The sequence below is a fragment of the Armigeres subalbatus genome, chromosome 1, assembly GCF_024139115.2.
Source record: "Armigeres subalbatus isolate Guangzhou_Male chromosome 1, GZ_Asu_2, whole genome shotgun sequence".
NCBI classification, from domain to species: Eukaryota; Metazoa; Arthropoda; class Insecta; order Diptera; family Culicidae; genus Armigeres; species Armigeres subalbatus.
This window is the reverse complement of record NC_085139.1, coordinates 28,674,478-28,919,313: the sequence shown is the minus strand read 5'-3', so window position 1 is coordinate 28,919,313 and position 244,836 is coordinate 28,674,478. Positions and strand designations below refer to the sequence as shown.

Below are 244,836 nucleotides of genomic sequence, written 5' to 3'. Positions count from 1 at the left end.
CCTCAAGAAGGAACATCTGGTCTTTCTTGTCGGCATCTGCTACTTTATTGACACGAAAATGGTACCCAAGCCGCTTGAACCATGATGCGAAAGATTGTCCCTTACGGTACGGATCGATATTTGGTGCTACGTACGAAATCATTTCTATAACTTTTAAAACCAACCAAAATAATTCAATTTGAATAAAGAATAACCCCAAAATAATTCGGATAAATGTTTCAAATCAATTTGTTACAATGATACCATAAAAGCACACTAATTAAAAAGATCTTAACTGGTTTCAAAAAATTCACGCACAACTAATTAAAAGCAAAAAACTTCCATTGATCATCAAGAAAAATAAAAAAAATCACCAAATAAATATATCAAAACCGTTTCACGTTATAGTACGTTCAGATTATGAGCTATATCACTTGATATAGAGCATCTTGACATCAGTGTTTGTACATCTAGTTTTCACTGGAAATAATGCATATGGCATCTCATGTCAAGATTCGCTATATCAAGTGATATAGCTCATAATCTGAACGTACTATTAGTGTGTCCTCCATTCATGCGATAAACAGCAATTTGTCCAATTGTTCTTCTACACAATGCCCTCTTTTACAAACAAATATAATCCAGAGCTAAAACATTCACTTTTTTCTCAAAACTTTCAAATTTCAAATAAAAGAAACAATGTATAATCAAAAAGGACTTACCGCAATACAATAATATCAAACCCGAAAAAAATGCTTTGCTCCGGTAGTTTCAGCGGGTTCTAATTCCAGAAGGAAAGGAAAAACTTCCTCTTCGCCGGCAATCGCCACTATTTGGAAAATAAAGAAGAACACTAATTAATCAAACTGATAATTGGTTTCAAATACCTTTTTACTCTTCTTTTGTTGTTCCAACTTTTTGATCAAAACGTAAAATAATAGGCGTAGTCCAAATTTAGCATTCAATTATCACCGGCTAAACATGAGGAAAAGAAAATTTAATTATTTAATTATATGAAAAAATCCTTTTCACATTTTTTTTCTCCGTGTTTTGTTGTTTGTTTTATTGTTTCAATGAAAGAAATCACTATCGTACACCACAAAATGGTGTTTACGAGCACTAAAACGTGCTACCACTAGTTTTCACCGTCTTCACAATCCCGTTTTACTATACCTATACCTTTTCCCGGAACGTTCCCGTCTGATTTATTCCGTATCTCTGCCACCTGCTCTGCAATCAATACTTTGTTGCTGCTGAAGATTTTCTCGCCGCCGCCGAATGGCAACGACACTATCTTCACTGTTAAAGTCCGTCCGGCAATGTCGCACCGGGAACAGCACAGCTTTTAACACACGCACTGCACTTGAACCGTTTTCCTCGTCGCCAATGAAATGTACGGGAAACAAAGCAGAAGGCAACGGCAATTATTGATCAGAAGGCGGACACTCGCGGAAAGGCAAATCAACTTTAATTAGTTTTAGGTAGTTTCGGAGCTAGTTTTAAGAATACGTGTTACTCGTTTGATGTCTGGATAACGAAAGAGACCGACATAGATCGGTCTGTCTATTTTATTATGCTTTGACATATCGATAACTATAAAACAGTTTATAGCGCATACACGCTTAAATTGGTTTACTCCAATTTAGGATACATATCAACCTTAACGGAATAGATCCTCAAGGAATTCTCGTAATAGCTAGGGGAGGGCTGGTTTTACCTTCTCGAACACTAAATGTACGTAAAATCTATATGTTTGCCCCAAAGATAAACTTTTTAAAGGAAAAATAGGACTTTTAGGGTTATAAACTTAGTTTAACGAATTGAGATGATGTCTGTATGTGCGTATTTGCATGTATGTGTGTAACTGTGATATAAATTCACTCGAAAAAGTGAGAATTGGTGCAAATAAGAATTGATTTTATGAATGCAAAAATCAACTTTTCGCGAAACATAAAATTACAGTTCAAGCGTTAACCGTGTTAGTGTATATATTATACAAATTTCAACATAGTATTAGTGTGAGCATCAAAGTATATTCTTGCATAATGCTATGATGTGGTAAAAACTGTAAAGTATGTACAATTCCAATTTTTCGAGTCGATTTTTACACTTACCCCCTTTTTCCACTTCCCCCAGTGTACCTTATAAATTTGGGCGGAAAACTATCAATTAGCAAAATCAATCAACGAATCGATAAGTTGCATTCGATCGTTCGTGTGTATGATTGCATACAAGCTGAAGCGACATTGACGGCTACGCAACATAAACCGGAAAACGTCAACAACCTAATCGTGCGTGGGGGATTTTTCATTTGATTCGCGTTGAAAATGCTGCGGGAATGTTGCAATAATCCCAATGCAATTTCTTTTATCTATGGCCAGCTTATCACAGTGAAACGGGAAGAACTTCACTAGTTTTATCAAGCTTTGTTATGTATGTGCTAAGTCGCAAAGTTATGCGAAAGAAAAAAAAACTTGGGCTAAGCTCCACTTGTGCTTGTGTTCAACATGTTACAGTAACCCGAGCATATGGTTGGATGATCCGCCAATTCTGCACTCTGATATTTCTCTAATTTAACAACGACATGAATAAGAAAAAATACAATGAAGTTACAAAATATCAAGGATGTTAACGATCATTCAGTAATTTGCGTTCGATCATTTAGTAGTTTGTCAATAACACATTCCAGAAGCTGAATTTTAAAATATGTTGTATGGTGGACTTCTAGTGCGAAGGTTTTTCTACAATTCTGTCTAATGGTTCGTTGTTTGAAATCCACTAGTAACGGAGTTATAGCTATAGTTTCAGTAACTTAGACTAAATGATAAAAAAAATCCAATCATTTAGTTTAAGTTACTGCAACTAGCACTCGTTATTAGTTGATTTCTAATAACGAACCATTAGGCCAAGTTGTAGAAAAACCTTCTGACTAAAAGTCCACCATACAACATATTTTGAAATTCAGCTTCTGTAATGTGTTATTGACAAACTACTAAATGATCGAACGCAAATTACTGAATGATCGTTAACATCCTTGTCAAAATATTTGAGTTTCAACTTATTCTCCGAGTGCTGGAATGTATTTTATTAGTCAATGTGGTTTTAATGCTCTGGTAGGGGATCTAGTAGAAGATTTGAATTTGTTCAAATTGCATTCCGATGTTTCCTTGTTGATAAAAAAAAGCTTGGGGTTGTACACAAGACACGACCGCTCGACGTAAACTACGTCAAACCAAATATAGTACACTGGGTCAATTATTCCGCTCTATATAGAAAAGAAGGAACCATCCCACCGACTACCCAGCTTTAGCAGCATCTCCTACTCTGTGAGGGAGTAGGGACCCCACTGTCTAGCAGCTGGGCCACCCCATTCATACACCCCAGTTCATCAATTGATAATACCCTAAAAGTAGGCAATTACCAAGGTTTGGAACGCGCTGTATAGGAGATACATGATGCTTGAAAGAACTAAATTTTTCAATAGTTTAGCGTTGATACCCAAAAGTTTCAATACTACTGGCAAATTGGTAGAGAGTTTGCGAATCGATTGATATATAAATCTTTAAAATCCATTGAAAGATAAAGGACCTATTAATGTTACAAATCTTACATGATTTCGTGACGGCCCCCAATTTTGAAATTTTCATTTTACACCCTGTATCCGAGTCTTCCCCTTAGACGTAGTTTACGTCAAAAGTGTGACATAGGGGGAGGGAGGGTTGAAAATGCCTAATTTTTGCGTTCCGTAATTAAAGGATCTCCCCTTAAGGTGACTCGGGGAGGCACTACACACCGTGTTATTTTTCCTATCTTTTGTCTTTTTCTAACATTGTCACCTCGTAATTTTGGAGTGGCGTATTTCGGTTTTCAGTTGTTTGATGTAACTGTAAATGTATCAGCATGTAGATTTCGAGTAAGCACGCGCCGGTGATACTTTTTCAAAATCATATTTGTTGTAAGAAACAAATGTTTGCAGCTCCTCCGTTAGACGCGCGCTCGTGATTCTACATACATACAGAAAACATACGATCGTTCAACTCATCCATGCGTTTGTAGGGTGCTGAAATGTCTCGCGCGCGCGCGGGAGAGCAGTTTTCTTATAATCAATAAAGATAGCTCATTAGTCCCGCCTCTTTGTTGTCCGGTATGGCTGCAAATATTGTGTAACCGTCACACACTCACCAAAGGGGCGTGGCTACAGGTTCAACTATATTGATTACAAGAAAGCAGCTCTTCCGCGCGCGCGAGGTATTTCGTTCGTGATATCGCGGAGAGCAGACCGTGACCGTGCAGACCAAATTTTATTCCCGGCGATGGTGTGGGGCGCGCGATCGTCGTCGTCAGCATCAACAACACTGAGATGGAATTTTTCTTGCGTGTTTCTCTACGATGGCGGCTATGGTGGTTAGAGTGGGGCGCAGTTGTATGGTAAAACGCAAACTTCGTCCGATCAAGTGAGATCAAGGTTTTTCTGAATCGTTTTGGGACCCCAATCAACTGTGCAAAATATGGGCTCGATTGGTTGCGACCTCGCATGCCGCATCGCGTTTTAAATTTACATGGAGATTAGTATGGGAAAACGTACTTTTTTACATTTTTGCTATTAGCGGCTTCAATTTATCATCAATCACGTGACTCAATACGTTAGCATATAGTCTGGAAGATGCCGAAAGACTTTGCCGAAGAAGATACGTAGCTGGAAGGTCTACAAAAAATGTTATTACGTTTCGAAAATTGATTGTTCAAACCATATGCAAGAAATCAATGTTTCTGCCAGCACTATCGGACGACCTATGGATATCGAAGGGCAAAATCCATCTTCCTTCTTGTCGGATTTTTTTCTTTGTGGAATGATTCCGGATAGCTCCCATTAGCTCTAAAGCCCTATAAGATCAATTATTTTGAAATAACACTCAGTTAAATTATTGGTCTACGTAGTTCGGCAGTGCTGGCAGAATAAACGATTTTTTGCATATGGTTTGAACACTCAATCTTCGAAGCGTTATAACTTTTTTCGTGGACGTTCCAGCAACGTGCCTTCTCCAGCAAAGTTCTCGGCATCCTTTAGGTTATACTTCTTTAACGCAATGTGCCCTTGGTTTACGATGAACTGAAACCTCTAGTAGAAGAAATGCAAAAATATACGTTCTCCCATACTAATTTCCATACAAACTTCAAACGCGATGCGGAAAGCGAGGAAGCAACCAATCGGTCCCAAATTCTGCACAGTTGTTCAGGACCCAGAATGGCTTCGAAAAACCATTGATTTGAAAAAATGACCATGACGCCCCACTCTAATGGTGGTGTATATTTCTGTCGGTTTCTGTAGCACTAGGGACGCTACAAAAATTTATTCGCATGGATAGCATCAATACCAGTGAAATTTCCCGTCAAGATTATAATTTTAGTAGATAGACTGTTACTTGTTTCAGGTTTAATTTCCATCCATGCGAATACATTTTCTCCTTCTGACGCACGCTCTTCGTTCCCACTGATGGCGTAGGTAGCGCTCGTAACAGGATCGTCGCGACAGAGAATCCAACGATGGCAATATGTTGCAGTGTAGCGGTAAAATCATAGAGCCAGCATCTGCATTTAAGTGAAATACTCTTGTGATATTCTGACTATCGAATGGTTGCTGTTGTGTTGGTGATTAGAAATCCGCATGATCTGAAATCTGTCCTTTTCAGGGCATTAAATTTTTCATTGGAGGAATTTGGTTTGATTGAGAGTAAATTCATGAGATGGTTGCGTTAAATCGGCAGCAGTTACGCAAAAAATCATTAGATTCAATCCATCATTTTACTTCTGCAGAGTTAGTGATTAAAAATCCATCGAAAGATAAAGTCGCTAATAGTTTGGAATCTATCCTAATTTCGTGACGATCTCGAATTTGAAAATTTCCGTTTTACACCCCGTATCTTAGTCTTGCCCTTAGACGTAGTTTACGTCAAAATTATTTCAACTTAATCATCCTCCCAAACATAATGGTGGTCCTGAAATGATTCGCACGGATGATCGCAGCAAACATTGCGCCTGGACAGCTGCGTTTATTTTTTTGCAACCAAATTTTTCATTTTTCCGACTGAAGACTGAAGAAAGCAAGAAGTCGGAATACAAATCGGAACATCGATATTAGCGGTGCTCCAGTGTGAATAAGAGGACAGCAACTGCTTCGCCAACCCGACAATGATTTTCCAACTCTGTAATTGATGCATTGTCGTCAAGTGGCCCTCCAGCTACTCCCGCTCCTGTCCCAACAATATCCGATCCATTGGAGTGAGTGTTCAGTTTAGTTTAGTTTAGCTTCACTTAAGAAACCGGGGCCTCCACGGGTGGCTCTGTCTTCGAATAGTGCGCTCCAGCGGGGAAGATATTCAGAATGTTCGTACGAGGTTTCAACTGCGCGCGGACGACAGTATCTGGATGGAATCATCATCTACCTGAGGTTGCTGCTAAACATCCTGTTCTTGTGGGTAATAGAGGACACAACAGCTCAGTGAGATTGACCAAAACACTGCACAAGTAAGATCCATCCAATTTAATTATTTTCCCCCTCACCATATGACCATGACTGTTCTCGTGCACAAATTCGATTTTTTTTGTTATATGTAGTCGAAACTATTGATTCATTTTCTAATGGGATTCTAGGGTTACCTTCATCCTAGGCGGAGACCTTATAAGATCTCCATCCTGGGCGGCTGCTCGCTTTTAGCTTTGACCTGCTCCCAGGTCAGATTTAATTGACTTCCTTTACTTCTTTGTTGAGGATTCATCACCGCGAGCTATTTTACTCTGAAGCTATTCGGGATCATAGATTTCTTTTTCAACTAAGGGAACGTCCACAAATTACGTAACGCTTAGAGGGGGGAGGGGGGGTTGAGCAGTTTGACGGTCCATACAAAAATTTTAGATGGTTCATACAAAAAGTGTGACATAGGGGGGAGGGGGGGTTGAAAATGCCCAATTTTTGCGTTACGTAATTAATGGATCTTCCCTAATGTCCCCAGGTTTCCATGAAATATTTTCAAAACTGATTTGTAGTTTCGATAAAAAATAACTATCACTATAAGCCTATATAATTTGATATAGCATATCTGTCTTTTAATGTTTAACGACTCTATATTCCTACTGGACAAGCATTGCGTTGTTCATCTAAGTTTTATTTTAATAGGGTAACGGTACCAATAGTGGAGGTATTAGTGGATCCACAAAAAAAAATGTTTTTTAATTGATAATTATGGAGTTTTAAAGCTTTATTATCTTATTCAATAGAAAAACTAATAAATTTGCTAACAAAACGAGATAGATGTCATTTAACATCAACAATTACCAAATATTGCTTGCAGCACTACACTGTTCCTTTAGTGGCTGTAAAATTAATTTTGGGTCCCATAGGGGTGCTATACATTGTTTTCTTATGAGACGCGCGATACACGCGATAGGTGCAAGGGAGTCAGGAAAATCATTGTTTTATAGCTTTTCAAGCGAAATCATAGGATAAGTTGCATTTAATAGGATATTTAAGGCACGACGATTCAACTGAAACTATCGTATAGTGTATAATTATGATAAATCTCATTAAAACCATTCTACCTCCACTATTGGTGCTACCTTCACTACGGTTACCCTACATCTGTCTTAATTTAAAGGCTAATTTTGTGTCCGTTAACAAATTTTCCCTTTTCTCGTGTACCACTGCGACCAGCTATAAGACCTATTGTAGCGTTTCTCTTATGCTTAGATTCCTTTCACTGGTTTAAGAAGAGGTAGATTGTACGTATTTGAGCGTCTGACTCGATTTTTTTTCTTTATTTTTTTTTTTACATGGCAGATGATTGAACATGAACCCTATAAGTTGTAGTTAATGCAAGTGCTACACAAATAAAAATCCACATATTTTTATTGAGAAAAATCTAAAGAAATTTGTAAATAAATTTTATGTGTGCGTCGTGTTTGCGCTATAGGAAAGTACATATAAAGATTATTAGATTATTAACCGCGCGGTTAGCGAAATCTCGCTTAACTTTTCAAAAGGTCCTAAGTAACATTTTTTTCATGAATTAAATTGAATAGGGCAATCAACAGGCCAATATGAAAGCTTTTGATAGCAATACTCAAATTAATTCTTGAAAAAAATGTTACTTAGGTCCTTTTGAAAAGTTAAGCGAGAAATGTCCGATTCTGCAGTGCTGGTGAGAAAAATTATAAGAAAATGAAACAATTAGTTTTTTGTCCTTTGTATTGGAAATGAAATGATCGCGCGATTATCTAAATGTCCGGTTATTTTGTGCGAGTGGATAAATTAATAAGAAAGTGAAACAATCAGTGCAGGTTTGTACGTGTTTTGTAGAACGTAGAACGTAGATCGCGTCCTTTTTTTCTTCATTAAGCAGAACGATCAGCCGGTCATCAAAATTGTATTCTGCTTTGTGCGGTAAGCAGAAAGATCGGCCGGTCACCGAAATTTTGTTCTGCGTAGTGCGGGTGAGTAAATTAATTAGAAAGTTAAAGCTTAGATCGCGTCCAGACATGTTTTCTTCAGGAAGCAGAACGATCGGCCGGTCATCGAAACTTTGTTCTGCTTTGTGCGGTAAGCAGAACGATCAGCCGGTCACCGAAATATTGTTCTGCTTTGTGCGGCCTTAAATTAAAATTACTAGTTTTGTTTTTATCGATCACACTACACGCTATACACGGCATACCGTTTACCAAAACGAACCCTGCCACACTCCCTACCCCATATATCCAACATCCCAGTGATTTCTCGTGGAAGTGCAGACGACTCGTCGGCTTCTATCAAAGCGAGAATCATGTCAACATACTCCTACCCATTCCTCAATTGACCTGCATTCGGACACGGCCGGCGCTGGTATTGCTTATTTTTGGGTCACCAGTTCTTACACATTGAAGATGATGTTAGTCCCAAACTTCATCTGTTGGTTCTCTGTGTAATTACAGCTGACCTGGCAATAACGGAGGAGCAACCGTGGGCGGTCAATCATGCTCATGCATGCTCATGCTCATGCTCCCAAACATAATGGTGGTCCTGAAAAGAACCGATTCATTTCCACTTATGTGCCTCAACAACACGGCGTTGATTGCCAGATTCAAAGATGCTGTTGGGAACACGGAAGTAAAGATGTACTGCTGTTGCCACGACCGCCACCACCACCCAACGAAAAATTTCATCCGCATCATCACTCATAAATTTTAATCAACGAGCCCTCCCGTGCGAACGAAATCATCTGTGGAATGCATCATCAGGAATGCATCACGCTTGAATTTGTAATGCTAAAACGCATCATTCCGCTCATTTGCCAAAACATCATTTTGGTTTAAAACGCATTCGAAATTAATTTGGGGGCAATTTATTGTTCATACATGAAAGAGTGTCATATTTTATGCGAGAAACGTCAATTCACTGTTTTTAACAAAGGAGAACAAAAGAAAACATACGATGATTCAACTCATCCAGGAGTTTTAAGGTGCTGAGTTGGGTGCGTTTCAACTCACGCTTGATTAGAATCGTCCATGAGTTTTGAGTTTTACCACCACAGACCAAACCACAGGCAAGCTTGAACCGCCCTGGTCCGTTCTCCGTGACATCCAGAATGAAAATGACGCGCGGACGCGAAACACGGGGCTTTATATACACAGGAAAACGAAGCAGTGGATCACCGTACCTTACTACAATCTGATGTCCGTGTTGGGGATTTATGAACAGGATTGAATTTTCACCGATTTGGAAAGAAATAACATTTTCAATAGTTTAACGTTGATAATCAATAGTATCAATAGAATTGGCAAATTGCTGGAGAGTTTCCGAATCTATTGATAAGCAAATCTCGAAAATCCATCGAAAGATAAAGACGCTATTAGCGTTTGAAATCTATCCTAATTTCGTGACGGTCTCGAATTTGGAAATTTCGGATTTACACCCTGTATCTGAGTCTTCCCCTTAGACGTAGTTTACGTCAAAAAACGGTCGGGACTAGAAATCTCGATCGGGTCACGACACTAATGTGAAGGTCTGGCGCTTGAGTAGCGAATGCTTTGCTTTATTGGGGTCGTGGTTTCAAATCCTAACGAAGTATGTGTGTACCTCCAATACATTTTCCGTACTAAATTTTCCACATGCTGTGCATAGGCACATAGAGTTTTCAAACACTATAATTAATGGAACTTTTAGTCGAAGGGTGTTAATTTGGTACAAATATGGGAATCAGGGGGCTCAAAATTTGGATACACCGCTGAAATTGGGACAGCAGAAAGCGTGTCAATCTACAGAGAGTGAGCTAAATGCCTACTCCTTAAAGTTCAGCGGTTCTCAACCTTTTTATTGAGAGGTACCCCTTCAAACTTATGCTTTCATCGAGGTACCCCCTATTTAATTTCGCTGCTAATGAAAATAAGCGTGTTTCATAAGATATATTAAAAACAACCCAGAAAACTAAAAATTGTCTGAAGTTTTCATTATTCCGTGAAACTTTTTGATTCAAATTGGTTTTATATGTCAAGCTTCCAACAAGACTTTCGGAGGCTTCCGAGCCTCTAGGAAGGAAGCTTCCAAGCCTCCTGAAACCAGGATTACGACTTACGAGTCTCTTGATAGGGAGTAGGCTTCCGAGCCTCTTGGAAGGAGGCTTCCGAGCCTCTTGGAAGGAGACTTCCGAGCCTCTTGAAAGGAGGCTTCCGAGCCTCTTGAAAGGAGGCTTCCGAGCCTCTTGAAAGGAGGCTTCCGAGCCTCTTGAAAGGAGGCTTCCGAGCCTCTTGAAAGGAGGCTCTGAGCCTCTTGAAAGGAGGCTTCTGAGCCTCTTGAAAGGAGGCTTCTGAGCCTCTTGAAAGGAGACTGAGGCCTCTTGAAAGGAGGCTTCCAGCCTCTTGAAAGGAGGCTTCTGAGCCTCTTGAAAGGAGGCTTCCGAGCCTCTTGAAAGGAGGCTTCTGAGGCCTCTTGAAAGGGGAGGCTTCCGGAGCCTCTTGAAAGGAGGCTTGGAGGCCTCTTGAAAGGAGGCTTCTGAGCCTCTTGAAAGCAGGCTTGAGCCTCTTGAAAGGAGGCTCTGAGCCTCTTGAAAGGAGGCTGAGACTCTGAAAGGAGGCTTCTGAGCCTCTGAATGGAGGCTTGAGCCTTTTGAAAGGAGGCTTCTGAGCCTCTTGCAAGGAGGCTCTCGAGTTTCTTGAAAGAAAGCTTCTGGGCTTCTTGAAAGGAGGCCTGAGCCTCTTGAAAGGAGGCTTCTGAGCCTCTTGAAAGGAGGCTTCCGAGCCTCTTGAAAGGAGGCTTCCGAGCCTCTTGAAAGGAGGCTTCCGAGCCTCTTGAAAGGAGGCTTCCGAGCCTCTTGAAAGGAGGTTTCCGAGCCTCTTGAAAGGAGGCTTCCGAGCCTCTTGAAAGGAAGCTTCCGAGCCTCTTGAAAAGAGGCTTCCGAGCCTCTTGAAAGGAGGCTTCCGAGCCTTTTGAAAGGGGTGTTCAAGTCTCTTCAAAGAAGGTTTGCCCAGTCTTTTGAAAGGAGTTTAGCGAGGCTCTTGAAAGGAGGCTGAAAGGAGGCTTTGGGGACGCTTTTTGGGGGGCTATAAAGCTTCTTACAACGGAGCTTCTTAGCTTTTAAGAAAAAAGTCCTTTAAGCCTCTCAAATGGGGATGGATTTTAGAAGCATATTCTTAACATATCAATATGTTTCTATCATATTCTTATTTTTTGATTCGATCAGATTTTCAAAATTTGTTCCTTCTTCGTTTGGTCTATAACCTTTTTGTGCTACAGCCCTTCATGTACTGTGCTGGTTGTGGTAGGCAAGATTAACTAGGATTAAATTTCCTAATTGGATTTGCGTGCACTTTATGTACAATGCAAAGTTTTTGAATAAAAAATTAAACCATTATCAAAACTTTATCAATCAAGGAATTTTATTACATCCGCCATTGCCCATTTTTTCCGAGGTACCCCCTGAGGTCAGCGAAGGTACCCCCAGGGGTACATGTACCCCAGGTTGAGAACCGCTGCCTTAAAGTAATACCGAAAAGTGGTTCTGCGGAGAATCTAGGCGCGAGTTTCCATTTTTCTTTCCGTTATTGTTAACTTTATGAGAAAATAAAACGCTCGGTTTATGGTATTTTTCTATGACAATTCATTTGGTTTATTTTGTTTTCATCACTATTATATGTACAGCACTTGTCTTCTCGCAATATTGTTCAACTTGATTATTGTACAAAAAATCTTCCTCTGTTCTGCCCTCACGTATAGTGTTTTCTCCATCATTATTTTCTACTAGGTATGGTTTCTCTTGGGGTTTTACAAATATACAAGACACAAAGCAACTGATTGGTTTATACAAAATCGTTCTCCTGCGAACGAGCTCTGTTTTGTAATTGTTTGCTTGTTTTGCTACGGCGATATTTTTTTCTACGCTTTTCAAACACTTTCTCGCTTAACTTTTCTTTCAATCCTTCGCTTTTCATTCCTCTTCATTCGGAGGCTTACTATAGCATTCCATTTTGTTTTGTTTTTTTGTTAATCAGTATCACAGATTAAAAGATTTCATAATATAATAATATTTGTTGCATTAAAAGTAATTGCGGGTTGTTGTTGCTGTTGTTAAAAAACGAAACAATGTCGTATCAAAAGAACAAGATGGGTAATTGTGGTACTAAAATGGCGCACAATTGTTGGGTTGCTGACTTGTTGCTTCCTTTCTTGAAGGAAACCCCTTTTACTTAATTTCTCCTAGGCTACTTTTGATTCTGGCTAGATCTCCTTCGTTCTTTCGCTATCTAAGCTGCTTATTTTTGTTTTGTTACAATTACTGTTTACCTGAGTTGAAATATACATATTACACATACTTTGTTTGCTAGTTTACTTGTTTCATCTTTGTCTGTGTTGGTTTTCCTCTAGTTGTCTATTGCGGCGGTAGTATTAATGGAATTCCTTACTTTTGCTGGTTGTGACTGCTGTTTTCTATTGACTTTCGCTTTTCAAATAATGGCATTTTGTATGTTTACAATTCTGTGTACTTAAGTATGGTCTTATATCATTCCAATCAGTTCCAACCACAAGACCCATTGTGGTGGCGTGCTTTACGTATTAATTATCTAGGGAAAAACTAGCTCAAATGCACATTGTGAATGGCATAAAAATGCATTTTTGTTGTTCAAAGTGTTGCCGTTTGCATTTTTTATTATTCTGGAAAATTACTTTTCAAAATAAGACAACATTAATTGTTTTGGATTATCTCAAAATTGGCGCCGCCTACTTCCGTCCGCAATCAGCATGGAAATGGATTCTATTTTTTACAAACGCTAAATTGAGATGCTTTTTTGTAGTATTTTCTTTTTTACATAGGTTACTGAAGCGAATATTTAAAAAAACCTGTTTTCACCCCAATATGAAACGAAAAATGAGTCATATTCCCATAGAAAGGTTATACATTTTAAACGAAACAAAGTAGCTCTTTGAAAAAAAAAACTTTGGTATAAAACGTATTAACGGAGAGATTAAATGTCTTGAAATTGGGTGTATAAAATCAATCCTTCACTGTACTTTCTGACACTAACTGGAGGTCAACTCAATGGAATGGCTTTCTCTCCTCCAGATGACTTCCAGTTAGCGTAGAAAGTACAGTAAGCGATAGACGTCTCAGCCACGCAAGGGAAGCTGTATAATACTTTCAAGGGATTCGAACCCCCCGTTTGACCCATACACAGAGAGAATCGGAGCGAATATACCGACTCTATCATTGATCATATCAAGTTACTGCTAAAGAAGTAATTTCATGACAACGTGCTACTAGTGTCGACATCACTAAAATAGGGAATAGGTTCCTTGCAGTGATGGAAGATCACCGAGATCGAGCGATCGAAAAAATAGAATCCCCAAACGATTGCAAGGTGAAGTATGTTCACTACGCGAAACATGACCCGAACCACCCAGGCGCCATTTGGTCTCCGTGCATAAACTTTGACATCCCACCCCGGTCCGTCATCGCAAACGAAGCGACACTGCGGTGCTAATTATTTAGCGTGCGCCGTCCCGTTTCTAGCATCCGTTGACCATGGTTTCGACCAGAGTGGTCTTACCGGCTGACGTCAGCCCATTGGCGTTGGTGGCAGCTGCGGCGACGGCGGCGCTAGCGGCCTTAATCAGACTGGCCGGAGCGTAGTTGACGCTGATGCTGATCGGATGCAGCGGAGGCATTTGTCGGTAGCTTTTGCCGAACAGGTCGATTCCGTTCAGGTATGGCAGTAAACTTTCGTAGTTGACATTCAGCGGAATATAGAAACCCTGGGTATGACACGCGAAGACGGGGACAGCATACGAGGCGTAAACACTTCTCGCCACGTGGTGCTCACTCTTGATTTCGGTGAGGCCGTTCTTTAGGTCTTCTCGGTCGTCGCGCACGGCTTGTTCCGTTGGCTCTCCGGAGGAAATCTTCCGCTTCAGGGATAGCGGCTCGTCGTTTCCGTTGGTCTGGGCGTTGGCACTGTCTGTTCTACTCTTCGGACCTAGCCCGTTCATCAGACCTTTGATGGCCGATGGTGGAGGCACTTCAGTCATCGGATGATCCTCATGAACCGACGAGGGACTGTGTGCCATCTCCGATAAGTGACCGTTCTCGTTGCCGTGGGTATCCTGCGAGAAGCGTTGCTGAATGTAGTTTTTGAACTTGTAACTGTTGTGGCTGTGTTCGTGTTCGGGTGAAGTTTCGGAGAACTTTCGCATGCGAATTGTTCGCAGGACACTTTCGTGCTGAGCGTTGATGTTGTTGTTGGTGTCCTGTGAGAGGTGCTGCAGCTGGCCACTGGTAGAACTGGTGGAAATGCGAGAAGGTGAGGACGCCTCGAAGTCCACCGTCGAGTGATTGCTGGAGGTATCCAGATGCTGCACACTGCTGGGTGCGGTCGAGGTGATTACCGCTGCCTGTGGTGGATTACTGTTACTGCTGTTGGTGTTGCTGCGAAAACTGAGGTCCTTCACGTCGTGGTGGTCATTACTACTGTGTTCAATATCGGACGGACACGATAGCATATCCCTGAGCTGTGACAGTGGACCTGGATGTAAATACACTGGGCTGCCGCCGTTTGGAATCTCGGACCCACACCGGGACTTCATCATTTCACCTGGAATCAACAAGAGACAATACAGTCTGGAGTCATCGACACAACACAACTGGTTTGGTATGTGCGGCTCACCTTTCATGATCTCATTGCAGTGTTCCTTGAGGTGCGCCACCATCCGGTAGCACATCTCCTCGCCCCGTTCCCGCAGCATGAACTTGGCCGCCTCGGTCAGACAGTCGTGGTAGCCAACCCGGTACTGCTCGGCGCAGGAGTTTTCGCGGGCGCACTCCTGGTTCTGGAGGTTCTTCAGGTGTCGGATGGCCATTTCGATGATTTCGGTTTTCTCCACGCGGCCGCGCCCCTTTCGCATGTACTGCTGCGGGATGAGACGGGACAGGTCCGCCAGGCAGGAGTTCATCCGATCTCTCCGCCGCTTCTCTATTATTCGATGTGATAACGGATCTTGCTGCGGAAGAGAAAGAAAAGACGGAGATCATGTTAGAGCGGTTCGAACACTTTAATGCTAATCAAAACGTGTTGACAACATTTTATGATAGGATTGCCTTTGTTTTTGGCAATATTTTAATTATTTAAGTAATTAATGCACTATTCAAGTTTTTCCAAACCACACAAATTGTTTATACCTAATAGATTTAGCATTTTTAATGGTTTCTTTATAGATGAGCTCGATGGTCTAGTGGCTATCGGTTCTTCTATATAAGCAGGATGTTCTGGGTTCAATTTCAGGCTCATCCCTTCCCTACTTCATATTTCTATCTTTGTTTTTTTTTCTGTGTTTCACGTTCTACCAAAACGATACCTTCTATTATAACCTTCCAAACTAACAATTCCAAAAACCTTCTGTGGCAACTATGAGAGGTCGTAGAGCATTTTTCTTTAGTAGGTGTCCAATTAAGGCAGTGGTCCCCAGCAACCTTACTATCAAGGGCTGCATAGCAATGTTGAACTGCTGAAGCGAGCCGCAAATAACATATGCGTAAGCACATTTTATTCTACGGGTTTTATTTCCGTAGCTGACTTTTAGTTGATACTAACGGATATTCTTGTAGAACGGACTAGACCAGAGAAACATCTTTTCGCAACAACATGTTTTCAACAAAGTTTGCAGAAAATATATTGAGCTATTTCCCCCCGGGGCACCTGGAACTTACTACAGAGTGGTCAGGGCAACTGATCGTCCTGAATATGCTTCCTGAAGCATCTCCATGAAAAATCTTGAAGTTTGATACCAATATTGATATGGTACCGGATAATATATACTTGATTGGAAGGATATACATAATTGACCATAGTATCCGGAAACAGGTTTACTGAAATGACCATATCTCGGATGTTTTTCAACGGATTTAAGCGCAGCTGCCCGCATTCAATTTTCAATAAGATCTAGTTTCTAGATTGATTCCACGTCGAGCATCCGAGCGAGACGGTTGTAAGTCCGCGTACGGTCTGCTTCTCTTTTGGTTTTTTTCCTGAAGTACAGGTAGAGGTTTTTTTTTTCCGAAAGTGTTTTGAAGCATAGTGCTTGAGTGGAAGAGGTGCTTAGCTGAAGCAGTTAAGTAGCCATTTCGTTGCTTTTGCAAGTCAACGCAAAGTTTTGCAGTTTCTTCGGCGTCCATCGCAGGCGCAAGCATAATCGCCCCACGCCGACAGTCATCATCCATCGTGCGTCTCCACCAACACAGACGCTGTCGGTGTGTGCTGCCAGAACCGTTAGCCGGCGACACAGCAGTGTGAACGCAAGTATTTACTTGAGCTCCCTCTCGTTATTCCCCTCTCTTCTCCATCTTATTGGAATAGTTTTTTTCCTTTTTCTTTAACTCGTCTTCCCCTCTCATTAATTTGTGTGTGTGTGTGTTTTTTTCTGTCCTTGTGATAATTGTTTAGTTTTAAAATAGATTGTGCCTCGCTGCAGCGGCGCATTTCGTGTCCGCAATGCGCGATGGCGAAGTTGGAGGGGGTACTTCGTATTCCATGTCAGATGTTTCGTTGCATTCGGGTGTTCCAAACCAAAACGAAATGGACACCAGCAACGCTAAAATTTCCTCTACGAGCCCCCGTCCCAAGGTCTATCCTCACGACTCTAGCAAAGATCAGCAAAGATCTGGAAAAGCGATTTTCGTCTGTCACGACCATTGACATGGTTGGGTCCAGTAAGCTTCGCGTCACGGTCAGTGATCGCAAACAGGCCAACGAGATTGCCACCTGTGAGCTTTTCACTCTCGAATATAGGGTGTATTTACCGTCAGCAGTGTGTGAGATCGCGGGGGTGGTGACGGAGGGAAGTATGACATGCGACGATTTGAAACAAGGTTTCGGTCGTTTCAAGAACGTTTCTTTGCCTCCTGTTGCGATACTGGATTGCAAACAAATGTATTCGGTGTCGCAGGAGGGAGAGAAGCGGATTTATTCCCCGTCCGACTCTTTCTGCGTCACCTTTTCTGGGTCCGCACTGCCTGACTACGTAGTGATTGGTAAACTTCGTCTACCTCAGCGGTTCTCAACCTGGGGTGCATGTACTCCTGGGGGTACCTTCGCCGGGCCCAGGGGGTACCTCGGACAAAAATGCATAATGGCGGATGCATTACAATTTTAAACAAAACTTATTGATAAAGTTTTGATGTTTTGTTGGTTTGTTTATTAGAGACACTTCACACCACCAGGGATGCATTCGTGTAAAGTTATGATATATGTATAATTATTTTTATTTCAAAATTTTGTCTTGTCCTATCCTGCACTACCAGCACAGTGTATGAAGGGCTGTGTGACAAAGGATCAAAAGGACAGAACGACGAACGAACGAATTTAAAAATCTTCTATGCAATCTACATGATCGAAACAAAAATGAATCATATGTTATGAATATGGTTCTGAACTAAAATTTAGAGTCTACACGTTTGGTAGCCTCCATTTGAGAGACATGAAGGCTTTTTTGTCTTGAAAAGCTCAGTTGCTTCGTTGAAAGAAGATAAGAAGCATCTTTCAATGCTCCTTGAAAGCCTCCTTCTAAGGAGCTCGGAGGACTCCTTTAAAGAGGATCGAAAGTAACCTTTCAAAGGTTCAAAACCTACTTTCAAGAGGTCCAGAGGCATTTGTTCACGAGGCGAGGAGGCCTTCTTCCAAGATGCCCGGAAGCCCTCTTTCAAGAATCCTGGAAACCTCGTTACTAGAGGCCCAGAAGCCTCATATCAACAGGCTCGGAAGCCTTCGGAAACCTTTTTTCAAGATACTGGGAAGCCTACTTTTAAGAAGCTCAGAAACCTGTTTTGAAGTGGTTCAGAAGCCTCCTTTCAAGAGGCCCGGAAGCCTCCTTTCAAGAGGCCCGGAAGCCTCCTTTCAAGAGGCCCGGAAGCCTCCTTTCAAGAGGCCCGGAAGCCTCCTTTCAAGAGGCCCGGAAGCCTCCTTTCAAGAGGCCCGGAGGCCTCCTTTCAAGAGGCTCGGAAGCCGTCTTTCAAGAGACTCGGAAGCCTTTTTTCAAGAGTTCGGAATAAGGAAAATTTTAGTCAACTTTACGGAAAGTCTCCGTTATATCCCGTTAATTTTCCCGTTTATTTTTCCCCCGAGAGTATATTCCGTTAATTTTCAGTTCCATTTTCTATATATCTTATGAATAACACTTATTTTTATTTACAGCAAAAAAAAGATGGGGGTACTTCAATTAAAGCAAAAGTGCGAAGGGGTACCTCGCTAGAAAAAGGTTGAGAACCGCTGGTCTACCTCTTCGGCTGTATGTACCGAAGGTGATGAACTGTGTTAATTGCAAGCAGCTGGGCCACACCGCTCAGTACTGCTGCAATAAACCTCGCTGTGCATCATGCGGAGAGAAACATGTGGATGGCGCGTGCAAGACGGCACCGAAATGTGTCTATTGTAACGAAACCCCTCCACATGCTCTTGAAGCTTGTCCAACGTACATACAGCAGCGAATCCACCAGAAACGGTCTATTTAGCAGCGTTCTCGGTGAAGTTACGCCGAAATGTTGAGGAAGGCCGCTTCTCCACTCGTTTCTGACACCATCTACTCGTCTCTTCCTTTGGACGATCAAGGTAGCTCTGACTCCGAGGTTGGAAATGGGGTTCCCTTTGTTTTCAATGGCTCAACGAGGAAGAGAATAAAACAGAGCCAGCGACCCTAGAAAAAGCCTAGAAAATAGCCTCAAAGTGAGCCCCAATCCAACATGGTCAAATTCAAAGCGGGTGGAAATACTCAAAAACGTTCAACTTTTGTGGTTTCACATCGGGATGATCGAGATTTTCCACCGCTTCCGGGAACATCTAAAATTCCAGATGCCCCATTTTTTGCGATTTCTCAGCCAGAAAGAGAGCATACAGAGCGAGCAGAAGAACTCCCGAGCGCTCCAATGTTCACACTTTCTGGCATCGTGGAGCTCATCCTCAACTTCTTTGATGCTTCCGACCCCGTGAAGAACATGGTCAAAACTGTTCTTCCTATTCTGACTCCTCTCCTGAAGCAGCTGGCTTCGAAAATGCCCCTCCTCGAGTCATTTGTATCCTTCGATGGCTAACTTAGTCAATAAGGTTAACATGATTTCGATTCTACAGTGGAACTGTCGAAGTATTCTTCCAAAATTAGATATTTTCAAATTTTTAATTAATAAATTACAATGCTATGCTTTTGCTTTATGTGAAACTTGGCTAACACCAGATGTGAACCTTAATTTTCCTGATTTCAACATAATCCGTCGCGATCGGGCAAATCGATATGGAGGGGTGCTTTTAGGGATCAAACAGCACTCCTTCTATAGAGTCGATCTTGCGCCAACGTCTAGCATCGAAGCTGTCGCATGTCAGGTGACTATTCGATGAAAAGACGTCAGTACCGCCTCGATATATCTTCCTCCAAACACTGCGATATCTCGAAGAGATCTCTCGCACATCTGCTCGGTTGGCGTATTGATGGCGTAATGTCGATAGAAACACTTCCCCCGCGAGAAGAGTACGAGTTTCTATCCCAGTTGATTCTTGACAGCGCTCTTCAGGCACAACGTCGGCCAGTGCTAGGAGCTTCGATTCGTAGGAAACCACACAGTCCACAGGAAACCACAGTGGTGGGATGTTGAGTGTACACAACTTTATCGCGAGAAATCCGCCGCATTCAAAGAATTTCGGAAACACCAGAGATCCAGTTCAAGAAACTGGTCAAAGTGAAGAAACGCGGATATTGGCGCACTTTTGTTGAAGGTTTATCGCGCGAGACTTCAATGAAAACTCTGTGGACCGTCAGGAGAAGAATGCGCAACGCGTCGTCCGTAAATGAAGATCGTGAAAGCTCGTCGCGGTGGATACTTGACTTCGCAAAGAAAGTTTGTCCGGATTCGGTGCCGGTGAAACAAGAGCTACGTGATGCTTTTGCTGACAGGGATGACATGGATCGCCCCTTTTCGATGATTGAATTCTCGCTTGCTCTCCTTTCATGTAACAATTCCGCTCCAGGGATGGATAGAATCAGGTTCAATTTGCTTAAAAACCTCCCAGACGTCGCGAAGAGGCGCTTATTGAGCCTGTTCAACCAGTTACTGGAGTGCAACATTGTTCCGGATGATTGGAGGCAAGTGAGGGTGATAGCCATCCAGAAGCCCGGAAAACCCGCGTCGGATTATAACTCGTATCGCCCCAACGCGATGCTGTAATGTCTTCGGAAGTTGTTGGAGAAGATGATTCTCTTCCGGCTAGACAAATGGGTTTAATCGAATAGTTTTTTGTCAGATACACAATTTGGTTTCCGCAGGGGCAAGGGAACGAACGACTGTCTTGCGTTGCTTTCTTCAGAAATTCAGCTTACTTTCGCTAAAAAAGAGCAAATGGGCTCAGTGTTTTTGGATATTAAGGGGGCTTTTGATTCAGTTTGCGTTGATGTCTTATCCGACAAACTTCACTCGTGTGGACTTTCACCAATTTTGAACAATTATTTGTACAATTTGTTGTCAGAGAAGCGTATGAGTTTTTCTCATGGTGAATCGGCAATTTCACGAATTAGCTACATGGGTCTCCCCCAGGGCTCATGTTTAAGCCCCCTTCTTTACAATTTGTACGTCAGAGACATTGATGAATGTCTCATGCCAAATTGCTCGTTAAGGCAGCTTGCAGATGATTGTGTTGTATCCGTTTCGGGGCTAACCGCAGTTGATCTGCAAGGACCGTTGCAAGATACTCTGGACAATTTGTCCACTTGGGCTACGAAGCTGGGTATCGAATTCTCCGGAGAAAACTGAGATGGTTGTCTTTTCAAAAAACATAAGCCGGCAAAGTTCCAGCTACAACTGCTGGGTAACACAATCAATCAAAGCATGTCTCATAAATACCTCGGGAACTGGCTCCACTCGAAATGTACCTTCGCGAAGCACATACTGTATATCTGACACAAAAATGCCAGAAACGGATCAACTTCATGCGATCAATAACCGGAACATGGTGGGGAGCGCATCCCGAAGATCTTATGACGTTGTATAGAACAACCATTTTGTCGGTCCTCGAATACGGTAGTTTCTGCTTCCAGTCCGCGGCTAAAACACACATGCTGAAGCTTCAACAGATTCAGTACCGCTGTCTTCGTATCGCGTTAGGATGTATGAATTCGACACATACGATTAGCTTGGAAGTACTTGCGGGAGTACTGCCACTAACAGATCGTTTCGCGGAATTATCGCTCCGGTTCCTCATCCGCTGTGAGGTTCTCAATCCATTGGTCATTGACAACTTCGAGAAGCTGCTCGGACAAAACCCTCAATCTCGATTCATGAGTATTTACCACTGGTATATGACGCTTCGGTTGACACCAATCGTGCTAACTTCTTAAACTCTTACAGTTCCTCTGTTACTTTTGATCTGTCCATGAAGCAGGAGGTTCATGGAATACCAGACTTTCTGTGTGCGGAGGTCATACCTCCATTATTTGCAAGCAAATACGGGCACGCCAGTGAGGAGAGAAGCTTTTTTACAGACGGGTCAAAAATGGATGACTCCACTGGTTTCGGTGTTTTCAACGTTTTTCATAGCGCCTATTTTAAGCTCAAAGAGCCTTGTTCCGTGTATACTGCTGAGCTAGCGGCTATACACTATTCACTCGAGCAAATCGCATCCCTACCTCCTGACCACTTTTTCATCTTCACCGACAGTCTAAGTTCCTTGGAGGCTGTTCGGTCAATGAAACCGGTTAGGCACTCAGCGTATCTTCTGAATGGGATACGGAAAGCTTTGAGTGCCTTATCACAACGGTCTTACACAATCGCCATGCCTTGGGTCCCTTCTCATTGCTCGATCCCGGGAAATGAGAAAGCGGACTCTTTGGCTAAGGTGGGCGCTATGGAAGGTGATATTCACGATCGGAAAATCACTTTCGATGAATTTTTCACATTAGTTCGCCAGGAAACCTTGAACAGCTGGCAACATAAATGGACAAATGGGGAGTTGGGTAGATGGCTGTATTCAATTCGCCCGCAGGTATCGAAGCGTCCATGGTTCAAAAAATTGAATATGGGACGAGACTTCATTCGAACCATGTGTCGTCTAATGTCCAATCACTACACTTTAAATGCACATCTTTTCAGAGTGGGGCTCTCGGAAGGTAATCTCTGTGTTTGCGGCGAGGATCATCAGGACATCGATCATGTCGTGTGGGCGTGCGAGGAGCATCGTGGCCCCAGATCTGCGCTAACTGAACATCTCCGGGTCCGAGGAAAACAACCAAAGCCTATTAGGGAAGTGTTGTCGGGCCTTGATCTAGAGTACTGTAAATGTAAAACTGTAATCATTGTCTGCCCATTCCCTTGTCTGTCGTACCCCATATCGAATGTCTTCCTCTTGTTGTACATTTCCATGTCTGTCGTTAATCCCTTCCGTATGTCTTCCTCTCGCCGTTGTCTCCCAAAAAAAGTTTGTTTGTCCCGTTACAGATGTAAAAATGCGAGGAACGTCAACTTGTGAACATCAGCATCGTAATTACTTAAGCACCCTAAAATCCTTTCCTTTCCTACTGTATTATTGTAATACCTAACCTCGACTAAACCGCGAGTCTTTCGGTTCCCTAAAACTAACACTATGTATAAGAATCAAGAAATGTATTGTTAAACTTGATTTCGGCTCCGTAACGCTTCATGGCACATGAGCCTTCCAAATAAACGAAAGATTAAAAAAAATCTAGTTTCTAGGAAAATAGTGTTCAACGATGTTGTCGTGACCGGTCCTTGTCACTAACCGTTACATCAACAACATAAATGTTGTTGATGTTCATCGCGCTCGATTAGCCGAGTAGGGTGCCACCCACTACTCGGCATCGGAGCGGATGCTCGCTGCTACCTCCGATGAGACATTCCGATATTGGCAGAGGGCGGTGCCACCCGCTTACTCACCATCGGAATGTCATCGGGAACTCCTTCGGATCCACTCCTGTGGATCCTGGGATGGGCCGCCTTGGCCCGTCGATGGTCCCGCTGCTGGATGTGCTTCAACACATCGGCCAAAAATTCGAATCATTTGAACCATTTTACTCATATCTATGGACATATGAGACATGGTTCGCTAGTGATGAGTTAACACTCCATTCGTGGCATTCATACCCTGTTGCCATATTTTACCACTAATGCCTTCAAGTCCATTAGGTGCAATATAATTGCCTACTTTATGGCGAATTATCAGTAATACGCATTGAGCTTTCATAACTTGGTTACATTGCATGTTCAAGAATTTGTGATATGGGCAGATTTATACTAAGTGCCTTGTATGTACTTTTTTTGTCAGTACATTTTAATAATATTATTTTTTGTTAAACTTTAATTTCTTAATTTTTTTACTAACCCTATTGCTATCACTACAGATGTAACTTCAAACCACACAAAAATACGAGCGCCGAAGTGAAGTTATTTAGATTTTAAAAGTGAATCTGCCAACTTCCTCTTGTTCACATTTCGTGAGTAAAGAGCAAGCTTTTCTCCTCTACTGTTGGGTCAATCTGGTAAAACGAGGACTTGATTTTATTATTGCTTGTACGCACTTTTTTCTATAACGAAATTCTCTGTGCATCCGGTGAGAGTCGCAGAAGTGTTTTTGCGTATGGAACCACCCACCACTTATTAGAATAAGCAATAATATAAGCAAGAAATCAGTTTATCAGATATGACAGTGATATAGGCAGATAGATGCTTTGCTCAGCATAGTAATTAAAGTCCCCATTTTTGCCTAAATAGAAAAAAAAACTACAAATGGTTTAAATCTATAAAATAAGTTTGATGATTTTTTTTTTGGCGTAGAACCACTGCGTCCCTTGAGTTGAACTTTTGTGGTATACCCCTGATTACTCTTAACTATGTATTCGCATCTTCAGTTTCAGAATGATATCTGTCGTTTCTGTAACATGGAACGTAAAACCTCGGAACATCTGCTTTGCAGTTGTGATCAGTGATGGGAAATGTCAAAAAAATGTCATGGGGTTGCTATTACTAATTTGCTAATAACTTTTTTCAAAAGTTGTTTACAATTCGGAGTTTTTTATTAACATGTAATGCTTAAAAGGATTCTACAACTTTGCCAAACAGGTCATTGTTCTAAATATACAGTGTGAGGCATGATAACGAATTTAAAAAAATGTCACGGAATGTCATGACATTAATGTCATTTGACACTAATTCGGCTCTCACGCCGCCAATTTTAGTTTTAGAGCAATGACCTATTAGACAAATTTTTAGTATCCTTTGAGTGCTTTATGTTTATATAAAACATACGATTGTAAATTACTTGTGAAAAAAGTTATTAACAAATTAGTCCCATGACATCGATATGACATTTCCCGTCACTGGTTGTGATGCATTGTACAAGGGTAGATCTAAATTTCTAAATAAGGTACACCGGGGCAAGTTGAAATGGTTTTTTCAAAGTTGAAATTCGAAGTGCTATAATAATTCACCCTTTGATATATTTTGGATCCGTTTGCGGTGTTTGCTAGCTTGGGCCAAATATTATACATAAAAAATAAGCAACCTTAACAAACTTTTTTATAAATAGTTTTTATATTTAAATTATTTTTTTATATGCATCGTTTCAACTTGCCCCGCGAATCGGGGCAAGTTGAAACACTGCGTTATATTCAGACGTAAGCTAATTTTGCCGTATTAATAACAAAATGTTTGTACTCAGTGAGACTCAAAAAGCACGATGTTGTAAAGGTGACTATAATAATTGTACTCTTCGCAAAAGAGTACCATGTAAGTTTTTGACGATTCTGATTTTCTTTAAGAAATTAGCTTAAAATTGTTTCCTGCTTAAGAAAAACTGATAAAATAGTAGGCTTTGTTCTAGAAATTTTAAAACAAACCCACTTTTGTTGTCTCATCTTGATATTTACTCGCATAAAAATCAGATTTCAGATTTGGATAGGTACTATTTTACACAAAAAAAACTTAAGTATGGTCCATTTAATTGTAACACAGTTATCCGTATTTATTATACGGATAAAAAATATTATGTCAATTTTTTGGAAAGATACCATTTTTTTTTTCAATTTATTAGATTTTTTTGTATTTCTCCATGTAAAACAAGTTTGATAAATTCAACGGGAAATTACTCAAGTCGGCGAAAATGACATGAGACTCTTATGCGAATAAGGGCAGTGTACAACAAAGTCACAAGCGTATTTTCAGAGACCAAATTCTGGAGAACGCACTACGCGTGACAACTCGGATTACTATTCAGGATGCTGCATTATTTGGTTCACTTGTTTATTGCGCAGTTGATTATTTCGGTTGTGGCTTCTTCATAAATGCACATTAATTAACCAGCCATCATATCTCTCATAAACTCTTCTCTTCAATCGAAGAGGCAGCAGCCAATAGGCAGCTGAGGAAGTGAAAGGTGGAGTTAACGAAATGTTTACATAATCTATGTTTTATTTTTCTGAGAGTAAGTGCTCAGTAGATTAAGAATCTCAAAACTGCAGTTTAAACATGACCCCTTTTCATTCTATTGGAGATTGTAGGAGGGTTGCATTCATGACGGAATGGGCGGAAATTTATTTAATTTATGTTCAGAAGTTTGCATGTTTTTATAAATTTATATTTTTCGAATGTATGTATTTATGGGCCATGTTGAATTCTAAAAAACGAGCAATGGGCAATGTTTTAACATAACCGAGAGTAGACGTAGGACTTGTATAAACGTAACGTATTAACATTTAACTTCTAACTTTTGGATCTATGGAGTTTATTTATAGGTATTGATATTGAAAAACGACAACTTCAATTTGTTTATTCAAAACTTGAAATGAAACTAACAATTAAATTCATAATTAGAATTTATTTGTTTCTAACTATTAAGCCCTTATTTAAGACTTATTAAGACTGAGGCAAAATGTGCTATTTTAGGGATCTGCCACCTTTTTCAAACAAAGAAATACAGCACCAATTTCGTTGCTTCTTTTTGCTAAAATGCGTTCTCACTGCTGAAAATCACAATAATAAGAAACAAGTCAAGAAGCAGTAACCCTACTAAAATAGAGGGGTACTGCTAATACGTCAACGATAAATTATTTAATGTTTTGATTCCAAACTCTGTGTCTACGTCAAGTTTAATAGTATAATTTATCAGAAAATGAAAAACCGTCAGTTCTACCGCTGGCGACTGCATGTATGTAGGTAAACACAGCGAACGAACGAACTAAACGAAAATGCGCGAGCAAAAAAACACGTTAGTACGCGCTGTTGTCACAAATTGTAATGACTCGCACACAGTAGGCACTCCTTTTATACATAAAAAAAATCTTGCGGTGGACCCGAAGGCCCGTGGCATACCGAATTTTGATGTCCGTGTTAGGAATGCACGGGATTTATTATATATGAAATTTTGCTGGCTTTGGCAAGCATTGAAATTTTCAATAGCTTATCGTTAATGATTCTAAGTTTCAATGAAGTTGGCAAATTGCTGGAGAGTGTCCGAGTCGATTGATATATAAATCTTAAAAATCCATCGAAAGATATAGACGCTAGTAACGTTCGAAATCTTCCCTTTCAGCGTAACGCTCTCGATTTCAAAAAGCTAAATGACACCCAGTATAGTAAAGAAAGACGTAAGTCCTACGTCAAAAAAATACTTTCATTTGCGAGGGTGACGTTTTGAATCGTTGTTTCAACTTGCCCCGCACCACGCATTTCTATTTGCCCCGAAGAGTTGAACATGCAGATCAATATTAAACAACCAAAATACAAAAATTAAAACGGGTCTTTCATCGATTTTTCATAATCATTATGCTTATTCAACATTGAATGATTACCTACCGTGAAAATTTGATGAAAAAACTCTTCCAAAAATCGTTTTGAGACCTGTTTCATTGGCACGTCAAATAGTTGGTTTGTATTTTGCAAAGGGTGAAAAATAAACAATGGCAGGGATTGCTTTTGAAAGCAGCAATCTTTCGGGAATGGCAGTCAGAAGGTGCGTTTAGGCGAGTAGTTTGCTGAAAAAAATTATCAGAGAATTCGGTCATTTCCTATATGAATCACAGCTTCCGTTTCAACTTACCCCGCATTTCAACTTGCCCCGGTGTACCTTAGTGGCTTTTAGAGATGTCGCAAATTAATCGATTACTTCGATTAATCGATTAAACGTTGTGATAATCGATTAATTTTGAATCGATTATTATCCAACGTTTAATCGATTCAATAATCGAGAGGAATCTAGAGCAATCGATTAGTTATTAATCGATTATTCAGGATTTTACGACATCATAAGGATGTCGCGAATTAATCGATTACTTCGATTAATCGATTCATCGTTGTGATAATCGATTAATTTTGAATCGATTACTATCCAACGATTAATCGATTCAATAATCGACAAGAATTAAAAGTAATCGATTAGTTACTAATCGATTAATCGGGATTTTACGACATCTCTAGTGGCTTTATGCAACCAGGAGATATTTGGACTGGATAATCCTGGAAAGGTAGTGGGTTTTATTAACTCAATTATTAATACCGGACTGAGAAAAGACGCGTCTTAGGTTGTTTACTTGACAAATGGTGATCAACTTACACAGCTAAAAATAATTGAATCTACACGACATGTAAATTAGAAATGATGTAATAATAAATTGATTTAATCGGGAATTTGATTGAAAATTTAGTAGATTTGATAAAAGCTGTAATAATTGATTAATTGAAATTTGAAATCAATTGAAAATTGAGTTTATTTCAATGCTCACAATTAGAGTATCGAAAAACATAAAATTTTAAATTTTATTCCACAAGTTTTTACAGTAGAGATTATTTTTCAACTGCTACTTTAAAAACAAATGAATATACATCGAATTTTCAATCAATATTGATTTAATTTTCAATCGTCGTGTGAAATAACAGTAACAAAAGAAATGAATAAATAAATAGCAGATACCGCAAGTGCACTTTGGTATTTTTCGCTCAGTGAGATGGTGCTACATTTGTTTCGTACCGGGAGGACTAATTTATCAGCCATACGCGTGGCAACATTTTCCCAAAGTGTTTCAAATGTGCAATTCTCGAGTGAGGATTTTAATCGTATTCGGTGCAAATCTTGTTGGATCAAAGTGTTCGATATTTCGATGGCAGAACATACTTGGAATATACACTTGGATTTAGGACAGCAAGTATTCTTCCTATTCTGCGTTGTCAAACTTTAAAGAAATGAGAGGCTGATACTGCTGATATTATTAGAACATATATCGTGTAATTGAATAAATAAATAAATGAATTTATGAAACTCACCATTTTATTTAAATAATACTATCACACATTTTTCAAGCTTCCATTCCATTGAATTGATATTTATTTGCGTTCGCATATATTTGGTATTCTGTTTTCCATCCACAAATATTCTTAAAAAGGGCGACACTATATGCATGATTGGGTTTCCAAAATGTGGTCTAGACTGTTCATTTGAGTCAATAGAATTTTTCTGTTGAAAATCCCAAATAAAAAAAAGGTGAACGAAATGTCAAATTCCACCATCGTTTAAATTTACAGAATCGTGTGAAATTAAACGAGTTGAAAAATTCAATTAAATCTATGTACATGTCATTTAATTTTCAATCCGTGTAAATTTACACGGAAGCTTGGAAGTACCCAATAATGGGTACTTTCGTACCCATTTTGCACAAAAGCGGCATAACTCATTAAATGGGTAAACGCGATTTACTCATTAATGAGTATACGCCATGAACTTCAAATAATGGGTATTTTTGACACTCAACTTTGTTTTACAAAATGGGTAAAAAAGCGCTTTTTGTTGAATATTTTAATACGAATTGAGGTTAGGTTATCAGAATTAATCAGTGAAAGTGAACAAATAAAAAAGGCTATTTTTTCCAATTTATTTTGCCAACATTATTGTTGTCGGCGACATTATATAAATCTAAAGCGATAACAACGGTTTATGATTGTTTATGAAGCTTTCAACGGGTATCTGGGTGACATTCTGTTAGCTCAGCAGGCAATATTTCAGCGCAATCAATCCTATTTCGCCTTGCAGGACTACAATTGGATATGCTTGCAGTTATGCAGATATGCAGTTTTTGTAGTGGATATGCTTGCACTGAACTCTCGAAATTCGATTAACTCTCCTACAGACAGCATCTTTATAATCCGCATTCCGGAAATCCTGTAGGAGAGATGTTGTAAAGTATGAATATATTGTAAAAAGGTAGTGAATACAGAACGACGGAAAAGTCCCAAACGGAGGTGCATCAGTTTGGAAAATTTGTAGAGTAGCTTACCTTCCAATTTACAGACTGTTGTTCAGAACTTAATCCTTTGGCAATTGGTAAAATCCTCTGTAATATCCCGCGCAACAAAGCACCATGTTTCAAGCAGCAAATACAATGAAATTTGTGCAAAAATAAAAAAAACTCTGCCAAATACAAGAACGTTCATGAAAAATGACGACGATTTCAGCTTTGTTTTATTGGGGGCAGTTTACCCATTTTCAAAACGAGAACATATAATCTTCATTGGGGTTAAAGTACCCTTTATTTGTTTCAGAAAAAATACCCATTTTTTGACAACTCGGTACTGATATGAAAAATGGGTAAATGAAACACTTTTAATGGGTACTCTCAATCTTCCGGTTAATATCTGACTCATTTTTCGTTTATGTTCATGCTCCAAATATGTGCATGAAAATAAATGTAAATTTACACAAAAATTAATACTGTGTGGCCAATATTTTTCAAGTGATATCTGCTCGGGCAGTGTCCGGTTATTAGGCCAGTGAAGGTGCAAAGAGCTCTCTTGCAGAGCTCCAAGAGCTTTTCGGTTACTTTAACATTGGGAATTATAAATCTCTTTGATTGAGCACACTTTGCGGCAACCAACCAGTTGGTCATCAACCTTTGTGCTTCCCAGGATTTCAATTCCATTTTTATACTACAGTATGATATACCGCAGAAAGGTTCTGGGCCAATAAACTGTGTGTTCGAACCTCGTGTTGCAAGCTCGTCTGCCTTTTCATTACCTTTCAATGCCACAGTGTCCTGGAACCCAGTACAGATTTACGGAGTTCACTTGGCGCACTTTTCGCAATGAAAGAATGCAGTTCCAGACAAGTTTTGTTGTACATTTAAAGCTACTCAATGCTTTAGTGCTGCTTGACTATCTGTGAAGATACAAATATTTGCATATCCACATTTCTCTCTACACAGATATTAGCACATTTCATTATAGCAAAATCTCCGATTGGAACACCGTTGGATAGCTTCCCATTGCCACTAAGATCGATATCCCAGGGCCGAAGATTCCTGCTCCCGTTTTTCTTCCTATTTTTGAGTCATCCGTGTAGAATTTTATGGAACTGTCCTGAACAGGTGGGACCTCCGACTTCCCAGTCCATTAGTGATGGCTCACGTATGTTATAAGGAATGTCACAGTTCTCCACAGGTTTCATCCAGTCTCCACTCATATTCATTACTGGCCCATATTGAAAATTTTGTGAGATACTCAAGTGTCCCACTAAATCGCCTCAGTTGTCAATCCGCTCTCGATCAGTTCGGTCACCTTTTTGCTTCAAAGCAAATCTTGTTTTCTGCGATTCGGTTATCCGACAACAATGGCCGCCGCCATCATACGGAAAAACACGTTGGTCATTGATTTCAGTGTATTTACCCGCGCGACTAATTGCTGGGGACGTTGAGAAGTTTATTCGCGACAATCTTCGGATTGAATCTGCTGCCATCAAAAGCCTTCAACTGCACACACCATACGAAAATGTGCTCTGATCGAAATGCGTACTTTTAGAGGTGGCAGAACAACTGGCTGCTTCTAATCATCTGCAACATTTTTTGATAGTGGGAAAGAAGAAGTATAACATTCCAGTCTACGTTGAAGATAATGCTACAAATGTCCGCATCCATGACCTTCCCCCGGGAATTACTAATGAAGCTATCGCTGATTACATGAAACAATACGGAAAAGTTAAGTCAGTAGCGCGTGAGTTGTGGAAGAAATTTTTCGCAGGTATTCCAAACGGTGTTCGTGTAGTGAGGATAGATTTAGAGAAACACATACCATCATACATCAGAATTCAAGATCAGTTAACTACTGTGTCTTACCGAACTCAGATACCCACTTGCCGCCGGTGTGGTAGAAAAGTTCACCCTAAACAAAAATGCTCTGAAGCAGGAGCTGGTGGAAAGGAAACCAATGCATCGATCATTGTACCCGTTGGCGATACTCATGCAGTGCGTCAAAAACAACAACAACCAAACAATGTGAATGTGACTGATCATCAAGCGCAGATGGACGACGAAATTCAAGTGAGTAACGAAAACCGTAAAACAATCGAACAGCCGAAACGAAACGTTCGCCCGCTGAATACGGAGACCAGTTCACCACCGCGCAAAAAAGCCACTTTGGAAGAAGCAAACGTAAACCCAACTCGATCCGATACACTTTGTGAGATCGACAACGGAGACAACGACGATGACGAAGTGGATGACACCGAGAGCGATACGGAGCCTGCGGCAGATGATATCGACGGATGGATACTGAAATCTAGAAGGCGCGGAAAACGACAAGATAGAATGATTGCGAAATGGCTAAGTGAATTATAAATTTGATAATAAATGAAATGTAATATTTTTATTGTAAGAAAATCATGACACGAATGCATTATTTTGATGTAAAGTGTCATTAATAAACAAACAAACAAACAACTAAATCGCCTGACTTGAATAACTTCAAGTTTTTGCATATTCTTTTCCGCTTCTAACTGCACGAATTCATACAATGGTAGCAGATTTAGAATTGCATCTAACGATTTTGAAGGAGTGCTACGCATTGCTCCCGTTATAGCAATGGACACTAACCTTTGCAGTTCTGTCAGCTTCTTCTGTGCAGTAGCCTCTTTTGTTTTTGGCCACCAAACAAGAGCAGCATATGTCAGTTTTGGACGAATAATGGAAGTATAAATCCACTTTATCATTTTTGGTCTTAAGCCCCATTTCCATATCCAGAAGGCACTAGTTGCCTTTCCGATCGCACACTCAATATGAGCATTCCAGTTTAGTTTAGAATCCAGAATGACTCCCAGGTATTTGACCTGTTCACTAAGCTGAATTTCTAGTCCTCCAAGCTTTAGAGCTTTTAGATCAAGTTTCCTTTTCCTAGTGAATGGTACCACCATTACAATTTTGACGGATTAATGCTAAGGCCTTCCTAAATACACCACGATTGGGTAAAATTTAGAGTCCATTGCATTCTTTCAGAAATGATATTGTCGAATTTCCCCCTCACTATGATGACAATATCGTCAGCAAAGCCTACAACCTCGAAACCTTTTTCTTCTAAGCTTCCTAGAAGATCGTCTACAACTAAGGACCACATTAGTGATGAGTTTGATGATAGAAGGTACTGTATTATGTAACATTCGTTATAAAAACATAACCGATATTGCAAAACTCAAAATTGACACGCAGTAAATATTTGCTCACATGATATTATTCCCACAATTCGCGCTTATCGCAAAACTTAAGACTTGACGGAGAAATAGTAATGGTAGAGCAAGATACGATAGCGACATCTTTCCATTCTACACAGACTTCGCATGCACAAGCCTCACTGTAAAGCCGCATAGATAACATTCAATTTCTTCCTGCTATCAACGGCGGAAGCAAGTGTCTGCTCACGTGCCTATCTCCCTCTTCTGTCGTTCAAGTATCATACACCGTTAATTTATTATTGTTCATTTTTTTTTGCACTCGCCTCCATTCGCGACAAATATGAGCGTCTACGCCGCACGTCGCATTCGTGCACCGTTGTTGATAGTCGTCAATCCCCACACCACCGTTGAAGCGCGATGGAGACAACGACCTGGTGACGACCACGACGACGACAACGTACATACGCACTTCTTGGTTATCTTCTATCCAAATGGATTGGATGACTGGTGAGTCGTCGAAGTCTTGAAAAAGGGGTAAACAAACGAATCGCCGTAATTGTATAAGCGCGGTAGTACACGTTTGTCATCGCGATCGCGCATAATTTCTTGTGCGGGCTTAGGGGACTCTCTCCTCCGCACTCGACACCCGGCCAATCAGCCACAAGAGGATTGCGCGAGAGAGATATAGACAGTAAACAACCACAAAGTGGGTTCGTAAACATCATTCTTTTGAACGACGAAGGAAAATCTATTACCCGTACTTCCGGTAGGAATTGAAGATAGCGACTATAACCATTTCACGAGAATAACCCAACGGCCTTTGGCCTATAACGCGATAATAAATGTTATCACGTGGTCACAATGGCTATCTACGCGTTGTCATTGAAAAGGACGTTTCCATCTGCCGGCGACAGAAAAGAATATTATAAAATTAGAACTACAGAAAAATAAAGTCTTGGTTAGGATGAGGCACAATAATCGCTCTATATTCGCCATCGAAGCACTGATCTGGAGTTATATCTTCTGTAACCGTCCATACGTTGTGTAAACTGATGTTTGCACTCTTCATTATCACACAACTGTTGATGCGAGCGTTAAATAAATATATTTGAACCCGTCCGTGAGTCAGAAGAGGTGGCAGCGAGCCTGGCGGATTGTCACTCCAGATGACAAACTCGTGCGTGACAAAAAGGTTGCTCGATTGGAAAAAATAAATAAAATAAAAACAGTCGAGTGATAAGTCAGTCAGGTGACCTGTCGATGTACCCACTTCTGATTGACGATGGACATTGGAGCGGTTTTATTTGGTGGTATGAAACAAATATATCATGAAAAAACCGCCAGTCATTCATACGCCGCGCCGCCGTGTGTTTCTCCCGGTATAGATGATAAGAACACAAAAGAGACTGGTTGGTAATCTATCACTCGCGCAAGCCCCTCGCTAAGTTCGGTCTCCTGGCCTGGGGCTGTGGGTGTTAAACCCGTTTGGCATTGACACGTGAAGCCATTATTGGTAATCCGTTTTGCTTATTGCACCCATGCAGTCAGTCATGAATGATAGCACCGCGGAAGAATAAGGAAGATAACAATTCATGTGCCATGTGATCACACAACAAACACGATTATTGTGGATTACCAAGCTGTCAACGGCACAGAGTTTATCGGTGAAAAATGGCCTGCTGAGTCAATCACAGTCTCATAGCTCTGATTGTGTCGCATGATATTTTTTGTAAATTTAACCCGCAAAGGTTTGGTTTTTTAGGCTAGAATCTAAGTTAGAATTTTATTTTCCTACATAATTAATTTATCATCAGTATAAAAATTTTGCTTTTATTTCATGAATTTTCTAAAATCGTTCCAACGTCCACGACAAGGTTACTGTTATGTTTATCCTTCTTTGGCATATAGATAAATATAAAATAATTGAATTGTAGATCAAATCGAATCGATAACATCTTCATCTGAAAAAAGTCTCAGGAGGATTGGATAGAAGTTGCCGTATGCCCCATTCGCAAGGCGAGCGATAAGTTGGATTGCTGTCATTTTAGCGATATTCCACCGTTTATACAGCCACAAATTTTATGCCTTCGTTTATCGCTAATTGCTTGACAATTCATGGTATGTAGACGATCGTTTTATCACGGACCATGTGTCCACTGTACCTCAAACGTTTGAATCGTTTGAAAAAGATAGAAACTTTCACCAGTTACAGAGAATCAGAATCTGTTTACCGAGGACACATCCAACCAGAGAGTGCAAGTTATTAATACAATCTCGCATTAGTTCCACACGCACTTGATCTGCGACAAATGCACAGATTGCATTATGTTACTTACGGTGTAGGGGAGACTGGGGAAATTTGATCCTCTTTTCTGATTTCCGATGTATCACGGCCAGAAATAAATAAATGTACGCGATTTCCACACAGACTCTCTAAGAAATATAGTATTTAACTTTACTGATGTATGACAGTCCTTAAATTATTGTTGTTATTGATACACAATCTAAACTTTTAAGACTTTTAAAATATTCGGGGGAAATTGATCCTTCTCCAAGAACTTGCATTGATAAAATTAGAAAGGTGCCCTCAGATTTTTATATATTTTTCCTTCAAAATACACGGAATTTTCGAATTGCTGTGTGTATACATTTTGTATACGATTTTTGTTATTGAATTCAACAGCACATGCAATTTTAAAATTTGGGGAGACTTGATCCCCTTTCTATTATATCTACGCAATAAATAATTTTTCCTGCCAACCCTTCATCAAATCTGTCAAATCTACAAAAAATTAGAAGCCTGAAAACAGATTTATATATTTTTGAATTTTTTGCCAAATTTTTGTATGGGTGACTAATGGGGGATCAAGTGTCCCCATATTGAGGCAATAACTTCAAATCCAAATATCCTAAAACTTTGATGGAATGGTGACATTTTCATCAGTACAGATCATCAAGCATATTTCAAGCTCTATCTGGGCGAATGTCGCAAGAGAAAATTCTCTTCGTCGACTTCCCCTCTTTTGAATAAAAGTGACAAGCAGGGGATTTCTTTGTAGTTTATCACCTCAGAATGCAAGTTTGCATTGTTTTCTATCGTGCTGTGAAAAAACGAAAGCATTTGGTCTTTGTTATGAAAAGTTGTTCAATTTTGCGTGGCAAATAAAAAAATCTTTAGGAAGGTCAAAACATACAAGCCGCCCTGCAAAACTAATAAGGTTGCCAATCCAAAAAATAACTCGCCACATAAAGGTCATGTATCTAGAGGATCTATTCTAAAAAATATGCTAGAACAAAACTACTTTAGATCTCGATAAAACAGGGAGCGATCAAGCCTCCCCACCTTCCCTTATGCGCCGGAAGTGGGTAGGACAAGTAGGCCATGTCCTACGCATGAATATTCCTGGGTGGAACAGTACAGCCATTTTCCTACCAATGATTTGTGGTAAATCCATATACCAGACAGCCATACATCGCATAAGAATGCACGATCAAAATCGTTTACCGATCCAAATTTCATTGTTGTTCATTGTTTCATTGCATTGTTGTGCAAAGCTCATCAGTTTATTTATAATTTTTCCCGCACAGTAGGCTATTTTACGAGTTTATTCCAGCTTCATTTGTTGACATAGCATATTCCTGCAATCAAACTCACATCAAATCGGATTATCTGTCAAACAGAGTTTGTTTTCACAAACTACATCGCAATACACAACGAACAAACTCGCATAAAAATTACACTTCTGTGCAACGTCGGATAAGAAATACACATATATCGCCTCCACTTTTGTACGTAAAAAGTGTTTTCGCGACTGGTAAGCGATGAAATTTGTGCCTTGTGCGCATAGGCATCGCATAACAGAAAAACAATTCTATTATGCATGCATTCTGGTTGTCTGGGATGTCATCTAATAATTATTTTATATACATTAATTATTTTATATACATTACTGTCTGATTAGGGCAGTTCAAATTTCAAAAATGTTCGAAAATTCCAACTCCCATATGTCTATTAGCATCATTTTGATAATATAGTAGTCCTGGCAAAATTTCAGGCAATTCGGTGGCCATTTAGGGGTGGCGCGAAGTCAATTTATGTTTATATGGAAATTTGTATGGGAAAAGCTTAAAATTTATTCAAGTCTTCCTACAACTGTCAAATCGTAATTAATTTAAATAAACATCCCCAACCACCCTTTTTGGAATCTATATAAATGAGACCTCTGGATAACACATTAGTTATGAGTGGATTGAACGGTTCTATTGACAGTGTGAATATGTGATAAATGGCTAAAATGGTGTAACTAGCCTCCACGTAACAGTGGAAATATAAATCAAAATTAATGAGTTACCCACTTGTTGAGCTCAAATAGATTCCAAAAATAGGTTGGGGATGTTTATTTGAATTCATCACGATTTAAGAGTTGTAGGGGGATTTGAATAAATTTTAAGTTTTTCCCATACAAATTTCCATATAAACATAAATTGACTTCGCGCCACCCCTAAATGGCCACCGAATTGCCTGAAATTTTGCTAGGACTCCTATATTATCAAAATGATGCTAATAGACACATGGGAGCTGAAATTTTCGAACATTTTTTAAATTTGAACTGCCCAACTGTCTGATAGGTCTGATTACTAACTGCACAAAAATATCATCAAATAAATATTAGGCAGTACTAGTTTTTTGCCTTTCGCATATATTAAGTATGTGTAAAGGCTATAAGATCACTCCAAAACCGAACTTTTGATACAATGCTCGGAGAACCATAGTGTTATATACCAATCGAACGGCAGCTCGACGAATTGAGGTGATGTCTGTGTGTTTTTTTTCTTCCTAAGCAATGGAGGGGGAATCTGCTCAACAGACATCCTGGGTTATCCAGGAAGTGCGGGGTTAGAGACCACCTCCAACAGCAAACGAGGGAGGCAGGACTACATCCCCGACCCGCTAAACCGTTTCCATTGCCGCCAAGCCCATAGTCCCTTCGGTACAACCAGAAAGTAATGCTTCAAAGGGGGGCCAGTGCACAACGCACCCTCGAGGTTAGCTGCCATTCCTTGCAGCACCGAACATCGTGACTCGCTTTTTTAGAAGAACACCATGGTATCGTGCCAGCGCATTGCCGGCTTTCCAGGTGGCCTTACCACGCCCTATGTCCTCGGAAGGTGGGAAGGGTCGACTTCGCGCCTGCTTCCCTCTGCACGACTGGTATCAAGAATGATGATGCCGCATGCACCCCAAATTGACCTCTCTGCGATAGGGTCTATTCACACAGAGGGACTTGCCGACGCGGTGCCTACGCCTGACTCAGCCTTGACAAGGACCCCTTTCCGTCATCGGGCTCAAAACCCGCCCGGTTGACCGACGCCGCAAAAGTGACGATACCATGTTGTTCTTCGCGCGGCCACTTGTTCGATAAAAGGATCGAGTTCGACCACAGAGCATGACCACCGGTGGTATGACCCATGAAGCCGACTCCGATCCCTTGGACCACCTCTTATTTGCGCCTGAGCTAGCCATCATTGACTCCACGCGCCACCTTCTGTGTAGCTCCGAGACGATTTGGGCGATAGCCGATAAAACGGCGTTCCAGCCAACTTCATCTTTACAGATCCTCCGAACTCCCTACTTGACTACCTTGGAGGCTCCCTAACTTGACTACCTTGGAGGCGTCCGCTGCAGATAGCCGAACCAATGCTACCTTGTGTCCCTGCCGGACCTTTCCGTAGCCGAACGGCTGCGGTGGGCGTATCCACTTCACATTGTCGCCGCAGTGCCGTGACGAGCTCTTCGACATCAGTGATCTCGTCCAGGTCTTTAACTCTTAGATTCACCTCCGTCGTGAGTGCCCTCACCTTGACCGTCTCGCCTAGGACTTCCTCCGCCAACTTCTTGTAGGCGGCGCCCTTTTGCGAGACGCCCCGCTTCAGCTCGAGGATCATCTCGCCCATCCGGGTACGTCTTATTCGACGTACGTCGGCGCCGAGTTCACCGAGCTTGACGTCACTCCTCATCGCCTTCAAGACGTCCGAGTACTTAGCCTCGTCCGTTTTGATGACTAGGGCATCGCCCCTGGAGCGATTGGCGCCTACCCTAGACTTCTTGCTACCCCCATTCGCCTGGGCCTTCTTTTCGACCCTTGACGTCTTCGGTTTCCTCTTGTTCTTAACCAGGGTCCAGGAGGCGTCATCGCCCTCTATTTCCCTGGTCTGGTGCGGCTGAGAGCTCTCAGCCTGCCGTAACCCCTTACCACCTTTCCTGGGTCCTCGCCCGGTTTTGGAGGTACCTGGGATTTTGGGTGGGCCGGGGTTCAGCTTCCCAGCCCCACTACCCTTGTTCGGGGTAGTAACTATGGGCGTAGCCAGGATTTCGAGCAGGGGGGCAACTTTTTGGGTCTTCTAATTCGTAGTTTTATAGTGGTTTTATGAAAACACATGAATATTAGTGCTTGGCACTATTTCCTTCTAAGTTCCAAAAACTTTGAAACGAAATCCACAACCAACAGTAAAGGCTGGATCACAATAGCACGTTGCGCTGCGCGTTGAAGTCAGCGTTTTGTACTAGAACGCAACGCTAATAAACGCATTCATGTCTACAATGTAACTTTCGCGTTGTGCGTTTATCTAACAACAATTATGATATTTGAATTTCTAAACAAATCCGCTCTGAAATAATAATCATTATCAAATAGGCAGAAAAAAACAATATGCAAGCTTCCTCCAGGAATTCCTTCGACAATTGCTCCAGTCATTCTATCCGAAGTTCTATCAAGAATTATTTAAGAATGCGTCCAGCAACTTCTTCGGCAATGTCTTCAGGAATTTCACTATTAATTTCGCCGGGAATTAATCCAAAAATTTCACCATTATTTACTCCAAGAAATCTTCCACGAGCTCCTTTATAAGTTCTGCAGGGAATTCTTCCGATAATTCTTCGTGCTGTTTCTCATAAAAATTTCTGAAAAATTGCACCGTGAAGTTCCTAAGAATATTCCGTGGAAATTCCGCAGAACTGCCAGTAAACATTCCTGAGAATTTCGCAAAAAATCTTCGAATTTCTTGTGTAAATTCCATAAAATTTTCCCTGAAAGTTTCAAATAATTTCTTGTGAAAATTTCAAAGAATTTCTCCGGGAATTCCACCGAACATTTCTCGCTTAACTTTTCAAAAGGACCTAAGTAACATTTTTTTCATGAATTATTTTGAATAGCGCAATCAATAGCTTTAATGTTGTTGGGTTGATTGCGCTATTCAAATTAATTCATGAAAAAAATGTTACTTAGGTCCTTTTGAAAAGTTAAGCGAGATTTATACAGAAATTATACCGAAAATGAAATTTTCGGAGGAATTCCTAGATTAATTCCCAAAGTAATCCTGAAAGAATTCCGGTGAAAACATCAAGATTTCCACTGGGAGATCCTCCAGGAGTTTCTCCAAAAACTCCTTCGGGAATTCTTCCAGGAGTTCCACCGGCAATTCCTCCAAGAGTTCCTTCAGGATTTCCTCCGAGAATTATTCCAGTAGTTCTATCGGCAGTTCCTACGGGGGTTCCTCTGAAAATTCTTCCCGGAAATTCTCCAGAATTTCCTCTGGGAATTCATTCAGGCTTTCTTTCTGGAATTCATTTAGTTTTCTTCAGTTATTTATATAGAAATTCACCCAGAAGCTCCTCCGAGAATTTCTCTGGGAGTTCCTCAGGGAATTCTCCGGGATGTCATCTAACGATGACGATGGTCCAGCTATATACCCCTACAAAGGTTTCAGCTAGACGAGATTTGTCTATAAGAATAATTTTCCACGATTTTATCCGAGGATTTTTCTGATAGTTTCACTGGCATTTCCTCCGGGGGTTCCTTTGAAAATTCTCCCGGGAGTTTCTTCAGAAATTCCTCAGGAAGTTCCTACGAGAATTCCTCCGAGAGCTCCTTCGGGAATTCCACCAGTAGCTCTGCCAGGAGGCTTTCTTCAGAAATTTAAATGGAAATTTCCCCTGAAGTTCTTCCGATAGTTTCCGGAGGAACATCCGGAGGAATTCCCGTAGAAACTATCAGAGGAATTCTAAGTCGCTAAGTTACCCAAGCAACACCTTTTGTTTCTCAGTGAGTAACAACAACTGTGGTGTGACTTACTAAAGGTCTGACTTATGCACAACGCATCGTATTTGGAACTCCTCTGTGACACAAAAAGCGCAAGAGGTGGAGCCTATATGCAGCATCTTGCTGCTACAATGAAAATAAAAACACAAAAACCAACCGTGAATCGAACCATGGGCCTTGAGATTTGCAACCTTCTACTATAAACATCACACCAACAATTCTATTTGGAGATTCTGCTACAAGTGCACTACATAAACAACAAAGTCATTTGTAACTTCATTGTACCTTATACGGAACATGCAGGGGACTGTCAAAAATAAAATACTGCTCAGCTGAGCTCAAAGTGTTTTGCAACATATCATAAACATTGTCGTAACAGCAATGAACCGAAGTGTTATTAATTCTGCAACTTATCTGTTTTGTTTCTGATATGAAACACATCGAACTTCAAACCACCCAAGAAGTCAGATGGATAGAATATTGCGACGCCACTTAAACGGAAATGAGACATTGTGTTTTTCTGAAACTGGGAAGTGGCTTTAATGTGACTCGATGTATTGCCAGTGTCTTCCATGCAATTTATTAGGAACAAACACCTATTTGAAAGATGTTGTGCGTGCTGCTTGGGGAACTAAGTCGTTTTTGAGCATAAGAAGACTGAAAGCCATAACCTCAAATATTATTATTATCTTTATTTGGGAAGTTTCCAGTTCAAGGCTGGCTCACCTCGAATCCAGGAATTCCCTGTGAAGTTCCTGGAGGGATTCCCGGAGGAACTCTTGGTAAAACTCCTGGAGGAGCTCCCGGAGGTACTTCCACAGGCACTTCCGGAGGAATTCCCACAAGGAACTCCAGAAATAATTCTTGGAGAAGTTCCTGAAGGAATTTCCGGAGAAATATCAGAAGTAATTCCCGGATAAAACACCAGGAGGAATTAATGCCGAAACTACCAGATGAAATCCTGAAAGTATTCCCAGATGAATTGCTGATGAAATTACTGGATGCATACCCGGACGTTTGTTCTGAAGAAATTCCTCCGGTGTATTTCCTGAGGGAATTCCAGGAGAAGTACCTGAAGGAATTCCCGGAAAAATACCTGGAAGAATTTCCGAGGAGATACTTGGACGAACTCCTGGAGAAATTCTCAAAGAAATTTGTAGAGGAATTTTTGAAGGATATTCTGAAGTAATTGCGAAAAGAATTCTAGAATGAACTCCTAGAGGATTTCGCTATTAAGTTTATGGCGGTTTTATCCCGGAGGAATTAAAGGAAGAGCCCCTGGAGAAATGCCTGAAGAAGTTTCTTGAAGAATTTCCGAAGGAATTTCTTATAGATTTACAAGTGAAATTATGGAGCGAAATCGGAAAATTTCTGTCATAAATTTTTGAAGAAACTTCTGGTGGAATTTCGGGAAGAAATTCCGTATGTATTCTTGAAGGAACTCTAGAATACATTCCAGAAGAAATGCCGCAGATTTTGCTGGAAGAATGGCCGAACAAATGTCTAGAAGTAAAACTTAGAAAGAAGTAAAAAATCTTCAAGGAATTTCCTCATGAATTCCCTAAAAAAAAAATTTAGTGAGGGGTTTCTAGATAAAAAGGAATTGCGATTACATGAGAAGAATTTTTGAACGATTTTCAAAAGGTATTTGTGGATAACTTCCCGGAGGAATTAAGAAGTTCCCAGGGAAGCTTCTAGAAGGATTTTAAGGAGCATTTATGACCCCGAAATGTTTCGAGTTATTTTGAACTTTCATATGTATTATGGATCCTGGATACCCTAATAAGTTTTTGGGAATCTTTTGAATTTCAACCACCTATTTCTGAATATGATTGGATTGTAAAGTGCACATGTTATGGAAATTCATTCCAGTCCCCGTTCGATCTTACCACCATTTTTGTGTCTGCTCCGTTGGAGTAGTCACCCCGACGTACCCGCAAATACTTGAGCCTCAGTCTGGGTACACTTTGGTACCACCGTCTTCGCTGGCACGCCCTCGGTCGATTCGACCTTGCCCGAGTCCGCGAATTCTTGGGCCTCAGTCTGGGTAGACCTCGACTCCACGGATTTCACGGGTATACTCTTGGCCGTCCCGACCGCCCTCTCCAGCTTGGCGTCCAGCATCGACTTTCGAAGTTTCTGCAAGCTTCTTTGCTTCGATGACGCAAAGTCGATGATGGCGTCCAGCTGTTCCGTCGCCACCTCGAAGGCCGAACGCCCATCGCGTTTGCGGTTCATCGCCTTCACAAGCCATGGGCCGTCTATAACCTCTACCGGCGTAGCCTGGGAGATGGTTAAGTGACCCACGCTGGCGCTGCGCACCGAGCTGCCGACTATTGCTTCTAGCCTCCTAGGCGGAGACCTGAACAACCCACCTCTTGCGGAGGGGTTATCGCCTACACTACTATCACTAATTGAAGAATTGTCTTGGTTTTCCATTTTGGTCCCACGAGTTGCTCGGAAAAAGAGGTCCACCACGCCAGAGCCCAGCATGACGCGGTAAGGGACAATTACTGTGGAGGGTGCCCAGGTACCCCACAGGCTCCGTTAAAGGCCTAGTTCATTATTTCACCCCCCTGGCCATACATCCCCTCGGCACGGGTCGCTTAACGCCTTGGAATTAGGGGTTAGGGACGATGGTCCCCTTGGTCGCACCCACTCACTCTAGCTGATGTCAGAAGGACATCAGTGCCCAGGCTGCACTACCAGCTAAGTACAAAACCCTTAGCTGGCGGTCGATTGTCATCGGAAGACCCGTGGTTGTACATGGTACATGGTTGCGGATAGAGATAAAGGTAGACCTATTGGTATTGCTGAGGTAGTGCTTGATGGGGATGTGTTTGAAGTTGTTGAAGAATTTGTTTACCTTGGAATGCTTGTGACATGTAACAATAACGTGACCCGTAAAGTGAAAAGACGTATTGCTGCGCCATTTGACGAATGACTTCTTATGTCTATTTATTGAAGTTCCTCAATAATTAATTTAAACTAGATTTTCGGAATCGTACAAATTATTAAAAACAAAATGCGCCAGCAACACTCACCCTAGACGTTTTTCCCCGTCGTCCTGGGGCAAAGTCGGCATCATCTTCGCTGTATGTGGTGTTGGTTGTGGAGAAGTTTAGCTGTTCGTTGCAATACGGATATCCGGGCACGGATGCTTCACTGCAAGAAAAAGCGAGAGCAGATAACACAGATGCTTGATTAGATTATAGTAGTGTTGTCATAGTAGTGTTGTCATAGATTTCATGTTAATCATATAATTGACTAATTATCCAATGATTTCAATCTCCGTTGTCTTTTGTAGTGCTTGTTTTAAAAAGCAAAATGCTCACTAAAAGGATGTATGATGCACTGAAAAAGTTTACTTTTATTCTTATTATATATGATAATACAACTTATTATAGTACGATAATTAATCATACTTATTATATATGATAAAACACCGATACAAATGAACGTGTAGAATTGAAACAGGTCCTTGCAGACAGCACTGTTCAAATTATTTACAGTCATTGAGTCCTTCCGGCGGCGGGGCATTTGCTCTAAATTTGTTCAACCGGAAATCTGGCATAACCAAACTAAACATAAACCAGCAAAAATAGATGAGAAATGTCAATAAATTTGCTCGTTATTTTATTTCGCAAGCGGAGTAGCAGCTATTTGCGCTGTATTGTTGAGTTGCCATGGCGGCAAACCCGGGGCAACAACCATCAACCGATTGCTTTGCGCTGCGATTAGACCCGAGTGGATGCCGCATCACGCGCGCAAACAAACAGAACAATCTCCAACTCACTCCACCCCTGCAGTATAGAATAGCACCCCGGGCAGCTGCACCCGAGCGTTGATTCTTCAATGAGCTGAAACCGCGCTGACATGGTGCAGCGGCGCGGCGCGGCGGTGGGATGCGATCGACTCCCCTGAGCGTAATGAGATGGAGCCACCCCATCGGGCGTTCCGCTGCTGTGCTCGGTGTGGGCGGAAACTCCCATAGAGGCCATGGCAACAATGAGCTGCTGGGGGAGGCTTGCCGCGTTCTTCTCGCGGCAGTCTGTTAGATTGGGGTCAACAACCGTTGCAGAATCCGATGCGCTGCCAGTTTGAACAGTTGCAAATCGTAGGTATTTGCATCGAGGCAAAATGATGGCGAGATTATGTTCTTGCCACATCGCACATCATGTTTACTACAGACAGAATGTAAGTTACGGCTGCCACGTGAATGGCTTCGGTGCGGCTTCGGGCGAGATAAGACGTGCTGTTTTGATTGGTGGTGCAACGTCGTCATCCGCTCTGCGGCCCTTTGGGTGCATTGTTTTGTTTATTGCATTGCTTGCACGTTTCCTCATCTATTGCGCGTTCGGTTGATTCAGTTCTGCTTCGACCCGATTGCATCTCCAATGTGGGGGTGTGTGTATGTTCACGCTCGCCAACTGTGACCTTCTTGATGCTCAAATATCATTGATCAGCGTTTCTGCGATCGGCTCGGTGGGTGGGTATCAACAGAATCCGGTCAGCCATGACCCCCATTGAAATCATTTTCAAAGTCCATCGGTAAGCGAAACCATTCAATATGCCACGTGACTCCGATCGACCGACGGCAACGTTTTCCAGCCGAATTCGGAAACGGTAAACAAATTTTGGATTCAAATCGTAAACAGAGCGCTTTCGCTAATAAGTTTCGCCAGTGCTGTGCTGCGCGAGCGAACGCGGCTGCTGACTAGACTAACTAACTGACTCGGGGACCCGGATCGGTTTGGGTCACATGTCTGATCCGGCGGCGGAATAAATGTTTACAAACGGTCATCTACTGGTGGTATGTGCTTACGGTGTGTAGCGAGAACGATCAATTCGCACATAAACTTATTCAGTTTCGCACCCTAAAAATAGCCATTTTGCCGATGATTAACGTTCGATAATTTCGCGCGAAAACAAGAAGGTTTTCGTTGAAAATATATAAAAAATGTTTTTATTAATTTAGGAACAAACGTAGAAGAGCAAATTCCTGACGAATAGTGGTATTGGTACCGTACGAAATATCTTAGAACTGGGCTATTATTCTTTTACAATAATTTTGAATGTTAAAATAAATTAATACTGATTCGAGTGGTCACGCGTTGTCTGGCTGGTCGTCTTCATCACGTCAGTTCGGAACCTACATTTTGAATTTTCGTTGGTGTTAATTTGGTTGGCATAATACAAACCAGTTAGCGCTACACGTGAGCGGAAGGATCTACGTTGGCAACGGATAAATTGAAGCATATCGAAAATGTGTGATTTGTCCGAATTTGGGCAGCAGCAAACTTAACATCAAACTTACGATAACTTGTGATGCAGATGAGTTATTGAGCGTTTACTCATACGATACAAATTTTAGTAAACGTTTAGGATTTTTAATAAACTTTTGAACATAACTTGATTCTTTTCCCAAAGTATCTGACATAAAGGTGAGTTTTGTTTGCAATTCTCAATACTCTATAATGAAAAAGTATTTGTATACAAGCTTTGTAATCGTTGAGCTCGACGTATGATGTAATAAAATAAATGGAACATATGTGTAGACTTTAAAAATAGGATCTAGGATAGGCTCTGTTCCTCCCACTAGCATGTACTTTACTTGGTAGGGTTTGGGTCACCGTGAATATTTATATCGTTAATTTGTTGATATTTTTCGGTGAAACCGAAAAATATCAACAAATTAACGATATATATATATATATAGTATGTACTTTATCTTCGACGCATTCGCCACCAGTCCAACTTTTGTTGCTTCACGTTGTACAGTTCTGCCACTTTTGCAAATGTTCGGCCGACAATGTCCATGTCATCCGCGAAACAAATAAATTGATTGGATCTTTTGAAAATCATACCCTGGCTGTTACACCCGGCTTTCCACATGATACCTTCTAGCGGAAAGTTCATCACCTTGCCTTAGTCCACGACGCGATTCGAACGAACTGGAGTGTTCGCCCGAAACCTTCACTCAATTTTGCACACCATCTATCGTAGCGTTGATTAGTCTCGTAAGCTTCCCAGAGAAGCTGTTCTCGTCCATAATTTTTCATAGCTCTACACGGTCTATACTGTCGTATGCCGCCTTAAAATCGATTAGCAGATGGTGCGTTGGGACCTGGTATTCACGACATTTTTGAAGGATTTGCCGTACAGTCAAGATCTGGTCCGTTGTCGAGCCGCCGTCAACGAAGCAGGCTTGATTACTTCCCACGAACTCATTCACTATTGGTGATAGACAACGGAAGATTGTGCAGAGAGAAGCATGTGGATGGCGCGTGCAAGACGGCGCCGAAATGTGTTTATTGCAACGAAGGCCCTCCACATGCTCTTGAAGCTTGACCGACCTACATACACCGGCGAATCCACCAGAAGTGGTCTCTTCAACGGCGTTCTTGGTGAAGTTACACCGAGGGGAAGGGCCGTTTGGCCTTATACCATTTGGCTGAATACCACTAGGCCGAAAGTTGGTTGGCCGAATATACTATTTGGATGAACAGACCATTAGACCGAAAGGGTCATTTGGCCGAAAGGACCATTTGGCTGAAAGGGTCATTTGGCTGAAAGGGTCATTTGGCTGAAAGGGTAATTTGGCCGAATTAGACGTTTGGCCGAATAAGTCATTTGACCGAATAGATCTCACTTCTCACTGTGAAAATTGAGAAGTGAGACGTCTCACTACATACTTCTCATTTTTCATAGTGAAGAGTGAGAAATTAGGAGTGAGTCGTGAGACGTCTCCATTCTCACTCCTAATTCCTCACTTCACACTGTAAAAAGTGAGAAGCGCGAAGTGAGTACCCAGTCAACACAAGATCGTAAATGATGCCGTATAAGATGCTAAAGTGGAGGCGATATAGGTACTTCCCCATACAACATGTACGTATATTGCCTCCACTTTAGCATCTTATGTTGCATCATATACGATTTTGTGTTGACTGGGTAGTGAGACATCTCACTACCCACTTCGCACTACTCACTTTGTGAGAAGTGAGAAATGAGGAGTGAGAAGTGAGGCGTCTATTTTCTAACTTCTCATTACTCACTTCTCGCTGTAAAAAGTGAGAAGCGCGAAGTGAGTAGTAAGACGTCTCACTTATCTCTACTCCTCATTTCTCACTTCTCGCTGTAAAAAGTGAGTAGTAAAACGTCTCACTTCTCACTCCTCATATTTCACTTTTCAAATGATCTATTCTGCCAAATGTCCTATTCCGCCAAATGTCTTATTCGGCCAAATGTCCTATTCAACCAATCAAATGACTTTCGGCCAGATGGGTTTCGGCCTAATGGTTTGTCCGGCCTAGTGGCATTCGGCCAAATGGCTTTCGACCGAATGGGTTTCGGCCAAACGACCCTTCCCCCTCTGAATCCGAGGTTGGAAATGGGTTTCCCTTTGTGTTCAATGGCTCAACGAGGAAAAGAATAAAACAAAGACAGCGACCCTCGAAAAAGCCTAGAAAACGGCCTCAAAGTAAGCCCCATTCCAACACGGTTAAATTCAAAGCGGATGGTAGAGACGATGTGGGCCCTCCTTAGCCGTGCGGTAAGACGCGCGGCTACAAAGCAAGACCATGCTGAGGGTGGCTGGGTTCGATTTTCGGTTCAGGTTTAGACAATTTTCGGATTGGAAATTGTCTCGAGTTCCCTGGGTATGAAAGTATCATCGTATTAGCCTCATGATATACGAATGCAAAAATGGTAACTTGGCTTAGAAACCTCGCAGTTAATAACTGTGGAAGTTCTTAATGAACACTAAGCTGCGAGGCGGCTCTGTCCCAGTGTGGGGATGTAATGCCAATAAGAAGAAGAAACAGAAGAAGAAGAAGAGGAAGAAGAAGAAGAAGAAGAAGAAGAAGGAGAAGAAGAAGAAGAAGAAGAAGGTAGAAACGATCTAGGCTAGGGCTAAAAAAGACAAAAAAGCGGGTGGAAATACTCAAAAACGTTCAACTTTTGTGGTTTTACATCGGATTCAGTACAGCTGTCTCCGTATAGCGTTAGGTTGTATGAATTCGACTCTTACGATGAGCCTGGAAGTACTTGCGGGAGTACTGCCTCTGAAAGATCGTTTCACGGAATTATCGCTCTGGTTCCTCATCCGCTGTGAGGTTCTTAATCCATTCGTCATTTACAACTTCGAGAAACTGCTCGAACAAAACCCCGAATCTCGATTCATGAGTATTTTCCACTGGTATATGACGCTGGAGGTAAGCCCATCTTCGGTTGACACCAATCGTGCTAACTACTTAGACTCTTACAGTTCCGCTTTTACTTTTGATCTGTCCATGAAGCAGGAGGTTCATGGAATACCAGACTTCCTTCGTGCGGAGGACATACCTCCATTATTTGCTAGCAAATACGGGCACGCAAAAATGGGTGACTTCACTGGTTTCGGTATTTTCAACGTTTTTCATAGCGCCTACTTTAAGCTTAAAGAGCCTAGCTCCGTGTATACTGCTGAACTAGCAGCTATATACGAGGCACTCGAGCGAATCGCATTCCTACCTCCTGACCACTTCTTCATCTTCACTTTGAAAGTGTTTTATCAGAACGGTCATTCACAATCACCAAGGCTTGAGTCCCTTCTCATTTCTCGATCCCGGGTAATGAAAAAACGGACTTCTTGGCTTAGGTGGGCGCTAAGGTGGGCGGAAGGTGATATTTATGATCGGAAAATCACCTTCGATGAATTTTTCACATTAGTTCATTAAGAAACTTTGAACGGCTGGCAACAGAAATGGACAAATGGGGAGCTGGGTAGATGGCTGTCTTCAATTCGCCAGCAGGTGTCGAAGCGTCCACGGTTCAAAAAATTGAATATGGGACGAACCATGTGTCGTATAATGTCCAATCTTCTTCTTCTTCTTCTGATTGGCATTACATCCCCACAGTGGGACAGAGCCGCCCCTTAGGGGCTCCACACACGCTCTGACATGTTGTACAACTTTGACTCTACCCCCAAGTTTGTGCGACCAATTTAGTTTGTACAACCGTCTGACGAACAGTTGCTACAACCAAAACTCCAACAAAAGTAATATTTAGTCATTTTCTTTCTATATATGCTGATTTGTTCGGTGCTTTTTCACCAATACTGAATTGGATGAATTGAATTGGAATGGAATTGGAATGGAATTGGATTGGAGTACAATTAGATTGGAATTGATTTGGAATGGGATTAAATTTAGATTGTCTGTAGATTGAATTGAATTTTATTGGAACGTGAATGGTATGTTATTGATTTTTTAGTGATGATGGATTGGAATGCGATTGAAATCTGTTTAGAGTTGGATTTGTATTTGATTATGAAGTGGATTTGAATTGTATTGGAATCGGTTTTTCACAATCCATACAGGAATTCCTCCGGATGCTCCTCCCGGAATTTCTCCGTAAGTTCTTTCTGGAATTCCTCCGAAAGTTTATTCTGGAATTCCTTCAGCAGTTCCTTCTAGAATTTGTCCGAAAGTTCCTACAGGAATTTCTCCGGAAGTTCCTTCCGAAAGCTCTTCGCGGAATTCCTCCGGAAGCTTTCCCTGAATTCCTCCCAGAATTTATCCGGAACTTCCTCCCTGAATTCCTCCGGAAACTCCTCCCGGAATTCCTCCAGAAGTTTCTCCAGAAAATATAATTGGATTGTTCCAAGTTCAAGTTCCTCCAAAATTCCTCCTGGAATTCCTCCGGAAATTGTATCCGCAATTCCTACGGAAATTGTATCCGCAATTCCTCCGGAAATTGTATCCGCAATTCCTCTGGAAGCTCCTCCCTGAATTCCTCCATAAGTTCTTCCTGTAATTCCTCAGGAAGTTTTTCCCGGAATTCTTCTGGAAGTGCCTCCCGGGAGTCTACCGAAGTACGAAGTTCAAGTTTCTCCCAGAATTCTTCCGAAAGTTTTTGCCGGAATTTCTCCGTAAGTTCTTGCCGGAATTCCTCCAGGGAGTTGTTCCCGGAATTCCACCGGAAGTTCCTCCAAGAATTGCTCCGGAATCTCCACCCGGAATTCAACCGAAAGTTCTTCCTGGAATTCCTGGGGAAGTTTCTCCCGGAATTCTAACTGAAGTTTCTCCCAGAATTCCTCCAAAGTTCCAAGTTCAAGTTTCTCCCAGAATTCCTCCGAAAGTTCTTCCCGTAATTCCTCCGGAAGTTCCACCCGGAATTCAACCGGAAGTTCCTCCAGATGTTCCTCCCAGAGTTCCTCCGAAAATTCCTTCCGGAGTTCTTCCGGAAAATTCTCCGGAAATTCCTCCAGGAAATCCTCCAGAAGTTCCTTCAGGAACTTCTCAGAAGGTTCCTCCTGGAATTCCTCAGGAAGCTTCTCCAGCAATTGCTCCGGAAGCTCGGATATTTCTCCCGGAGTTCCTCCAGAAATTCCTACGAAAACAACTCTGGAAATTCCTACAGGAAGTCTTCCTGAAGTTCTTCATTAATTCCTCCGGAAGTTCCCTCACGGGTTTCTCCAGAAGTTCCCTCTGGAATTCCGAAATTCCTCCAGGAATTCCTCTTGTAGTTTCTCCTGGATTTCCTCCAGAAGTTCCATCTGGAATTCCTTCGCAAGCTTCTCCAGCAATTCCTCCGGAAGTTCCTCCAGGAACTCCTCCGGAAATTCCTCCCGGAGTTCCTCCAGAAATTCCTTCCAAGAAATCCTCCTGAAGTTTCTCCAGGAATTCCTTCAGAAGTTCCTCCAGGAATTTTTCCGCAATGTCTTCGGAAGTTCATCCAGGAATTCCCTTGTAAATTTCTCCGTAGTTCCTCCCGGAATTCCCTCGGAAGTTGCTCCAGAAATTCTGGTTGCTCTGGAATTTTTCCATGGATTTCCTCCGGAAGTTCCTCAAAGAATGTCTACGGAAGTTCCTACAGGAATTCCTCCTGTAGCCCCTCCAGGAATTTCTGCGGAAGTTCCTTAAGGAATGAGCATGAGCATGAGCATTATGACCGCACAATTCGTAGTTGCTACTCCGTGATTGATTAGAACTTGCGAAATTGTACAGAGATTACGACAAATGGGGCTTGAGATTAGCTACCCATTCTCAATGTACACGTTTCGGGAGCTCAAATATCTAAAGTCAATAACGGCGCCGGCCACGTCCTTACGGTTATATAGGAAGGGAAGGATTGTTAGTCCGACTCTCGTTGCTATTATAGACCGAGTATACCTCTGCATCTCCACGATTGTCTTGGGATAGAATATCGTTTTAGTTGCAAATAATTTGCAATAATTTATCTGGATTCACTTCGGTAAGTGATGCGACCTATGGGATGGGAAATAATACTCTCGCAGTCTGAAACTTTCACTTTCTGATTTTTTCACTCACCCGCGCAAAGCAGAGCAAAAGTACGGCGACCGGCTGATCGTTTTGCCTTCCGCACAAAGCAAAACAAAATTTCGACGACCGGCCGATCCGCTTACTGGAGAAACACGACCGGACAAGAAACAAACTTTCACTTTCTGATTCATTTACTCACCCGCGCAAAGCAGAACAAAATTACGGCGACCGGCCGATCGTTTTGCCTTCCGCACAAAGCAAAACCAAATTTTGACGACCGGCCGATCCGCTTACTCTTTCTGCGGAAGTTCCTTAAGGAATTGCAAAAAAGTGCTTCCTGGAATTCCTCTGGGTGTTCCTTCTGGAATTCCTCTAGGAATTTCATCGGAAGTTCCTCAATAGATTTCTCCGGAAGTTCCTCTAGGAGTTCCTCCATGTATTCCTCTTGGAATTCTTCCGGAAGATCCTCCTTGAGTTCCTTTTGAAAGCCCTCAATGTATTCCTCGTGAAATTCTTTCGAAAGTTTTTTCACTTTCAATCTGCGGATTTTCCATAGTAAATTCTTTAAAATTTCTGTAGAATATTTTCTGAGAATCAGTCAATGAATTCCACTAAAAGTTGCTTCAACATTTCAAGCGTGACTTCTTCCGAAAACTTCCCCGATTTTTTCAAGATATGCTCCCTCGGAAATCCTATCAGTAATTCCGCAATCAATGCCTCTGAGAAGTTCTATAAAAGTTCTCTCTGGAGTTCATTAAGAAAATCCCCTAAAACTCTTTTTAAATTACTTTTCCAACTTAATAAACATTACCTACTCAATCACAGAATTTCCCGCCGAAAATCCCAAAAAAAGTCTCCAGATAGTTCCAGATAGTGGAAGTATTTTCAAATGAAGTTCATATGGAATTTTTCATAAAACGTCTGATTCTGAAATTCATGAAGGAATATCTATTGGCATTATAGGAGCATTTCCATAAATTCCCGAATAAAAATGTGGGACATTTTTTTAAATAATTAAATTGCCAGGCAGTTTGAGAACAAAATAGGTTTGACCGAGCATACACTGTATAACAAGGGGCCTAGTGGCCAAGCGGCGTGGTCAAATTTTTATACGGCAGCGGCGTAAGAAAATCACTGGTGGCGGCGGCGCAAGAAAATCATCGGCGGCGGCGGCGGTGATTATTATTATTATTATCGCATATTATCTTATGTTCTGTATTATCGCAAAAATCACTTTCTGCTCCTGGGTATTCTACCAGAAGATTTGAAAGCAACAATGTTGTACAACATCACCACACACAATGCAACTTAGTTGTACAACATTTGACTCCGCCCATCACAAATCGGAGCAAAATCAAACTGTTTTGATTTCATCCGACCAAATTTACAACTTTGAAACCGTCCGTCCGACAGTCGTACAACTAGCCCACAGACGGTCCGACTTTACTCCGACCGAACTAAATTTCTTCTAGGCGCAGTCAAAGTTGTACAACACGTCGGAGCGTGTGTGGGGCCCTAACGGCCATGTTCGGAACGAAGCCAGGCCAAAACAGTGTTGGAATCAGACCAACAGAACCGTTGTTTATTTGATATTGTGTGATTTTCTTCCACGAACAGTAGCAAGCGAGCTCCCAAAACGTCCGCCATCAGCTCCAAGCGCGGAATAGATCATATTTCAGTGGAGCTACCTTGGTTTTTACAATAGAAGCATAAGTACTAGAACGCTAGTGGCGCTGTAGTCAATTAAATTATTTTGCCAAATTATGCTTCAACGAGCTTCAATTGGCCATAATTTATACATCATCTTGTAGTGCATGTTTTGTTTCATCACCAACATCGGTTTGACACTTGTAGTACCGGTACTTTGGCTGCCAGGTCGAAGTAACCTACATGTTAGTCACGCGAACAGTAACGACATTAGCAATCTTAAACTTTTGAATCAACTGTTTTTACTGTCACGAGAGAACATCGCGGGTTGCCTTTCATATTGATGATCCTGAAGTATAAGATCGCTGGCGTCGACGAACAAATGTGTTTGGAGTGTTCCGTATTATCCATTGCTAGCTGCCTGGAAATAGCAGCGAGGTATTTGTATTTCACTTATACGGTTGATCAACTCGATCCATTTCTGCCAGTGTTGCTCTATCCGATCATCTGTGTATTTATCCCACTTCGTTTCGGCACGCCATAGCTGTTGCATAATAATTTTGCCGTGAACTTAGAACGACGCAAGGAGTCCAAGTGGGTCGAACAAGCTCATCATGGTCTTCAGTAGCTGTCTTTTAGTTGGTCTGGTTTTCGATCGTATGAGTTCTGCTATGTCTGTCCTAAACGTCGTAGAAAAGCTAAGCATATGCGTTTCTGTTAGCCAGAGCATACCGAGCACTCTTCCAGATTCTTCATCACCAGTGGCCATCAAATCTTTTGTAGAAACCTTCGGACATTCGCCCAGATATTCCAAAACCTTTACCTATCGAAGTTCATACGGATAAAATGTCGCAAGTTTTTTTCTCTATGGTAGATAAAAAATGCATCATGAATAAATTTGGAGATTTGTTTTTCCTAATACTGAAATCTTCACACCCAATTAAAACCATTTGCTACGAATCCAGAAGGGCCATGATGATCTATGAATTCTAAATAAGCAATTCTTCCTCATTTTTAATATCGCCTATACATAAAAGCATAATTAGATTTTTTGATACACTACTGACTACATACATGTTAAGTCGATGAATCGAGTTCTATGCCGCTCATGAGAAGCTAGATCAAATGGATCAAATTGGTAAGCCAAACTTTTCCACTTCGGAATTGCATTAACTTTCTGACGTCTCCACAATTATTTGAATTTTATTTTATCATTTCCCGTCGAATCTAAATTCCATCACGTTAACCGATCGTTAACGTGATTCATTAGAGAAACCTTGAAATCGCTTTTACCGATGATGCTAGGTGCCGTGATTCGCAACCTCTCCTATACCTCTAAGTACGGACCATTCCCGTGGATGACGCACGTTCTGCCGCCACGTATGGGTTCCAGCTGTACACTGCCCTGTTGTTACCAGTCCGGCAGCCTCGTGACTGATTGCAAATTAATTCAATTGCCCCCCGTCCCCAGCGCGGTCTCCGATAGCGAAGCAAGCGAGAATCGTCCTCCTCCGCGCTCGCTTACTGGCGGCGGCGGTGCTGCATCGGACGGACACGGGATGCACCTCGGCCGAGAACGACATACGATTCTTTTTTTAATTCAGTCGAGGAATAATTGTGGAATAAATAAAAATACAATTTCAATATTCCGCTCCTGGAGTTGTCCGATCGGTGGCCTGAACTGATATATTTATCGCCGTCATTTACCGGTCAAAATCATTCTAGAGATGTTTGCACGCCACAATAGCCTTGAAGAGTGCATCTATTAAAAATCCCCCTTTTTATAGCACGAAGGCACATATCAGTCGGACACACAACGCAACGGCGGCGGGTGAGTTTGAAATTATTTAGATTATCACTCACTCGAGCGCTGTTCCCCGTATATAAAGCAGGATCACGTGCCTCTGCTAGCAACCTGACAATCAGATGGGAGTTGATACCAGCGGCAACACTACACGATATGTAGAAGTGCCATATCTCGATCCGAAACGGTCATGTCGATGCAAATGGAGATGCGCAACGGGATCTACCTAATAAGGCAAATCGAACAAAATGATGTAAGCAGGCATTACTAAAAAATCCACCACATGAATTAATTTGATTCACAATAATTCATATCAGTTTTACTTTTATTGGAAGTATTTGTGACCTGGCCAATGGGATGTCAACCAAAAATCAATCATTACAGACATTGCAGATTGCAGACAATGCTCTGGACATTGAACAGCAGCTATCCGAAAATAATTTACTAAATTTTTAGATGAGTTTGATGTTTTGACGTAGAACTACGTCTGTCTTTTCAATATTGGGGTACACTAAAAGATATTTTAGTTACTAGATAAATATTGTCGCTGTCGTCACTGTCCGGAACATCTTTTGCTGGCGAGGATAGGGGAGCTAAATGTCAAAGAAGGAAAATCCATACGATTTGACAGGTATGTACCACACATGTTTCGGACAGCAGAACAAAGGGAACCGAAGCGACAATCTTTATCTAGTAACTAAAATATCTTTTGGTACACTTTACGATTGCAAAAAATTGAAAAACGTCACGAAAATATGATAGACTTTGATCGTTAATATCTCAGCCGTTTCTCCATGGATTTTCGATTTTCTTCGACCATTCGATCAAGGATGAGTCAACGCTTCATACCCGATGTACACTGAAGTCGTTTTTTACGCGGTTATTTTTACAGGCATCGCTTTTTATGCGATTTTTTTCATTCGAATTTCTGGATTTTCGCGGTTCATTCAGACATATTTTGGGATTTACGCGTTCTTTTACGTTGTTTTAATTTACGCGGCCCATTTTCTCCGCGTAAAAACTGACTCTAGTGTGTTATAATATCTATATATGATAATGTTTACTATTAAAAACTTGCTAACAGTTTAGCACTCGGTTTCGGTGAATCAGTCAATCTCGTAAGTGCATCGCAAACTTCTTCTTCCATAGCACCACATTCCAACTGGAACTTGGCCTGCTTTTCAACTATTCTATTAGCAGTCTATTAGCATTTCTTTAGTTATTAACTGAAAGCTTCTTATGTCCGCCATTGCAGGGCTTTTAGCTGGTGCAGTTCGTTTCTGCTAACTTAAACATGCGTTTTCTCTCGAAAGCTTGGGTCGTTTGACGCCAGCTTCTTGCTTACGTCTATTGATGCCAATAGAGGAGCTCGGATATCTTCGGATATACCCCGTTAGGCATAAGTACGTTAGGAATAAATACGTCAGGCATAAGTATGTTAGGCATGATGAACGTTATGCCTAACGTCACGGTCAGTCACGGACCAGAATCTTCTTCGCTGCTGCAGTGAATGCGTTCTGGTAAACTTTCTTTGGCTCGTTTTTGCTGATTCGTAGGTGTCTGCCGGAGTAAACGCTAAGTCCGACGCAACTCACGTGAAGGAATAATAATTATTATCAATAAACTGTCAAACTTCTTTGTCGCGTCTACTCCGACTTCCTGCATAGAATGACCACCAAACGCCGTTGACAGCCACCAGGGGCTTAGACAGACTTAGTGACGGGTGCTTAGTCTCTGTTCCAGTTTGCATCGGCGAAGGTTGCAGCTGTACACTATCAGCCAGTGTTGTGCTTATCAAATTTTAAACCAAATGTTATTAAATGTAATACCAATTTAATGTCAACAATGAAGTTCGAATGTTTGGCATTGGGTTTTGGGAAAATAAGTTCAAAAGTAGCATTTACCAATGCTTCGAATCGAGATACAATTATCGAACGATTCTTACTCTCTAACGAGTTCTTATCAATTGATAATTTGAATATGTGAACGCTTTCATCGTGAACGTGTTGTTCATCCTCGATTATTTGAAAATTTTATTTTTATCTTCCTTTTCAAATGTTGGTCCAAAAATTATATACATCACCAGTTTTCGTAATGCTCACTCAATCTCAGGAGCATATGATAAACAACATAGGCACATTGAAAAACGCTTGGTTTGGTCTCATCGCAAAGAATAGTCGAAAACCTGTACAGTGTACATTTCATACAGCTACGTAGTTCAACGTCACCTTTGCGTACAACCCGATTGGGCTGCACCTTTGAGTTTTTTGTTTGTTTTTTTTTTAACGCTCAATTAGCGTTTGTTTCATTACATTACATTGCAGCAATGCATCGATCTGATTTATTTTATTTTTTATTTCGAGTTACGATCTCCCATACATAACGCAGTTCAATATCCATTTACAATCTACAAATCATATCCTCAGCTTAGTCAACTTTAATCTCCAAATTTAGTATCTGAAATCAATCTCTAGATTCATTCTTCAAATTTGGTAGCCAATTTCAATCAAATCCGGTTTTTAAAGCATTTCCCCAAATCCAACCTTGACATTATATTTCTCAATATTGATTGTACATAAAAGAACCGTGACTCTGTAAAGTGTTATGCCCGCCCGAGTCTACCAAATAAACGAACTTGAAAAAACACTCTTATAATCAATTCAATTGCTCTTCTAATCTTCAAAGTTAATCATATATCTAAAACATCATGAAATCCATTCTCCAAAAAAATGACTAAAGAATCAATTTCTATATTCAATATTCATATCTGATCTTTAACTTCAAATTACATATTAAAAACGGCCTATAATTGAGATATCATAACAACAAACCCCTGAATTTGTGTATGTTGAGTTCAATAACATGATTCATTCAAACTGTGAGTGACACATGTACCTACGAGATAGTCATGACAACCGCCGTTTGTGCAAATCAACGAACGACCCTCCGAGGCCAACTTCGATCCCGGTTCGGTTGACTGCTCCGCAGTGTCGTCAGGCCGTTGATAGATGAGCCGGTTGACCTAGAGTGAACCGTTCTTTGCGTTCTACGATAACGCCTGCTTTCGACTCGAGAGTCGAGACGACCAGGCAGAGGCAACAACATTCCGGAAAGCAACCGAGTTCGCGCAAGCAAAGCACTTAGCCGCCGTCATCAACCTTTTTCTGAAAACCAGTCACACAGCTCGCTGCATACAAGTTGAAGCTGACCGCGCGTTTGCGCGCTCTCGCAGCCCCACCTCGGAAAATACGTTCCCAAGTACCACCTCGTAGGCACCTGAGCCGCAAACCATGGTTCTGGTTTGAATATTTTCCGCTTGTTGTTGTCACGAAATCGCGATCAGCGATGGTGGTTTTGCTCAACTATTTCGCTTTGGCACCCTGCTTCGCACATCGCATACTCGTCCCATGCCGTACCAACCCCGTCAATAAACTTCAGAAGGTCTTTGTTACGGTACAACGGACCGACCGGTCGGTACCCGGTCTCGCACCGAACCTGCGAAGAATTACTCATAGCTTAGTGATGCCCAAGTAGGGTGGCGAAATACGCGTTCCGGGCGACAATTTATTTTTTTCTAAAGCAAAACAATGACTGATTGATACAGTGGAGATACTGATGCCCAAATATTTATCGCAATGTACAAATCAACAATATTTGCTTATCAATGTTGTTGCACAAGTGATTCGCCACTCGCAATTTACGCACCCCTGTCATAGTTTATAATCGCTTCGTGTGCACGCGCAAGTACCGCTTTTTTGTGTTATTGCCATTTTCTATTTTTTTTTTCTCATACTCACCATACGCAAAGCGAGAAAAAAAGGTGTCACAATGCTGCCAGCTTCTGTTTCGGATAATATATTTAGCAAAACACTTCCTAGGCGCAAACTAATAACGAGGAGAAGGAAAAAGAAACTTGTTTGCGCCGTTGAAAACGCGCGCGCGTTCGATACCGTGGGAGTGAGTTGCGGTTATTTTCGCATAGCTGTTGGTCATCAGCAGTGGTGAAGCGGAGAAATAAACGCGTCGCGCACGTGACCGTCCGTGCGGCTGCGCAATGGAAATGACATTGAAATGTCTACGGTGGTAAACAAACAATGCCGTCCGTTGTCTATGATAGATAGTCCAACTGATGTCGGTTCCTGAAGCCGAGTACCTACTTACCTAACGCAAATTTCTCACAGGATTACTGCTTTTTTTTTAATGAAATTTCTGTGGGTAGTGTTTTCAGAAATTATTCCAATAACGGAATGTAAATTTTTGGGAATTTCCAATGAAATGTAGATAATTTAAATGTAGATAATAACCAACGGAAGAAATTCTGGACAATTTCCTGTGAAATTTCCGAAGAATTGCAGAGGAATAAAAAAAATTGAACATTTAGCACATCTTTGAAAAATTCTCGTAAGGGTAGAGAAGAATTTCTCGTGGGAATTCCGAAGAATTTCCATGTGAATTTATAACAGGCACTGTGCTACCAACGGAAATATAAATGACCTTTGCGTAGAAATTTTAAATAAATTCCCAAGAGTTTTTGTCATTGGCGTAAAAAAGGGGGAGGGGGGCTAGGGGGGTCTTAGCCATCTCTAGAAAAAAAATTAGCCCCCCCTTAGGATTTGAACAGTTAGTTAGCAGTGATATTATTTTAAGCATATAGCATAATGAGTTACTGATGGCTGAAGGCAAAAGAGTTATCTCCCATATTCACCCTATCATAATGAAATGAGTGGAAGACAAATGAGCTTGTTTCTTATTTCTGAGAAAGATTCTTGTGTGGCAGTGAAATTGCACTTCGTTTTAATTATTAAAAGGGAATATCCAATTGATTTGACAGCATCAAAGTATGCTTAATATGAGCAACAATGGAGAGCCACAAAAATAACAATCAAAGCAATCGTGGTACTTCACCAGTAGTCAAAGACATGTGGTCAACCATCACGGACTGGAGTGACAGTTTTCAAGCAGACTTCCGCTTGCCTAGCAGCTTGATAATCTCCACAATTCAGAATCAAAGAGGAATTCCTATCAGAATCTGTGATGAATTCTCATTTTAATCTCTAAAGAATTCCTTTCAGAATCATCAAAATATTCCAACTGGAATCCAGAAGAATTCACACTGGATGCTTTTCGGTATCGTTGATGGATACCCTTGGAAATCTGTGGGGACACCCCTAAAAATCCATGGAGGATTTGCTTTGCTCTCTCGTTGCTTTTCTCCGGAATTCCTCCAAAGTCGTTCGAAGATTGGTTTCGGAATCATTCGAAGATTTAATTCGGAATTCCTTGAAGATTTGTTTTAGAATACTTCGACGATTTGCTTCGGAATCCCTTGAATATTTGATTCGGAGTCTCTTCACGTTTTGTCTCGGAATCCCTCGACAAATTGCTTCGGAATCATTCGACGATTCGCTTTGGAATACATCGACGGTTTGCTCCGGAATCCATCAAAGATTTAGCTCTGACTCCCTCGACGATTTACTTCAGAATTCCTCGATTTGCTTTGAAATCCCTCAACGATTTGCTTCAAGACCCGTGGAGGATTCCTTTCGGAGTCTCTGGAGGATTCTTTACGGAATCCCTGGAAGATTAATTCAGAGTCCCTCGACGATTTGCTTCGGGAACACTCGAAAGATTGCTTAGGAATCCTTCGACGATTTGCTTCTACATTCCTGGAACATTGCCTACTAAACCCAAGGAACAATCACGTTGGAATTCATGGAACATTTCTGACGAAATATTCCCGTCAGAACTATTGGAGAATTCTATTCAGAATCTCTAGAAGATTCTCATTGGAATCCTTGAAGCATTTCCGTAGGATTTTCTGGAACATTCCCATCCGAATCCTTTGAACATTTCCGTCGGAATCCCTGAAATATTCCTGTTGGAATCCCTGAAACAATCGACGGATTTCCGTCGACATCCCGGGAGGATTTGAAATCCCTGGAACATTCCCTTTGGATTCCCGTGAACATACCAGTCAGAATCCCGGGTTGATTGCCTTCAGAATCCCTGGAGGTTCCCTTCGGTATGCTTGGAGGACTCCCGTCGAAATCTCTGGAGATTCCCGTCGGAATCCCTGGAACAGTCCCGTCGAAATCCATTGAGGAATGTTGCATTTTTTCATTGAGATAGATAGAATATTTATGAAACATGCAAAAATATCCACTGCCTTCCCGGTGGGAACCTGACGTCTATCCTTCACATAATGTCCTTTGAGAGTGCGGGACAAAGCCGAGCGCTACACTGAGAGGCAATAGCCATACGCTATCAACTTAACAAGTCGTTAAAATCATGTTGAAGGTGGCTGGGTTCTAATTCCGGTCGCAGTCTAGGAAATTTTCGGGTAGGACATTTTCTCGTATCGTCGTGCTAGCCTCATGATATACGAATACAAAATGGTATCTTGGCTTAGAAACCTCGAAGATGAAGATGGAGTGTTGCTGCAATACGGCAATATGCCAGTGGGGGATGTAATGACAATAAGAAGAATAGGAAGAAGCTATTCTAAGGGGCAAGCCAGAGTAAACGCGACGAGCGATGCGACGCGACGCGACTCACGTAAAAGAATAACAATCATTATCAACAGGCTGTCAAATTGCACTGTCGCGTCGCGTCGCATCGCACGTCGCGTTTACTCTGGCTTGCCCCTAATGGTCCATTCGACAATTTTTGAAGGAACTTCTGAATGCAGTGCTTCTACGCCCCAACAAAAAAAAGTGCATGTCTGCATTTGAATGAATATTGCTCGACACAAGCACTTCCTTAGTCATTGTACATCTGGTAGATACCTTGATCTAAGCTCAAGATCATTTTGGAAGACCTTAAACATCCCATGCTCAAATAAATTTGAATCATATGCTTATTGAACCGAATTGGGTGTATACTTGATAAGGGATACATTTCAAAAAACTTTCTTGATCTGGTAGATAAATTCAGCTGAACTCGAAAACGTTTTGGAGTATAACGAACATCTCGTTTTGGAGGATATTGAGTTCATATCATGCGCATTGGCTTTTTGAGCCAGTTTGGAAAAATATGTATGATAAAAACATTGCAAAAGCCTTGGTTGGTATAGTGATGAACTCTAGCTTTTAAGAAAAATCACTTTAATAAAGTAATAAAAAAAACTTGGTTGCTATGTTAGATACCGTGGACTGAACTCAAAAATGTTTTGGCGTACCTTGTGTAAGTAAAAAGTAAAGTGAAAAAGTGGGTTTTCACTATGCGCATATGCTTAATGAACCGGATTGGGTATGTACCGATTATGAGACTTGGTTGATTTAGTAGATACCGCGGGCTACACTCGAGAACGTTTTGGAATATCTTGAACATGTCGTGTTCAAATAAATTCAGTTTACATGGTTCAAATATGCGTTTTGATCCGGATTGGGTATATGATGATAATGAGAACATTGCTAAAGCCTTGGTTAATCTGGTAGATACCGTGGGCTGACCTCGAAAACGTTTTGGAGAACCTTGAGCATCTCGAATTCCTATAAGTTGATCATTGGCTTAATGTTCAAGATGACTTAACCTAATAGAGTGTCCACAATTATCATCAATGCGGTATAGGACTCAAATATTTTAGATTCGTTTGCATGCTCTCAGAAGCGAAATCTACCGAGGTTTTGGATATATGGGTCTTCAGGGTATAGTCATACTTGACCTCCGATATTTATCCTGTAAAGCCGACATCCTGATAAACAACGGAACGGAAGCGAGGACCTATCTCTCTTTTGTGATTTTAAACAGACCCATCCGTCCCGAAAGGGTTACCGGAAGAAATGGAAAACCATAGGCATCTGTTGATAAAAATCTGCAGCCGTTGAGTGTTCTCCACTGATAAACACCATGTTTTACTAGCGTATAGCAGCACAGATTTCACATTGGATTTAATTTAGATTTTACCGGCTCGGTAGCATCCCTGTCTTACACAATAAATTTGTTTTGCACCCAGCATTGCGAAATTTTGAAAGAATTTGCAAGTTAGATTTCTGAAGAATTTTCGGAGATATTTCTGTGGGTATTTCAGAAGGAATTCCTGGAAGAGTTCTTTGAGGAATTTTGTTTGTAACTAAATGAATTTAATTGATATTTCCTGGAGGATTTTCAGGAGGAACTCTTGGGGATTTCCAAGTTGAACTTGTTACATTGTACAATGTCACACAAGTTACTAAATATAGTCCCGTAAGATTGTTTGCTTTGGTGTAGGAGTTAGATTTTTGTAAATTTGAAATTTAAATAAAAATCCCCTTTAGTTATGCCGCCTGAACGCAAACCATTCTCCGACTTTACGAGTAAAGAGCTGAACAAAAGGATACGTTTGCGTGCGTTTTGACAGTTTTGCCATGGGAAAACTGTCAAAACGCACGCAAACGTATCCATTCTTCTCCGCTCTGAAAGCAATTGACCTTTCCCGTCAATTTTTTTAAATCTCTGTATCGATTCTTTTTTTGATTTAAGTTCAACTTCCCTAAAGAATCCATATTTTTGACGCCTCTAAGGATTTTTTAAATGCAAAACAAAAAATCAAAAAAGTGCTGTTTTGCAAGATTGGCCTAACATTTGCTCGATATTGAACGAACATCGGGTGAATTTTTTAGGCCAGTTCACACGTGCAGCATTTTTTATGCTTTGGTCTTTAATTTTTTAAATAGTTCAAGGCTTAAAAAATATGGGTTCTTTGGGAAAATTGACCTTAAATAAGCCAAATAATCGATTGAGACAGTAAAACGAGATGGAATGTTTGACGGGAGAGGTCAATTCATCCCACTCCGACAAAAAGGAGAGCGCTGGAAGAGGATTAGGTTGCAATATCCGATTTCTGGTAACGTGGTTCCCGGTGAAGTCTTGGGAATCGCCGCAGTGAACCCTTTCCCAACGTAAAACTCTCTCGATTGAAGAAAACAGGAATGCCCCTAAGATGAGTCACTAAGTGAGTCGCGTGCACCCATAGCAAGAACATCTTAATTTTTCCATGAAAATGTGCTTCAATTGAATTCGTTCTGTATGGTAAGTTCTCGAACTTTCCGTTCGAGGATTCCATAGATTTTCGATAGGGTTGAGGTCTGGAGGTTGGGATGCGAAGACATTGAGTCGACATTGTACATCAGCTACACCTTCACGAGTTTGGAAGAATGATTTGGATCGTTGTCCTAGACAAATAAAAAAATTGGATCCAAGGCCGAATTTTACGGCGCTTGCAATTATTCTTCAAAATGTCAGATTTCCGATGCCGTTTGTCGGTTTCAGGCAATCCATAGTATGTCCTGACCATCACCATGCGTTACAGTCGGTCGCTAATTTCTTGGACTCTTTCTTGCGCCATTCCATAATAAGTCCTTTCGACACAAAATTGTTAAAATCGACATCCTGGGGATGGGTAAAGTACGAAGTGATTGATCCCACGATCTACAAGTTTGGATTGAAAACATTGATTTAGAAATGGGAATATACCATCCGATCCAGAAATTCGGTTCAAGTTGAATTTGCCAGTTTGGTTGGAACAACCGAAGCGAACTTCTAATTTTTAATATTATCTGAGTGGATAATTTTACTTTGTTTATTTACACTATTCCCGTTTTATGCATGTTTAGTGTTTTTGGCAATGAGTGCACGTTTTTTCAAATTGCGAACAGCAGAACGATCGCGCGATCTCCCGAAATATTGTGTTCTGCATAGTGCGGTTGGTAATAAAGTTAATCAGTGTCAGGGGGGGAGTAAGCCTGTCATCCACGAACTAATCAAGCCTACCTAAGATGTATTATCCGGGCCTCGCCGCTTGGGAAAGGCGGGCCACCCTGGGCCACCCCGCTTGGCAAGTGTAACATTTTTCGAACTGGAATCTTGTAGGATATTGGTTAACCTACACTACTGCTGACTAACGAAAAAAATGTGGGATTGTTTATTTACATTTGCTTCATACTACATGCAGAGGAGGCGCAATGCACCGCATATTACCCCCCTGCTCAGTGTGCGTTTTTTCGTGTTACGAACATCAGAAAGATCGCACGCATTCGGAATAAATAAATCGTTCGGAATAAATAAATAAATAAATAGTCGCTTACCAAAGCGACTACCTATACATTACCTCATCATCTAACCAAATATCCCTTTCCAGTGGCACTCACGGAGATGCAGAGGTCAATCAGTCAATCAAGCTAAGCTAAAGTTTAGTGTTTTTGGCAATCGATTCCAGTGAATACTAAAGTGAATGTGATTCACGTAATTCGTTTCTATATATCGTGAATGGATTCACATAACTCGTTTTTATATACCGCATGGTGGGTTAATAGCAGATGATCACTTCCACTCTAAGCGGTTTTGATCTTGAAGTTAGTGCTTCTTCAGCGGAGGTAACCCAAGCAGAGCTTAAAGACTCTATGACACTACCCATAATTTCATTATCCATAATGCCATTACCCCGAACGCCACTACCCCGAATGAGTCACTACCCCGAATAACATTACCCCGAATGGGACACTACCCCGAAGTTTATACTTTATTTCGGTGAAAAAATGTTACTTCATAAAAGTTTATTCATAATTCATATAAACCAACAAAAGTTAATTGCCGTTCACCTGGAACTGTTTCAACGCAGTATAGAACTAAGTATCCAATTTTCCACAAGCGGTAATGGCCGCCAACTTGCATGTGTTTCAGATTTGACGATTGAGGCTACAAAGGCAACAAGGTTGAATTTGCTCCTTGGCCGCTATAGTTTTTCCGGATGAAGCGTGATAAAATTCTTAGAATCTACGATTGAATGAGTGAGTGAGTTAGTCTGATTGAGTAAGTAAGAGAGAGAGAGAGAGTGAATGAGTAGGAGTGAGTAAGTAGGAGTGAGTGAGTGAGTAAGAATGAGTTAACCATGAGTAATAGTGAGTGAATGAGTAAGAGTGAGTAAGAGCGAGTGAGTAGGAGTGGGTGAGTGATTTAAAGTGGGTGAGTGAGTAATAGTAAGTAAGCGAATGAGTAAGAGTGAGTGAGTGAGTCAGAGTGACTGAGTGGAGCGAGTGAATAACAGAGAATGAGTGAGTAACTGAATAACCGAACGAATGGGTAACAATGAGTAATTGAGTAAGAGCGAATGAGTGAGTGAGTGAGTGAGTGAGTGAGTAAAAGTGAGTGAGTGAGTGAGAGGGAGTGAGTGAGAGTAAGAGTGAGTGAGTAATAGAAAATGAGTAAGTGAGTAAGAGTAACTGAGCGCATGGGTAAAAGTCAGCGATTGAGTAAGAGCGAGTGAGTGAGCAAAAGTGAGTGAGTGAGTGAGTGAGTAAGTAAGAGTGAGTAAGTAAGAGTGAGTGAGTAAGAGTGAGTAAGTAAATGAGTGAGATTGAGTGAGTGAGTAAGAGTAAGTGAGTGAGTTAGAGAGAGTCAGAGCGAGTAAGTGAGTAAGAGTGAGTTATTGAGCAAAAGTGAGTGAGTGAGTGGAAGTGAGTGAGTAAGTGAGCAAGAAAGAGTGCATGAGTAAAAGTGAGTAAGTGGTAAGAATGAGCTAGTGAGTAAGAGTGAGAGAGTGAGCAAGGGTGAATGAGTCAGTAAAAGTGAGTGAGTGAATAAGAGAGTGAGTGATTAAGTACTGCAATTTCTCAATTTCAATAATAGATGTCACGGGATATTTACATATCTGCCCCTCTCATTCTCAATAGAAACGCGAAGAATGAAAAGCATGCTGCAAAAATTTCACCAATTTTTATTCCGTGACAGGACATGGAAGTTTGCAATAACTGCTTTATTATTGTGTTTATTACCACTTTCAACTCGTTGGATTCAAGGAATGTGATTAATTCTCGTTCAGTTATTGTTCTCTGCAAATATCTATTAAAATAATTTGGAAATTTTATTTTTTAAATAAAGCACAACATCTTTTCATGACTGCCTTTCATGCAAAATTGATCAATGAACCCATGATTCTTTCATTTGGTTGCCAGATATAGAAAAAAAGCGCTTTGCTCTCTGTCTTATGTCGACCACAATTTTTTGCAGCACTGAGTTAGTGGGAGTGATTGAGAGTTTGAGAGTAAGTGAGTCAGCAGGGGGTAAGGGGGAGGGTGAGTCAGTAAGGGGGCAGCAGGGACTTTGTCCAAGGGCTTGACGACCCCTCCCCATGGCCACTGCGAGTTAGACCGGGACCATCGTCCCTAACCCCTAATCCCAAGGCGTCAAGCGACCCGTGCCGAGGGGATGCATGGCCAGGGGGTGAAATAATAAGCTAGGCCTTTAACGGAGCCTGTGGGGTACCTGGGCACCCCCCACAGTAATTGTCCCTTACCGCGTCATGCTGGGCTCTGGCGTGGTGGACCTCTTTTCCCGAGCAACTCGTGGGATCAAAATGGAAAACCAAGACAATTCTTCAACTAGTGGTAGTAGTGTAGGCGACAACCCCTTCGCAAGAGGTGGGTTGTTCAGGTCTCCGCCTAGGAGGCCAGAGGCAATAGTCGGCAGCTCGGTGCGCAGCGCCAGCGTGGGTCACTTAACCTTCCTCTCGGCTAAAAAAACGTCGGTAGAGGTTATTGACGGCCCATGGCTTGTGGAGGCGATGAACCGCAAACGCGATGGGCTCTCGGCCTTCGAGGTGGCGACGGAACAGCTGGACGCCATCATCGACTTTGCGTCATCGAAGCATAATATCAGTAAGGACCTCAAGAGGAGCTTGCAGAAACTTCGAAAGTCGATGTTGGACGCCAAGCTGGAAACGGCGGTCGGGACGGCCAAGTTCGAACCCGTGAAATCCATGGAGTCGAGGTCTACCCAGACTGAGGCCCAAGAATTCGCGGATTTGGGCAAGGTCGAATCGACCGAGGGCGTGCCAGCGAAGACGGTGGTGCCAAAGTCTACCAAGACTGAGGCTCAAGTATTCGCAGGCACGTGAGGGGCGGCTGGGCATGAGGAGCAGACACAAAAACGGGGGAGACAGTCTCCAGGGGATGAGCTCCCTGGGGGCCGCCCCAAAACGCGGAGGGTTACTACCCCGAACAAGGGTAGTGGGGCTGGGAAGCTGAACCCCGGCCAGGTACCTCCAAAACCCGGGGAGGAAGGACCTGGAAAGGTCCGTCCACCCAGGAAAGACGGTGGTAAGGGGTTACGGCAGGCTGAGAGCTCTCAGCCGCCCCAGACCAGGGAAATAGAGGGGGATGACGCCTCCTGGACCTTGGTCAAGGACAAGAGGAAACCGAAGACGTCAAGGGCCGAAAAGAAGGCCCAGGCGAATGAGGGTAGCAAGAAGTCTAGGGTAGGCGCCAATCGCTCCAGGGGCGATGCCCTAGTCATCAAAACGGACGAGGCTAAGTACTCGGACGTCTTGAAGGCGATGAGGAGTGACGTCAAGCTCGGTGAACTCGGCGCCGACGTACGTCGAATAAGACGTACTCGGATGGGCGAGATGATCCTCGAGCTAAAGCGGGGCGTCTCGCAAAGGGCGCCGCCTACAAGAAGTTGGCGGAGGAAGTCCTAGGCGAGACGGTCAAGGTGAGGGCACTCACGACGGAGGTGAATCTAAGGGTTAAAGACCTGGACGAGATCACCGAAGTCGAAGAGCTCGTCACGGCACTGCGGCGACAGTGCGAAGTGGAGGCGTCCACCGCAGCCGTTCGGCTACGGAAAGGTCCGGCAGGGACACAGGTAGCATTGGTTCGGCTACCTGCAGCGGACGCCTCAAGGTAGTCAAGTTAGGGAGCGTCAAGGTGGGGTGGTCGGTATGCCCTGTGGGCATATATGAGCAACCAGAAGTTTGCTTCAAGTGCCTGGAACCGGGGCACAAGCAATGGGACTGCAAAGGCCCTGACAGAAGCAAGCTCTGTCGACGCTGCGGATTGGAGGGACATAAGGCACAATGTTGCACGAACCCTCCCAACTGTTTGATCTGTTCCAGCAAAGCTGCGAACAGCAAGCACCCATGGGGGTTCGAAGTGCCCGGCGTTTAAGCATGCTACAAAATCACAGTGCAGGTAACGCAGCTAAACCTGAACCACTGTGATGCAGCCCAGCAACTGCTGTGTCAATCAGTTGCTGAATTGGGGACGGATATCACCATCATGGCGGATCCTTACCGGGTACCCGCCAGGAACGGTAAGTGGGTCACCGATGGGTCTAAAATGGCGGCGATATGGAAAAGGGGGAATACCCAGTCCAAGAGTTGGTGTCTTCAACACACGAGGGCTTCGTCATTGCCAAAGTCAACGGTGTCTTCTTCTGCAGCTGCTATGCGCCTCCTCGATGGTCGATCGAGCAGTTCGGTCGTATGCTGGATTGTTTGACGGCTAACTTGATGGGGCGTAGGCCGGTGGTGATAGCGGGGGATTTCAACGCTTGGGCCGTGGAATGGGGGGGCAGATCCTGCTGGAATCACTGGCCATGTTGGATGTGGACTTGGCTAATGTCGGTACCAAAAGTACCTACAGCTGGAACGGTGCCCAGTCAATTATCGACGTTACGTTCTGGAGCCCTGGCCAAACGAGTAGTTCGAACTGGAGGGTAGATGATGGCTACACTCACAGCGACCACCTGGCGGTTCGCTACAGTATCGACTATACGACCAGCATTCAGCGGACGAAAGAAGGGCGAGGCCTAGTCCTCGTATGTGGAAGACATCATACTTCGACGACGAGGTGTTTAAGGAAGCGCTCCGCCGCGAGCACAATACTCTCGGTCTGAGCGGCGAGCAGCTGGTAACAGTACTCTCGCGTGCATGCGATGCCACCATGCCTAGGAAAGTCCACCCTAGGAATGGGAGGCCACCGGCTTACTGGTGGACTCAAGCAATTGCGAACCTGCGCCGCGCCTGCCTACGGGCAAGGAGGCGGATGCAGCGAGCACGCACAGAAGAGGAGCGTGTTGAACGACGGGTGGCGTTCGTGGCTGCTAGAGCCGCTCTGAAGACTGAGATTAGATCAAGCAAAAAAGCCTGCTTCGAGGGCCTGTGTCAAAGTGCATCGAACAAGTGGCCGCGTGAAGAACAACATGGTATCGTCGCTTTCGCGGCGTCGGTCAACCGGGCGGGTTCCGAGCCCGAGGACGGAAAGGGGTCCTCGTCAAGGCTGGGGCAGGCGTAGGCACCGCGTCGGCAAGTCCCTCTGTGTGCTGGCGAATAGGCCCTATCGCAGAAAGGTCAATTTGGGGTGCACGCGGCATCATCATTCTTGATACCAGTCGTGCAGAGGGAAGCAGGCGCGAAGTCGACCCTGCCCACCTTCCGAGGACATAGGGCGTGGTAAGGCCACCTGGAAAGCCGGCAATGCGCTGGCACGATACCATGGTGTTCTTCTAAAAAAGCGAGTCACGATGTTCGATGCTGCAAGGACACGCAGCTAACCTCGAGGGTGCGTTATGCACTGGCCCCCGTTTGAAGCATTACTTTCTGGTTGTACCGAAGGGACGATGGGCTTGGCGACAATGGAAACGGTTTAGCTGGTCGGGGATGCAGTCCTGCCTCCCTCATTGGAGGTGGCCCCTAACCCAGCACTTCCTGGTCAACCCAGGATATCTGTTGAGCCTTTATCCGCCTTATACCGGTCAGACGCGTTCACTCAAAGAAGGCATCATCTCCTCTGTTCGCCTTATTACCGGGAAAACGCGTTCATTTGAAGAAAGCATTATCTCCTCTGCAAACACGTCCTATTGAAAGGGACATTATCACCCCCTTAGTATATTTCGTAGAATAGTAGTTTTCCTGGTAATAATGGGGTGGAATGACAATTACGTTAATTAGATGAAAAATCAACATTGTTGATTAAACAGTTGGTTAAACCTTCAATGCGTTTTTCCAAGTAACTCTAACTCTTTTTTATTCTTTGCAAAGATTGTCGTTTTGGATTCATCAAGAGTTTGAAAAATGATACTGGAAAGCTACAGATTCGAAATGTTTTAGGGGTACTGGCCTTTCGGGGTAATGAATTTCGGGGTAGTATCCCATTCGGGGTAGTATCCCATTCGGGGTAAAGGTTTTAGGGGTACTGTCCCATTCTGGGTAGTGGCCTTCGGGGTAATGGCATCCGGGGTACTGGCATTCGGGGTACTGGGGTGGAGCCGAGCTTAAAATATTCATCTTCATGAAGCAACTTCGGTCTGAATTTTGACAAACATCGCATGATTATTCAAAACATAGAATGATATAGTCAGACGACTACTCCATCAACTCATTCATTCGACTGTCACTGAATGTGCTTACTATGTGCAGAAAAAAACATAATTAGCATTGTTTATATTGATGTTTGCCGTTGAAAGTGCCTCGCGGATGAAAACCAGATTCAGCTCTATGTGAAAAATTACTTTACTCATTTAAAACGTGTTCACATTTCAGATAATTTATCAATTTGTAGAATGTGCATGAATATGCAATGACTAATATTCAACCAGTCCAGAGCCGACTATGAACGTGTCTTGAATTGAGCTGACAAGTGAAGAAAGGTGGACGTCATTAAAATTTTTCGATTATTTTACACTCTGAACCCAATACATGCGGAGAAGGGATGTTCGCCATGAAATGCTTCGGAAATCCGAATCAGTTGTGTATAATTTCCCAAAACGGTAGAACAAGACAGTAATAGACTTATGAATCTAGTAACTTTTAAAAATGCAAACATTTTATGCAGTTTTCGGTTCTTAAAAAATCTAAGAAAAGATCTGTTGCAAATTGTAGGCAAAAAAAATTGCACGCGGCATTTTTTGTGTAAACTTAAAAATTGCATTCGGTTGCAATCATTACTTCTGCTACGACCGAGCTGCCACTGATGAAATCCAAATACCGCCACAATGCGCTCGGTTTTGTGAGCGGATAATAATTATTGTTGATAGCCGTTTAAGAAACAAAACAGCATATCTACCTACACTACTTTGTTTGTTCGGGCCGCCACAGCATTGCTCAAGTCATCACCGGCTGCCGCACTGCACTCGCTGAAACAAAATAGACAACACGAAACATATTCGCTGGGTGCCACTGATGTTTTATAAGCAATCGCGCATTCCATCGCGCGTGACACAACATCACCCTTCCTTCCTGTAGGCAGCGAACTCGATCTTTTCCACCGCGCGCGATTCTGCTCAGCCAATCTACGCATCGCGTCGCCGTGTACAGAACAACCTCCTCGCTCTACGTCACGTACAGCCAAATCCCTTTCTGTTCACGGTCGGTGCGGATGATGGTGTAAACATCGCTTCCGTTTCAAATGGGTCACCCCTAACACGTGACCGACGAGCCGCAGCCAGCAGCAGCCCCATCAGCCAGCCAGACAGAAGTATAATAAACAACAACTGCACAAGCGAAGCTCGGCAGCAGCAGCAGGCTGCGATTCGAAATAATTCTTCGGTTGCTGGGCTGCGTTGGTAAGTAATCAGCACATGGCTACAAAACGAAATATTGCGATTTTAAAACATAACTTCTTTTTGTTCATTGGGTGAGCCTGAATTTTGGTAGATTTTGCTACTTTTTTTTCGGGGAGTGTGAATAATAAATTCATTCGTTTTGTGACAGGCATGTTATACGATGAAATTGATGCAAGTAAATGAGTAATAGGGTATCTGTTCCCATATTAATAACAGCCCGTATATTAATCTCAACCGTCGATTAACCAAATAAAAAATCAATTTGATAACAATTTCTCACATCGTATGTACACAATAATGAATAGACAATCTTCTCCAATTTTTGGAATATTATTTAAAATTCCGTTTGAGTAATGTTTTAGATCACAAGACTCAAATTATTAAAAACAAAATTATAAAACACATTCATTTTCACTTTCCTACCTCTGAACTGTTGATTTGATGCACTGATCGATTGCTACTAGCAGATTCATCTCATTTCACGCCGTTGTTTTCCACTCGATTTCAAGCTAAAATGAATGAATCCTTTCAAAATACACTTCACAACACATAGAGCACATCACAATTTCACTATAAATATAATCATACTTGAAAAACTAACGCGATTTCCTATAGTTTGATATAGGTTTATTTCGAACAACGACTAAATTATTCTTGTCCGTATTCCAAACTATTTACATGGCTTGCAGCATCGGCAAGGGTTGCCGACCTAGATTTTTATTTCAAAAATGCTTAAATGAACTTTTACTGTGAAATTCAACTCTTGTGTTTGTAAAACAAGGTATATCGAAGAGATAAGCTATGACAAACATAAAATTAAACTGATAAGTTGGAAAACTACAACAATAACTGCAATTTTGTAATTATATTTCAACTCAAATACAAAACATTGAAGAATTCGGCATCACTGCAATCATATCGTTACGTATACACACAAGTAATAGTGTGCGTATTTTATGTTGGAAACAGTATTATTGATATAGGTACAGGCATAGGATTAACTTTTTTTGAATGTTATTGAAATAGGTGCATGGCAGTGATAATGTTTTTTAGCTAAATACTTCTAAATTGTGATAACAATTTCATTTTTGAAGTTACCAAATTGTTATCAATTAAAAATGACGTGAGCCGAGCATAATTATTCTCATGTTTCTTGATTATTGGGTGAGAAATAAATGCATTTCATATGCGCATTGGCTTATTGTTATTGATATAGGAACAGATACCCTATATGTCACTTTGTTAACCTAAGCGATGATAAGATAACAAACAGATCTTGCAGTTTGGCACATTACTATACAAACATTTGAAAAGGGTGTTGCGTATCAGTCAAAATTTATTCTTTCAGATTCCTTGTCTACATACATACATAGCTAAAGAACTGGAAGGAAATAAGAAACTTCTTTATGACATAAACATGCTGTGATAATTGTGATGGTATTGTTCCGTACTTTCTTCAATACTAATTAGAAAAATGAAGACAATTTCTTCATAATCCACCTAGTGATGATTAACTTTTCCGATCTGGCCCATTTTCAATAGCAAACAATGGAACATTTTTTCTGCCATCAATGCGAGCAAATTAGTTTAGGATTAGTATAAAAGTAGTACGCTAGACTTTTTTACGATTTTTTTGCTTAAAATGTTTGTGATTCGGCAAAAAATTCTAAAGAACCTCGCACATAGGATACGTTTGTGTTCCGTTTGACATTTTTCTCATTGGTAATGTGTCAAACGCAACGCAAAGGTGGCTCTTAAGTTCTTTGACCGATCTGGTCAATTGACCTTTCCCGTCAAAAATTTTTATTCGCTCAATCAATTCTTAATTTTATTTAAGGTCAACTTTCCCAAAGAACCCATAGTTTTTTATGCCTCTAATTTTCAAGATTGGCCAAATAGCTGCCCGACTTGAACGAACATCGGGTGAATATTTCTGGCCGGTCCACACTTGTAGCACTTTTTTAGTTTTTATTTGTGTTTTTTTAAAGAGGCTTAAAAAAATAGGTTTTTCGGGAAAGTTGACCTTAAATAAGCCAATGAATCGACTGAGACAATAGAACGAGATACAATTTTTGTCGGGAAAGGTCAATTTTCAACAGAAAACAATTAGAAAGAATGCCTTGACAATTGCAACCTATTTCGTGTCAAGTGCCATGTTCAATCAGACATCACCTCTTTTCTTCGAACTGAGTAGATTGGTCTCCTCGCCTTCAATAAAAGTGTACTTAGTGTACGAGAAAAGCAAAACGAAGAAGCAATGAACTCAGTTCTTACTCTATATTGAAGGGAACAAGTTGGAGTGGGAGTTGGAGAGTTATATCTTCTACTTAGCTTTAGCTTAGCTGCACCTCAGCTATAGCTTAAGCTTAGCTTTAGCTTAGCTTCAGCTTAAGCTTAGCTTTAGCTTTAGCTTAGCTTTAGCTTAGCTTTAGCTTAGCTTTAGCTTAGCTTTAGCTTAGCTTTAGCTTAGCTTTAGCTTAGCTTTAGCTTAGCTTTAGCTTAGCTTTAGCTTAGCTTTAGCTTAGCTTTAGCTTAGCTTTAGCTTAGCTTTAGCTTAGCTTTAGCTTAGCTCTAGCTTAGCTTTAGCTTAGCTCTAGCTTAGCTTTAGTATTTGGCTAACTGAAATAAAACAGCTGGTTTTTTTATACCACAAAACCGGTGGTAAACTCGACGCATTTTGAATGGCAATAAAACAATAAACATCGCTCCTAAATGAGCTCAAGCAAACGAAATAAACCAATCAAAATCCGCCCGCTACTGTTCGGGGCAAATATTTGCTCAACCACACGAAGCCAGTCGTAAATCAAAAATAGTATTCACTGTCCGACTGCGAATTACTCCATTGCGCTGCTGTTATTCATATGCCAACAAGCTGCGCGACAAAACACGTTTCTCGCGTTCACTCATGCTGCCAGACTCGTGATATAATTTAAAATTTAAATTACAACTGCCTCTAATTGATTTCCTTATTCCAGGTCTTGAGCGCGCAACGACTCTATAGGTTTAGTCACTTCACTGTAGTCTGGCGAATGGAATAATGGGATCCAATTGATCAGTCATTTTTATTGATTCCAATCTAGCATGACGTCACAAAGTGGAAGAGAATGTTGTTGTCTGTTAGCATCAAATGCAGTTCAGAATAAACAATTAACTGAAATGTTAGCAGTTTGGATATACAACTCTTTTGAGAAGTTAGGTACTATACGATGAGGCGATTTAATTAATTTGCCAATACGGTATGTTGCCAAATTAATCGATTTGCATTCCCCAGACTATAGTAAAGTGATCATAGTCTATAGGCATCTATTACGATCATTTGTATCGGAGACTCTTTGAAATGGACTTTGACGCCGTTGCTACCCAGAAGTGTGAGACTAAACGTTGATCAGTCAGTCGGTTGACTGAGCGAACTTTTCTTTCAAAAAGCACGTGTTTTCCCCGGATATTATCAATTGTGAACTGTCACTCGTGAGTTGCTTACGTCAGCCGTCGTTGTTTGGTATCAATCGCAACATTGGCGCCCGTTCTACTAAGTGGAATATTCCATAGGGCAAGGCAGTTATAAATAAGTAATATTGCATGGAGTCTGATCGCAAATCCGATCCGTAAAAATATTTAGCACTCTTCTTAACTGGGGTGCTATGTTTACACTCTCGGGTTTGAATTGATCTACCCGCCATCGACCTGCGCTGCGAAAATGTACGAACGCGGTAATAAACAGCGCACATTCCGTCACGATCGTGGAATGCCACCGAACTCGACCACCCGAGCTGGTGGCCGAATCAAGTGAACCAAAGGCGAAGCGCGTGGTTCGCTCTTGTGGAGGAAGCGCGGCGGCGAATGGACGACAAACAGTTTCACTTATTTCAGTGTCTGGAACGTGGATCACATACCTGAGCAGCGATAAACTCGAACCACCTTAATGAATCCATTGAAATGTAGGAGGATCAAATCCGGAATGGTGTACATACCTGCAATGGAAAATAAGAACACGCCATATGCATTAGTAACAACGTTAGAACCTGCTTCTGTTGTTGAACAGAAATTCAAACGGGTTTTAAGACTATCGAGTTAGAGAATGTTATTCAAATTATCGACATGTCGAATAAATGTCACCATGCGCGTAATCTAGAAATGTCAAAACAAATAACAACTACAAAACAAGCTGAAGTTTATCCAATCATGACACATAAATAACTATGCAATAATAATATTCATTAACGCCACCCCATCACGTGAAGCGCAAGGTACGAAAATATTTAGAACGTTCAACTTGCCCGCAACCAAAAACCACCCAAGCAGAAGCGGTTGCGATTTCTCACTAATCGGTCGGTGTAAAATACCCATCAGCCGATGAATACGTGACATGAGCGAGTTTTTACTCCGTCGAAGCTTCGCACCTAAGTGTAAATGTAAATTCGCAACAACGAAAATCAAAGCACCATGTACGGTTAGAAAAAAAAAGTTACTTTTTGTAGGGTACTTTGTGGTATTGATTTTAACTCTCTCTTTTGTCAATCGGAATCAAAGTACGCAAAGAGTTTGATGCCGCAACCTTAGGTTAAAATTAGTATAAATGTTACTAAAATACTGTTCAAAACTTGAATAAAATTTAAAAAGTATAAAGAAATCTTTGCAGGTTTTTCTTACCGTGCATCTATGCATCTCGCGAATTCTGTACTGGATTTTGCATCAAGCGTGGCAAACAATAACCTTAAACTGACGCAAGCAAAACGGAATAATGAGCTGAAGTTCTGCTCGTGTCTTGCTGATTTATTATTATCTTTGTCGAATTTATTTTTAGCAATCGCTTCCATATATAATAATATACTGAACAGATGAACGTTTAGAAATTTGAATATGAATGATGGCGCTTGACATGGAGTTGCTCACTGCATGCTTTCGGAATGAAATGAGAGAAACATTTTGTTGGCGAATGCAAAGAAGTTTGATATACCTTAGAGGAATCAGGTAAAGCATGCGTGTCCAAGTTAACTTGATTGCCGCCTAGATTGTAAATCTACATGATGAAGATTGAATTGGGACAACAATCAGCGAGAGCAGTGTTGTCAAACTGCAAATGCGGAAAAAATGATACACCTCAACAAGGTATTAGGATATACGACCAGTGTTGGGAAAAAAATCAAAATCTCAAAACTCATGAACGATTCAAATCAACCTTGAGTTGGAAGGCACTTAAATAAGCACAAAAAATCAGAAGGGTTGTGTACATGACACTGCCGCCCGACCTTCCGCAATTGGTGCGATGATAATGCTACCATCGCACTATGGGGGATCCCCATACAAGCGAGCGGTCAAAAATAAAATTGGACTTTTCAAGTGATTTTCCACTTTGCTTTAGCTGTGTATGGTCGAAATAGCATGAATATATAATTTCTAACACCCCCCCCCCCTTTAGGGATCGTCTATGAATTACGTAATATTTTTTTTCATAAATTCGATTAACGTGACAAAGCAATCCAATTTAGGAAGTTTAATTTTATATGTTTTCTTGAGGAGAAGGAAGGGGTTGTACAAAAACTAAGTACAGCAATTTATGGACATCATGAACCCTCCCCTTCTCCATCCTCATTTGTGGACTGTCGTCTATATATTTTTGTATATTTTTGCGGAAGGTAATCATTTTTGTGGGAAGAAAGTAACAAAACGCCTCCCCTACCAATAAATCTAATAACTTTTCATTGCTCTAAATCTGAAGTTGGCGGCGAGAGAACCGAATTAATGTTAAAAGACATTAATTTCATGACATTCAGTGATATTTTTTTGTTCTTACTCTCATGCCTCACAATTTGTATTTAGAACAATCTGTTTGACAAAGTACTAGGTTCTGAAGGATCCTAAAGCATTAAATGTTAATCAAAGAATCAGAAGTCAAGAACGAGTAAAGTACGAGACACTGAAGACGTCCTAACAGGTCGAAATACGTATATGTAGAACTAATACGAGTTGGTGGAATAAAATGGAATTTTACTAAACTCGTCTTATGACAGTGAAAACATTCCACTAAAAAATAGTTAAACAATTTTCTTAAAGAATCAGAATTGGAAATAACTTTTGAAAAAGGGTATTAGCAAATTAGAAATCGCAATCCCATGACATTTGTACAAGTTATTCAAAAATAAATGAGAATAATATATTCTCAAAAATGTGAACATTCATTCATTCCACAATGCTCCATTGTTCCGAAAAGCAAATTTCTTTCAATTTGAATAACAACACTATTTAAATTATTTTTGATTTGTTTTCATGATTTCTACAAGTTATATATAGCATCATTCTTTTTCTGTGTGAAGGTTTAAATCTTTAATGATATTTTCTTCAATTCCATCAACGATGGAAGATGACATGAATTCATCTAAAGTATCAGAGGATAAAGAACTTTAAAAATCTTCAAATATTACAAAATTACGCATGGCATAAGAATAACTAAGTGAATTTTTTTTCCAATGTCTCCTCGTTATCCAAATCGAGCTTAAAATAGATCTGATTCATGTAAGGCACGAAGAAAAATGTCAACATTTGCCTCTCTTGATCATTTTCTTGCATTATGAGTTCTAAATTTCTTCTTTTTTATATTGACTTTCCGCTGGTTGTTCAGCCAGTGAACCTCAAAGTGTAGATGAGTGAATAAATATTTCCCTACCTTTAGCCAGACATTCATGAACACTAGCAAGAATTTCATACTCTCCGTACTAACTAAGATATTGTTCGTCTTTACTTTTGCAATAAACATGTCGGGAATTATTGATTCCATGAGATTTATAAATATTTACATACTATGAAACCTCATATTTAGTTCTCCATCAGTAGCTAATGAATAGCTCAGAAAAATAGGTTTAGGGAAATGACTCAAACCACTCAAGCCCCAAACGCAATTCAGCGGAATGGCGACGGAACCAGTAAAATTTGACAGGAAATATATAAATTCCGTTACCGTTACCGTTGTGCTGCATTGTATTGGGGGTTTTATTCATTCACTCCTTTGAAAAGTTACAAAATTGTTATAAATAAAGTCGAAGTTATTACCAATACATGTATTTTGACCATACCCTTTGAGCCCATAGTTCAGTCTGGCCCATTTTCAATAGGAAACGATGGGACTAGATTTCCCGTCGAATGAAACTTGTTGCGAGAAAATCGTACACAAATAAGCGTCTAAATGGCGATTTGCGCACATACATACAGACGCGCATGCACACTATACAGACATCACCTCAATTCTTCGAGCTGAGTTAGTTGATATATACCACTACGGATCTCCGGGCCTTCTATCAAACATTCGTTTTGGAATGAGCATTAACCTTGGAGTACGAGAGAGGCAAAACACAGTAAAAAAATAAATGAAAAAATCAAAGTGATTTAACTCTGTTAATTGCAAATACTGGCAAGAAATTATTTCGGGAAATTTTAGTCGAAGCTTCGTCCTTGATGTGCATCATAAAAGAACCCGGGGATTTCTGAGGAAAAAAGTTCTTCACTATCAAAGTTGAAAATAGCGTCGTTTTGGAAAAATATTGTTTCCGCATTTTTTCATTTTTTTCACAATGTAACCATTAGTTTTTGCATACCATTTTAAAGCTTATACAATTACCTTTGTAATGATGTATTAACATTAAAGAAAAAACATTAAGAAAATATTTCAATAAATAGTTGAAAGTAAAATATTTTTTCAGGAAATTTGTTAACTTTTTTACCCATTTCTGACTTTGACACCTTATATCTTTGGAACTAGTGCACCTAGAGACTTCAAATTCAGAATTTCTCTTAATTAGAGTATTGACAATGGAGAGAAAATATTTTAAAATAATTCGGAAGACATGACATTTTCGATTAATGACCGCCCGAAATCCTATAGTGCATCGTGTAAATATTAGGTTGTCAAAAGCTATAAACACCATCTATGCGAATAAACGACGCACGCTTGTGTTTCTATTACGTGCTATTACTGACGTCAAGTTTCTACCGATTCCAAGCTATACTTTGGCGTAAATTCAACTCGGATCAACTTTCTCATGTATAAAATTGTGGTTCTGAAAAGAACCTATTTATTTTGAATAATATCCCAACAAACAATTTTAGTTGAATAAGTCAGTTTTTCAGCTATGGAAGCCCATTTTTGACTTCTTTACTCGCTTCCAATGTTTGTTGTGATGCATGTCTGTTACCGGCGGGTAACATTTGTATACTTTTCGTTAAATTCGAGCGTGAAGAAAAACATTGAGTTCAGTGTGTGTTTTCTCTTGCTTCGGACAGCAGAACGATCGCACGATCCGCCGGAATATTGTGTTCTGCACTGCGCGGCCGGTAATAAAGCTAATAAGTTCAGTGTGTGTTTTCTCTTGCTTCGGACAGCAGAACGATCGCGCGATCCGCCGAAATATTGTGTCCTGCTTTGTGCCGGTGTGGGCCGGTAATAAAGCTAATCAGTTCAGTGCATGTTTTCTCTTGTTTCGGACAGCAGGACGATCGCGCGATTCGCCGAAATATTGTGTTCTGCTTTGTGCGGCCGGTAATAAAGCTAATCAGTTCAGTATGTGTTTTCTCTTGTGATTTGAGCAAGTATGTACAGTGTGTGGTGGTATGTGTTTTGGTCGTCACGAAATAGTTCTGTGTTGATTTCACGATTGATCGTATTTCGAATAGCAAGCAAAACTGTCGCGTGATCCGAGATATTTTGGTTTTGATCTGTATGGTTCGCGTTTTTATTTGTATTTCATATAATCCCCTCCCTTAGATCGCATCACTTACCAAAGTGAATCCAGATAAAATATCCTATGCAACTAATACAATACCACATCCCGTGACAATCGTGGAGATGCAGAGGTGTTCTCGGTCTCTAGTAGCAACGAGAGTCGAACAAACAATCCTACCTTTCCTATATGACCGTAAGGACGTGGCCGGCGCCGTTATTGACTTTAAATACGTGAGCTTCTGAAACGTGTACATTGCGAATTGATAGCATATCCCATGATCCATTCACATGGTTCTCTGTGCAACTTCACAAGTTCCAGTCAATCACGGAGTAGCAACTACGAATTGTACGGTCATAATGCTCATGCTCATGCTCATGCAATTCGAGCGTGAAGAAAAACATTGTTAGATTTGGTTTTCAAACGGTGGTTTTAAACCTTGCGTTGTGTGGTCGAGACAAAAGATATTTTAGTTACTAGATAAAGATTGTCGCTTCGGTTCCCTTTGTTCTGCTGTCCGAAACATGTTGGGTACCAAGCTGTCAAATCGTATGGATTTTCCTTCTTTGACATTTAGCTCCCCTATCCTCGCCAGCAAGCAAAAGATGTTCCAGACAGCGACGACAGCGAAAATCTTTATCTAGTAACTAAAATATCTTTTGTCGAGACGCATAAAAAATGAGCGACCTTGTCCAGTGCGATACAGAAAAGGGAGGAAAGACGGAAATATTGAACGCAGGCTTTTCGTGGGTGGATGAGTATGTGAGTATGCGCCCCTTCGTTGAAGTAGCTCAGTAAGACGATAACCGTCACTATTCGAATTGAGCTACTAAGCACATCTGGTAACACGCGATCGCAGCAACCTGTCCACGAGCATTGACAGATCGTCCTCTTTCAACGGCTAACTATCCTCGAGGTAAGACGTGTTTGCACAAGGACCAGATAACACGTGCTGAGTGATTCCTGCTTACAGTCTAGTGCTCACAGAGTGTTCCAGCCAAAGGCCGGACGAACGAAGCGAGAGAGTGTTCGACAGTGAGGTTTCAGACTCTGATGCATAGAGAGGTGCTGTTTCGCGAGACATTAATTGTTGGCGTTATAATCCGTGGCCTCGTTGCCGGTCACGAGCTAGTGAATTCCCGTAATAAGGACGCCCAAGGGAGACTCCCGCCAAAAATGTGTCGGCCATCGTCTCCTCGAGCTGATTCCGTACCCTCGGCCACCCTTCAGTGGTTTTATAGTTGGCCGTTCACATCACCTTCCGGCATATAGTCGATACCTGCGACGCTGCCCGCTTTCCCGGTAAAGTAACTGCCGTCCGTCAAACGCACGACCGCCGCATCGAAGCGAAATTACATAGCCACCTATTGGCAACTACTTCGTCCGGCCGCTTGAGAAGCCGCTTAATCAGCAAACCTCCGGCCAACTGCCTTGTCGTCCCAGCCCGTTGGCTGTATAATCGCGTGGTTGCATATCACCCGCTTCTTGGTTCGGCCGTAGCTGTAGCCGTATAATCGTCCTGCCTCCGAATTATCGCATCGTAGCACGTTTACTGTACCACCATCACCCGTACTGTTTTCAATCCGGCCAACTACGAGATCGTCCTATACAACCCGTCGGCTGCTTCAACGGCCAATCACCCGTTTTCGACATCGAAAGCTATTCCGGCTTGCAGCCCACTAACCGAATCATCGTGCGACACCCCGTCGGCTGCATCATTGGCCGAATATCCTTTGGCTGAATTTTTGATCGGCAGCTCGCCGGCTACAAAACCGCCGGCCTTCTTGTTGACAGGGTCCTTGCTTGACCACCCGCCTACCGCATCATTACCAACCACCTGTAAGTGTTTTTTGATAATAAAAACCCCTAAGTAGATAATTAAAACCCATGGTTAGCTCTTTCACGCTCCCGAAAACCTCCCCACACCAGTGACCCTGAGACCCGGAACAAAAGAGGCCATTTGAGTCCACCCTAGACGGCTGCCGTGGCTAGACCAGCAGCTAGGGGTTTAGGCCAGTTCCCTTCAGGAACTGAGCGGTTCCGGGCCCGCATAAAATAGAGTCTTATATGTCCAATTATTAAGAGGACCAAAACCAAAGTCAGAATCTTGCGGACAAATTTCACTTTTCGCGGACGACAGCCAAATCGATAAATACGCTATCATATTCAATACGTTTTCTTGTCAACCATTTGCCGATGGCCGCCTCTCGAACCGATACTAACGCCATTATAGTTTTTTCAGTCGCCTTGCGAATAAATCTATTGTAGCGTCTCGCTCCATTGATTGGTTTGGTTGTGATTCGCTCGGATTAAGAAAAGGAAATTAATCGCCCGGGGCCTGAAGTGCACCTTTCGACTATGCGTCGAAGGTGTGAAACTAATGACCGAGGGAAGGTCTCACTTCGACAAGGTGCTGGAGTACCTGAATGCGGAACGGTTCCAGTTTTACACCCACGACGTTCCCGGCAGCAAACCCATCAAAGTCGTGCTGCGTGGCCTCGACGACGTGGACAAAAAGGAGCTGAAGGAAGCTCTGGAGGAAAGTGGTCTGAAGCCGACCAACATTTACAAAATCCACCGGCATGACACTTCCCGGGCCTACCGTGATCAGTGGTGCACCTGGAGCACGGTACTACCACGATGAAGGACCTCAAGCAAATCAAGGCCTTCAACAGCACTGTCGTCGAGTGGACAAAGTACAAGTCCGTGCATCGTGACGTCACGCAGTGCATGAACTGTCTCCGCTTCAGCCATGGCACCCGGAACTGGCACAATGCGCTCGGTGCGGCGGAGACCACGGCATCGATGAGTGCGAGCAAATGGAAGAGGCTGACCCCAAGTGTGCAAACTGTGGCGAAATCTGTGAGAAAGCTTTCACAAAGAATCGTCCAGCCCGAAGCTTGCCCCCATTGCTAGACGTACGGAACTTCCCGACAATCCCGCATCGCCCGATCCTGGTCCTTCCGCCACTGCAATCGCAAAGAAGACTCGCAGATGCTGCTGCAAAGCAACACCCAGCCCGTCCACAAGCGAATTGCCACCGTTCCCTCCCCCAGGATTCCGCCAGCAGCAAGATGAGCACCCTCTACCCCCGGAGGATTCCGATCCGCTCTACACCCCGGAGCAGCTGGCCCAGATATTCAGCCAACTTACGGCTCGGCTACGAAGCTGCAAATCTCGGTTCGACCAGATTTACACTCTGGGCCTTTTCGTAATTGAAAATGGCTACTAGGTTGGGCCTGGTGAATTGGAATGCTTGCTCGCTGAAGAGCAAAATCGTCGAGCTCAACAATTTCCTTCAGGAGAAGGAGATTGACGCGGCTTCCATCACCGAAACCCACTGAAGCCCGAGGTAAGCGCAACAATTCCGGGGTTTAGGCTGGTGAGGTTCGATCGAACAAGCTCCAGAGGGGGAGGAGTGGCAATTGCCTTGCGGTGCAACATAGCCTGCCGTTTGCTGCCGGATTTCAAGCTGAAATTCATCAAAGCCATTGGAGTGGAAGTCACCACATCCGTCAGAGTCGTCACGTTCATCGTGGGTTACTGTCCCATACAAGTCAAAGTCGACGACGGTACATCGGCCGAACTACGAATGGATATAGTGAAGCTCACTCGGCGGCAGGGGCAGTTCTTCATCGCTGGAGACTTGAACGCAAAGCACCAATCGTGGGGAAACACCATCTCAAACCGGAACGGAGTCGTCTGGTCCAACGACGAGCTGTAGGGCCACTACACCATTCTGAGCCCTGACAGCCCTACCCGGTTGACACGGTCCGGGGTCTATGCAACACTCGACATCTTCATCACGAACATGAACGGTCACGTCTCCCAGCCGGCCGTCTTCCACGAATTCAGCTCGGACCACTGCACTATCCGGTGGTGGTGGAAGTTGGAAGTTCGATGAATCGGCAGTAGCTAACCCGGCGAAACTACCACCAAGTCGACTGGGGTCGGTTTCAACGATGCGTGGACGAGAACATCGACTACCAGCGGCATCCGTTATCATCCGAAGACGTCGACGAGCAACTGCACACCATCCAGGAGCCGCTCTCCCTAGCCCGCTAGCAGAAAGTAACAAAGGCCCAGCAGGTAAGCAACACCCTGACCATTGATACACTCACCAAAGATTAAATCTTAAAATCTTGATCCGTCTGCGAAATGTCACTCGCAGGCAGTACCAACGTACTGGGCTGCCTGCGCTTAAGGACACTCCTCACGGAATCCAAGTTTCAAAGTGCTCGCGTTTTCGGGGGCACACAACTCGATACGGAGGCGGCGCACAACTGTCATTTTTGTTGATTTAGCTTTGCTGCGTCGCAGCATGCGTGAAATAATAGAGATGACAGTTGTGCGTTGCTTCCGTATCGAGTAGTGTGCCCCCGAAAACGCGAGCACTTTGAAACTTGGATTCCGGGAAGAGTGACCTTAAGACCCGGTGCAATTGCATGACTAAAATTATCCAAGCCAGAATGGTGGACCTTCAAAATAGTGATTTTTCCAATAAGATCTGCGCTCTCCCAGACTATGCTAAGCCTTTCTGGAATTTGACCAAAATTCTAAAATCTAAGCCTCGGCCCATTCCACCTTTGATCCCACTAGACAACAATGACTCTAAGGATCGCTTGATAACTTCTGCAGAGAAGGCAGCCGAAATAGGTCGCCATTTCGTCAGCTCACAGAATCTTGGACAGAACATCATCAGTCCACATGAAGCAGCCGTTAGCGAGCTTGCGAACAACATCCATCTGTCTCCAAACAACTTTTCAGAGGAGTTAGCGAACTGACGGCCTATATGAAATCATCAAAAAACATGAAGGCCCCAGGCTTCGACAGCATCCTGATTCTCGAGCTCAAACACATGAGTGCTCCATTCTTTGAGCACCTTTCGCTGATCTTCAATCAGTGTATGCGACTCAGCTACTTCCCATCGTCCTGGAAGTCAGCGAAAGTCATTCCCATCAGGAAGCCTGGGAAGGATCCTTCCTCCGCCAGATCAGCCTTCTCTCAGGATTATCCAAGCTATTCGAAAAAGCTATTCATCACCGGTTACTTGAGTCTGTCGAAAATCTCAACATCTTGCTCGAGGAACAGTTTGGTTTCCGACGCGGTCGGTCAACTGTACACCAATTGACTCGAGTTACCAACACCCTCAGACGGAAAAAGTTTGTCTCAAAAACATCCGCCATGGCCTTACTCGATGTCGAGAAGGCATTTGACATTGTATGACATGCTGGCCTGGTGTACAAATTACAACGCTACAATCTTCCCAGCTACCTGGTGAAAATCATCAACAATTACCTGTCGGCAAGGACATTCCGGGTCTCCATCAGCGGAGCGAGTCCCAATGCGCACAATATCGTCGCAGGCGTCCCCCAGGGCAGTATCCTCGAGCCCCTGCTTTTCAATCTGTTAATCTGTTCTGCAAAACTCCAACGAGGCCTGGATGCCCTGACAGAGTACCTCACCAGCTGGAAGATCTGTATCAACGCAACGAAGACCCAGGTCATCATTTTCCCCCAAATCCCCTAGACATGCTCCGCCTGGGGACTGTAAAATCATCCTCAATGGCACGACTGTGGAATGGGCCAATGGGGCCGACTACCTTGGCTTCACCCTCGACAGCAAGCTTATTTTCAGGCAAGAGGTTGACAAAGTGTAACGTTTTGTTGAAACTACTGTACCCTTTGATCAACCGCCGGTCGTCATTGTCCCTGAAAAATAAGCTTGCTGTCTACAAGCAAATTATCCTCCCTGTGATCAAAGGGTCCAAAACAAATTCCTGAGGATGATCCTCAACACCCCTCCCAGGTCAAGAACAACCGAGGTCCACCGTTTGGCCGGGATAAAGATTGTGAATTACAAAACCACAATCCATTTTCCAACGGTCTTCGAGACGCGCCTTGTGATTTTGCAAACTAAAATATATCACTCGTCACAATTTAACCACTTGAATTCAACTCACTGAAGAAAATTAATCTCGGATCAACCTTCTCTTATTTATACATTTTTGGGGGCATTCTCCATAGTGAATACATTTTCGAAAGCACGTCGAAAGCACCGTCGTTACGGCCGAAACTGACGCCATCGATTTTTCTTCAGGCATGTTGCTAATAAATTTGTCTCATTCCGTCTGCTACCGATTCGTTCAGAATCAACACTTGTTACTCGTCTCGATAATTTGCATTTTGAATCACTAACAGTACATAATCGTACACAGAATCGAACCATTGTCTGCTCCACACCACCACTGCTGTGACAGCCGTTGTTGCTGGGACCGTTTCTGGACGCCCTTGTTCGCTCTCCGTGAAATCTATATACATAAAAAATTAATTTCTGTCTGTCTTTCTCGGAAACCACTGAACCGATCGACGTGAAAATTTGTATGCAGAGGTTTTTGAGGCCGGGGAAGGTTCTTAAGATGGTTCAAGACTCCTCCCCCCCCCCTTGGGAAGGGAGGGTCTCATACAAATGAAACAGAAATTGCTGCATAACCCGAGAACTAATTACAGAATAAATCATTTTTAGGCGAAACGAAGTTCGTCAGGTCTACTAGTCATGAATGAAAATGACACGCGCACGCGAAACACGGATCCTTTTAACAAAACCCAGGAAAAAAGGTGGGCCAAAAGTCCCGTACATTACACCAATCTGATGTCCGTGTTGGGGATGCATCATTAAATCTGTTTTTTACCGAATTTGGAAGGAAATAACATGTTCAATAGTTTGGCGTTGATAATCAAGTAGTATCATTGGAATTGGCAAATTGCTGGAGAGTTTCCAAATCAATTGATAAGAAAATTTAGAAAATCCATCGAAAGATAAAGATGCTATTAGCGTTTGAAATCTCTCCTAAATTCGTGACGATCTCGAATTTGGAAACTTCCGTTTTACTCCTTGTTCCCAAGTCTTCCCCTTAGACGCAGTTTACGTGGGCCTGGGGCAAAACGCACTCGATGTGTTGCAAATTGTCACACTAGTATAAGGAAAAAAGGTAATCGCATGGTTGTTTGTAAAACTTATTTGATTAAGCGAAAATCTTACGGGAGAGTTGGATAAACAACATATTGCTGATTGTTGGTGAAAATCAAAGGATTTTTTTTTCAATCTTTGCGCTATATTTTGATAATGAATATCTCTAGACCAACATCTGAAAAGGGCGTAACAGCCAAAATTTATTCCTTCTGATTCTTCGTTCACATATATGGCTATACATGTAGACGAAGAATCAGAAGGAATAAATTTTGGCTATTATGCCCTTTTCATATGTTGGTCTAGAATCTGATATTGAATTTTAGTGATAACAATCTCTCAAACGGAGTGATTATATGAGTAATGATAACAAACTGTACAAACTGAGTGATTATGAGTTGGGCTATTTTGCCCCATGATCGGTGCGTTATGCATTGTTTTCTGTAAAGCTGAAAGCTGAATCCATTTGGTTTTTTTTTCACTTGCCATTGAATCATCGTAACCAGGAATCGGCTGAGGCTATATTTGCGCATCAACGATATTCCGCTGAGACAGGTGCTCGGAAGCGTGACATCCGTGATTGTCACATTTTTCCCGCAGCAGTTTCAAGCGGTTAAGGAACGAGGGTGCTAAACAGAGCCTATTCGTCCCATTCTGTTCCAGACAAGCGAGCTTAGGCCTCAGACGGGGCTGTCTGTGATGAGTTATACACCGAAAATAACTTGTGCAGAGAGAAATCGGGAAGTGTTTGGGGGATGTACCGTCTGAAACATGTTCCAATTAGCGAATAGTCACTGTCGAAACTACTGAACATCAGAATTGAATTTGATTTGCGATATTAGGGTTGTGTTCCGAAATGCGTCAGTGGATTTTCGCATTTAATCGATAATAATAATTTGTAGGTATTTATTTACATAGGTTTTTCGCATAGCGTTGTGTAAGGTTCTACTCTGACTGTCACCTAATAAAGTTTTAAAAAATTCGTTTAGTGATTACTCCGAGCAATGGTCAAAAAGGCCGTCAGTGACAAACTGTCGCTAACTGTAAAATATTCAAAGGTAACAACCTGACTGTTGTCAAATCGTAATGCGGTGATATGTGTCAAAATTTCCATTTAATATTTCGCATGTAGTGGACATCGTAAACTAACAATAAATCGGGCACAAATATCCGCTATGTGTGGCGTCCTTCTGACGGCGACCTGCTAAATTGGTCGCCCAATCTGCACACCGAATATCTCGGAGCCATCGGCTCCACTTTGCCAGCCAGACGACTCAGGGTGCTGCCATGCTAACGCGCCGTGCGGTACGGAATGTGTGCAAGCAAACGGGCAGTCAGAAATACCATCCGAAAAGTATCCGCACACACATACGGCAGTAAGCCATCAGCCTGGTTCTCATAAAAGCATGATTTAATTTTTAGCACGTGTCTGGTTCGGTTCGGTCGGAATCAGTTCGCCATGGAAAGCATATTCCTATATAGGTACATATTAGCAGAAGGCCGTGTGTTTTGCGACGAACGAAGGATTGCGAACGTCGTCGGTGTGCGTCGCCAAATCATCGAAAGAAGGTCACGTCGTGGCATCACGTGATATGGGTGCCACGCTGACGACGTTGGCAGCACGGCCGGGAGAGGATGAGCATCTTCACATCAACGTCACCATCAGAATCTGATTCATCCATCCGACGTCGGCGATGCCTACGCCTCAGCTTGCGGTGAGTGTGGATTAGAGTGCCGTTTATTTTGAAGCGTGAGGAAAGGCCAACCAATTTCAAAAACGCAGCGTCGAACCTTATTCAGTTTTGTCTTTATTTGTGATATGTTGACTGATTATTTCTTTGAAAAAATTTGTTTACAACAAAAAAACATAACAATTTTCCCGATTTTCTCAATTGGTTTTTGATCTTTGGCTTCTTATCAAATTTATCATCCATTTTACAAAACATTGCAAATTATTCCAATTTTTCCGAATTACCATTTTGTTCAATTTGCATTACATGGAATCATCTCAGTATTCAGAATTTTTCAATTCCGGGAAATTTAAACACATATTGAAATACTCTTCATTTAGATTTAGATCAGTCGAATTCTTCTAAATCATTTGAACTTGTCAAATCATCCACAACAACGGTTTCGGTTTGTCAATCAATTGGCTTGGCAGCCAAACGGAGTAGCCGCGGATGATGGTGGCGCATCGACGCCTACTGCTTTTTGCCCAATGATCGGAGCGGAATGAGGCTCCTTGAACCGGTTGTCGTCGTCGTCGTCGTGGCAGATATTAGCATCGCATCATGGTGGTACGGAAAAATACGGCGTGAGTTTATAAATAGCCCCTTAATTGGTTTCACAAGCCATCGTCGCCGCATTCGCGCATATCGATATCGGGCGAAACGGTGCGGTGCACCACCAACAACGGCCATACATTTTCATTCGACGGAGGCCTGCGACAGCGGTCAACGACGCACGATTAGACGTTTCTGCAAGTCGGTCCACTGCCAAATTATCGCCTGGGTCTACGCTTCTGGATGGAACTAGTTTCATCTTGACTTGAGTGAATTTTTACAACGACCTGGAGCTGATGCAGTTTTAAAGTTCATGTGTTGGTAAAAATGATATTGAAATCATTTGTAAATTGCAGCACTTCGTTAACACTTCATTCATTCGAATTTCATATCAAATCTGGCAAATTTCTTGAATTTCTTGCACAATCTTCAGGATCCAAAGAATTTTCCGTGGAATTGAATAGAATCCGTTGCTGCTGAGAACCGTTCAGCTGGGACATTCAGAAATGTTTTACTTTCTCTGTCGTGCTCTTTTGGAGCATTCTTTTTCATTCAGATTCAAACAAATGGCTCTTACTGATAAGGAGTGCCTAGATATCAATAGCACAGAATTTTTTTTTGATACTTCATTTATTTGTACGTCACTTCGTTGAACGGCCATTTTTTTACGACCCGTGACGTAAAAAGAATTTAAAACATTATTGACATCCAGCAGTAAACCTCTAAGAAGGCATGAAGGCACTCTCAGAAACCCAAAGAACTAAGTAGTTGCTTCGCATCTTTAATATTTCCCTACAACAATTGTTTCATTCTAAGAATTCCCTGCAGTCTACACGCGTAACCGCGCCTTAAAAACTGGTCCGTTTCAAGTCATCCAAGAAATTCCTGGAGCACATGCTATAAGGTCTTCACGTATTCTCAAAAGGGGCCTAGAAGCCTCCTTTCAAGAGGCCCGGAAGCCTCCTTTCAAGAGGCCCGGAAGCCTCCTTTCAAAAGGCCTGGAAGGCTCCTTTCAAAAGACCTGGAAGCCTCCTTTCAAGAGGTCTGGAAGCCTCCTTTCAAGAGGCCTGGAAGCCTCCTTTCAAGAGGCCTGGAAGCCTCCTTTCAAAGGGCCTGGAAGCCTCCTTTCAAGAGGCCTGGAAGCCTCCTTTCAAGAGGCCTGGAAGCCTCCTTTCAAGAGGCCTGGAAGCCTCCTTTCAAGAGGCCTGGAAGCCTCCTTTCAAGAGGCCTGGAAGCCTCCTTTCAAGAGGCCTGGAAGCCTCCTTTCAAGAGGCCTGGAAGCCTCCTTTCAAGAGGCCTGGAAGCCTCCTTTCAAGAGGCCTGGAAGCCTCCTTTCAAGAGGCCTGGAAGCCTCCTTTCAAGAGGCCTGGAAGCCTCCTTTCAAGAGGCCTGGAAGCCTCCTTTCAAGAGGCCTGGAAGCCTCCTTTCAAGAGGCCTGGAAGCCTCCTTTCAAGAGGCCTGGAAGCCTCCTTTCAAGAGGCCTGGAAGCCTCCTTTCAAGAGGCCTGGAAGCCTCCTTTCAAGAGGCCTGGAAGCCTCCTTTCAAGAGGCCTGGAAGCCTCCTTTCAAGAGGCCTGGAAGCCTCCTTTCAAGAGGCCTGGAAGCCTCCTTTCAAGAGGCCTGGAAGCCTCCTTTCAAGAGGCCTGGAAGCCTCCTTTCAAGAGGCCTGGAAGCCTCCTTTCAAGAGGCCTGGAAGCCTCCTTTCAAGAGGCCTGGAAGCCTCCTTTCAAGAGGCCTGGAAGCCTCCTTTCAAGAGGCCTGGAAGCCTCCTTTCAAGAGGCCTGGAAGCCTCCTTTCAAGAGGCCTGGAAGCCTCCTTTCAAGAGGCCTGGAAGCCTCCTTTCAAGAGGCCTGGAAGCCTCCTTTCAAGAGGCCTGGAAGCCTCCTTTCAAGAGGCCTGGAAGCCTCCTTTCAAGAGGCCTGGAAGCCTCCTTTCAAGAGGCCTGGAAGCCTCCTTTCAAAAGGCCTGGAAGGCTCCTTTCAAAAGAGCTGGAAGCCTCCTTTCAAGAGGCCTGGAAGCCTCCTTTCAAGAGGCCTGGAAGCCTCCTTTCAAGAGGCCTGGAAGCCTCCTTTCAAGAGGCCTGGAAGCCTCCTTTCAAGAGGCCTGGAAGCCTCCTTTCAAGAGGCCTGGAAGCCTCCTTTCAAGAGGCCTGGAAGCCTCCTTTCAAGAGGCCTGGAAGCCTCCTTTCAAGAGGCCTGGAAGCCTCCTTTCAAGAGGCCTGGAAGCCTCCTTTCAAGAGGCCTGGAAGCCTCCTTTCAAGAGGCCTGGAAGCCTCCTTTCAAGAGTCCTGGAAGCCTCCTTTCAAGAGGCCTGGCAGCCTCCATTCAAGAGGCATGGAAGCCTCCTTTCAAGAGGCCTAGAAGCCTCCTTTCAAGAGGCCTGGAAGCCTCCTTTCAAGAGGCCTGGAAGCCTCCTTTCAAGAGGCCTGGAAGCCTCCTTTCAAGAGGCCTGGAAGCCTCCTTTCAAGAGGCCTGGAAGCCTCCTTTCAAGAGGCCTGGAAGCCTCCTTTCAAGAGGCCTGGAAGCCTCCTTTCAAGAGGCCTGGAAGCCTCCTTTCAAGAGGCCTGGAAGCCTCCTTTCAAGAGGTCCGGAAGCCTCCTTTCAAGAGGCCCGGAAGCCTCCTTTCAAGAGGCCTGGAAGCCTCCTTTCAAGAGGCCTGGAAGCCTCCTTTCAAGAGGCCTGGAAGCCTCCTTTCAAGAGGCCTGGAAGCCTCCTTTCAAGAGGCCTGGAAGCCTCCTTTCAAGAGGCCTGGAAGCCTCCTTTCAAGAGGCCCGGAAGCCTCCTCTCAAGAGGCCCGGAAGCCTCCTTTCAAGAGGCCCGGAAGCCTCCTTTCAAGAGGCCCAGAAGCCTCCTTTCAAGAGGCCCGGAAGCCTCCTTTCAAGAGGCCTGGAAGCCTCCTTTCAAGAGGCCCGGAAGCCTCCTTTCAAGAGGCCCGGAAGCCTCCTTTCAAGAGGCCCGGAAGCCTCCTTTCAAGAGGCCCGGAAGCCTCCTTTCAAGAGGCCCGGAAGCCTCCTTTCAAGAGGCCCGGAAGCCTCCTTTCAAGAGGCCCGGAAGCCTCCTTTCAAGAGGCCCGGAAGCCTCCTTTCAAGAGTCCCGGAAGCCTCCTTTCAAGAGGCCCAGAAGTCATCTTTCAAGAGGCCTAGAAGTCTCCTTTCAAGAGGCCCGGAAGCCTCCTTTCAAGAGACCCGGAAGCCTCCTTTCAATAGGCTTTCTATTTTATTCAATTGATGACCAAAAGCATCTTTCATTTCTAAAAGAAGGAATTAGATCTTTCGCTACGCGTATGGACTTATTGAAATTTTATGTATGGGCCGTTGGGATCATGTTTCATATCAAAGGTGACGCAAAAAGTGGCTTCAGTGTAATAATAAAATCAAACTTGACAACAGACAACAGTTCTAGAGCCATTCCATCATCTAAGAAACGAGCCGCCATCAGGAAACGCACTCCAACTACCCATTTTAGGACTGGACGAACGTGAAACACGTTTCACTCGAGCCGCAGATATTATAAATAGTCCTATCAAGCACACTCAGTCGTCAAGTGCGTGATTGCTCGGCTCTCGATTGTCTTGTGCAGAAGCAGAATCCGCAGCCGGCAACCGGTTGCGGGCGGCCAATGGCTCCGCAATTAACGTGATTGGATTCCTTTATTGTATGGACTTTATGGGCGGTGACCGCTGCTGCCGGTCGGTGGGTGTTCCTCCGCACTGCTGCCGGTCGGTGTGGTGTCGATTCGAGAGTCAAGTCGAGACTACACACGCTGCACACATTATTCGCGCCAACAAACGGCCACATTCGACGTGTAGATATTTAATGTTTGCAAACAGCTATTTTGTTTTTTTTTTGCAGTATTATTATTCCGTTGACGCATTTTTCGAGCTGGATCAGTCAATCCAGTCACGTAGGAGCCACAGGCCATCTAAAAGTCAGGTCCGAGTCGTGACGGGTGACTAAATCGAATTATTATTGAGGTATTTAACGGAAAAAGCATTCCGGTTATCTTTTTCACTGATTCGGAAATAAATATTTAGCAATCACAGAGAAGACAATGATAATAAAAACATATTGGCTCCAGAATGGATTAAAGCATTACTTATTAAATATAAATAACATTTATTGAAAAAAAATAGCCTTGTGTACAAAAATACATACAAAAGGTTGAGATTTATTGAAATTTAGAAGACTTAAGCAGCTTCAAAAGATGCCGCAAGACTGGGTAAGCAAGCGGAGGAGAAAAACTTTGTTGAAGGAAGATCTGTAAGGATTGCGTCTCTTCTAAAAGAAAGAGCCGTAGCTACCAGCATCGACCAGGCGAGCAAATCAGTTTCCTACGGAGTTGGCTACGTCTTGAAGAAATTGGATGAAATTTCCTCGTACCGCAGAACTCTGATATGACGGCATGAGTTCCTTCTAGACACGAACGAATGAAAACGAGCTTTTTCGGTGCTCAAAGAACCTTACGGGGGGTAACAGACCACCATCTGAGAGAATCAACGCATGGGCAGCGCTGTATACCAGACAGGAAGGTTAGAACTTGAATCTCCAAGAACGAGGCGAGAAATAGTAGTATGAGCGTAACATCACCTACCTTGTTCATAATGTTGGGTAAATTTCCTCCGACAAGTAGAGGCTGGTGACTGCGGCTTGAATATTGCCCTCAAGCCGTAAGTACACTACTGCTGGCCGTCCTGTAGTACCCGTCTGGCGTCGGGGCCGAGAGTTCGATTCTTAACGCCAGTTTGGACCCGGTTCATCTCCTGAAGAACTACAATTCAGGATGAACTGTTCAAAGAGTGAGACTTGAACTGATTCTATCAAAGCAAAAGAACCGAAAGAAGAATGAGGCGTTCTATCTCCTGGTTAGGAGGAGGAAAAAGTAAAAGAGAAAAGAAACGAAAGGAAGTGAACAAAACGAGCCTCTCTTGTGAACATACGAAGTTATCAAAAATCAGGCTCTACATATATGAAATTGGTCTGAGCCGAATTTCATCTCAAATATGTGAGATAATCAAGCTAAATAAATACACGTGAATATTTACCTACGTTAGACGCTTTTCATGAGAATGAACAGAATTTTATAATATTACTTTTCTTGACTGTTTCATACGTTTATATCGCAAAATTATGAGTTGTGTTATTTTGCAAAAGCAATGCAATTCAAAAAGGAATGAAACCATTTTATTGTCAAAACTTTTCTATTGTGCTTTTGTATTGCAACAAAATGACAACTTTTGTGATCATTTTCAAAGGCTCTCATAGATGTGCAAATTTTTTTTCCGCTGTACAAAAAGCACGTGCTATCAAAGCATTCCCCGCCAGAATTCACCACGTGGCAGCCGAATTTTCAAAAATATGAAAGTAGCTTTTTTTTTGGGAGGTATATTTCTCTTAGGCGATTATCTGGCGCTTATTTTTCATTGCAACTAAAAATAAGCAGTGGAGTAGATTTTATTATGAGCGGTACAATACACTTTGTTAACAAATATAAGATCGCAGCAAGTCATGCGCGCTGAGTCAAATTTTTAAATTTGTTGTTTCGTTTTCGTTTGTTTCTACAAAGTTAACTTCTATTTCAGTGCATCAAAGAACAGACGACAATATCAATATTTTACATCGATCATAAGAGATAAACAATGTCTCAAGCACGTAGCTAGATCTTACCCATAGCATAAGTTGAGATGTAGATGATATTTCGGTGCAAATGGTGGTGCTGGGTCGGCCACATCTTACGCAGGGGCGGAAACGAGATCAGTAAACAAGCATTAGACTGGAACCCAGCTGGCCATCGCAGCAGCTGCAGTCCCAGAGGCCCATGGTTGCGGTCATTTAAACGTCCACAAAAACAATTTGATGAACTTAGTGATAGCAGTGAGCGAATTAAAACCGATGAAATGTTGGGTGGTAATGTTGACACTATAGAAAAGGCTCTTCTAGCCACAAGAAAAATTGCATATGGACTAGACCTGTGCGCCGGTCATATAATCGGCGACGGCGGCGTAGTGGTCACTTTTGCCCCGACGGCGGCGGCGTCATGGTGGCGCGCCGTTGACTTTTATCGGCGGCGGCGTGAACCGGCGTGAATGAAAAAATCTTTGGCTAAACAATCAATTTTAACGCGGATTTTTGAATTCACGTGGATTTGATTCACACGGTACGAATCGCCCGTATAAAAGTCGACTTCAGTGGATTAAATTTGTAATATTCTATGTTTGTCGATCATCAAACAGCACATTCCATAGTAAATTACCAGCGAAATAAGTACCTGATCGCAAAATGTTATTTAAATTAAAACTATTTTATTATTCTCTGATTTTGATGAATCAAAATTTAAAAACGAATCCTGCTTCACTTTTCGTAACCTTTGAGCAGATTAGACTTCGGTGTCAAAGGACTAATTTGTTAATATTTTTTCCAAAAGTTTTCCTAATTAAGGATTTTGATAAACTCCAGTCGATTTACTTTTCAATATATCTAAATTTCAGATAAATTCTAACTACTATTCTTTGAGTTACATATACAATTGGGCAATGTTTAAGCGGCTGCATATCTAGTATATTTAGAAAATTTGCAGTTCGTTCACCTACTGTGACCCTTGGATCCTGGAAGGGCATTCACGATGAAATCCACTAATGACAACCACAATGGACAGCTTACTCCCCACATTGCGTTCTTGTATGCACAAATCTCAATAGATGATCAACATAACTAAAATGAGCTCTGGCTGAGTAAGGCTGGGGCACGATGACCAACCAAATTGAACATTTTTCTCAAAAATTGGTAAAATATGACAAAAAAGTTCTTGGTGGAGTTCCTGAAGAGATTTCCGGAGGAAACAACGATTTTTTTAACGTTTCATTAGAAATTCCTTTGTAAAAACCTATGGAAACTGCGGAAACTCATATAGGCATTTTTCCAAAAACCATTAAAGTTCTCGTTGGGAAATTCCTTTAGTAAAACCACAGGTAAAACCATAGAATATTCTTTAGGATTTTAATCGGAAATTTATTAAGGAATCAAATAGTTTTCGAAAGAATTCCTAAAACAATTTCCGGAAAAATTGCTGAAAATATCTTCGAAGGAATTCAGAAAGGACTCTCCGAGGAAAGAGCGAAAAGAGTTTATGAAGACATTCCTGTCAAAACTTTTGAAGGAATTTTCGAAAGAACTTAGTGTAAAAATACTTCGTCCGAACTTGACCAACTTCATTATTGATCCCACGACTGACTTCCCACAAATAACACCTAAGGAAATACAAAACCGAACTAGCTTGTTTTCTTGCATGTAAAATATAGACTCGTTTATTCGTCATAAGGAACAAAGGTTTGGGCACGCAGGCCTTGCTTATTATGTGTATAGGAATTTTATAATTTTGCCCGGTAGCACCAACTTCAAAAATAGTTTACATTAGGGAACCGAAAAAATTCCCGCAGAAAAATCAGAAAGAATCTCTTCAGTAAATTTCGAAAATTACCCGTATAAATTCCCAAGGAATTACTTAAGTTAGTTCTGACAGAATTCCTATGGGAATTTAAGGAAAAGTTCTCAAAGAACTTGCTTAGGAACCCCTAGAGGAATTTATAAAAAAAATCCGAAGGAATTTCTAAAAATAATCCTCCATATTAATTTCCGAAGAAATTCCTAAGCAAACTTTCAAAAACTAAACATATTTCCGAAGGAATCTGTAAATGAATTTCTGAAGGAGTTTTTAGAGGAATTCTAAAGTATTTTCCGTCGATATTTCAAAAGGTATTTGCGAATGATTTTCGGAAGGTATATCCGGAAGAATTTCTAAGGGAATTACGAAAGAATTTCTAAAGGATTTTGTCAAGCAATTCCTAAAGCAATTTCCTACGAAATTTCCAAAATAACGAACATTAACGAATTTCCTAAGGTTTTTTTTAAACAAAGAATACGTGGAGGAAATTCTGACGTAATTCCTGAGGTAAATTTTAAGGAATATCCGAAAGAATTTCCGAAGAACTTTCTGGAATTCGTTTTTGTAGAACTTTGAGGCAATTTCCTAGGGAATTCCTTAATGCAGCGGTTCTCAACCTTTTTCTTGAGAGGTACCCCTTCGAACTTTTGCATTAATTTAGGTACCCCCTCTCGAAAGTAGGTTTCCAATCCTCTTGAAACAATAATTCCAAGTCCTTTGAAGGGAAGCTCCTTTCAGCTTTTGAATCCCTTTAAAGTAGGTTTCCGCGCCTTAATTAAAGGATTCTGAGCCTCTTGTAGATAGGTTTCCGAGCCTCTTGAAGACGATTTTCGAGCCACATAAAAGGAGGCTTCCTTTGCATCTTGAAAGAAGGCTTCTGAGCCTCTTGAAAAAAGAATTCTGAGCCTCTTGAAAAAAAGAATTCCGAGCTTCTTGAAAGGAGGCTCCCGAGCCTCTTAAAAGGAGGCTTACGAGCTTCTTGAAAGGAGGCTTGCGAGCCTCACGAAAGGAGCCTTCCGAGCCTCTTACAAAGAGGCTTCAGAGCTTCTGTAAGTAGGCTTTTGAGCCTCTTGAAAGAAGGAGGCATCTGAGTCTCTTGAAAGGCAGCTTACAAGCCTCTTGAAAGAAGGCTTCCGAGCCACTTGAATGGATCTTGAAAGGAGGCTTCCGAGCCTCATGAAAGGAGGCTTTTGAGCCTCTAGAAAAGAAGGCTTTGAGCTGCTTGAAAGGAGGCTTCCGAGCCTTTTGAAAGAAGACTTCCGAGCCTCTTGAAAGGAGGCTTCTGAGCTTCCTGAAAGGATGTTTTTGAGCCTCTTGAACGGAGGTTTCTGAGCCTCTTGAAAGGATCTTGAAAGGAGGTTTCCAAGCCTTTTGCCAGCCTCTTGAAAGAAGGCTTTTGAGCCTCTAGAGAAGGAGACTTTTTAGCATCTTGAAAGGAGGATTTTGAGCCTCTTGAAATGGAATTTTGAGTCTTTTGAAAAGAGCCTTCCGAGCCTCTTGAAAGGAGCCTTCTGTGCCTCTGAAAGGAGGCTACTGAGCAACGAATCAAAAGAGCTTTAGTGAAAAAAAATCATTTTGTTCATTCGACGTTTTGTTCGTTTGATCTTTTGTTCCGTGCTGATTGATTTGACATTGTGCTGATTGTGGAAGGCAGGATTCAATTGGGATTTATTGAACGCATTGCATATTATGTAGGGGAACGGTTCGGCACTTCATCTCATAGCTCCCATTTCCGTCACATCAAAAACAAAGCAATAAAAAGGAATTTGATTTGTTTTTTATTTTTGTGATTTTTTTCAGCAGTGAACACGCATGTTAGCAAAAAGAAGCGACAAGATTGGTGCTGTATTTCTCTGTTTTGTGAGGAGACGAATATATGTTCAGTGAGATGGAAAATGGAACAGTTCCCCTAAAATATAAATTTTTGATATTAAAAATGCGCAATTGTCAAAACTTTATCAATAAGTTTTGATTGGAATTGTAATACGTCCGCCATTACGCATTTTTGTCCGAGGTACCCCCTAGGGCCAGCGAAGGTACCCCCAGGGGTACATGTACCCCAAGTTGAGAACCGCTGCCTTAATGAATCTTCAAAGGAATCTTTAGAGAAAATTGCGAATAAATTACTGATGATGATGATGATGATGATGATACTACCATCTATTGTAGCAAGGCACCTGCCGATAGCACTGGCCATATCTGACAAACGATTTGATCATGATTATATTATTGTTTGTATTTCATCAAACTCCTGTATGAAGGGCCAAAAATGGGTGGGGTGGTTCCATAAGCAGAGACACTTATGCGAATCCACGGGATGAATAGAGAATCTCCTTCCAGAAGAAAGTTAGTACAGACAATAATATAACCTAGCCCTCGTTTCCCAGATTTACCCAATAGATGGGGAGAAGAGCCCGCCCTTTATCCACGAGATGTTAACAATAGGAAGTTGGCGATTCCACTCTTCCTATCCAAATCGCTTCAATCGGGTGCCCTGATGGTTTTTTTTGTTTGGTAATAATCATATGGTTTCAATATAATTTGGTAAATATATAAATAATATATACAATGGAATTCTCTCACCAAGTTTCAATTAGCTTGTCCAGGATGAAGGAGGACCTTTCTTCAACACCAGCTAGTTTTGGATTTATGCTGTCTTCAGAGATAGAAAACCGATAGTTCGGAATATTCTTTATTCTGGTTCAAAGATCGCTAAATAGACTTCTTGGTTTCGGCTGATGCGATTCGATCAAAAAACCCAAAAATACACAAATCAGCTCCTAATAAATCAGCCGAAAATTATATAAAAGTTTATTTAATCATCATGCAATGTTCTGTGAAGTTGTTCTGTAGCATACCAACTGCCGTTTTTGCAATTCTGAGATCAATCGAGCAATCAGAACCAATTTCCAAAACGAATGAGTGACGGAGGTGTATTTTCCTATACATTTTGGCTGAAATCCCCATACAAACTTCAAATTAAATGCGCCAGCTTATGCAACAAGCGATTGAGCTGAAATTTTCAGAGATTGATTTTCTCACCCAAAGACACATTTCTGGGGGGTGCCCCGTAGAATTCGACAACATTTTTTTCTCCCCATACTAATCTGGGCCAGTCTACTCTACAGGGTGTTCACCATACCACCAAGCGCTGTAAACGCCAAATCAAAAGGATGACAGTTACGTATTTTATGTGACAACAACTCCTATACAACTTTAATATCAGAACAACAAGAAAAGCATTTTGTGACATAATTTAATACCCCAAAGCATTCGGTTCTGTAGGCCAATTACGCTGGAATTTATCAAAGAATCAAAAGAGATGGTATTTAACAACACCAAGGGATATATCGAAAATCAAATAAGTGAGCTTCGAGTAAAAGTTCCAGTAAAAATCCAATTATCTAATAGCGAATTCGTTTTGGTTGATTTTATTTTCGTTATGGGTATGATGGACGGCAAAGTTCTAAATCATGTAACCGATACTTCTTCCATATTGTGGAGCTACTCCAAATGTAATGAGTGATAAATATAGAGGAAATACTATTATTTTTATCAAATTTTAGGTGCCAAAAAAACAGCTTTTTTTTTGCTTACAGGATAAGAATCGATCGAACACATTCGGAATTCGAGTTGATCAACCCAGGGCAGGCGTAGCAGGGCCAGCACAACAGGAACCGTTTGTAAAAAAGCATTTTCAAATCCTGAATTACGTCCCAAAGTTTTGGATATCGACGAAGTACTTATTGTTAGAATTCGTGATATTTTACTTACTTGATACTTGATGGGCTACAGCTCTTCGATGAATCTACGCCGAATGGAGTATCCTTCTCCACTGGACTCGATCCTGGGCCAATCGCTTCCAGTCGCCCTGAACATTGAGCGCCCTCAGGTCCTCTTCAACTGCAAAAAGCCATCGTGTACGCGGCCTTCCACGAAGCCTGCGGCCTCTTCCGGGTTCTCTACTAAATATTATCTTCGCTTGACGTTCTTCCGGCATACGAACAACGTGACCAGCCCACCGTAGTCTGTCGTGTTGTATAAGCTTAATAATATCCAGCCCTTTATACACCTGGTACAATTCGTGATTCATGCGACGCCGCCAGATACCGTTCTCCTGTTTACCGCCGAGTATTGTCCGCAGCACCTTACGCTCAAACACTCCGAGAGCTCTCCGATCAGCCTCCTTTAACGTCCATGTCTCATGGCCGTATAAAGCCACCGGAAGAATCAGGGTAGTATACAGCGCAAGTTTTGTTTTCGTTTGCAGACTACGGGACTTAAGCTGGTTACGAAGTCCGTAATAAGCCCTATTTGCAGCTGCAATACGCCTTTTCACCTCGCGATATTTTAATAGTAATCAATTACCAAAACATGTCGTACCCATCATGCTAGGAAAAGGTCACGAGTTGATAATCCACATGACGTCTTTTTCCAAGATATGAACTCATCTGATCCTTTGATTTGGTTTGGTACACAAATAATTCTTCATCAAAATATCTGATTGATAAAACAATACTCTTATACAACATAAAATAAGGGGAGAGGGGTCCAATCATGGCTAGAAAGGGAGGTGCTTCCATCTACAGCTTTCCTTTTTAATCTTATGCACAGCAACCTTATTCTAGTTTTGATTTGCATCTGAACAGCCCCCAAAATTTAAAACAAACGTTCAAGTTTATTGTCTAGAAATACGTAGCTCATTACTGAGATGCGATGTAAAAAATCTTAAATATGACTAATTTTATGCTAAACTTACTAGAATACTATAAAAAACCGAAACAATATATTCGGCCACCGCTTTGTATGGAGCCGCTCCATAGTGCATTATGGGCATTAACAACCATTTCAAGGTTTGTTTTCTTCTGTGATAAATAAACCAATAATCTAGCTCTGACAGGATGCATTGGATTTGATATTTGGCTCGTCAATGGCAATGTCAAACAAAAATCAATCATTGTGGGGAAGAACATTGCTCTAATGCTAAATGATACAAAGCAAAAGTTGAATCGTATTTCCCCCTGTAAAAGCACTGAGCACAACTGTAGCCGCCATTGACTGATGTTTGAAATTTAGATGATAAGATTTTAGATCGCAATTGCGAACACCATTGACGCCACTAGATAAAATACTGGACGAGCTTAGGAAATAAGTGCATGTCCTTCCCCCGCACCGTATTTTTAGACCTCGTTCTTCTACAGACCAACAAAACCATCAACAGATTTGTACGTGCGAGGGGCCGGTTCGAACGGGTTACAACCTGTTGTGAGTAACACAATGGATGGCAACAACTGCTCGCAAATGGAAACGCGACAGCCTGTGCGACCCGTTCTGCTCCCTATTATCGCTAACCTCTTGTTATCAGTTAACGAAGTTTACGAGAACCAACCGGTGTGTGCTATTGCGGCAACCGAACCAACCAACTGATAAAAACAAAACTTTCTATTTATAAGCCGACTACCGCTACCACACAAGTTCCGGTGTCCGCATGTGTGCGAACCGAGTGATTTCGCACATCACACGTGTCACAACCTTCCCGCGTCAGTTAGAACCCCGTCATGTTGACGAAGGGAGTGAAACAAATCATGCGGTGGGGTGACTACGAAAGTGGCCACGTCATCGGATCGGCGAGGGGCTAGCTGAGTAACCTTTGTCTCCTACAGTTCTAACGTTTGTGTGCATGTCTGTAACGGGGCGCAGCAGCAGCGGTGACACGATGGCGATGATGAGTCGTTCGTAATGGATGGCAACAAGTGCAGCAAAGCAAACAAACACGTATCGAATCGTCCACAAGCCGGTGAAAGCGACCATCGTCGGGGTATAATTTATTATCAGCAAAACTTCCTCGTGAGTTCGCAAGCAAACACTTCAACATCGGGGTTTTCTGTGTCAACGTTGAGAATCAGAATAATATCGGAAAGGAGACCCAGACAGAGTGCAGTCACGTAGGCTAACTTTTCGTTGAACCGAAACCGACCGACGGCGACGACGACGACGACCGGTGCGATTGAAGGAAAGGCCAGCAGAGAAAAACAACGAATAATCGTCGCGAGTGATGATAAGGTGAGCTCATCGGAGGAGGCTTGTTTTTCACGTTCACGTTCTTTATTACGGTCAGGGTGGACGTTGGATGGGTTTTCACTTGAACCAAGCTGATGCAATCAAGAATCCGAACAGTAAACTGGTTGTTTACGAGCCAGTTTTAACAAAAACAATCGTGATTACGAACAATATTGCAGACCATGATTTCATGTGTACTAATTACAATCAATGAACCTGGGAATCTAAACGTTATTTATGAGACATCAGGATTAACTTGGCCATCAACGTAGGTGACGTACATGGTTGCAGGTAGAGGCGGATGTATCCTTTATTAGTATAACAATAAAATCATTGCATAACAACGCACAATGATTGGCAATGAATGGCGCCTGAATCGACCATCAAAGGTTTGGTCATGAAACATGATTCGGTTGTTCCAAAAATAAACCTTCCACAACCGTAACGTCATTCGATAAAATTGTTAATTAATATGTCCACTGGCGTTCCGAAACGACTCGTTTCGTTTTCTCCTCTGGCTAATCCGATAACGTCCCAAAATAGGTGCTGTGTGTGTTACACACGCGCGGGCTCGCTTTTGCATAATTATTGCTGAATCATCATGCTCGTTTTACACCTTCCCTCCCCCCCACTAGTGACTTCTCCGTTCAGCTCCATTCGTTATTGATTCCCCAGCTCATATGTTTTATTTTCGTGATACTGACAATCGGCGAGACAAGCGAGATGAACTTGTTTTGCCGGTTCAGATATCGCTTACAAACAAAAAACAGTGCTCGTGGATCATTTATCGATCGAAACAATCAACCCAGTAGCATCAACGCCATTTGCTTCACGTCATCTGGTTAATGGCGGTTAATAGATGCCACATACATAAAAGATATCGATAGATAAATTATCATTTGTTTGACTAGACTGAATATTTGCGGCGTATTAGTATCAGAGCCATTTGTCTGTGGTCCAAGCGTACAGCAAAAAGAAGCCACCGGTAAGAAACCGGCAGATTAGACCATGTGACCGCATATGTATAGTCTCATTTGAATTCGATGAAGGCTCCTCTATCGATTGGCTGCAGCCAGCTACCCGGTATTCTAGAAACGGTGCTTTTTCAAATCGACTTCATTTACAGCTACCCATCAGGGAGGGACTGGAATTTCCCTCGATCACATAAGCTTTCGAGCGGGATGTACCCGGCCGTGTGTGTGTGTTGCTGATTCGCAGGGATGCTTATCCACACGTAACCCCTTTCGTCTTCTTAGCCAACGTATGCAATACAGTTGATTCTCAATATCTTGAAGTGTTGTTTCGCACAATCTTCCCCTTATCTCGATGGACTTTATTAATTCGTTCAAGAGATACAGCCATGTCAAGTTTCCGATTTTATTTCATTTAGTCTCAAACAACTAAAAATTTATATTCAAATTAAAAAACTCTGGAATACCGTTGAGTGCTCTGCTCCGACGAAGAATTTCCCAAGAATTTACATTAAAATTTGGAAATGTTTCTCATGGAAATCATAAAATCTCTCATGGCAATTTAATATAGGATTCCCTAGGAATGTCCGAAGATTTTCTCTAGGGAAGTCCGAAGATTATTCTCCGGGAATTCTGAAATTATTCGAGTGAAAATTTCGACAAATTTTCCTTAGAAAATCCGAAAAAATCGTCGATAATTAGAAGAATTTTCTTCGTAAATTCCGAAGAAATTGCTCCAAAACTTCAAAAATTTCTTACGTTTACGTAATTAACGGAATTTATTCCGAAAAAAATCGCTTGGAGATTTTGATGATTTTCTCTCGATAATTCCTGAAAAACTATTTGAGAAAATTCAAAACCTTTATCATGTGGTGAATTTGGTTTAATTGGTTAAATAAATTATAAAAAATAATTAAAAATTAATAATCAATGCTTTATCTGGTTAAAGGGCGAATGTCGCAAGAGATTATTCTCTTCGTCATTTAAAAACTAGCTGCCCCGTCAAACTTCGTCTTGTCAAAAAATTATTATTTTCAAAATTTGTGTTTCATTTGTATGGGAACCCCCTCATGTAGAGTGGGGAGGGGTAAACCATCATAGATACATTTCTTGCTCTCAAAAACCTTCACAAGCCAAATTTGAGTTATGCGGAAATTTGTGTTTCATTTGTATGGCCTGGGAGCCCCTTCTTCCAGAGCGAGGAGGGGTCTCAAACTATCTGTAGAACCTTCTCCGGCCCTAAAAACCCCTGCATTCAAAATTTCATGCCGATCGGTTCAGTAGTTCCAGAGTCTGTAAGGGTCAGACAGACAGAAATTCATTTTTATGCGTGCGAAAAGGCGTCGTATATTTTTCCTGCGACAGATCTTGACCACAGACGGACGCATGGGGACGTGCATCGAATGAACACAATGACGTGTGGTTCAGTGCATAGGTTCGTTATTTGACGTTTAAGCGGTGCTGAAATTCATTTAGAATGAACTCAATGTATGAAAAAGTGTTCATTTTTAGTACACAGCACACTGCTCAAACGTCATTGTATTCATTCGGTGCATTGGACCATGAGCGGTGCGCTGTGTACTAAATAAACATTTTCATATATCGAGTTCATTCAAAATGAATTTCGGCACCGCTCAATAGACCTGTGCAGGGGTTCATCAAATTCACTCACCAGATGGACATTGGAGCGGGTCGTCCACTCGAACAAAAGTTCATTTTGCATTAATTGTGCGACCCGCTCAAACGTAATAATTTCTTGGGGGAGTTCATTTTGCGTTAGTCTATAGACCTGTGCAGGTGTTCATCAAATTCATTCACCCGATGGATTTTGACATTTGAGCGAGTCGTCCACTCGAACAAAAGTTCATTTTGCGTTCATTATACGACCCGCTCAAACGTCATAATTTCTTGGAGGAGTTCATTTTGCGTTAGTCTATCATCAAATAATGAACCTACGCACAGTCCCATGTGTAAGAAGAAAACATCCGCTGCGGGTAATGTTTACAAAAAATGAACCTGGACATGAACATCCGATGAACTAAAAAGTGCCGAGTCCACTGAATTATTCCTCGACCTGCATTGGATGTCACTTTTCCGACCGATAAGAAGAAGACTAGTGGAAAAAAGAAGACGCTCGTGGTTTAGTCCATGGGGGATCCTAATTAGATTCTGTGGCTTGACAAAGTTAAGTAAATTATTCTTAAAATCAAGTAAAATTACTTAATATTAAGTAACATATGCTTAATTTTGAAAAGAAACTAACCAAAAGTTAGGTAAATTTTACTTAGCTTTTGTAAACATGAGATTACTTAACGTTGGATTTCCATACTTTACTGCCCTTGTTGAGTGGTTTTGCTCTTTATTTTATGACAACAAAGGGAAGAGGGAGGGAGACGCAAAAGAAAAAAAAACCTAGAATAAAATACTTTCATCCAACCGTGTACTTTTCACTGACTCCGACGAGGACTCTGACAAGGGTCGAGTTCGTGATTGGTTGGTTGCTCCTGAGTCCAGCAAGAACTACTACAGATTTGTCACCAGATTGAGATTAAGACTCTACGACAGTCGACATTACCCAAAATTCCATTTTCTCGAAGGCCACTCCGAATGAGTCATTACCCCGAATCAAATAACCCCTAATGGGACACTACCCCAAATGAGCCAGTACCCCGAATTAGTCATTATTTCCAGTTTATACTGCATTTTCCAGTTTATACTGTTTACTAAAAATGAACACTCTTTCATACATCGAGTTAATTCAAAATGAATTTCGGCACCGCTCAAACGTCAAATAATGAACCTATGCACTGCCCAATAGCCTTATGCAGGGGTTCATCGAATTCACTCACCCGATGGATTTTGACATTTGAGCGGGTCGTCCACTCGAACAAAAGTTCATTTTGCGTTCATTGTGCGACCCGCTCAAACGTCATAATTTCTTGGGGGAGTTCATTTTGCGTTAAGAGCGGAGCAGAATGGATACGTTTGCGTCCGTTTTGACAGTTTTCCCATGGCAAAACTGTCAAAACGCACGCAAACGTATCCATTCTGCTCAGCTCTTTAGTCTATTGTTACTCCGTAAAATCCCGTTCCACTTCGTACGGCACCCTTCAAGAGTCCTGAAGGGTAGGAGGGGCAGATTATGCAGCACGTTCTCATGCAACAGATTCTGTATGAAGAGTGATTGGATAAGTAAGATAGAATAAGCGAGTAAGAGTGAGTAAGCGAACAAAAGTGAGTGAGTGGTATGAATGAGTGAACGAGTAGAAGGGACTCAGTGATTAAGAGTGAGTGAGTAAGAGTAAGTGAGTAAGTAAGAGTGAGTATAAGATTAAGAGTAAAGCGTATAAGAGTAAATGAGCTAGGAAAAATGAGTAAGTGATTAACATGGAGTGCATGAGTGAGTGAGTGAGCGAGTAAGAGTATGTGAGTAAGTAAGAGTGAGTGAGTGAGCAAGTGAGCGAGTAAGAGAGAGTGAGAGAGAGAGATAAAAAAAAAAATCCAGTCAGTATAGGTCGTATGTGCAAAATAGAGCTTCTCTTTGGTTTTATTTAGACCTGTGCGCCGATTAAAAACTTGTCGGTAGGGGCGCTGCGGCGTGGGTCGGCGTGAGCTTATTACAAGCATTAGTAATATTCCGAAATACTTCCTCAAATTTCTCCGTAAATTCCACCATGAAGTGCTCTGAAAGCTGTTCCAGGAATTGTTCCAAAAGATCCTCCTGGAATTCTTCCGGAAGTTCCTTCAATAATTCCTTCGGAAGTTCCTCTAGAAAATTTTCTATATGCACCTCTAAGAATTCCTCCGGAAGTTCCGCTAGGAATTTCTCCGGAGGTTCCTCCAGGAATTCCTCCAGAAGTTTTACCGGAAATTCCTCCAGGAATTTCTCTGGAAAGTCCTACAGAAATTCTTCCGGAACGTCCTACAGGAATTCCTCCGGAAGTTCCCCCGGAAGTTCCTTCAGTAGTTCATCAGGAAGTTCCTCAGAAGTTCCCCAAGGAATTCCTCCGGAACTTCCTCTGGAATTTCCTCCAGGAGTTCCTCCGGTAGCTCTTCCAGGAATTCCTTTGGAAGTTCCTTCAGGAGTTACTCAACAGTTACTACCTCCCTGAGGTAGAAAAGCTCTACTACCTCAAGGGGTGTCTTCAAGGGGAACCGAAGAACTTGATCGATTCTCTCCCGATCACCAGTGCCAATTACAAGATCGCTTGAGATCTCCTACTCAAGCGGCATGACAACAGCAAGCATCTGAAGAAACTCCAAGTATAAGCGCTGTTTTAGCTTCCGTGTTTGACGGAGGAGTCCCCGTCGTATCTGCACACACTCGTCGACGGCTTCGAGAGAATAGTGCAGACCTTGGACAACATTGTTCAGCCCGCGGAATATCGAGATTTGCTGTTGGTCAACATACGCTTGGATCCGGTTACGCGATGGGGATGGGAGGAGTTTTCGTCCACCAAACAACAAGACACGGTGGAGGAGCTGAGCTATCCAGTGGCAGCAATCTAGTAAATCCAAGACTTCCAACATCAAGAGTAGCTCAGACGGTAGGAGGACGATGTGTTATATGCGGCTCCAGTCACTTGCTGTTCCAACGCTGCAGTTTTTCAAGGGATGCCACAGTTTGAAAAGGAAGGAGTGCTCAGAAGCCACTCGCTGTGCCGCAACTGCTTCAAACCTGGGCACCACGCAAAGGAGTGTCAGTCTAAATTCTCTTGTCGCTTCTGCTAAGGGCGCCATCATTGGCTGGTTTGCTTCAGGCCTGCCAAGGGCAGTTCATCGAAGCCAGCGGTGATTACAAAGGTTGCGAAATCCACCACCCCAAGAGAAGTTCGCGAATCCACGGTCCCACGGAGCCATCTACTTCACGTGCCACTTCAAGTGTCAATACTAGTGCACCTGATCCCCAAATATCCAATATGGCGGCTGCGGACACGGTTGTGGGACATGGATCTACTCGGCAGGCAAACGTACTGCTGGCGACTGCTGTCGTGATCGTCGAGGATAACAATGAACATCGTTATCCAGCTCGCGCTCTTTTAGACTCTGGATCGGAGAGCAACTTTGTGACTAAAAGACTTAGTCAACGGAGGTCAGACGCAGCAAGGTAGATGTCAAGATTCATGAGATTGGCCATGCAGTTTCCAAGGTTAGGCTTCGATCGAGGCTGACGGAATTCTCTCAGCGCATGAGTTTGCTCGTTCTACCTAAGGTAACCGTCAACCTACCGACTTCATCGATCAACATTGAGGAGTGGAACGTCCCAGATGGAGTCGAATTGGCCGATCCATCGTTCAATGTGTCTATGGGTGTGGACATGGTTATGGGAATTGAATCTTTTTTTAATTTCTTTAGAAGCGGGCGGCAGATTTCGTTGGAAGATCGAATGCCGGCCCTTAATGAGTTCGTTTTCGGTTGGGTCGTTTGTAGAGGAGCATCTGTTCTCTACCAATCGCTGAATATCAGCTGCAACTTATCGGCTTCAGAAGGCCTAGACGAGTTAGTAGCCTGATGTTGGTCCTGCTAGGAGGTCGGAGTTATCGAAAACTATTCACCGCAAGAAGCACGTTGTGGGGAGCACTTTGTTCGAACGGTCCGACGTGGGAAGGACGGCCGTTATACAGTTTCGTTGCCGAAGGATGAAGATATTTAGAATCGAATTGGCGAGTCAATGGGGCATTGCAGTTCGTCGTCCTTAAAGCACAGAGTGCAGGTTAGCGAAGGATGCAAAGCTCCATGGCCAAAACCTCTCTTTCATGGAGGAGTATCTTCAACTCGGCCACATGACCAAGGTCGAGATAGCTCAAATTTAACCGAAACGCTGCTATCTACCACACCACACGGTGATGCTTGTGGCGGACGTCGGAAAATGTTTCGACAACTCCTGAATACTGTCACGTACGGCACGAAACCAGCACCCTTTTTAGCTTCAAGGGTTTTGAAGCAGCTCTCAGACGACGAGGAAGAAGGGTTTCCGCTCGCTGCCCAGGCAGTACGGGAGGACACGTACATGGACGACATGATAACTGCCACAAACGAGGTGGACGAAGCGGTGATTTTGAGGAAGCAGTTGCAAGGTCTAATGGCGGCTGGAGAGTTCAAGCTCCGGAAGTGGGCGTCCAATCATCTGCAGGCGCTGCATGGAGTTTCAGATGCGGATTTAGCAATACCGTCCACGGAGATTTGTCTTGATCCAGATCCATCGGTAAATACGCTCGGTCTAACTTGAATGCTGGGTACCAGAGCTTAAAATATTCATCTTCATGAAGCAACTTCGGTTCGAATTTTGACAAACATCGCATGGATATTCAAAACATAGAATGACATAGTCAGACTGCTCCACGAACTCATTCATTCGACTGTCACTGAGTGTGTTTACTATGTGCAGAAAAAACATAATTAGCATTGCTTATGTTGATGTTTACCGTTGAAAGTGCATCGCGGATGAAAATCAGATTCAGTCCTGTGCAAGGACGGAAATCTTCGTTTTACTATCAGTTGCATCGATGCTCAGTAGGCAGCTTCGTCATTGATTCGTGTTTGTTTTGATCAGACGCTCGGCGATGCAGGCACGAACATCTCGCAGCACGCTGTCAAACTTCCATACCAAATTTACCACCCGACCTTCAATAGCCGATTGATAATCGAGCGTAAAAAATGAATATCTACCGGGGCTGAAATGAATATTTTGAATTGCGGTTAATTTGCACCGATAAATGATGATTATTTTACTTTATATACAAAACAGATGCATATATTTTAGGAATCTGACTTCAAAATGTTGAATCCATGCACCGCAGTATGGAATGATATTCATATTTTGAGATTTCAAATTGAATATCAATGTGCCAAGCTGAAGATTCATTTTGACACCGCACAAAACAATGCTGACACCGAGAGTCGACGCTTACTGCTGTTCGTGCACATGCCATCCTATTCATTCGCACATTCAAATTTTGGGAAGGACTAGCAACTTGATTGTGTGTTGGATGTCAGCTGTTTGAGTGTAGTTGAAATGACTTTTTCTGTCCCTGGTCCTGTGTGATAAATCACTTTATTCATTTGAAACGTTTTCAGATTTCAGATAATTTATCAATTTGTAAAATGTGCATAAAATGGACTTCACCAAAAAATTTCGATTATTTTATACTCTGCCGGGTACTGATACTCTACGATTACAATTCAATGTTCCGCCGTTGGACGAGCCAGAGACATTGGCCAAGCGCAAGGTTCTGTCTATTATCGCCACTCTTTTCGATCTGCTAGGCCGGATTGGTGATGCGATTACGGCGTATAAAGTATATAGCAGATGTTGTGGACTCTGACGAACGAGGATCAAGAACGGCTGGATTGGGATCAGCAGTTTCTCAAAACGGTGGGTGAGACGTGGTGATCGTTTCATCAGCAACTCCCAATACTCAACTAGATTAGGATCAGCCGATGCGTCATTATCCCGGAGGCAACACGGATAGAACTCCATTGTTTCTCAGATGCTTCGGAAAGGGCATAATGTTGGATGTATCTACGTTCGGAGTGTGGACTCTGAAGGCACGGTTGTAGTGCACCTATTCGCGTCAAAATCGAAGGTAGCAGTGGGTAGCACCGTTGAAGAGCCAGACAATCCCGGGGTTGGAGTTGTGTGGTGCACTATTGACTGCGGATATGTATGACAAGGTGAAGAAGGCCATCAGACTCCCATTGCCTATACATTTCTGGGCGGACTCTACTTGTGTGCAACGGTGGATAGCAGCTACGCAATCTACCTGGAGCCCGTATGTTGGAAACAGGTGTGCGAAAATTCAACGAAAGGTTTCCAGTGGTACCATGTTCCAGGTGTTCAAAATCCTGCGGATCTTATCTCCAGAGGAATCACACCGCAAAATATTGCCGAGAACAGTTTCTGGCGGCATTGTCCTGGTTGGCTGCTAGAAGGACAGGAAAAATGGCCTCAGCCTCCAGCGCTTCAGGAAGTAGAAGAAGCCGAAGCAGAGAAACGCCGTACCGTAATGTCAGTCATGGCAACTAGCACGGATGCGTTCATCGATGAGTATGTTGCCAAGTTATCAAACTATTCCAAGTTGATTCGGAGCACTGCTGTCTGGCAACGATTGATCAAGTTGCTCAAGTTGCCGAAGGAGGATCGGAAAATTGAATTTCTCACCACAGAGGAGCTGAGTAAAGCCGAACAGACAATCATTCTACAAGTTCAGAAAATCGCGCAGGCCGATGAGTGGAAGGCTTCATCGGAAGGGAACCCAGTTTCACAGAAGACGCAGTTACGATGGTTCCATCCGTACATGTCACCGGAGGGAATGATTCGCCTTGGCGGTCGCTTACGACACTCATCAGATTCGGAGGACTCCCATGGTGCTGCCGAAGAGTCATCAGCTGACTCGATTACTGGTTAAGGATTACCATAAACGGATGCTCCATGTAGGACCGCAGTTGCTACTGAGCACTCTCCGGTTAAAATTCTGGCCGTTAGGAGGAAGGAGTATCGCACGGCAGGTGGTTCATCGCTGCTATAAGTGTTTTCGAGCAAAGCCGTCTCCAGTGAAGCAGTTGGGAGAACTACCGGCAGAAATAGTTACAGTAGCTCGTCCGTTTTCGCGAACGGGAATAGATTATTTTGGCCCACTGTATGTTAGGCCAGGACCCAGACAAATTACTTTGAAGGTATATGGCGCTATTTTCGTGTGTCTGCACGCAAAAAAAAAAGCGTTCCCGAATTCGTGAACCAGCAGAAATACACCGTGATTTAATTCATGGATTTGGGAACACCAGTCACGTTTTCCAGAAAACGTGACTGTTGTTCCCGAATCCGTGGCTGTGCTCCCGAAAAAATACACCGTAAACTTGTTAGTTCACGAATTCATGAACGCTTTTTTTTTGCGTGTGGTGGCCAAAGCGGTGCACCTTGAGTTGGTCTCGGACCTCTCCATGGTTTATTCAAGCACTGCGAAGATTTGTGGCCAGACGGGGAAGGTGTTCGGAAATATTCTCCAATAACGGCACCGATTTCGTGGGTGCGCGGAACCGGCTTCAGGAATTACTACGAATGCTGAAGAACAAGAACCACAGGGAGAAAGTTAACAATTACTGCCTTGAAGAAGGCATACGATGGCACTTCAGCCCACCAAGTGGACCACATTTTGCAGGCCTCTGTTAGGCTGCCATTCGCTCCACCAAATACCATCTCCAAAAAGTCATCGGAGATAATCCGATGTCCATAGAAGATATGACTAGTAGTCATTGACTACCCTACTGGTCCAGGTAGAGGGGTGTTGCAATTCGCGACCCCTTACTGCTCTCTCAACTGACCCTAACGACCTGGAGCCACTTACCAGCCAGCTCATTTCCTGGTCGGAGCGTCCCTGCAAGCATTACCAGAGGTCGATGTGACGACAACCCCTATGAACCGGCTCGCCCAAATTCAGATTGTTCAGAGGAGGCTTCAAGATTTTTGGAACCGGTGGCGACGAGAGTACCTTTTTCAACTCCAAGGACGAACCAAACGTTGGCGACCACCGGTGAAAATCGAAGTTGGTAAGATGGTAGTTATCTGCGATGATAATCTGCCACCCATGCACTGGAAGCATGGCAGAATCGAGAAGATCACACAAATTCTGCAAACACGATCTCCAGTCTAACCCGACTGCCCAAAGGTGGAGGTAGCTGCTGAGCACGTACTTCTTGTATGTCCTCGTTTTATCATCGAAAGGATGAAAAGCGTAGCCACACAAATATTGACGATGCAGTCAATTTGATCTGCTAGCTTACCCCGAGATCTCCCTCCTTGCACCTTTTCCGTAGCTCAGTTCTTGTGCCCAACCACTGTTCCTATCATCTCGTAGTTCGTTTGGTATGTGTAGTATGTAGAAAGTGTAAAGTGTGCTGACAAATATCGCTACCAATTTCAATTGGGAGTGGCTTCCATAGAAGAGAGTATTTTATCGTTTACAGCTTTCATACAAAGGTTGTTCATTATTTTATTTATCCTGAATTACAGTATGGCCTATGTTTTTTCTCGTCTCTCTTATCTTGCTCGGAATTGGAGATAATAGGAATGGTAACATGGATTAGGCGCGGAAGTCTGATGTCTTCGCGGAAAAGATCTTTGAGGCTTTGTGAGAGAAAGATTGTCGCTTCAGTTCCCTTTGTTCTTATTCCTGAACATATTGGGTACTGAAGTTTCTAATCGTATGAATTTGGTAATGATACACCTGTGTGCACAAATCTGATACGAACCTTATTTATTGAAACAACGAATTGAGCAAAATAATTTCGAAGTGTATTGAAAAACACCTTCGAGAGCGTGACTTATTTGCGTATTAATTGATTTTGGTAGGCTATGATGATTATGGATTTATGGCATAAATGCGTATTCCCAGTCGGATATGACTCAGTGCCTGACAACGCCAATTTTAGGCCACAAACTTCAAATGCCATTCTGACAGTAATCATTACGCAGCGCAAAGTAGGCCATGATCGAACATAATCACACGTTGAACGCCAAATCAAAATTCTCATCTGAAATATTTGCTCCGGGTGCGTTGCCAACGAGGGGTTGACCTTCATCTTTTACAATTGTACCAACTTTGCGCCCATGCATGGGCCAAACCGCAATCAGAACCATTCTAATAATACACTTCTGTATAGCGTTAGCGAGTCAACATTAGTTGATGCTTGATGACTTTGAAAGCATTATTTATAACGCGACTGTGTGCATAACGTCACGCGTGCAAATATGTGCTGCACAAGAGAAGAAAAAAGAAAAACATTGCACGGCCACGAGTTAACTCCCTCCACCCGCAAACTAAAGCATCCGCCGCATGAATAACGTACTAAATCCGATCGATTTATTTTTAAACTCCGCACAACACGGGCTGTGTGTTATGGCGGAAGCGGCAATACTAAAAAGACTAATGCTCGAAGGAGGCACCGTACCGGAGGTGGTGGTGGTGGATTGGCAGTGAAAGCCGGTACCGGTGGTGCAAGGCGCGGCCTACTATGTATGGAGTTCGCGTGATGAAAACGTGACGCAAATGACGAAAAAAAACGCACGCCACGAGCAATGTGACCGCCGCACCACCGCGCCCGCTCTATAGGGAGACCCTGTTGGAGGTGGTGCCGGCGAACGACCACAACAGGATGGGAAAAATGGAAAACCATTAATGGCCGCTGGTCGGGGTTGGGAGGCCGGGGGCGGACAGCAGTTTGGCGAAATCCTACCTACGACGACGACGACGACGACGACGACAGGGAACGGTAAGTCCATTCCATGTGCGAGCACTTTCGTCAGAAGCACAAAAATAGAACACCCATACGATTGACTGTGCGAGAGTGGCAAGAGCAAGGCGCATGGAGAAAGGCGGTCCTGCTGGTGAATTTCATTATTCGGATAAATTGAACTTCCTGGCTGGAATCGGGAACGGTCAAGAAGGGGTTGTCATAAAAAAACAAAATTGTGCGATTGCTGAAAATCAAGCTTCCAGGAATTTTTGAAAACACGTTTCTGAGATTGATCTAATTTTACTGAGGTTCAGGGTTAGTTAATTGTTTGTCAATTTTCACGATTATTGGAATGAATTTTGACATAACTACGATTTGATTTGACAATTTTCTATTAATAATGGATAAGGCGGATTTTGTGAAGCTTACGCCAAATTATGGAACAAATTATTTTTAGTTGGTTTTCACCAGCGTACACCCAACTAAATTGCACCAAAATTAAGGAGACCCCTACTTTACCGACAAATGTTTAACACCTATCTGTATAAGCCTTGCTTCAAGGGGGAGGAAATCTGCCCTCCAAAGAAATCCCGATGACGGGTGAATGTCACGAGCGTTTTTGTTATGGAAGCGTGTACGAACGGACGGACGGAGAGCCATAAACATAGCATTATGGCACGCTCAAGGTCGTGTTCACGCCTTTCCGGTTTGCACGGGCACTGAGGGTGGGTGTTTATATGTCATCGAGCAGTTTCGATATTTATTGGAAAAGATGCCACATCGAACTGTATATGAACCGAACTCGCAGGCAGGTGTAACAAAATAGTTCAACAGGCGCCACCTGTAGAGAGTTCGACAATTCGTTTGAACTTTTAGCTCATTTACGTCAGCTGACCACACCGGTGAGTGATTACCCGAGTGTGATGAGTCGGAGTACAATAGCCGAGTCGAATGCCGAAATATCATTCACCCAAGTAGGCGCGTGAGGATATTACAGACGAAGGTTAGTAAGGAATGAATGGTGTGCGAGGTGAGTGGGTGAGAGCGCACGCGGCATCCCAAGAAACTGCTGATGACCGAACATGTTTGTTGATCGATCGGACGCAAGAGAATTAGGGGCCTAAAAATAGAACCTCAACCCGCACACGAGAGGCACCACCATCACGGTGAAGCAAATAAAACAACATTCCTCTGCTTCAAAAATAGCGTAATCATTCCAAGGAGGCGGGATGCGAGCGCAAAAAATGAAATGCGAATCGAAGGAGAAACGGCTAAAAACAAAATGCCATAAACAACAAATTGAACGACCAAAATTCCCAACCAGCACGCTGAAGTTGGCGCAGCAGCACCACCAGATGGGCATGATGATGGGGGTCGTTGGGGATGGTTTGTGAATTTTAAAAAGCAGCAACCGCTGCTGCCGATGATAGCAACATCAACGCAGCAAGCGGGGCGCGTCTTCGTTCGAATGACCGTGTGTGACACATGTGCTGAACTGTCGACAAAATGACAGTGACGACGATTGAAGTCAATGGTGAAGAGATAATCACAATTCAAGTGTATCGAATCAGATGATTTCGAAAGGATTAATCTGATTTGAACAGTTAAGACACAATGGGAGAACTTCCTATAAATATCCTGTCTACTACATTATTTTTTGAGGCTGGAAATGTGTTCAGTAAAAGCGTCAAGATCTTTACCTTGAAAATGGCAGTCTGTGCAAAAGCCTCAATTAGGAAAACGAACAAGCCAAAAGTGGTTCGATCTGGTATGGCGATAACATCTCGCAACTACTTTGTCAGTTTCTTAAGTTGGGCGCCATTGTGACGAAAATGATTAATCTGAATATCGCTTGTTCAATCCAGCTTTTAAATAGTAGCATGCCATTATGCGAATAGGAAATTGACTCTAGAAATGCAACCCGAAGCAAAGGAAACGTCTATTTGAAAGTCCTATATCCTTTCAATAACGCAACAAATGTGATCATGTCAGCAAGCAAATGGAATCGCGTGACGTTCTAACACTTCCACAGAGTTCCTCTGATGGCAATCTGGTGAAGGGGGTCTGTTTATTTATAACGGAACATATCCGCGTACCAACCTACCAAACGTGGAGCGCATTCCTTTCCACATCCAGCTGGCTGTCGTCGTCGTCGTTGCCGCCGACCATATTCTATTTGGTCGAATGTCACGCGCTCGTTCACGCCCGCATTCGCCACTACTGCCGCTTTGGTCACCTTGACTTAGCGGGCCATGTTATTGCTTGCGGCAACCATATTTAGCCGCTGCGCAACGCCAATCGGGCGCAGTCACCGTCAGGCCAGGCGTGCAAATTTTATTCCACTACACAGCAACAACGAAGACAAAGTAACCGTTGCTTTCGAGAATCGTGGTGCTGCGTCGTCGTCCGGGCGCCTACTAGATGGGTCCAACTCCAACTGGAATAACAAGTCGCTTCGCCGATGGATCAGATTCGCTTATACAACAGCAGCGCGGTCTTTCCTGCACTGAACTGGCTGCAGGTTTGTGCTCCGGATCGGAGCCAGACGCAAGCGGGGTCCACCGGTGGAGCTCCAGCCAGCGAGCGAGCGGTCGAACAGACAGCAGATTAATAAATCAAGAAGGTGGACTTATTAAACGGCACGGGCTTAAGTCTGCCACAACCGCCACTGACTGTCAATATGCCTTCGCAACCAGTACTGCGCACAAAGAACGTGGCGCAAGTGGTTTCGATTTCCGCGTTTAACTGTTGGGCGGTTGTACCTGAACTGAATTCGTACACACACATGGGTGCATGTCTTGTTCCAACGATTGCTTAATTTACGGATTGAGCAAAAAATCAGATCCGTAGATCTGTAGTTTTTATGAGTTGCTACAAGCGCAACAAAGTGATCCAATGTTAGTTTCAAATAATTCTTTTCTTCGAACACATTTTCCAGAAATTACAGCCCAATGAAAGAATAAACCTCAAAATAAGCTGATTCATGTGCTAATAAGCCGTTGCTACTTTTTCATAACAGTTCAAAATCTTCTCATCAGCCAGAGAGTGTTATCTCTCTGCTCAAACCAAGTAAATAGCTGATGGGACGACCATAATCTCTATCATTTGTATGAAAAGTCAAATGCCGAACAAAATTGTTTGGGTTCCAGATAACGTTTGTTGATTTCCTAATGTAACAACCTACTTCTCGCACACCGCAACAGCAGTTTCTTGCACAATGAGAAAGCGGAAAATTGTCGGCCATAAATTAGCCCGGTGCGGTTTTGTTGGCTTTTGACGAACCTGGTACCGGTACGAGTTCCCGGCGTGTCTTGTGTCGTTTCAGCTGCAAACGATCGAAGTAGGCAATCAGTTAATCCTTTTACCGTTTCATCAATGTTACAATTTGTCATAAAGGATTTACCATTGCATCATAGAAGAAGCGCTGTAGAAAATTTACCCATTGGGTATTTTCTCTGGGAAATTTGGGTAGAAGTAGTTTGGAGTGTATTGTTTACACGTATTTTTATCGCTGTCAGTTTTTCGAAAATTTAAAAAATGGACTCAACCGGAAAACAACATCGCGAGTTGATTTCGCCCAAGAACCTGAAAAATCCTCAACTCTTTCTTTGGGAAATCGGACAACAACTCGGAATCGTGCAGTCAATGGTAAGTCGTGTGATTAAACCATATCAAACGTTACTACGAAACTGTGAGCATTGAACGGAAGAAGGAATGCGGCCAGAATGAATGTTCTATTAGTGATCAGGATCGTGAAAGCGTTTAAGAGGAATCCCAATGCTTCGGTCAGTGTATGGTCAACAAGTTGAATCTGTCCAAGTCTTTCAGGGACTGCATACGTACAATGTTCAGAAGGCTCCAAATCGTGATGAACGGCAAAACTAAGCCTCATAGTCTGTCTCATCATTGATGATAAGACTTACCTCAAGGTGGACTTCCGCCAGCTTCCGGAGTAACTGTTCTTCACCGTTCTGGAAGAAGTAAAAATACAGAAAATTGGCGATGCCCAGGTGACAAACAGAGTGCGCCGTTCGTGACTCCCGAAACTATAAACGAGAAGATCTACCTTAAGGAGTGTCTACATAAGCGTCTGCCATCCATTCCTTTCTCCAGCTTTGTACCTGACCTGGCTTTGTGCCACTATTCAAATATTACGAAGCCAATGGGGAACTAAGGCCTATCGAAAAATACTGCGCTATTATGAAGCAAGCACTATGGAAGCATCCCAAGGAGGTCAAATCTGAGGAATACATGAAGAAAAAATGGGTTTCCGCACAAAAGAAGCAGCAGCCAGATGTTATTAAGAAGCAGCAGCCAGATGTCGATGTTTTGATCAAACGGCAGCGAGTAAACATTGGATGGGAAAGGTGCAGAGTCGTAGAGGCAACTGATGTGTTTCGTTGTTTTAATTGCTCGGAATATGATCATAAAGCTGCCTCCTGCAAAAACCCTTCATGCTGCCCAAGATGTGCTGGTGATCATCAGGTCAATGAGTGTGTTGCTGATTATTTAAAATGCAATAACTGTCATGTAATGAATACAATACGAAGCTCGCCCTACGACCAACTGCTCGAAGTGAACCACGCATCTTGGAGTACCGACTGTCCCATTTTCGCCAAGCGCCTTAAGTCGGCCCGACAACGAGTAGATTTTTCCACCTAGCAATTAGGAGAATATGCTGACAGTGGGAAATTCCCTTACTCCGACCATCTAGCAGCAGCGCATAACTCAGCTGAAAACCCTCTTCATCGGACCCCGGGACGCACACTTGCCTCCAGCCTTGTGGAAGGTCCCTATCCGCTCATCACAGTCGAGCCAATCCAGCCTGCGTTCATCAGCCGTCCCGGTCCTGTGTTTGAGGCAGGTGAAGGGACCTTCCAACAGCCATTCTCAGGCAAGTACCCTCTCAATATGTTCAGATCATCTACCGAAAAGCCTCATGCTTCCAGCCAACGTGCAGCGAGGCCTCACCCACCTGGAAATCCTCTTCATCGGACCCCGGGACGCACACTTACCTCCAGCCTTGTGGAAGGTCCCTATCCGCTCATCACAGTCGAGCCAATCCAGCCTGCGTTCATCAGCCGTCCCGGCCCTGTGTTTGAGGCAGGTGAAGGGACCTTCCAACAGCCAGTCTCAGGCAACCAATGTGCAGCGATGTCTCACCCACCTGGAAATCCTCTTCATCGGACCCCGGGACGCACACTTGCCTCCAGCCTTGTGGAAGGTCCCTATCCGCTCATCACAGACGAGCCAATCCAGCCTGCGTTCATCAGCCGTCCCGGCCCTGTGTTTGAGGCAGGTGAAGGGACCTTCCAACAGCCATTCTCAGGCAAGTATCCTCTCAATATGCTCAGATCATCCACCGAAAAACCTCATGCTTCCAGCCAATGTGCAGCGGTGTCTCACCTACCTGGAAATCCTCTTCATCGGACCCCGGGACGCACACTTGCCTCCAGCCTTGTGGAAGGTCCCTATCCGCTCATCACAGACGAGCCAATTCAGCCTGCGTTCATCAGCCGTCCCGGCCCTGTGTTTGTGTTATGTTAATTGGGGAAGGGTCGTTTGGCCGAAACCCATTTGGCCGAATGCCACTAGGCCGAAAGTTGTTTGGCCGAATATACCATTTGGCCGTTTCTCCGAAAAGTTCGTTTGGCCAGAAGGGTCGTTTGGCCGAAAAGGTCGTTTGGCCGAAAAGGTCGTTTGGTCGAAAGGATCATTTGGCTGAAAAAGTCGTTTGGCCGAAAGGGTCGTTTTGCCGAAAGGGTCATTTGGCCGAAAGAGTCATTAGGCCGTAAGGGTTATTTGGCCGAAAGGGTCATTTGGCCTAAAAGGTCATTAGGCCGAAAGGGTCCCTTTCGGCCAAACGACCATTTCGGCCAAACGACACTTTCGGCTTAATGACCCTTTCGACCTAATGACCCTTTCGGCCTAATGACCCTTTTGACCGAACGACCCTTCCGGCCAAATAAAGAAATCCACAAAAAAAGGCTGAATAATTTCTTCACTATTTATTTCTCACTGTTGTTAAAAATTAGATCGAGAACTACTATAACGGTTGATGCACGAGCACGGTTTTCCGCATAAACTGATACGATTGGTTTAGACGACGATGGATCAGAAGATGTGCGTAGTTTGAGTTTCAAGGACGCTCTCGAGTTCTGTTGAAACGCGCAGAGGGTTAATACGGCAAAGTGATGATCTCTCGCTTCTTTGTTAGATTGTTTTGAAATTTTTTAATCTTCACCCTCCGTAACCAACTAATCAATGTGTTTCACTTCTTTCAAGTTCATCCAGGAGTACAGTCTCTATTTGATTTAACAAAACACGGCGGACAGTGTGACAGACCGAGTGACACAATCACGTGATCACTATAGTCGCCCGCGGCTACTGCGAGATCGTTGCTGAAAACGTCTTCGCCACCTGTGTGGTTATAAATGGCATTCCGTCCGGACCCCGCAGATAAGTTCTTATCACATGCCTATGGATGGGCGCCTGCCTGCTGCTGTACCGCAACGGGTGGGGCGCACCATTCAACGTCGTGCGTCACTTTTACATTACCCACACATCGACAAACACAAGCGCACGAACGAGTCCCGCATGGATGTTCCCGCTATAAAAGTGGAAAAGTAAAATACTACCATCAATTCAGCGTGCGCGCGGCTACCCGCCAACAGTGCCGTTCCGTGTGGTGAATAGGGGGGACATCCGCTCCGGCGGCACTGTATGCACATGGTATACTAAATTGCAAATGATAGCAGTGTCGAGCAGGTCGGTCGTTCGTTCCGTTATCGCCAGACGACAATTGACGGGCAGTCACACGCGCTTTCATAATGTGTTTGTTGATCTGCGCTGAGCTGAAGTGTGCCTGATGGCTATTCGCGTGCAAATTTTTAATTGTCATTGGCTAAATTTGGGCTATTGTTTATTTTTTAAATAATGCGGAATAAAGTTTATACCTTCGTACGGAGTCCGGCTTGGAGTACATACCTGTAATGAGAGAGTAAATGTTTTCGGTTATTAGTTTACTTTAAAACTAAAATGCCTACATAAATTTGAATCTTTGTACTGTGTTATGCCATCTTAGAAAGAGGAATAACATTGGCGATTTATTCCAACGCACTTCTTTCTATTAAATCGTCTTATTGTCAGCTCTACTAGCAAACTAAAAACCGTTGACATCCTTCCTGTTTTTAATTACACTTAAGCTATCAGGACTTTACTCGGCACATCCATTTTCACCATGCTTCAAAAACTATCTGCACACCCCTAATGTTAAAGATGCAATATCATATCGCTGTTTTGATTTTAAGGTTTGCTAATCTGTTTTCAAAATGGCATCAAAGCAAAAAAAAAGTATCAAAATTTTAGTCGCGGTTTATTATGTGTTCCATCCCAACAAACATTTTTATATAATTTTTTAATTTTTCAGCACAATTTTTTTTTTGGCTATATAATTGAGCGTTTTACCCACCTCAAATGTTTGTTGAAATATCGATCAAGTTAAACACAGAACAGTCGTGATTCACTGGTTGGAATTTTAATACTAGGGTCACTTTTTAGTTGGGCCTCCACTGGTTGGGCCATGACCCAACTAAAAAGTAATCATATGTCAAAATGCAATGTTAACACTGAAAATGAGATTCGGAGTCACTGGACATCATTTGTGATGTTCAAGTCGAAATGCTCGTGTTCAAATGGCTGTCAGTTGACCCAACTAAAAAACTGAATTCGTTAGTTGGGCCGAGGTTGTGGCCAAACCAGCGAATCGCGACTGTAGTCGGGTCAATTTGTTTAAAATTATAATCATTAGCATTATGACATTTCCGTTCAATTATTCTTAACGTTTACCATCACTAACATTTCATAGAGTACGTTTTTCGCTTACTCAGCTCAGTCAAGCTGACTAAGCTAAAAACGTACTTTTAAAGGAAATTCTGGTTACTTGGGCAGGAACATGACATTGCCTGTGTGCAACCTGGACGTAAGCCATTAGGCTATCAAAAAGAAAATATAAGACATTCTGTACATCAGTCTTTTATGATCAAGCACAGAAGTGCAATAGATCCAGCTAGAGGCAAGCCGTCCAGTCCATAGCGCATTTCTCCAAATGGAATGAGTACGAATTATTTGCTGATGATCCATCGCCATCGCATTTAGAAGTTTTCATCGAAGGTTTGTCGATAGCCAGGAAGACTGGATCGGTGAGGAAACACGACGGCCACTGCGACGACAAAGAGAGTGGCCATCTGTTTTAAGCGGAACCCCAAATCACTTGTCGCAAATAAGCAGGGCGTGAAAACTAGCCGAGTTGTCGATTCAGAAGGTGGAGACTTAAAATCGTGACGATAAAGTTGGCCAAACATGACCACGAAAGTACGATCATGCTGACGAAGCTTGGATTGCCTGGTACAGCTTCTCATGGGTCAAGCAAAATGGATAGGTTTGCGTGCGTTTTGACCGTTTTTCTGGAAAAACTGTCAAAACGTACGCAAACGTACCCATCCTGCGTGGCTCTTTAGACTACATACTAGCGCTGAGGTGGATCCTTTCGCTAGGAGAAGTGGCCTATTACGGCCTGTCACCTCTGCTGTTGCCAGGGGTAGGCGATAAACTGGACCATGGGAATTCGGAGGAAGTACCCGTAGACCAAGGTCATCCAGGAAATATTGACCAACCATGGAGATAGGGCGTTGCGTTGCGTTGCGTTGCGTTGTAACGGAGTATTTCGTAGATTGCATACTGATAGCTGTCATGTATATTCTTTAACTTTCTTACTCCAATTGCTTATGGATTACTATTTGGGATTTAATAGCAACCCAATTAGAGGTCCAAAAGGATGAAGCATGAAAGCTACCATTGCTGGCCACGCCCATCTTCTCCGTTACTAGGGAAAGGGAGGAAATGATGATATGACATCTACTTAGCGAGAGGCCAGCGACTCACCGACGCCCTCATAGATGTCAAGGAGTTGGATGGTTGGTAGGGGATATAGTTTAGGAATATCATCATAAGCAAATGATATAATAAGTTTGAACATACGTTGGAAGTGACCATGCTAAGAAAATTATATCACTCCATTGATGGTTTTCCTGGGATGGGACAAAGCTATTAAACTTGCCCTGGCTAAAAAGCCTAGGTTTAAGCGCCATTGTTCGCTCTCTGAAACGAGAAAGAAAAGAAAATATATTAAATGCCCCTTCTCCCCTTATTTTTTTCCAATTGAGAGCCCGCATCGAATAATATAAGTAAAGTTATGCATAAAATAAAATTTATTCATTATCTTATATGATTTTCATAATGATGAATAATATTGTTTCAATGCACCTCTTGGTTAACTAGTTCGTTTTCTATGACAAATATTGGCTGTATCTATTTCTTAAAAAAATATCGTTAGCTGCACTGGGAACGCAATAATATAACATATGTTTTGAGCCAATTAGGTCGATATTATGATCAACAACAAAAAGATGTAGCGGATAACCTTATTGGTTTCCGAAGAACATTCTCCTACAAGATTACACATTTAAGCAGATGTGGTGTCTGGAGGACGTGTGTTTTTCGGCTTTTGAAGTTATTTTAGCGACTGTAATCACCTCCAAATCTTATATTAATTGTTTAGGATGAAGTTTTTTAATTGTTTAGCGAAACTATACTTAAAATTCATTCAGTACAGGAGAGTTGTAACAAGATCACAACATCCATAGTACACAAAAGAATTGTAATAAACAGCATTGTGTAAATGATACTGAACCACTACAACTGATAAGCCTTTTAGGATTGGCAATCAAATGCACCATCCCTATTAAAATTGCTACACCCTGTCGCAAACCCAGTATTTTACGGCGTACGTAGTTGCCCACGGAAAAGATGTTGAAAAGGGCGTATTGACGCATCTCTACAAAAATTTAGTGAAGTGGAGTGAAATTGTACTCACCTTTTTGCTCGGTACTTACTTCTCACTACCAAGACTGTCTTACTACCCATGTTCCCACTCGCATTCCTGGACATCATCATAAACTTGCCCGACGTCAGACGTCATTTTAGGCTCAGCAGACGAACAGCGTTTTGGATTTCGCGGGAGTTAATGTCGGCGTTCGACGACACACAGTTACCCGTGTAGATTTGCTTCTGTATCCTGTAAATGCAAATTGGTCTTCCTTCTTCTTCTAGATCGTTCCTGTGGGGTTTAGTGACGTTTCTTTGTGATTTATCCAGGATATCAAAAAGTTGTAAATCAGCCGGAACTGGAATTTCAACGATTGAAAAAAAATCTGACAGAAACAAAAAAATCGCCTTCACTTCGTCACGACTTGCTTCGATCTCCGGAACCTTGGACCAACAACCATTGACCAACCATGGAGATAGGGCGACCCAAAATTAAATTTGGATCATGTCTTTTTTGGGAAACCGCAGTCATTAAGTAGGGAGTTTAAACAGATTGTGCTCACTCTTTGCGACCTAGTCGTTAGGCGAAGCAGGAGTTTAATTCGCTGTTTTAGTCCAGAAAGGAGGCGGACAGAAAAATCCGTCTTCTTACCGACACAAGTGAGTTGGCCAGGCTGACAGAGCTGCTAAAAGGCGTAACGTCAGATCCGTCTCCTTACAGAAGAAAAAACAGCTGATGAAAAGCCATACCAAGGAGCTACGTCGGCAAAAGGCCGTCACAGGTGCAGCTCACAGCACGTCCAAAACGGGGTTCAAATTAGAGCCCTATGCTCAGTAGAGGTGTTTCAAAGCAAAGACTTGACTTGACTTGCAGAGATCATCGAAGCCGGAGACCTGGTAGACGCGCTGATAGATTAGTGTGGCGTTGCGATCCAGGATACCGCAATTCGGTTGAGGAAAAGTCGATTGGGAATGCAGGTTGCCTCATAGCAAGTGCCATTGGCCGAAGCCAAGAAAGTGCTCGACCAACCAAGCTGAAGATAGGTTGGTCAGTATTCCTGGTGAGCACAAACCAACTCTCAGAACCTGTTTAAGGTGCTTCGGCCACGGTAATAATCTCATGACTTTAAAGGAAATAGCCGAAGTTGGTGAGGAGCTGAGGGTCACCAAGACAGAACCCAATAGCCGGATTGCGGATAAGTCCACAACTGTAACGATCTGGACGTGCGGCCGGAACCCCGCACCCCGATCTCCTCACGATGAGGGTTATGTTTCAGCAAAAGTAATTGGAATTTACTTACAGGATGAACGAACGATCCCGGAGTAGAGTTCACGAGGACTATACGTCGAGCGATCACCAAGAAGTTCGCTTTAGTATAGACTACAGCTTCCATGGAACTTCGAACGGATCAGCACGGCTGATCCAGGATGGAGGATTTGGCACCCAAGTAGCACATTTCAAGACACTTGGTTGCAGCAATTTTATTGTGACCAGTTTAAGTCACATGAAAGTTGCGATAACTGACCTGGAACATGTGTGTTACTCGGGCAGTTCGGTCCACATCTACTCGTTGAAGACTGTCGATCTGGCCGAACACATTATAGGATTTCCCACTACGTTGTGTGCACGATGGCGTTTTCCTAGACCGTTGGAAACGGCAGAAACTGGATCTACCGTCGCAGCCCGGGAAACCCTTTGGCGTATTGACCAACATGTCAACTCAATATGACTGGTATTTCGCTAGAGACGTGGCATGGCCACTAGCCAGATCGGATCCCCAAAGTGTTGATCAACGATCAACACCATTCTAGCTGTTACTGACACAGACTGACTTTTCTTTGACTTAAATTCGTTTATTTTCGATTTTCGTTTGTATTAATAAACATTAATAAAGATTAAAAAAAATCCTTTGTTACATTATTGTTTAACATTTCAAGTGTTTGGCCATTTGGCCCTTCATCTTTGATTCGGTTCAATAGCAATGGTTAGGATTTAAATGTAATTTATAAAGTTTATCTAATATATCAGAATACCCTTGATTAATTTAGTAAATTTGATAACCTAACTACTATGTATAATAATATTTACAATAATAAGGCCGTTACAAATATTTCATTAACATTTTGTCCTACTGGTCTCCGAAAGGTCAAGGGGGGATAATGAAAATTAAACATTAAAATGAAAAGAAAAAACAAAAAAAACTCCTCGGATTTGTTAAAGAATGTTTTGAAAATCCTCAAAATTATCCGAATTTTATTTTGTTGACCCTCAAAATATTATTTTTTGCCAAAAAAATCAGAGGAGGAGGGAGACAAAATAGTTTTTAAATATTTGTATCGGCCTAATTTGATAACCTAAATTGGAACTAGCGCCCTAATGGTCGCCTGGTCCGATTGTAAGCAACAGACCCTAAACCTTTCCTTACACTCACCAAAGCGCTCGTGTAGAGTTTTAATACCGGCCAGACGGTGGACCTCAGAAGTTCGTGTTCTGGGAGGGGTTCATGGTCATCCTCAGGGACGTGTTTTGAACTCGTTGGAGTTTCAGATGATGAGTTTTTGCGCAGATCTCCCAGACCGGCATGCCATATTCGATCACGGAGTGAATGATTTGCTTGTAGACAGCTGTTGGCGGAAAGTAAGCTTGCTGTCGAGGGTCAAGCCAAGGTAGCCTGCCTCATTTGCCCATTCCATAATCGTGCCATTAAGGATGATTTTACAGTCTCTAGGCGGAGCAAGTTTAGGGGATTTAGAGTGGGAAAAAATGATGACCTGGGTCTTCGCCGCGTTGTTACAGATCTTCCAGCTGGTGAGGTACTCTGTCAGGGCATCCAGGCCTCGTTGGAGTTTTGCCACTAGCACTCTGATCACTCTACCGTTGTAGACGATGGAGGTGTCATCTGTGAACAGAGACAGAATGCCGCCTTCTGAGGGTTCTGACATATCGGAGGCGAACAGATTGAAAAGCAGGGGCCCGAGGATATTGCCCTGAGGGACGTCTGCGACGATGTTGTTTGCATTGGAACTCGCTCCGCTGATTGAGAGCCGGAATGTCCTTGCCGACAAATAATTGTTGATGATTTTCACCAGGTAGCCGGGAAGATTGTAGCGTTGTAGTTTGTACACCAGGCCATCATGCCTTACATTGTCAATCGCTTTCTCGACATCGATGACGATGGAAGGAAGATCAGCGAGAGGTGCTCAATCAACGGAGTGTTTGAGTTCGAGATACAAGATGCTGTCGAAGCCTGCGGCCTTCATGTTTTTCAATGATTTGATATAGGCCGTCAATTCACCAGCTGAGATCTCTAACTCCTCCGAGAAATCGTTGGGAATCAGATGGATGTTGTTAGTATGCTCATTAACGGCTGCTTCGTGTGGACTGACGATGTTCTGTCCAAGATTGTGTGAGTTGACGAAGTGACGACCTATTTCAGCGACCTTCTCTGCAGGAGTTATCAAGCGATCCCTAGAGCCATTATTGTCTAGTGTGATCAAATGTGGAATAGGCCGAGGGTTGGATTTTAGTATTTTGATCATTTTCCAGAACGGCTTAGCATAATCTGGGAGAGTGCGGATCTTATTCGAGAAGTCGTTATTTTTGAGGTCCACCATTCTGGCCTTGATAATTGTTGTAATTCGATTGCAGCGTGCCTTAAGCTCAGGCAGTCCAGTACGCTAAAACTGCCTGCCTGATATTCCGAAATCGAATCAAATCTTTGGTGAGTGTATCGATGTTTAAGGAGTTGCAGGGAATGAATCCTAAAGAGGAAGAACAAGTCTCTCACTTATCATCTCTGTATACATATACAATATGTAGCATACCGCGAGAGACCTTTTTCGCAAGCTGTCATGATAGAGAACTGATTCAGGAGGCTATACCCCATGATAATTTTTTTTTTAGAAAGCTCCAAATGCGGGAAGTACTGGCTCTGATGATGCATTTCAACTTGTTTTACACAGCTGTGCAGTAACCAACACGAAAGGAGCGAAAAGCGAGAGTCACAATTTTTCTGTGGGGGCTGCCTATCCGATTCTGTTTTTTCGCACTTGTATACAAGTTTGATAAATTTGTTATCATGGCTTGTTATGATTCGGAACAGTTTTTGCCTCTCTTTTATCGTTGTTCGTTATCTATTGAGAGCCATTTCTGCAAACCCTGAGGAGTTGCTTACCTGCCGAGCCGATTGACCGAGGAGCTCACTTCCGCCACCACCGGATAGTGATCCGAACTGAGCTCCTGGTAGACGACCGGCTGCGATACGTGGTCGTTCATGTTTGTTATGTAGAGGTTAAGAGTTGCGTGGAAACCGGACCGACTCAGCCGAGTGGGGGAATCCGGGCTCAAGATCGTGTAGTGGCCTTCCTCTATGTCGTTTCTCTAGATGGTGCCTTTTCGATTGCCGCGACTGTTGCCCCAGGCTTTATGTTTGGCATTTAGGTCGCCGGAAATGATATACTGGCCTTGCCTCCGCGTAAGCTTCACGATGTCCCTCCGAAGGGCAGCCGATGATCCATCGCCGGCTTTGGCTTGCGTTGAACAGTACGCCGCGATAAGCGTGGTTATGCCGACGGAAGTAATCACTTCGACACCGGTGGCGTCGATGATGTTCAGCTGGAAGCTTGGCAGCAGACGACAGTTGATGTTATATCTTAGTGCGAGAGTCACAAACACAGGCGGGCATTTGTCCTTCCGCTCAGGTTGCACCTGTGGCAGCTGCGATTGCTGTTTCTTCCTCTTTTTCGGCGGATTGCCGGTGTCATCAAGCGTTGCTTGTTGCTCTGCAAAAGCTGCTTGTAGGGGTTACCAGCGCCTCCAAGCAGCTTTTGCGTAGGCACTTTTCCCGTGACCGAATCGGCCACTGAAAATAAATAACGCCAACGCGACGAAGCGAAAACGTAAACAGCGAACGAACGAGAAAAAAACACTTGGAAAAATACGCGAGCAAAAAACACGTCCGTACGTCAAGTTGTCTCGAACTGGAATGAAAATTATCGACACAGCCAAAATTGCGCGTATGTTAAATAGGCGTTGCTTCGGGCACTGCGCCAAACGAAAATTTCAAATTCCAGTGTCAAATTGGCATTGGCCTCTGAACAGAATGCTTAAATGAAGAGACTACCACCAACTGCTTGGAAAGCATATTTACACAGCAGATGAAGGAAAACACAAACTGCCGTTACACTCATATTTGTCCCATATACATAGGAATCCCAGCAAATCTGGGACAAATATGCGTATGACGGCAGCAAACCCGTGAGCAAGCCTCCAACCACGCTACTCGCTTTACTAAAATGGATCTGGATAGCGCGTTGGCATATTAGCCGAAAAAAGAAGACCTGGCGAGCAAACCCGATCTCCCAAACTCTCAAACTACACACTTCAGCTTGACAATTTTCGTTTCTTTAGTATAAGATTTGTATAATCGAGCGTTCGGTTCGTGAATTTTTGCTGATATCTCAGCTGAAAAAAAGTAATATGTTTAATGCGGCAGACATACGTCAAACTAACCGATATTTCAGCAAACGAGTCTAAATAGCCTTCTATCAACAGTTCGGTTTAGTAATCCTATAACCTTTCCATATTCTTAGGTATACTAATGGTTCATTCGTTCAGAAATGTTGCCTTTTCAGCAACAACAGTGACATGCTCAATACATGTCTTAAATATCTCAAACACAAAAATATCGTTTTAACTAACTTAGACTATTACCAGAAATTGAATAACATCGGTTCATGTATTCTTGAGAGATGCACTATCGTTTGCAACCACAAACGAGGGAGGGCTTTAGGACCCAATTGTCATTGACAGCCACTTATAGGAACAAGCACGATGCAGTCTAATGGCTCAATCTTAATAAATGATCCGTAGTTGATCAGCACAACACCCATTCTGAAACGCCTTTATTTACTTTTCTTCGTTTATATTTGAGCTTCTAAAATCTATAAAAAATTAAAATCGTACATGAAAAAACTTACTACTTTGAAAGAAACTTCACTGCCTACGATGTAAACACTTCACAACCGGCTACTTCAAGCAATCGACAAAGAATGAGCTAACCTTTCAACATTGTCGTACCTTGCGTGCTCAAAAACTCACGTGAGATTTCGTCACAAGCGCCATCTGTTGCGAACACACAGTGGTTCGGCCAAGCAGGCAATAGAGGCTGATTGTGAGCAAACGTCGAACGCAAACAAAACCGCTGTTGGTGGTCGTTTATCACTTAAATATTATAACACCAAACAATTTATTCAATTTCTTCCATGTAACGGTGAGCGATGGGGAATCTTAAAGTGACACACCCGTTTCTAGTTGCCTTTGCCTTACTAAATGTATAGAACAAGTGCCATTAGTTACTAGGATTGATGCTGCGTAATAACCCGCGTGATTGTTATGCAAAAAAAAAACGTCTATCATTTCCCGGTCCAGAATAATTGCAGTTCGCTTATCTGTTTTATGGTTGAACTTATGCCCCGTGTTGGACTGAACTTTATGAAGTTCAAAAACACATCGTTCAAAATAGCGTCATAAAATCCAGATCAAACCGCCCGGCAGGGATGGTATCAGTGTTCATCTTCCCGTACGATTGTGATTCATTCCCTGATTAGCATTTGACATCTATAGCAGTGCTTCACAATGAGCAACAGATTGATTTTCTGAAAATCATGCTTTGCTTGCATTTTTGTTGGGAAGGAATCTCACACGGTGACCGGATCTAGTCAAATCATCATTGTGATCGGCTCCTCCGTTTCGAACACACTAACGACATTTTGTTGTTTACTCCCACATGGGCACTTCCCGAACCAGGTGGCGGTAGTGAACCAGCGTAAAGTTCCAACAAACCTACCTGTGCGCCACGAATGGTCGTTTGGCCAACTAACGAATATTTGAATTGACTTTTTCCGTCAAAAACTGCATCTCGTTTTATTGTTTCAATCGATTCTTTGGCTTATTTAAGGTCAACTTTCCCTAAGTACCCATATTTTTTGAAGCCTCTAACTATTTCAAAAATTGAAAACAAGAGCCGGAAAAGTGCTGCACATGAGAATCCGCCTGAAAAAGTCACCCATGTTTGTTCAAAATCGAGCAAATGCTAGGCCAATCTTAAAAAACAGCACTTTTTTATTTTTTGTTTTAAATTTTAAAAATATTTAGATTCCTTAATTCCTTTTCATTGCTTTGTTTTTCGTAGGATGAATATCGGAGCTATGAGATATCATCAATCCTATATCAACTTTCCTTCCATTCCTCGATTCCTCCTTATCTCGGTGGTCTCTTCAATACCGAACCGACATCTGGAGAGGCGAATGTAACTATAATTTCTCACTCTGTAATTTCCTTTCCCAGATAAATCGCTTACAATGCACCCAACAATTACTAATCCAGTAAATTCGCTTGTACTTGTACTAAATTCGCTTGATGTAAACTGTCATCACAATTCTAATCTAATCTCCACTTCACATCAGACATGACAGGTCGGCCATCCCTCCCACACGCCATCGCTGAATCAAATTCACGCTTCTGGCTAACTAGACGGCTTCTGTCGGGCAATAAAATTGAAAATCAAACATTCCCATGCCACATGCCGATCACGTGATAATGCTTCCAGAACAATATTTATATTTTCCATTCCGGCAGGCAGCAGCTCTGTAGCGGAACATTATGGTGAGTCGATTGCGAACGTTGCGAAAAAAAAGTCCCGCGCGCGCACACATATTCCGTCCGCGGGACTGGGCGTGCGTCGCCGCGTCGTAGTCGTCAGCACGCTACTCGATTCGTTAACTACATACAAGCGGAAAACAACAACGAACAACGAACAACACCAGTAAGGATGCCTACTAATAGGTTCTCGGCAATGGAAGAATCCCATCCCGCGAATGTAATAATATTTATTGCAAACTTTACGATACCGGTCCACCAGAACGCGCCCACAGTATGGCGGATATCACGTTTTCACTATTTGTACTGTGGCGGGCAGACACCGTTCGCAGATTCTCAAATATGTCGACAACAAAGCGCAAAAGTTCATAGGTTTACCGTGCAGTGGATTCATTTAAAACTAATTCGATGAACGTTCTTCAAATTGTTTCAATTGCTCCCCATCGAACGGTACCGACGAGTTACGCTGATTTTCCGCAGAGAGTCAAAGATCAGGTAATGTCAGAAAAAGTGCCAGATGGAGCATCAGGAGCAAAATAGTGCCGAGGACGCGGATGGCGCTCGCACTTAAGTCAGTTTGCAACCAATAGGAGCCCCAACTACTGCAACGACCGACAACAGTTGGTTCTAGTCGGTAGTAACAAACCAATTCCGGTTCGTTGGCTCGCGCGCGCTCCCCGATCGCAATTTGCGACTGGATAGCAATTATCTATCGCAAAGGTGCTGCTGCTGCAGTTGTTGAAACTGTTCAGCATTCTATTTGCGCCTGCCCAGTTCACTTTTGCCTGTTTGGCTGCGATGGTCTCAGCTCAGGTATGTGGGGGTGACTCGGCCAGGTGGAACCGTAACTGTATGACAGGTTCCAGTTTTTCTGCACATGTTGCCGAGCGATTGTATTTTATATAAGATGACTTGGCGAGATTAGCCGGAATTGAAAGTCGGATTGGCTTAGCCATTTGATTTAATTTTAGGAATTTTTTCGACATGGTAATATGACTCCTATTAGTGGTTTTTCTTCAGGTCTGTTGGTCTACCAGTCTTCTAATCGTCTGATCCTCGGGATTTAGATATTTGGATTTCATAAGCACTCATGAGTCTTCTAGCTTTCTGTTTTTCTGGTCTCCTAGTCCTCTGGTCTTCAGCTATTCAGTTCTGAAGGCCTTTATATATCTTCACAACTTCAGAAATGAAATTGTATAACAACAGTTGGGTAATTCGCATTTTGTTCATAGCCAGCTCCAGAAACCAGTTGAAGCACGTGCAAGCGTAAATAAATATCCAATTCACTGGAAAAATACTCAACCGTCATCGCGGCTACCTACACAGTCGGCGCATGAAGGAAAAACGAAAACCTGATATTGATGATGCCACCCCAAAGGTCGAGAACAAAACGGAAATAGTTTCCCTGTGCAGACTGAATGGTGATATGAACACAAGGAGAGCCGAGTATTTATAGACTTTCATTGAGAGATATTGACGCTTTTTTTTCGGAAACATAAACAGCAACAACCGTCAGAGTAAACATCTCAGTCGTTTGAGATAAATAGTCTAGAACAGGGCCAGCCGCTTTGTGGTTACCTGACAGAAGGATGGTAATAAAACCAGATCAAGTACCTAATTATTTAAGCAACTTTTTTCCTCGCAAATACACACTCAAGAATTGACGAACGAAGCTGAAAACGCCATCGTGGATCAAATTATGACTTTGTCTGATTACTAATCGCTACCCAACAGTTGGTTCACAATATTAAAGTTATCGAAAGGAGCAAATTTGACATTGTGTTTTTTCTTCTTAAAAAAAACATCACGAACAACAACCTTGTTAGAGGTCAAGAATGCGCTAATTTATATCGGGAGACAAGCCCGCCGCAACCATCGGCAGCGATGTGATATTTTAGCCTCGGGGTGGTGGTGGCGTCTCGCTCTCTACAGCACTACCGATTTAGGTTTGTGCTGTTTACGGTACCATGTCGACAACCTTTCCCCGTTCGCTGCCGGCTGCTTTCGATTGTTGAAGATAGATTGAACGAACCCACGGTGTGGTTGTTTATCGCGTGAGACGAACTCGGAGCAAAGCGTGATTTACGTTGGATCTGCCCCGAATGCTGATGTGATTATTTTTGTGACAATTTTAACGCCAGTTGCTCGAACAAATTAGGTAGGGCTGAAAGTCATCGGAAGGAAACGTCGGGATGTTCATTGGTTTAGTTTAATTTTTTGTTGTTGATGATGACACCTACCTAAAATGTAAACTGAATGGAGCTATCATTTTTTCTTGTAGAAAAATATTTCTTCTCATTATTTAGCAAGAAAAAATAACATTTCTTTCTTAACTGAGCCGGTGTCAAATCAATTCAAGCAACGATTCGGAACACGTTTCGGAAGCTCATGGATTTACAGACAATAATGGTGCCGGCCATAGCCTTACAAAAGGAAGGTTTGTTAGTTCGACTGTCATTGCTACTGACTGAGAACCGTGATCGTATCTGCATTTTCACGATTGTCTTGGGATAGAGTACTGTTTTAGTTACGGGGTATTTTATCTGGATTTACTTAGGTAAGTGAAGCTATGATCCATCTTAATGTATTCATACTAAGGCCAGAGTGGCCAATGAAGTACATAAAAGTTGTATTCATTCCGTACGTTCCATAGTTGCAAGTCGCCAACCACGTGATCTATATGGAGGGTTCGTTAATCATTTTCAACCTGATATATTCCTTGCTGCGCACCTCGTTTAGTTGAACCCGTCGGATCGCTATTGAGAACCGCTTTCGCCAAATTATTTTGTAACATTTCTTGCCACTCTCAAAGTTACGTTCCATATTTATATCAATTTCGTAGGCAAAGCCCATTTGCTAAACGAAGTTCGTGAAAATCGTAGCGTCCATCTCTGTCCATCGTGTTACCCCCTCCAAAGCGATGTATTTAAAATAGCAAGCACGAAGGAATATCAGCTTGCCGTAACCCTGTGTGTTACGTTACTTTTGACATAGGACTCGAGAGCGTCCCACTCTAAAAAATAATCAAACTTACATGCGACTTAAACGTGGTTGGATATAAGCATTTCGCGACTTAACCATCAATCTTTCTTGATTTTAGATTTTGTTCGATGTACAACGCATTTAAATGTCATTACATCGAGCAAAACCTTAAATGTAATGAAGGTATCTGAAATTCACACCAAGAGTAGCGTTCAAGAACCTTGACGATCTAGTCTTGTATTGTCTTAGCACATGCACAACCAATATTGAAAATCCTTCTGGAAATGTCGGAAAAATCCTTCTAGAAATTGTATTTCCGAACATTTTCTTGTCAGTATTAATATTTGCAGCAAATCTTAGATATGACACAAATATTAAAACGGCCAGAGCCACATCGTACAGGCTCGAAATTGGGAGATACTTCACACTTCACCGGCAATCAGATTATTCAGTAATGAATAAGATAATCAACGCAGAGTTTTGAATTCACAAAAAAAGAAACGGGGACAGTCAACCGTTTCACATTCAGGAGGTATATAAAAATAATCGTTGGGAGTGACATTGCTAAGATGATTTGTGTCCTCCTTGATGATACTACGTCCAGGGATGAAATACAGGTAGAATGATGTTTGAAATGAAGCGAGAAACAAATTTAATGAAGTTTTAGTTTCATGTTGGTCTTACAAAGGGGTAGGGTAAAACGTCCTATCGCTGTGGTATGTCCTAATGTTGCGGTAGTGTTAAAATAGTCCATTATGGATATAATAGCATTAAAAACAATTGTGGATACGCTAAAACTAATCGAATTAACGACTATAACATCTTTTGTTTGACAAAATTCCGTTCAAAATGATGAAAAATCAAAAATTTTCATAAAAAAATTTGAATCTTTTGAGCCCTTGAGAAAAAAAAATTGAATCCTTTGAGCCTTTATTGCGGTAGTGCTAAGGTCCTATTGTTTTGGTATCGATCTCCATAAGAATTACATGCAATACCGCAATAGGACTGACCTTCAAAAAATATCGCAACGGCAACTGCGTCCTATTATTGCGATAGTTTGCTTTTATTGTGATAACAACAAAAACAACATTCAGTTCAGCACAAATGACGTAATAATTAAGAAACTATAGTTAACGAGTATCCATTCGACTACTGCAATGTGGAAAAGACCAACAGGTAATTTTTAAAGAATTTTTGAAATCAAATATTCTTTCGACACGGTGCGTAACCCCTCCATAATAGGTCGTTTTATATATTATTGTATATTTAGTTAAACATGAACATGATTCTACGATAACTTCAAAAAACGTTATATGATTCGTATGACACGGAAGATTTGCGATATTTTTTACGTGTGCGAGATGGAGCAACCTTATTCTGGGACCAAAGATTTCTCATGAGTCAATACATTACTACGTTAAATATGAACTAAGGAAAGCGTGAGCTCGTGGGTGGTGCTTAAGATCGTAAGAAAATTACAGACACAACTCCTTTCAGCATAAGCTTTTACGTTATTAGTATACGGTATCTAATAGTACTTTAGTTTCTGCATTGTTCGACGTTCAGACCCGGGAAAACTTAAAGTAGGATTATACCTCCTTTCGGAGGGTTTTGTTTCCACGGCTCTTAATTTATTTTTTTAAATCTATTTATCACTATTTGCAATTAAAAGCTATAGCAAATTGGAAAGCACTTACTTAATTTGTGATACTGCAAATATTTCCTAAAAGTCCTGAGTTCTGGAATTTCATCCTTTTGGTTTTCACAGATCCTTTTTTTTCGATTCTACACGCACCAATCACGTGATGCCGTCTCGACAAATTTCATTATTGAAAACGACTTTTAATTCGAAGCCAAACAATCGAGCAAAAAATTTATGAAATGACGCGCCGAAAGAATTTACTTCCGTCTTTCCGGCGTTCAAGAGCCTTGACGATCCACGCAAATTTCTCAAAGAAATAATACAAAAAACGTCAACCGTCTCGAATACATTCCACTAAAAAGAGCTTAAAATATTTTTACTGACAAAAAACGTGACAAAGGGGAGAAGGGAGGACTTGAAAATTAGCATTTTTGCGTGGAGTACGTCATTAATCGTCTCGAACCGTTTCAGATTTAAACCCCATTCATATGTTCAAATAAATAAAAACAATAAGAGACAGGAACACCGTCTTCGACCAGAAGCCGTACAGACTAACACCTAGAAAGAGACAACGGATAGGACACATAACACCCAGTGGACCAGTGGAGAATTCTTCGATCACGAAAAGTTTCCTCCTTACCGGGGCGGGAATCGAACCCACACTCCGTAGCACATGCGTCTAGACGGTTGACGTCGCTAACCGCACGACCACGTAGCCCACAAAACATGGTTCGAAGGTTCGAACATCGTTCAGCACGTGGAATCGAGAAAAGAAAAATGGAACATCGTGGAAGGGAAAGCAGAATCAAAACAAGCCAGCAAAGAGAGCAACCAAAATTCAGTTATTTTTTTAAGTTTTTCTTTTTCGAACTCGGCAAAATCGGGCACCGCTGCAGCTCAGTAAATTTAAAAACTGAATCTCGGCAGAAAATTTAGTTTATTACTAATTTTTAGCCAAATATTTACCGTATCTCAACAACCGAAACGTTTTTTTTACTGGGATTTCGGCAAAAATCATGTTTGCTGAAACTCGGTGGTGCCCACCTCGGGAAACAAAAAATGCTGAGATCTCGGCGAAAAAAATAATTGTGCAAATTAAAAATGAATTACGTTAATATGAATGATGTACCGTGTACCGTGGCTGCAAAATGGTGGGTTGACATCAAGGAAGGAGCGTCCAATATAGCTCTGGTCCCCACAACTTCGTATCTCACGCTTCCACGGGTCGACCGATGAACAGCTAAGGGTTCCGTATTTAGCTGGTAGTGCAGCCCAAGATTTTTTTATGTACAGGGGGGAGGGGGAACATTCATTTTCAGTGCAAAACGTAAACAAACGAGCATAAATTCCATTCAAAAATCCAAGATGGCTGAGTTGGGGATATTGACAAGTCAGAACACCCCCCAATAAATGCATCCTGGTGCAGCCTAGGAACTGCTGTCCTTCTGACATCAGCTAGAGTGAGAAGGTACGCCTCGAACGGCTGTTCACCAGGAGGTGCTGTGGCTCAAACAGCATCTGCCTGATACTCAGCGGCTTGTTAACGAGTGAGTCTTCTGGCTCGTTAACTGCAGAAAGTTGGAGTGAACGTAGTTGCTATTCAAAAAGTCCGGTGGATTAGTCCGGAGAAAGTGAATACAGAGCCGTGCATCCCACGACCAACATTGCACTCAAATATAACATCTATCACAGCGGCGGCTAAAAAACAGAGAATGGAGTTGGTTTCGTAGTGAGAGCAAGCAGATGAAGCCAGTAATGCGATGGAAACCCATTAACGAACGGATCTGTGTGTTGAGGATACTAACGCAAATTCTTCAATTGCAGCCTAATCAACGTTTACGCACCGACAAACGATAAATCCGACGACGTGAAGGACACGACTTATGATAAACCCTATGGAGAGTGCCCAAAGCATGACGTGAAAATTGTTATCGGAAACGTCATAACGCTCAAGGAAGACTCGCCCTATAATTGGTAGGGAGAGCGTTCGCTCTGCTACCAATGACAACGGCCTACGGCTAATAAATGTCGTTTCTGCCAGAGGGATGGCCATTTCCCTACTTCGCACGAAAAAATATCCGGAAGCACACCTGGAGACACCCAAATGATGAAACTTGCAGCCAGATAGACCATGTTCTGCTGGATGGGCGGCATTTCTCGGTTGTTATCGATGTGCGGACATTCACAGGTCCGAAGATTGACTCTGATCACTACCTCGTTCACGCTAACTTTCACCTACTCAGTGACTGAGTAAAATTGTATTGCCCTCTCTTTTCTTCCCACGAAAATTTTACTCAGTTTCCGTTAAAAGCGGGACAACTCAAAACTATGAGTGTTGCGAAGTGTAACGAGCCCTTAACTACAACCCTGATAATCCACGGCAGCAACTAAGGCAGCACCAAATAGAAAGAGCCACCGTTGTGCTGCATATGAAGCCATCCCAGTATCGTTCGACGCGGAGATAGCGAAATAGCATATTTGGGTTCGACACACACGCAGATTCCTACACGAGCCGAACGATGAGAACAGCCCATAGCAGCATTTAACACGCTCAGCGCGATCTCCACCATCTACGATATCTACATCAAGCCAACGCGAGCGAATTGTCATCGATGTCATTTTCATCATCACAACCTTGGATGGACAAGCGAGTGATAAGGAAGGCTGGAAATTGGATACCAAGAGAGGCGAGAATTCCAAACCACCAACGCTCATCAACTTGTGCAAAACATCGCATTGACCTTCCCGAGGACTGGCGAACGGACAGAATCGGATTGGTAGTCAGTCCACAATTACCTAGTCATCGAGACACACGGTTAAACAACCCTCGGCCCGACGTGTTCAATTTCGTTATAGTTTAAGTTAAATACAGTAGCATAGTTACGTACAATAAATCAATTGCATGTTAAATTGCATGTTTTTTAAAATAAATGTGTGTTGTATAACTTGACCGTCGCGTGTGCTGTGTTATTGGATCATCACCGAAATACTTGGATCAATATATTCCTGGAAAAATCTCCTTTTGAAGACGTATAAGGCAAGGCAAGCTGGTTCCACTGTCGGCGATTAACAAGGGCTACGATCGATGCTGGGGGCAGGAAATCCCACAGTTTCTTCTTGGTGAGCTATTCGAACAAACTATTTGGACCTCCCTCTTCAATGAGTAATCCTGCTTTTGACGGAAATTGAGTAAAATTTCCGTGGGAAGAAAAGAGATGGCAATACAATTTTACTCAGTCACTGAGTAGGTGAAAGTTAGAGTGTTGTCAGTAAAATTCGATCATGGTTGTCAACTGTATCGAACGAAAGAACACAGCGAACGATTTGTTCCAATATCCAGCGATTGTCAGTGAAAGAAGTATCGGCTGAATACCACCAGAAGCCCGACGAACATATAAGTGGAATCAACGCCATTTTTTGAATTCACAGTTCATGTTTTTTCGAATCTATGACAAAAGGTCGAAGGACAAAAGGTCGAAAGACAAAAGGTCGAAGGACAAAAGGTCGAATGGACAAAAGGTCGAAAGGACAAAAGGTCGAATGGACAAAATGTCGAAAGGACAAAAGGTCGAAATTACAAAATTGGTTAAAATTGAAAAGCCATAGCATTGAGAAAAATACAAAGCTAAACTATGATGTAGGTACCGTCATCGGGGATGAAAATTGGCCAAATAGGGGTCAGATTGGGCCATGTTTTCCACAAATTGTGAATGTCTTAAAAATGGAATTTTTGTATCCTCACAGTAAAATATTCTGAAAATTAGCCACGACGGAAATCCTTACTGAATGTAAAATTTTGTAACAGAATGTATACTAGATCATAATTTTCAATCTCTGTGATGTAAACGATAAAATCGTTGATATTTCCATTCAACATGACTTAATTTTACATGCGTCTAACGGAAACATTGTTGTGCGAGAACGTGGCTGTCAAAACAAATCAAAACAAATCCCATTCCATTTCATGCAAACCGCAGCTGGCGCTTATTTTATTCATATAAGCATCAATCAAATTGAAATATTCGGATGTTTGTACAAAGTGGCCCTCATAACGCAGCATTTCATCGCTGTAACTCAATGATTTTATAACATCCCTTCGAGAAATCTGTGATGTATTCGGTATACTGAGTCTCAAACATTCGCGTCTCGAAGAAGTTTCCGTGTCATGTAAATTTAAGTTATCGTTCAGTCGGATGAAGAATAATCAAATCGACAGAACGCTTAACTTGATACTCTTTGGTCGGCTCGCTTTCAAGAACTTGAAATGCTCGAGTGGCTAACGAGGTGGCCTCTCACTCTGTGGATTGAAGTTCGATTCCCATGTTGGTCGCATTTTTTTATTTTCTTATAAAAATATAAACTCGTAAATTTCAGCACGTGTAAATTTAAAATAACCTATAACCTTACGTTGCTTAACACGGAGGTCAATTTATTACATCTACTTAAACGGAAATTTACAGGTTTCGTTCGAACTGTGCTGGCACAAAACTCTACCACGAATATGGAATATGCATATCCACAATCATTAACATAAACCGTTCGGGATGCACGCGGTCCTGGAACACTCATGCAGGCTCGTTCATGTTGTACCATGAGAGAGATTTTTTCGTTAATGTTGTACGAACTACAACATCACGCCTGTTTGAGTGGTAATTCAAATGATTATTACGGCTGAATCGCCGAATAATATGCAATTTAAGCTGTTATGTACAACTTAAGGCCAGTCTTAGTGTACATGCTTCAGTGTTTAATTCTTATTTAAAACCAATAACAACGTCACGTTGAGTTAAAATCAATAACATCCCCATCTAATACATGATGAGGAGTGGAAAATGAATTTGACACACTTTGCAACAAGAGACTGACAATCTTCTGTATCTCCATGATTGACATCGGAATGTAATGTATAGGAATGTACAGTAAGTCGCGTTGGTTAGCTGCGAAATAATTTATTATAAGACACTGATTCAAAGATACCAAAACCAACGTGTTTCATTCAAACATGCACTTGAAGCGACACGTGTTACAAGACTAAGTATGATCCAACAAGTACTAATTATTCAGCTTCATCGTCCCGAAAACTAATAAAAAGCATACAATGCTCGCCCTGGCTGCTATATATTCACTGTAAAATGATTAAAGAACTGCCCATGAAATAAAGAAGAAATCTCTGTGGAATGTAATAAGCTAGATTTTTCTTCAGAAACATGTTTTCAAACGTGTTGTCGTATATTTCTCGGGTACTTATTCAAAAGGACGTATGTGATTTAGAAAACAAAGTTTCAAACGTCCATTTGTCCCATCTGATGGCACTCCCACGCAAACCAACACCACCAGCAGGTAGCCGAAGGCTTCCCCTACCTGTTAGTGGTAATAGTTTGCGTTAGAGTGCCATTAGATGGGACAAATGGACGTTTGAAACTTTATTTACTAAATCACGTACGTCCTTTTGAATAAGTATCCGGGATTTGGTCTTTTTCATGTGTACAGTATTATAGATTTTTAAATTTTGAGCTTCCGAACTTTTGTCCATTCGACCTTTTGTCCCGTCGACCTTTTGTCCTTTCGACTTTTTGTCCCATCGACCTTTTGAATAAATTCAATATTCTCAATTTTGTGTTGATCAAGGTCCGTTTTGGATAAATTAAACTCAGCTTTGGGTAAATTGTTTACATGGGATTAAAGGCAAACTACCTTGTGCCAGAAAAGTCATTTTACTCAAATTTGGGTTATTGGCCCAAACTACAATTTTGAGTGCAAACAACCCACCTTTGGGTAGTTTTGGTTTTCAGTGTTCGGCCTTTTGTCTTTCGACATTCTGTTTTTTCTAAGGTATTGGTGACCAATAGATCTGAACGCGTTTATCGCGTTCTCAAATATCTTATGATTGTTCTAATTGAGCCATGGATATCGTTTTTGCATGGCAGCGAATCTCTCTGTAATAAGTAACAATCAAATATCAGGTGATTTATATTAACTAAAATCATCCACCTAATCTAAAAGACCAGATAATGAAATGCCAAATAGCCCTATAATTTAAAATATCTGTACTAGATAGTAGAATAGATATTGCATAGATTACATCACTTTCCATTGTGAGCACCGAACTATGCTTCTAATTGCCCCACCCTACGGACACAACTGCCTTCCCGTGGTAATTGTAGAGATGCAGAGATATCCTCGGTCTCTAGTAGCAACTTATTGTACAACACACTAACCACACACGAAAATTCTCTTTTTACAACTGACTGTGAGGACTTGGCCAGCGCCGTTATTGATCAACATTTGCGAGCTGCTAGAACGTGCACTTCGAGAATAGATGGTAAACCCCAACCACATTGTGAAAATGAAGAGTTAAAAGTGAGACGTCTCATAACTTACTTCTCACTCCTCATTCATCACTTCCTACTTCGAAATTTTGGTTTCACATTGCAACGCCTCATTTCTCACTTCTCATCTCGCAAATTCTCATTTCGCACTTTTCAAATGTCATTAATCACTTAACATAAAGCCAAACAATTTTAACCGTATGAACCGTTCTACCAAAAGTCATTTTGCGCTAAATGGACCTATTTGTCAATCGTCCATTTGGCCATACGGTACTTATTCGGTCAAGCGACTTTTTCGGCCAAATGACTGGCTTAGACGTCATATGGCTGCTTCATATGCAGTCGAGGTCGTGGGTTTAATCCCACACCTATTCCATTTTTTTGTATTTATTAGCGAGACTTTCAGCCCTGGGCTGGCTCGTCTCGATATTCCATTATTCTTCTGGAAATGGAAATCGATATGATTGTTTCCATCTTCTATCGTATACCTTGACTGATACCGACAACTTGACAACTTGACTTATTCTAGCAGTAACTGTTAGAATTTAAAATGAACGAATGCCTGTGTCGCCATCCAAATATAAAATAAAACGATCCTTTCATTTCTATCACATTGGCAACTCGCTAACGAAGACAAACCTTTGTCATAGAACATAGCCCCTAGTGTGATTATCAACACACACATAAAAAATGTTTGGTAATACTGAAAGCGCCATTAAGGAAGATAGGATTATTTTTCCGTTGGAAGTATGAAAATCCAGAACGTACCAATGAGAAAGTGTTACTCCATAATAAACAACTCATGAGTATCATTTTCAAAGCTATATTTGTTTATAAAACTATGTGTAATAATTTAACTTGTAAAAACAAAATGTTTCTATTTTCTTATATCTACAGAAGTATAATTCATCAAGAACACGTATTCGCACTGTTATTTACATCTTAGTGTAGTGGAATTGAAAGATAATGTGACAGAAAATGTCTACTACAACATTATGGTGAATTGTAGTTAAAAAGTAATATTTCTATTAAATTGATTTTTTTGGGGTCTATTACTAAGCTTTAAAAGATTGGAATACTATTTGAATGTTTTTGATCTATCTTTAAGGAATTTATGGGTGCGATGAAGCAGCTCAACAAAAAGAGTTTGATTGTTATAGCCGTGGATAGATCACAGTTCTGCGTGAAAGGACGCACGAATTCGAAAGTGTCTTTTCTTCTCCACTACGTAGGTGGGACGCCTGCATTCTTTAGTTTTTTCCTCTGCATTGGTGAGACGCCCGCAAGAAGAATGTTGATATTGTGGATAGGAATAATCACAATTTTGCGTTTTGGGACGTCCATATGCAAGAGTTTTTTTCGCTACATTGGTGGGACACCCGCAAGAAAAAGTGTTATTGATGATCAGTATGATCACATTTCCGCGTGGTGGGATGCTCGCATTCAAGAAATTCTTTCTCTGCTTTGGCGGGACGTTCGCAAGAAGAATTCTGCTTTGTGGATCGGAAAAATCACCATTTTGTATGGTGCGTGGACGTTCGCATACAAGTGTCATTTGTCTGTGCTGGTGGGACACTCGTAAGAAAATGGGTGTTCCTATGGTTCGGAATCATCGCAATTTCACGTTTTTCCTTTGCGTTGGTGGGACACCCCAAACAAGAATGGTGTTATTCAGGATCGGACTAGATCACAATTCTGCGTTGTGGGACGCCCGCATTCAAGAGTCCCTCTCTATCTGCTTTGCGGGACACTCGCAAAAAGTATAGTCGAACAGTTTAATTATTTGTGAAAAGATATTTGCCCATTGTTAAAATCTGTTTTGGATTCGCTGGCCAGAAGTAATAATTTGCTGTAAGATAATTGTATCATAGTAAAATAGTAGTAATACATACAATATCAAAAGTTTCTTTACAGAAATAATATGTGGTAGTAATTTTCTTAGAGAAGATAGGAAAAGTGTGGATTGAACAGGCATATAACATGAACGAGCCAAGTATATCTCCGCTCCTCAGTCACATTACAGATCAGAGTAGACATCGCACCCAGTCAATCACCGGATTGGCGAGTGTAAGCAATGCAAACATGATAGGTCAGCTGTTAGACCGCATTAGCGGCAATTTACTAAGCCCAGTACGGATCAGGAAAGTAACAGAGAAGATCATGTTGCGGACTCGCAGATGAAAGTGATTTTATTTCCGATTCTGCATAACCCGATTAGATGTCAACTACAAAGGAAGTCTAGTCCTTAAGGGATTTGCTTCGCGGAAAAGTTCTGTTTATAAAATGTTAGTAGAGGAGATGCTGGGAGAATCATATGTCTAGTTAAGGCCTGGGTCCCAGGTTAAGGTCATCCACTGCAAGGCGTGGTGAGTCATTTTGTTGATAATTCTTTATTTTTCTTTTTCGCTCGACTGTAGTATTGAGCTTATTTGAGAAATATTTGGCTTCGCAGTCTTGGAGGGAATTGAAAACTATGTAACATAGTTTTCAATTCCCTCCAAGACTGGAAGCCAAATATTTCCCAAATAAGGCGATTCTTTAGAGATCAGTGCGAAGTCATAATCCAGACACAAACATTCAGTTAAGAAAGAGCTCAAATATTGTTTGATGTTTCTTTAGTTTGGAGTTTCAACGCGGCAGTCTTTTTGCCTTGTTGACGAAAATAGGAATTCTGCCAATATACCAGGCAACCACCAATATACCAGGCAACTAGGTAGAAACAAAAGTAGGATAAGTTTCGTTGACTCTAGGTAGTGCAGGAAGACTGTAAAAATATAAAAAACGACGGCTTATAAGAAAAGAGAGTTGTATGCAACAATCCAACAAACATCGAAAGCGGGGTAAGTGCTTATCCAGCTAAAAAATCCTTTTCAGCAGAAAAACTAGCTTATTCAACTTAAGTTGTTTGTTGGGGAGGATAAGATTTTGATCTATTATGCTCCCTGCACAGGAATAGATGCTTGGAGAAGCTCCTTAATTAGAAATACAATTTTATCCTCAAACTATTTCTGAATGGATTTACGCGTTGCTTTACGATTGGATATAAACACTTAATTGCTATTTTCATTTTATTTCGTTTTTACAGTGTGTTCTGTGTTTTATCTTTGGCGTTTACTTTTATATATTACTCATTAAATTAAGTTACTCTCAATTTACTTAATAAAACTGATCTACAAATATAACGTTATTTTAAAACTAGGTTAGTTGAAAAATTCAATCATTTCGCAGATCAGACTTGTTAATATACTGATTTTACTTCAATCGCTAGGAATCTCAACAAATCCGGAAACTTTTATCAACAAAAACCCACCTTTCATATTTCACAGGATGCGGTGCGTGACCGTTGGCTGCTTCCCAATAGCCTTCCATGGTGTTTACCGGCTGGTTTTCCTGCTCTATCGCTAGGTATCAGACTTCCGAGGTGGACAAATCACTGGGGTTGTATGTCTCTGGGTTTGCTGGCTACGCTCCCGCTCGTCGAACGCTGATCTGACACGCCTCCCTTGAGCTCGATGTCGATGCACACACGGCGATTGGCGACGGTGTTCTCAAATTTCGCACACGACACACGTCTGGTTTTCACTGCCGCCGGTCGTTCGTCCGGCGAAGTAGTTGGAACAGCTCACTATTCTTCCTCACTGCAGACGACCAGGCACATTGCCACACATGTGATTGGATATTGGCACCGCTGCCGCCGCTGCTGTCGCTCCTAACAACGATACGTGACTGGCGCGGTTATGTAAAGCTCTTCACCCAGACGGACAGCGTACAACACAACCGGTCCTGGGACTTCCACTCGCCAAAATAACAACGAAATACAAACACTCACTGGACTCTCGGACTCTTCAGACTCGGTAGATTCTGCAGCTCTACGGAATGGATGATTTAAGGTTTTGACGTCTCGCGCGTGCGACGCACTTTTGGAGGTTGTTTTTGGAATACTTTTGTTGAGTTTTACGTTGAGGTTGATGTGCGATGCGCACTCGCAGAGTTTTTTGTAGGAACCGTTGAGAATGGAGAACTTCAGTGGATCCGTGCCCGTCGATCCGCGCCGTTGGCCTTTGCTTCTTCCGCTGCTGCCGCTGCCGATTCTATAATGTACCAAACCGAGCAGTAGTGCGTGTAACGTGGCTTGCGGAAGAAGAGTCGAACACGTTTCTTATTGTCGAGTAGGATCGAGTTCTTCTTGCTTGCGAATTTACACATGAAATTAGTTATTTCGGGCGTTCCTAGCGAAAAACAAGCACCGGTTTGATGATAGTTGGACTCGCTGGCAGAATCGGCCCTCACTGTACCCAGTATACGTTTATTTTTACTTATGATTTCTTCTTTCACTGTGACTATCAAGCTCACACTTGTATCTTTTTGAACACTTTGAACTTGATCTTGTCGTCGTCGCTTCTTCTCTACTTTATTATGTATTTCACGCTCGAATTCACAAAGAATTTATACATATGGAATTCCGCCGTGCGGCTAAATCACGTTTCCCGAGAAGAGCACTTGCACTCACTTGATGGCGGCACTCAGACGCTCACCCGCCGCGATCTCTGGTGGTTGCCTAGTGATTGATTGCTTCAGTTTCGATTCGCCTACTTTGTCGCTGTCACTCACGTCTCGTGAGACGCTCCCTTTTTCACACTTGTTCACACGCGTTGTGGTCAGCTTTTATGACCCCCTTGACACTGTGTCTTCCCCTTCTTGATTCGCACAGACGGAGACTGGTGTCTCTGGTTAATCGATTTGCCCCAAGCTCGACTTCCAACAGCAACACCAAAATTATTCGGCACACACCCGCGACCAGCTCTCACACAGTATCGAAAAATTTGCTAATTTTAGCGAATTAATAGTGAATACGCCGAAAAAGTAAAATCAACTTGCTTCCGGCTAAAAATATATCCCCACGACTGATGTAGGTACTGAGCTCACCGACGACGAGACTGACTGCTGCTGCTGCTGCGGGGCAACACACAATGATTGAGGTGCTGAATCACAATCTCACACGAATCCGTCCCGTGTCGATTCTTCTTTCGATGATGATACTCAAAATCTCAATAATATCACTAATCACCGTGCAAATTGACTGTTGCCGATTCTCATCGCCGTAGGAAGCTATCTAAGGCGACGGACGATACGCAATCGATTCCTGAAGCAAGCTGGGTAGGTTGACTCAGACAAGTAATAATACCGGAGTACAGTGAAGTGGTGTTAATAGCTCTAGCTAAGAGGAAGCTCCTGAAGGAGTTTCTGTCTGCAACGTTCGATTGACTCTGACTGACTGACCGAGAGAAATTGGCTCCCGCGAGTGTCATTGCTAAAATACCGTCACCAATACCAGCAGCGCACACCGCGCACCGTCCACAGACTGGGTGGTGTTGGGGCTCGCGCTCCTCTTCTTTGGGTGGCCCGTTATCGCTCGCGAGACACACAGTAGGGCCATGAATGGCAGGGTAGATAGCGCTCACATCAGCGCACACCCACCCACCGGCGACGAGAGAGCGCGCGCGAGAAAATGCTAAATGCGAGAGAGAACCGACCGGCTTCAGACGGCCATCGAAGAAGGCGATGCGCGTTCTCTTCACGGTTGTTGCTGACGGCTGGCGGATGCACCAACGAACGCCACTGAGAGAAAGGGAGAAGTGCATTCGTACTACTCGTCCATTGATAACTGCATGCATTTAACGACGACGACGACGTCGCGACGGGTCAAACTGGTACGTCGGTCGACGGTCGCGTAGGTGGGTGTTTATGTGTTGGGATGGAAAAACACTGGCCGGTTCGACCACATCGCCACTTAGCGGCAGGCAGCTGTGCAGATTATTAATGGTTAATGACGAGGGCCGCCGCCTGTGTGGGGGAACTTTCAGTGGAGACGCATGATAGATAATTATTTACCATCACGATCCAATGTCTGGAGGAGATGAGTGAATGAGAAAATAGTCTATCACTATGTCAGTCTTTGGCTTTGGCTATTATGAGTGTTGAGTGAATGTTTAGCATGGTGTGTATTACAGGAATGATCAGTAAGATGACAAAATAGCTAACATTCAGCGAACTATCTGTATAATTCGATATTAAAATTGGGAAGATTGTGCTGACTACTAATATTAACAGTGGAGATTGATTTCAGGGATCATATATCTAGTTACAGTGCATCAATTAACTATCGCCTGTGTTTCTTATTTAGGCACTTTATTTTTGTTTTCAATGTTTAGAATGAAGGTAGTAAGGTTTTGGATTAATCATCTGTTAAATCGACATTAACCCTTTTGTTACCGACAAAAAAAACACCCTTACGTTACCGACAGGGTACCCGGGTACCCACGGACTTAAAATGATCATAACATAGTCAGTTTTTCACCGATTTCGACGATTTTGGTTGCTACGGATGCAGGAACTTACCCGCTATTCGAGAACAGAGAACCGATTCGGATTACCTGGTAACCGGAATTCCGGATTAACTGGGCCAAGTCACAAAGTATGTGTGAATTGAAGATATATATTCAACCAAATGAAGATTTCTTGCGTGATGACTAATAAACTTCGTTGGAAATTTAAAGAATATAACTTAACTACGTTACAGGACCTTTTTATGAATTAATCCCGGAACGGTTATTCCGGAAACAGGTTCCCGTGGGGCCTAAAGTGGCCACAAACTCATTCTGAAGAAACCCTGGCAATATGGGTATCAAAATTCATGAAATTGTTTCGGAAGCATGATCTGATAAGTAATTGGACCATTGGATGGTTTGACAAAAGACCGGTCATCCTGGAACAGGTTCCCGTGGGGCCTAAAGTGGCCACAAACTCATTCTGAAGAAACCCTGGCAATATGGGTATCAAAATTCATGAAATTGTTTCGGAAGCATGATCCGATAAGTAATTGGACCATAGGATGGTTTGACGACGGACCGGTCATCCTGGAACAGGTTCCCGTGGGGCCTAAAGTGGCCACAAACTTATTCTGAAGAAACCCTGGCAATATGGGTATCAAAATTCATGAAATTGTTTCGGAAGCATGATCTGATAAGTAATTGAACCATTGGATGGTTTGACAACGGACCGGTCATCCTGGAACAGGTTCCCGTGGGGCCTAAAGTGGCCACAAACTCATTTTGAAGAAGCCCAGGCAATGTGGGTATCAAAATTCATGAAATTGTCTCGGAAGCATGATCTTTTGGGTTATTAGGCCATAAGATGGTTTGACAATGGACCGGTCATTCTCACACAGGTTTCCGAGGGGACCCTCATTTAGAAGAAACACTTGCTCTCTTCTTTTCCCGTTATTTCTTGTCAAAAAGACTTAAAAATTCTTGACAGGTACTCAGAAATGATTTATAATGAACCACAGACGCTGTAAGTATCATTGGTATCTGCTGAATAATTTACAAAAATAAAAAGAACGACTGAAATTTTCAAAAAAAAATTATGGATGCAAAATGGGTCAAAAACGTGACAAAAGCGGAACGTGATGAAATCGGATCGAAAATGTGATAAAGTCGGAGGTAGATAAAATCGGGGAGTGACAAAATCGGGTCAACACTGTGTAACTTTTCACTTCTCTCTTCTCATTTCTCTCATTTCACTTTTCACTTTTTACTTTCAATTTCTCACTGCTCACTTCTCACTATTCACTCCTCACTTCTCATTCGACCCAATAACCATTCGGCCTAACAGCCATTCAGCCTGATGACCCAACATCAGTCCCATCTTCTTGGAAAAACATGTTTCCGAAAATATTTCAAGAACTTCGATGCCAGGGTGTCTTCTAAATGAGTTTGTGGCCACTAAAGGCCTTTCGGGAACTTGTTCTAGCATGACTGTTCTGGTTGATATCAATCCTATGGTTTCAACTTTATGAATAACAAATTTCAGGAAAAATTCCAGAATGACCGTTCCGGTTGATATCCATCCTATGGTCTCAACTACATGGAAACGTGTTTCCGGAACAATTCCAAGAATACTAAATTAATGATTTCGTGTGTGTTACTTCTACGTGAAGTTACGCCTACGCCAGTGGAGATATATCAGCTTCCACACTGATATTCTTCCCTCCCCCTTCATACGGGAGCTTGGCAGAAGGAAGGTCGTGCGATATGTGCCATCACAAATATTGCCCTCCGCTCGCTTTCAAATCGACTTCTATAAAAAAAACATTCTTCATGCCTGCCGTATCCTAACGGAACTATCAGTTCTATACTTTCGCCTCTAATGCTATCATGAACATGTACGTCCAAGTTTGGAAGATGATATTAGCATTTCCATATCATAATTCCAAGAATATTGATACCCATATTGCCAGGGATTCTACCAAATGAATTAATGATCACTTTAGGCCATCCCCTCCGGGAACCTGTTCCAGAATGACCGTTCCGGGTTATATCCAATCTATGGTCTCAAGTACATGGAAAACATGTTTCCGGAACAATTCCAAAAATTTTGATACCCATATTGCCAGGGTTTTTTTTCTAAATGAGTGTTTGGCCCCTGCGGACCCTCGGGGAACCTATTCCAGAATGACCGTTCCGGTTGATATACATCCTATGGTCTTAACTACATGGAAAATATATTTCCAGAACAATTCCAAGAATTTTGATACCCATATTGTTAGGGTTCATTCTAAATGAGTTTTTGGCCCCTACGGGCCCTCCGGGAACCTGTTATAGAATGACCGTTCCGTTTCATATCCATCCTATGGTCTGAACTACATGAATAACATGTCTCCGGAAAAATTCCAAGAATTTTGATTGTTTGTAGGGTTGAGTATTTACGTATGGGGCTGTCCATATACCACGAGGACAGTTAAGGGGGCGAATGGCGAATGTCCACGTCACATACATTTTTTTTTTTTGAAAATTCATATGAGCAAGGGGGTATCTAAAACTGACCAAAACTTGGCCACGTGGTATATGGACACTGGACAGTCCTATGATAAATTTACTTCGATTTTGGTACATTTCTTGAGCAATGCCAATACAATTGTGAAATGCAGAGCAATTGATTATTGGATCACAAGTACTTTTGTTATTATTCTGAATTGATTTATAGATATTAAGAACGAAATAGGGCATCCTAAAGAAACGAGGTCTTTTAGACACTTCTGCCTATTCAATGAGAATAATAGCTGAAACAAGACAAGGGAACCTTGAACTATTTAAAATTCAATAAGGCTGATTAATAATCATTCTATTTATTCAGAATGACGTGTGAGCTTTATTATGCATTTTTCTCAAATATCTCCGCATTTTCGATACCAATTACTTCAACTCTCCTATGATTTAGAATCACGGAACAACTTGTTACATTGTTGCAATTGCAACGAAAGAAAGGTGGGGGCCGCATATCCGAATCAGATTTTTTTAACTTGTATACAAGTGCGATAGTTTTCTTTTCATGGCTTGTTATGATTCGAAGAGATTTTTGCCTCTCTTCTGTCGTCGTTTGTTATCCATTGAGAGCGATTCCTGCAATCCCTGGGCATAGGTATATCGACGCTATAGCCAACCAGGTATCCATGTAGGTACGATCCCGTTTCACCATTTTAGTTTTAGTTAATAGAACGGATGAGATGAAATTTGCGTAAAAAGATTAGTCACTAGATGAATCATCGCAAAAATGTACCATGCGTCTCCATATGCTTTTATGCTTATATGCTCCTGAACAATAACGTTTCTCCTAAGAGGCGACGTTTATGCATCGTTGGCCGTTGTCATTCGATACGGTGTGCAGACTATCCGGTCCGACTACCGGTCTATACATTTCCTCCCTTCCTACTTGTGCGTTCATGTCACCGATGACGATTTTGACGTCCCGCAGTGGGCGTCCATCGTATGTCTGCTTCAGTTGTGCGTAGAACGCTTCTTTCTCGTCGTCGAGTCTCCCTTCGTGTGGACAGTGCACGTTGATGATTCTATAGTTGAAGAAACGGCCTTTTTTCCTCAGCTTGCATATCCTTGCGTTGATTGGCTGCCACCCAATCACACGTTGGTGCATCTTACCCAGCACTATGAAGCCAGTTCCCAGCTCGTTAGTGGTGCCACAGCTTTGGTAGAGGTAGAAGGTAGCCGCTCGATTCCCCCTTTTCCACACTTTCTGTCCTGTCCATCAAATCTCCTGCAGCGCTACTACGGAAGAGCAGCTAGGCACAGCATCTCTTGCAGATGCTGGAGAGATATTCGATCCGCCATCGGAAGCACCGCAACCGCTGCACTAGGCACGGTGCCCCCGGATCAGAGAAACGACTAGTATGACGGCGAATGACGGCGAGTTAGTTGAGGAGAAGAATGCAGCAAGGGCCAGATTATTACAACACCGCATGAGGGCGAATGAGGCACGATTTAAACGGGCGTGGAAAAGACAAAACTCGATTTTTCGGAAGAAAAAGCGCCAGCAGATTGAGATTGAGACCGTGAAGAGACGTGGCAACTGTATCGTTCTATGAGAAGTTAAACCGTTCACGTAAGGACCACGTGCCACAGCCCGATATGTGTAAGGACATAAACGGGAACCTTCTTACAAACGAGCGTGTGGTTATCCAAAGGTGGCGGCACCACTACGAAGAGCACCTGAATGGCGATGTGGCAGACAACGGTGGCAGAATGGTAATGAGCTAGGAGCACGCGCGCAGAACATGCGACTTCTGGCTCCGAATCTCCAGGAAATCCAGGAGGAGATCGGCCGACTGAAGAACTACAAAGCCCCTGGAGTTGACCAACTACCTGGAGAGCTGTTTAAACACGGTGGTGAGGCACTGGCTAGAGCACTTCTTATTGGCATTACATCCCCACACTGGGACAGAGCCGCCTCGCAGCTTAGTGTTCATTAAGCACTTCCACAGTTATTAACTGTGAGGTTTCTAAGCCAGGTTACCATTTTTGCATTCGTATATCATGAGGCTAGCATGATGATACTTTTATGCCCAGGGAAGTCGAGACAATTTCCAATCCGAAAATTGCCTAGACCGGCACCGGGAATCGAACCCAGCCACCCTCAGCATGGTCTTGCTTTGTAGCCGCACGTCTTACCGCACGGCTAAGGAGGGCCCCCGGCTAGAGCGTGAAACTCGCTAGCTCACGGATCAGGTATCTGAGGGTCGTTTATCGACTGTTCCACCTCATACACACTCTAAACAGCAGTCTTTGTCTCGAAGCAGGAGTTCAATAAAGTTAACCTCCCACGGATGTTGCGAGCGATTGAACAACAAAGCGGAATCAGAACACAGAAGGGAAGATAATTGTCTTGCTACCACTGGATCACTCGAAAGGCGAGGCATGATGGTTCCTTGGTGAACCCGGGGACGCATAAAAAGCAAAGTTTGTGAAAGGCTTACTGTTCAAGGACTGCACTTCCTAATAACTGAACTACCACGATTTACTACATACTAATCAACAATATTTATTTACGACGTCACAAAGGGTATACTTGCTGTTCGCTAGTTGCTGCCGGATCCGGATCTGGAGTCTCGATGATCGGTGCGAAAGCTTTCGATGGTAGGCTGGGGTTCGATGCTGGGTAACCACTGGTCCTTGTGGTACGAATCGTGGTAGTTGCGTAACATTGGTTGGAATCCCGATGATAGGTCGGATGGAGGGTTGTTCTCAATGGTCCTGGGCTTTCTTAGACCACCTCCGGTGTTTGATGGTATCATGGCGGATTTCTCTATCCGCGGAGCGGATTGCAATGGCGGATGCTGAACGGTCGCAAAAAGGCGTAGATGGAAAGAGAATGGCCGGGATCTGTCCGATCTCGTTCGCGGTAACAATGGCGACATCGGCGAAGAATGCCGGGAATGGCCGGGAACGTTCCGATCTTGCTCGCGGTTTGCCTATCGTGTTTACGTCGACTGTTACACTGCCACCGAGGGTTGTAGTTATTCGGCACGAGTTTGCACCACCATGAACACCCGAGGACGAACTTGAAAATAGAACGGAAGAAAAAGGCCCCTTGAACGGACCTAAGCACCCAGAATTAATACCCTGTGACGTCCTACGCTAACCCTTTTCTTATTCACTTTTGTTTTGTCAATTTTACCTTTTTCTTATTGTTTTAACATGTGCGTTGTGGACGATTCTTTTGTTTGTAGTAAATTCGTCTTTTCACTGTAATATTAACACATTAATTTGACTCGTTTTTAACAAAACTAACCAATTACTAACCCTTTTCTTTGTAATCTTTTTTTTTAATCGTTACTAACACTTAATCTTTTAACGATCAGACTTTTCCACTGGACCTAGCTACTATAGAAAAGAACAACATTAAACAATAAGTTTTCACAAACAGAGGTTTCAAAATCTAACCTCGAAACGGAAATTACATACGCGCTCCGTTCGAGAATCACAGTTGGAAAAGGAAGGTTCCTCATCGTCCCCGTCTTTTATATGAAAAGCCGTTGCTTCGAAACTTACACATATATGTATTCTGACGGCACACCCTATTCTACATTTCACCTGCGCTCCATCTGTGAGTAGGCATTAAAGCTACAGGGGTGTTGATGTTTTACCCACACTCAAACTGCTTGATATTCAATACTGTCAATTTAGGGTACGCATGAAAACGGAACAAACATTCACTCACTGTATTGTTTACAGAGATTGAGTGATCGTCGTTCCTTTTTTCAGGGGCATGTTCAGGGGAAGGGAAAATTAGGGACTTGTGGTGGAGCCAACAAGCAAAATTGGAACCAAACGGTTACATTGCCCCACCGTTAATCTTTCAAAATGAACATTTTTCATTTTGAAGTCTGGCATTATTAATCTTTAATGACTGTTCCTGTTATCTCACTCATGATCAATTACTGATTATGATGAATTCAGGATTATTTTAATTATTAACATTGTGAGTGTACTCTATTAACCTTCGTTTACGATGACGAAGAAAAGGTCCTCACATAGAGCTGCACTTGTTCCACTATCACCCACACTACCACAGCGTGTTATGGACGGAACTGTCACTGCGAGTGTAGCTCTAACAATTGTTGTGTTTACTTTTGGAACGTGACTTCAACGGTTCGCGAGTCCGTGATTTCGTTCGTTTTACAATAATAATGGTAATTATTACGTGATTGACCGGGCTTGTGAAATTGAAAATTGCGTCGACTAACAGCAATTTCTGAAGATGCGCATCAATACCGCAATTCCTTCTTCATTAACCGGTAATGTTGCCATTGATCTGCCTTCGGAATCGGCGGAACAGAAATTGATGTTGCTGAGACAATTCTACAGTTCGCCTTGTAAGTATAAATTGTTTGTAAACTGGAATGAATGTTTTTCAATTGTGGATGCATTTTTAGACTTGAATGACACCTTTATGGTTGGTTGGTCCGGACCTGGATTTATCAATGGTGAGTTATTAATCAATCTTTACGACTGGATTTGAAGATTTGTTTACATATTGTGAATCATGATTCTAGATGATGGACCCTCAACGGCATCCGATTTTGATTGCTACGGGATTACTGAAATCGCCAGTTCGCAGCTGGAACTGGTCCCAATGGAATGTTGCATACAGCAAAGGAGTACAAGAATCAATCGTTCAGATTGTTACTGTTCAAGTCTCCGTTTTGGGACATGGTTGCCCATTATGAAATCTCGGGTTCACTGAATGGTCTAGAGCAGAAAATTCTTTATTTTTGATCTCTGGAAATCCACTGTGACCCGAGCAAAAATTGGTTATTTCTGTACTTTTCGGTAGTACTGTGAAGCACCGAATAAATAATTATTGTGGGGTGGGATTTTTATTTCGAAAGAAAATTCCCCGATATTCGCGGTTTAGGTAGAGCCTTCAGCTTCTATCCATGGTTCTTTTCGTTCGCGTTGTCACCTTCAATGAAAACGACTTTCATTGATAGAAATTGTTTCGCGGCCGTGTATATTTCTCGTGAGCATTAGAAACTTGGTAAGTATTAAACCGGTGGTAAGTATCTGAGAGTAAGTATTAACGAATTCCGATAATTATACCGAAATTTGGTTCGACCTTGCGTATGGTCTGACCATCAGATCGCTCTCTTTTTCCGTATCGCGAAGTATTTATTCCGAGTCTACGATTGACCGACTAATTTCGTTCGAAATAAGCATCCCGAGATGTTCGGAGATGACCGGGCACTGATTGTCCCTCTAACTTTTGACAAAGTTACTCCGCGGAATGTCTGTATCATCTTGTTCGCGTCATGATATTTTCGCATCTGCTTTCGCGCTTTCTGGAAATCTAGAACCTTTTTTAGGAACTGGATACTGCGATCGTGTTTCTCGCGACGTGTAAATCTGTTGGATAGAATAATTTTGAGCATTTCTAACTGATAACTTCCCGTCGGATTGAGGGAAAGCCTTGAAGAACTCGTATAGTTCTTCCGCGTAATTACGAATGAGTCTGAAACCGCGGGCTCCGGTACAACTTCGTGTCCGGAGTGGGATGGAAACGATTTCCAACCGAATCTCGATTTTGGTCGATGAATTTGCGCGATATTTGTTTCGATTTGCAACTTATTTCGTTCCGTTTCTTCGATTGAAACCGATTTCAATTTAAAAAAAAACTAGTTCGTGGGTAAAGATTTTCATTAATCTAATAATTTGTTATTCTAGAAGAGTATCTAACTCATAATAAATTTTTGAATAAAATGCCTAGTCCTAAAACGTGTACAATCAACTTTCACGTTCTCCCGGGAACCAGATATCAAAATCTGTTCCTGTCAATCACAGTTCTCATATTCAACTTCGTTTGAAGGACGAAGAAATGCCAAAACAGGATACTGTTTTTTACCTCCCCTTCCGGAGGAAAAAGCTTTGTATGGGGTTGAAAATGTATTTTTGCTGGGCGCCAATTGAAACTCGCTAGCTCACGGATCAGGTATCTGAGGGTCGTTTATCGACTGTTCCACCTCATACACACTCTAAACAGCAGTCTTTGTCTCGAAGCAGGAGTTCAATAAAGTTAACCTCCCACGGATGTTGCGAGCGATTGAACAACAAAGCGGAATCAGAACACAGAAGGGAAGATAATTGTCTTGCTACCACTGGACCTAGCTCGAAACGGAAATTACACACGCGCGCACTTCGACTCCGTTCGACAATCACAGTTGGAAAAGGAAGGTTCCTCATCGTCCCCCGTCTTTTATATGAAAAGCCGTTTCTTCGAAACTTACACATATATGTATTCTGACGGCACACCCTATTCTACATTTCACCTGCGCTCCATCTGTGAGTAGGCATTAAAGCTACAGGGGTGTTGATGTTTTACCCACACTCAAACTGCTTGATATTCAATACTGTCAATTTAGGGTACGCATGAAAACGGAACAAACATTCACTCACTGTATTGTTTACAGAGATTGAGTGATCGTCGTTCCTTTTTTCAGGGGCATGTTCAGGGGAAGGGAAAATTAGGGACTTGTGGTGGAGCCAACAAGCAAAATTGGAACCAAACGGTTACAAGCGCTGCACTGGGTAATTATCAAGGTTTGGGAGGATGAGGTTGAGACAGGAGTGGATGGAAGGTGTCGTGTGTCCAATCTACAAAAAGGGCGATAAGCTGGATTGTTACAACTACCGCGCAATCACATTACTGAACGCCGCCTACAAGATACTCTCCCAAATTTTATGCCGCCGACTAACACCAATCGCAAGAGAGTTCGTAGGGTTCTCACTTTCCTGTGTATTCTAATTGAGGTTTGCAATTCCTTCACAGCATATATAAGTAATGCACTTTCAACTATTATTAAAAACTAAATTATAAACTAAAATACATTCAAATGGAATTAAACCAACTTGCATGTTTTTGTTTTCATGGTCGTTGTCATGTTGTCATTGCAAGCAAGCGTTATGAAACGTTAGCTACGTTTCATTTGGTGCTTGTCAAGGAATAGATAAGTATCTGCACAGTAAATTCTGGTCCTCACAAGTTCCAATCTCACGCTTCCACGGGGCTTCCGATGACAATTGACCGCCAGCTAAGGGTTTTGTACTTAGCTGGTAGTGCAGCCTAGGCACTGTTGTCCTTCTGACATCAGCTAGGTTGGAGGGGTGCGACCAAGGGAACTATTGTCCCTAACCCCTAATCCCAAGCCGTTAAGCGGCCCGTGCCGAGGGGATGCATGGCCAGGGGGGTGAAATAATGAGCTAGGCCTTTAACGGAGCCTGTGGGGTACTTGGGCGCCCTCCACAGTAATTGTCCCTTGCATGACGCGCATGCTGGGATCTGGCGTGGTGGACCTCTTTTCCCGAGCAACTCGTGGGATCAAAATGGAAAACCAAGTCAATTCTTCTTCAATTAGTGATAGTAGTGTAGGTGACAACCCCTTCGCAAGAGGTGGGTGGGCAAGACAGTCTTCAGGGGATGAGTTCCCTGGGGGCCGCTCTAAAACGCGGAGGGTTACTACCCCGAACAAGGGTAGTGGGGCTGGGAAGCTGAAACCCCCCAAGCAGCACAAGCCAGGCAAAAATGGTTGCAGCAACTTGAATGTGACTAAATCTGGTCACATATGAGTTACAGTAACTTATGTGAAACATGTGTGCTACTAGGGCCGGCCAGATACCTCCAAAACCGGGGGAGGAAGGACCTGGAAAGGTCCATCCACCCAGGAGAGACGATAGTAAGGAGTTACAGCAGGCTGAGAGCTCTCAGCCGCACCAGACCAGGAAAATAGAGGGGGATGACACCTCCTGGACCTTGGTCAAGAACAAGAGGAATCCGATGACGTCAAAGGCCGAAAAGAAGGCCCAGGTGAATGAGGGTAGCAAGAAGTCTAGGGTAGACGCAAATCACTCCAGGGGCGATGCCCTAGTCATCAAGACAGACTAGGCTAAGTACTCGGACGTCTTGAAGGCGATGAGGAGTAACGTCAAGCTCGGTGAACTTGGCGCCGACGTACGTCGAATAAGACGAACAAGGACGGGCGAGATGATCCTCGAGCTGAAGCGGGGTGTCTCGCAAAAGGGCGCCGCCTACAAGAAGTTGGCGGAGGAAGTCCTAGGCGAGACGGTCAAGGTGAGGGCACTCACGACGGAGGTGAATCTAAGAGTTAAAGACCTGGACGAGATCCCCGGAGTCGAAGAGCTCGTCATGGCACTGCGGCGACAGTGTGAAGTGGAGACGTCCACCGCAGCCGTTCGGCTACGGAAAGTTCCGGCAGGGACACAGGTAGCATTGGTTCGGCTATCTGCAGCGGACGCCTCAAAGGTAGTCAAGTTTGGGAGCGTCAAGGTGGGATGGTCAGTGTGCCCTGCGGGCATATACGAGCAACCCGAAGTTTGCTTTAAGTGCCTGGAACCGGGGCACAACGACTGCAAAGGCCCTGACAGAAGCAAGCTCTGCCGACGCTGCGGATTGGAGGGACATAAGGCACAATGCTGCATGAACCCTCCCAATTGTTTGATTTGTTCCAGCAAAGCTGCGAACAGCAAGCACCCCATGGGGGGTTCGAAGTGCCCGGCGTTTAAGCGTGCTGCAAAATCACAGTGCAGGTAACGCAGCTGGCTTGCTCCTCCTCGCCCGAGTGTCCGGTGTGCGCAGGTTTAGAGAAAACGGCGGAACACGTGTTGTTCGTGTGCCTACGTTTTCGCACAATGCGTGACCACATGTGGTCTGGACACTACCCCGAACAACCTAGTTCGGAGGATGTGTAAAGATGAAGTTGGCTGGAACGCCGTTTTATCGGCTATCGTCCAAATCGTCTCTGAGCTACACAGAAGATGGCGCGTGGACTCAAGAATGGCTAGTTCAGGCGCAAACAAGAGGTGGTCCAAGGGTTCGGAGTCGACTTCATGGGCCATACCGGTGGTCATGCTCTGTGGTCGATTATCGAACAAGTGGCCGCGCGAAGAACAACATGGTATCGTCGCTTTCGCGGCGTCGGTCAACCGGGCGGGTTCCGAGCGGAATGGGGTCCTCTTCAAGGCTGGGTCAGGCGTAGGCACCGCGTCGGCACGTCCCTCTGTGTGTTGGCGAACAGACCCTATCGCAGAGAGGTCAATTTGGGGTGCACGCGGCATCATCATTCTTGATACCAGTCGTGTAAAGGGAAGCAGGCGTGAAGTCTACCCTTCCCACCTTCCGAGGGCATAGGGGGTGGTAAGGTCACCTGGAAAGCCGGCAATGCGCTGGCACGATACCATGGTGTTCTTCTAAAAAAGCGAGTCACGATGTTCGATGCTGCAAGGACACACAGCTAACCTCGACGGTGCGTTGTCCACTGGCCCCCTTTGAAGCATTACTTTCTGGTTGCACCGAAGGGACTATGGGCTTGGCGGCAATGGAAACGGTTGAGCGGGTCGAGGATGTAGTCCCGCCTCCCTCGTTTGCTTTTGGAGGTGGTCCCTAGCCCCGCACTTCCTGGACAAGCCATGATGTCTGTTGAGCAGATTCCCCCTCCATTGCTTAGGAAGAAAAAAAAACCAACACACATACATACGCACATACAGACATCACCTCAGTTCGTCGAGGTGAGTCGATTGTTATATAACACTCCGGGGTTCCCATCAAAAGTTCGTTTTTGGAGTGACATAAAGCTTTTCGGCACAACTTTGTTGTACGAGAAATGCAAAAATATGAATATTAAGAAGCATCTTATCGTGATACCGAAATTAAATAAAATTCAAGTGCCTTCATGCATGCTTTTTCATGTATTACCGATTTACCTTGTTAGATCTATTCACAGACCTTTCTTTTCAAATTCGGTGTATCTTTTTGCTAATTTGTCATTTTCTTTAAAAATTCGTTTTTACTAGGAGATAAACCAGCAACATCTTCTTTCAACTAAAAAAACACGTTTCGTTTAAATGTGAAAAATTAATTTAAAAATTCTTTTAACAATTATCCATTTTACAAAATTACCTTTTACCGAATTATCATGCTGATATTCATTTTCAACTAAATATTCATTCGACTAAATGTCGGCCGTTCGACTAACCACATTCTATAATGTCCAAGAAATGCACAAAAACCGATAGGTAGATTAATACTGTTTTCAATGGAAAATTCTGGTATTACTATGGATTTTTTTTTTAACTCGCTATATTTATTTTCAAAGTTGTTTGGGAAAGTTTATGGAAAATTTTCATTTTTGATGGAAAATTTATTATGTATTACCATTTTTAGCAATCATCATTTTCTGTGGGGAAGTTTTAATTCTAGCCAATGATGTTAGGCTTGATAACAACAACTGATTATGACTATCTCCAAAATTTTAATTGCCTCCCCCAGAAGCAGCGCACCGGCGCACGGAGGAATCGTCCCACAAACTGATTTGTGGAGCAAGAAGCTGTTTATAATTCCAGGAGCTGAAATTTGGTTCGGCCAACCTGTTTTGCCTAGTAGTAATTGGTCTGATCATTAACATTGTTTTGGCTAGACGACAGATTTTGTTTCACAGAAACATTGTATTGCTGGATATTGGGATTACTGGAATAGGATGGTTGGTCAAGGAAGGTTCCTCCGTCATGGATTTGAAATAGACAGGTCCAGAAAACTTGTCATCGTCTGCTACATCCGTTTGCAATGGTTCGTTTCTGCATTGTATTAATATCCTATTCCTAGGTTAATTTTAACCAACTCCTGGTTTTGGCCAGTTTTTGGTACCCGAATGTCGAAGATCAAACCAAATGTACTATAATATTAGAATTGCCTTAGTGGACTAAGCTCACAGTTCATCTAATGGAAGATTTTTGTTAATCGGTCTAATATTCCAACTGTGATGAAAAGCATTGTCTGTCTTTTCATTTCATTATTTTACATATCTGCATTCGTCTAAACCGGGCTGCAGTCTAACTAGCGGGCGCCCAATTAAATCGTAGCCCACGAGTTTTGCAGGCGACATGCGTATAGATTGATATTTGTACATTGGAATCACCACTCATGGTGTTATTAAAATCTATTTTTAATATTTGTGTACTTTGATGCCTTTCTGGACGAGACCGGGGGTGTTAACGAAAATTTCTGTTATTATTAGAACCAAACCAGTTCAGTGGACGACGAACATGATCCATCAACCGATTTGACCGGATAGACCACAGGCATACGTGACAACGAGAACAATGCAACAAGTGCCTGCGGCGGTGGCCACGGAATCACGTGATATTTATTTCATTCCATCCCGAAGCAAGTCATGGTTTCAAAACAAGATGTTGATGCAGCAAAATGGAGAGGCTTGGTCGCAGTATAGAACTGACCAATCGGTTTATTATCAACGACCGAATGAGTATTGGACGGGAGGCGCACTTGAGCTCTCGGATTCTCATTTTATAAGCTACAGAAGTTTCCCCCCAATAGGGTGAATCGAAAAATTATAATTGCCATGTTCAACTCCAACTGAAAGAACCCATTAAACCCAAGATTAATTCACCAGACAATGACGAAACCTTCTCATTACGAAATTTCATTTTAACGATACAAAAGAGTATTTTCTGTTAGGATTAGGGTTCGGATTTCTCACGCACTCACGCGACAACAGATTACTCCACCATGTGTTTTATCCGGATAAATTACAGTGCGATAAACTCCCGGCACAAGCGATGGTGCGAAAAATTGTTATCCTTCCCATGTTTCGCGAAAATCAAATGCTGCTTACTTACAGCAGTTTTTCCTTTCGCTTTCAATCAATTTATGTGGTGGCGTGGTTATAGTGGGCGCTCTAAACATTTTAAAATTGTTTTGGGTTCGAATCCCATAGCGGTCCTAAATTATTGTAAATATGCTTGTAAAATTTATCTGGTGAGGCGACGAGAAGAAAAATGTGTGGATTAAAATTAAATTATCCGGCGAGCCGGATTTATCACCCGCCATTCTATCCAGATAAAAATGTTGTGTGAGAATACTTCCTCACAGGGGACTATGAAAAATCACACTCCGCTTAATGGATTAGTCGCAGATTTTTATTCATATATGAGTGAGAATTCCGAAGTCTGGTTAGGATCGTAGTAAGCCATGCGCACGGATGGTTGCTTTAAAATTTACTGTCACGTTTTATTTTTCCCCGCAAGAAATAGATTTGGTTGATGTTTATATTTTGCTTATGTACTAGAGGGAAAAAGTTTAAGTGAAGTGAAGTAAATTTAGGTGACCTTTAACAAAGTGTATTTTTTAATTGAGTGCGCGAAGTCGCTGTGTAGTTTGTATACGGAGATGTTTTTGGTGAAATATGTGTGGCTGTGTGGGCACGGCAAATGCTGGGTAAAGCGTACCATTGGTACTTCGCGTACGTGAAGGAATAAAATAGACCCCATCTCGCGGTCCTTAGCGTCTTACCCAGCAACTCCTATCCCTACCTCCACGCGGTGCTGGGCGGGATACGAGCAACCTTAGGGAAGATCGGGTAACCAACCCCGGTGGGAACTATGGTCGTATGCTGACAGGGAAGGGGGGATTTGCTCCTCTCCGGAGGTGCAAATCTTATTGAGCGTCTGTTTTCCATGTCAGGATCGGCTCACAACAGCGTCTGTTCTCCATGTTAGGGGAGGGACTCTAAGTGAAACTGTGCACGATGGTCCACCGGAAATAAGGAGGAATGGTCCTCCGGAAATTTAGGGGGTTTGGTGTCAGGCCCTGCAAGCCAGCCTTTAAATCAGGGCTGCCCAACGTACGGCCCGCGGGCCGGATGCGGCCCTCGGCTCCATTTTTTGTGGCCCGCGGCGCGTTAGAAAAATAAACTCAGATTCGGCCCGCCAGCTTTTCTAGCTGGCTCGAGCGGCTCCTTTTTATTATTCATTATTAAATAACGTAAGTTTTAAATCAAAGCTTGAAACGAAAAATAATATTTTTAATAATTTGATATGATTGAATTGAGCGTTCCCAAGACACAAAAGGTTGATGTCGAACATCGCGTTTTTAATAAAGATTGGCACGAGTAGTTTACGATCACATTGAAAAAAGTAAGATCAGTTTGCTTAATTTGCTCAGAAAGTTTTGCTATATTGATGGAATAAAATCTGAATCCAAGCATTCTATGAAATATGATATTTGAAAAGGCTCAGGTAGAAATCAAAAGTTGGTATCGAAAAAGCCTCCTTCAGTAGCATTAGTTTTCGCGAAACACGGTGAAGAGTAAAAGTTCTCGCAGGAGATTTGAAAGCTACGTTACGTGAAAAAGCCGCCAGCTTCATATTCTACTCTCTCGCAAACGATGAAAATACGGACGTGAAAAAAGTGGCATAGAGGTGAGCCAGCCCAGGGCTGCAAGCCTTTCTAATAAAGACAAAAAAACGTAGCAAAGGTGGCACAAAGTACGCCACGCTTTTAGGGCTGGAGAAGGGGTTTCAAGAAGCGTGATGGCCCTTACAAATATTTTAGAGAATTAATACAAAAAGCGTTTAGGGGTGGGGTTTGAAAATTGTCATTTTTGCGTGACGTACTTTATGGGTCTTTCCTGATGGTCATCTTCGAATGACAAAGAAATTGACAGTTTTCCCTACGAGAAAACAACTAACGGGAAAACCTGAGGGTTGATAAGACCTGTGTGAAGGATTTTTTTCTCCTTCTAAAACTTAAGTGACCTTACGATTGATGGAGCACCAGCAATCAATGACAGGAAATAACAATGGCGTTGTGACAATTCTAAGCATGGAAAAGCAATCACAAAGGTATGGCGATATTTCCCTACCATAATGCATATTCACCAAAATAATCGATATGTGAAAACGAAGTATTGATTATCAACCACCACCAATCATAAATGATGTTGACGGAAATGACGAATACGGCGATAAGGAAAACCTGAATCATCCTGAATAAATGAGTGCCTTGGCTTTTCTAGCAGATATCGCCAAACATCTCTATGACTTGAACATAAAGCCCTTTGGCACAGTGGGTTGCTAGAATCTGGTACATTTCTTTCATCCTGTTGAAAACAGTTCATGCTAATCTGTTCAATATGGTGGTAAAGTAACGAAATACCCAATTTAATCAACACCGTTTACCGATGTGAATAATTTACCTGAAATGTGTCAGATGGATTTTTAATGCAACGACGAAAACAAAAAAGATTGTTTCAACCAGTGTTGTAAAATGTCATTTGCATTCTTTTTCATAATTTTCCCAGAACTTTTTTCAGTAGTTAGCTATCAACAATCAAGTATGGCTTACTTAAAGCTAAACTTAAAGCGCTTAAATGTGGCTACAACTTTGTCTAACAAGAAATTGCTGTAAATATGTAATCTGGGGCGTGGGAGGCAAAATGTCATTCAAATGACATTATGTCAAATGACACGTGACATTTTGGAGAGATTTCACTCTCTAGTCTCAGATGTTATATTTAGAGTAATGTACCTTTGGACAAAAATATAGCACTACTCAAGCGTTATGCGTGCATCTAAAATTTTGAAGTAAATTTGGCTTCCGAAAAAAGTTATGAACAAATTAGTCAAATGACATGCAGATGACATTTTACAAGCCTGGTTTCAACGCAATAAAATCGTGTTTAGTTTTTTTTAAATGAAAAAACACCGATAATGTTGATAATAATCAAAAAGGTATGTACCGAATATTTTCTCGCCCGCCAGCAAGTGAGAATTCTAGAAATTGGCCCGCGGCTTGAAAAGGTTGGGCAGGCCTGCTTTAAATAATCATAAGCAACGAACAATCAACAAGAGAGTACGGACCGGAACCATCGGCGAAGACCACTGCGACGAAAAGGGACTAGCGATTGGAAACTCGGTTCGTGGAACTGCAAATCTCTCAACTTCATCGGGAGCACACGCATACTCGCCGATGTGCTCAAGGACCGTGGATTCGGCATCGTAGCGCTGCAGGAGGTTTGTTGGAAGGGATCAATGGTGCGAACGTTTAGAGGTAATCATACCATCTACCAGAGCTGCGGCAACACACACGAGCTGGAAACAGTTTTCATAGTGATGGGCGACATGCAAAGGCGCGTGATCGGGTGGTGGCCGATCAACGAGAGAATGTGCAGGTTAAAGATCAGAGGCCGGTTCTTCAACTTCAGCATAATCAACGTCCATAGCCCACACTCCGGAAGCACTGTTGATGATAAGAACGCATTCTACGCGCAGCTAGAACGTGAGTACGATAGCTGCCCAAGCCACGACGTCAAAATCATCATAAGAGATTTGAACGCTCAGGTTGGCCAAGAGGAGGAGTTTAGACCGACTATTGGGAAGTTCAGCGCACACCGGCTGACGAACGAAAACGGCCTACGACTAATTGATTTCGCTGCCTCCAAGAATATGGCCATTCGCAGCACCTACTTCCAACACAGCCTTCCGTATCGGTACACCTGGAGATCACCACTGCAGACAGAATCACAAATCGACCACGTTCTGATTGATGGACGGCACTTCTCCGACATTATCGATGTCAGGACATATCGTGGCGCTAACATCGACTCTGATCACTATCTGGTGATGGTTAAACTGCGCCCAAAACTATCCGTCATCAACATTCTTCGGTACCGACGACCGCCGCGGTACGACCTAGAGCGACTGAAGCAACCTGATGTCGCCACTGCATACGCGCAGCATCTCGAGGCAGCGTTGCCGGAAGAGGGTGAGCTCGATAGGGCCCCTCTTGAGGACTGCTGGAATACAGTTAAAGCAGCCATTAACGACGCAGCGGAGAACAACGTCGGGTATATGGGACGAAGTCGACGGAACGATTGGTTCGACGAAGAGTGCAGACAGATTCTGGAGGAGAAGGACGCAGCGCGGGCGATCGCGCTGCAGCAAGGTACCCGGCAGAACGTGGAACGTTATAGACGGAAGCGGAGACAGCAGACCCGCCTTTTCCAGGAGAAGAAACGCTGCCTGGAAGAAGCGGAGTGCGAGGAGATGGAACAGCTGTGCCGTTCTCAAGAAACACGTAAGTTGTACCAGAAGCTCAACGCATCCCGCAAAGGCTTCGTGCCGCGAGCCGAAATGTGCCGGGATAAGGATGGGAGCATCTTGACGGACGAACGTGTGGTGATCGAAGGAACATTTGGCGAAGGAATGGCGCTGAGAGTACAAGCAGTGAAAGTGAAAGACGATGGAAGCCAACCAGCCCCCACCTTGAGGGAAGTTAAGGATGCCATCCAACAGCTAAAGACCACTAAAGCAGCTGGTAAGGATTGTATCGGAGCTGAACTCATCAAGATGAGCCCGGAAAAGCTAGCCAATTGCCTGCACAAATTGATAGTCAGAATCGGGGAAACTGAACAGCTACCGGAGGAGTGGAAGGAAGGGGTTATATGCCCCATCTACAAGAAAGGCGGCGGGGCCATCCAGAAACCACGTGGTCATATTCTTGAAGATTTTCAACCCCCCTCCCCCCATGTGGCTTATCGTGGTCATTTGGCAGACCCCCCCCTATGACCACGTGGTTTTTTTCAAGTACAAAAATTGAAAAAAAAACCTTATGTAACTAAAACATATGGTTAATCCGATCAATTTTGAAGATGGACAATTTCAATTGATTCAAAATCAAACTAAACCCAGCATGGAAATTATAAAATTTCATGAATTCGAAAATTTTGATGGTGTTATCATGTTGTAATGTGTATCAGGTATTAGGATATCTAGATCTCGCACACATTCGATGCACCAGGAGGATACAAAAAAATGTGGACTCGCGAATATGTTTTAAAAATTTTGAGAAAAAATTGTAATGGTTTAGAAATTTTCCAAAATATCCCTATATTTTTTAATTTTCAAAAAACAAAATCTCCTAAGCTGAGAATATATCTACAAATATTTATGTAATCATAAGACATAATATTACGGAGCTTTGGAACGACCCGATCAACCAAGTCCTGAGCGATGTATCCGTGTATCGCTAAGCATCCAAGCAGGTCCATTGAGCCGATGCGATTTCATTTATTACTTTCACAAGCTACAATAGACCTTCCATGAGTCGATGTTCTAAGATACAATATCGACTGAAATAAAAACTCAGCCTAAAAAATTTAAAAAATTTCCATAACAATTAGGAAATTTCCAATAAAAAAATTATGGTATGAGCAATAAAAAAATATTAAATTTTCTACAAATAATGCAAAATTTCCTTAAGCAATTAAGAATTTTCCACAAAACAAAAATAAATTACCACTTTGAAAACCAAAAATTGCAAACATAAAAAAAAAGAATTTTTCATAAAGAAATCAAATTTTCCACGGAAAAAATACAAACATTCCATAAATAAATCAATATTAAAAATAAATAGTTACAAAATTCTCCACGAAAAAAAATTTTTGTAATTGTTTATTGCTAATATTCATTTATTCATGAAAATTTTGTATTTTTCTTGTGGAACATTTTGATTTCTTTATGGAAAATTCTTATTTCATAATTGCAATTTTTGCCTTTACAAGTACTAATTTATTATTGTTTTGTGGAAAATTTTCAACTGTTTATGGAAATTTTGCATTATTTGTAATAATTCTATATTTATTTAATACTCATACCCTGATTTCTTTATTGGCAATTTCCTATTTTATTATGGAAAATTTCTATTTTTTCTCTGTTAAAGAGATTTTCTATCCAGAGCTGGCTCATCTCTCTAAATTTCTAATTAATTGAAATTTTTTTTTGATATCGACTCGTGGAAGCCAATGATGCCATACTAAAATTATTTTCTCGGTCACTCAGATGGTACTTTCGAATAATTTTCCAAGGAACTTCTATTCCACATCTCGAATATGCTTCAGTCCTTTCATAAGCGACCCATAGAGGAATGCATGTATTATAGACCAATTATTATTTTGAAGTTCGGATCATTCGATTTATCCAATTACCCAACTTAATAATGATGCATGATATAATATCCCAGTAGGTCCATTGGGTTGATATGACTTCAATTATTATTTATACAAGCTACTACAGACTTTTTAGGTTATACAAAACGTCCTGGAAGTCGTAATGTTTGAACTACTTAATCATTCAAGTCCGTGAACCCAGTGTTTCTAAGGTCCCACAAAAAAAGTTTGCGAACAAACCTCATAGTCATTGTGCAACTTGATGTTGACTCAAGATAATTTTGGGTACCTTGTCTCTTGGATCTCATGTTAATGGAAATTAGGATCATATGCTTATTTCATCGGATTGGGTATATACCGATGATGAGGACATTGCAAATGTCTTGATTGATCTGGTAGATATCGTGGGCTGAACTTGAGAGCATTTTGGAGTACCTTGAGCATCTCGTATTCCTGAATATTAATCACTGGCTCGGAGACGAGCCCGCCTCGGGCTGAAAGTCTCCCTAATAAAGACAATAAAAAAAATCACTGGCTTAACGTTCAGGATGACCCATCTAATCCGAGTGTTCAGAATGATTCAAACATTTCAACTTCATTTGCATGCTCTCTTCCCAAGGTTTCGGATGTCTGAGTTTTCAGGGTCAGTCAAATTTGAGCTCCCATAGTTTTTCTGTAAACAACAACAACAATTTTACAAGTGGTGGCCTAGCTCTCTTTTGTGATTTTATAGACAATCTAAAACGCTGGGCATATATAACCCATCCGTTCAGAAAGGGTTGAGATTTGTTTTGGAATTCAGTTTCAATCGTTATTATAACACTATTTTTAACCTAGATTGTTTTACGAATTCGAGTGTTTTTTTTTTTTGGAACACTGCCACTTTTTTTCATATCGCAGGAATCTCCTTAGTTCTAAGATTCTTTTATGAATTTAAAAAGCATTTTATTTAGAATTTCATGTTGATTTTTTAAAATGCAAGCTTCTCTATGTCATAACCTTTTTCATACGCACTACTAGAATTTTGTGCATTTAGAACATTTAGGTGCATTATCAATTTTTCGATCGATTATCCTATTTATTTATTTATTTATTTATTTTTATTTTTAACAAAAAATTTGGAAGAGGGAAAAACCCCTTTGAGTGAATTCTTTAAGAATTACTTCTCAAAAAGGCACAAAACCTCTTCATCTTTTCAAATAACGTTACAAAATAAAATTTAAAATTAAAGGCTCATGCGGCGTAAATCCATTGAGGAGCCAGGTACTTCAAGCGAAAATATCACGATGATGATCATTCTTCACTTACAAACTGAAACGAAAGGGAAAGAAAACAAAAAAAAAAGAGCAGAATCAAACGAAATAAGAAATATCATTTAGAAAACGAAACAGTAATTTCAACATAATATCACGAACTGATGATGGTAACTGGTTATCTAATTTTAAAATATCTACAAAAAAATTATTTCTAGGAGAAACGTAATTAGAACAATGGAAAACTATATGATCGATATCCTCATAAGATTGACCACACTCACATAAATTAGAGTCTTTGATATTTAATCTATATAAATGGCTATTACAAATATAATGATTCGATATTAACCTAGAAAAGGACAAATAAAATTTCTACTAATTGATAATTTAGAAAACCATGGATTTTTATCAACTATTGGTAAAATAGAATGACACCAACGACCTTTATCACTGAGTCCGAAGACAATTGTCAACTTGTTTTTAAATATTATTTCAGTTTAACAAAATATCCAGAGGATGATATATTGCGATTAAAAACAACACCACAACGCACACCCAATTTAGCTAAACTATCTGCCTGTTCATTGCCGTAAATTTTACAATGAGCAGGAACCCAAACTCAGTTTAATAATGAAACCTTGTAAATGTAATTTAAACAACAATTCTTTTATCATTAAAACTATATGGTGAGTTTTAGATTTAAAACTATTAGACTCAATTGCTTTAAGACAACTTAAACTATCAGAACATATTACAAAAAAATCTGGAGAACATTTCTGAACTAAAATACATGTAAAAAATATAGCAGTTAATTCCGCAATAAATATAGAACAAGGAGCTTGAAGTTTGTAATAATGAGCTGAAAAATGATTATAAACACCAAAACCTGCAACATCTTGAGTTAAAGATCCATCCGAAAAGTAAAATTTATTGAAATCTAGTCCAATAAATTTACGCTGAAAGAAAATGTTTGCAAAGCGTGAATACTCATGATAAGTTAATTGCTTCATCTCTTCATATAACGTCAAATCAATCAAAGGATGAAATGAATGTACTTCCATGCTATAATTATAAAATCCAAGTGAGAGGTTTGAACTTAAATTTTGAGAAATACTGTAATGAAATGAATCCAATATTCTACAAGTTGGGTTTATTTCAGATAATAATTTTAAAATATTATAGTATGATTTTGGAAAAACAATTTAATAAATATTTACAATTTAGTTCGTGAAATCGAATATTAGGATGTTCAATCCCAGCCAATATCTCAATAGATTCGTTATGAGTAGAATTAATATATTTCAAACAAATATGTAAGCACCGAAATTGGATTTTTACAAGCTTAACAAAATGTGTTGGAAAAGCACTTCCAAAAGAAAAGCATCCATATTCAAAGACTGAGCGAATGGTTGTTTTATAAAGCGTAATTAAATCAGATGGATGAGCACCCCACCATGTTCCTGTTATAGATTTAAGAAAATTAATACGCTTGGAACAGGTTTTATAAATATATGAAATATGTGTTTTCCATTGTAATTTTGAATCGAACCATATCCGTAGATATTTATAATCTGAAACTTGTTCAATTTTCAAACCATTAAGAAATAAATCAATTTTGTTGGAAGAATGTTTACGTGAAAATGTAATAAATTTAGTTTTTGAAGATGAAAAATTAAAACCATTCTCATGCGCCCAAAGATCAATATTATCTAGAGCAGATTGCATAAAATGACGAATTATTTCCCTATTTTTGCCACTGATAGCAATAACATTATCATCAGCAAATTGGTAAAATATACAACCATTAGGAATGATAGACATCATATCGCTTGTGAATAAGTTATATAAAAATGGACTCAAGCACGAACCTTGAGGTAGTCCAAAATAACTATAACGAATTAATTTAGAAGATCCATTATGAAAAAAATTCATAATTTTGAATAAAAATAGATTGCATAAAAATTAGATATTAAATTTGGAATTTTATAGCTATTCATTTTAGAGAATAACAAATCAGGAAGAACAGAATCATAAGCACCAGAAACATCGAGGAAAGTAGAAACAACATCTTGCTTCAAATTGAAAGAAAGCTGAATTTGTGAGGCCAACAAAGCAGTACAATCACGAGTACCACAGCCTTTCCTAAACCCAAATTGAGAAGAGGAGAAAATTTTATTTTTTTCAGCCCACAACTCAAGACGATTAAGTATCATTCTTTCCATTAATTTTCGAAGACATGATAATAAGCTAATAGGTCTACGACTATCAACTAATGAAGGATCTTTACCAGGTTTGAGTATATTTATAACCTTAATTAAACGCCATTCTGAAGGAATAATGTTTAAAAACAAAAAGGAATTATATAAAGATAATAAATATTCTTTACCATCAATTGGTAAATTTTGTAAAACAATAAATTTAATATTATCTATACCAGGAGAAGTATTTTAGTAAGAGATAATGCTAAATCCATTTCTTCTAAAGAAAATGGATTACAAAGATCGGGAAAATAATTTATGCTTTTATTATTTTTGAATTTTATTAACTGGGGAACAAAATCAGGACAAATTTTAGAAGCAAATTTTTCTATCCATTTATCAGAATATTCTAAAACAACCGGAGTGGGGGAAAACTCATAATTTCTTAAATTCCTGGCTACTGACCATAAAGTAGTCAATGATGTATCTCTATCAAGATTTTCAATAAAATTTCTCCAATAATTTCTCTTTTTGAATTTTGTAATACGAATAAATTGCGCTTCTGCTTTGCGATATGAAATATAATTTTCTCTAGATCCTACACGACGAAAGGTTTTAAAAGCTTCAGATTTATTTTTCAAGGCAACTGAACAATCATGATCCCACCAAAATGTAGGACGTTTAATTTTAATTAAATTTGAGTTTGATTTTTTTTTCTGTGATTTCATTAAACAACGAATCAAAGTTTTGGAAAAGAAATCATAATTTTCAATAGGAGAAACAGAAGAATCATAATGAATTAAAGATAATGATACAAGATCAGAAAATTTAATCCAATCAACATATTTACATAAATCAGGAATGCACGATTGAATAAATGTATTATTATTAATCGAAGAATGAATTTTAATTAAAATAGGTAAATGATCACTACCATTAGGATCATTGATAATATTCCAAGATGAAATAAACGATAAATTATTGGAGCAAAATGATAAATCGATACATGTATTATGAGCAGGAGGAACTGCAACCCTGGTGAAAGATCCATCATTGAGAATATTCAAATTTAGTTCATCAATTAAATCCATTATCAAATCACCTCTGCCGTCCGATTTGGTACTACCCCAGGATACATTATGAGCATTAAAATCGCCCAAAATATAAAAGGAGGTGGAACCATATCTAAAATGGATTTAAATTCAGCCAATGAAAACGAACTATTTGGAGGAATATAAATGCAAACAATTGAAAACTCACTATTATTATGTTTGATGGAAACTATAACATATTCAATTTGCGAATTTAGGGATACATTTAAATACTTGAATTGGATACCATTCCTTATACCAATCAAAACACCCCCGTATGGAATATTTCTATCTTTACGAATAATATTAAAAGACGGAATATAAATATTTTTAGATTCGACTAACCAAGTTTCTTGTAAGCAAAATATGTCTATATTATAATTTTTAATTAATACTTTTAATCTATCTAATTTAGGAATAACGCTATGACAATTCCATTGTAAAATATTTAAGTCAGTGTGGTTAGAAAGAGCCATTAGGAAGAAAAAAAGGAAGAAATGAGGGGACCAAAAGAATTTAGTTTATTAAGTAATGTAGCAACAAAGGGTAAACACTTCTTAATTAGATTACTCCAAAAATCACTGAATCCTAAAATATCAACAATTTCTTCTAAAATACTTAAAATAGAGGACTTATCATCAACCTTATGGGTTGAATTATTCTGGTGAACATTAGTATTTTGATTGGTATCTGTTTTAGTATCTATTCTTTGAAAACCAGGAATATTACAAGAAACGATCGATTATCCTAATTATACAATATCATAAAAACTAGGCTTCTTAAGCCTAGATTATTGCCTACATTTATTGTTTGGAATAATTTTAAATTCCAAGATCTTCTTAATTTTCAAGAATAATTATTCTGGAGTTGCAAGGGAAACCCTTCGGAATATTGACAAGAAATTCTTCGGAGTCTCCACGGAAAAATCTTTAGAATTTCAACGGCATTCTTTTCCGAAATTCTGTGGAAGAGTTCCGAAAAATTTTCGGTAGAAATTTTGAAGAACTAGAAGAATCCGTAGAAGGATCCGAAATGCATATTCACGTTGAAAATTCCAATAAACATCAAATTCCGAAGAATTTCCAGTATAAATTAGAAAAAAAATCCAGCTTACTTTTTTTACAGAATCTCTAAAGTTTTTTTTTCAAAATCCTGGGCAACTTTAATGAATCTTCAAAGGAAGTTCTTCTAAATTTCCAATGGAATTTTTTTCTCTTTCCAAAAGAAATTCTTAGACATTTTCAGCAGTTTTTTTTAATTTCCGAAAGAAATTATTCGGAATATGCCAAAATATTTCCGATGGAAATTCCTAAGATTTTCCAGTAGAAAATCGAAAAAAGTTCATCTAAAACACCAATAATGAATTTCCCGAGGAAATTCCAATGTTCTTACAAGTGGAAATAACGAAAAAATTGTACTTTTGAAGCATTTCCAGTAGGAATTCCTTATAAAATTAAATCAAAATTTTAAAGATTTTCTGATGTGAAAATTCTTTAAAATTTCTAAATCATTTCCTGTGCATCTATACATGGTAAAGATTTAAAGTAATGTTTAGCTAAACCTAAAAAGAATGCAAAATGACTTCCCGAAGAAGAATGTATTTCCGATGAAATTTTGGAAGAATTTATGGTGCAAATTGAAAAATTATGAACCTTGAGAATTCTAAAGATTTATTCTTTGAAAAACCAAAGAATTTTTTGAAGATTATCCATAGACCCTTCCGTGGAAACTCTAAATAATGCCTCAAATAAAAAACTACTTGGAAAATTAAAAAAAAATGTGATGTAATTCGCAAAGAGCGTAAAAAAGTATTCCAAAAAATTTTCATTTCAAAATTCCAAATTTGAAAAAAAAAATCCAAAAACAAAAAATCTACGGAAATATCAAAGTGTTTTATGTGGCATTGGCTGTTTAATATCTTTCGGAAATTCAGACGATTTTTTCTTCAAAAATTTAGAAGTCTTCTTCTTCTTCTATGGCTCCATATTCCAACTGAAAGTTGGTCTGCTTTTCAACTTAGTATATTCTATTAGCATTTCCTCACTTATAAATTGAAACTTTTTATATGCCAGCCATTGCACGATTATATATTTTGTGTAGCAAGTACGATGGATACACTATACCTAGGGTGTCGAGAATGTTTCTCACCCGAAAACATCCTAGACAGAGTTTTAAGGAAAATTTTTCGGAATTTACACTGGAGATGTTTTTTCTTTCATTACCAATTTGTAGCAAAATTTTCCAGAGAGAATTGTTCAAAAATCATTCTGAATGCCATCATTTTATCAGGATTGTATGAAGTAATGTCAAAGTTTTTACAGGAAATTTATTTATTGGATTTTTCCTGAATATTCACAAGAAATTCTCTGGATTTTTTTTTGTTCTTGGGTTATTGTAAAAACATGAACATTTTTCAAAATTGTAAATGCAGTACGCTGATGCAAAAATGTCGGCGGCGTGATGCCAAAAACCATCTTCAGCGGATTATTTTTAAATATTTTTCCATTTTTCCATTCCTTTTTTTATTTGTTTAAATTGAGACTGAATCGCAACCTGTTTTTTCGTTAATTTTTTTTTATGGAAAAAGGATCTAAGGCTAAGATGGTTAAATAACGCAGATATGCATCGGCGTATCAACTGACGCTGCGTTACCGATTTTTCTCGATGCACACCTACATATTTTTAACGCTGAGTTGAAAAGACGCTATGTGAGCATCGGCCCTAAGACGCGCTTTGCGTTTAATGATTAGATAATTAAATTTTAATGATTTGTATTTTTTACACCGCTATTGTTATTCACCAAAAGTTTTTCGTGTATAAAAAAAACCACGTGGTTCGAGAGCAACACCCCCCTCCCCCCATGTGGCTTATCGTGGTCATTTTCCAAACCCCCCCCCCTCCCCGCATATATGACCACGTGGTTTCTGGACGGCCCCATTATTGAGTTAAGACTCCGAGATTCGCTGATTATATATGTAAGTTTAAGTACATATGACCGCTTTAGAAAAAAATGATATTGTTGCAGTTTTAGAAGACTGAATTTTGAAATTTAATTTTGTGTAAAATTTTGATGAAATGTGGAATAAAATTAAATACATTTTGAAAAATTATGTATGTAATTCGCATAAAATTTATATTTCATGTAAATTTTGCAGGTAACGAAAGCGACAGGACTTTGGAGACCATTCAATTTTAATTCGAATTATTTAAATTATAGGAATTCGAGATCAGCAGCAAAATTAATACAATTGGAAATTGAAAGGAAACCGTGCTTAATTACGGTAAATTTTAGTTTTAAAATGTGGGCGTGTGCTGCTAACGATTAGAATCGTAATACATTCATGATATTTGTTTACAGATGAAAATTAGTTCAATAGCAAATGTTTTTAAAATCTAGAATCTATTCGGATTTGGGTTGGATTTTAGAATAGGGATATTTTGATATTTGCTTTTGTAAAAAACTAAACTTGTGTCTCAATTTAGGAAGAAAATACTTTTTCCATAGTTTATAGAGTAGAGAAGGAAATGGATAAAGTATTCAGAGCTAATTTTGAATTAATAAATAAAATAGTTGTTATGTCTATCCAAGATCAGTTATGCTGATTTTATTATTTGATATTTATGGGATGTCAGTAGATAAAATTGATAGAATCCCATGCACCGCATGTCGTCGTGCACCTTATACTCTAGTACTTTTGGTTCGGGCTGGGTGCAAACATCGCAATCGAAGGAAGTTGGATTATAGGTAAGGTTGCTAGGTTACGTGACTGGATACTGTCTGATGAAAAATAGAACTTCAGTTTGTTGACGACTTTTCGAACGGAATGTCACACTATTATTCATTTCATTCATTTATTTAGTTTACATCTAAACAGATAACACTGAATCAACAATTTGACGCCACAATACACGGTTCGAGGCCACATCTCTCCATCCTCGGATACGCCCCATGCTCGCCAAGCCGTTTTGCACCTGGTCTGCCCATCTCGCTCGCTGCGCTCCACGCCGTCTCGTACCTGCCGGATCGGAAGCGAACACCATCTTTGCAGGGTTGCTGTCCGGCATTCTTGCAACATGTCCTGCCCATCGTACCCTTCCGGCTTTAGCTACCTTCTGGATACTGGGTTCGCCGTAGAGTTGGGCGAGCTCATGGTTCATTCTTCGCCGCCACACATCGTCTTCTTGCACACCACCAAAGATGTTCCTAAGCACCCGTCTCTCGAATACTCGAATGTTTGCAAGTCCTCCTCGAGCATTGTCCATGTGTCATGTCTGTAAAGGACTACTGGTCTTATCAGCGTCTTGTACATGACACATTTGGTGCGGTGGTGAATCTTTTTCGTCCGCAGTTTCTTCTCGAGCCCGTAGTAGGCCAGACTTCCACAGATGATGCGCTTTCGTATTTCACGACTAATGTTGTTGTCAGCCGTTAGCAAGAATCCGAGGTAGACGAACAACAGGCACGAAGGTCCATCACCTTGTCTTAGTCCCCGGAGCGATTCGAACGAACTGGAGTGTTCGCCCGAAATCTTCACACAGTTTTGCACACCATCCACCGTTGCTTTGATCAGTCTGGTCGCCTTTCTTGTAGATGGGGCATATAACCCCTTCCTTCCACTCCTCCGGTAGCTGTTCGGTTTCCCAGATTCTGACTATCAGTTTGTGCAGGCAAGTGGCCAGCTTTTCCGGGCCCATCTTGATGAGCTCAGCTCCGATACCATCCTTACCAGCTGCTTTATTGGTCTTTAGCTGTTGAATGGCATCCTTAACTTCCCTCAAGGTGGGGGCTGGTTGGCTTCCATTGTCCGCTGAACTCACGTAGTCATCTCCTCCGCTGCCTTGACTTTCACTGCCTGTACTCTCAGCGCTCATTCAGATGTTCCTCGTAGTGCTGCTTCCACCTTTCGATCACCACACGTTCGTCCGTCAAGATGCTCCCATCCTTATCCCACCACATTTCGGCTCGCGGCACGAAGCCTTTGCGGGATGCGTTGAGCTTCTGATAGAACTTGCGCGTTTCTTGAGAACGGCGCATCTGTTCCATCTCCTCGCACTGCGCTTCTTCCAGGCGGCGTTTCTTCTCCTGAAAAAGGGGGGTCTGCTGTCTCCGCTTCCGTCTATAACGTTCCACGTTCTGCCGGGTACCTTGCTGCAGCGCGTCCGCCCGCGCTGCGTCCTTCTCCTCCAGAATCTGTCTGCACTCTTCGTTGAACCAAGTGATCAGAGTCGATATTAGCGACACGATATGTCCTGACGTCGATAATGTCGGAGAAGTGCCATCCATCAGTCAGAACGTGGTCGATTTGTGATTCTGTCTGCAGTGGTGATCTCCAGGTGTACCGATACGGGAGGCTGTGTTGGAAGTAGGTGCTGCGAATGGCCATATTTTTGAAGGCGGCGAAATCAATTGATTCCATTGATCCCTTCCAACAAACCTCCTGCAGCGCTACGATGCCGAATCCACGGTCCTTGAGCACATCGGCGAGTATGCGTGTGCTCCCGATGAAGTTGAGAGATTTGCAGTTCCACGAACCGAGTTTCCAATCGCTAGTCCCTTTTCGTCGCAGTGGTCTTCGCCGATGGTTCCGATCCGTACTCTCTTGTTGATTGTTCGTTGCGTATGTTTTTTTAAAGGCTGGCTTGCAGGGTCTGACACCAAACCCCCTAAATTTCCGGAGGACCATTCCTCCTTATTCCCGGTGGACCATGGTGCACAGTTTCACTGCTATTCAATGGCAGTTTATTCCATCCAATTTCGGCTGGAATACGACACCCCCCCCCCCCCACATAAGTGCTTACGTAATTAGTGTACGACCCCTAACCATGGTAGAAAACAACCATTGGGCGTTCGCATACTTGGGCTAAAAACTTTATGTTATCTAGCGAGTTAAACACATTGTTAAGATTTTTCGGCACACCCTAGTCCTCAATGGAATCTAAATAAACTTATAGATTCTCGAACTGAAACCACCACTTGAGGGACACGTTGCTACCGCGATGAGACTCTCTCCACACTCTCACCGCACAATTTTACACACACGCTTAAAGTAAATTACACATCGCATGAATAATTTTCACACATGACGATGATGACACGAGAGAATAGAAATCTGTGTGAAAATTATGTGTAAGACATGCACAGTCGCTGTGTAATGTCTTTTATTCTTTTAATATGTGTAAGAAACTTTGCTTCGAACTGTCAAGTCCATTTTGATCGCCATGATGGCGGTTGCGCCCGGCATGCATCGCAACGAAAATTACTTTTCCTGAGGATTTTCGTCATGTTTCGATACGATACAACTAAAATGTGCGACTATAAGCATCACACTTTAGTTTGGTCATATCGAAACAAATGGGGACTCCTCTGAAATAGTATAAAAATGTTGCGATAATTTTCAATTTACATGAAAAAATATAATTGAGGTTAGGTCCGTTTTCCGACCGCTCTCTCACTGTGTGAAATGAACTCATCGGAAATCGTAAACCGTCAATTACACTAAAATGAGTAACATGGCAATTACTCATAAAATGTGTTGTTCCAGATTAGGCCCGTTTTGTGTGATCGAAACACAAAATTGTGTGAATGACTTTAAGCGTGCACAATAAATGATGCTCCAGCAGAGCTCCACACAGTCACATCGCATATCACCCATCACCCCCTTCCGCCATTTTCATCATTTTCTTACCCCCTTAGTCCTCATTGTATGCAAAACACGACCACTGCCGTCAGCTTATCGACATTTGCGATTTTGCCGAAGCAGCACCAGGCCGTGTGGAAAATAACGTGACTTTTCGTGGCAAATCACACATTCCGCACATGATGTTATATCGCGTCCACCCCAAACCCCGCGTCCCCCACGCTGCCGGTCTTCACTCTCTCTCTCACCGCTTGAGTCTTGACGCTACCGGCCCGACCATCCTAATAACCAACCGGCTGACGATCGCAATGTTTGGAGCTTTGCGCCATCCGCCGTTCTATCCTGCCCCGATATGGGAGGCATTCATGAACACGTGAGGAATAACGCTGATTGGCTGTGAAGTGGGTGGCGACAGTGGAGAGCAGCAGGGAGGGCAGCACAGGCACACATCAGCACTTTTGCCCTGCTGCCTGAGAATCTGATGCGCGCCTGTCACCGCGTTGGTTGGTGTTTGGCTGCGATGATGACACCTGCTGCGGTGGTTGGTTTTGTGAATATTCTTACCTGGCCTGCCACCACCCCGGGCGGCGTCGGTAGCTGTGTGTAGGTTTACTGCTGACGGGACATTCCGGGTAATTAATATCAATTTCATTTTCCCGCGGTTCACGTGAATTTCGTGCGGGAAACGAGTTGTTGAATCACAATACTTGGTTGTTGGTGATGTTTCTAATAGGCTCGTTGAAGGGATTGTTAGCGCTGCTAATCACAAACAAAACGATCTGGGGATTAACGTTAGTTAGACTGTTTGGTCATAAAGGGAGTAGCAGTTGTCAATCGATTTTACTTTTCCTTCCTCAAGCAATAGGCAATATGCATTCTGTTTCTCTCAGATAATTTCCCCAACTATTTTCACTGGATTTTACGCTTTTCGTGGCAGGTAATTCAACAAGTAGCAGACTCTATCCTGAGAATACTACACCTATTGTAAAATGTTGTCACTACCAAAGCCAACTCGTGGTTTGTCACTCTATAATCTTGTTCTACAATATGGTGGCTGTGATAGCCAGTTCGATGCTCACAGATTTGGATGATTTGTTCTAAACATTACAATCAGTCTTCAGCTCAGGCAGACGCAATGCCTTAGTACAACCTGCGTTTGACATTTCGTAGGCATTTTACAGACGAAAAAAGGAAGCGTTCTGGGAGAACTGACGGGCCAGCAGTTTTCAATGGAACGTGACTTCCGTTCAAAGCTTTCAAGCGTATTTGTAATCGATGCTTGAGTCCACATATTATGGGTATTTGACCCCATTTTGCTTTATGAACGTTTAAGCGTTATCGGACAGAATAATCGTCACCACTGCTGCACAATAAAAAGTATTGGAAATTCAACGACATGTAAAAAGCAACTGGTAATGCATACACATGAACATTCGATAATCAACTGAATGGGAAAGAATTAACAGAAAGTTCGATTAAAAGTTGTATTTATTTGCATGTTTAAAATATGTGCGTAGAAATACATTCAAAATCATAAGATATATTTTATCTGTGAAGTGAATAAACCCATTGCAAGTTCATCAAATTTTTCTGGAGCTCGGATCAATTAGCCTACACCGCACTAGCTCACGATCGAGTGTCTGATCGCCAAGCAGTCTGTTCTTTTGGCACCCAGCAGCTGAATGGCAGTCCCATTCCTGTAGACAGGGAACCTTCTTCTTCTTCTTATTGGCATTACATCCACACACTGGGACAGAGCCGCCTCGCAGCTTAGTGTTCATTAAGCACTTCCACAGTTATTAACTGCGAGGTTTCTAAGCCAAGTTACCATTTTTACATTAGTATATCATGAGGCTAACACGATGCTACTTTTATGCCCAGGGAAGTCGATACAATTTCCAATCCGAAAACTGCCTTGACCGGCACCGGGAATCGAACCCAGCCACCCTCAGCATGGTCTTGCTTTGTAGCCGCGCGTCCTACCGCACGGTTATGGAAGGCCCCGAGATAGGGAACCTACTGTTCTCGAAACTTCAATATTGTTCCAGAAACCGAAAGTGAAATATTACGGACTGAAAATCAAATCAACGACATCTGCATCAACCGAAAATTGAAACGGATTCTTCTTGATGTACAGATTTAGAGCCGATATCGCGTCTAATCATCACCTTTTCATCGGCTGAATACGCATGTGCATACAAACGAACTATTTCTCCAAAAACGTCGTTTGGCCGAAATAGCCGTTTGGTCGAACAGGTCTTGAGGACGAAATCAACACCGAATTTTCAAAACAATTTATCTGCTTTTGGTGAGCAAACATTCAAACATCGATTAGACGAATCTGATTGCACCCCACGCGACCCAACACCACCAAAAGGTAGTTCAAGCCTTCACCTACCCATTGATGGTGTTGGTTTATTGCGTGGAAATGTAATCAGATGCGTCAAATTGACGTTTGAATCTTTGATTACGAAAGCAGATAAGTCGTTTTGAAAATTTGGTATTGAAATATTCATTTGAAAAAATGGTGTCAGGCCATTTGGCCTTTTCGCCGAATGACTTTTGGCGGAATGTACCATTTCGCGGAATGCACGATTTCGCGGAATGTTAATAATAATATCCTTTGTGCATTCAGCATTCTCATAATTATCACCTGCGAGGTCTCTTAGCCAAGTTACCATTTTGTTTTGCATTCGTTTAACACGAGATTAACACGTTGAAACGTTTATAAAAACCAAAAAAAAAATTCGATAAATTTCCTAGACCGGGCCAGAAACTGAACCCAGCCTCCTTCAGCATAGTCTTTCTTGGCAGTCACGCATCTTCCTGCACGACTAAGGAACGCCTCCCAGAATATTAAGAAGTAGTTTTCAAAATATCAATTGCCCCTTATACCGGGCCGATACATCCATTTAAAGAAGACGTTACCCATCCTTTCGCCTTATACCTGGCAGATGCATCCATTTAAAGAAGGCATTACTCCTTTATCAACTCCTTTCGCCTTATACCGAGCAGATGTATCCATTTAAAGAAGGCGTTACCCCTGTCTTCGCCTTATACCGGGCAGACACATTCTTTTAAAGAAGGCATTATCAACTCCTTTCGCCTTGTACCGGGCAGATGCATCCATTTAAAGAAGGCGTTACCGCTTCCTTCTTCCTTCTTCCTTGTTTCTTCTTCTTTCTTCCTTCTCCCTTCTTCCTTCTTCCTCCTTCCTTATTCCTTCTTCCTGCTTTCTTCCTCCTTCTTCCTTCTTCCTTCTTCCTTCTTACTTCTCCCTTCTTCTGTCTTTTTTCTTCCTTCTTTCTTTTTCCGTCTTTCTTCTTCCTTCTTCCTTGTTCTGTATTTTTTCTTCCTTCTTCCTTCTTTCTTTTACTTCCTTCTTCGCTTTTTTTTTCTTTTTCCTTCTTCTTCCTCTTACATTGCTACTCGCTATCTCACTTACCACTTCTCACTTCTTGCTTCCCACTGCAAATGCTTCTTACTTCTTACTACTCACTCCAAACACTTTTTTTTTTAATTGCGTTTATTTGAAGGCTCAAGCGCCAGTAGGCATAACGGAGCCGCTTTTCTTTTGAAATATTTTTACAATTCCATAAACTTCATTTTAATTCTAGTGGTTAGTTGTTGGGGAGCCGAATAACTTGCGGCTTGGTCGAGGTTAAGGAGTACATGATAGAAAAAAAATAGGAAAGGATAGTGCCATTACTCTCTTATCCCTGTGGAGAGCGTGAAATGCCAAAATAAGAAATGAGTAGTAAAAAATGAGAAGTGAGAAATGAGTAGTGAGAAGTGAAATGTTTTCAATGTATTCGCTCTTATGGAGAGAAGAGTGAGAAGCGAGACGTGTCACTTATCACTCTTCATTTCTTTCTTCTCACTTCTCACTATGAGAAATGAAAAGTGAGAGTTATAAGTAAGAAGTGGAATTAGTGGGACGTTTCACTTTTCATTTCTTACTCGCCATTTCTCACTTCTCATTTCTCAGTTTTTATTTCTTGAAAAGAATGAAATGATTAGCGTCAATTTTCACTTTTCACTTCTCATGGTGAGAGGTGAGAAGGAAGTAAGTGAGAGATCTCACTTATTACTTCTCACTCCTCATTTATTACTTCTCACTGTGAGAAATGAGAAGTGAGAATGATGAGGGAGAAGTAAGGAGTGAGACGTTTCACCTTTCATTTTTTAATCGTCATTTCTCACTTCTTATTTCTGGCTTCTTACTTCTCGCTCCACATTTCGCCCTTCTCCCGTCTCAGTGTGAAATAGAGGTGTACGTTGCACAGTGACGGGCCCCCATATAAAAGCCGGAAATGTTGTTTGAATTATTCACTAAAGAGTAATTTTGAGTCATTTTGAAGTTAGAATTGTTATCCAGCATATGTAAAGCTATTTAAGGACCTCCGAAAGCCCATGCCTTAGGATCTGCAACAGTAACAGCGTAACAATGAAAAAGTCAAACACTAATCACCAGAAAGTAGACAAAAAAAATAGTTTTCAATAGATAAGTATCTATCCTAATCATTCCCGAAAAAAGTCAAATACATATTTGTTCGCCAGACGCTTTACTTACAGCATCAACTTAAACAAGTCACCAAAAATTAAACTAACGAACTACATCCAATAAAATTTGAAATTAGCTCATTTAGTATATGTGGGAAATTCCGAAAAGTTTTCCGAAGAAATTCTGAAGAATTGTGAGTAAATTCCAAAAAAATTGCTGATGAAATTCTGAAGGATTCCCCGAAGAAAGGTGGAGTATTTTACCGAGGAAATTCCGAAGACTTGCCAATGAAATACCAAAGAATTGGAATATCAATCAATTTCTTTGCGGAAATTATGAAGAATTTCCTGGGAAAATTCCGAAAAATTTCACGAGTTTTGCGAGGAAATTTCGAAGAATTGAAAAGAAAAACCCTGATTAATCCACCTAGCGGTGATGATGCCTTTCTCGCTCGTTCAAAAGGGTTGACAAACATATTAGAAAAGTCTTATATAACACTAAAAAGGGCTTATTTTTCACATTTGTATATGGCAGCTTTACTTTGTACCGTTAAATGCACAAAAACGATCCATAAAAAAAATGAAAAACGATCCATAAAAAAAATGAAAAACGATCCATAAAAAAATGAAAAACGATCAATAAATAACATCTGAATGTTCCATAAAACGCTACCTTAAATCCAAAAAATAATTCAGGCGTATCCATAAAGATTAATTTTAAGATCCATAACTAAGCTAAAAACCCAGATTAATCCACTTAGCGGTGATGATGCCTTTCTCGCTCGTTCAAAATGGTTGATAAACATATATGAAAAGTCTAAAATAACAATTGGTAAATAAGACTTATTTTTCACATTTTCACATTCACGTAAATAAAGATAGATAAATAAAGATAGATTGAATTGAAAATTCACATTTGTTTGTACACATTGTAATAATTGCTGCCGGATGCAATTTGTTGCAAGCAAATCGGATGAGTGCCCTGAAAATGTGATGAGGTTGAGCAATTGCACAAATCGAGTTTCAGACATAGTATAAAAATTTGTATTTTGGCCATAACTTTTGAGCCCCAGTTCGACCTGATTTTTAATGTGAAACAATGGGACAGGATTACCCGTTTAAATAATCGGTTCAGGAGAGGATTTCGACAAATGAGTTAGATTTTTTTTTGCACACACACGCACACACATGCACATACACACACTTCTTCTGAAAATTCCGTTTTGAAGCCAGAATCCAGCTGAAATTGTTGTTTTGAATAATATGATTCTTCATATAGATAAAAATTCAGTTGACCATCCCCGTCAAAAATTGTATTTCGTTTCATTGTTTCAGTCGATTCTTTGGCTTATTTAAGGTCAACTTTCCCAAAGAAAATATGGGTTCTTTGAAGCCTCTAACTATTAAATCGAAAACAAAAACCAGCCGCTGCAAACTTATAGGCCTGGAGACACTTGCGCTTCGTCGGACTAATCTGCAAAGGCTGTTTGTTTTTGATATTTTAAAAAATGTCGTGCAGTGTCCATTAGGTTCTGCAGCGTCTGTATCTAACCTCAAACTGATGACAGATTAGTAGTACTTCGCGTTGGACTCGGGGGCAGCCAACCAATCACAAACTCGAACTTTGTCGGAGTCCTCGTCGGAGTCAGTGGAAAGTACTACTGAACTGTCAAAAAAGTTCATTTGACGAGGACCGAATTCATTCGTGACGTCATGCTGCAGAACCTAATATTTATTGCAAAACGTTACGTTTTACGCTCCTTCTCGGCATCTGCGTGAACTCGATCTTATCATGATTCAGCGTCACAGGACGTCATATGGTTTTAACAACCCTCTGGAAAACTGTTTTCGGTCGTTTAATAGTGCAAGTGCTGTTTTTGATTTTAATGTGTCTAAATTAGTTTTTAAGAATAGAATAAGAAATATTAGATAAGAAGCAGTCTGAGGAGTTTTTTATAATTCAAGACGAAGAAATAAATAAATGAAAGCGAAATAAAAAAAAAACCGAAAACGTGTGCACGTGTTAACCGACCTGAAGAAAATCACTCGATGTTCGTTCAAAATCGGGCCAATCTTAAAAAACAGCACTTTTTCGATTTTTGTTTTAAATTTAAAAAATACTTAAGCGAATAAAAATTTTTGACGGGAAAGGTCAATTGTTGCTAATGAGTAGTTCCGTTTTTGTCATTATCATTCAAACACTTTTCAACAAGATTTATGAATTTGATCTGATTTAAAAAAAAATCTGATCAGAATTCTACTGGGGTTGCTTTTCTTTAGATGGAAAGCATTTCGCAGTAATTATGAATGTATGGTTAAAATTGATTATTTTGATTTCTAAACTGATCCAAAACTATTTATCAGATCACTCTACAGGTAAACTATCCAAGTACAAAATCTGATAGATTACGCGTGACAGAGCTAGTGTTACCAAAATCAGCATTTTCGAGCTCATATTGTGCAATAATTTACATCGTAATGATTACATACCTGATATACTATCAGAAAATCGAAAATCGTTGCTTGCCTTCGGGTAATTTGTTATGGATTGTGGCAAGGATGTTTTCGATCATTAGTATTGTGCCTTGCAACAAAATGACAACTTTCGTGATCATTTTCCAAGGCTATCAAAGATGTGAAAAATTTCTCCGCAGTACAAATAGCACGTGCTATCCAAGCATTCACCGCCGGAAAGTACCACGTGGCGGCCAAATTAAAAAAAATATCGAATTGGCTTTTTTTCTGGAGGTATGTTGTTCTTAGGCGACTATCTGGCGCGTATTTTTCGTTGCGACCAAAAATGAGCGGAGGAGTAGATTTTTTTAGGAGCGGTACAGTAATATAGGTTCGATAATTTAGTAGTTTGTCAATAACTCATTCCAGAGGTTAAATTTCAAACGTGATATGTGGAGGACTTCTAGAGCGAAGGTTTTTACAACTCTGCCTAATTGTTGTTTCTATTGCACTAATAAAAGAGTTATAGCGCTAGTTGCAGTAACTTATTATACAGACTGATCGAAATTTTGTTATCATTTAGTATTAGTAACTAGTGCTTTAACTCTATTATTAGTTGAATGAAAACAACAAACTATTAGGCAGAGCTGTAGAAAAATATTCGCACTAGAACTCCGCTGTAACACGTTTTGACATTTAACCTCTGGAATGAGTCATTGTAGTTTGTCAATGATCGAACTAAGACTATTAAATGATCTAATACATACTTGGATTATAGAAAAGTTTGGATACTTTTTCTACTGACTTCCTAAAATAGAAAATTTTCTCCGAATCCTTCCAAAACTCAGTTTCTCCTACATAATCCGAGTGCTTTACAAACGAAATTAATATCCTATGGAAAGAACCACGCGAATAAGGTTGATATAGCCATTTAAATGCTAGTGTTCGGAATATGAGTCATTTTCGGGACTTGAGTCAAAACGGTTTATATTTTTCAACGTCCGATTAAATGCCACCGAACCAAAGCACAGCACCCGGTGCGTTACCGCACGTATGCACAAGCAGCCGATGTCTTGATGCAGTGAAATAGTTAATTATTGCAAATCGCGTAGCCTCTTGTTCTTCGAACACTGCCCTCTCCAGAAACAAAGATAGTTCAGGGGTAACGTGATAGGCTCTCAATCAAAGGATTTATGTTCGGTCCTCTTGTTAGCCATCTTATTTTTTTCAAAACTCATATTTTCTAGGAGTGTGGTATAATATTACTAGGGTGACCATATGGTATCCTAAAGGAGGACATGTCCTCCTTTTTCGATAAAAAACGGATGTCCTCCTTTTGAGCTGAAATGTCCTCCTTTTTGTACATTTTGAGGGAACAATTGACAATGCTAGACATTAATTTCGGTTGTAAATATACATTTGCGTTTAATTCGTTTCCAACTTGGAACCCTTTCCATCTAGTTTTCGATTAAAATCAATGTTAATACCAAACATTAGTGAAGTGTATTAGAAGATGTCAAATAATGATTTGATATAAGAGTTTGATAATTTCACGAAATTGTGAATAATGGGCTAAGAATAAAATGATTCAAATGCTTCTCAAGCTGTGCTGCGAGAAAGCATACATTGGTTGATTGAATCTTATTTCGATCGTAGCACATGGTACGTGTCCTAAAAATAAATCTAAAGAAATCTAAAAATGGTCACCTGTCATGAGTCGAGTTTTGTACTATTCCATTTAATTCCACCGCAACAGTTATGGTCCCATAACAGGTAAAGACATTCCACTAAAAGAGCTTAATAAAATGTGTTGGAGGAAACATGGGACTCAAACTTATGACCCCATTTCAAAGACGGGTGCAAACATATATTCCCTAGTCAACGATGTTCTCTAATCAAACATAAAGTTCCTAATTTACAGTAAATGAAAAATTTATCTTTCTTGAATTCATCAGAAAATAATACCTCGCAAAGCTTCAAAATCGTCATGAAAATCTCCGTAGTTGTATCCAGCCTGAAAACATTTTTGAATTTCTATGAACAACTATTGAAAGCATCGTGGTCATGGTGCACGCCGTCTAGATGCATTCGCATGCCATGAACTTGTTGGTAGTCAAGGAATAATCTCCGCTGGTCTTTTGGGTGTATTAAGTAATATACACTCAGTTGTCTATTGCTCAACGTTGCGATGTATGCGATGGTTAAGTCATTCGAAAACTAATATTATTCCAGATTTTCTTGCTAAAATTCTGTGCATTGCTGCCAGCATATTGATACACCAAACATTTGTGTACCATTATTCAGATAGAGTGAAGCTTGTTTAATAGAATCTCACTATAAAGATGGTGAGTTCGTTCTTTTTTTTTTTTTTATTTTAATAAATTGGTATGTCGTATTTGACTTGACACCCTGAAAAATCAGTTAATTTAATATCACATACAGGAAAATTTCGAGTTGGTAATTTCATTCATATGTCCTCCTTTTTCAATAAAATGTCCTCCTTTTTGGCACGATTTGAAGGAATTGTCCTCCTTTGGAAAATTTTCATATGGTCACCCTAAATATTACGCATCGCAAGAAAAGTTTTGAATACTAGAAAATTCAAACAAAATTTTTGTATTTAACATTTTCCATGCTAATAATCAATGGAACATAATGCTGTGTATTGTTTATATTTATATTCATGACATTTCTATAATTGAATCCATCTGATTATTTGGGATATTTGAAAGAATTCAGGTCTGAACTTCAGATGATGGAGGAGGTAGGAAATGAAACATAAATGCATAAATTGAGAATCGATATGTACTCAACAGTTTTCTTTAATGATTGTTAGCAGAAACAAAATAGCTTTTTATTTACCTTGGCAGTAATCAAACTTGCCCACCGAGTTTCAATAGAGAGTAAACATAAGTGGAAAATTATATTCGATTGCTACAATGCACAAAGAAAAGATGCCTTACTGAATAGAAAAGACATAATTTTCAATAAAATTAGAAGCTTGCGAGTTTATGGGGCAGCAGACGCTATATCCAAGGAATTAAGACCGGGGATTTCCCTCTGCGCGTTATTTCCGCGCAGACATCTAAATTATTCTTTTTTTCCGTGATACTCATGAACCAGTTTCCCCAAATCTCATTTGCTCGGATCAACATTCAACCCAGCTGAGCTAAAAATAGAACATTGCCGCACGCAATGCGATGTGTGTTGGTGATGCTTCATACGGCAATATTCATCCGACGGCAAGAGACTGAAGCGAATGCGCATGCGTCCCGCGTCTTCCCGCACACCAGCTGCGCTCCCATATGCTGATTGAACGCCACAAAGAATGATGCATATGCGTAAAAATAGAACAGAAGCACGGCTAGCCGCTGATGCTACGATGGTTAAGCCGATCGATCCACAGTGGCGGAAATCCAGACAAAACCTAAAACAAAAATCGTTCTTTCGTGAAGCTGATATTATTTTAATTTTGCACATTTAGTCAAGGATAATTCCTCAATTTGTTAATTGTAGTTGGTAAATTTAATTTTTGGTGACTTGGCTCAAGTTGATGCTGTAAAGTATCTCCTAAACATATATGTATGGGAAAATTAAATTTGACTAAATTTTTTATCGGGAAAGATTCGGAAAGAACTGATATCATGCATTGAAATATATATTTTGTCTACTTAACAGTGGTTAGTTTGGCGAATTGCGCTTTGCTGCACCAAAGCGGAAAATTTACTGTTTCAAGGTTAGAATTAAGACGCTACTGTGGCTGCAGATCCTAAGTCATGGGCTTCCGTAAGTCTTTGGATAGCATAGCATATGTCGGAACTATTTAAATTTCAAAATGAATTCAGCGTTACAAGATTACTGTTGCTAAATTTTAAGCGCAATCGTATACGACCTATAGGTTTAGTCGAGCATTTGTATGGGGGACCACCTAACTGGCTATTCGCCTGGTTGACCCCGTGTTCGTTTAAATGGAGATTATACTCGATTAGTATAACTTTGATAAATACGATATATAGTATAAAGTAACTTTATCGTTAATAGTATTTCTTGAAGAAAATTTCTTTTAGGTTGGATTTTTTGTTTGAAGTGAATGTTTATGTTTACAAAATAAAAAACGATATTAGAAATATTCATACAATCGACATTTTATTAAAAATTAATAAGCTTGCTCGTCATACTTTCTGTCACATTTGATATGCACAGCAAACGGGACAGATATCTGGCATGTACTGCAAACAACTGCGATTCAAGGTCTTTGTGTTATTGGTGACCAATTAGATAATTGCGCAGCTTCACAGCGAGCGGTTTGTTGGATCTGCCATCCGCCAAGAGAAATCTGCTAGAAAAGGAGTAAATTAGCGAGGAAATTTCCAGAAGTTCTTTAGTATAATTATGGCTTGCCTCCGAAGAATACCGAAACAAAAGGGCATGCTGCGTAGCCCTTTTTGTGTGAATTTTGGATTCATTTCCAAATGATCAGGAATCATGCTTTAGACGCAAGTTTACAGACTGAAAAAGTAAATTTCGTAATTTGATAATATTATAATAAAAAACCGATGTACGTACCTTTCCAAAACGCAAATTTCTTGAAATGTATTTTAGAAAATAACCGATTTCGAAACTACTTTAGCAAAAGACTGCGAGCCAGAGACCAGAGACCACTATGCGAACGAAAATACACCCGTAGAAAACTATAATAGATTAGAATTTAATTTGATGGCAGAATTCTTTTTATACTCGCTTAGTATAAGTTTAAAAAAGGCTGTATACGTTTTAATTGTAATCCAAACATGATTTTCTTTATTTCTGAGTGTACGGGAGAGCGTTAAACGTGTTGAACAAAGCACGATGCTTTTTGAAATTGCTACATGAGGATTATTTACAGGCTGCTATATAGGGTAATTGTGCTTTTCTTAGCGCTTGATAGCAAAAAGGCATGACAAAAGTTATGTCTAACGTTTAGCAGAGAAGATGATTTTTAATTAATGAACGGATATCCTATCCTAAAAAGTTTTGCATTGATTTCCTCGCATCATAGTGAATCTACTTTTATCTCCAATAAATGAACAGCGTATCCAAGCAGTTTTAATAGTTTATATATTAGAGCATCATTACCTGGGTGCTGCGGATAGAACCGCTTTTCTGCGCTCAAGCGAGTAGAGGGATATTTTGAAATCACTTCCATAAACAAAATTATTTTGCAGTTACACGGCTGTTAAACATTTCCCGCTCTTCGTATTTCTCTTTGCACGCTGCATGAGGGCGCACAAATGCGCTAGACTCTATATGACTTAACGATTGTTTACATACATTCATGCTCCAATCAGCTGCTGAATCTCAAGAAATTTCATAACGAGTGCTTTTTAGATGCATTCCTACTAATTTTCCACTCGAAATATAATGTGGGAATATTTGTTACGAAGAATACAAAACTCAAACAAAGTTTATTTTAATTTTTTCCCCAAATAATAACAATACTTCTCAATATTAGATCAGAAGCGAACATAACCACAATTTTCAATGTTTGGCTCCGGCACAATAGAAAATTTTGGCTTCAGTTTGACAACCAAATCGATTCTATCCGCACCACCCAGATCATTACTAGGTGCGAGTGTTTTGATCACCCTCGCTGCTCTGTCATTTTAGTTTAGTCACTCTTTTTCGCACCGGTCGCTATTTTCGGTTATCATTTTGGTGGCTGCATTCCGTACCGGTGACGTTTAATAGTTCATCAAATAGCAGAGCTGTTTATCGCGCTACCAAATTTGATCACCTGTCAGCTGCGCTACTGTTTTAGCAACGCGTTTAGTAGCGACCGGTAAAGTGTCAAGTAATGATACTGCGCTGCCAAACGGCTTATACTCACCACGGCATCTTGTTCTAAGTTAATGTATTGAAACTGTATATTTTAATAACCAACGAGAAAAATTAATATTTTCTTTTCTCAATCCATTAATACTTCCAGTATAGGAAACGATACCCTAGCAGGATGAATTCTGTTGCTTATAGAGGCAATGAATATATGCCCAATTCGATGATTTATATTTGTACGTATCTTCTCACATGTTATGTGTATCGATGGTACAGTGGTATAGTAACCGCTTCCCGTTTCAGAGGTCACGAGTTCGAATCCAGAGTAGAGCGTTTTGCTTTTTTTTTTGCACGTTAAAACAGTTTTTTGGCCATAACTCCGAAACGCAAAGTTCGATCGATCTAATTTTAAATAGGAACCAATGGGACTGTATTCCGCGTCGAGTGCAACTTGTTGCGAGCAAATCGGATGATGCTAAATGCCCAAAAACGTGTCTCACATTTTTGTACACATACACACACACACACACATACATACACACATACAGACATCACCTCAATTCGTCGAGCTGAGTCGATTGGTATATAACACTATGGGTCTCCGAGCCTTCTATAAAAAGTTCGGTTTTGGAGCAGTTCTATAGCCTTTCCGTATACTTAGTATACGAGAAAGGCAAAAATAAACCAAATAATTGGAAAATAAGTATGTACCTTCAAATATGATCAAGAAAAACAATATCATTCCTGCTACATATTTTCCCATTATCCATTTGGAAAATGGTCCATAGAAAACTACATTTTGATCCATAAAAATACAATTTTGTGCAATTTTTATCGTGATTATGATCCTTAACTTCGGTAATATGATCCATAGTTTTGGATATATGATCCATAATATTGGTCATTTGACAAACTTTCGAGTGTTTCTTGTTTTGAAGTCAGAATCCAGCTTAGGCTTCTGGCACCCAATCAATAAGATAGCCTTTTTAAAATTATTGTTTTGAATAGTATGATTCTTCATATAGATAAGAATTCATTTTTTGCTGATGAGCAGTTCCGTTTTTGTCATTGACATTGTCATTGTCGTTTGTGGTTGAAACTTTTCAACTAAGATTTACGAATTTGATCCGACTTAATAAAATCTAAAAAGAATTCTCCTACGGTTGCTTTTCTTCATATGGAGAGCATTTCGGAGTGATTAACCGAAGGTTTTATTAAAATTGATTCATATTAATTTGTTTTTGTATATATTATAATGAACTGATCTAAAATTATTTATCAGATCACTCTGTACAGGTAAACTATCCCTGTACAAAATCTGATAGATTACTCGTGACAGAGCTGGTCTAATACTTTATATCACACTGATTGCATACCTGATATTATTCTATCAGGAAATCAAAAATCGTTGATTGCCTTAGAGTAATTTGTTATAGATTATAGCAAGGATGTTTTCGATCATTTAGTAATATAGGTTCGATAATTTAGTAGTTTGTCAATAACTTATTCCAGAGGTCGAAAAATATCCGCACCAGAAGTCCAACATAAAACACGTTTTAAAATTTAACTTCTGGTATGAGTAATCGACAAACTAAATGATCGAACTTAGATTACTACATGATCCAAAACATGCTTGGATTGTAGAAAAGTTTGGACACATTTTCCATTGACCCGCCAAAAAAAAAAATTCTTCAAATCCTTCCGAAACTCAGCTTCTCCCACATAATCCGAGTGCTATTTGAAATCTTCAAACAGATGTGTTGTCACTATGAATGGGTTCCAATTAGACTAGCGAAGTCCAAGATTTAGGACTTATGTATAGCATGAATTAATTAACTATCAAAAACCACACCGAAGGTATACAAGCGAAAAGGTACGAATATAGTAAGTAGTTATAGAAAATCAAAACCATTTACTAAAATAAATTGTTTTATTTACAGACTAATTGTTAGATCAGCCATGTTTACATATACTGTGCCAATATGAATTTTTTTTTCTGAAACGCCAGGAAGAATGCATTACAGAGGATTCAAAATAAATGTTGAAATTGATTCTGAAGTTGCTTCCCTGCACACCAAAACATTATGAATATTAGGCGATTTGAATGAATTGACACAAAAGCACATGACGTAAACTCAATCGTATATGTTTTTCAAAGTCAGATGATTTAAATATGCCACGGAATCTAAAAACACAGCTCCAGGTGCGTTGCCGCACGAATGCACAAGCCGATTGTAGTAATACGGGCGGTGGATTTAAAGAAGGGAAATTTAATAAATTAAGATAATGTAATTAGAAAACCAATAAACCGTTTTGTACTTAATTTATTTGTACCCATTGAATGAGTAATCCGTTTTCTTTAACAATCTTGTTCGCTTGCATCGAAAAAAAAAATCGCCTTGTAACGGCATTGCGCAACACTCTTCAAATGGGCGGAGCCTAACATACTCAATTATTGATATAAAACGAAGAGTATCACCATTCTGCGACATTCACTCAACGAACGCGGTGACGGACGGTCACACCAGTGGGTCGGCGCTTCCCCAAGTAGCAGTAGGTCGGACGGGCCTAATTCCTCCCACAGAAGGGAGAGTATTTAAGCAGTGGTGCATTAGCACCACGGCTCATTCTTCAGACGGACGCGGTGACGGACGGTCACACCAGTGGGTCGGCGCTTCCCCACGCAGCAGTAGGTCGGACGGGCCTAATTCCTCCCACAGAAGCGAGGGTATATAAGCAGTGGTGCATTAGCACCACGGCTCATTCTTCAGACGAACGCGGTGACGGACGGTCACACAAGTGGGTCGGCGCTTCCCCAAGCAGCAGTAGGTCGGACGGGCCTAATTCCTCCCACAGAAGGGAGAGTATTTAAGCAGTGGTGCATTAGCACCACGGCTCATTCTTCAGACGGACGCGGTGACGGACGGTCACACCAGTGGGTCGGCGCTTCCCCACGCAGCAGTAGGTCGGACGGGCCTAATTCCTCCCACAGAAGCGAGGGTATATAAGCAGTGGTGCATTAGCACCACGGCTCATTCTTCAGACGGACGCGGTGACGGACGGTCACACCAGTGGGTCGGCGCTTCCCCAAGCAGCAGCGGCATCAGTTCGGGTAGATTCTATCCCCGTCCTGTAATAACGAGTTAATTAAATAATTTTCCGAATTTTCCAATGGATGGTCAACAGCCTCGAGAGGCCACGCCTCTATGCCCCGGCAAGACACCATCGGAAAATTACGACAATGGCGCAGCCGGTACAAGAACAAAATCTCCTGATCGGTAGGTGTAAAAAAAGAGTAATAATAAAAATAATAATAAAGAAAGAAAAGGATCTGTAGTCGAGGCAGTTTCCTTAGAAAATAGGAGCTCTGATAGTCAAGACAGAGTGTCCTACATTGAATTGACCTATGAGCTCTGATAGTCGAGGCAGAGTTAGTAGCAATAGGTTAATACATGCGTGTTTTTTTTGTTGTTTCCACAGAAAACCAAAAGCTAAGGTCACTAAGAAAATGTTACAGGAACAACTTTCGGCCTTGAAGGCCGAGTTGGCTACAGTGCGTGCCGAGAAAAGAAGGCCATTGAGGGCACTTGAAGCAACCACAGAGGACAACGATTCAGTGAATTTCAGAGATTACCATACCGACGTGGTACAAGATTACGATTCAGAGGCGCCCAGCGTGGGCGAGGAACTTTTCGACGAGGATCAGCTCAAATTCAAGGTAGGACACGTGCTTCATGCTGGCGTTGCGCAAGTATGTACCACGATCCCGCAACTTGCCCCAATCTTGACAAAGTTTGTCACAACTGCAAGCGCCGCGGACACTTGGCCCGTATGTGTGCTTCCCAACCTGCGTTTGGAATTGGATCAAAGCGGGCATCTAACGACCCAGGAGATGGAGAACCCAAGCCAAAGATTGCTGCGATCAAGCAAAACGGCGAAGAACATGACGAAAAGGTAAATATGAATGTTGATCCAGAATAATTGTTACACAAAGCTATTTCATCTGACACTTGAAGAAAAATGTTAAAAGTTGAAAAGACAAAATAAAAGCACAAATGTTGAATTTACAGATAAAGCGCGTTTGATATTTATTTGATCTCTTGCCCTTGTTTTTCATCTGACTTAACTGCTAGATAAGGCGACTTATATTCCGAACTTGGTCTATATTTTGATTTCATTGAAGCCTATTTGACTTCAAATCAACTGTCCTTTATTTTGGGGTTGGATGTCATCAAGAACCATCCAATATGTGTTAAAATACCAATATTCGGAATATGGGTTAAGTTATTGATTCGAATTAAAAAAACTATATTAAGCAATGATTTCTATAAGGAAAAATATTTACGTATCATATGGTGTTCAAGTAAAAAGTTAGATGAGATAGCATAATTCCAAGATCGTAGATGGGTTTTAACACTTCAAATTCTAGGTACAAGTGTTCCCACCGATCACGTCAAACGAAGGTAACCGAACTGAGGAAATTATATGCGCAGTACCCTCCACAAACCTACCTACAGAAGAAGATGCCTGCATTGTAGGGCGTGTAGCTGGGACACGTGTTATATTTTTTATAGATTCCGGGGCTCAAGTAAATACCGTAACAAGAAAAACACTTGATAAGATTCTATCTAATAAGTCCAAATTGAACACGGTGGTTGATCTATGCTACTCCTCGGATAAAAGGTTGCGCGCATATGCATCACAAGGAGAGATCAAAGTGATAGCAACCTTTTCAGCTACATTATACGTATCACGGGACAGACCAGTGTATATTGAAAAATTCTACGTTGTAGAAGAATCAAGATCGTTAATGAGTTTTAATACAGCCGCACGATATAGTCTACTGGACGTTGGCTTACGAGTTCCATAGGAACATTTACGAATATCTGGAAATGTGAACTAGCATTGGTGGATAAGGTAATGGACGCCACAGTGGAAGAATTCCCGAAATTTAATATTCCGCCAGTGCTGTTGCATTATAACAAAGACTTGCCTCCCGCTAGAAACGTAAACACTCACATACCACCTGGGTTTAAGAGGTTAGTTCAGTTAAAGCTCAACGAACTATTGAAATCAAAAATTATCGAGCCTGTGACTGAATAAATGGATCGATCGTTCTGCTCGTCATTACTGGTGGTACCCAAGGCTAAGGATGACATTCGCTTGGTGATTGACCTGAGAGGCCCAAACAAATGCATATATCGTACGCCCTTCAAAATGCCAACTTTTGAGGCAATACTTATGGAACTGCATGGAGCTCGATGGTTTTCGACCATCGACTTGAAAAATGCATTTTTTCACATAGAATTAGACGAAAAATGCCGCCATTTAACAAACTTTTTTTCGGGCGAAGGTCTATACAGATGTCGGCGGCTTCCATTTGGATTGTGTAATGCGCCAGACATTTTCCAGGAGGCAATGCAGGCTATCATTCTTTCTGGATGCAATGGCACAATAAACTATTTGGATGATGTACTTGTTTTTGGGGAAACAATAGAAGAGCACGATGCAAACCTCAAAGAAGTGCTGAAGCGACTAGAGGACCATAATGTCAGAGTCAACGAAAGTAAATGCTTGTTGCGGCAACAGGAAGTACCTTTTCTAGGATTTCATTTGTCTGGAGATGGATGGAGTGTTGAAGAAGAGAAAATAAGGTCGATCAGGAATTTCCGCAGACCACAGAACCAGGACGAAGTCAAGAGTTTTCTAGGCCTAATAAACTATATTGATCGCTTCATACTCCACCGAGCAGATCGAACTTGGCGATTGAAGGAGCTAGCACGAGCGGAGAGTTTTTACTGGTCCAAAGATTTAGATCAAGAGTTTGAATATCTTACAACTACAGCATGGACGCAGATCAAAACTCTAGGCTACTATAACCGGACTGACGAAACGGAACTTTATGTTGATGCTTCACCTCATGGTCTGGGAGCCGTGCTGGTTCAAATGAACAAGGATTCAAAACCTAGAGTTATTGAATGCGCATCAAAGGCGTTATCTCCAGCAGAACAAAAGTATCCCCATACCCAGAAGGAGGCCTTAGCTATGGTATGGGGAGTGGAAAGGTTCTCTAATTATTTGCTAAGCATCTCATTCAAAATCCGTTCGGATGCCAAATCTAATGAATTTATTTTCGGCGGAATGCACCGAATCGGTAAAAGGGCTGTATCGCGAGCCGAAGCATGGGCGTTGAGGCTGCAGCAATACGACTTCACAGTAGAGAGCATCCCGGGCAACGAGAATATAGCAGACGCGCTATCTAGAATGGTAATAGAAACTAAACCAATCGAGGCTTTCGACGACTCGTCCGATCATCACTTGCTCTTTGCATTAGATGTGGGTAGCATGGAAATCAACTGGAATAATATTGAATTAGATGCTGAAATCGACACGGAGCAGATGGAAGTAAGAGAATGTATGATGCTGGCCAAATGGAGCAAACACTTGCAAGCATATGAATGCCATGCCAAGCAGTTACGACTGATGGGTGCGTTAATATTTAAAGAAGATCGAGTAATTTTGCCTCAAACTTTGCGAACTAAGGCTCTTGAGTTAGCACACCAAGGGCACATAGGAGCAGCTTCAATGAAACGGATCTTGAGAAACCACTTCTGGTGGCCAGGAATGAGTGGAGAGGTTCAGAAATTTATCGACAGCTGTGAAACATGCCTGAGACTTTCAAAGAAAAGCGCGCCACTTCCGCTTGTCAGTCGAGAGTTACCGAATGGAATTAAATAATTTTCCGAATTTTCCAATGGATGGTCAACAGCCTCGAGAGGCCACGCCTCTACGTCCCGGCAAGACACCATCGGAAAATTACGACACCGATGATAAGTGCAAATTGCATATAACCTGTTATACTTCGATCACCACTCATCCAAGAAGTAAAGATAGCTGAGGGGTAACATTCTAGGCTCTCACTCAGAGAGTTTGTGTTCGACGCTCATTCGGTTCTCATTTTGACGTAAACTACGTCTAAGGGGAAGACTCTGATACAGGGTGTAGAACGGAAATTTCCAAATTCGAGACCGTCACGAAATTATGATAGATTTCAAACGCTAATAGCTCCATTACCTTTAAATGGATTTTCAAAATTTTATTATTAATCGAATCGGCAACTCTCCAGCAATTTTTTAAGCCTATTGTAACTTTTGATTATCAACGTAAAAACATTAAAAATTCCAAATCTTTACCAATCCAGTAAAATTTCACAGTTTCGTTACGACCGCCGTCTGCGGTTGGTTCTTGCACTCTCCTTTTGTGCGGTGATTCGCACAAAAAGTACAAATTAGAACCAGAGCAATGACCGCGGCAAAAAAGTAGTGTTTATGAAAAAGTGCTACAGATGCTGGACATGTTCATGTAAGCAAGAGGTGAATATTAAAATTGATTATCAACTTTAAACAAGGTTACACTCTAAAACCCCAAACGCAATACAACGGAACGGCGACGGAAACGGCAAATTTGACAGAAAATATATGAACTATGAAATGCATTAATCACTTTAAGTCGAATAACAATCGGAGAAAGGCATCATCACCACTGCGGAATAATAAATTTGGGGTTTTTAAATGAAAATTTTAAATTGTCATATCCAACCATTTTCATATATAGTGAGTTACGCCAATTTTGTTCGAAACATAAATGGATTGGTGTGCGATCGAACATGATTTGCGAAAAAACTACACATTACACGCGGCAAAACGTTTACCAAAACAAACCTCGCTACCTCCCAACCCCATATATCCAACATCCCAATGGTTGTAATTTGACTAAGCACGCACGCGCGGTTTGAAGTTTGTATGAGAACTACTATGAAAATAGTAAATTTATCGGAAAACCGTTTTGCAACGTTGGTCATTAATATTTAAAAATATATGAGTACGTTGGCAACATAGGAAATTTAGCAAGTGAATAAATCGTCTTTATTGCGAAACAAATCGCTGCTTGCAAGAAAAATTATTAAGGAAATACTAAATCGTGGGAAATTCAATTGAGCACGTAAAATAATAACATATCAATAATGAGCATTTTTATTTTCTTTATAACTTTGTTGACGAAAATCCGAACGGCTCGCAACAACAATCGTCTTACTGATTTAGAAATATTCTACGAAGCCTTCGGGTTAATTATATTTAAGGGGAGATCCTCCAGTTCCGGACACATAAGCCATTTAACAAAAAGAACTTTAACTATCCGGATTATGTTTCCTTTTATACCATACTAGCAGACCGTTACCCTGTGTTGCTCGGGTTTTTACGTTTAACGTTCAAAATGTCATTTTCTGCGTTGATTGCGACGCCGCACTCTAGATCATGTTTCGAGCGATCGAACTCGCCCTAAAATTGTATTTTGACAATTTTCCCAACTTTTCCTTTAAAATTTACTAACCTTTTGCATATCGAAACACAGCTGATCCCAATACGAATCGATTAGTGAGGCAATCTCGCAAATCGGTCATCCTCTTCGTGAGTTATATTGCCTCAAAGGAAGAATAGATAGAAGAAAGAAACACAAAATATGACTATTGACCATTGATGATTCATACAAACCTGGGTGCTGCGGATAGAGCCGTTTTTCTGCTTTCAAGCGATGGTTTACATACATTCCTGCTCCAATCAGCTGTTGAATCTAGTGAATTTTCTTAACGAGTGCTTTTAAATTGCATTCCTACTAATTTTCAACTCGAAATATAATGTGAAAATATTTGCTAAAAAGTATTCAAAACTCAATCTAAGTTTATTTTTATTTTTTCCCAAATAATAACAATACTTCTTAATATAGGATCTGAAACGAACATAACCAAAATCTTCAATGTTTGGCTCCGGCACAATAGAAAAGTTTGGCTTCAGTTTGACAACCAAATCGATTCTATTCGCACCACCCAGGTACAAACTATATTTGATCATTTGAACACGTTTTCCGACGATGAAAAATTTTACGATTCAGAAAAATGTCTCCTAGTACCGGACACCATTGCATCATGTTCAAATGTGACTAAGTTCCTGTTACATGAGTAAAGACATTATTCAGAATAGTAATATTATTCACGTGCTTTGTTGTAAATATTAAAAATTGTTAGTGGAGCTTATTTGACTCTTCAGCTAAATTTTTTTTACATCCTAATCCAAATTCCCACCTTTTTCATTGTCCTCTTCAATTTTTGTTTCTGCTAATTTCTGTGGCTTTCTCAGCAAGAAAAAACAATTGAATTGAAGTAAGTGTAACAAAACAAGTGTGAAGAATTTTTATTCAACTTCAAATTTTGTACAAAGTTTATCACATGGAGATCTGATATTTCTTGCCGTAGCCTTTTGTACTTAATAAGATGAAGGAGGGACCTCTGCAAGTAGTGTCGTTTTAAGAAGTGTCCGGTATTGGGAGGTGTCCGGCGCTGGGAGATCTCCCACTAAATAGTTAATGATCCGCCTCACGAAACGATCTCTCACATACGGGGCGATTTCTATAGTAATTTCCATACAAACTTCAAACTGCACGTAAAAAACCAAATATTAAAACCAATTCAGTTGAAAATTTAAGAGGTTCACCAAAACGGCAAATGTTATCGTTCAAGCATAAGGGAGCGCAGAAGTCAAAATTTCAATCACTCTAGGCTCTAACCAAAATAATTATCTTAAGATATGTTTTATGTAGTTTACGTCGGGCGGTCGTATCTTGTGTATAACCCTTCTGATTTTTTTTTCAAAAACATATTTATAAACAATTTTTATTTTCTAAAACTCAATACCAAATTTTTGAAGCGACTTCTCTGCGATTGTAAACAAAGTTAAAAACATCGATTCGTCAAATCTGAGAGGTGAGAGCACTACCACGCAATCCAGCACCACTAACAGGTAGCCGAAGTATTTACCTATATGTTAGACTACATATCTACAGATGTCTTTTAATCGAAATAATTAGACTTTCATGTTGCCAATCTAAAAGAAAATTAAATTTCAAATCCGAAAAATCTAACTATTTTCGGCTAAAATGTGTTTTAACATTTTAACAATCATTTTAAAATTGACACCCTTCACCCTTGCCGGGGTGATGGGCCAATGGGGCGTGTTGCGTCCTTCTGCAATATTCATCCAACGGCAAGTGACTGAAGCGAATGCAGTGACGTATTATTTTAGTATTACAAAAAAATCCCGGGATATAGAACAAAAAATGTTTCCAGTTGACAAACATTAGAGTGCTTCCCAGTTTGAAGTCAGAATCTAGCTTAGGCTTCTGTCACCCAATCAATAAGATCATACAATTGGATCGAGTGTTGGAATATGCATATTTTCATTTTGTGCGTTTATTATAAAGACTTGCAGCTCTGTTCGAACTTAATCGTTTGTATTATGACACTTTTGGTCTACAAGCCCTACGAGAAATAAGTTTTCGTAAATAATTCCTCAGATAAAGGTGTTTTGTAATTTTAAATGAATTTTCATGCACATATTTGGGGCATGCGAATAAGTGCAATATTCAATCAAACTAACTGTTATTTATAATGCGAATAAATTTGTCGCTTGTAGAATTTATCTAATTTAATCGATAATAATGAATATTCACTTGTTGGGAATATTTGTGTTTTCACATGGCCGGGGTAACCCATTTTTCTACTCAAATTTTCGATTAGCAGATTTAATTGATAACAAATCGTATGGATATCCTACAACAAATATACATAAAAATTGATATTGTATGATGTTCGTTTTATTTTTGCGAACGAAGTCAGTCAAAAAGCCGCTTGGTGCGATTTGGCTAAGCCCCGACCACATGTCGTTGAATTACCAATACTTTTTACTGTATTTCTTTCAAATTGATACATTCAAGGGGTAGACAAAATTCAGAAAAATATTCGCCCTGCCTTACGCCGTATGAATAAAAATTATTCCATTGTGTAATCAATGATATACTTAAAAGCTTTTAATGACAATTTATGGACTGGAAAATTAATTAAAAATGAAGATGGTACAAATATGCAATTATGTACAAATGCAATAAAGCAATTTTCAATATAATATAATATCATAATTATTATGATTTGCTTTTTTGCTAATTCCAAAAGACGAATTCGAGAAAGTTCTGGTGAAATGGTAGAAGCTGTGGGAGTTTTCTCCAAATCTCCCACAGCATACTCTACCACAAAACGTTCTCGAATTCATCTTTGGAATCTGCAAAAAGCAAATCATAATAATTATGTTATTATATTATATAGTTGTTAAATCGATTGTTTAAATTCGAAATCATTTAAAAAATTTAAAATCAAATTTTATTCCATCATAACATTTTCTATCACTTTGCGAATGTTTCACTTTTCGAAATTCATTCAATTTACAAGCAGACAATGCAAGAAACATACACCCCCCTATGCTGCTCAAGCACTTCGGCGCCAACAGCACTTTTTTCGGGGGCAGCAGGGACAGTAGGGACAGCATGGACCATGTCCAAGGGCTTGACGACCCCTCCCCAGCTGTCTGCGAGTCAGGGAGAACTGCCTAGGGCGTGGTGGGATTTAGCAGTGGGCTCTGCTAAAATCCCTCCCAAAAAACCACAAGTGCCCGTAAGCAGACTCTATCAAAGCGACTGTGTGCCGCTTCAAAAGCACAAGCCCAGGGAGTGCCATTGGCACATCAGGATTGATCCCAGTAAGATCCTGATTATGGTATATTGGTTGCATGTTATTGGTCTTGTTTTTGGATATTGAGATATTGTGAACGCAAGGGCTGGTAGTCTGGTTATTCTATTCTCTTAGTAAGGCCGGGTGACACCGACCTGAAACGGCGAATGGGCTAATGGCCAGGCTGTCTTCCGTCCCCTAAAACCGTGGCAGGCCTTGTGGCACGCGGTACAATCCTGTGGCTCAGCTGGTAGCTGAGTGGGAGTAAACTCAGATGCTCCTTCCTGACTAGCGCTGATCTGGCTCTGAACACGAAAGTGTCAACCCTCGCATGGCCTCCTGCATGCCGCAAGGTATGTATAGATAACCATGGGATCGCGAAGGCGACTACACCAACAGGATTCGACAGCAGCCGCAAGGGGACCCAACAAACATGAGTTTCCCATTAAAAATTTCAAAAACGACGAAGGAAGGAGGTGAGGCGAATGGCGACAAGGAGAACCCTTTCGCCAGGCGCAGTGGCCTTGATCGGTCACCCCAAAGATCGCCGGGGGGAGGCGATGGCGGAGCACGTGGTGGGTCGGAAGAGGTGCCGGTGGATGTTAAGATGGACGGCCCCACTCTGACCAAAGTCATTAACTCGGTGATGACTAACCACGGTGAGGATGGAGTCCAGACGATGGAGGTGATTACGGACGTTTCGGACGTAATCATGTCCTTCCTGGACAACCGAGTGAATTATAGTAAGGACTTAAAACAGGCCGTACTAACCCTCTGCGCTCTAGTCGTGGAGGCGAAGTCGGAGTGGAAGTCCTTGCTGGAAGCCAGTAAGGAGGCGGAGCACAAGATCCGTCTTCTTACTGAAGAAAAGAAATTGGCGGTTAGCCAAGCCAAGAAGGCCTCGAAGGAGGCCGAATCGAAGATTCGGCTCCTTGCAGAAGGGAAGCAGCTGGCGGAGAGCCAGACTGCAGAACTTAAACGGCGTATGGCTAACAGCGGAGCAACTCCTAAGCTTAGTAGGGTCACGCAGGAGGCGGACCTGAAAGTAGCTAATAAAGCCTCGGCACGGACCGCAGAAAAGGTCCGAGTGGAGACCGAGAGGAAAATGGTACCTCCACCTAGGAAGATACCAGAGGACCGCCGGGAGGAAGATCTACCATGGACAAAGGTAGTGAATCCTAAAAGGAGAAAAGAAGCCGCCAGCAGGTCGCAGGGAGTGCGACCAAGGGAAAGGATCCAGCCACCGCCAAGAAGGGTAGAGCCCGTGAGGAAAAGGGTGCGCCTTCTAGTGGGAGTGGCAAGCGGAAGGATAGAGGTGAAGCGATCATTGTCAAGGCTGACGATAAAAGCTACGGCGAAGTCCTAAAGACTATGAGAGGCACTGAGAAGCTCTCTAGTCTAGGAGGGATGTCAACTGCATCCGAAGAACGCGCAAAGGCGAGATGATTCTCGTCTTGAAGCGGTATGCTACTCGGAAGAGTTCCGAGTATAAAAAGTTGACGGAAGAGGTCCTGGGTGACAGTGTCCAGGTTAGAGCCCTGTGCCCAGTCCTGAACATCCAGTGCAAGGGCATGGATGAAATAACCGAAGCCGGAGACCTGGTAGACGCACTGAAGGATCAGTGTAATGTCGAGATCCAGGAATCCGCGATTCAGTTACGCAAAACTTTGCGGGAATGCAGGTTGCCTCATTCCAAGTACCTATGGCTGAGGCCAAGAAGGTGCTGGATAAGGTAAAACTGAAGGTGGGTTGGTCGGTGTGCTCGCTGAGCACAAGCCAACCCAATCAGGCCTACTACAGGTGCCTTGGCCACGGTCATAAGTCCTATGACTGTAAGGGACCTGACCGTAGTAAGCTGTGCCGTAGGTGCGGAGCCGAAAACCACCAGGCTCGCACCTGCCAGGCTGCACCGAGATGCCTGATCTGTCCTACGGGGCAGACAACAGGCATCTCACCGGTGCACTGAGCCTGTCCGGCCTCTAGAAGGGTCCAGACATGCAAGTAACACAGCTAAACTTGAACCACTGCGAGGCGGCCCAGCTGCTGCTACAACAGTCGGTTATCGAGTGTAAAGCTGATGTTGCCTTGCTGTCCGACCCATACCGCATCCCTGCTGGAAACGGCAGCTGGATTGCGGACAAGTCCGGTATGGTGGGAATCTGGACTTGTGGGCGCTACCCCATCCAGAAGATAATATCTTCGCCTAACGATGAGGGTTTCGTCATAGCAAAGGTAAACGGTGTTTACTTTTGTAGCTGCTACTGTCCTCCTAGATGGAGTATAGAGCAGTACACTAGGGTAGTTGATACTCTTGCGGCGAAGCTAACTGGCCTTAAACCAGTAGTTGTAGCAGGTGACTTCAATGCGTGGGCAGTGGACTGGGGTTCCCGGTTTACTAACGCTAGAGGTCATATCCTGTTAGAGTCACTAGCGGTATTGAACGTAGTTCTGCTGAACGAAGGTCAAGTGCCAACGTTCAGAGGACCGAGCGGTGATTCATGTATCGATGTCACCTTCTGCAGCGCAGGATGGACTGAAGAACCGAGATGGATGGTCCACGAGGGTCATACTTCTAGCGACCATCAGGAAGTACGTTTTATGGTCGAGTATACCCGGAGAACTACGACGAGAAGAGGTGGTGCAACGGATCCCGGATGGCGCACGTCACAGTTCAATCAAGAGCTGTTGGTGGAGGCACTGCGCTGGGAGAGTAGGACTACAGGACTAAGCGGTAACGACCTGACGGAAGTACTTACACGTGCTTGCGACGTGGCGATGCCAAGGAAGACCCAGCCCCCAGGAAATCGACAACCAGTGTACTGGTGGTCTGACACGATTGCAGATCTTCGTAGAACCTGTCTTAAAGCTAAAAGAAGGTTGCGACGTGCTAAAACAGACGCTGAGCGACTCGATAGACGAGGGGTATTCCGGACAGCGAGCAGAGCCCTGAACTACGAGATTAAATGTAGCAAGCGAGCCTGCTTCGAACAGCTGTGCAGGATGGCGAATGACACCCCGTGGGGCGATGCATACAGGATAGTGATGTCTAGGACCAAGAGCACACCTCCTGAAAGATCCCCAGAGCTGTTAGCCAGTATAGTAGAGGGACTGTTTCCGACACATGAACCATCGGACTGGCCCGCTACACCGTACGAGTCAGTCGACGTGGTACCGCTAGTGACTAACGAGGAGCTTATCGTAGCCGCAAGAAAACTTAAGCTCAATAAGGCGCCAGGCCCGGATGGTATTCCAAACCTGGCCCTTAAACACGCCATTCTTGCCAATCCAGATATGTTCAGGAGCTGCCTCCAGAGATGCATGGACGAAGGAAACTTCCCAGATCGATGGAAACGGCAGAAATTGGTGCTATTACCGAAGCCTGGCAAACAGCCGGGGATCCTTCGGCATACAGACCAATTTGCCTACTCGACACAGCTGGAAAGCTGCTAGAGAGGTCATTCTGAATAGATTGTCGGCCTATACAGAGTGTGCTGGTGGCTTATCTAGCAACCAGTATGGCTTCCGTAAGGGCCGTTCTACCATCGAAGCAATTCGAGCGGTAACGGATACAGCCAAGATAGCGAGAGGTCTAAACAGAAGAGGTATTAGGTACTGCGCGTTGATTACACTCGATGTAAAAACGCGTTCAACAATGCTAGCTGGGCAGCAATTGCTGACTCCCTGCACCGATTGAGAGTTCCGGATTACCTGTGCAGGATACTGAAAAGCTATTTTCAGAATAGGGTGCTGTTATACAACACTGATGCCGGTCAAAAGTCGATCGTAGTGTCCGCGGGTGTTCCACAGGGATCGATCCTCGGACCGGTTCTGTGGAATATTATGTACGATGGAGTATTACGCCTAAGTCTTCCGGCCGGAGTGAAGATAGAAGGCTTCGCGGATGACGTAATGCTAGAAGTAGCAGGTGACACTCTCGTCGAAGTCGAACTGAAGGCTTCATACGCGATTGGCAGAGTGGAGGAATGGCTCAACTCGAGGCGGTTGTCCCTTGCACATCACAAGACAGAAGTTGTGGTAGTGCATAACCGTCATGGGCTGCAACAGGCGAGGATAAGAGTAGGGACCTGCACAGTTAACTCCGTGAGGTCTCTCAAGCATCTGGGCGTGATGATCGATGATAAGCTCAATTTTACGAGCCACGTCGATTATGCATGTCAGCGGGCTTCATTGGCGATAAAATCTTTATCACGAATGATGTCCAACAGATCGGCGGTGCATAGTCAAGTGCGTAGGCTGATAGCTGGCGTAGCATTGTCTATCATCCGTTATGGCGTGCCGGCATGGGCCGTAGCACTAAAAGCCGAGTACAATGTAAAGAAATTGATCAGAGTACACCGGCTGATGTGCTTACGTGTCGCGAGCGCATATCGCACCATATCATATGAGGCGGTGTGCGTTATAGCTGGAATGATGCCGATAGACACACTCCTAGAGGAGGATGTGGAGTGCTACAACGAAAGGGACTCGGTGCAAGTGCGACGTGTCAAGAGAGCAGCTTCGTTGCTCAAATGGCAAAGAGCATGGGACACCGCAGTCAAAGGTCGTTGGACCCACAGACTGATTCCAGATGTGTCCAACTGGGTTGATAGGAAGCATGGTCAAGTCAACTTCCACCTAACACAGGTGTTGTCTGAACATGGCTGCTTTAAGAAATTCCTACACAGGTTTGGCTTCGCAGATTCTGCGGAGTGTCCTGAATGTGTAGGTGAGGTAGAATCGGCAGAGCATGTGATGTTCGCATGGCCGCGATTCGAGGTAGAACGCAATACCATGCTGCTTATTAGTGGTATGGATACAACCCCGGACAACCTCGTCGAGAGGATGTGCCGGGAAGAAGCTATATGGAATGCGGTGAACACAGCATCTCAACAGATCATGTCGAAACTGCAGCGGTGGTGGCGTCTTGAACAAAACCAACGAGTGCAGTAAGGGCACCTGTGATGCAGTGAACACCTTGCTCACCCCGACAACCAACATGTCGCGGGTGGGCTGCGGGACCTCAGTATGTAGATATAGAGGTCATTCCGGTTCACGCGCGGTGGTTGTTGTCAGGGTGCTCGTCTCCAACGTGAGATTATGATACGGACCGTTAGGTTACTATCATAGCTTGCGATCGACGGGTGGTGAGGTAGCCACCCTTGAAGTCGATGTTGAGTGTATTGACGTCAAGTGCGTTAGCATAGGCGTGAGCGTTCTCAATAGTCCCCCCCTGATGTATTGCTTAATTGCGGGCCGGGGGTACGGACTGGCGAAAGGGTTTTGGTTTTAGTGGGTCGGTAAGAGTTACATGACATACCCATCCCCACACTACCTGAGTACCTCCTCAGGTGTCTGGTTGCAGATTTCCGTTTACCCTTGCTCAAGAAAAAAAAAAAAAAAAAAAAAAAAAAACTTTTTTCGTGGTTCTTGTGACGACCCCCAGACGTCAAAATGTGCTTTCTTGCCTCATATAGGTATTTACTTCTATCAGTGCTAAAAATAGAACAGAAGCACGGCTTGCTGTACGCGCTGTACGGGCTGTGTACAATGCGATGCCTGATGCAATCTGAAAATAAACAGTCAAAGCTTGTGTTGCTGATGCTACGATGCGATGCCGACCGATGCGCAGTGGCGGAAACCCGTACAAAGAAAGATTCGTTTTTTCGCGAAGCTCACACATATTGTGAATGAGCTAATTCCTTAATTTGTTGATTGTAGCTTGTTAATTTAATTTTTGGTAACTTGGTGTTAAAAAGTTGATGCTGTAAAGCATCTCATAAACAAATGTGTATGGGCAAATTGAATTCGAAAAATTTTTTTAGTCTGACATTTATATGGGGGCCCGCCACTGTGCGACGGCACATTGCCATTCCTTTTTTCACCCGCATTCGTACGGGAGAGCGTTGAACAAAGCACGATGCATTTTGAAATTGCTATACATGAGTACCTATGTGATATAGGGTATTTGTGTTTTTCTTAGCGCATGACTTAGCGCATTAGCAATAAGACATGAGAAAAGTTATGTATGACGTTTAACATAGGAGAGGGTTTTCAATTACTGAACGGATATCGGTTAACGGATATTTGTAATTTCCATAGGGCACCCGTACCTTGAGTGTAGGTAGTGGGTTCTTATTATATATTTCCCATTATTATACACATATGTTTCCTTTCGTTGCGGTATGATGTAATTATGCCATCACACCAATATAATTTTTCATAACAAAATTGACTTCCTCACAACTGAAGCAACTTTTACGAAGCTATTTTGAATAATTGGTTAGGTGAAATAAATCTTATTTTAAAATCAATATTTTATCTATTAGTTAATGTAATGAAACTGTTTATTTTCAATCACGAAACGTGCACTTCGAGAATAGTTGGTAAATCCAAACCACTATTCACTTGGATCGTAGTGCAATTTGCACCAGTTCTGATCAATCACGGAGCAGCAACCATTGATATGTACAGTCAGTCTAAGCTAAGCTAAGCTAAGCTGAAACTGTATAGTTTCAATCAACAAACGATAAAAACAAATATTTTCTTTTCTCAATTCATTAATATTTCCAGTATAGGAACATTTACTCTAGCAGGATAAACTCTAATGCTATATAGAGGCAATAAACATATCTCCAATTCGATGATTTATGTTTGCATGTATCTTCTCACAAGTTAAGAGTATTGATGGTGCTGTGGTATAGTATGCGCTTTCCACCTCAGAGATCACGAGTTCGAATCCGAGGTAGGGCGTTTTGCTTTTTTTTTGCACGTGAAAACAGTTTTTTCGCCGTAACTTCGGAACGCAATGTCCGATGGATCTAATTTTCAATAGCAAACAATGGGATTGAATTCTACGTCGAATGGAACTTGTTGCGAGCAAATTGGATAATGCTAAGTACCAAAAGTGTGTCTCACATTTTTGTACACACACACACACATCTACATACATACACACATACAGACATCACCTCAATTCGTCGAACTGAGTCGATTGGTATATAACACTATGGGTCCCCGGGCCTTCTATCGAAAGTTCGGTTTTGGAGTGATCCTATAGCCTTTACGTATACTTTGTATACGAGAAAGGCAAAACCTAGAATAATCCACCTAGCGCTGATGGTGCCTTAATCGTGCATTTTGAAATGTTACGCGAAATTCTCATAAGAGAGGTCAAAATTGCACTTTAGGGAGATTGATTAAGTTATTTCCATCAATTCACATTTATTTGCATTCAATTGAAGAATGTATGGCAGCAGTTCTTGAAAAAAAAATCGGTTCAATTGATCTTTTTGTGAGAGGAAAGATTTTGGCCAGTAATTGCATCAGCATTCGGCTGGTTCAGTTACCACATGGTGCAGCTGGTAGGAAATGTTAAAACAAAAAAATATAAGAGCCTGAGATAAAAAAATGACAATGATGTAAAAAAAAAGAAATGGAATGAATGAAAAATGGCAAAAAAATAAATGATGCCAAACAGCAGTTAAAAAATAAATGGATGCTGAGATTAAAACAAGAAAAAACAAGATGATAGTTGGATGGCAAAAATGATGTAAAGCAACTAAAAAAATAGATGGAAGTTGCAATAGAGAGAGAAAAAAATGGGAACAAAAAATAAATGATGCGCAAAAAAATGATTGCTGAGATTGAAAAAAAAATGCAAGATGACAGAAGGATGGCAAAAAAATGATTTAAAGCAACTAAAAAATAAATGGAAGTTGCAATTGAGAGAAAAGAAAAAAGACTGATGGAAAAAAAAGAACATAAATATATGGTGAACAAAAATGCAAAAACAAAATTGAAAAAAAAAACAGTTGAGTATGGAATGACCGAAATTGGTTGCAAAAAGGGATGGAAAAATGTCTGGAGTGAATAATGAAAACAGTGACAAAAAAAGGATATGGATTGCTATGAAGACTGAATGGAATTTGAAAAAGGGTTTCAATATTGGATTATTATGCAGTTTGGTTTTGCAGAAATTAATCTACTTGACAGTGGTGGTGTGCATGTGAATACAAGATGGGTTAGATATTTCGGAATCTGTGAGTTTTAGATTTTTCCGTTTTCCAAATGACAGAGCAATTGTGTTGAGAATCTGTTAGATACTTCAGAGTTTGTGAGATTTGAAGAGTTTAAGTGAATCATTGATGTTCGTGATCCTGGAAAGCTCAGTCCATGGCAGCAAGGACAAAATCAATATTTGCTTTGTGTAGAGATAGAATATGTAAATTTGTGATCAGAAGGCATTATTGAGGCTTTTTTGATCTTGTCTACTTTATTTTAAACTACCAATGACAGCATAAATTAAATCAATAGTTGCTTGTGTAGAGGCAGAACATTCGGTGGTGCATAGAAGAGAGCCGGAGAGAGAATATGTTAATTTGTAATCGGAATGCTTTATTAAGAAATTTTTGATCTTTATGCTTGATTGATATTCGTGATTCTGGAAAACTCAACCCATGACAGCAATTACCTTTGATTCTTAGTTGTGTAGAAGAAGAATATTCTGCGGTGGAAAAAGAGAGGCCTCTGCCTCTGGAATATGTAAATGTGAAAACGAAATGCTTTATTGAAATGATTTGGATCTCTAAGCTTGATTGGTGTTATTGTGTCTAGAAAACTCAACCAATGATAGCAAGAATAAGATCAATAGTTGCTTTTGGATAGAAGAAGAACATTCTGTGAAATGCATTATTGAAAAGTTTCAAAGTTTTGGATCTATATGTTTGATTGTGGTTCTTGAGTCTGGAAAACTCAACCCATGACAGCAAGACCAAGACTCTTAGTTGCTTTCATGTAGAGGAAGAATATTCTGTGGTGGATAGAAGAGGGGCTTGATTGTTGTTCTTGAGTCTGGAAAACTCAACCCATTACAGCAAGAATAAGATCGATAGCTGCTTTTGTGTAGAGGAAGAACATTCTGTAATCAATAGAAGAGAGTCAGAGAGAGAATATGTAGATTGGTAATCGGAAAGCAATATTAAGAGGTTTTTGATCTTTATGCTTGTTTGAGGTTCGTGATTCTGGAAAACTCAACCCATGACAGCTAGACCAAGACGCTGAGTTGCTTTCGTGTTGAGGAAGAATTTTCTGTGGTGGATAGAAGAGGACCTTGATTGTTGTTCTTGAGTCTGAAAGTCTGAACTCAACCCATCAAAGAAGAATAAGATCAATAGTTGCTTCTGTGTAGAGGAAAAACATTCTGTGGAATGCATTATTGAAAAAAAAATTGATCTATATGCTTGATTGTTGTTCTTGAGTTCTTGAGTCTGACAGCAAGAATAAGATCAACAGTTGCTTTTGTGTAGAGGAAGAATATTCTGTGGAATGCATTATTGAAAAGTTTTAAATCTATATGCTTGATTGTGGTTCTTGAGTCTGGAAAACTCAGCACATGACAGCAAGAATAAGATCAATAGTTTTTTTTTGTGTGGATAGAAGGGAGGCAGACTATGCAAATGTGAAAAAGGAATGCATTATTGAAAAGGTTTTGATCTTTAGGCTTGAATTATGTTCTTTGGTCTGTAAAACTCAACTTATTACAGCAAGAATAAGATCAAAAGTTGCTTTTGTGTAGAAGAAGGACATTCTGTGAAATACATTATTGAAAAGTTTTGAATCTATATGCTTGATTGTGATTCTTGAGTATGGAAAACTCAGCCCACGACAGCAAGAATAAGAGCAATAGTTTTTTGTTCAGAAAGGAAGAACATTCTGTGGTGCATAGAAGAGAGTCACAGAGAGGATATATGTAGATTGATTGATTGATTGTGGTTCGTGATTCTGGAAAACTCAACCCATGACAGCAAGACAAAGACTCTTAGTTGCTTTTGGGTAGAGGAAGAATGTGGTGGATAGAAGAGAGGCAGAGATAGACTATGTGAATGTAAAAATGGAATACATTATTGAAAAGATTTTAATCATTATGCTTAAGTGGTGTTCTTGAGTCTGGAAAACTCAACCAAGACAGCAAGAACACGATGAATAGTTGTTTTGTGTAGAAAGTCAACTGTATGTTTTAACTTGAGGCTAAACATAAACATAAACGTAAGCTTAGAAAACTCAACCAATAACAGCGAAAAATAATAGATTAGTAGCATATTTTGTATAGAGCTAGAATATGTAAAATGATGGACAGAAGGCATTGTTGAATATTTTATGTGTGTGATATGAATTAAGCTTGACATTTTTTTAGATCTGTGTAAAAGTTGAACATGTTGGTAGTAACAAGTGTTTTATAAGCTATATGAAATTGGATGTTTGACGATTGTTGTATATTGATTTGATCCTAATCACAGAGTAGAGGTGAGAGGAATTGTGGTAGTATACGAGGCAATGATAAGACAAATATAATAATTCTCAAAATGTATTGAATATTTCTTGCTGTGTTGTATAAGCTTCACAGATCGCACCCTTCAGTATCGTCTCGGTAAACAATACGGTAAACAGCGGTGAACGCATTGTCGTTTCATTGAAAATGCGAAGTGTCACTCTCGTGGGAAAGGAAGAAAAGAGAGTGAGAGTGGAAATGAGGGGAATTTGACGAGACTGAATTAGAGCTAAGCAAGAAAATGCGGTCAGTTAATCGGATATAGTTGAGCGCAACGGACGTGTTGCAAATTTGTGAGAGGAAAGATTTTGGCCAGTAATTGCATCAGCATTCGGCTGGTTCAGTTACCACAATACACTGAGCCCAAACATCATCCTTTCAACGTAGGATTTGTCATTTCCTTTCTTTTCGTAATGAACCATACTGCTTCCAAATGATGGAAAAAGACAAATCGACACGGTTGTTTCATAAGGGCCAATGTCGCAAACGTAAACATTGACTTCTTCTGCTAATTTCAGGAAGATTAGAGACTTATGGCGGTATTTTCCACTTCCGCTCGATAGAAGGCGCGGAGCGCCACCAGTTCCAAGTGGTTGTTAGCTGGGAGCGGTCGTAGTTGTTGATGAATTTCCAGGAAAAGGCATTGTCCAACTCCCCGAAAACCATCTATCTCCAGACTCTTCTGTCCCCACCCATACAGTCATCCAGCTCTGTGCTCCCCATTCTCGACATTCGTCGTGTCATTTCCCGGCTTCCGTTCCCTGTGCTGTCACCCAGCTACCAACAAGCGCCATCTGTTAGGGAGTTTGTCGTCCCCATTGGTTGGTAGCACATGCCCGCGTAATAGGGTTCTAAAACCATACCTCCGTTCTCATACACTATCCAAATAGTGAAAATCGCAATATAACTTTTCTCCACTGTTTTGGAACTTGCAATGTTACAAGGTCAACTACGCCTGACATTAAACCGATAGCAATCCACGGTGTCCATATAAGTCCTTAGAGCTGTTGTGAATGCTTCACCATTCCAATAAGTGCAATGCAGATGTTCTAGGGTCTCCTGGACCTGGCCGTTTAAATACTGGACCTGTCCGTTTTAATACTCGTGTCATATTAATGAAAAGATATTTTAGTTACTAGATAAAGATTGTCGCTTCGGTTCCCTTTGTTCTGCTATCCGGAACATGCTGTCAAATCGTATGGATTTTCCTTCTTTGACATTTAGCTCCCCTATCCTCGCCAGCAAAAGATGTTCCGGACAGCGACGACAGCGACAATCTTTATCTAGTAACTAAAATATCTTTTTATTAATGATATGCTGCAAATATTAATGCAGACAAGAAAATGCTCGGAAATACAACCGACATTTGCAGGATGCTTTTCAATACTGGCTGTGCATGTGCTAAGACAAGACAATAACGACTTTAAACAGCATTTGACAGTGTAAATTATATTAGATGAGGAGAGGAGAAAACTATAATAACATGTAGCAATAGAAAAAGTTTAGCCTTATGTTACGATTAACTGAAATAATAAATAAATATTTTACATCAACTAGCATTTGGCTGAAATGAGTCGGCCAATGATTTCTTGCGAATGAATGTCCTGCAGCTAACTGGTTCTCGGACATGTGACCCCCTCATTTATACGCTGCATTACCCACAGAAGACCACAGTCCACATTTGCTTAAATTATTATTTATAAGGAACGGTTCTGCTTTTATGAGAAACATTCAGATTCCATCATTTGAAAGATCTTCAAGGTACTTTAGCCAGTCAAAAGTATCATCAAGTATTCTGTAAACGTGACCATCGACATCGTTGATCGAAATGTGACGAACCAATTGAATTTATTTACAGCGCAATTGCTTTAACCCTATTTATCCCATTCTTCGCGCCAATGTCCTCTGCACACCTTCCTGACTTGTTGCGACGACAAAGCTGCCACAGCCAAAGACCGCACAGTAAATCACCATCACGTGGAACTACATTCCGACAGTAAAGCGTGATGGGCCACGTGCGGGCGACGCCAATTTTGCCTATCGGTCCCAATCGATCTCTCCATAGGCATATCTGTGGATTGATATCAATTTCCATTCGTTTGGTGAAACTGGAGCAGGCGATGAGGAGATCCAGTCATGTGTGTCAGCCAACAGAACCGCACACGAAACACAATTTGTTGGTGAACCCACCCATGGGCAAGGCTCGTGCTCGTTACATGGATGGATTTTCTCCGATTGTCGCATAAAAACTGCTGTTGCTCTTCGACACCTGGTTAGCAGGGTCGTATCTCTGCCATTGTCTAGCATTGTAACAAAAGATATTGATAATTAAGAAGATAAAGAATACGTAGAAAGCAGAGGAGAACTGAGCAACATAGAGGACAAAGCATACTAAGACATCCAACTCCGACCCTGTACTCACAAAGCCCACACCGTCTGCAAGTACAGTTTCCGCATATGAGGAAAAGATGGAAATTGCACGTACCAAGTAGCCGACAGGCAGTCTAAATGTCAAACGACGAAAACGTGCAGGGAAATGTGTGGCTGCCGTAGCCATTTACTGACGGAATCGACTGCAATCATCGTAGGCGGAAACAAGGACCTTCTTGGTGAATTCCAGCAAAAGGTGGTGTGATTGGTGTTTGGAAACACTGTGCTTAGGTTGCCATACTGTTCCAGAGTGGGAGTCCATCGTTGTTGGTTTCCGTTTTTACTTTCCTTACTCCCGTTGATTCCCGCTCGGTTCGAAGTGGTTAGTGATATTTCGTTACCACCCAGCTAGCCCCGATGGACTTGGCACGTGATTTTTATATAACTCCTTGTTCCGTTCTGGGGATTTTCCTACCTGAACAGATTTAGATCCAGTTGCACGCACAGTTAACGGCACAGGTCGCGTGTTGTGCACTTCTGTCGGTGATTAAACGAGATATTTACAAACCATTTTCCTGGAAACGTAAACGAATAAATAAACTTTCACAAACTAAGAAGCAATAGAATTAGTGCGGCTTTGGCTGTAAACTTTAAAACATTTCTGACAATAGCTTCTAAAATAGAAATGGTTTATTTTATACTTTTCTCGCACCTTTATAGAAAACAAAAACAGTTTTTAAAAGCCACTCAAAGATGTTAAAAAGGTCACAAACATAACATCCAGTAATAAGTTTTGTGATTGGGATTGGATTTGGATTGGATTTGGATTTGGATTGGATTTGGATTTGGATTGGATTTGGATTGGATTTGGATTGGATTTGGATTGGATTGGATTGGATTGGATTGGATTTGGATTTGGATTGGATTGGATTGGATTGGATTTGGATTGGATTTGGATTGGATTTGGATTGGATTTGGATTGGATTGGATTGGATTGGATTGGATTGGATTGGTTTGGATTGGTTTGGATTGGTTTGGATTGGTTTGGATTGGTTTGGTTGGTTTGGATTGGTTTGGATTGGTTTGGATTGGTTTGGATTGGTTTGGATTGGTTTGGATTGGTTTGGATTGGTTTGGATTGGTTTGGATTGGTTTGGATTGGTTTGGATTGGTTTGGATTGGATTTGGATTGGATTTGGATTGGATTTGGATTGGATTTGGATTGGATTTGGATTGGATTTGGATTGGATTTGGATTGGATTTGGATTGGATTTGGATTGGATTTGGATTGGATTTGGATTGGATTTGGATTGGTGTTGCGTACACCCATTACGCGAACCCGCACCTACGGATCAACCGCAATGAGCAGCGTACCTGCTGGAACGTCAACGATTCTAGCGATGGCTTACGGAGATAGAGAGAACTATTTGACAGGGGACGAATGACTATCATAATTGAAGATATATCATCGTGCGGATAGAAATAAGTTTTGAAACTATTGAAATTGTTGTTTAACTTATCTAAATCAGTGAATTCTGTATGCTACCTTACGAACTATCCTAAACTAGTGACTTAGCATACCCTAGTAAGTTTCTAATCCTCCTTAAATGATAGTAAAATAGCTTTGATACGACAATTCGTTGAATGTAGGTTACACATCTGCAACCGCACAAAAGGTGCTCTCAATGGTTTGATAATAACCGTCGAAATCAAGAATTGAGGTAAAAATGAATTGTATTAGCTTAAACAAATTTCTCATTTCTAATGTCAAACGCATACAGAACTACTACGTACATTGCGGACCGAAAATCAAATTTGTAAACGGAAACCCTCACAAAACGTAAGATTACATTGTACTCTTAAATAATAATTACATAACAACGCTTATTTTAGGGAAATTTTAACCGTTCCTGCAAATACACGAGTTAAAATTACGGACATTCGTTTCCTCTTTGTTGCACAAGCAACAATTGGATTTGGATTGGATTTGGATTGGATTTGGATTGGATTTGGATTGGATTTGGATTGGATTTGGATTGGATTTGGATTGGTTTGGATTGGATTTGGATTGGTTGGATTGGATTGGATTGGATTGGATTTGGATTGGTTTGGATTGGTTTGGATTGGTTTGGATTGGTTGGATTGGTTTGGATTGGTTTGGATTGGTTTGGATTGGTTTGGATTGGTTTGGATTGGTTTGGATTGGTTGGATTGGTTTGGATTGGTTTGGATTGGTTTGGATTGGTTTGGATTGGTTTGGATTGGTTTGGATTGGTTTGGATTGGTTTGGTTGGTTTGGATTGGTTTGGATTGGTTTGGTTGGTTTGGATTGGTTTGGATTGGTTTGGATTGGTTTGGATTGGTTTGGATTGGTTTGGATTGGTTTGGATTGGTTTGGATTGGTTTGGATTGGTTTGGATTGGTTTGGATTGGTTTGGATTGGTTTGGATTGGTTTGGATTGGTTTGGTTGGTTTGGATTGGTTTGGATTGGTTTGGATTGGTTTGGTTGGTTTGGATTGGTTTGGTTGGTTTGGATTGGTTTGGATTGGTTTGGTTGGTTTGGATTGGTTTGGTTGGTTTGGTTGGTTTGGATTGGTTTGGATTGGTTTGGTTGGTTTGGATTGGTTTGGATTGGTTTGGATTGGTTTGGATTGGTTTGGATTGGTTTGGATTGGTTTGGATTGGTTTGGATTGGTTTGGTTGGTTTGGATTGGTTTGGATTGGTTTGGATTGGTTTGGATTGGTTTGGTTGGTTTGGTTGGTTTGGATTGGTTTGGATTGGTTTGGATTGGTTGGATTGGTTTGGATTGGTTTGGATTGGTTTGGATTGGTTTGGATTGGTTTGGATTGGTTTGGATTGGTTTGGATTGGTTTGGATTGGTTTGGATTGGTTTGGATTGGTTTGGATTGGTTTGGATTGGTTTGGATTGGTTTGGATTGGTTTGGATTGGTTTGGTTGGTTTGGATTGGTTTGGATTGGTTTGGATTGGTTTGGATTGGTTTGGATTGGTTTGGATTGGTTTGGATTGGTTTGGTTGGTTTGGATTGGTTTGGATTGGTTTGGATTGGTTTGGATTGGTTTGGTTGGTTTGGATTGGTTTGGATTGGTTTGGATTGGTTTGGATTGGTTTGGATTGGTTTGGATTGGTTTGGATTGGTTTGGATTGGTTTGGATTGGTTTGGATTGGTTTGGATTGGTTTGGATTGGTTTGGATTGGTTTGGATTGGTTTGGATTGGTTTGGATTGGTTTGGATTGGTTTGGATTGGTTTGGATTGGATTTGGTTGGTTTGGATTGGTTTGGATTGGTTTGGATTGGTTTGGATTGGTTTGGATTGGTTTGGATTGGTTTGGATTGGTTTGGATTGGTTTGGATTGGTTTGGATTGGTTTGGTTGGTTTGGTTGGTTTGGATTGGTTTGGTTGGTTTGGATTGGTTTGGATTGGTTTGGATTGGTTTGGATTGGTTTGGATTGGTTTGGATTGGTTTGGATTGGTTTGGATTGGTTTGGATTGGTTTGGATTGGTTTGGATTGGTTTGGTTGGATTTGGATTGGTTTGGTTGGTTTGGATTGGTTTGGATTGGTTTGGATTGGTTTGGATTGGTTTGGTTGGTTTGGATTGGTTTGGATTGGTTTGGATTGGTTTGGTTTGGATTGGTTTGGATTGGTTTGGATTGGTTTGGATTGGTTTGGATTGGTTTGGTTGGTTTGGATTGGTTTGGTTGGTTTGGATTGGTTTGGATTGGTTTGGATTGGTTTGGTTGGTTTGGATTGGTTTGGTTGGTTTGGATTGGTTTGGATTGGTTTGGATTGGTTTGGATTGGTTTGGATTGGTTTGGATTGGTTTGGATTGGTTTGGATTGGATTTGGATTGGTTTGGATTGGTTTGGATTGGTTTGGTTGGTTTGGATTGGTTTGGATTGGTTTGGATTGGTTTGGATTGGTTTGGTTGGTTTGGATTGGTTTGGATTGGTTTGGATTGGTTTGGATTGGTTTGGATTGGTTTGGATTGGTTTGGATTGGTTTGGATTGGTTTGGATTGGTTTGGTTGGTTTGGATTGGTTTGGATTGGTTTGGATTGGATGTGGATTGGTTTGGATTGGTTTGGATTGGATTTGGATTGGATTTGGATTGGATTTGGATTGGATTTGGATTGGATTTGGATTGGATTTGGATTGGATTTGGATTGGATTTGGATTGGATTTGGATTGGATTTGGATTGGATTTGGATTGGATTTGGATTGGATGATAAAGAATTCTGGACAGTGGGATAAACACAGTTCAAATTGAAAACGACTAATTAATATGAATGAAATATCGTGCTACCGGGGGTCCGCCGCATATTTGAGAAAATGATCGCTTTTAACCTTGTCCTTCGTACAACTTCACATCATTATGGGAAAAACCGCAGATAAGCCATTTGCAAGTTTCACTCCAAACGGGAGTTCTTATCAGTGGAATGTGTATAACGGAGCCGGCCAAAATAGATTATTACTCGTATCGACACGTTTGCTCCCGGCAACGATCACGTGTTCCTGCCAATGGCCTATCATCGGGCAGCTTGTTATCAAGTTCGCATTCATTTCCCTTCTCCGATTATAGGAGTACTCAACCGGTAAGTCGATTATATGCCGCTATTCAATATAGGCAGATAACACGTTCATCTTGAGAAAATAAATTCATTAAATCCATTGTTACGCTATGAGTGCCAACACAGCTGGCTAAGACTCTGATAAACGTTCAATCAGATACCGATACCGTTCATAATAAATAACGTTTCCTCACACGAAAGCTAGTCCTTAGATCCTTGATAACATACGTACACGTGCGATTGACTAATTTGGGGCAATTTAGATATTATTCAGACTCTCAGACTCTCTATTTCGCAGACATAATCCTGGTGTTGAAAGCATGTGCACAATAGGGATATGTGCCGATTTTCATTTTCCTGACAATTTTTTATAGTCACTAGGTTCAATAAATTTGCTTGCCGTTCTCAATAGTTTAACGCTCAACAATAGTAGTATGTAGTATGTATGTAGGACAAAACATTCAACTCAAAGCCGGATAGTGGTCGGCGACTTTGTGAAAGGTCATGCAGGTTACATGCGGTGAAAAGAAACGAAGTCCCTGAAAAAGGAAGGAACATCCCGAATTGATGTAATGAAGTTATATCTAGCCAAATATTCAGCAAGGTATCACGAAGGATATCTAATTATTATAAATGTCTCATTTGACTCATCCTAACTGTCTTGATAGGACGGAAAATTATTGGCAACTCTATCACTCACCGATTCCAAAGCTCAGATAAGCGCAGAGAACACGTGATTGTCGACTGGACTGATTCCGACAATAATATTAACATCTTTTTGCATCATCACCGGCCGTCTTTGTCTTCGAATGGTAGATTGGACGTTGGGTACATATCTGTTTTGTAAATATTGTGCACCCGTGCGTGCAGATAATAAACAAATAGACTTCTCCCCCGCGGTCTCCATGGCCTCCTACGGCTTCTAAGATGTTTTTCAGGATTGTAAATTTTTTGATCGGTGGGACGTGGATTGGATAAGAATGGAAAAGACTGAACGAAACCATGATGTCAATGCTTATCATTTAATTAGCAACAAGCACAAATTTGTATAATAAAGTGCGGCTTCGCGAATTCGTTTTCTAATCACATTGATCGATGTTATTTAATTAAAACAAACGTTATTTTAAGATCCTTTCTGACTGAATTCATTATACAGAGTATTGCCTTTAGCCACGCGCCATTTTTTTCGTGAGCTTCCCATACTGATAAGGTTTACTTCTGCGCTTTGCGTTGCTTCATCATAATACGTAGTTGCATAAAACCTCAATCATTTGATCGAAATTCTTTTTGAATTTTTACTCAGAAGCTGTTATAAAGGCTTGGCCCATCCATCTTAAGTAGTTTCGTAGTAAAGCTAACGAAATAAGATCATTTGCCGTAAAATGATTTCCATTCGGTGCAACTTTATCATGCACGAAATAACAAAAATGTCTCAAAACGGTTTAGAGGTCTCAAAATAAGTTTGCTAAATCTGTCACAAACACATTCCAGGTCTATGTGCAGATTGTTGTCGCGTGATAACGTAAATGTGGGAGCAATAAGATTACAACAAACGTCACACAATCCACAAACGTGTTTGCATTCAACCGCCCCGATCTGATCCGTCTTTTGCTGGGGAAATAACGTTAGGTATATTACCCCGTGTCTGATTCCACAGTCGGTACACAGAAGCAGCGAACGGATTGAATTGAACGGCAGCAAACAGCAGCAAACAAGTGCAACACGTGATGGGAAACTTGAGAAATGCCTTTTATTGCGCTCCACTGATGCACGCTCGTTCGCACATATGATTGACTGGGTGCTAAAGTGTAGCTCATTCCGAGGTGTTTATCAACAACACATCAACTCTGATGATGACCACAATCAGCGCTGCAGCGGAGAGGGTGGTGACGCTGCATATGGAATGCCGGGCGCAGCGCTGCTGGTGGGTGACTGCGCTGAATCAAAACGGATGTCGTCAATCGGGTGTTGCTCACGAGGGGTGATAAAGGTGATTTTGAATGAGATGCTTTTTCTCACGCAAAGGCAAACGTTCGACGCAAGTTTCGTGTGGCGTTGATATCGTCAAACAGTTCGCAACTTGGATGACCAAGCTGCCTAGAATGATGATTTTTTTTTCGTTTTCGCGCTTGTGTCGCTGTTTTCGTAGAATAATGATGTTGAGTATTAAAGCTATTGTTCTTATTTTTGACTGTCATTAAATTAGTTTATTATTATACCAACTGATACGTATTTCTCCATAGACAAATAGACGTAACACTTTCAATAATTTTTTAGTGCATTACTTATTTTGCGCAATTTAACCTACACTTATAAAAAGTCGAAAACTCAAAGCGTTGTCATAGTAGTCCTAAAATTCATACATTTTGTTTCAATTAGTTCTCATATCGAAAGTAAAAACAGTTTTACTGGTCGACTATTCCAAAATGTTTTCAATCATATGGAATTTTTAATAGCTTGACCCTTGTTCTAATAAACGACATGACCAATAGTCATGCATCACATGAAATATTCAACTCATTGTCACTAAGATTCATGTATGTTTGTCTGTTATTTCACTGTCCACTTGAAAATTGCATCAGTGGTTTTGTTATCGCAATCATAAACTCTGATATAATTATCAAGCAGAAGATGGAACTCGTAGCAGGGTGAATTACGTCTTTAGGTATATAATACAATACATAGTTAGTTCAGTATAATATAATGCCTAAAAACAATTAGATAATTGATTATTACTTTGATTGCCCTGAGCATGTGCGAAGCTTACTACAAATAGCACTATAGTTGCACAAGAAGCCTGTAAAATGTAATTCAGCCTTCCTTCATTTTTTTTTGTTTTTGATTCATTCCCTAACTTTTTCTAACTTTTCTATTTCTAGAATCAGCTCGGATCTACGAAATGTCGTGAAGTCTGTACTCCTAAATGTTGGTGACATTTGTTGAACATAAATAAAGTTGAATCCAGTTGCACAGAAGTATAACATCATAGCTGGTTATCCTCTTTGTCAACAGAAAGTTCAACCACTCGCAAATAGACGTGAATCAACAACGAGACCACACACGTGACCGGTTACATTAGGAATAAATACATTTGAGTGCAGGAGACACGTAAAAATGTGCACACTCCATTCGTGAATCATTCCCCTTTCCGTATACGTATGTAACGCTTGCACACGAGCAGTGACCTTTTCGGGTGATTGTTTCCACTGGAGCAGGAACGTGATTGGATTTTTTTCGGAATCGCAACCCTTTGCAGCAAATTACGATTGCTTCATATTTAGTTAAAATATTAGGTAAAAAAAATATTTTGTGTCCGAGAACTCTTGGAAGATACGAGGAGGGGGGAGGGTAATTAAGAGGAAACAAAAAAAAGTAAAAATAAATTATTTCTTGGAAACTTTTAAATGAATCTGAAAAATGTTGGCCAAGAATGCGGAGATGAACCACCTATGAATTAAAAATTTCAAATCGACTACTTTCAGCTTTTACCAGAAGGGAAGATTGGAAAAGGTTACAGCGAATATTCTAAAAATTAGTTTTAAGCGTCCACACAAAAGATATTGTACCTAGTTTCATTCCATATGAACAAAACAAAAAATATTTTGAAAAACCCAGATTAATCCACCTAGCGGTGATGGTGCCTTTCTCTTTTATTTCGAGTGAGTAATTTCTACGCACTTTTGGTATGAATAAAAAAGTATTTGTTGGCCATAACCATAGTCCATAGTCCATAGTCAATAGGAAGCAATGGACCACGATTCTGCGTCGAATGCAGCTTGTTGCAAGTAAATCGATTAAGGATAAGTGCCTGAAAATGAGTGAGAATAGTTTGCGCACACACACATACACACACTGCGGCTGCGAAATGGTGAGTTGACGTCTGGAAAGGAGCGACCTACACAGCTCTGGTCCTCACAAGTTCCAATCTCACGCTTCCACGGGTCTTCCGACGACAATCGACCGCCAGCTAAGGGTTTTGTACTTAGCTGGTAGTGCAGCCTGGGCACTGTTGTCCTTCTGACATCAGCTAGAGTGAGTGGGTGCGACCAAGGGGACCATCGACCAAGGCGTTAAGCGGATGCATGGCCAGGGGGGTGAAATAATGAGCTAGGCCTTTAAAGGAGCCTGTGGGGTACCTGGGCACCCTTCATAGTAATTGTCCCTTATCGTGTCATGCTGGGCTCTGGCGTGGTGGACCTCTTTTCCCGAGCAACTCGTGGGATTAAAATGGAAAACCAAGTCAATTATTTAATTAGTGGCAGTAGTGTAGGCGACAACCCATTCGCAAGAGGTGGCCGGTAACCTAGGTGACCTAGGAGGCCGGAGGCAATAGTCGGCAGCTCGGTGCGCAGCGCCAACGTGGGCCACTTAACCTTCTCCCCGGCTACGCTGATGGAGGTTATGGACGGCCCATGGCTTGTGAAGGCGATGAACCGCAAACGCGTTGGGCTTACGGCCTTCGAGGTGGCGACGGAACAGCTGGACGCCATCATCAACTTTGCGTCATCGAAGCATAATATCAGTAAGGACCTCAAGAAGAGCTTTGCTGAAACTTCGAAAGTCGATGTTGGACGCCAAGCTGGAGAGGGCGGTCCTGACGGCCAAGTGCAAACCCGTGAAATCCGTGGAGTCGAGGTCTAGTCAGACTGAGGCTCAAGTATTCGCGGGCACATCGGGGACACAAACAAAAACACACAACACACATAAACGGGGGAGATAGTCTCCAGGAGATGAGCTCCCTGGAGGCCGCTCCAAAACATGGATGGTTACTACCCCGAACAAGGGTAGTGGGACTGGGAAGCTGAACCCCGACCAGGTACCTCCAAAACCGAGGAAGGAAGGACCTGGAAAGGTCCGTCCACCCAGGAAACACGGTGGTAAGGGGTTACGACAGGCTGAGAGCTCTCAGCCGCCCCAGACCAGGGAAATAGAGGGGGATGACGCCCCCTGAACCCTGGTAAAGAACAAGAGGAAACCGAAGATGTCAAGGGCCGGAAAGAAGGCCCAGGCGAATGATGGTAGCAAGAAGTCTAGGGTAGGCGCCAATCGCTCCAGGGGCGATGCCCTAGTCATCAAGACGGACGAGGCTAAGTACTCGGACGTCTTGAAGGCGATGAGGAGTGACGTCAAGCTCGAGCTGAAGCGGGGCGTCTCGCAAAAAGGCGCCGCCTACAAGAAGTTGGCGGAGGAGGTCCTAGGCGAGACGGTCAAGATGAGGGCACTCACTACGGAGGTGAATCTAAGGGTTAAAGACCTGGACGAGATCACCGAAGTCGAAGAGCTCGTCACGGCACTGCGGCGACAGTGTGAAGTGGAGATGCCCACCGCAGCCATTCGGCTACGGAAAGGTCCGGCAGGGACGCAGGTAGCATTGGTTCGGCTATCTGCAGCGGACGCCTCCAAGGTAGTCAAGTTAGGGAGCGTCAAGGTGGCAAGGTCGGTGTGCCCTGTGGGCATATACGAGCAACCCGAAGTTTGCTTCAAGTGCCTGGAACCAGGGCACACGCAATGAATGGGACTGCAAAGGCCCTGACAGAAGCAAGCTCTGCCGACGCTGCGGATTGGAGGGACATAAGGCACAATGCTGCACGAAACCTTCCAATTGTTCGACTTGTTCCAGCAAAGCTGTGAACAGCAAGCCCCCCATGGGGGGTTCGAAGTGCCCGGAGTTTAAGCGTGCTGCAAAATCACAGTGCGGGTACCGGGTACCCGCCAGGAACGGCAATTGGGTCAACGATTGGTCTAAAATGGCGGCAATATGGCCAACGGGGAAATACCCAGTCCAAGAGTTGGTGCTTCGTCATTGCCAAAGTCAACGGGGTCTTCTTCTGCAGCTGCTATGCGCCTTTTCGATGGTCAATCGAGCAGTTCGGTCGTATACTGGATTGTTTGACGGCTAACTTGATGGGGCGTAGGCCGGTGGTGATAGCGGGGGACTTCAACGCTTGGGCCGTGGAATGGGGAAGCCGTTCCACGAATCAACGGGGGCAGATCCTGCTGGTATCACTGGCCATGTTGGATGTGGATTTGGCCAATGTCGTTACCAAAAGTACCTACAGTTGGAACGGGGCCGAGTCGATTATCGACGTTACGTTCTGGAGCCCTGGCCAAACGAGTAGTTCGAACTGGGGGGTAGATGATGGCTACACTCACAGCGACTACCTGGCGGTTTGCTACTGTATCGACTATACGACCAGCATTCAGCGGACGAAAGAAGGGGCGAGGCCTAGCCCTCGTATGTGGAAGACATCGTTCTTCGACGACGAGGTATTTAAGGAAGCGCTCCGCCGCGAGCACAATATTCTCGGTCTGAGCGGCGAGCAGCTTGTAACAGTACTCTCGCGTGCATGCGATGCAGCGAGCACGCACTGAAGAGGAGCGTGTTGAACGACGGGTGGCGTTCGTGGCTGCTAGATACACTCTGACGAATGAGATTAGATCAAGCAAAAAAGCCTGCTTCGAGGGCCTGCGTCAAAGTGCCAACGCGAATCCATGGGATGTCGCCTATAGGGTCGTAATGGCCAAGACACGTGGGGCGATGGCCCCTACAGACCGGTCTCCAGAGATGCTGGAGAGGATCATCGCGAGGCTCTTCCCACGCCATTACCCAAGTCCCTGACTTCACTTTGTGGAGCTGCCACGGGCCAGGGTGGCCGACGAGGGAAGAGTAACGGTGGCGGAACTTGCGGGGATTGTACAGTCCCTTAGTGTAGGTAAGGCGCCAGGACCGGATGGTATTCCGAACCTGGCCATCAAAGCGGCCATTGCCGAGGCTCCCGAGATGTTCAGATCTGTCATGCAGAGATGCCTGGACGAGGGATTCTTCCCTGAAGCATGGAAAAGGCAGAGCTTGGTCCTATTGCCAAAGGCGGGAAAACCACCGGGGGATCCGTCGGCATATAGACTAAGGGTATGCGATAACACACTTTTTCCTAACGAAACGAAACGAAACGAAATTTAAAATGTCTATGTTGATTCGGATCGAAACGAAACGAAATATAGATTTCTTTCGAGACTTCGAAACGATACGAAATCAAGATTCATTTAATTCGAAATTTTTCGAAACGAAACGAAATTTTGATTTTTTTTTCCGCGGAATTTTTATTGAATTGGTTTTACATTATGTACTCAATTCTGATTTCACTTTTTCGAAGTCGAATAACTGTTTTGCGACCAAAAGAGTTATAATAACTGAAGAGGCAATCTATGATAAATCGTCACATTCTTGCCGCATATACCATTGGCGATAAAGTAATACCCCAGCATTTGTGCCGCTTTCAAAGGAATTCATCGTGGAGCGTGTGCTCCCGAATCTGATCAATTTTACATCAGTGTTATATCAGTAAGCATATAAAAATAAAGAAATTGTGGTATTTTTCATATATGGATTCAAATTTTGTTTAAAACCTTAGTTCACCTAAGAAATATGTAATTATGCTGAAGCATACTTCATACTGTCTTTTCAGCGTGGTTTTACAGTATTGACTTTATCAAAATTTAAAAAAGAATGCTTAGATTTATTTTTTACTAGCGGAAAATACCCAGCTTTGCCCGGGTGTTGCAAATATCACAATGAACTTATTTGCAGCACCGCACTCTAGATCAATGTCCGTGCGTTTGTTTTGTTTTCCTCAACAGTTGACCTAAAATTGTATTCTAATGATTTTTTACATTTCCCCGTTAAATTCACCAAATTTTTGTATATACAAACCTTGCGGATCCTAAAACGAATCGATTAGGGGAAAAATCTTGTACATCGGTCAACCCGTTCGCGAGTTAAATCGTCAGTAGAGATGGGCGCTCCGCTCAGGAGCTGTTCCAAAGATTCGCTTCCTTACATTGAGCTGATGAGCCATGGATCTTTTTTAAAGAAACCCAGCTCAGCAGCTCACTTTAAATTGATGAAATCATTGTCAAACACGCGCCTAGAGAAACTCCCTCGAGCGTACGCACTCGAGTACGCGCGCTGTTGTATTTTGTACAGCACAAACGAAAATACTACGCTCGCGGTACACAACACAAGCGAGCTTGTATGAGCATTCCAGTCCAGTACCGCGCACGTGTTGATCGTTTATTATTTGCACCTCAAGCACCATCAAGCCAAGCGACAGCACCATCTAGCCAAGCAACAGAAATCATTTCTGCTGCAGAGAGGAATAAGAAATACACAAGCAAAAATAATCTAGCTTGCCGTCTATTTCTTAACCCATACCCACATACTCGGCGCTACGAACGGACACATAAAAGATACCTAGTAGTGCGGTAGCGAACGAACCGTACTAAGCAAAAGATCTGAAGATCCGAACAACTCTCGGTTCCGCTCATGGCGTTGTCTAGCTCGAAATTGCTGTGACATGGAAGCGAGAGCTGCGCCACCAGCTCAGATCCGTGCGACACGGATCTCGATCCGGATCAGTCGCGACCGATTTTAGCGAGCGAACCGTGTGGTTCAAACGAACCGATCTGGGAGCTGTGTCTTGCACGGAGCGGATCTTTTACTTGCGACGGGTTTTCCCGCCAGCATACATGTGCACTCGGTTTGTTTGTAGCACCGTGCTCTGTATTTTTTTACTCTCTTGTTTTTATTTCTCTCGCATTCCGGGAACCAATAAGTATAGATGAATGGGCTCGCTTGTATGAAAATGTCAACTACGCATGGTTAGAAGGGTTAGAAGCTCGCGCAAACAAGGCATTGATTTACTGCACCCAGTATGAAGAGAAAACTTATGACACGTGATATGATTCATATACATATCAGAGACTAGGGACTGAATTATTAAAATTAACGATTTGAGAAACGTTATCAACAAAATGTAACTTAGAATTATGAATAGAAAATAATGTTGAGTAAGTTTTTGTATAGAAATAAATGTGAGGGTTCTAAATGAACTCCTAGACTTCAAAACTAGAATGTCAGAAAAAGCGTAATAAATGTTATTAGTTTAAAATGGTCGGTTTTTCAATAGAAATTATTACCTCACTGTAGCTCAACATTTTAAAAAATTCAAAGTGAGGTAAATCAGGAGGGTGAAACGCCTGTCATCCGCGGTACAATGGCACTCTACCCAACATCGTTTTTGGTACTTCTGTTTTTGGTACCCTGTTTCTGGGTAGTATACCCGAATGCAGCGCTCATTTTGGGTGATTGGTTCGTACGCAGTTAGTGCCAATTTCAGGCAATTAATTTCTCCTGGCGAAAACTTGCAATTAGTTAAGGTACATCGAGTCTTTTGTGTTTGTATGGCTTCTTTATGTCGAAAAATAGCTCGTCGATACTTCTGAAGTTTTGTTAACATGAATTAAACAAAATTAAAACAAAAACATTGTACACCATATTGAATGAATGGTGGGTAGGCGTATTAGCCTTCTCTTCAGTCCCCTGAGGTAAATAGATGAATGATGAATGAATGAATAAATTAATGAATGACAAACATTTTTCAAATTTTTGAACAATAATTAAAATAATAATATTAACAATTATGTTTTAATATATGTAGCATTAAAGAACTGAAGAGCTGATCCAAGGAGCTGACTCTTTTCAATGAGCTGAACGGATCAGATCCGCTCACTGCAATGAGCTGTTTTGCCCATCTCTAATCGTCAGGAAGGAAAACTCACTCATTTTTATTATATAGAAGATTTGGTGGGGTACTTAATTATGTATCCACATATGCCAGGCGTATACGCAGATATAGAATTGATATTAATAGATCAACATTTGAAAACGTGTATGCCAAAATTTATTCCTTCTTATTCTTCGTCTACATAAGCATACATTTGCTCACTAGAAGAATCCTGTGCACCTTTCTAAAATGCACAAAGATATGTATTTCATATTGAATTTTAGCTTAACTGTACACATCATAGTTGCTAATCATGATTGGCCGAGAAACAGCAAATATGCACAGCTCACCAATTAAATAATATTCTTGGGATACAAAAAAGTTATTCTTACTGTACTTGCTTCGGAGTTTTCAATTCATGACCAATAACGATGCTGGTCACGTGCTTATATTCAATTTAAGATTAGGAGAGGAAAATTAGTTTAACACTCATTGTTTTAAGAGACCGAGGAATGATCTGCATCTCTGTGAGCGCTACGGAAAAGAAATTGTTGGTTAGTTGAGAAGGTAATTCATATGAAACCCCTTGGTAAGCGACAAAATATTTGTTGTGAACTAAGTTATTTTGAAAACATGAAGACGAAAACTGTTTTTCAAATGAATCCAACGCAAGATCAATGTGCTTCGTTTAATAATCTTCTACAACACGATCGATTCCGCACTAAATAATTTTGTACTCTTCGATGCAGCCATTAGTTTTATTACTTCGCATTCTCCCACACTAGCTGGCGTGATCAGCATCAACACGATCGATTGCACACTGGTTAAACAAATTTCTGCTACGCGAGCTTGTTTTTGTCCACTTCGCGTTCTCCTGGACTAGCTGCCGTCCCATGACCAGCAGCAACACGATCGATTCCGCATTCATAATGTGCAAATAGGGACACGGCAGGTATTTTCGTCTGTTCGTCATAGTCTCGAAAACCAATAAAAGAGACGCTTTTTTGTAAAACTCATAAGTACCAAATCGTAAGCTCAGGAGAAACGTTCTGCTATAGTGGAGTTCTAGCAAAAATATCACAAAATTTGAATCATGGAAACACTGAAGACGTTTTATAGAAGAAAACTACTTACGTATTTGTCGACTAAGAACCCCATTGGGTTATGTAAAGCGTTAATAAAAAAAAAAGTATAACCTAAAGTTTTGAAAACAACTTAACGATTTTGATCAGCGGCGCAGCCAACATTTTTTATAATGTAAAGTATGGGTTAGTTTAAATTCGTTTCGAAATTCCGCGGAATTCCGTTAAATTTCGTTAGAAGCTAGTTTTTTCTAGCGAAATTTTTGTAATTTTACGAAACGAAACGAAATCAAGAAATCAGATTTCGCCATGCTCAAATTCCGCGAAATTCCGCGGAATTTCGTTTCGAACCACATGAAACGAAATTTTTCGAAATACCGCATATGCTTAATATAGACCAATATGCCAGCTTGATACGGCGGGGAAGGTGCTCGAGAAGATCATTCTCAACAGGTTTTTGATACGCACGGAGGGTATCAGGTATCAGAACGTCGGCTCCAGGGGCACGTTCACCTCAATTCGGGAGATTTGTGCCATCGCCTTCACAGCCTTTCTCATCACGCACCTGACGGAAAAGGAAGTGAACAAAAAGAAAAGGAATATGGATGGGAGAAAAATGGGAAGTTTGGGAAAGGTACCCTTGAAGAGGGCATACAACGTATACAACACGTACAAAAGCTCATAGCTCCTTACCACAACGGGTTATGAACAACAGAATACTTTGAAGGTTCAGGTTTCTGTAGTCAATTTCACTTAGTAAGTGTTTACCAAATATTTGGAAACGCAGTTGCGCATAAACTGGGCAGTTACATATCAGATGATAAGAAGTTCCATAATCGGATTCACAACCATCACAGACAAAGGATTCAACACGTTGAATATTTGCCATGTGATAGTTGAGTCGGCAGTGACCTGTCAAGGCCTTGACTAAGACACTGCAATTCTGTTTAGACAGATTAGCTAAATAGTTAGCTACTACCGGAGATGGCTCTCGGATATACAATTTTGTTTGTCGACATGAATCCAAACTACTCCAATACCGTTTGTGCTGGTTGGAAGCCCAAGAGCTAATCAAACGCTTTACCCAAGACTTAGATATTGGAATAGCTGACTCAGGACCAAAAAAGTCTTGTGATGCTCCTGTGCGAGCTAACTCATCAGCCAATTCGTTTCCAGCTATGGAAGAATGGCCAGGTACCCATATAAAGTGCAATGTATTAACTGAATTCAGTTCCTCTATTTGAGTTCGACTTGCGATTACTAACTTCGACCTTGAGTTGGCCGAAGCGAGGGCTTTGATAGCTGCTTGACTATCTGAACAGAAGTATATTACTTTGCCCATTATGTGCTTCTGCAGTGCGGATTGCACTCCACACATAATGGCAAATATTTCCGCTTGAAAGACAGTGCAGTGTCTACCCAGTGAGTGGGACTGTTCCAATCTTAGCTCACGCGAGTAGACACCTGCACCCGCTCTACCTTCGAAGAGGGAGCCGTCAGTATAACAAACAATGCTGTCCGACATACTTCTCTCCAAATAGCCAGATGTCCACTCATCCCGCGAGGGAATTGTGTTGAAAATGTCCTATAAGGGAAACTACTAGCGAGTGTGAGATCACTTGGAGCAAGGACTGTTCTGTCCCAATCAACCATGAGTTGTAACAACGAACTGTGTGTAGAACTGCGGTTTACAGGATTCTCTTCCATGAAACCGAGAACCCATAATCGGTAAGTACAAGAAAGTGCTTCTTGTTTGAGATGTATGTGTAGTGGGACAACGTCGAGAAGAACCTCGAGAGCAGCCGTGGGAGTCGAAGAGAACGCACCAGTCATTGCCATTAGGCACATCCTTTAAAGATGGCCTAATTTAGACTGAATTGTCCTCACTTCACCCTTTTGCCACCACACAAGACATCCATAAGCCAAAATTGGTCGTACAACTGTTGTGTAAATCCATTTGATATATTTAGGTTTAAGACCCCAAGTTTTACCAAAAGTTCGTCGGCATTGACCGAAAGCCATACACGCCTTTTTGACTCTGAACTCAATGTTAGGAGTCCAGGAGAGCTTGGAATCAAGAATTAGTCCCACATACTTTACCTGATCCGTTCCGTTACATTTCAGAGTCAAAAAGATGTAATGGGCGAATACCATTACGGTTACGTTTTTCCGTGAAAAGTACAATAGATGTTTTATTCGGATTAACCGAAAGGCCATATTGGCGACACCAACTTGGGGATCCGTCGGCATATAGACCAATATGCCTGCTTGATACGGCGGGGAAGGTGCTCGAGAAGATCATCCTCAACAGGTTGTTGATACGCACGGAGGGTGCGGATGGTCTACCGAGTAACCAGTTTGGCTTCCGAAAGGGTAAGTCGACCGTACACGCTATCTTGTCGGTTACCAAATCCGCGAAGATAGCTATCCAGCCTAAGAGGAGGGGAGTTCACTATTGTGCAGTAGTGACTCTCGACGTGAGGAATGCTTTCAATAGTGCCAGTTGGGCAGCTATTGCAGATGCGCTCCTGCGTCTTGGAATTCCCGAGTACCTGTACAAGATTCTCGGAAGCTACTTCCAGAATCGAGTACTGGTATACGACACGGAGGCGGATCGGAAGCGCGTTGACATAACCTCAGGGGTTCCGCAAGGTTCCATACTGGGTCCGGTGTTATGGAACGTCATGTACGACGGTGTCTTGAGCTTGAAGTTCCCGGTGGGCGTGGTAATCGTCGGCTTCGCTGACGATATTACGCTGGAGGTCTACGGCGAATCGATCGAAGAGGTGGAGTTGACTGCAGCCCACTCGATCGCAATTGTGGAGGAGTGGATGAGTTCCAGGAAGTTAGAACTGGCTCACCACAAGACTGAGGTGGTTGTTGTTAACAACCGAAAGTCGGAGCAACAAGCGGTGATAAGGGCAGGCAACTGCACGGTCACCTCTGAACGCTCCATCAAACTATTGGGGGTAATAATCGACGATAAGCTCACCTTTGGTAGCCACGTCAATTACGCATGCAAGGGTGCCTCCACAGCTATAGTGGCATTGTCCCGGATGATGTCCAATAGCTCTGCGGTTTATGCCAGCAAGCGCAAGCTTCTGGCTAGCGTTGCTCTGTCCATACTTAGGTATGGGGGGCCAGCTTGGGGCACGGCCCTGCGTATTACCTGCTACAGAACGAAGTTAGAAAGTACGTATAGGCTCATGTGCCTAAGAGTTGCGAGCGCGTACCGTACCGTGTCGCACGATGCACTTTGCGTCATCATCGGTATGATGCCTATTGACATCGTTATCGGTGAAGACATAGAGTGCTTCGAAATGCGCGGCACGAGAGGCATCCGTAGGACTGTCAGGTTGGCCTCAATGGTCAAATGGCAGCGTGCATGGGACAGTTCCACTAAGGGTAGATGGACACATAGGTTGATACCGGAGATATGTACGTGGGTCAAGAGGCGCCATGGGGAAATCACTTTCCACCTGACCCAGGTCCTTACAGGCCATGGTTGCTTCAGACAGTACCTACACCGGTTCGGACACTCGGCCTCGCCCGACTAACTAAGATAGTCTGGTCATCTAGCCCGCGGATTTTGTACCCGTCTATTTTTTAGTGGCGAGAGTGAAGAGATTGCGACACGATTAATCGATTATCCCGCTGACCCCGTTTATAATCAATTTAGATTCGGAAATTATTTAGATTCTCATAGCATTCAAAACTTTATTCTCCAAGTTCAGTGAATCCTCTAGATTGCTTAATTTCGGTCTTTTACAGATTTTCCAAACATCTTATTTCCGAGACGCTTTGCGGGACACCTGGCAATGCGGGACAGCTAGGTTGAATGCGAGACTGTCCCGCACAATCCAGGACGTCTGGTCACTTTAACATAAATATTAATAATGAGCAACAATCCGATCGCTTCGAAACAATAACAGTCTTACATATTATCAAGATGAATACACAGTTAGGTGTTTCAATCTGCCAAATTTATGGACGAGAAGAAGGCGGGGGTGAAAAATTCATTTTCGGTGAAAAACATAAACAAACTGGCTGGCTCTCCCATACTAAAATCCAAGATGGCTGAATCGTGAATTTGGCAGATTGGAACACCTAGTGGTATATTCATCTTGCATATTATAGAACAATTATATCTGATCGGACAGCATGTTCCAACAGCGTTGAGTAAACATCCCTAGAAGGATTTGACTAAATGACTTCTCAGACTTGTTGGCGTAACACTACTTAATCAAAATCACAAAAGTGACTAGCGAAACAGATTTCAAACTTACTAAGGCTTGTACGCGACAAAATCTGGACACCTCTAAACACGTATAACTTTTGAAATAGCTCATCAACGAGTGAAATATTTCGTAGATTGATGAATCTATGTCTGTACTTTCTGAAAATATATTTCTTATGAGTGGTACAAGTACGTAGTGAATAATGGCGTCGAAGGAATTGCAGGTTCGGAAAGAATTGTGTGCAGTCGCAATTGAAATTCGGGTCTCTCGATCCAGAAAATGACTAAAAACATTTTGTTTTCATGTGAACACTGCTCAAAGCGTTTTAAAATTTGTCGATGCTTGTTCGACAATATCTAAAACGTCAGAGAGTGGAACAAAAACGGATTTTATGAGCCACCAGAAGGATACGAGCTCGAAACAAATTCTACTGAGGATGCCAGATCATTCGGCATGTATTATTTCTTAGAAAATTCAAATGTCACCAAGTTTCGTGCATACATCGAAGCATCGATAAGGAATTAAGCCATTTGAAGTGAAAAACGTACCGAATTAAACCAACAGCAGTTTATTTTTATTCTTAAAGTTATGTGTCCAGATTTTGTCGCGAACAAGCCTTAATCTTTTTCCCAGGCAGCTGTAACAGCATCTTCTTAAACGACATTTTCGGGCACAGCTGGCAAACTGCTTCGAAAGGAATTAAACCCTTTGTTTGTGAAACTACTTATGTGACATTTTTGGTCAAAATAAGAATTTCGTATATTCTGAATTCTCGCCCAAAAGTACGTATTCTGGCAAAAAATATGAAAAAAATTGTAACATTTTTTCGTTTGTTTGAGAAACAACATATGTACACTGACTCCATAATCATGGGTCACACACTAATATGAGTCATTTCCATTTGACGAACATGCAAAATGGAGTGACTATTTATTATTACAAAGTGACCCATATATGTGGGGCCAGTGTCCATGCACTTTGAAGAGCAATTATGGAGTACTGTCTCTAGTTTTCGAACTGGAAGTGCCTCTGGATGCTGAGTTTTGCCAAAAACTATTCATCTGCTTCTGTATCGTCTGTATCGGAGATATCAAAATATTCGGTGCCAATTTGTTCAAAACCAGATTTTTGTTGTTTTCTTGGAATTGTGTAAAATGGATATATGCAGTTTCTCAAATGATTCAATTACAAAACACACAACAATACATATCATGCCTGGTACAGATGTTTCGTATCCTTCTTAATTTCCTCAGTGAACATCTTAAACAATGCTATTTCAGATTCTAATGAGTACGACTTGCTCCGTACCTATAACTTCGATCATTACACTTTTCAATGATATTATATAGCGAAATGATGCATAACAAAATTAAATAGATTTATTTTGACTCACATTCGAACGCGTATGAAGTACCATTCGTCTCCATACCGTGGAATGGATCCATCTAATGAAATAATGTACAATGCTGTCTGTAGCAGTAAAATGTAGAACTCTCGGGCATCAAGTTTACGAAGATCACCTCTGAACCAACGCCATATTTTTGAAACAATGTTTTGACTGCTGCTTTATGTGACATCATTCGAGTGTCCCAAATTCAACGTGAACAGAGTATTGAACAGACTCAAGGCTGAATGGTGATTAGGACATTTGGTCGAACCAGACATCAACGGCCATAGTCGCTTTCCGCAAGAGCTACCTTGAGGGATACATGTTGATCACGTTCCGGCGCAGCCAACACCGTATGATTAACCGATCGGTTAAGTCGCAATAGCCGCCCCTCGACTCGGCTGAGTGCTCGCATGGATCACGCTACTGGATGATAGACACAACAATTGTGCACTCCCAGAGTGTGTGAAATGACTAATTGACTCGCAACCTAGACCTATCCCTATAGCCAGTAGGGCGAGGGAGGTGCACGGGAACCACCCATCGAACGAGCAAGAATGCAAAAGCAAAACACATACAGTAGAGAAGAGAGTTCGGCCGAGTCAAATCTGTGCGCGGATCCAGTTCAACACGAGTTCCGACTCTCGTTGGCTTGGATTTTGCTCCTATCTTATCAGTGAAAACAACAGCAGCGCAAAAAAAAACTCCTTTGCTGCTGAGCTTCTCCTCGCAGCTGGTCCGCTTTATTCACTGGCGTCGTTCGTTGCCAACGTGCGCCTCAGTTCGTGGAATGGGATTTTTCAAATCCGAATTTCGAATGACTCGCTCACTGAACGGGCGGACGCAAGCTCGTGCGCATAAATAACCAAACAAGTGTATTGATGCTGATAACCTCGCGGGTTGACTTCACTTGTGCTTGTTTTCTTCACCTTAACTTGGAATGAACCGCATGCGATTTTAATTCAGTCACGGTGTCGCCGACAGTTTAACAAATCTGTATGTTCGTCGTTCTGCGATCAACATTGATTTTTCACATAAGCACTTTCGCTAGGTCACTTCTTTCTGAACTCGGTAGAAATATTATTACGTATCATTTGTTAGCACAGCCAAACCGATGGTGCATGCGTTGATAAGTTTTTGCTTCATCAACCAATATTGAATGCAATGCAAATTGGACTTCTTATAAAGGACCCATCCAAAAGATAAATGGGTTGCATGTATAGTAAAGTAGCAATAAAAACTACATTTTTCAAATTTCAAAACAACGCTGCTCACAAGTTCCATTGGTATATGTATCTATGTCACTGTTAACGTAATCGGACATAACAAATTATTGTATGGTAACTTCAGAACTCGACTTTTCAGGAAGTTTTTGATAATTTATTCAACGAAACAAAAAGAATTTTCGATTTTTCTAAACATTAATGGATGAAAACGTCAAAATTTTGATTTTGAACCTCTTTTAAACAATGATCGATTAAGCTTAAATTTCACATAAATTCAAATGTTTGGTAAATTAGTAATGTTTAGTTTCATAAAATTATATAAAAATCGTTATCAATCTTTACCCTAATATAGACAAAGGCAGTCGAAGATTGTCGCTAAGGTTCCCTTCGTTCTACTCCGTAAATATGTTTTGTACACATCTGTTTGAATGCTCTGAATTTAAAGTCGGATTATCTCTGGCTATTTTAATCTGTTACGACATTCTTATTTACTTATTAAACTCCTGAACATTCGACAAATAACTCCGAGAATCTTTTAATAACGTAATACTTTCGACGTCACCGAATAATATTTTACTTGTTGACGTACGGTATTTGCCATTTGCGTACGTGACTTCCACTGGAGCTTCTAATGATAAGCTGAATTGACGGATATTATTAATCAATTCATATCAACTCTGTAAACATGTCTAAGCTTGGACATATTTAGACCAATGAAACATCGAGATGTGGAATAGAAACTCTTGAGGAAGGTTGATGGAAAAATCATCACGTGTAGTCGAAAACATGTTTAAAACAAATTTCTTGGTGGAAACGTATGATACACTTGTGGGGTTTGAGTAAGTCACCATCAGCGTGCGATTATAAATTAACACCTCAGCGTGTCGATCAGTGCGCAGCAAGCCATGACTCGGGCTCTTCTGGTCAGACCTCCGTGGCGTGCACACGCACCCACGAAGAGCTGCTGTCACAACAATTCGCTCCAGCCGTTTGGGGTCACACATTTTGGCGATCCTGCCAGGTTATTTGTTGGATCCTGACGCTTATTTCAAAAGGTGAGTTGAATTCAATTTGTTTATGTGCTAATGTGTTAAAATATTTAATGATTAAAAAAACACAAGGCAGTGGGTTTGTATTGCTACAAAGCGCGTCTGGAGAACGCTGCAAAATGGATTGTGGTTTAGAAAATCACAAAGCGTGTCTGGAAGACCGCTGGAAAATGGATTGTGGTTTGGAAAATCACAAAGCGCGTCTGGAAGACCGCTGGAAAATGGATTGTGGTTTGGAAAATCACAAAGCGCGTCTGGAAGACCGCTGGAAAACGGAATGTGGTTTGGAAAATCACAAAGCGCGTCTGGAAGACCGCTGGAAAATGGATTGTGGTTTGGAAAATCACAAAGCGCGTCTGGAAGACCGCTGGAAAATGGCTTGTGGTTTGGAAAATCACAAAGCGCGTCTGGAAGACCGCTGGAAAATGGCTTGTGGTTTGGAAAATCACAAAGCGCGTCTGGAAGACCGCTGGAAAATGGATTGTGGTTTGGAAAATCACAAAGCGTGTCTGGAAGACCGCTGGAAAATGGATTGTGGTTTGGAAAATCACAAAGCGCGTCTGGAAGACCGCTGGAAAATGGCTTGTGGTTTGGAAAATCACAAAGCGTGTCTGGAAGACCGCTGGAAAATGGATTGTGGTTTGCAAAATCACAAAGCGCGTCTGGAAGACCGCTGGAAAATGGATTGTGGTTTGGAAAATCACAAAGCGCGTCTGGAAGACCGCTGGAAAATGAATTGTGGTTTGGAAAAACCCAAAGCGAATCTGGAAGACCGCTGTAAAATGAATTGTGGTTTGGAAAATTTCAAAGCGCGTCTGGAAGACCGCTGGAAAATGGATTATGGTTTGGAAAATCACAAATTGTGTCTGGAAGACCGTTGGAAAATGGATTGTGGTTTGGAAAATCACAAAGCGCGTCTGGAAGACCGCTGGAAAATGGATTGAAGTTTGGAAAATCACAAAGCACGGGAGATCGCTGGAAAATGAATTGTGGTTTGGAAAAACCCAAAGCGAATCTGGAAGACCGCTGTAAAATGAATTGTGGTTTGGAAAATTTCAAAGCGCGTCTGGAAGACCGCTGGAAAATGGATTATGGTTTGGAAAATCACAAATTGTGTCTGGAAGACCGTTGGAAAATGGATTGTGGTTGGAAAATCACAAAGCGCGTCTGGAAGACCGCTGGAAAATGGATTGAAGTTTGGAAAATCACAAAGCGCGGGAGATCGCTGGAAAATGGTTTGTGGTTTGCAATACCACAAGACGCGTCTAGGAGACTGCCGAGAAAAGGGTTGAAAATCTAGAAAATACCAAGGTGGGTCATGGAAGCATTGATGTTGTTTGAAATGTACAACTTGGCGACTTTACTGTACATGAGACTACTAGTTAAGCTAGTTCTAACGAAATCGGAAAGATATGGAGATCTATTGTATGCTACAAAGTTGTTTGTAAAACTTAATATATTATCTCGAAGTTTATTTTGGAGTTTACTGACTTAGTAGTCGTAGCGGACATACCCGTTGGATGAGATAT

General features: G+C 41.7%; 2 protein-coding genes and 1 long non-coding RNA gene across 5 annotated transcripts; 1 reads left to right on the top strand and 2 right to left on the bottom strand.

Moving 5' to 3' along the window:
* Positions 1-12,083: 12,083 nt before the first annotated feature.
* On the bottom strand, positions 12,084-150,538 carry LOC134223246 (transcription factor cwo). Of its 3 annotated transcripts, none has more exons than XM_062702392.1 (4): positions 148,557-150,538; positions 44,099-44,219; positions 15,160-15,493; positions 12,084-15,087 (listed from the first exon to the last, which is right to left on the bottom strand). In XM_062702392.1, exons 1-4 carry the CDS (start codon positions 148,613-148,615, stop codon positions 14,006-14,008), a joined length of 1,596 nt encoding a protein of 531 aa, XP_062558376.1. In that variant the 5' UTR covers positions 148,616-150,538; the 3' UTR covers positions 12,084-14,005. The 3 variants fall into 3 exon arrangements, with proteins under 3 accessions (XP_062558376.1, XP_062558384.1, XP_062558389.1); XM_062702400.1 differs by lacking the exon at positions 148,557-150,538 and adding an exon at positions 44,480-44,733; XM_062702405.1 differs by lacking the exon at positions 148,557-150,538 and adding an exon at positions 44,501-44,519.
* A 6,074-nt stretch (positions 150,539-156,612) lies between these two features.
* LOC134208210 (uncharacterized) lies at positions 156,613-160,614 on the bottom strand. Its single transcript, XR_009978547.1, has 4 exons — positions 160,257-160,614; positions 157,399-157,472; positions 157,274-157,341; positions 156,613-157,196 (listed from the first exon to the last, which is right to left on the bottom strand). It is a non-coding gene; the product is annotated as an uncharacterized LOC134208210 (long non-coding RNA).
* LOC134208209 (uncharacterized) lies at positions 158,188-158,942 on the top strand. The gene is made up of 3 exons (XM_062684261.1): positions 158,188-158,471; positions 158,532-158,582; positions 158,652-158,942. The coding sequence occupies exons 1-3, from the start codon at positions 158,357-158,359 to the stop codon at positions 158,840-158,842; spliced, it is 357 nt and encodes a 118-aa protein (XP_062540245.1). The 5' UTR covers positions 158,188-158,356; the 3' UTR covers positions 158,843-158,942.
* Positions 160,615-244,836: the final 84,222 nt, after the last annotated feature.

What these genes read in the sequence shown, in the direction of transcription:
- LOC134208209 (XM_062684261.1), top strand. Translation starts at nt 158,357, where the DNA reads ATGCGCATCAATACCGCAATTCCTTCTTCATTAACCGGTAATGTTGCC. An exon ending in ACAATTCTACAGTTCGCCTT is followed by an intron (nt 158,472 to 158,531) that starts GTAAGTATAAAT and finishes ATGCATTTTTAG; the next exon opens with ACTTGAATGACACCTTTATG. An exon ending in CGGACCTGGATTTATCAATG is followed by an intron (nt 158,583 to 158,651) that starts GTGAGTTATTAA and finishes TCATGATTCTAG; the next exon opens with ATGATGGACCCTCAACGGCA.
- LOC134223246 (XM_062702392.1), bottom strand. Translation starts at nt 148,615, where the DNA reads ATGGAAGGCTATTGGGAAGCAGCCAACGGTCACGCACCGCATCCTGTG. An exon ending in CATCCTGTGAAATATGAAAG is followed by an intron (nt 44,220 to 148,556) that starts GTGGGTTTTTGT and finishes TTTTTCTTGCAG; the next exon opens with TGAAGCATCCGTGCCCGGAT. An exon ending in GACGGGGAAAAACGTCTAGG is followed by an intron (nt 15,494 to 44,098) that starts GTGAGTGTTGCT and finishes TCTCTTCCGCAG; the next exon opens with CAAGATCCGTTATCACATCG.